Source organism: Sinohyriopsis cumingii, chromosome 16 (assembly GCF_028554795.1).
Source record: "Sinohyriopsis cumingii isolate HCF-2022 chromosome 16, ASM2855479v2, whole genome shotgun sequence".
Classification (NCBI taxonomy): domain Eukaryota; kingdom Metazoa; phylum Mollusca; class Bivalvia; order Unionida; family Unionidae; genus Sinohyriopsis; species Sinohyriopsis cumingii.
In genome coordinates this window covers 20,291,206-20,579,563 of record NC_142976.1, presented here as the reverse complement: position 1 = coordinate 20,579,563, position 288,358 = coordinate 20,291,206, and the positions used below count along the sequence as shown (strand labels likewise).

The 288,358-nt window shown below is 35.7% G+C and overlaps 1 protein-coding gene and 1 long non-coding RNA gene across 5 annotated transcripts; one reads left to right on the top strand and one right to left on the bottom strand.

Moving 5' to 3' along the window:
• Window positions 1–48,629: 48,629 nt before the first annotated feature.
• On the bottom strand, window positions 48,630–286,282 carry LOC149780039 (protein crumbs-like). 4 transcript variants are annotated; one of them, XR_016414989.1, is made up of 32 exons: window positions 285,998–286,282; window positions 271,366–271,941; window positions 243,131–243,259; window positions 239,412–239,507; window positions 237,772–237,888; window positions 233,887–234,026; window positions 228,281–228,494; window positions 224,908–225,085; window positions 219,223–219,349; window positions 213,090–213,243; window positions 210,591–210,935; window positions 205,991–206,296; window positions 204,406–204,543; window positions 196,992–197,187; window positions 193,849–193,963; window positions 191,629–191,836; window positions 180,399–181,478; window positions 160,039–160,732; window positions 155,103–155,215; window positions 148,593–149,394; window positions 134,546–134,672; window positions 116,454–116,528; window positions 111,494–111,650; window positions 106,032–106,145; window positions 102,501–102,626; window positions 98,651–98,875; window positions 70,225–70,338; window positions 63,849–64,079; window positions 58,739–58,890; window positions 56,910–56,991; window positions 50,754–54,808; window positions 48,630–50,674 (listed from the first exon to the last, which is right to left on the bottom strand). XR_016414989.1 is itself a non-coding variant. In XM_089936792.1 (31 exons), the coding sequence occupies exons 1-31, from the start codon at window positions 286,062–286,064 to the stop codon at window positions 54,669–54,671; spliced, it is 7,338 nt and encodes a 2,445-aa protein (XP_089792918.1). In that variant the 5' UTR covers window positions 286,065–286,282; the 3' UTR covers window positions 48,630–54,668. The 4 variants fall into 4 exon arrangements, 3 of the variants coding, with proteins under 3 accessions (XP_089792918.1, XP_089792919.1, XP_089792920.1); XM_089936792.1 differs by having other exon boundaries at window positions 48,630–54,808; XM_089936793.1 differs by lacking the exon at window positions 63,849–64,079 and having other exon boundaries at window positions 48,630–54,808.
• LOC149780040 (uncharacterized) lies at window positions 259,831–263,025 on the top strand. Its single transcript, XR_016414991.1, has 2 exons — window positions 259,831–260,149; window positions 261,979–263,025. It is a non-coding gene; the product is annotated as an uncharacterized LOC149780040 (long non-coding RNA).
• Window positions 286,283–288,358: the final 2,076 nt, after the last annotated feature.

Here is a 288,358-nt window from a genome sequence, read left to right as displayed (position 1 = left end):
AGCATTCTCGAACGCAGAACCCGTAAAGTGGGCAAACGACGTGTCAAAGAAGTCAAAGTACGTTGGAAAGGATATCCACCCAGTTTCGATTCTTGGATCGACGCTTCGCAAGTCATCGACTATAAAAAGAAGAAGTGACCATCATGCCCTTTCACACATCAGACGCAGCTACGTCGACCAGTCCTTCTTCCCCTAGTTCTTCTGTGCAAGATTTACAAAAACAACCCTTGTGGGTGTGGTGTGGAGAACGTGTGCCTAAAACGCAAATCGTCTTTTTCTGCCAAATCTTCGTGGTGTATTGTGTCATCGGGGCAGCCATCGCCAATTTGAGTTTGCAACAAGGAGACAAACAATTGTGGACCATTTTATTGAGCAGTTGCATCGGTTACCTGCTTCCCAATCCCTCCCTGAAATTCTCCTCGAACGGGAACGTTGTGTCCAGTGCCAGTGTCAGTGCCAGTCACCACTCCAACCACAACCAGAACCCCATTTTGGGCGGAGACACACCTCTGACATCCAGTAATATCCCCTCGGACAGCCACAGAACTCTGGAATTATGAGTCACCAAAACCAATTTTACTTAACCTTACCCAGTGACAGTTCCATGGAGGTGTTTCCCCACAACACGTTGTGCTGTTACACGGCCAAATTACCTCAAGCCATCCCCTTAGATCACGAAGCCCATTGGGAAGTGGCTTTAGTAGAAATGATTCACCCGACCCAAGTCCTCAATGTCGTTGCCAATCAAAATAAATTTGATGTGGAAGTTTATGACGAGTCATTGCAACAGTGGATGGATATCCATAGCAGATATAGGCATAAAACCCCTGGCACAAAAAATCGACATTACGCCACCTATCACTTGTTCATTCCCCCAGGTTATTATTTTAGTGGTCAACATTTGGTCAACACCATAGCCACCAGGTTTAATGGCGTGTTCGGGGAAGCTTTTAAGAATGTCAAGAACAAAACTGTCACCCTGGAATACCACAAAACAGCTCGTCGCTTCCTGATAAAATTTCCTGAGGATAAAATCATAGGTTTCTATTTTTGCGATGAATTGTTTGACATGTTGGGCGGTAACATGGAGCTGAGGAAGAGAGCAGAACAACAAAAAAAACCCCCCGAATTATCCATCATTTACGACAACGAGTCTTTTGGCCAGTATTTTCATACCCCGGTAGAACTGAACCAAGGACTGAATTTGATGTTCGTGTATTCCGATGTGGTGGAATATAACGTGGTGGGACACACCTCCGTGCCGTTACTGCGTGTCATTCCTTTCAAAGTGGATTCTGCCGCAAACGCTGACGAGGAAGGTGGAAACACTTACCACGTCCACCGCGAATTTGTCCATCCTCACTATTTGCCGGTCAGCAAGTCGTATTTGGACACGGTCAACATTACTATAAAAGGAGATTTGGGACAAGATATTCCATTCACCAAAGGAAAAGTCACGGTGAAACTCCATTTTCGAAAACGGTTCTCTCACGACTCGTAAGTAAGTCATGTATCCAGTGTACCGAGGGGTGGCTCGACAGCGAGGACACGGTTTAGGAGACATGTTAAAATCGGCCTTTCGTTCGGTGGCTCCGGTGTTGAAACCGATGGTGACACGCGGATTGCACGCCTTGAAAGATGCGGCACTGACACAAGGCAAAGAATTTCTCCAAAATGTCATCATCGACAAACAAAACCCTAAAGAAGCCTTCATGAGGGCAGGCAAAAATGTCTTGCTGCAAACGGGCAAAGACATTTTAGGCCGACGAGACACACCTATAAATGCCCTGCAGGCTACCGAGTCAGGCATTCAGCAAGGACAAGGCAGAAAGAAACGACGAAGAAAACACCCTTTCACCAGACTTCAAGCGAGAAAGGCCAAGAAAAGAAGAACCGTTCGAGACTTAGACGTTTTCGATTATTGAGAAAAGAGACAAAAAAATGATGCACCGAGAGTCTTGCGCTTGTTCCAAGACGGAACTGGATCTGTTTGCCATGCCCCCCACCATGATGACCATGCAAGAATCTCAGTGGGTGGAATTTCACCCCGTCTCCTCATTGACCGATTCCGCTCCCATCGAGTTTGAAATCAAAGGACAGCCCGAAGATTACATCGATCTGAATAGCAGTTACTTGTACCTGAAAGTCAAAATTCTAGATAAGACTGGAGGTCCTATAGACACTGAAGCAGTAGCTCCCGTCAACAATTTCATGCATTCCTTGTTCAGTGGAGTGGACTTGTACTTGAATAACAAACTGGTCAGTAGCAGCATGGATACTTACCCTTATCGTGCCTACCTGGAAAATCTCTTGACGTACGGAATAGATGCCAAGAACACTCATCTCAATTCCTGTGTAGTATGGGAAGCTGACGAAGCAGACCAGTTTGAAACATTCGATACTGATCCAGCAGCCAAAACAAACAATGCGGGATTTATAGAACGAAGAGACAGAATCAAAGATGGACAGAGTTTAGAACTGATGGACCGTTTGCATTTGGACATGTGGTTGCAAGAAAAATATTTGCTAAACGGAGTGAATGTTCGCCTGAGACTGAATCGGAGCAGTGCCGCTTTCCATTTATTGGGTAATGCTGACGAGTACAAAACCAAAATCCTAGAAGCCAGACTCTACGTACGCCGTGTGGAAGTGTTACCCAAAGTGGGAAACGACATCAGTCAAACGTTGAGCAGAACGACCGCCAAGTATCCCATCCGACGCGTGGAAGTGAAAACCTTCACCATTCCCGTTGGACATGCTTCTATGACCGAAGATCATCTGTTTCAAGGACAGTTACCGAAACGTTTGATCCTTGGTATGGTCGAGAATAGAGCCTTCAACGGAGCCTTCGATCAAAATCCTTTCAACTTTAAACACTTCAAGGTGAAGAAAGTCGAAGTCAGTCGCGATGGCAAAACCTTGTGTACCCGACCTTTCGAACCTGACTTTGCCAGCAAAAATTACTTGAGATCGTACTTGTCCCTGTACGAAGCCACCGGTCAGTTAGGAACCAACACCAGTCACGGCATTACGTACGAAGATTATGCAGGAGGCTACGCTTTGTGGGCTTTCGATTTCACTCCAGACCAAGGCAGCGACGAGGGACATTTCCACCCTATAAAATCCGGCCAGATGCGTGTGGAACTTCAGTTTGCAGATAAACTGACAGAGACAGTGAACGTCATCCTGTATGCAGAATTCGATAATACCATAGAAATCAACAGTTTGAGAGAAGTCATTCTAGATTACTAGAAGTCATGGAAGATTGTTATCCCTCTTTACCTAGTGGAGAAACTTTGGAGATGAAATGTGAGGAGACCGTGGAAGGAGAAGAATCTCAAGACAAAGACGAAGAAGTTTTGATGAAGTCGAGATGGCCAGAACAAGAAGCCCATTTAGTCTGCTGTTTTGCCAAACACTTGGTGGACAAAATGACGGAATTGATCAAGAAAAATTGCTATGGATGTCAAAACGATCATCCCAGTCAAATTCAACACGATAAATGCCTGATGTTAAGTCAAGAAGAAAAATTGGACGAGTATCTGGACGAAGCTTGGAGTCTCATCTCGAACGAAGACGTGTTGCACCAGTGGTATAAAGACTTGCGTGAACATTCTTGTCCACCATTAACCACTCAAGAGATCCATCGTATCGAAGCTCTCCTGAATCAGAGTGAGGAAACAGAACGAATAACCGTTTATTCGTCAGACATTTTCAAGCAAAAAGTCAGGATCGAATTGACGACGTATTATTACCTGTGAAGAAAAAACACAAAACAATGGATACCTGGGAACTTTATTACCTTTTGAACCACAGTTCGTACACTGCTTCTTGGAATCCCGTCGTCTGTGCTAAAGATGAACTCCCTCATCGCAAACCTAAAGACCATCAAGCTTACGTGATCAACACGGACGAGAGTCATCTCCCAGGAACCCACTGGGTAGCCGTTTACTTTCCTCAAGAAGGATGTGTGGAATATTTCGATTCGTACGGATTGCCCCCTTTGGAAGACGATATCATCGACTTTATGAGAAGAAATGCTCAGACCACCCGATTCAATAACGTGAAATTACAAGGCACAGATTCCTTGGTGTGCGGACAATATTGTGTGTATTTTCTGCATCATCGCAGCCTGGGCTATTCCTTAGAACATTTAGTGACTCATTTCGATCCTCGTTCTTCTGCTAGAAACGATGTGAAAGTAGATCGATGGTTCTGTGACCATTATGCTTATCTTTTGTCTCAAGCTAGGAAACGTAGTGTCCATCAATGGCCTAATGATTTCCAACAGTGGAAATCACAATTTCATTCACAACGTTGTCAGCCTTGTTTAAAATAGATTGTATTTGAAGAAAAAAATGTTTGTTATTTGAAAAAAATTGTTTGATGTTATAGTGTTGGAATATTGTTAAAAATGTTGTTGCTTAGTGTTAAGTGATTTTTGAATAAAAAATGTTGTGTTTAGAAAAATGCCTTTGTCTTTTGTTTAGCTAGAAGAATGTTGGATTGATGCTCCTTCATTTCTTACTATCCCTCTCATGAACGTTGCGGCTCGAAAAACCGTGTGGGGATGTTTTCCTTCACGTCCGCGCTTTAACTTTAAGAACCGGGTTGTTCCCAGTCTAACCATCCATTGTCGACTCATCCTCCTAAGAAGATGTGCTCCAAACTAGCTAAGCTCAACGAAGCCTACGTGAATTTGCATAGGGTCAGACACAGTCTGATACCGAAGCCAGAAGAAATAGAGAATGTGAGAATGTTAAAAATCACTGAAGACCTGATAGAAGAGCTCTTCAGAGAAGAAATGAACAGGGAGAAAGAAGAATGGACAGAGAAGTACAGACTTCAAAAACAGCAGCAACAGCAGCAACAACAACAGCAACAACAACAGCAACAGCAGCAACCTGAAGCTGACAGAGGCTTTGTCGATTGTCGTATCGACACCAAAGAATTCTTCTTCTCTTTCCGAAGAAGCAGACCTATCGCCAGAAAGTCTATCCTCAGAGGACATCGCATTCTTAGAAACTAAAAAGAATGCCATAACAAAACAAAAAACAGCCCTTTTCAGGGCTACCCAATACTCTAGAAAAGAAATAACGATCGATTTGCCAATGTGTGAAGGTAGAGTAGTGTGAAAATAAACACTAACTCTTTCTAAACATTTTGAGGGTATGTGTTAGTGTGATTGTGTTTATAAGTGATAAAGTAGGTTGGTGTGGATAGTAGATTAAAATGATGTTTGTTTTTTGGGCTGTTTGAGGTGTATATTTGGGGTTAGATTGGATTGTTTTGTGTATGTGGATAGTCTATTGAAGTGATTTATAAAAAAATTTATAATAGTGATGGGTAGCATAAAAAGTGAGCGAGTGTTTCTTTTAGGTCCGCGCGTTGTTGTTTTTTAGGTCATGATCTAGGTAAGATAAATTTTATGTTTTTAGGGGGATGTTTTCCTTCACGTCCGCGCTTTCAGTATAAATTGAAACTCGTTGGGCAGTCCAGCTACCCTTGTTGATTGATCAACACAGCCAGAAGAATGACTAGCAGAATAGTGAAACTGTTAGAACTCCAGATGCACCTGGAATATGCCAGGCGGATAGTAAACGAACTATCAGCGGAGGCTATAGTAGAAGAAGCAAGAATAAAGAAGGAAGAAGAGGAGAGAAGACAGAGGGAAGAAGAGGAAAAGAAAAGAGAAGAGAGGATGTCATTTAATATTCCTGAAACAGAGGATTGGGGTGCTGAAGCGAACCATCCTCCCTCTGCGCTCCCCAGAAGAAAGGTGAAAGAAGACTGGGGAAGAAGATGCGTGTGCGGCGCAAGGCCAGGAAGGTGCAACCATTAGATAGGTGCATCTGGAGTTTAAAAAAAACAGCCCTTTTCAGGGCTACCCAATACTCTAGAAAAGAAATAACTATTAATTTGCCAATGTGAGTAGGTAGAGTAGTGTGAAAATAAACACTAACTCTTTATTAATAGTAGAAGTGTATGTGTTTGTGTGTTAGTAAGAGCTCAGGTAAGTTTGTGTGAATAGTAGATTATGGGTTTCTTAGCAAATGTGGAGAGTATAGTTAGGGTTATATTATATGAAATGAGAAAGTAGGGGGATGTTTTCCTTCACGTCCGCGCGTTGTTGGGTCATGATCTAGGTAAGATCCATTTTATGTTTTTAGGGGATGTTTTCCTTCACGTTCGCGCTTTTCGTATAAGAACCCACAGTATTAGTTGTTCAAACCATTCTGCAAAGAATAAAAAGAAGATGGCATCAAACCACCTTAACAAAATGGAAAAATTGCAAAACGTGATGGACAATTTAGGAATGTTTGAGCAAATGTTGGTTAACCTAAACGAGGATCACTACTCATATAGTCCCCATAGAGTGAAGATGGAGATAAACAATTTACGAAAAATGAAGGTAATCATTAGTGATCTGTTGAAAGAAATAAAGGAGGAAAAGGAGGATGAAGAGGAAAGGATAAGGATGAGAGAATGGAATGAAAAAATTGAAAAAGAAGAGGAAAATGAGAAGAGGAAGAAAGAAGAGGAGGAAGAGAAGAAAGAAGAGAAGGAGAAAAAAAAGAAGAGAAAGAGTGTTGGAGATAAAATAAGAAGTTGGTGGAGGAAAAGGAGAAATTAGAAGAAGAAGAAGAAGAAGAAGAAAACCCAAAGGCCCTTTTCAGGGCCAGCCATATTTCTCGAAAAGAGATAGTCTTTGAATTGCCTACCCCTTTTTTAAAAAAATTTTTAAAAAAAAAAAATCCCATGTTAAATTCCCCTTGTCCGTAGAGTGACCCACGATTTATTGCCATGTTAAATTCCCCTTGTCCGTAGAGTGACCCACGATTTTCTCCATGTTAATTCCCCTTGTCCGTAGAGTGACCCACGATTTTTCGCCATGTTAAATTTCCCTTGTCCGTAGAGTGACCCAGGGGTCCCTGTAATGCTAATTCCCATTGTCCGTAGGGTGACCCCTTTCACTACTAACCTACTTAACCATAATTGAAAGGAATATGCACGGTTACATAGTGTGGTGGTCTAATTAAATTCATAAAGGACGTGAAGTTTGAATCTGGTTGCATTAATATTACCGACTTTACACTCTGTCAAGCGCTGCGACAGTTAACTTAATTTAAATTTTGTGCAATTTTAATTTTCAAAGACACGTGGTTTCCCGTGGGGATGCGTATCACACCTAATGCAGGTAGTTTGATCTTTTACAATGTTAACCCGTATCCGACTTCACGATGCGCTACACCTTCATCCAAGGGTCTGTCAGATTAGGGAGCTATATTTCATAACATCGCGAAACCTGGCACTCCATTTTCCCGCCATTATTTTTAACCCATGCCATTGCCGTCATCAAGTCTATCATTTTCGCTAACCTTGGGAGGGAATAGACAGAACTTAACAAAGCAAGCAGCAGATCTAGTGCAATATGTCATGACAGACGGCAGGAGAGCTTTATCTCTACAAGGATGATGGGGCAGCTCACTTTGCGTAAATGTGACATCCGTTATAATGAATTATTTCCATGCGTATGAGAGTTAAAACGCCGCTTTTTTTAAAGGTTTCATTTTTTTTTTGTTCTTAAGAGAGCGGCTTTAATGTTTTCTTTTGATGAAAATATTTGAGGAAAAATAATACATCGTTGTCTTGAAACAGTCTAAAAATAGAAACAGGAGGACATTATCCTAACATTAGGGAAAAGGTTTCTGTTAACGAGTCTCCTCTTTCCCTCTGCAAGCGATCTTAAATCTACTTTGCATCAATGATGTCAGGTTTATATATTTGTTCCAAATATATTTCAATATTCAAACATATGTTTATAACACGTGCTTATATTGATTTTAAGCACTATTTGAGATGAGGACTTCGAACGTGGAAAATGCTGCAAATCGTGGCATGAAGGTACAAAGGAACTCAGATAAAGTCCATAATTAAGTGCATTTATTTTGTGAAATATAGTATTTTCAGTTGTGCAACCCAGGATACTATATGAAAAATGTTTGTTTGGTCACGAGCAACCCTGGTTAATATGTAAACAATTTATTGTTTTATCATTAGCAACCCTGGTTAATATGTAAACAATTTATTGTTTTATCATTAGCAACCCTGGTTAATATGTAAACAATTTATTGTTTTATCACTAGCAACCCTGGTTAATATGTAAACAATTTATTGTTTTATCATTAGCAACCCTGGTTAATATGTAAACAATTTATTGTTTTATCATTAGCAACCCTGGTTAATATGTAAACAATTTATTGTTTTATCATTAGCAACCCTGGTTAATATGTAAACAATTTATTGTTTTATCATTAGCAACCCTGGTTAATATGTAAACAATTTATTGTTTTATCATTAGCAACCCTGGTTAATATATAAACAATTTATTGTTTCATCATTAGCAACCCTGGTTAATATGTAAACAATTAATGGTCTCATCATTAGCAGCCCTATATAAACAAGCGATTGTTTTATTATTAACAACCATAGCTAATATATAAATAAATATGTCATCTTTATATCAGTTATGAAACCAAAGGATACATGGATATTTTGACATTCATTTATTTTAGCAAATAAACTGCTGCGTGTAAGCAATATAAAATCTTTAAACACACACATAGAAAAAGTTACCCAAATAACTAAAGAAAGAGGAAATATTATGTTTAATGTGTTTTACATTACTCTTATCTAGACTCGAAAAAAATGAAAACCACTACATGAATGGTCAAAATATATGCTGTCAGTAAGAATTACCGATATCTTTTAAATAACATGATGACGTTTTGTTTATCTTTCACATGCAGCCCCCCCCCCAACATTTTTTAAAATATATAATATGGTGATATATGTGGTAAGAATATATCCTTTCCAACATTTTCCGATTTTAATATCGTACGATACATCGATTCATTGTGTTTATCTACAGAAGTTAAAAATTAGCAAGAAAAACATAAACGTGTAGCATCACGCACTGAATTTGTGCTTCAAGAAGTTCATGTAAAGTTTATAACAACATATGGTGGAGCGATGTCAGTCCTCGAATTACAAGAAGCATGATAAGCATTGTATCCTATATGACAAGTGGAGCGTTTAGCAGACCCGACGCACTTGGGAAAGTATAATTTTAATAATGTAGACCAGCCATATTCAGTGATGCGATGTTTTCTTGTGCTTTAACACAATACGCAAGAACAGGCATAATAAGTCCTTAATCACGACATGAAGACCCGACACAGCTTAGTTTTGAAAACAATGGAAGGAAATTGACGTAATTTACAGAAGTAAAGCTGATGCTAACCAAAGTTCAAACTGCGACAGTGCCTTGCTATAACGCGACTTTTACCGATTCGAGTGACACACTTTGGTCTGCGGTGGCGGGCACAGACATAAATGCTTGTTCGATTCCAAATTTCTCAGTTCAGACAAAATCACCAATTTGCTAATGGATGAGAATATCAGGCAAATGCCACAAGAAATCCTGAAAATGCAGTTAAGTGAAAGCGCTTTAAAGACAATGAGACATTACAAAATCAAACAAATTCAGGCCGTGATCAGATCACTAGGTGTTTCCCTACATCAAAATGTCAGCTGCTCAAGCAACATATAAGGAAGATATGCAAACACTATAAACAGAATTAACAGCAAACTGAGCAAGTCTATGATAATAAAAGACTCTCTAACACACAAAATCTATTTGCTCCCTTTATCAAATTAAAAACATATCTTAATATCACAAACAATACCGTGCAATACGTCAAGTCAACCACCACAATCTCAAAAGACAGGGCAACCTAATATATTCTCATATCAAGTACAGAATATTAGACAAGGCAAGGAAATGAGACTTTAGGAAAGTTGAAAGATAATATGCCAAATTAAACAAGGGACACCAATATGACTAAAACTTATTGAAATACTTGGTTGTGAAAAAGAAATAACAACAACGACAACCCGAGTAGAACTGCGAAATCAGTAGCATTTGTCATGTACTGTGACATTTGCTTATCGCTGCCTGACAAAATCCATGAAGAAGGTCAACATACTTAAATATAAAAAGCTCACGAAATAAATAAAATGAATATATACATAAAATAAATATGGATTCTTCATCCATGGTACATTCTAAATTAGGCAGGCATTATGGATTTAAACCAAAGTTAGATCTTTTCACTATGACAAATACTTACTAGGGTAAGAGTGCCATTTCTGGTTCTGTCAAAACAATAGTTTCTGACTACTGATATAAAGTGTGCACTTCCACCACACTACTTTCACAGCTACAGTAAATGCATCTAAGAAGATAACTGTTCTCTCCCAATTATTCCATGGCAAAAAAATGATGTTCCGGTCATGAATATTTCACAATTAAAGGCACAGCCAAACAAAACCTAAACATGTATATACGACCTAATTAGATAGGTACTGACACACAAGCCTTTAATCATGGTTTGGCCCGTCTTAATCAACAGTGAAAGAGTGTGCTACTTGCTCAGTCGGACCATTTTGTGGTCGGAGAGGGTAACATTTCTGCAGATTTGACGCAACTAAATTCCACGATGACAATGGTGACACTGATGTGTGAAGACTTTGTGTGAAGACGCTAAAGGTTTTACCTCCGAATAAATTGAATATCTGGGAGATTCAAGTGTCAATCTACTGTTTCCTATGTTGCATAGCGTTACATTTTTAAAGCAAAATAATTTTCCATGTTTTCTTCCTTGCTTTACTGGGTATTTAAAAAAAAGAACATATCTAAGCTATTGTCAAAAGAACTTTTAATTCTCTTGGTTTATTATTGATGCGTGCAATTTGGGTTATAGAGTTTACAGAACGGCCATAGTTTTCAATTCAATGACATCAGTGGTAAATTGTTAAAAAGAGCTTCCTCCGCTTCTATATATTTGATAATTATTTTATTGTACTTTCAGCAGCTGGTATTGTCGTGTTTGACAAAGTTCTTTTTCCCTTTTTTAATAACTGCTCACGACAGTGTCCTTTAGACTAATTCGGGCTCATTTTTCGAACACATGGGATAGTCAGTTTGGTTAGCTATGTGCTGAGATCTGCAATTTCCACAGATACAATACCCAAAGAAATTCCAGCCATATTACATGAAAGTAATATATAGAGATATGCCAACATTCTCTCCAGTGTGAATGCTGCAAATGCAGGCATCTTCGTCTTACACAGGCTATTCTCTCAGAAATTCATAAGATCTGTAGAGCCCCCCTCAGCGCTCATCCGCAAGACTTTGCCACTGTTACAATGCGAAATCTTTAATTAGTTGCACCGCATTCTCTACCTTAAATGTGTACCTTATCGATGAAAGAAATATTAAACATTTAACAGCACTAACCTGTATAGTTAGAATTTGTCACTTTGAATTCACAACCTGAAATTCCCCACAATATTTGGTCTATATTACCAACTGGCATGATTTTGGACAATCCCTGAAGTAATAAGATATTCGTAGCTTCTGCTATAATTTAACGAAGACAGGTGAAATTGTTCATTACAATTATTATTAATAATGCAAGAACCATTTAATGTCCATATGAAAAAGAAAGTATGACAGCATCGTTTAAAACGATCTTTACATTTTATATTCTACAAGTCAGATGTGTTTTTGTTTTGATGTAGTTGCCTTGCTTTAAATTTCTTACAAGAATCTTACGTTTTCTGATTCCAAATATTCTCTATCCGATAATGAATCTCAAACCGAGATTAACGTGCAGAATTGGGACAGAGTGATTGGCAGGAAATCCAAGAATAATCTGATATAATGCCAGAAGCGAAAAACATATTGAAAGAGTATATGCGTCTAAAAGAATGAAAAATGATATGTAAACGTTTGGCACAGTGGTCCCTTCAGACAACCAGAATGGAATCAAATATAACATAACCGAATCTTAATTATATATGGGTTACAAACAAACATCAGAGATACGTAACAATTAGTAAAGACTAATTAGAAAACTAATTGAGAAACAAACGTTCATACTTAAAGCCTGCTTGTTGCTGTTAGGAGTTCGTTTTGTACATATTTTGATGTACCTCAATGACTGCATACATGTACACAAGAGGGTCTGGATGACACATTTTAACAGCTGTACATCTTGATGTTGAGGAAAGAAGGGAGGGAGAAAGAAGGAGCAAAGAAAGAATAAAAAATAAAATATATGGAATACACATTTGAATAATATATGTAACATATATAAGAGCAGGTATATCTCCGAAACTGTGAAAAAGTAGTTCCAAAAGCGATATCATTTTTCTCCCAACGAAATATTTCGGTATACGACCATGTCACAAACACACACAGGCAAGCACGCACACACACACTCAAACATAATGTAAATAATTTTCATTTTTATTAATTTAATCAATATAAACATCACTAGAAACTTCGACAAAATGCATAACTCTTTTCTTTTTTTCTCTGTTACTATGTATTTATTGATTGCACACACGACTGCATATAGATGTTTCGAAATCATACTACTTGTTCTGTAGTTTTCAAATGAACATCTGTGGGATAAAGTGTGGTAGCATCATCAAATGCATTCACCTGTGGGATAAGATGTGATAGCACCATCAAATGCATTCACCTGTGGGATAAGATGTGATAGCACCATCAAATGCATTCACCTGTGGGATAAGATGTGATAACACCATCAAATGCATTCACCTGTGGGATAAGATGGGATAGCACCATTAAATGCATTCACCTGTGGGATAAGATGTGATAGCACCATCAAATGATGTTGGAGATATGGAAAAAGTCTGTTCACCAAAAGTTGTTAATTCTGGTTCAACGTTCATTGAAACCTTCGATATTCGGACATACATGAATTACACCAAGCAATGATGTTCTTCGCAACGACAGCGAATGTGTGCTAAAACAAAAACCATAGCAAGCCAGGTACGATGACCCCTCTTGGTCGAGAACACTTTTAACAACAATGCGAAAAGCGCGTGTTCATGCATTTTTTATTTTTACTGATCTGAAAATTGTATGACGTTTGTTGTAACCAACAACGTAATTAGACTTGATAGTATATTATTATTTCCTAATGTAATAACATTTGAACATATATAATAATACCAACCCATCATACAATTACATTTAACCAATAATGTAATACGTTTTAAGCCAATTATGCAATATTTTGATTCCTGAATAATATAATTCGTGTGTAACCGTTCAACGCTTAAATTCAGACTCTATATAACGAAACTGGATAAGAAATTTGTTGGTTAGAGCAACATAATGAATATGATTCTAAGACAAAGTGTTATTCCAAATCTGTATTAATGATTTCGTTGTTTGATATAAGCAGAGTGATTATGAAACCTATTGCGGGCATATATATATATATATATATATATATATATATATATATATATATATATATATATATATATATATATATATATATATATATAATCATTTTCCAGTAACTAAGATATTTAGCATGTAAATATGTTTCTTAGACAAATATTATGTAAAACTAGTTTAGTTAACAAAGGCATATATGGTATGATTATGTAAAATCTTTTATATATACTCTTGTTCAATTTCACTAACAACTTTTGAACACCCCATAGTGGCGGCATAAGTGTTCTAGGCTCCCGGAGGCAATGTTCTATAGTGGCCCGCCTAGTTTTATATCAGTTGCCAGTCTTTATTTCCCAATATAAATCTAAGTTTTGGGAAGACATTTTCGCGTTACACAAAGACGATATCAAACATGTTGAAAATTTCTGCTGCAAAGAAAGTTCCATACGGCGCACCCACCCACCCATTTCACTTGGCAATCCCCACCCCTCCTCCAGCACTGAACACACAATGATATTGTTTTAGGGATTATTTTAGTCTTTATCTCCATCTCCCTCGAGTGTTGGGCTAAATAACATGTACTGGGCCCCTGTCATTTACTTTAACGTATACAATAGATACAGACATCTTAAAAAATACATTAATACACGACCTTTTCTGCAACATTATAAACATTTGCTACATAAACTAAGTCACACAATTTACTTTTCCCACATTACAAACTCACAACATCCAATGCTTATTCAAACACACTTGCATGGACACATGTATACAAAGCCCAGAGGCAATAATTTCATAAATGTGTGTGGCTTCGATTAGTAACATTCACGTGTTAGATTCTTGATTAAACAGACCATGTCTCTGAACAATCAAATAAACACAATCAAAATTTAATGACATTTTTAATGATAATATCTTAAGGTCGTAGTCTGCACTTTGAAGGTTAGTCATGTATCAAATGCGTAGATCCATTAATAAGTATGAAGGCTGAACCTCACGGTAGTTCAAATAAACATCACGTGATAAGAATTGAGGTCATGGGGTTCTTAAAAGGTATAGAATGACCCTAATTACTGATTAGCTACTGTAACCAACGTACAATGAAAATGAGTCATTGAACTTTCTTTATGTTTTAGTAATTATGATTTAACATTCTATGTACCTGAATTAATTCTTAGAATTCGAATTCCTTTTAGTAAACAACAGTCTTGCAAGTTATTCATGAAGAGGAGTTTATTTATGTAATATGATCATTCGTTTGAATTATAACACACGAAATATTTAAAGACAATTTTGACTTACATCTGTATTGTATTTACTGTGAATTCATTTAACGATATTTTGGGATTATAACATAGTAATTCTTCTGCAGTGTTCATTACAACACAGATCATCATTCAGATAACCTTCAGAACTCACTCGTATTACTCGTTACTTTCGGAATTGATAGAACACGTAGGACTTTAGGATTTCGATCACTTTACGTTATTTTAAATTAGTTCAATTAAATATTGCAGGGAAATAAATTCTATTTTTAATTTTGCAACACTTGTTGCTTATCGCTCTTTCTCGTTACCAGTAGCGTACTAACGGGGTGGTGGACGGGGCGACTGCCTCGGGTGCCAGAGGTCTTGGGGCGCCAAAATAGCTGTTAAAAAATAAATTACAAGAAAATCTTTGGCGTATATATTCCGGTCTGGGAATGCGGCCTGGTTCCATTCTCCTGACGTCGCTGAGTCAGCGAAGGCGCCTCTCACTTAGAATGGAGAACATTCTGTTCATGCTGGCGCGCTCCGTAACCTCTGTGTTGGGTACTTTATCTTGCCAATGGATGCGCAGAATGCGTCGCAGGCATCTTGGGTGGAAGCTGTTGGGTTTCCTCTCGTGCATTGTGTAGGTGGTTCATGCCTCGCTGCTGGAGAGTAGTATGCTGTGCCTGGTAGACGCTCAGTTTGGTATTCTCAGTGAGGCTGGGGTTGTTCCAGACCCTCAGGTTCAGTCTGGCCATAACTGCTTCTACCTTGGCAATCCTGCAGTTCCCCTCAGCATCAATGGAGAACGAGATGGAGATAGTGGACCCAAGGTATGTGAAGCTCCCAGCAACTTCCAGGTTCTACCCATCGATGGCGATGGTTTGAGGGTAGTCTGCGTCCTGTGCCATGACTTTCGTCTTCGTCATACTGATGGTCATGTCCAAACTCCTTGCAGGCGTGGAAGAAGCGACATGCTAGATGCTGAAGTCCATCTTCCGTGTGTGATGACAAGGATGCATCGTCGGCGACGAGAAATTCACGGATGAGAACCTCTATAAAATGAGAACTATATATAAAATCAGAAAAGAGTTTGTGAACAGCCAGTTTAAGTTTAATTCACAACGCTAAGAATAGAAAAAGAATTTATAAGATGAAAAAAAAGCATTTGTTCAGTACGTATAAAAGGGAACTGGAAATGGACTTGATCAAGACTGGGATTTCCGTTATTTATCATTGCAAACATTTTGAACCAATCTCTCTCTCTCTCTCTCTCTCTCTCTCTCTCTCTCTCTCTCTCTCTCTCTCTCTCTTAAAGGCAATTTAATGTAGTAGATTTATAAACGAGTGTGTCATCTGGAATAGTTTGAAGTTTATATCTAATGATGTCAGTCAGTGCCAGATTACGGCCTTACAGGTCCCTGAATGCTGAAAATAGTATGGTGATCCTCCCAATACAACATGTGAAACTAAAACAAAAACAATATTAAAAATTAAAAAGGTGGGGAAAATACCAGTGTTTCCGTCATTCCAACATAAAGATCGGAATAGTGATATATAATTCATTGGTTTTTTTTTTTATTTCCAACAATTAGTTTGAGTTTGTTCGGGTGCCCCTGATGGGTTGGATCACCAGGCGCGTACATAGTTCCTTGTTCATGAGATCCAGCATGCTTAAGCCGGCGAGGTTCTACTGTAAAACAATTTAGAGAGCAATTGTTTTTGCAATTCATTAATTGGTTTTGCAACTAATTAACAATACCAGGTCATTCACGTTTTACACAAAACCATTGAATAAAATTCTATCCTGTCTTAATGGACGCATGGTTATATAGACAACGTTTGATTCTCTGCTCGGAAATGACTGTGCTCTTTCATTACATCGAATGGACGTTATCGAGTTATAATACTGATGCAAAATGAACAACCATTTGTTTATCCCCAACCATTTGGTCGATATAAGGGAACAAACTCCAACATGCAATATAGCCGTATCTCGTGAGTTACGCTCTCTCTCTCTCTCTCTCTCTCTCTCTCTCACACACACACTAACAAACATTGAACAATACATTTTATCCAGTAAGCATTACAAATTTACGTCAAAGAGACAGACATTGCAATAAAATTAATAAGTGAGAATGTGTACATGTACCATTGAAACGCTGATTAGAACTGCACTAATTATCGACACAACTGGTAATCTGTCTACACATAATTTTGATAATGACCATACTACTTACCAACTGTCGCATGTGTTTGTTCACATACATACATACATACATACATACATACATACATACGATCAGAGGCGTAGCTATGATATTTTGCGCCCGGGGACGAACTATAAAATTGGCGCCCCAGCCCCCTTCCCGTTTAATCACATTTTTGAATATTACCCTTGTTTACTTATTATAATGTAACGTTGTAAGCCTCATTTTGGCGCCCCTGTACCTTGGCGCCCGGGGACATATGTACCCCCTGCCCCCCACCCCCCTAGCTACGCCTCTGCATACGATCGATCGAAATATTAGATATAATGGTGCCATTAAAGAGTATTAAGAATGTCTGTGCGTGTGATTTGTTGATGTGTTGTTGTTATGTTGTTATTAAAGCTGTTTTACAAGAATGTATTTAATAAGTAAATACACTGAGTAATTATTGCCAAGAAACGATATATGGTGAATTGCAATTTTGAATAATTTGATATTTAGAAATAATAATCATTATTTTATGAGGATACATTTAAAACAACATTTCTCCATCTTTGTTTGTCATCAGTGACAAACATATGTTATATTTGTGTTATTTGAACATCTGAGTGTCAATTCAAATTTAATATCTATATTGTTCTCCTGGTCCTAAAGGAACATAATAATCTTAGCGCTCTAAGCAACTAAAATCGAATTTAAACTAAAACTTTTAAGAGATTATATAAACTTTAAAACAAAGTGCAGATAATCAAGAGTAAATACATATCATTTTATTTCGTGCAAATAGCCTTATGGTGAATTTTTTCAATTCAATATTTCGACAAAAACTGTAAATAATAAACTGAATAGAACCGTTGGTCAGGGTGGAAACATTGTACAGGTGACTCTCCAATGTCATGAGAACACAGTTATGATCAGTGAACTATCTCATCTGAATAATTTCATTTTTTTTTACAATACCAGGTCATTCACATTCTCACTTTCCTCGACACCATCGAATCAAAACCTACATTGTCTTGATGGGCGCAAGGTAACGTTTGATTCTCTGCTCTGATGTGACAGTGCTCTTTCATCATATCGAATTGCTGAAATTCTGAATAATAAAGAATCGAAAGTCGGTCCACACTGTCATTAATAATGTTCTAAGCGGAGCTGAACACCATATAAGCTTGATCAAAGATTACATTCTATTTAAGAAAATGTCAAAGTTGAAACTGAAATAAATATCTAAATGTTACCCATTTTATTGTGAAAACACAAACGGAGATCTCAAAATATGATGATCTAAATGTGCGCTGGATGTCAAAAGGCCCCTGTAAAGTGTCCCATAATTTAGTCTATTTGCCCTCAGGGTTATACTTGACAGGTAACCAACAATCCACGAGCAGTTGTGCTTTGATCAGACTGTAGTAATGAACATAATTGCTATCCCGTTGCCGCATCAGCGAGTGCATCTTGCTATCGGGTCACGTGCAGGGCATATAAAATAACAGTTGTAAAAATTTACCATAAAAATGAGACAATTTCAGTTTCCGTAGACGCATTGTGTGAGCAGCATGCAAAATTGAAAGTGTATACGTCACATCTTCACGGTCGTTATCAAGTCCTGTGCTTCGGTTTATTCCACAGAGCAGGAAATAAATTTTTAAAAAAACAACTACATTTAACCTATAACAAGATTTCATCTGTTTTATCTATGATAAGATCTAAGAAACTTGTCATCAAACTTTAAGAAAAAGAAACAAAAATAAACAAATGCATCCAGTATATCTTTCTGTGATAAATGTATCTGCATTTACTTTATTACATCAAATTTTCTTCACATATTACAGGAAAAGGTGCAGTTGTTTATTCTTCTTTGTTTCTAATTTTCATCATAACATGTGCAGAGAAGGATATACAGTTGGTATTGGTTTCATTGATTTATTTTAAATTCTAAATACATGTACGTTGAATTACATTCAAACTAAGATAATTTGTGGAAAAGTAGGGAATACTATTATTTTCGTGATTGTGATTGTGATTTTTTGTATGTTGAAAAGAACTCGTAATTGACAATAAAAAAACGAAATTTCTGTAAAATATGGAACTCATCCTAGAGATGTTTGTTAAGTTTATTCTGTAGTTACATTATATTCATTTTTCTTTGTCATGTAAACTGGGGTTCTTTGTGGAATTTTTCCCCGCTCATACTTTGAAACTTTCTTTTTACAAAGGTTGCAGTATTTTCAAAACGGTATATAAGGCATTCCAAAGTCCAGTTTTTCATCAGCAATTTACGACTATCCTAATTGTTTCCATAACCTTCATAATTCTTCTTAAGTTTATTAAAAATGGGGAACACTGAACATTTCTATCAGATGTTTGACTTCTTACAGAAAATGTATTAGAATTACGTAGCAAACGCAGTGGTCTATGATATGATTATTTATTTCTCCGCTTATAGCTTCTTAGATTTTGCTCGTTTGCGGACGAATATTTTTTAAAACAGGGTAATTAAATACTTTTAGGTACAGGCGTCGCGCATGCAGAACGGTATTTATGAAGCTTAATAGAAAAATTAGCAACAAAGGAAGTGTGAGTTTACTAAGGTGTAATCTGAACTTATCTGATATAGAGGGAAGTTGCTTCTTCTCGTGATCAGAATGGATGTTTGGCTTGGTAATTACTTGTCACAGAAAAAAAGGCCTTTGAAGCCTGACATCTAATTTATCTCATACGAATGTTATCTTGATAAGGAAAGAACACTATGAGAGCAAATAACAGGTGTTGGCTTTTCCACCGTTTAGTGCTAGTAGATAGCATCACGGCAGGCAAAGGGAAAAGAGGACACAACAGGCAAAGGGAAAAGAGGACACATCAGGCAAAGGGAAAAGAGGACAAGTGACAGAAATAAAGACGAAAGAAGACCAGGAACAGACGTAGCAATAATAAAGAATAACAGGAAAAGAAACACAACAGTAGGACAAAGAAACAAAGCGAACGTAGCATATATAAAGACGATCAGGAGAAACAATGGAAATGCAGTACTAAAGAAATTAAAGAAGAGAAAGAAAATAACAATGAAGTAAGACAGAGCAGGGGAACACAAAAATCTTATAGCACACTGCCAGTATAGAACACGCAGCACATATACATCTATAAATGACATACACCAAAGTACCCACACACCTACCCTCCACCCCACCCACCCCAAAATAAACCAAGGAAACCCAAAACATCATTATCATATAGGGCTTTCATTCTGATCCTAAAATGCCCTCTTTAGAAAACATTTTGTGTCGCCCTGAAAACACATCGATCGGTTTGGTTTACAAACTGACGGTGTTGAAACACCCGAATTGAGATCGCAAAAGATAACGGCTGCTGGCAAATCTCTCGGATATCACAAGTACGCATAGTATATGAAAAATAATAACTATCAAAAGGTAGGAAAATTCACAACTCAGCAAAATAGCACACAAAATAAACTAACGAGTCGAGCATGCCAACAGGCGATATACGAATATAATCCAAGGAAAGAAAATTACTGATCATTAGTTAAATTATACAGTAACAAGAACATCGACAACAATTAAGAATAAAGATTGGAATTTTATGAAATGTATTGGTTAAATTTAATGGCATCAGCACTATCATACTTCAAAATTTCATTCACAAATTTTATCAAATATAAAACTTAAAATGCTAATGAAATGGGGTCATCTGAGTTAGGGTTAATTAGAAATGACTGTCAACTACGTGGGTGATTAAATTGGGAAGCATCACGGCAGGCAAAGGGAAAAGAGGACACAACAGGCAAAGGGAAAAGAGGACACATCAGGCAAAGGGAAAAGAGGACAAGTGACAGAAATAAAGACGAAAGAAGACCAGGAACAGACGTAGCAATAATAAAGAATAACAGGAAAAGAAACACAACAGTAGGACAAAGAAACAAAGCGAACGTAGCATATATAAAGACGATCAGGAGAAACAATGGAAATGCAGTACTAAAGAAATTAAAGAAGAGAAAGAAAATAACAATGAAGTAAGACAGAGCAGGGGAACACAAAAATCTTATAGCACACTGCCAGTATAGAACACGCAGCACATATACATCTATAAATGACATACACCACAGTACCCACACACCTACCCTCCACCCCACCCACCCCAAAATAAACCAAGGAAACCCAAAACATCATTATCATATAGGGCTTTCATTCTGATCCTAAAATGCCCTCTTTAGAAAACATTTTGTGTCGCCCTGAAAACACATCGATCGGTTTGGTTTACAAACTGACGGTGTTGAAACACCCGAATTGAGATCGCAAAAGATAACGGCTGCTGGCAAATCTCTCGGATATCACAAGTACGCATAGTATATGAAAAATAATAACTATCAAAAGGTAGGAAAATTCACAACTCAGCAAAATAGCACACAAAATAAACTAACGAGTCGAGCATGCCAACAGGCGATATACGAATATAATCCAAGGAAAGAAAATTACTGATCATTAGTTAAATTATACAGTAACAAGAACATCGACAACAATTAAGAATAAAGATTGGAATTTTATGAAATGTATTGGTTAAATTTAATGGCATCAGCACTATCATACTTCAAAATTTCATTCACAAATTTTATCAAATATAAAACTTAAAATGCTAATGAAATGGGGTCATCTGAGTTAGGGTTAATTAGAAATGACTGTCAACTACGTGGGTGATTAAATTGGGAAGCAGTTTATTGAAATATGTGTTATATATTGTGCCCACCGAGAAGTCAACTTTCGCATTAAGCAGTTTCGCCTGTGCATTGAAGCCTCAGTGACGCCGTCACGTGCAAAACGTCGTATATGTCAGATCATCATAATAACACTGAATATTGACCCTAAACATCGTTGGATTCCATTACAATCAGATAATATCGACGTTTTTCATTACATCATGAGCCGTGTAATTTCTCACTTGAATTGAGAAACGCTACCATTTTCTTTTCACGTGTGCACGAATTAATCCGGCGAGTTGCGTGAGTCAGCCGATTTCATTCCGAAGCTGGAACACAAGATTTGATGACGTCACTGTTGTAAACATAAGAAGACACCACCACGCTATGTTGGACACGCGCGAATGTTGCTGTTATTAGAATATCCACTAGCGAATTTGTTGAATGTATCACATCACTACTTTTGAAGAACGCAATGACGAGCGACTTCGGTTGCTGAAAGGAGACGTATCTCTTAATTCTAAACTGAATTTGTCGTTTAAACCTAGCATTTTGATTATTTCAAAGAACGGTTATTAATTATGAAAATACTCTGACGTGTACCGTTATTTTTAACTGTACGTGTTTTCATTCTGCCTAGAACGCCTTCCACTAATGCCAATCCTAACACAATAAGAACTATTTTAACTATGATAATGTGAAATACTTCATTGGAAAAAAAGGAAAACGAGAACTATATTGAAACTGGATCGAGACTTGTGTAATTTAATGCATTTCGTATCATTATGAGAATTGTTTCCTTTTGATGTTAATTCATTTCATATGTATTTGTTTTATTCTAGTTATAGTAACAGTAAGGTCCCTTGTAACTGTCTACAATAATAATTCCTGTATGATATATCAATCTGAGGCCCAGTTTGTGTACTTTTGTTCAGACTTGATAGAGACCACCATAAGATACATACAGTGGAGTATCGCGCTGAATTTTAATACCAATTAGCATTTCATTCTGCTATATTTATTCACCCTTTATTTGACCAGCAAAGTTTTCTGTTAGGACCAACTGCTAGTCTCTGATGTGTTTAAAATGTTTCGAAATCACTTTTCTATTTGTCTTGTATATTTCGCAAATATAGCTAAAACCAATAAATCCGAGTTTACCAAACGTGACCATGCAGCTATTTACCTCAACCGCAATACTTAATTTGCACAGTTGGAATACTTCGTTTACATAGTTGGAATACTTCGTTTACATAGTTGGAATACTTCGTTTACGTAGCATAATGAATATTTACATGCTAGTCAGATGTGAACAATGTATAATATCGGAAACTCTATGGGTGCTAATACATAATGCTTACACTCAAGAATGTGGAGAACTTTCTTTATACTATATTAGGTCACGATGATGGGAATTAGCCAATCCCTGACAAGCATATAAATTCTGCTTGTTTATCAAGACACATTCATTCGATCTTTCGACAAAAGAAAATGAAACTTAATAAATACCGTTGACTTTGAAATGCTTCAAAACGAACTTCTCTTAAAATTGAATTATATCGTCAAATTAAAAATGTCACAAGTTTTCAAATAATCACTGCAATATTTAATTTATTATAGTTATTAGGATCAGACAGACATACTTATAGATAGACAGATAGACAGACAGACAGACAGACAGACAGATAGACAGACAGACAGACAGATAGATAGATAGATAGATAGATAGATAGATAGGTAGAGAGATAGTTTGTATATGACGACACTACGATAAGCATAGCGTTAGATACTACTTTTCAGAGCATACCAAGAATATTTTGCAAACGCAAACACTGCATACAAGCATTGGTCACACATTGCAAAACGGGGAACAGTCGCGTTAAATCTTGCCAAACCCAGCCTTGTAGACAGCCTTTTAGGCAGCCAATACTATAGGCGGCCTCTTTTTGGAAGCATAGCTGCATCTAGGTATAGCTACTGCCTCTGATTGCAACAGGAGAGCAAACAATATGCACAAAGCAGCCTCGCTTTCTGCAAACCTAATTCAGGAAATTCTTGCAGCCAGAGGCAAAATCAGGTACAAGCGGTGGCTAGGCAATTAAAAATTGGGCTCCCAAGACGGACAACGAAGATTGATTAGCATATGCGGAAGTATCCACGAAGAATTGCAGGTGGAAATAGAAGGGACTCAGCGGGTTGGTCAGGAGTTGGCAGAGCAAACAAGCAACTCAAGTCCCTCTGTTTATGTAGCTCTAGTATAGGATGTGGTCAGGAGTTCCGCCATAAAATAGAATACATACAGAAAATGCTCGAGCGATCACCACCCCCGTCATACGCCCCGCAAACCATCGCTAGAACAGGCGAGATGTAGGATACTTGAAAAATGCTAGAAAAGCTGGAATAGATGATACAGATCCGTCTAGATGGAAACTGCCTTCATGCCATGGCGGGCAAAAACAGGTAGGAAGACCTAGAACCCGTTTTGGCGCAATATCCATAAATATAGCTCGACTTGCAAAAGCCGGCCAGTTGTAACTTATAGCCGCCGGAACGGCCACTACCAGGATACACAGAGTGCGAAGAAAGAAAGAAAAAACGTATTGACTACGAAACCAACACAGTACTGTTGCAAGTACTGCTCTGATACCGTTGAAATACCACTTCGATCAAACGAACCACGCTAGGTTTTCCGATGCAGAATGAGGTATATTAGTACTCTCAGCAAACGCAAGCTGCTAATAAAATGAGTTATACGAAATACAGAGTCTCCGCGGAAAAAATCTGCAGAGGATGCAATAATGAAATGTGTCAGTGGAACGACATGCCACTACAAAATATGGCCTCGTTATCACAGCCTGCAGGCGATTTAAAGAACGACAAAACAGTGTCTAGGCCTCACACGTCTCTTTTGTGACTGCACCTATGGGTCTTCACTCATGCCCCAGCGTTCTTTAGGAGTCCTTCACTCCAAATCCGGCCTTGGTAGTAGTCGTATTAGTAAAAAATGTAGTAGTAGTAGTAGTAGTAACAAGAGAGTTGTGCCTTTGTTGCTGCTAAGTTTGTTGTTGTTGATAATGCTGATGTTGTTATTCTAAATACAGTAAACAAGGTTATTAATATCTTCATACAGCATTATGTTGTAGTGAAATAAATGGCTTATATGATGCAGGATGCAGAGTGATCGCCAGGCCTTGAATCCAAAATAATTTCGAGTATGAGACTTAGAACTGACGTAAATTTAGAATCCCTACGGCAAATGTTCGAACGTATCAAGCCATATATATCCCCGTTCAAAGTGGCAATATCAGGCCATGCATATCCCCATTCAAAGTGGCAATATCAGGCCATGCATATCCCCATTCCAAGTGGCAGTATCAAGCCATGCATATCCCCATTCAAAGTGGCAATATCAGGCCATGCATATCCCCATTAAAAGTGGCAATATCAGATCATGCATATCCCCGTTCAAAGTGGCAATATCAAGCCATGCATATCCCCTTTCAAAGTGGCAATATCAAGCCATGCATATCCCCATTCAAAGTGGCAATATCTAGTTCAATGAAAAAGTATAAAGTAACGCACTTCTTCCTCACCATTTTTACCAGCAACTTCTTTTTGACCCCATAATTTCTCATTTTCAGGGAGCGAAGATTTTATTTGATTAGACGAGGCTCCTTCTGATAAAATGAAAATGTAACGCTGACTTTATCAATATGCGGCCGTAGAACAATCAAGTAAACTCTGAGTTGAAAGATGAAAGGAAACGAAAAACAGAATTATGTTAAATCTATATTGAACACATTTTTTACTCCTCAAAGTCAAAGCTCCTTAAATTTCCTGCCTCATAATAAGATCTGCCGATGTTACTACTACTATTACTACTACTGCTACTACTACTACTAGCAATAGGTACGATAGAGACAGCAATATCAAAGTTATCAAGAACATCAGCCTCATTAGCAGTGTAAATAGCACCTATCTTAATAGGACGGATAACACTTTTTGACTGATGGATCAGAGATTCCTATCGTCGTGGCATGATCTTTTTGTCAATATTACCACAGTAATCTGTGTTTATAGAGTTTTATCGTCCCGTACAAATTTCACGACCAAATTAGGATCGCATTGATGAGAATAGATTTATGGCAGTTAATTATCCGACAGCTGCATAGATGTAATCATTTCCCTTTTCGTACATTGTACTAATAAATATCGCAGAAAGCTTCGGGTTAAATTGCGAAATTACGTACAATTAATGGAAACTTTTTTGTACTGTAAGGTTGATATTTATGATGATCAAGCTGAATGTATACCTCGGAAATGTGCATTGAGATTCCTGATCTAAATATTTACATAAATTACTGTATAATTTAGCAGCTTAAAAGTCGGAAAATGGAGCACTTACTTATGCCTAATTTACTCACTTAAAGTCAGATCAATATTTGGTTATTGTTTTGTTCGGTTGGTTTTGTTCTTGGAAAAACTTTGAGGTCTTTCTTATTTATTGAAGAACCTAAAAAGACAAAACCACTCATAAAATTTGAAGACTGACAAGCTAGTCATGATATTTACACGTAGAAAACAAGACTTTTTTGGACGCAATGGTTCTTTATTTAAAACATATATAATAGATGCGTTTGATATTTAATATGAATCACTTTATTGGGAATTTCGATCAGTTCCTAAAGCTTTACATGAACATACAACGTGATTTTAATTTCTATATTTCTTAATAAATGCATTTTGAACTTTTATGCTAAATTTGAGTGCTATTGAATAGAATAATATAACGCTAATATGTAATGTAAATCCTGTCACCAAGTTGCTTGGCAAGCTACTGCATGTTTTGTTACAGGTGACTGTGAGTCTGTATTAATGATAATGAACTACCCAGTCCACTGCCTCAACCATCCACCTCTCTCTGTCTCTCTCTCTCTCTCTCTCTCTCTCTCTCTCTCTCTCTCTCTCTCGTAGCTAAACCCAATTCCCTGAGACTTTCATTACATCACTTTTTGTCCCTTTGCTTCGAATGTAGCTCACGATAATTGAATTGTTATGATTCCGATGTGTGAATACTTGTCATATGTCCGAAGTTTGAATCCTGGTCATATGTCCGAAATGAAAATCATTGTCATATGTCCGAAGAGTGAATCCTGGTCCTCTGATAGTAGTGTAAATCCTTGTAAAATGTTAGAAGTGTGAATCCTTGTCATACGAAATAAGTGTGAATCATAGGCTAGTTCCAAAAGAGTTACTTTCTAACGAAATGACTTTTTAGAAGAAAAAAAAGATCTTGGTTTTAATTTCTGATTTTTTTAGTAGAGTTCCTTCCTGAATAAAAAGACCATTATTATGCAACAAATAATGCACATTAGAGGGGTATTTGAAAAGTCCTGAATGTTTTTTTTAGAAACTTTTTTGTTTATTTGAATTTGTCAATAAATGTAATGGCGGTCGATAGCCAAAGTAACGTTTCAAAAATGATCTGCCCTATGCACAGCGGAAGATTTGTATATTATCGTAAGCATTAATTCGTCAGCTCCTTCTAATATATTGCAGACCCCGTTGAAGATCAAAAGCTTTGTACACGATGGGTCACGTATTTCTTGACGGTTGATCAAAAATAGACTCTAACTTCATGTTTACTAGAGACAAGAAAACACAAATATTTTATCTGTGTAATATTATATAAGGATGATTAAGAGATGTACTTAATTGATTGAACTCACAACCATTTGAATCGCTATTATTTAGTTCTGATTTATTGTTATGCTTTGTTTGTAATTGTATGCATAATTTCTGTAAAACATTTGGTACCGGCATCGAGATCCTTAATGTTATATTTTCTTTCCTGTTACCGTTGGGGAGACATTGCTACGAAGCTTATGCTTTCTACTGAATCCCCCAAATCATATGTTTTAACTGTATTTTACAAAGTTTCTCAAATAAATATGGTTCAAAATATATATAAAAAATAGACTCGGATTGAAATTGCCAAAAGCTGCTCGCCGAATAAGAAAAGAGTGACCAGAGATGTAAGACGTGATGAAACATAGATTTGCTTTCTTTAACCCGACACAGTAGAAAATAATAAAGTCTGGATTGGAGAAAAGGAACATAATCCATGAATCAATCGACGTAATGGGACTGTCAAGAGAATTTTATAAGCATTATTTTTAAATATAAATGGCCTTGTCGCCCTCGTACTTCTGCCTGACTCAGTATGCCTCCAAATAATAATACCTGTGAGAAAGTGTGCAAAGGTGCATTGGGGGTGGGGTACTTTGAGAAGATGCATTGATGTAATGTTTATTAATAACAAACTTTGTTTTACAGCGCACTAATATTCCGAATTTGTTTTAACAGATCATTGCATATTCTCACTATCTTGTAAACTGAAATGAACTATACGATTACGCTCATAAATACAGCATGGGTTTTGTGATGCTTTCGACTATTTTAATTGTCAATCGATGTTGTTGTTGTTGTTGTAGGGTTTAACGCCATTTTTCAGCACAAGATAGGCTATACATGGCGGCCAGTATTAATGGTGGAGGAAGAACCCAGAAAAAGCCCGGAAAGAACCACCGACCCACGAGAAGCTACTGGCAAGCTTTCTCACATAACCACATTAGCCGAATCCGAGACTCGAACCGACGCAGACAGAGGTGAGATGGCAGTAATCCGTAACGGTGAGCGCTTTAGACCACTCGGCCACTCGGGGCCCCGTCAATCGATATAACACTTACTGAGGGCGCTAATTTTATTTTCTGTGGTAATATATTTATGTAGAAAAAGCATGACGATTAAGACCCTTTTGAAAAACTTTTAAAGAAACAAAACAACTGCCAAGATTCCAAATTTAGTGCTTACAGGATTTCATGAAGGCGCACTTTATTGTGTGACTATTTTCGTGAGTACATTGTTTGATTATGCACAAGTTTTAAATTGCTTTGTTCTGTGGGCGTTTCATCATGCATGAGCACCATTCATCGATAACTATGGAGACCAAATTAGAAGCGAACTTGAAGTATTACCCAACACTGATCCAAAACTACATTTTAATTAAGAAATAGTCACAGATCTGATCATATTTAGCACTTCAGAGCTGCATTACATTTGATGTGTTGTGGCACCTAATAGAATGCAACCCAAACTCTACCTGTCTGTCTGTCTATCTATCTATCTATCTATCTAACTATCTATGATTTATACATAATTATTCCCTCGTTTCCTTACCGAAACGCTCATCACACTATCGTGGCACGTGCGAAGATATATATATATCTATATAGAGCAATAAAGCACTCATAAAAATGAAACTTTCACCTTCCATAGATCTATGAAGTGAGCAGCAGGCAAACTGAGAATGCAAACGTTTCATTTAAATGCCCATACTAGATCTTCAGTGCTTTGATGACGGCAACAAAAACACTGGAATCCTTTCCTTGTTCTGAATATCGTTTATGCCCAGTAGCCAGTGTGATAAAATAATATGTGATATAGAATCCACGTAAACAGTAGCATTTCGATTGATAAATTACACTGTAATGGCTTATTTGATTAAATTATTTATCAGAAATGATCTCTTCTAAAATAACATTTATTTTTCCAATCGACAAGATTAGCAGTCACGGGCAATTGAAGGTAATGCGTGTTTCGCATGATATGTATCTCGAAGATGGAAAGAGAATATTAGGGTGTATTCCTTGCATAATGTATTAAAGACAATGGTAGACTAAGGTGTATTCCTTGCATAATGTATTCAAGACAATGGTAGGCTAGGGTGTATTCCTTGCATAATGTATTCAAGACAATGGTAGGCTAGGGTGTATTCCTTGCATAATGTATTCAAGACAATGGTAGGCTAGGGTTTATTCCTTGCATAATGTATTCAAGACAATGGTAGACTAGGGTGTATTCCTTGCATAATGTATTCAAGACAATGGTAGACTAGGGTGTATTCCTTGCATAATGTATTCAAGACAATGGTAGACTAGGGTGTATTCCTTGCATAATGTATTCAAGACAATGGTAGACTAGGGTGTATTCCTTGCATAATGTATTCAAGACAATGGTAGACTAGGGTGTATTCCTTGCACAATGTATTCAAGACAATGGTAGACTAGGGTGTATTCCTTGCACAATGTATTCAAGACAATGGTAGACTACAACTGGCATAACTACCTACGTTTCTTTTTTATGGGGCACAAATGGTCCAAGTTTGACAGAAAGACATTTTAGACATTTGTTGTGCATTCTCCCGAGAGAACATCATCAACTATGTATATCAACGTTTAGGTTTGTTGCAGAAATTGATTCTGACACATTTGGTACATACAATAAGCTGGAATCTATTGCTAATACAAGATTATAATTAATACAAGCGACAAATGCTAAAAATATGCATACATACATCCCACATACTTATCCGTGAATGCATATATACATAAATACAATCATCTACTTAATAATAATAATAATAATAATAGTGTTTATTTGTAATGCAACCACTGGCCCATGATACATATCCATACATAATGCGGTACAAAAATGTGCTTTAGTATATAACAGAAAAAACTTCGTATGCGTTGGAAAAATTATATACTCAAGCAATCAGTCATTATATAGCGTTGCTATATGGTTGAAATATAAATGTATATTACATACTATAGTTAAAAGATAACCCTAATGCCTGCATGGAGCAAACAGACGTTTTCTGGTTTTGATCTCGTGTCTATGTTGCAGGATTTAATTGTAAAACGGATTATCTAACCTTTAAGGTTTTTAAAGTAAACATTACTAAATTAGTCATCAGAATTTTTCTTGTATCATTTTGAATATTTTCTTCGTAATTCTCCATATAGCGGGCAAACAGTAATAAAATGGGATTCATTTCAATATTAACATCATAATTTGGATACAATCTTTCTTCGTAACAAAAATGTTCATATCTTCCTGTGTTAATTTTGATTGGCTAGATCAGCACTAGGCAAAGTGATTATTTTACAAAAATCACTATATCCGAACAATTCTATATATCTTTGATAAGTGAATTATATCCTCAATGACCTACAGAAATACAGTCTTTCCATTGACATACTCTCATCCTGCAGCTTTTGCCTACAAATATTTTCCTATCTCTGACTACTCTAAGAAATGTGTTTTCATCGTTTATGCCAAGTCCATACGAAAATAGAAGCTTCTGACATTGTTAGTCAAGCAATCTATTATCACCTCACCACAATCCTCCAACTGTTGCTGTAAATGTTAACGTTGTTCAGAATATCCGTCTTCTGGCATTTTTATAATTCTATGCAAACACATCAACATACGATTATATCTTATACTCTGCATATTAATTCTTCCGAATTCATTATATACGAATGCATTTGGAGTAGACATTTTGGACGTATCAAGAATATATTTACAAAATGACATGAAATTGTTCAATATCATTGGATTCATAAAAGCCCAAACCTTAGCACCATATTCAAACAGACGAAGCGATCCAGTTACGGGTAACTTGTCAATTTGAAAGACTTTGTTTCAATATATGCATAGCCTTCAGCGACTGCAACTAAAGAGTTTTCTGGCACATACGCAAAGTTCTTTTAAAGAAAATATGCATCCAAGTCTTACGTGTTCAGGCTCGAATAAGCAGTAACACAAGAAAGAGTGAAAACAACAAGCTTTAAAAAATATAATAATTCATTTTCCTGGAAACAAATCTGTAAAAATGAAAAAAATATGAACTTACGGTTTTTACGAATCAAATCAAAAAATAAACCAAGAATAATCCACGAATAAAATTGTATAAGTCCTAATAATAAAATGTTCTAATGATTTCAAGTCCCGACATACATACATGCATACATACATACATACATACATACATACATACATACATACATACTTTGTAGATAATTTCTCAGTACATTTTGTCGTATTCAGCGTGACACGTAATCATTAAAACTGACGTATGAGCTAGGCTCGCAATAACATTGAAATTTAAAAATGTGATTGCTTTAAGAAGCAACGATGAATACAGAGCTCTCATCGTCTTTGCAACAGGCAATTATTTGGTACGGATCCGGTTGGAATTCACCTGTCTCTTGAATGAGTGACTGATGTACAAATGTAATTAATCGTGCATATTAATATACGCTCTAAATACGACGTATACACTAAGTATATGCCATTTTAAATGAAATCTCACTCGAAAAATGCAACAACAACAACAAAAACCATATATCCTACAACGACTGAAGGGGGTGAGGGCGCTGATTGGGAAAATATTGATCTAGTGATCATTTCAAGTTTACTAGACTTAAACAAACATATGGGTTAAGCGTGTAATGGTTTCGCCGTGTTATCTGCGTCGCATTATCGGGTAGTGGATTTTACGTAGTTAGCCTCGTTCTCGATACTTATTTTTACTTTTTATTTCTAAAGGTAGGAATAGCTTAGTGTTAGTTTAAAAATCTAAATGTGTCCTATTTACAGATTTGTTGTACAATTTCTTATAAAACAATTTATTATTTTCTGGACAATAAAGTAAATGTCTCAATATATGTATAGGAACACGAACGACGTCTTAATGTCTGAATTGTGCATTCTGATGAAATAAAAAACGATCATGTGTTAAAAGTTAAAATAGTTTAGATAATATTAAACTGCAGCGTCCATACCAGATGAAAACGTTACGATACACTTTTTTCCCAAGCAATGGAACCAATAAATTTTCCAGTTATTTCATCGTGTCCGTCGATGCGATTACCTGTAAATAAATAAATAAATATTTCATGTCACGGTCCTGGCTGGATATTTTATCTCGTAAAATATGGTGGAAGAACTCCACAATCTCAATTTCTTCCCAGAAGTAAATTTATATATACTAGAAATGATAATTCCTCTTCCTGTTGATTGCAAATACAATTCCATGATAATATAAATTGATATTGTTCCTTGAATACTGTGTATGGGGTTACATTAAACATGCAGTTACATGTTTTATAGTATAGCTAGCTATCCAGTCCTCTTTTCAGTTTCATATTCGTTCATAATCTTGCTAACAAATATGCTTAAAATTTTCGCTAAAACTTAATTCTTATTTGTCATTGAATGTTGATATTTCAAACTATTAGTTCGCATGTAATAATATTACTCAATCAGATTCAGTCTATCCTCCCTGAAGAATTCACACTCAAAGAGCTAACAGAATTCATCACCCAAAATATTATTTTGATATTTTGTACATTGTTTTCATATAGAATTTTAGTACTTTGAAAAGTTTAGAAAGTAATTTATGGTTTGTCATCCTAAATTTCATGATTGGTAAATACTCTTTTTAGAGAATTTCAAAAAATGTTCGTCCAATTGGATATTAGCTTTATGAAGTATATTTTTTATTTGGACGGTTTTTCTAGAAACAGATAACAAATGGTGTTTGAATTAACCACAATGCACGGTTTTAATACAATACCTCATAATATTATCGTTATCATTTGTATTATTTAACCATACATCATTCATGACCGCTCCAGTGGCCCAGTGGTTAGAGCGTTAGTCTCGAAAGCGGGAGGTCGTGGGTTTGATCCTCGGCCGAGTCATAGCAAAGACTTATAAACAGTGGTACTAACAGCGTACTCGCTTGACACTCATCACCAAGAGCTTACTATTAGGACTGGTCGGCCTGCTGTCATGATAATGTGACTGGATGGGACATCATGCTACATGTCTGAGGCATGATGCCCCAGTGCTAAACATCACTATAAACTGCCACTCTGCAGACATCGTAGCGATATGACTGAAAAACTGTTACATCTACGTTTAAAATCCAAATCACACACACACACACACACACACACACACACACACACTTACATCATTCATCCTACCTTTTGAAGAACTATTGTTATATGTGTTGTCAATTTGTGCTCAAAATGTCACACGCTTCAAAAGATTCCTTTATCCACGAACGTTATTGTTGATTGCATAGTCCCTGGAAGTGAGAGCCGGCGCAGTGTCCCATTCAAGGACGATAAATCAGTTTCATAACTCGTACACGCGCAAAGCGAGAAACCGCGGTCACCTGATTCTGACTCGGTGAATTTATTTCTGTCGGGTATACTAATACCTTTATGCATGCGTACAGTTTTAGTCAGCAGAAATTTAATTCGGGCTCTCGATCAAATTAGAAGCAAAATGACTATAATTGTCTTAAGTACTTGATAGCCTGAAAACGATGCATACTAATTTGGGGATTTTGTGTGGCTGATGCAAAAACGAAGTTGAACATATTAGTCAGTTTTCACGGGTCCACTTCGTTATCAAAAGTTTTAGTATTTATCTGTAATTTTCAAACTACTTTATTACTTTCAAAACCAATTAAATTAACACGGGATTAGCATCATAAGTCATAATAAGCATTATACAATACTGTTCAAACATTACGTTTTAATTCTGTATCTGCCTTGTTTAAAAGAAATTAAATAACTTAGATCTTCCCATTTGAAGTAAACTAAACGGTGCCAACCGATGAATGAGCTAAACATATGTACCTCATGGATATTACACGCGTCTGTGAAGTAATAGATAATGTACTCTTCCTGCCTTAGGTCTGTGAGATTCAAGAATTATCCGATAACTCATGTACACGTGTGTCTTGATCAGACTCTGAATTTAATCTAATTGATATCTGGTTGCCACGTGAACACGTGCGTATCATTATTGGAAAACGTGCAGGATACATCAAGCAATAGTTGTAAAACCAACCTTGGAAACTAAACAATTTGACGTTCGTTAATGAATCGAATCAACAGCACGTAAATTGATTGTTTAAACGTTAGCATACACTGTTCTTTGCGCAATAGTAGATTTGGTTCACTGGACAAGGCAGGAAAAACTAAGCACGTAATAAGTCTTCATTGCACAATCGGTGTGATCAACAACTGAACTATATTTCTTCATCGTTTCCAAAATTTGTTCACACAATGGAAATATAAAATACCATATCTTCAATACATAAATCCATTCCAGAACTGTAAAAACTGTTAACATAGAGAGCTACACCTATGTTTTTTTTTACATACATAGTTTAGTATCTACCTACAATTATTCTCTGAAAAAGAAGGGGAAAAAAAATGGGGAAAATAAATAGAAATCAAATTAGAAACAACATTGATCTAGAAAGGTGTCCATTGGACACAGATGCCCCTCTTATTGAATGATTGGCGCAAGTAAAGAAATAACTGCAATAACTGTGGCCGACTATATACGTAGGCCTATACAGTATCGACATGTAGATGAGTTTGTAAAATGAATTTTTTTTTTACATAAAAATTCAGCAAAACTGTACGAAAATAATTGGCGCCTGACAACAGAACTTGTTGTTTCGACGTCATTGACCTCTACCATGTTTTAAGGCAGTTCAGCAGAAGTTGTTGCATTCGTTACCCGCACCAAAATTTCCATATCGTGTTATACATATATATATATATATATATATATATATATATATATATATATATATATATATATATATATATATATAACCCTTAAAAGGGATATAACTCTAGAAAGAAAGAAAGAGAAAAATAAAAACCGCATACGAGCATGACAACATAAGCATATGCCTTATGTCAATAATGTTTGCTAAATTTCTGGACAGTGTATCAAAATATGTGGGACGCACTCGTTCATACTGAAATGATCATATGTAGTATTTATAGCCAACACAGAAAGGGGCATAACTCTGGAGTAACGTACCAAAGTGTGCACACACAAAGATATGGGCTTCTTGGTGCTATTTCAATAATGTCTGTCAAGTTTCAAGGTAATTGATCATACGCTCTGCAGTTTGTTGCACACGCGCAGGATTTATCATGTGTTTTATTTGTGTTTTAAAACTACTGGAATATCAACGTTTGACATGACCTTTCAAACAGATTGTTATTAAATTTAGAGAAATAAATATGCCTGTTGTCGGGCAAACGTTGTTACAAGTACAGTTCTGTGTAAATGTTAAACTATAAAAGGGCAAACTACTTGCAAAATTTTATACACGTCTATTATTACAAAGATCAAGCAATATAGCACTGAACAACATAACAGTCATTTGATAAATACTGTTATATTTAATTTTTGTGGTTTGTTTAAGAAAAATAAACAACTAAACAAATATAGATTTTGTGAAACAATTACATAAAGTGTTGTCCATATAATTGTATTTGAACTTCATTCAGTGAACCTTTATAAAGGATCGGTAACTTCAAACCAAAACTGCTAATATTTTCCGGGTAATTAAATAAGTCTTTTGTAGTTTTGTGTCGTGACATTAGCTTCTCCGTGTCCAGTGCATTTGATCGTGACTGACACCAACATTGTTGGTTACTTTCAATGCAATGGATCGTATTATGTATTCTACACATACATTTCCAGTCCTGGATCATTATTAGGGGACTACATATAAATGGAACGCAATTAATGTATTTCACCTGAGTAATCACTCCTGATGTGTTTGTACATGTTAAGATCATTAAATAACTATCAGTTTCTCTTAACATTAAAAAGGTTACAGTTTTGGAACAATGCACCAGAGAATAACAACAGGACGATATGAACATTATAATTTCATGTCAATAATACCAGACAAGTTTCAGCAAAGCCCATGGAGAGATGCGGGAGTAGTTGCTATCACTCAATACGTACATATGGACAAGGCTAACCGTATATGCAGTGTTGATATTCATCGAGGGGAGGGTTATATATTTTTTTTTAAAAACGCATGGAAAGATTTACTTAAACATAACGTTTTTGATACACTCATTTCTTCTGAAATAAAAAATATTTAATTTTCCACTTAAAATTGTTTACGTATCCTTCTTACTTTTTTCCTCCCCCCTTTCTCCATTGTAGCCATTGTTTGACGGGTGTTTACGAATGTCGTATTTACTATGTTGTGTCCTAGACGTGATTTGCCCATAACGACTTCTTTCGTACGCTGCCGATATAATTTGTCAAACTCTAGGGATTACATTTTCTTAGGTTAGTTTCGCATAACTAATCGTCATTTTAAGATTAAACAAATCTCATTCACTATATTTTTAAAACAAATTAGACTGGTTAACCGTATAGCAAGACAGGTTGTTTGGTAGTTGCGAGGAGCAGGTGAAGTTGGTACCTATGCTTTTTTTACACAGTATTTAAGGTGAAAACGTATGGATGTGTTGATTTCTTGGCAAGTTATTCCTGTATAACGACGGTGCTCAAGTTGATGTGAAAACGTAATGCTACAGCATGGTCTTTTTCATGATTGAATTAGCGGGGTCTATTAAAATGATGTGGATTTTAAAATATCGTGTTGGCTTGTTAGTCATTTTGACATTCACTTTAATTTTTCTGTCTGTCTTTCATGATTTTAAAAGGGAATGTTTTCTTTAATGTCGGTATGCTGAATCAGAGGGGTGTTCTCTTTCAGGTCGGTATGCTGAATCAGAGGGGTGTTTTCTTTAATGTCGGTATGCTGAATCAGAGGGGTGTTTTCTTTCAGGTCGGTATGCTGAGTTAGAGGGGTGTTTTCTTTAATGTCGGTATGCTGAATCAGAGGGATATTTCTTTCAGGTCGGTATGCTGAATCAGAGGGGTATTTTCTTTAATGTCGGTATGCTGAATCAAAGGTGTGTTTTCTTTAATGTCGGTATGCTGAATCAGAGGGATGTTTTCTTTAATGTCGGTATGCTGAATCAGAGGGGTGTTTTCTTTAATGTCGGTATGCTGAATCAGAGGGGTGTTTTCTTTCAGGTCGGTACGCTGAATCAGAGAGGTATTTTCTTTAATGTCGGTATGCTGAATCAGAGGGATGTTTTCTTTAATGTCGGTATGCTGAATCAGAGGGGTGTTTTCTTTCAGGTCGGTATGCTGAGTTAGAGGGGTGTTTTCTTTAATGTCGGTATGCTGAATCAGAGGGATATTTCTTTCAGGTCGGTATGCTGAATCAGAGGGGTATTTTCTTTAATGTCGGTATGCTGAATCAGAGGGGTGTTTTCTTTAATGTCGGTATGCTGAATCAGAGGGATGTTTTCTTTAATGTCGGTATGCTGAATCAGAGGGGTGTTTTCTTTAATGTCGGTATGCTGAATCAGAGGGGTGTTTTCTTTCAGGTCGGTATGCTGAATCAGAGGGGTATTTTCTTTAATGTTGGTATGCTGAATCAGAGGGGTGTTTTCTTTAATGTCGGTATGCTGAATCAGAGGGATGCTTTCTTTAATGTCGGTATGCTGAATCAGAGGGGTGTTTTCTTTAATGTCGGTATGCTGAATCAGAGGGGTGTTTTCTTTCAGGTCGGTATGCTGAGTTAGAGGGGTATTTTCTTTAAAGTCGGTATGCTGAATCAGAGAGGTATTTTCTTTAATGTCGGTATGCTGAATCAGAGGGGTGTTTTCTTTCAGGTCGGTATGCTGAGTTAGAGGGATGCTTTCTTTAATGTCGGTATGCTGAATCAGAGGGGTGTTTTCTTTCAGGTCGGTAATCTGAGTTAGAGGGGTGTTTTCTTTAATGTCGGTATGCTGAATCAGAGGGGTGTTTTCTTTAATGTCGGTATGCTGAATCAGAGAGGTGTTTTCTTTCAGGTCGGTATGCTGAATCAGAGGGGTGTTTTCTTTAATATCGGTATGCTGAATCAGAGGGGTGTTTTCTTTCAGGTCGGTATGCTGAATCAGAGGGGTGTTTTCTTTCAGGTCTGTATGCTGAATCAGAGAGATGCTTTCTTTAATGTCGGTATGCTGAATCAGAGGGATGTTTTCTTTCAGGTCGGTATGCTGAATCAGAGAGGTATTTTCTTTAATGTCGGTATGCTGAATCAGAGGGATGCTTTCTTTAATGTGGGTATGCTAAATCAGAGAGATTTTCTCCTTCATGTCCATGCTTTAACATAAACGGTGTGTTCCCAAGTATTGCCATCCATTGTTGACATGTCAAGAAGGAAATATGCTCCATTATCAACCGAAGACTCCTAGAAGCCGCCATCTACGTAGTCAGGATAGATCACTTTCTGACCTATGCTCGAGAAATGGAGGTTTTTTTCCCAAATAGAAAACTGGTAAAAAGAAGATGAAGAAAGAGAAAACACAGAAGGACTCGCGGTACTAATTCAGTTTGCATAGTAAACCCATACAAACAATAGCTTTACATTTCTGTGTGCTCTTCATCAAACCTATAGATGCATCCTGGATGACATTTTTTGTGTACAGAAAACCATATGAACTAAGGCATTATCTGGATCTATGTGTGTTTGAAACACTTGTTTTCAATTCCGCTCCAAAGAGTCAGTGCTAATTTCAGTTATGAGTATTCCAAACTCAAGTCTGTTAAAGGACTGAAATTTCACCAACAAAACAACGCCTGATTATTTTTTCAATTACAGCTAAGATAAGCTCTCAAAAGATTTTTTTAAACTAAAACCCAACTTTCATTATTGACCAATCCTGGCCAACCAAACCCATATACACTCTAATTTTGTATACTCATTTTCAGAGTGGTTCCCATTTCGCAATATCATCAGTACCACGAACCCAGAAGGACGAAATACAGCAGCAGGGTCGACCTAATAGTGGGAGCGGGTCAAACAAGAGGACTGGGATGACATGGGACTGCATTTTCAGCAACAACATGATCATCAGCTGGAACAACTCCAAGTCTTTCAAGTGACGAAGTGGTAGCTGGATCCATATTGGTCACTTTTGGTTTTGTTGTCCCACCTAATTAGTATTGTGGAGATGGATGGAGACGTAGATAAGCTGCCTGCGCATCCATGCCCGTGAGGTGTAGCCAGTAATTGAAAGAATGCAAAAAGCGAAAACTACCATCTGGGGCCAATAAGAGCTCTCAGAAACAGATGCTACTCAGTCACTGCCTTAATATGTGTATATATATGTGTGTGTTTAGTTTGTATGATATACCTACATGAAATCGATAGAGAGAAGATTTATATTCTCAGAATTTCGAGTATAATATTCGTTATTCTTACAACTACTGACAGTCGAGACGAAACTATAGCGTTGATAAAATTTGACTCGGAACTCCTCATTTGTATTGCTAGTCACATGACTACACAAATCTCGCAACTTGCATGCAAATCAGACGTCAAATAGTCACATGATATCAACAATAAACCATTTACAATGTTGCCATATGCAAACAAATCGAAAATATAAATGAATGTCAAGTAATCTTGATAGTAAAATGAAAGAACACAAACTTCTCAAATATTTATTCTAAAACAAACGACTAGAAATTTGTCACGGTCGCAGCGACATGGACAAACCAGATTCACCAAGCAGAAAACACATGTCAGTGCTGTAGTCACGTGTTGGGAAAAGGCACATCGTTGGCACGTGCTCAATACTTTACGAATCTGGTTTCCTCCATCTTGCTGTGATACAGACAGGTTTCCGGTCGTTGTTCTCAGAATAAATATGTTGAAAATTATACTATGTATATTTGATTTAATTACATCTGATTTAATATATATTTAGTTCAATTTAATTGTTTGTAAGTTTTAATTTTTATTTTATTTTTCATTACATGATGTTGTAATGTAAATTTATTCACTAAAGATGATACTTTTTTCAGAAAATATTTTGACCGTGACTATTAGTTTATAAACACCATGTGTTGATCCAAATCCTAACCTTGTTTCAAAATGTGTAGCAGCCACGTAAACAAGTTCTATTTTATTTTAAAATGATTGGTTGTAGTCTAGGTCATGATGGGACTTCGGGTTTAAAATTTAAAAAAATTAAATTTTTATTTCTCAGAGTAAAATGATTGGTTTTCGTTAGGGTCACATTGGGTAGACGTGATCTTTAACAAGTACTTAGCTTCTATAAACTTCCAGAAGATGATCGCGTGACCCCTTGTTTACGTTTTAGGATACGATATAAGCTCTGTTTTGGAGAGTTATACTCAAGTTGCAGCTGGGCTTTTAATTGCACTAAAAGTTGTATGTTGTGATGTTTGGAGTTATTTAAAATTACTTGGATTCAAAAGGATTAATTCTATTATATTTTTAGAAAATGCATGTGCTCATGTAAGATTCTTAATCAAAGACAGTTCTTATAAGAAATTTATTCAGCTATCAGAGACCGGAGTGATAATTCTTGTTTCTACAAGGAACTGTAGAATTCAACACTACAGATTCCACCATACGTCATCGCCTTCCATCTGGATTCTTCGTCGGGATTGACTTAAATCTATATCACACCAATTTTAAATGAAGAATATGTCAAATTCATTTTGTTTTCTTCAAAATTACACAAGAATCTACTCATTAAAACAAAATGGTTCAAATACGGAACCTCTCAAGAACACTAATCCTTTCCTATCCATTTATATTGAAATCTTAGGCCTTTCACATTTTTTTGATAACTTTAAATTTATATCTGAGAATAGCAAATAATGTTAATTGGTGTTAAAAATGAAGCAAATCCTCTTGTATTATGTCTAATTATATCGGTATTTGTAAGTGGCAAATAATCCTCTTGTATTATGTCAAAGTATGTCGGTGGTTTTAAGTTGCAAAGAACTTCTTGTATTATGTCTAAGTATGTCGGTGGTTGTAAGTTGCAAAGAATTCTCTTGTATTATGTATAATTTCATCGGTGGTTGTAAGTTGTAAATAATCATCTTGCATTATGTCTAAGCATATCGGTGGTTGTAAGTTGCAAATAATGCTCTTGTATTATGTCTAATTATATCGGTTGTCGTCAGTTGCAAATAATGCTCTTGTATTGTGTCTAACTATATCGGGGGTTGTAATTTCGACACAGTTTAATACCTATATGCATTACAAGCCCAAACCTCTACAGCATGCACCAATTCCGACAGATCTAATCTGGCTTGAAGAGTTGTTGTTGGTTTGGTTTTAAAGCCATTTTTCAGCACACAATAGGCTGGCTATATATGGTGGCCAGTATAGCTGGTGGAGGAAAAAACCAGTCCAAACCCTGGTAAGAACCACCGACACACAGGGACTTATTGGAAGCTATCCCACTTATCCACATTGGCCGAGCCCGAGATGGCAGTGATCAGTAAAGGCGAACGCTTTAGACCACTCGGCCATCTAAGCCCCTGGCTTGAAGAGGACAGTTGCGACCTGCTGGGCAGACTTTGATGGGGTCATTCACCAGGAAATTAAAAAAAAAGAAAACATTTGGGGAAAGCTAACTTTGCAATTGTTCTCGAATCCTAAAACACAGGATTGATCTCCTCCATCATGGTTGCAACGTTTTAAACGTCGAACGCTTCATCACAATTTAGACTGAGAATACAATTAGAATTGATGACCAACATCACAAAAGGTTTCATCATCAAAGATCGTTGCCCAATTATGATATTGCCCAAGTCCCACTTCATTTGCTGTCTTGGGAATATTCCTATGATGTGAAGTAAAACGGTGGAATCTGATAAAAAGTGATTAAACAAATATATCCTAGATATTACAGGCACCGGTTTAATGGATGCTAATTTACTCTTCCTGTCAAGTGGACGTGATACTTGACAAGCAACGAAATCGGTTTGGCTTTGATTAGATCTTTTGATATAGAATTAATTGCTTCCCCGTTTTCATGTCACCACGTGCGTTTCACGGTCGGAGCATGGTTCAAAGGATCGAAAATAACAGTTGCAAAATCAACGATAACACTAAACACGTTCGCGTTTCGTGCATGCATTGAAGAAGAACGATGAGAATGCAGCTATTACCCATAAATTGTTCATTTTATGAATTAGTAGTCAGAACAGAACATAACCTGGATCGATTATATGTATCTTTAGTCCTCGTTTGAGGCATAGGAAGATTATGGTCTGTACAAGTACATAGTCCAGTGCAGGATCAGATCAAGTTGTTGTTTGTTGTTTTTTGTTGGGGTTTTTTTCGGGGGGGGGGGGGGGGCAAATTCCAAAATGGCCCTAACCTTCCTCGAAAGGGTATCAGAGGAAAAGTCGTGTGCGTCTGTTTACTAAAAGTGTGCACATATTAGCGCACTAACTGTAGAGGATGGGTGTTGCAGACGGGGCTCAAAAGAGCTTCTACTTTGTTTTTCGAAAATGGCCAAAATTGTGTGATTATAAAAGTGTTACTATGAATCCTGGCCTTTCACAAATTACATTACGCACCAGTATAGCAAGAAATTTGCAAACTCATTTCTGCTGCCAGCGTGTGCTTCATTAACAAACTACTGATCTATCCATCGGCGTACCACCACCCCGCTCGCTAAACCTCTATCGTATCACAGCGAGTGACATGGATCCAAACATTGATAATTACTGTAGCCTGGGTACAAATCAGTTTAAATAGACGTTTGAATCCGTCAGACAAATCTAGTAGTTAGATTTATGGGACGAGGTATGGGGGTGGATTATATTTTGCAAACACCTGCAGATATCGATAATTTCAAACAATGTCGATTTCTTTGATATTTACATTTGAATTTTTTTCAGTTGTGGTTTGGTTTGAATGGTGTGTGTATTGCCATCTGTGTACTGCGTTCAGTAGTGAAACACGACTTCAAACTTTAAAACGTTAAAGTTATTGTTGCTGAAGGATTGTGTTTCTCCAGTTAAATGTATTTGCGTGGTGTTTTATTTAAGATGTTCTGTGAAAAGTTACTTGGATTCCACGAAAATTCTTCATATCTTCGTACTGTTATTATGTAGAACAATATGCGTTTTTTATTTTGGTTTTAAACCAGCGAAATTCGGTCGCAACTGTTTTGATGCAAAAGAAGGTTTTAGTTTTTATATTTAACATGTTAATTAAATGCCTTTCTTCTAAGGTGGAATTAGTAATACGAGTCTTCATTTTGATTGTTTCTATTTCTTTGTTTTCCCATCTCTAGCACAACACGCAGCTGTGTGTATACAACTCAGAATTGTAACTGCCAATGGTCGGAAGTGACAGACATGCATACAATGGTGCCTGATCGAGTTGTGAAAATGAGAGAATTTAGATGCCTTGTAAAGCTACTAAATGGCATCAAATTGCAGGAAAATCGTTGACGGTCGGGGCTTCAGCTAGTGCCCCGCTAGTGTAGCTCGGCCCTCTCCCAAGAAACCTTCCACAGCTTTGCACCTTCGTGTCTCGCATACTGGCTCTTTGGGCCATCCATCATCGTCTCCCTGCACCATTTACGCCACTAGCGCTGGGCGACATTTACCCATAGTACGCCACTATGTGCATAATACCCACTAAACGTGCGCAAGAATAAAACGATGGTCAAATTTCAAGTGCCAAGTGACTACAATTGCGTCTGTGTACGTTTTATCCATAACGGGTGGGGTGGGTGCTGCCGAAAATCCCAGGAACTCCTATGATCCTAATTTATTCTCTCTCTCTCTCTCTCTGTCTCTCTCGTCCTTTTTCTTTAACCTTGTATATTTAAATGATTCACCTACTACTTCTGGAACCAGAAATATATTGGGTACCTGTTATATGTGAATAACGCCTATTACTTCCATGCAAACATATTGAAAGAGAGAGAGAGAGATAGTTATCCTAGCTGGTTATTATATAAAACTATATGGAGATATTTTTAGTAATAAAATGGCAATTCGAGGCAACCTAACAAATTTTGAAAAACATAAGCACCCTCTCCACGTTCCATTCCGATGAATCAATTATAACCAAAACAGCCCGATTTATTCTCCAATGTAATTTTTAATTTTATCTCGCGAAATAAGAGTCTACGGGAAATAACTTATTTTGAAAACCAGTAACAAGTCAAAGAGTTATCGATTTATTTTTCTTTTGGACAGAGATATAAAGTAATTATAAATGTGTGATAGACCATCCGTCACCTTTCTGCAACATGGAGATTTGATAAATATGCCACACAAAAAATACTCCCTCCCAAAAACAGTGCAATTTAAACTTAAAAATTACGTCAACGTTTCGAATTAAATAACTACGATCATTTATAAATGATAAAATTGATTTACCTCGTATTTAAAAAGAAACCGAAAAGACACATTGGTAATCATTAATTTTCATATTATTCTTTTCGATTATAAGTGCAAATGGTCATACGACTTGATCAGCTTTTGCTGTATTCGATTCCCATCAATATAATAGCTTTCAACGTTTTCATACCTGCTACAAAAATACCGAGTCTTCATAACATTTGAACGAGTTTCATACTGTCTTGATTGACAATTTGCATACCCAAACAGTGTCCAATTTGTCCTGAAATCAACTCTTTGGTTAAACATAAACTAAATAGTATGGTTATTTATGCAGACTTTATGTCGTTATAGAAACAAATTTATATAATTTTTCCCGGCCTTGATTTTTGTCTTGATTTTAGTGGGTTTTATGCAAGATGCAATACTTCGTCCGACTTGAGCATGAAATTTCAACTAGGATTTAGTAAACTCTCACATCTTTACCTGATCAAACCAGGTGTTGTGAGGGCGTTGTGATACAATCCACGATAATTATATAATTTTGAAATTATAATTAAATCATTTCTTCTTAACCAGTGTACGTTTGAAAACCGTAGACATTCTATATAAACATGTTATGAGTTGTTCTATCCTGCTTAAACAATGTCTTGACATACATTGACTTTTGTATTGTTTCCTAAGTCTGTTCTCCACTGTTGCTCGCATGTCGAAGCTACATAATGGTCTCAACTTACCGGTAATTTTTTTCAGCTCTTCTTGTTTCTTCTATGAACAAAATGTCTAATGTCTTCTTTACGGCATTCTAAATAAGACATTATGTCTAATTATATCTAGTCTAAACACAAAAATAAACTTGAGATTCGATAGTTATTTATCAGTTTTTAAGGTGCACAACAAAAGTCACCATTTCATGTCTTAAGATGAGATCATGTAAACAGAAAATGGAACCAGTCCTAAAGGATTAACACCTTTGATATGGCTTGTACTGAATGGTAACATTTATTTGGAATGGTTTAGCTTTCTAACCTACTGTGCCATTCATTTTTTTTTAAAATTTGTCAAATTTGTCCTTTTTGTTGCAATATAAAGTCACATTTATTCTACGATTTAATAAAATATTATAATATACATACATCTATTTAACAGAAATATTTTAAAATTACAGCCCCCCCCCCCCCGGAACAAGACTCTTCCTTTATAACACAATTTCTTCAATAGGGGCGGTATAGTCATGGGCTCCATTCTATTCTGTTGCAGACATATAACATGTATAATGTACTTAATTATAAGGTGGTCTCACTGTAAGGGTTTTTACTGTCATCGACAATTTTATCACGAGGGAGTGCTGTATCTATCTTTCCGTCGGTCTGTTTGTGTATTTTTGCTTGAATTTTCCCAAATTCTATTATTTTTTTTTAAATTCATGCAATAGTTATGTGAAACTGTAAAAGTCTCAGATAATTAGGAAGATGAACGGAATACAAAGTTTTTTCAACCTTCCGTTACAACGTTAAGCTCCACTTCATAAACAGTTCCATTTAAGTAAGAACAAAGTGTAAATTTCATACTAGGCAAATACAATGCACAAGACAATATTTCTTTTATGTTCAGCTTAAAATACAAGTATAATAAAAATATGTCTATTTTATTTGAATGATTTTGAGATTAAATATCTTGAAATATACATGTACTCAAATTTTCTCAAATTTGAATCTCGTCTTAAATTGAACAAAAATATGATTTTTTTTTGTGAAAGGCACAGCGACACAATACAATTATTTGGTACAGAGGCAATCAGAGTAATGTGCCTTGCCCAGTGATGCCTCCGGGTAGCTTTCCCAGAGCGATCTAATGGTAGGATTCGAACCCGCACCCTTTCAATCTTGAGCTTGGCAATCTAGCCACTGAGCCACGGTGCCTCCTAAATTGAAAAAGCAAATTAGTTACAAGTTTGGTTATCTAGAAAAATAATTTTATATTAAATTATTCTGGGGCAAGTTAGGATAAAATAGATACAATGGAACTAACAGTTACATTATGAAAGTATTTGATTATGGGTATCCCGTTAGATCACAGTAAATCATCAAATTTTATAAAAGCTGTGATGTGAAGTGAATCGCCCAACACAATGCTGTGCAGTAGTCGCCTATCCAACTACTATGTAGAAGCCAAGTTATGTGAATCATCCAACCAAATAGTACGCGTTGATAAGAAAGTTGTGTACCACCCATCCAAACGCTATGCAGTTGGTAAGAAAGTTGTGCATCACCCATCCAATCCCTATGCAGTGGATAAGAAAGTTGTGCATCACCCATCCAACCAAATAGTACGCGTTGATAAGAAAGTTGTGTACCACCCATCCAAACGCTATACAGTGGATAAGAAAGTTGTGCATCACCCGTCCAATCCCTATGCAGTGGATAAGAAAGTTGTGCATCACCCATCCAAACGGTATGCAGTGGATACAAAAGTTTTGCATCACCCATCCAAACGCTATGCAGTTGATAAGAAAGTTGTACATCACCATTCCAAACGGTATGCAGTGGATACAAGTTTCGCATCACCCATCCAAACGCTCTGCAGTGGATAAAAAGGATGTGCATCACCCATCCAAACGCTATGCAGTAGATAAGAAAGTTCTGCACCACCCATCCAAACGCTATGCAGTGGATAAAAAAGTTGTACAGCACCCATCCAAACGCTATGCAGTAGATACCAAAGTTGTGTATCACCCATCCAAACGCTATGCAGTGGATAAGAAAGTTGTGCATCACCCATCCAAATGGTATGTAGTGGATACAAAAGTTTTGCATCACTCATCCAAACGCTATGCAGTAGATAAGAAAGTTGTGCACCACCCATCCAAACGCTATGCAGTAGATAAGAAAGTTGTGCATCACCCATCCAAACGCTATGCAGTGGATATGAAAGTTGTGTATCACCCATCCAAACGCTATGCAGTGGATAAGAAAGTTGTGCATCACCCATCCAAACGGTATGCAATGGTTACAAAAGCTGTGCACCACCCATCCAAACGCTATGCAGTGGATAAGAAAGTTGTGCATCACCCATCCAAACGGTATGCAATGGTTACAGAAGCTGTGCACCACCCATCCAAACGCTATGCAGTGGATAAGAAAGTTGTGCATCACCCATCCAAACGCTATGCAGTGGTGCATCACCCATCCAATCGCTATGCAGTGGATAAGAAAGTTGTGCATCACCAATCCAAACGCTATGCAGTGGTGCATCACCCATCCAATCGCTATGCAGTGGATAAGAAAGTTGTGCATCACCCATCCAAACGCTAAGCAGTGGTGCATCACCATTCCAATCGCTATGCAGTGGATAAGAAAGTTGTGTATCATCCATCCAAATGCTATGCAGTAGATAAGAAAGTTGTGCATCACCCATCCAAACGCTATGCTGGTTATTGTTGTGGTGGGTTTTTTTGCTATGTATCAGTACATGATAGGCTATACATTGCTGCCAGTATAATTGATGGAGGAAAAACCCTGGAAAACTCTAGTAAGAACCACCGACCCAAAGGAAAATGCTTTATAACACTTGGCCACACGGAGTCTCCAAATGCTATGCAGTAGTTAATAAAGTTATGTGACTCACCCATCTAAATGCTGTGTGGTAAATAAGAAAATAATGTGGCAAAGAAATAGGTGTGGTTTCCATTAAATGGTTTGGAAATGGTGGAACAAATCAGTGTTTAGTATGCTAGTCATGGTCCTTTTAACAAAACATTGTTCTAGATAATCTTTACCTTTTCAAAATTTTATTTTCTTCATGTCGCAAAGGAGCATTTTTAATATTCATTACATTATCTGAGGCAGTGTCATTATATCTTTTTTAAAGTATTCTCTACTATTGTTTTAATTAACTCAGCTTAATATTTAAGGGAAATAACTAATATCTGGTTTAATCATTACTCTAAACATTTTAGTTGCCTCCCTTGATTAAAAACCCTGTCTTTACAGACCCCATGGATCTTGACTTAGCTACCAATTTTAGGAAGGGCATCAAATTTTCATTACCAGTATTAGTTATATAAATTATATTCCATAAACAAGAATGAACACTATGCCATAAGCATGCAGGGAATGAAATCCCCCAAAAGTAAAATAAAAACAATGAAACTGATGTATATTCATAGATTTTATTTATTTTTCTCAATTGATGAAGCAAATGACTTCACCCGTGTATATTACAATATGTATGAACCAGACAAAAATAAAAATATAACAAATAATTTTCTACATGTCATATGATATACAGTACATCAAAATATTTACAAACCATTTCATAAGTATAGGATCTGTCAAGCAACTTTTAAAATTACACTGTCACCTACAATGGATACCAATTAGACACTATGTCACCTACAACGGATACCAATTAGACAGTTTATTTTGTCATATAAAAATAGATGAAAAAATAAACGGACTATATAAAATTTCAGAAAGTTATATTTTTCTCAGAAAAGTTTGGGATAAAGTTGACATTTTCACAAAAAAATATTCAAATTGTAAATTCCCAATAAAAAATACCACTTTTGAAAAAAAGCAGGCAAATGTTGAAGATTCTCATTTTTACATTTTACATATTAATTCAGACACTATTATTTGAAGCATTTAATGTTAATATTTCTATTAAAGAGTAGATAAAAGAAATCAATAATGCAAAATATGAATAATTCATTTTTAATGACTGCTTTGAAACTGTCTTGTAATCTCTTGGACAACATCTGATTGAGAAACGTTTTGAAGATGGAGTAAGGTTTACTACTTTGTTCTTCTTCAACAATTAAGAGTTGAGTAATCTAAGTTCCCAAACTCTGGATATCATAGTACTCTTGATACTGAGATTTTGCTTCCACCAATCAAAAATGATGTTACTTTTGAAAGCAAATGTCTGATTGTCTGATAATGTCAAACTTATTTTTTAAGCTGTATTAACCTCCAGGCCCGAACATGAAAATTCTATGAAACTGATATGACATGTATGTTGTATTAACCTCCAGGCCAGGACACGAAATTTCTATGAAACTGATATGACATGTATGTAAAAATGCATGACATGTATGTTGTATTAAACTCCAGGCTAAGACATGAAAATTCTATGAAACTGATATGACATGTATGTAAAAATGCATGACATGTATGTTGTATTAAACTCCAGGCTAAGACACGAAATTTCTATGAAACTGATATGACATGTATGTAAAAATGCATGACATGTATGTTGTATTAAACTCCAGGCTAAGACATGAAAATTCTATGAAACTGATATGACATGTATGTAAAAATGCATTTGAAAATGTCTAAAATGTGTTAATTTTTATTTATTTACAACACTTATTCAGACACTAACAGTATTCTGATGTGTATTTCTGTACAATATGTAAATCATTCTATACAAAATAATACTAATACAAAACATAGCCATCTATCCATATACAAGTGACACCTTGGTAAACACCTCAACAAAAACTATCAAATGTAATATAAAGGTATGAAAATTATTAGATGACTTCAGCAATGCATAGGCCATTAGATTTTTTATGTAAACATATTACTTAATATTTCTAACTTTATTAAAATACAAGAATCATTATCAATATTTAATTTCGTAAAATTAGTATAAATGATTGACTGTGAAACAGGTTATGCTGAAGAATGATTCTGATAACACTGCTTTCTGTGCACAATTATTATCCCATAGATAAATCACACGTTTTCAATCAAACAAAAGTAATATAAGCATGAATTACTTCTGAAAAATTGTTTAATTTCCAAAATGTATCTTTGCAATAATTGATCTGTACTGTTCCAACTTGTAATTAAAATTAGCTTTTAGTTTTTACACCACATTTAAAATAAAATGAAAATGAAAGCATCCATGATTAGTATGGGGCCAAAATTAATAAAATGTCGGACAATAAAACTAGACTTAAACGTATCGCATTTTATTTGATTATCCGATACATCTCTAAAGAATCAAATCAGAATTATGAGTTGTGACAAGCTGGATAATTTCTGGTCAGTATGATCCTGGTGCTTATGAAACTCTACCTGCAGATGATGCATTTCCTGAAGGGGTAAACAAACTGATGGGGTAAATACCAGCTGATGATTTGTGCATTTCATTTATACAGCCGAACCTACTTTTGCCTGCTTTAAAAGACCACCTGGTCAGGAAAACCACTTTTAAGATTCAAACATCTCATTACACATAAATGACTGCAGTTACCTGCTTTAAAAGACCACCTGGTCAGGAAAACCACTTTTAAGATTCAAACATCTCATTACACATAAATGACAGCAGAGTTGCCTGCATTTAAAGACCACTTTCTCATATTAACTTCAGATGGTTCTATATATGCATGTGTCAATGCAGTATTACTTGGCAATAACAATATTTGCTCATAAAGACCACTTTCAGATGGTCCATCAGTGGTCTTTTGACACAGATTTGATTAGACACATGAAAGTTAATGGTTACACTGAAACAGTACACACTACATTGCATTCAACTGACAGACAGTACAAGTTAAGCTAAAGTGATGTGTGGTATTCATTCAAATGTGATACAAATCAGTAAAATGCTTCTTTGTGCTTACTGTAGATTATCTGAATGTGACAATGTGTGTCCAGTCCTTGCAAAGTAAACTATGGCTGTTTGCATTTTGTCTGAATGCAAAAATCAAAGTGATATTTCTCCTATCAACCTATAACTATTTGTTGATTCTAATCTAATGGAAAAATGAAATGACTTATCAACATCTGAAACAAAATTCTTTACAAAAGAAACTATTAGATCTTGAGAAAGAAAGAACTCTTAATTCCTCTTAAAATAAATAAATGATGTGTATTATAATATGAGGGTACGATATACTGAATCAATTCTATGTACAAACTTATCTTAGGATTCAAATTCATTCAAACATACACATTATCTCTCCTACCATACAGTTATTACACAAATACCATCCCTCTTAACAATCTTACAATCAATTACACACATTTTCTCTTTCCTACCATGCGATCAATTACACACACATTATCTCTCTCTTACCATACAATCAATTATACACATCCTGTCTGCCTCTCCTTCCATACAATCAATTACACACCAATTACACACATACTGTCCCTCTCTCCTGTACAATCAAATGGATCCCATTTTGCAATAATCAAAATCAACATATATACAGTGGAACCTGTCTTGAAAGACCACCCCTTCTGCCAAAACATAATGGTCTCTCATGACAGGTGGTCTCTCATAACAGGTTATAACACTATATAATCTCTAAATCTGTACATGGAGAACCTGGTCTCTCAAGACAGGCGGTCTCTCATAGCAGTGGTCTCTCAAGACAGGTTTTACAGTATATGTCTGATGACAAACATGCATAAAACTTGTAACCATATACACCAATGAATATTATGAATACATTTAGATTTGTTCTGTGCCATCATTTTAACTGAATGTGTTTTTGTCTTATGTCACCTGCGCCTTTAATTTAATGTTTTGTCTTATGTAACTTGTGACCTAATTTAATGTTTTATTTTATGTAACTTGTGACCTAATTTAATGTTTTATTTTATGTAACTTGTGACCTAATTTAATGTGCTGTTTTATGTCAACTATGACCCTATTTAATGTATTTTATCTCATGTAACCACTTACCTAATTATCATTGTCCTTATAATGTACATGTGGATATTTTTTGGGAAGATTTTTAAAATGGCAATCTAAATGGGGGTGAAATTCAATTTATGTTTGTTATTCTTGCAGCTTTAGGAACTGGTCAGCTTTTATTTTCATTGCTTCGTTTTTGCATAACTTTTAACTTCTCAGAAGCTGCCATGTTCCCATCACTAATCAGAAGTACTGACAACTAATGACATAGTTAAGTAGCTCATTAGTAAAGAATCCTAGTATGCAGTTAATTCTAAACGTCAAACATTCAACAGAAACTTGCCATCTGGTATGCTACCAAAATATATATTTGTTTTTAACTTCTGTATTTCCGAGTGCTCTAAAAATGGCAAAAAATTTGACTACAGTAATAATTTAAAGAGTCACAGAACAAACAACCTTCTGTTCAATAAGATTTTACTGATGCAAAATTACACAATGTGCAGAATGACAGCAAAGAAAATGCAGGGACATGATCAATCAATCTCATTCAAAGGACTATTAATAATATTTTGTATTACTAATATTGTTATTATTATTAATATTATTTTTATTCTTCTTATTATTATTATTGATTTATTGCTCTTTTTAAGCAGAGTTTTGCATATATTATAAACAAAGAAATAAAAATGATAAAATTCTAGATAGAAATGGTAATGACTGAAAGTACACTGACAACATAAGCTTTCAATATTTCCTTCATGAACAATATTATTGGGATTCTTCACTACTTTTATTTACACTTTACTGAGTTGATGTGCGTCTACTAAAAATAATTTGTTGGGCAAATATCTCTTTAATCGAATTCCCATATGTGATGTGAAAGAAAATTGTTACAGATGAAATTCAGAAAATTCGGGATGTGACATGTGGAGATTAAATATAAATTTTGCTATTTAAATTGCTCCTAGTGTGCTCTAGTAGGACACAAGTTACAATGTAACACTCTTGGTGTGGTCTAGTAGGACATAAGTTACAATGTAACACTCCTGGTGTGCTCTGTGGGACACAAGTTACAATATAATATTCCTATTATGATTTTACAGGACACAAGTTACAATGTAACACTCCTGGTGTGCTCTAGTAGGACACAAGTTACAATGTAATGCTCCTAGTGTGATCTAGCAGGACACAAGTTACAATGTAACACTCCTGGTGTGATCTAGCAGGACAGAAGTTACAATGTAACACTCCTGGTGTGATCTAGCATGACACAAGTTACAATGTAACACTCTTGGTGTGATCTAGCAGGACAGAAGTTACAATGTAATGCTCCTAGTGTGCTGTAACATAACAAGTTGCAATAAAACAAAAATTTCTGCAACATTATAAATTACCTCTGACCCTCCCCAAATTCAATTCAGCAATGAGAGATGTTTCCCTAGGTTAGCTTGTGAGAAAAACTTATCTTTGAGGTCAATTCTAGAACTGAAAATTTAGTGTGGAAATTCTCCCAATATTTGACAAAACGCCTCACCCCTCAGAGCAATTAAAAACAAGAAATATATTGTGATTGTCATGCATTTGGTTATTTGGTTGACTTTTACAGTAGGGGTATTTTGGAGAAATGAGCATGAATTATCCATTCTAGAAATTACCAAGTCCATGAAAGTATAGGATGGGATTGCACTTCAGTGATATTTTAACTAAACAAGGTAATAGTACAAAGCAAACAACGGCAAGTATGTAGTTCTATCCATGGTACAGATATGTAGAGTTTGATCCTTGATGATGATGACATGTACTCCAGTGCATTCAATGCGGAAAACGACTGTATGGCTATATATCTGCCGACTGTCTTGTTCCTCCAAAAGAATATTAAAGCCACAGTCATCCATGGCATCTTACTGTAACATTGCCACAGTCATCCATGGCATCTTATCTTGTCTCACAATGAATGGCAAAATGAACTCCAAACTTCAATGGAATGTTTATACAATAATTGGAAATGTGGAATCAAATAGAAATGAAAATATGTGTTATTAAGTGTATGAGAATCAGATCAACTGCTAATAAGGTTTATGTATTTTGGTATAAACTCAGATTTCCAAAAATCAGGATTTCACACACTGTGCACCATGACTACCTAGACTGGGACACAGATTTATCATCAGAATATCTGTACATGTCTAAAAATCTGCTTCCAGTATGTCATTACAAAAGATCTGGATTGCATGCTTAGAGTATGTGAAAACTTCTCAACATTTTGTGACCATTGTTTCCCTGAATAGGTCTCATTTGTTACAAATGCATTGGCAAATATATGACTGGATATGAAGATGAAATATGACATCCATATGAACAATACAGAATTGATATGAAATTGAAATCAATGTTGCTATATCACAAGAGCCAAGTTGTCTGGAAGCCCTGCTTTCATATGCCACATGTTAATACTATGTCATACTTTATTTAAAGTACTGCCCTGGATTGATATGCCACAGGTTAATACTATGTCCTGCTTTATTTAAAGCACTGGTCTAAATTAGGCGCTCCTCAGGTGGCCTCTTAAGCACATGTCCAAGTTCAACACGTGACCCAGATAATTCCTGTCGACTAGGGCTATAAGCCCCTCTTGTGGCTCTTTTATTCCTTGCTGATATCAGGAACAACACAACACCTGCAAAAGTTAGGCACAAGTCATACATTTATACAAAATAAACTGGGCAATAAAATATTATACATAAATATTGTTTATCCAATTTTATAAAATTTTCTAAACCGAACTTAACTAATTATGTTTTTATTTAAATAATGCATTTAATATACTTGACAGTTCTGAGATTTCTGTATAAATATCACATTCAGTATTTTCTACATACAGGCAAGTCAAACTCTCAACAGAAGCTCAAAATGAAGGTCACTGTGACCTGTCCCTACATTCACAAAACACTTCAGGCAATACCAACAAAAAAAACCCCAACTCATTTACATTCAGAAATTTTAATAGCTTTAATTTATTTATTTAAATAATGTTTCTACATGAAAAATAATTATTTTATGCAATATTTAATAAGTACAATATAACTGCAAGGAACATAGAACAGAGTCAGTTTTTGGTAGTGTATTTGAACAGAGCATAATGTTATGTAATGTATTAGGCTTTAGGTAATTATTAAAAATGGACAATGCTTTAGGTAGTATTTTAGAATAGATCAACTTTAGGTAGTGCATTAGAATAGACTAAACTTTAGGTAGTGTATTAGAACAAACCAAGCCTTAGGTATTGTATTAAAATAGATCAAGCTTTATGAAGAGTATTAGAACAGACTAAGCTTTAGGTAGTGTATTAGAACATACCAAGCTCTAGGTAGTGTATTATAAATGACCATGCATTAGATAGTGTATTAGAGCAGACCAAGCTCTAGGTAGTGTATCAGAAATGACCATGGATTTGGTAGTGTACTAGAACAAACCTATTTCTATAGGTAGTGTATTAGAAATGACCATGCTCAAGGTAGTGTATTTGAAAAGATCATCTATTATGTAGTGCATTAGAATACTACATGTCTTATTGTACATAAGTATATATGATTTCCTGTTGAATGATCTATATATGTTGTATATACTCATTTAAAGGTCAAGTTAAAATGCACCAGCAGATCTGGGTCTATGCTGCTTGTTAGGTTAATAAGTAATACAAACAACACAGGCCATGATCTGTCAAAACAGTATGCTGGCTCTTCCAATACACATTCTCCTGCTAGCTATTCAGATGCAGTCTGTTCCAAATTTTTGGTGAAAGTCATTGCATCAAATTTATTATAACTAAAGCTCTTTTTATGTCTGAAAATTTATAACAAAAGCAAAATATGCCATATGGAATATGGAATAAAAAAAGGCTTTAAACATCACAAACACAGAAAATGTAATAAGAATTGTTTCTATAAAACATGTATACCCCAATGCAGACCAAACAGTCTAACAAGAACACCATGAATGGTAAATTACAAAGCTTCATAATGCTTAATAGTCTTCCATGTAGCCACTAGTACAGTGGTTCCCAAACCATTATTGCCACAACCTACTAAATAGTTAATGAAGCTTATGACTACATTTCCACATTTTAGTGTTTTGCTTCCCTCCCAAAAAATCATGTCACTCTCCAGAACGTCACTGTGACCCTAGATTTGGGAAACACTGCATCTGTGGGACATGGTTGACATTACAGATTATTAATGATGGGAGTCAATGCAGGTAGTCCTGAACTAAACTTGCTGTGCCAAAACCAATTAGATTTACCCTGAAGATGACATTTAACCTTAGATGTATAGGCATGTATATCAACAGTGTACAGACAGACAGACATAGCATTGTATGCTCAAGCTTTTGGCAAGTATACAAGAAAATTAAAAATGTAGAAAAAATTTGAAATAATTGCTGTAGCAGCAAGAAATCTAGTAAAGTCATCAATACATATATTAATAAATATTTACAAACTTGCCAACCAAATTTCACTAATTGATGGTTTTCAAGTTATCTACAATACATACAAACAAGCATGCCAGATTTAATTTCTTTAGCACAAGTGTTTTGTTTTCTTAATCATATAAACACAGTTTTATGTCAAGAAGTCCATGTTCAAAACTTTCTAATAAACATGTCAAATATTCAAAAATGTTGAAATGGCTTGAACATTTAATCCTATACATTACAATAATGCAGAGCATTCCAGTTAGACTGTTTACTCTGCCATGTCAACTTGATGTCATATATCTTACCTATGATTATGAGAATCAGAACACCAGCCACCACTGGACCTATGATTACCCAATTATTTAGCTCAGCATCTGCCACCTGAGCCTGAAATTGGAGACAAGATAGGTCAAAATACATATGGTAAAAATCTGGACACTTTTAATTCTATATTACTACACAATTAAACCCCATTTAACTAAACCTGTAAACTCATTAACATATGGAGGTTTTTGTTGTTTTCGCCTGAAATGCGAGTAGGAAATACATTTTGGAGCTATTTCTCAATACATCCTAATACATTGACTTCCAAGAGATTTCTGGTTAACCTAATGCCTAGTTGTGTTAGAAATATCATTTCTATTGGCTATCTCACTTGCACATGAGCTGAAGGGTAATAGTTGGAGTTCTTTTTTTTTTGCTTAACAGACCCATCATTTTTGTATCCAGACCGCTCTTTATTCCAAATACCCATCTTATCCTACTTTTTGCAAAGGTTCGCTTGTCTGTGTGCAGTTCAGACCAGCCAGCCTTAGACCTGAGACCAAAATGTAAAAAATCTTGACACAAAATAGGTTTCTGAGCACAGGGAAATTTCTGGTGAAAAAAATGTAGTCCAATTACGTTTTTCCCTCTGTAATTTGTAGTGCAACTTGAATGTCCAGATTATCTGGTATCACTGTAGAGTTACATCTGTCTACCTTTCTATAATACCACTTAATGCTTAGGAGAGCTCAGAAGTTAAGGCTACTACCTCCTGACTTGTAAACAAGGTGTCGGGGTTAATGAGTTAAATAGAATTACACTAGAATGTAATGTATCTGGTTGGGTGCTTTACAGTACAGCAATACAACCATGTCTACCAAACAGCATAAAATTCCCAAACCAAATAAGGAATTATTTTTAAGAAAAGGTTTCCAATACTCTGGGACTTTGCTCTGGAAAAATATGAGATTAGAAATGCCCACTATTTCCTTCTTCCAAACACAATATATCCAGTGGCTTCAGAGCTACAGCTAAATGAATAAATTCCTTTGTATGAGGGCCTCAAGGTAGATTAGTTCTTAGCTGAATGTGTTACCCTCTGTAGTTTGCACCTGAGATGCAAGTAGGAAACACATTTTGGGGGCTATTTCTGAATACATCCTAATACATCGACTTCCAAGAGATTTTCTATTAAACTAATGCCTAGTTGTTAGAAACATTGTTTTCCATTGCTTAATTTCCTCGCGCATGAGCAGAAGGGTAAAAGTTGGTTTTTTTGAGGGGGGGAGGGTTGTGCTTAACGGCCAATCATTATCGTATCGAGACACTCTTTATTCCAAATGCTCACCTTATCCTACTTTCTGCAAAGGTTCACCTGTCTGTGTGCAGCTCAGACCAGTCTGCCTTAAATCTGAGGCCAAAAAGAGTAAAATCCTGATAGACAATCGGGATTCCAACCACGTCAAATTTTGGTTGAAAAAACAATGAGTCCAGAAAATGAGGTTTTTCCCTCTGTATTTTGCAGTGCACCTAAAACATCCTGATTATTTGGTATCATTGTAGAGCTACATCTGTCTACCTTTCTATAATACCACTCACTTTAATGTATCATACATAACCTTGACGTTACAGAGCTCAGCAGTAGGCTACTACCTCCTGCCACATAAATGTGGCGCCTGGGGTTAATGAGTTAATATATTCCTTGCATTTGGGCAACTTTAAATTAGAACATACTCTTCATGGTTGAGCAAAAATCTGAAAATATGCTGTGAAAAATGACCCAGGAAACATCCACCCAGACTGTCCCATTAATGTTAATGCACTCTATGAAATCATTATTATTATTATGCGCTAAGACACTAATACTTACTATGGCTGTCTCACAGTTCGGCCCGTAATATTCCCGTGGACATTTACAATTGTAGCTCCCAACAGTGTTGATGCAGGAACCTTCATGTTGACATGGACCTGTTCCCACCAAACACTCATCGATGTCCTCCATGCATGTTATGTTGGTGTAACCTACAGACAGACAGATGGAAAAATGATATCCTGATGATAGGACTCCAGATGTCATGTACATAACAAACAAGATGGTGTCTATAGGACGGGTAACTGTTATTTCTAACTTAATGTATCTATCACCTTTACATATGTGATAATATAAAAGGAACCAAAAAATAACTGTTCTACTCTGCACCATGGGATGGGAGAAAAATGTATTGTCAGTATTAGTGCCAAATGTGATGCAAAAATCTGTCTGAGCTAAACTGGCAAGATCTAAATTAAACTTATTCTATATAACTTAATTTTTTTACACTGCTCATGGTGTAAGATTTCATATTTAACCCTATTTCGAATGATGGTCCTGAATTTTAACAAAAATTCAAACTCAAGATAAAGTGCTTTACAATAGTTATCTTAGTCATATTAGCCATGTAAGGGTCATCCTGAATTCAAACTAAATCATATGTGAAAATAATAGATATGTAATGTTTTGAATCAAAGTAAATAAGTACACATATATATAACTGATTAAACTATACATGTAATACAATTAATTACTTTTTTTCATGGTACACAAATTTTTGTGATTTTGTGGTTGGCAGAAACCATAAATTAAAAGACCCAGCAAACAATTAGTGTCCATGGAAACACGAATACCATTTAACAAATCCACAAATCTATAGAGGTTCTTTTTCATGAAATCACAAAAATATATCCCCACAAAAATAAATAAATCACATAATGTATTAGAATCATGAATCCATATACAAAGGTAAAAAAGAACATGCAGACCAAGGTAAAATATGAAAATACAAATAAGACCAACTATTGGAAGTTCTCCAATGCTAAGTCTTTCTCCATTGCATATAATTCCTTCTATTCTGCCTAAATTATGATTTTCTGTGAAAACTCAACAAATATTATATTCTTTTCTGCTAATACCTTTATTAGTTCTTAATTCATGTTTGTTCAAAAAAGAATTTTATTATTTAAAATGTCAAAAGCAGAAAATGTGTTGTCTTCATAGAAATGTCTTCTTTATCTTTGCCAAAAACCCTATGTGGAAAAATACTCCTTTTCTCCCTAAGAAAAGTCAAGCTAGAACACTACACAAACAACACCGTCTGAACAGCAAAATTAGAAAAAGCGACAGAAAACATATGCATAAAGCAAAAAAATAAAACTGTACCAGTACACATTACATGTATTTAATATATTGCTATATTTTCTTTTTTTTGTATGAATTCATCATTGACTAGGTTTATCTGTTTGTATGTTTGTCAACTAATTGTTTATTAACACCATTATCATTACTTCACCTTTATAATTTTTCTGTTGGAAATAGTTTTTGTCATGTGGCTCTTTGTCATCAACACGCACACAGTGAATGCATACACAGTGGAATTTTTTTCTTCGGATTAAGTTTTTACAGTACCAGTATCTTTTAATTTGCCCAGCATGCAACAGTGAATTTTTAACAAAGTATTCAACAGGAAGTATGAAGGAGATTTTTCTCAGGTGACTGGAATTAAGGACATGGACCAATGATGACAGGTTAAAAGATATAGTAGTCACTGGAGAATGGAGAATATAAGTTTCACAGATATATTGTTGGGAATATGGCATGATTCTGATGTAGTTTCTTTTGGATCTCATTCATATTAATATAGAGGCCAAGTTTTGACTCCAAAGGAGCACTAAGTCTAGAAACATTGAGTTCATTGCATTGGACACTAACTTTCTCAAAATAACAGTAGACCTTAAACAAAACTTTTGTTGAAAAACCAAAGTTTGGAAAAGAGGCCATAACTCCTCTAAGCAGTGACATGGAATGCCAAAAATTCAACTCATTTAATGCATCACTGATACAAAACTGCATACAAAATTTGGTTGAAATCCATCAAAGTGTAGTAACGATATTCTGCAAAATCTGGATGATGGCAATCAGGGGTCATAAATAATCTAAATGATGATGTGGAACACTTAATAAGGGGCCATACATGATCTAAATGACGATGTGGAACACTTAATCAGGGGCCATACATGATCTAATTGACAATGTGGAACACTTAATCAGGGGCCATACATGATCTAAATGACAATGTGGAACACTTAATCAGGGGCCATAAATGATCTAAATGACGATGTGGAACACTTAATCAGGGGCCATACATGATCTAAATGACGATGTGGAACACTTAATCAGGGGCCATAAATGATCTAAATGACGATGTGGAACACTTAATCAGGGGCCATGAATAATCTAAATGACGATGTGGAACACTTAATCAGGGGCCATACATGATCTAAATGACGATGTGGAACACTTAATCAGGGGCCATAAATGATCTAAATGACTATGTGGAACACTTAATCAGGGGCCATACATGATCTAAATGACAATGTGGAACACTTAATCAGGGGCCATAAATGATCTAAATGACGATGTGGAACACTTAATCAGGGGCCATGAATAATCTAAATGACGATGTGGAACACTTAATCAGGGGCCATGAATAATCTAAATGACGATGTGGAACACTTAATCAGGGGCCATACATGATCTAAATGATGATGTGGAACACTTAATCAGGGGCCAAGAATAATCTAAATGATGATGTGGAACACTTAATCAGGGGCCATACATGATCTAAATGACGATGTGGAACACTTAATCAGGGGCCATACATGATTTAAATGACGATGTGGAACACTTAATCAGGGGCCATACATGATCTAAATGACAATGTGAAACACTTAATCAGGGGCCATCTATGATCTAAATGACGATGTGGAACACTTAATCAGGGGCCATGGATAATCTAAATGATGATGTGGAACACTTAATCAGGGGTATGGTCTAAATGACAATGTGGAACACTTAATCAGGGGCCATGAATACTCTAAAAGATGATGTGGAACACTTAATCAGGGGCCATGAATAATCTAAATGATGATGTGGAACACTTAATCAGGGGCCATGAATAATCTAAATGATGATGTGGAACACTTAATCAGGGGCCATGAATAATCTAAATGACAATGTGGAACACTTAATCAGGGGCCATGAATAATCTAAATGATGATGTGGAACACTTAATCAGGGGCCATGAATACTCTAAAAGATGATGTGGAACACTTAATCAGGGGCCATGAATAATCTAAATGACAATGTGGAACACTTAATCAGGGGCCATGAATAATTTAAATGATGATGTGGAACACTTAATCAGGGGCCATGAATAATCTAAATGACAATGTGGAACACTTAATCAGGGGCCATGAATAATCTAAATGATGATGTGGAACACTTAATCAGGGGCCATACATGATCTAAATGACGATGTGGAACACTTAATCAGGGGCCATACATGATCTAAATGACAATGTGGAACACTTAATCAGGGGCGATAAATAATCTAAATGACGATGTGGAACTCTTAATCGGGGCCATAAATAATCTAAATGACAATGTGGAACTCTTAATCAGGGGCCATACATGATCTAAATGACGGTATGGAACACTTAATCAGGGGCCATAAATGATCTAAATGACAATGTGGAACACTTAATCAGGGGCCATAAATAATCTAAATGATGATGTGGAACACTTAATCAGGGGCCATAAATGATCTAAATGATGATGTGGAACACTTAATTAGGGGCCATAAATGATCTAAATGACAGTGGAACACTTAATCAGGGGCCATAAATAATCTAAATGACGATGTGGAACACTTAATTAGGGGCCATAAATGATCTAAATGATGATGTGGAACACTTGATCAGGGGCCATAATTATCTAAATGACGACGTGGAACACGTAATCTAATCAAAGGTTTCATAAGCTTATGCTGTATGCCAAATCCAACAAAATTCCAGTGTAGTTATTTGGAGAAAAAAACAATAAGGGGGGCATAACTTTTCTAAATGAGACCACATTATAAATGTCATATGCAAATCTCTGTTACAATACTTCATTAGAATACATGTATGTTGAACATTTCTTGAGCTATGCCAGTCAAAAGCAAAATCCCATGGGAAGATGAAGTTAATTTTCAAGGGCCATAGCTCTATATAAAATGGAGTTCATTAGATATAACACCTAAAAGGAACACGTAGGTCCAAGACAATATGTACATCAAATTACATTTAATTTGCATTTGGCCATATCTAAAAATTTATTTTAAAAAACAGCATCTTAAATTAATCTCGCACTTTATTGCTGTATAACAGATTAAAGTACCCAGCATATTAAAGTACTCTCTTACTATGATTTACTACAATACTATCACAGTTGTCAGCATATTACAGTACTCCCTCACTATAATGCTACATTACAGTATGATTACACTATTCATCATAGTACACCAGAGTACCATACTCAGTATATTACAGCAATCCTTCATTATAATTCTGTATTACAGAACTATTGCAGTACTCAGCATATTACAGTAATCCCCACTATAATATACTACAGTAATTTTCAGTGCTGAGCATATCACAGTAATCCCTGACTATAATACTGTACTATACACACTCAGCATATTTTAGTAATCCCTTGCTATATTACTGTACTAAAGTAATGTTATAGTACTCAGCATATTACAGTAATCCCCACTATAATATACTACAGTAATTTTCAGTGCTGAGCATATCACAGTAATCCCTGACTATAATACTGTACTATACAAACTCAGCATATTTTAGTAATCCCTTGCTATATTACTGCACTAAAGTAATGTTACAGTACTCAGCATATTACTGGTAATCCTTCCTCATAATGCTGTTGATGGAAGCCATGAGGTCAAATGATACTCAAGTACTATAAAATACTATTAAATAATGAAATGAGGCCTATGGCACACTCACTTGATATAAGGGACTGACCAGCACTAAGGTACCTCAAGGCAACGGAGTACTGTTTTTTTTTTGCCATATCAGTTTTTTGTGTTAAGGATAAACTCTCTTACCTGTGCCAGAACAATTGCAGAAAAATGATCCATTACTATTTATGCAATATCCTCCATTTTTACATGGAGACTGAAGGCATTCATTCACATCCGTGCTACATAATTCCCCCTCATAGCCAACGGAACAATTACAACGATATTTCCCGGGAAGATTCACACAATTTCCATTCAGGCATGGGCTTGGGGTGTGAGCGCACTCATCAAAATCCTCACTGCAATTGTTGATCCAACCTAAACAGGGAATCAATCCAAGGGGGATTATTAAATATGGTAATAAAGAGAACAAAATAACACGGAATGTAAATGGTGACCGACATCAATGAAATTATATGGCCAGTTCCGAGCTTTCCACCAATCCCACAATGATCAAGACTTTACAGGATGCATCTGTTGATGAATGGCCAAAAAATATTTGAGACCTGTAGAATTATGTCAGATGTAAAGGTTTTAAAGAATAAAACACAAACCAGTTTTAAAAGCTAGATTTTGAAAGGAAAGATGTTGATCTATGGCTTGTACAACTTTGGCAATTTCTTTTTTACAAATAATTAAATTTTACTTTCTTTAAAGTGATTTTTAACAAGAATTTATCAATTTTTTTATTTAAAATGTTTACAAGATAGTTTAAAACCCAATCACAGAAAATGACACAACAAAGTTTTGGAAAAGGTTTCTCCATGGGTGTTACTGATAAATTTATGAAATGATTTAGAAAGCAGATCAACGTTTATGTGGCATGTGTTATTCCTTGGGGACATTTCTTTCATAAATATTTATTTAAAATACATTTAAATTGTTAAGAAATAAGTAATATTTATTATTGAAAGTTTCATTATATCTGGAAATATTCTCCAACTTTTTTGAACCTTTATTGACGTTTTAACTTAAATCTTTATTACATGTGGAAGTTTCCCCTCATCTGCTCCTTATTTGTTGCCAGTACTCTGAATTAAACATTTTTAAAAATTATTTTTAAATATATTCATTTCAAACTAGTGTAAGTGATAGACAGCCCATAGACTTTTGAAAAATGATTTAGCATGCTTGATCAACAAGAGTCCCATGAAAGAACTTTCACTCTAATGCTTAGTGGTAAAATCACCTTTGATATTCTTCAGCGATATGAGGATTTTCAAATCAGTCTCCATGCTGGATACAGTGGATGTCCGATTAAGACCATTTTCATTTAGGTCAAAGTATTTGTCATTAGAAGTCTTTTGGTGACAACCCTATGTCAAAATGACAACCCCTTGTCAAAATGACAACCCCATGTCAAAATGATCATCCAGCTGTACCCTGGGATGAATGTTTCATGCATATATCTAGTTAAAGAGTGGCAATAACTTGCATTCATAAATGTGCAGATGACAGATGAGGACAGACAATGGATGAAAGACAACTTCCTGTGTAATATTGGAGCCAAGTACATGTACATGCAACATGAGTAACTTTTTAAGAAGGTTTCTAAAAACTTGTAGTCCATGTCTAAAACATTCACATTTCAAGTTGAGTTGTGCCTGCTTTACAGATACATGTATCAGTATAAAATATGTATGCACGATCCATAATTTTATGCCAAATATTTTGTGTAGCAATGCCAAGTTATACCCGCTTATCAACCTCATCTATGTGAGTAAAATATTTGTATGCACCCCAGCGAAACATTTATGTAGAATATTTTGTGTAGCAATGCCAAGTTATGCCTCCTTATCAGCCTCATCTACGTGTTTAAGAGTGAAATATTTGTATGCACTCAAGTCAAATATTTATGCAGAATATTTTGTGTACCAATGCCAAGTTATGACCCCTTATCAGCCTCATCTATGTGTTTAAGAGTGAAATATTTGTATGCACTCAAGTCAAATATTTATGCAGAATATTTTGTGTACCAATGCCAAGTTATGCCCCCTTATCAGCCTCATCTATGTGTTTAAGAGTGAAATATTTGTATGCACTCCAGTCAAATATTTATGCAGAATATTTTGTGTACCAATGCCAAGTTATGCCCCCTTACCAGCCTCATCTATGTGTTTAAGAGTGAAATATTTGTATGCACTCCAGTCAAATATTTATGCAGAATATTTTGTGTACCAATGCCAAGTTATGCCCCCTTATCAGCCTCATCTATGTGTTTAAGAGTGAAATATTTGTATGCACTCCAGTCAAATATTTATGCAGAATATTTTGTGTACCAATGCCAAGTTATGCCCCCTTACCAGCCTCATCTGTGTGTTTAAGAGTGAAATATTTGTATGCACTCCAGTCAAATATTTATGCAGAATATTTGTGTAGCATTCATGCCAGCCTGAACTGTGTATAAATGTAAGATATTTATGTGCATTCCAGCTCATCATTTTAACGCAAGGTTTTACTTATTACAAATTAGTTTTCATAATCTACAGTAGATTTGTGTAATAACTGATAATTTACCCAAAATAATAGACAACACATTCAACTATAAGTTCATAATACCCAGAAGGACAGTTCTTTTGTTTATCAAAGTCTTGAAAATTTGTGGGGGTTTTTTTTATAGCAAAACTGTCATGTATTGCTGGACTGATTGACTATATGCCATAAGTTCTGGAAAATTATGATTTAAATCATGGACAAAAAAAATTCATAAATATTTCAAAGTTATCACCCAACCCCACCCCTTATGATCATTGTGAATCAGAGGTTTATACATTGGATATGTATTGATTTTGGAGAAAAGAAATTAAATTATCTCTGTAGACCAATGCTTTTTTTGTATGAATGTATTGGGTACAGTGAAGATTCATTACTCTGAAAGTTAGCAATGTTATTTCCTAACTACTTTTGTCAAAATTCTCCCCACACCTAACAATTTAGTTGTTAAATTATTCACCTACACAACATAATTTTAACATGAGTCCCTTGAAGAGACTGGATATCTACACACACCCCATTATAATATAAGAGTACTGACAATAAGATTTTTAAGACAGTCATCAGGGCAGCCATGTTGGATATATGACTGGCACCATTTTCAGTTAGGACTTGGTAAAAACTCCTGTCATAATTATCATTCATTCAAAGTGGGAGTAGTGACAACAGTTTTATGACAGCTACCATGGCAGCCATGTTGGATATATGACTGGCACCATTTTCATTGAGACTTGGTAAAACATCCTGTCATAATAATCATCCATTCCAAATGGGAATAGTGATAACATTTTTGACAGTTGCCTTGGCAACCATATTGGATATATGACTGGCACCATTTTCATTTAGGACCAACTAAATATCACAAGAAGTCTAAACTTATATTGATATACCCATCCATCTGGAGAGGAGATAACATTTTTTCAAGATACGACTTTCAATTCTAGATGGTAATGGCAGCCAATGTATTACAGATCAGCATCATTATCATTTATGCTCAACTTGACATAATAAGAAGTATTTTATTAAAATCCATTCTGAGGAAGCAGCAATACCAAAAAGGTTCAAGACAGATGCCATTGCAGTCATAATGGATATCTGAACACCACCAATTCTGTTTACGGCCAACTAAATATCATAAGAAATCTTTAAGCAAAAAACCCATCCTGATTTGACCAATCATTCAATATAAAAGACGATCAAGATTTTCATGATGGAAACTTCTGGGTCATTATTATTTAGGACTAACTAGACATCATAAGAAATTTTTAGCGAAAACCCCATACTGATATAACCATCCATTCAGGAGGAGTAACAATAACAAGATTTTTTCAAGATGGCTACTGTGGTGGCCATATTGAATCTTGAGTAGCACCATTTTCATTTATCACCAATGGTCTACATATGGGATGAATGTATTTCTAAACTTTCAAGGCAATTTTCCTACACATAGTTTAAGAGAAGCAGCGATAGCATACTTGTGAAAGGATGGATGGATGATGGATAATACACAAATTCAGAGTTAAAGTCATTTAATGGTTTTTATCTATTTTTTGTAAAGTTACAATATTTGATGGAAATTCAGAATCACCATATTCGGTCTATTCAGTGTTTTTCTTACAAAAGGATGTCGTTTCATGGTTTCTATTTTTAGTAAAGGCAGCAACATTTATATAAATCTTAAATGGCTTCATACAGTCAAATTCTAATGAGCAAGTTTTTTGTTACAAATAATTTAAAAGGTTTTCTTAATTTCTTCATAACATTTAGTAGCAAGACTGGATGATGAAGCGGCATCAATAAAACAAATTTCAAATTTTTGATGCCAAAATGCCAAAATGCCTTTTTTATCAATATTTTTTTTAACACGTTGTTAATAATAGTTAATTAATCAGACAAATGAAGGATGAAAGTTTACTCCAACACATGGCCAAATGCAAAGAAAAAAAATAAGCAGTTAGAATAAGCAACACATAAGTGGCATATATGGAATATTAAAGGTATGTATAGAAAGTTATATATATATATATATATATATATATATATATATATATATATATATATATATATAAGAAGCAGAATGCAAAGCCACTATGTAAAATTGTTTATTTTAAAAAAATGAAAACAACAGACAATGAATAAATAAAATATACCAAAAGCCATGTACAGAGAGCATGTCATGCCAGCAGAAAAATAGCTATATATATTTTGTTGATACTGCCAACAAAGCAAGCTCATATGACAATGTGTCAATATCAAAATTTTCCAGTGGAAACAGTGTCACATTTTCTGTCAGTATGACAGTAAATCCTGAAACAGAGCTGAAATGAGTCTTCTCCAACTATTCAACAGTGCACCAGTCAAAAAGTTCCGAATATACAAACAATTATTATAAATACAAAATGGACTAACATTTAACTTTTTAAAAAATCAGCAGATATTCCATGCAATGTATTATTGTTTCTTCTGCAAAAGAACTGAATGTGCTGCATTACATAAAATCTCACTGTGTCATATGGTATTATTTGGAATATGCATGATGTCACAAGAAGTTAGTGGCACTTGTTACTTTAGATTCTACACATTTCATATTCGATTTCAATTTAACCATTAATAAAACATTAGTAAGAAATTTTGAATTCCATTGTATAAAATAATGATTGAGTGAACATGAAAAAGCAAAATAAACAGTAATAATTGGAATTTTAATCTAATTAGTCTGATTTAAAAAATCTAAGTCAAACTGCAAATTGGAAGCATATTACTGATCAAATGTTCAAATTATTTAATTTGGTAAAATTTTTATTTTTAAACAGCTATGGGTCCAAACAATCCAAAACACTTAGAAATATAGTGAACTTTTGGCACTATCTTTGTTTAATATCTGTATACAAGTGAGGGTCAATGCATGGAAAGTATTGGAAAAGTACTATCTCCATAACTGTCAAAAAGATAATAGCTGACAGAGCGTTTAAAAATTCATTAATAGGCAATATTTATGTTCATAGGTTCTTCTTGTCAAATAAACAAAGGGTATTGCAGGTGCTTGATTTCTTTTTTCAGTATGACGGTTCTTGACATCACTCTGACTCCGACAACAGGAATCCTGCACTGCCAATTGATGGCAGGCATTAACTGTTTCCAAGGATACTGTATACTTTTGTTGACCTTACAATTTATAAAGATTTCCAAGGATACTGTATACTTTTGTTGACCTTACAATTGCTACAGTTTTCCAAGGATACTGTATCCTTTTGTTGACCTTACAATTTCTAAAGATTTCCAAAGATATTGAATACTTTCATTGACTTTACAATTGTTTTTCAGAATTCACAGCAATTATTAAAATTATTAGAATTTTAGTTTTTTATAATTTAATAACAGACATAAATTGCGACCATGACTATTCCAATCCAGTATCTCCCCAGGATCAAAGCTTTAAAAAGTAACATCATGTCAATCACATTATTTCAAAAGTGTTTATTTTACAAAATGTGATTGAGATAATTATGTGTGACAGAATGTAAATCCAATTATCCAAATTTTAGCAACTAATTATGGGTCAAGACTAGTTACTTTTAAAATGTTGATTTCAGTGGTCCCTCAGTGTAAAGCACCTCTATATATAGTGCAGTCCCAGCTCGTATAACGGGTATTTTTAGGGATCTCATTTGTGAGATAAATTTAGTTTATTAAATGTATATCAAACTTAAATCAGTTCAGATAATACAAAGATGTCAGCCCAATATATTGGTCAAAAAATAAGGGCTTGGCAGTCTATTAAAATCTGTTGCCTCATAAATTTATCACAAAGTAGGGGGTCTGGCCCTTTTACATATAAATATAATTCTGACAGATGTTCAGTAATTTGCTTCATGCATGGCATCATTTTAACACCTTGTCTGGAAATATACTCTCTACTTGATTCTCGTGAAATATAAAAGAATTTTTTAAAAGACATTTGTGCACCTACCTGGTTTGCAATTGCAGAAATATGTATTGTTGGTTGTATTTTGAATACACTTGTTCGTATTTGGCTCATAACAGGGTTTGTTTACGCATGGCCCTTTTATATCACACTGGTTACCTACAAGAAGAAAAAAATTCTGAAGATATAATTTTGAAAAGAAAATTTTCCAATTATGTAATCTGAAATAAAGGCTAAACTTGCATGCTGGTCCTACCGTCAAGGCAATGCTGTATACCCAGTGATCTTGGCCACAAGGTTAAATGAGTGAGTAAGTGTATTGGAAAAACTTCACTTCATATTGTGAACAACCAGGTATAATGAAGGAATACAAAAAGCAGTTTAGGAAATAGGTGCAGATTAAAATCCTTATTAAAGCCTAAACTGAATCCATTAACACAAATCATTTATGGTGATTGAGTAAGGTCAAGGAGATTATTGATTACGTCACATAAGATAATTGCACTCGCTACATAATACAAGATTTCAAGTCAAAACAAACCCCATCAATGAAAAAATTATCCAAAACCTGAACAGATATCTTCTATGAGCTCACCTTTTATAAGCCAAAGGTCAAATAGGTCATAAATGTTTCATAAAACAAATATGAAGAGAATTTTATAAGAGGTTTATGAAATAAAAGCAAATATATAACTTTAACCAAGACTTTTAATGACTGTCACATTGAGCCCTAGGTCAATGAAGCAACTAATTCAGTTTATAATACAGAACGGTCTTTGCTTCATGATCAATCATGCTAATTATGAATAGAATTCATGGACGGAGCTTAGGACATACAAGCAAACAAAACTAGCGAAAACTAAAAATATGAAATAACAAAGACCTAAGGCAAGTCTTCCAACATTTAACTCTAACCAAGATCAATGGGGTTTGTGCAAATGAGTGAGTCCATTGTTAAATGAATTTCTTTGCTTTAAAGGTGATTGATATCTGGAATGAACTGGATCTATAAATGTCTAAAAGAAAAAAATAAAAGAACAAGAATCCCATGAAAGATCTGACATTCTACTGACTGAAAAGAACTTCAGGAACAAAAGATAATACCATTTTTTCCTATTTATAGCTGTGTTGAATCCATCTCTGATATTCTTCAGTGATAACAAAATTTTCAAATTAGCTGCTGTGGTAAACATAGTGTTAACTTTACAATTTTTTTTTATTTTGGTGGAAAACCAATACAGATATATTTTTCCATTTCAAATGAACACCGAAAACAAAGTTTTCAAGATGGATGACATGATTGCCATATTCGATATCAGACTGGCGTTATTTCTATTTAAAACTAAATAAACACGTCTTTTGGTGAAAGCACGATGTTGATATGAACAACCATATAGAAGATGTAGTGATAAAAAGATTTTAAAGATGGTCACTGTTGTAGCGATATTGGACGTCAGATCAGCATCATTTATGTTTGTGACCAACTAGACATCAGAAAACTCTTTTATAGAAAATACATTGATGATATTAAATGGTTGATAATCAACCATTCAGGAAGAACTCTTTTATATAAAATACAATGATGATATTACCAACAATTCAGGAGCAACTCTTTTATAGAAAATACAATGATGACATTAAATGGCTGATAATCAACCATTCAGGAGGAAAATAGATAATACAATGATATTACCAACCATTCAGGAGGAACTCTTTTAAAGAAAATACAATGATGATATTACCAATCTGATTCAGGAGGAATTCTTTTAGAGAAAACACAATGATGATATTACCAACCATTCAGGAGGAACTCTTTTATAGAAAACACAATGATGATATTACCAACCATTCAGGAGAAACTCTTTTATAGAAAACACAATGATGATATTACCAACCATTCAGGAGGAACTCTTTTATAGAAAACACAATGATGATATTACCAACCATTCAGGAGGAACTCTTTTATAGAAATACAATGATGATATTACCAACCATTCAGGAGAAACTCTTTTATAGAAAATACAATGATGATATTACCAACCATTCAGGAGAAACTCTTTTATAGAAAATACAATGATGATATTACCAACCATTCAGGAGGAACTCTTTTATAGAAAACACAATGATGATATTACCAATATACCATTCAGGAGGAACTCTTTTACAGAAAATACAATGATGATATTACCAACCATTCAGGAAGAACTCTTTTATAGAAAATACAATGATGATATTACCAACCATTCAGGAGGAACTCTTTTATACAAAATACAATGAGATATTACCAACCATTCAGGAGGAACACTTGTATGGAAAATACAATGATATTACCAACCATTCAAGAGTAACTCTTTTATAGAAAACACAATGATGATATTACCAACCAGATTCAGGAGAAATTCTCTTTTAAAAAACACAATGATATTACCAACCATTCAGGATAACTCTTTTATAGAAAATACAATGATGATATTAGCAACCATTCAGGAGCAACTCTTTTATAGAAAACACAATGATGATATTACCAACCTGATTCAGGAGAAATTCTCTTTTAAAAAATACAATGATATTACCAACCATTCAGGAGGAACTCTTTTATAGAAAATACAATGATGATATTACCAACCATTCAGGAGGAACTCTTTTATAGAAAATACAATGATGATATTACCAACCGTTCAGGAGCAACTCTTACAGAGAATACAATGACGATATTACCAACCATTCAGGAGCAACTTTTATAGAAATACAATGATGATATTACCAACCATTCAGGAGGAACTCTTTTATAGAAAATACAATGATGATACTACCAACCATTCAGAAAGAACTCTTTTATACAAAATACAATGAGATATTACCAACCATTCAGGAGGAACACTTGTATGGAAAATACAATCATATTACCAACCATTCAGGAGTAACTCTTTTATAGAAAACACAATGATGATATTACCAACCTGATTCAGGAGAAATTCTCTTTTAAAAAATACAATATTACCAACCATTAAAGAAGAACTCTTTTATAGAAAATACAATGAGATATTACCAACCATTCAGGAGGAACTCTTTTATAGAAAATACAATGATATTACCAACCATTCAGGAGTAACTCTTTTATAGAAAACACAATGATGATATTACCAACCTGATTCAGGAGAAATTCTCTTTTAAAAAATACAATGATATTACCAACCATTCAGGATGAACTATTTTATAGAAAATACAATGATGATATTACCAACCATTCAGGAGGAACTCTTTTATACAAAATACAATGATGATATTACCAACCATTCAGGAGAAACTCTTTTATAGAAAATACAATGATGATATTACCAACCATTCAGGAGGAACTCTTTTATAGAAAATACAATGACTATATTACCAACCATTCAGGAGGAACTTTTATAGAAAATACAATGACGATATTACCAACCATTCAGAAGGAACTCTTTTATAGAAAATACAATGAGATATTACCAACCATTCAGGAGGAACTCTTTTATAGAAAATACAATGATGATATTACCAACCATTCAGGAGGAACTCTTTTATAGAAAACACAATGATGATATTACCAACCTGATTCAGGAGAAATTCTCTTTTAGAAAATACAATGATATTACCAACCATTCAGGAGGAACTCTTTAATACAAAATACAGTGATGATATTACCAACCATTCAGGAGGAACTCTTTTATAGAAAATACAATGATGATATTACCAACCATTCAGGAGGAACTTTTATAGAAAATACAATGATGATATTACCAACCATTCAGGAGGAACTCTTTTATAGAAAATACAATGAGATATTAACAACCATTCAGGAGGAACTCTTTTATAGAAAATACAATGATGATATTGCCAACCATTCAGGAGGAACTCTTTTATAGAAAATACAATGAGATATTACCAACCATTCAGGAGGAACTCTTTTATACAAAATACAATGAGATATTAACAACCATTCAGGAGGAACTCTTGTATGGAAAATACAATGATGATATTACCAACCATTCAGGAGGAACTCTTTTATAGAAAATACAATGAGATATTACCAACCATTCAGGAGGAACTCTTTTATACAAAATACAATGAGATATTAACAACCATTCAGGAGGAACTCTTGTATGGAAAATACAATGATGATATTACCAACCAATCAGGAGGAACTCTTACAGAAAACACAATGATGATATTACCAACCTGATTCAGGAGAAACCTTCTTTTAAAAAATACAATGATGACATTACCAACCATTCAGGAGGAACTCTTTTATAGAAAATACAATGATGACATTACCAACCATTCAGGAGGAACTCTTTTATAGAAAATACAATGATGATATTACCAACCATTCAGGAGGAACTCTTTTATAGAAAATACAATGATGATATTACCAACCATTCAGGAGGAACTCTTTTATACAAAATACAATGACTATATTACCAACCATTCAGGAGGAACTCTTTTATACAAAATACAATGACTATATTACCAACCATTCAGAAGGAACTCTTTTATAGAAAATACAATGAGATATTACCAACCATTCAGGAGGAACTCTTTTATAGAAAATACAATGATGATATTACCAACCATTCAGGAGGAACTCTTTTATAGAAAACACAATGATGATATTACCAACCTGATTCAGGAGAAATTCTCTTTTAAAAAATACAATGATATTACCAACCATTCAGGAGGAACTCTTTAATACAAAATACAGTGATGATATTACCAACCATTCAGGAGGAACTTTTATAGAAAATACAATGATGATATTACCAACCATTCAGGAGGAACTCTTTTATAGAAAATACAATGAGATATTAACAACCATTCAGGAGGAACTCTTTTATAGAAAATACAATGATGATATTGCCAACCATTCAGGAGGAACTCTTTTATAGAAAATACAATGAGATATTACCAACCATTCAGGAGGAACTCTTTTATAGAAAATACAATGAGATATTAACAACCATTCAGGAGGAACTCTTGTATGGAAAATACAATGATGATATTACCAACCAATCAGGAGGAACTCTTACAGAAAACACAATGATGATATTACCAACCTGATTCAGAAGAAACCTTCTTTTAAAAAATACAATGATGACATTACCAACCATTCAGGAGGAACTCTTTTATAGAAAATACAATGATGACATTACCAACCATTCAGGAGGAACTCTTTTATAGAAAATACAATGATGATATTACCAACCATTCAGGAGGAACTCTTTTATACAAAATACAATGATGATATTACCAACCATTCAGGAGGAACTCTTTTATACAAAATACAATGACTATATTACCAACCATTCAGGAGGAACTCTTTTATACAAAATACAATGACTATATTACCAACCATTCAGGAGGAACCCTTTTATAGAAAATGCAATGATGATATTACCAACCATTCAGGAGGATAAACAATAACATCTTCCCTACGGTCATTGTGGTGTCCAAGTGGCACCATTTATATATATTTGTGTGTGTGTGTGTGTGTGTATTGTTTCATGGCAATCCTCCATGTAGTTTAGGAGAAGTAACGATAACAAACATGTGCTATTATGGATAGATGGAGTGTATGTGTGTGATTTGGACTTTTAATGTAGCTTTAACAATTTTCAGGCTGATGCTCTAACCACTAGAACCACTAGGCCACAGGAGCAGTCGTCAGACAGATGGACAATGAACAACAGACCATAGTTCAAGATCTTCTGATCTAAGCTCCTTATTCAAAATCTTTATACTCAAAACTGTTGAGGTCACCAACATTACTGCCACACTGCTATGTCCTGCGGTCCAACCAAAATAAAATAATTAACCTGTAAAATGGACGATTTTCAGCTAGCATCTTTACTGGACCCATCTTTTTTATTTTGTGTGTGTGTGAGTGATTTGGATTTTTAATGTAGCTTTAAAAAAATTCCAGTCATATCGCTAAGATGTCTGCAGTGTGACAGTTTACAGTGATGGCTAGTACTTGGGCATCATGCTACAGACATGTAGCATGATGTCCCACCCGGTCACATTATCCTGCAGACACCAGGCCGACCAGTCCTAACACAAACTCTTAATGCTGACACCAAGCAAGGCAGCTGTTAGTACTATTTTTATAGTCTTTGGCATCACTCAGCTGGGGTTTGAACCCACGACCTCCTGCATCTGAGGCATACGCTCTAGCCACTAATCCAAAAGGGCAGTTATTTTTATTTTGTGTGTGCTCCAGTACAAACTCAGGTTCTATAAATCACAAAATCTAAACTGCGAACAACATTATGACTTTCAAATAAACCTGAATATAAAATTTTCAAATGTTTTATCCTGGTGTAAAAGTAATGCCTATATAATAGTCTCCGTCACTTAAGCCACAACACAACCGTACCATGCAGATGCAAGTAAATATGATGACCAACATCCTTTTGGGAACAAATATAAGACAGTTTTCTATCTATTTCTGTGATAGGAAACTTTCATACAATTTAAATACATTACTCGGATGATTTACTGAGAGAGAAGATGATGTTCCTTGATTCAATACTTACATGTACATTTGTCATAAGTAGCATTTTCTTCACATGTCTTCCTGAGTCATAAAGAGATTACAAACGACCTCTAACCCCTTATAGCTCATTAGTAAATTCATTTAATTATTTGTTATGACATTGCTGGTGAGGTGGATTTCAATCAATAAATGTATACAATTTGGCCCTTGGTTTCTCTGTATATATCACTCAACTGAAGCTTGGTCAGTTGCCTATGTGTCCAAGGTGTGGACATACAATTGGGCTTATTATTATCAATTGCAAGCATTGCTGACATATGATTGGCCAGTATTGAGTTGTTTTGACACTGGGGTGGAGTGGTGGAAGGGTCAATTGGAGTTTATGTTGTAACTAAGAGGATTAACAGCAAGGTATGGCTATTATCTTCATATTCACTGGGGAATATGGTTTTTGAAAGTTGTGTAGATGGAGTGTTTGTTAGACCCAACTATATCACAATACAAAAAGTGGGGCTCCATATGGGGTTCAAAATGAAAGTTTACAATCCTAAAAGAAGAAACATTATTTATTGAAGACTTATGGGATGTTAATGTAGTATACATGCTGAAAACTTTCTTAATGTCCACTTGATGTGTTCTGTCAGTAAAAAAAATAAACAAACACAAACAAATCCCATCAATAGCTATATATTTATCCCCACTTTTTCAATTATAAACATATAAATATTGTGATGCAGCATTAGACTGTCATAAATTTATCCCCACTCTTTCAATGGAGAACAAGGAGTCTAAAATATAGACTGTCATATATGTATCCCCACTCTTTCGATGGAGAACAAGGAGTCTAAAATATAGACTGTCATATATGTATCCCCACTCTTTCAATGGAGAACAAAGAGTCTAAAATATAGGCTGTCATATATGTATCCCCACTCTTTCAATGGAGAACAAAGAGTCTAAAATATAGGCTGTCATATATGTATCCCCACTCTTTCAATGGAGAACAAGGAGTCTAAAATATAGACTGTCATAAATGTATCCCCACTCTTTCAATGGAGAACAAGGAGTCTAAAATATAGGCTGTCATATATGTATCCCAACTCTTTCAATGGAGAACAAGGAGTCTAAAATATAGACTGTCATATATGTATCCACACTCTTTCAGTGGAGAACAAGGAGTCTAAAATATAGACTGTCATATATGTATTCCCACTCTTTCAATGGAGAACAAGGAGTCTAAAATATACACTGTCATAATTGTATCCACACTCTTTCAATGGAGAACAAGGAGTCTAAAATATAGACTGTCATAAATTTATCCAAAGTCTTTCAATGACGCACAAGGATGTTATGATACAGTCTGTCACATTTATCCAAACTCATTCAATGAAGCACAAGGATGTTGTGATACAGCCTGTCACATTTATCCAAACTCTTTCAATAAAGCACAAGGATGTTGTGATACAGTCTGTCACATTTATCCAAACTCTTTCAATGAAGCACATGGATGTTGTGATACAGTCTGTCACATTTATTCAAAGTCTTTCAATAAAGCACAAGGATGTTGTGATACAATCTGTCACATTTATCCAAAGTCTTTCAATGAAGCACAAGGATGTTGTGATACAGTCTGTCACATTTATCCAAACTCTTTCAATAAAGCACAAGGATGTTGTGATACAGTCTGTCACATTTATCCAAACTCTTTCAATGAAGCACAAGGATGTTGTGATACAGTCTGTCACATTTATCCAAAGTCTTTCAATGAAGCACAAGGATGTTGTGATACAGTCTGTCACATTTATCTAAAGTCTTTCAATAAAGCACAAGGATGTTGTGATACAGTCTGTCACATTTATCCAAAGTCTTTCAATAAAGCAGAAGGATGTTGTGATACAGTCTATCACATTTATCCAAAGTCTTTCAATGAAGCACAAGGATCTTGTGATACAGTTTGTCACATTTATCCAAAGTCTTTCAATAAAGCACAAGGATGTTGTGATACAGTCTATCACATTTATCCAAAGTCTTTCAATGAAGCACAAGGATGTTGTGATACAGTCTGTCACATTTATCCAAAGTCTTTCAGTGAAGCAATGGGACAGCACAAGGTGTCTGTGGTTACTGTCTGTCATATTTATTCCCAAGCTTTCAATGAATGTAAGGGTTGCTGTGATACAGTCTGTTCATCCATATTGTTACGGATAACTATAATCAAATATTAATTTATAATGTAGTTGTTTTATTCTGAAACTCATTTTTGAATGGGACAGTTGTATATTTAGCAAAAGCAACCACTGATTTTAGCAATAAAAAAATATGGCACAAAAGCAAACTGCTCACAAGTCTACAAGAGGAAAGGCTCAGAGGAAGAAGCTAGCTACCAACTTTTTACTTAAATATAGCTAGCATAAGAGGAGTACCTTAGGACACGTTAGCAGAAATAAGTAGAGCTGAAATGGGAGCTTTTATCATGCACCCAAAAGGATCAGCAACATCTCTGTTTAAGAAAGACTGTTTAACTTCTAGGAGAAGATGAAATTATCAAATGAACTGCCACTTTTTAGACATGAAATTATACTAAAAACCGTTGTAGTCCATATAAGAAGAATATATACCTCCTTGAAGCAACATCAGAAAGATTCAAAGCAAAATTAAAATTTAAATAAGGAATATCCAAAGACTGCAGTGTTTAGACTAGACTATCAGATTACAAAATAAAGAGACAGAAATTTTTAGACAGAAGGCTGAGCTTAGGCACTGAAAACAGTTCTCTACTTGCATAGCTTTTTTTAAGTAAGATGATGGAATAAAGGCTGCAAAAATGATTGGAAATGCATGAATTGTAGATTCAAAGGGCATAACAGAAGACACCACAAGACCAAAGAAAGTGTGTTTGTGTACTGCTGAGTGCCAAGTGAGGCAGCTGTTAGTAACATTTTTATAAGTCTTTGGTATCATTCAGTTGAGGTTTGAACCCATGACCTCCTGCATCCAAGGCAGATTCTCCAACCACTAGGTCACCAGAGCAGTCACCAAGGAAGGAGTAAATGAAGAAATGATGAAAGACTTAAACGGAGGTACACAGCATATTCAGTCCATGCAGTCTGGTCAAACTCAGGAAACACACAAAGCTACTCTGACAATATTCCCAGTAGCAGTAAACAGAAATACACCATCACAGATAACACTAAAGAACCAGGTCAACATAGGAACAGAGATAGAAATAGTAACAAATCTTAGTGAGAAGACAACTAGTGTGACATGTGAGATGCCACTGCAATGAAACAGAAAAGAAATGCTACTCAATGGCTCAGCAGATAAAAAGAAGCGATAAACAGGAAATGTGCAATGGTATACATGTACTTTGATGCCATTGGCAATAGAGTCCACCAATTACAGGTATCAGAAGAAATAGGAGCACAAATATAAATTAGCCTCAAACAGAAAAGAGAAAATAACCAGTGAGATGTGACAAACACCACAGCCCCTAAAAAGAAAAGAATTGCTATCTAAAGGTACGGGGGAAAGAAAATCAAGCAAGGAAAGTGGAACAGTATATAATGATGCTAGAGACACAAATGAAGAACTAAGTAATAGTACAAGGGCATAAGCTAGAGGAAAGTAGCAACTCCAGGAAATACAACAGGAAGCACTAGTAAAGTGACACCTGTGCTATTAGGCATAAGAAAATAGGTCTTTAAAATGTGAGATAGGAAAATAAATGGAACACTACAAGATCACTATTACGAGCCTGGAAACAGAAATGGAGTGAGGAAACATATATGCACATGTAAATCATGAAGTCACAAAATAAAGATTACCCCTCCCCCCCATATATCTTGAGGAAGGCCCCTTTAGGTTGATGATAGTCATAGTGGTATCAACTCTGCCAACACCATTCAAACCAGACACATACAACTTAGGTTGATGATAGTCTTAGTAGTGTCAACTGTGCCAACACTATTAAAACCAGACACATACAACTTAGGTTGATGATAGTCATAGTGGTGTCAACTGTGCCAACACCATTAAAACCAGACACATACAACTTAGGTTGATGATAATCTTAGTGGTGTCAACTGTGCCAACACTATTAAAACCAGACACATACAACTTGGGTTGATGATAGTCATAGTGGTGTCAACTCTGCTAACACTATTAAAACCAGACACATACAACTTGGGTTGATGATAGTCTTAGTGGTGTCAACTGTGCCAACACCATTAAAACCATACACATACAACTTGGGTTGATGATAGTCATAGTGGTGTCAACTCTGCCAACACTATTAAAACCAGACACATACAACTTAGGTTGATGATAGTCATAGTGGTGTCAACTCTGCCAACACTATTAAAACCATACACATACAACTTGGGTTGATGATAGTCTTAGTGGTGTCATTTCTGCCAACACTATTAAAAACAAACACAAACAACTTAGGTTGATGATAATCTTAGTGGTGTCAACTGTGCCAACACCATTAAAACCAGACACACACAACTTAGGTTGATGATAGTCTTAGAGGTGTCAACTCTGCCAACACTATTAAAACCAGACATATACAACTTGGGTTGATGATAGTCTTAGTGGTGTCAACTCTGCTAACACCATTAAAACCAGACATATACAACTTGGGTTGATGATAGTCTTAGTGGTGTCAACTGTGCCAACACTATTAAAACCAGACACATACAACTTGGGTTGATGATAGTCTTAGTGGTGTCAACTCTGCCAACACTATTAAAACCAGACACATACAACTTGGGTTGATGATAGTCTTAGTGGTGTCATTTCTGCCAACACTATTAAAAACAAACACAAACAACTTAGGTTGATGATAATCTTAGTGGTGTCAACTGTGCCAACACTATTAAAACCAGACACATACAACTTGGGTTGATGATAGTCTTAGTGGTGTCAACTCTGCCAACACTAATAAAACCAGACATATACAACTTGGGTTGTTGATAGTCTTAGTGGTGTCAACTCTGCCAACACTATTAAAACCAGACATATACAACTTGGGTTGATGATAGTCTTAGTGGTGTCAACTCTGCTAACACTATTAAAAACAAACACAAACAACTTAGGTTGATGATAATCTTAGTGGTGTCAACTGTGCCAACACTATTAAAACCAGACACATACAACTTGGGTTGATGATAGTCTTAGTGGTGTCAACTCTGCCAACACTATTAAAACCAGACACATACAACTTAGGTTGATGATAGTCATAGTGGTGTCAACTCTGCCAACACTATTAAAACCAGACACAAACAACTTGGGTTGATGATAGTCTTAGTGGTGTCAACTCTGCCAACACTATTAAAACCAGACACATACAACTTAGGTTGATGATAGTCATAGTGGTGTCAACTCTGCCAACACTATTAAAACCAGACATATACAACTTGGGTTGATGATAGTCTTAGTGGTGTCAACTCTGCCAACACTATTAAAACCAGACACATACAACTTAGGTTGATGATAGTCTTAGTGGTGTAGTTTCTGCTAATACCATTAAACCCAGACATATACAATTTGGGGTTTTAAGCCATGTGTGATTACCTCGAGATTTCTATGACAAATCAGGCATTGTTATTGTGACACTAGTCCTAGTGGTATAAACTGTACCAACACTTCTGGAAATTTGATTTCTTGTTTGGGGATTATATAGGGTAGGGTTGTGTCAACTGATATTATACAAGTTTTATACAAAAACTCTAGACATTTTGTCTCTTATGTCTGTAAAATGGCAGTGAACTTTGAATGAAAGTTTATCTCCATTAAACAAGTCTGATAATTATAAATCTGATTGTATCAATAATTAAGTTTATACTAAAGTTGTGTAGACCTCTCACAGACACACTACCTTTTACCATTACCAAGTCTTTTGACAAAATTGTACTTTTCACTAAAACATAACATGTTTTGCTTATGCTTCACGTTTGTTGGAGATCTTTTCAAACAATTTCCATCATGGAATGTTGTTGTTGTTGTTGGGTTTAATGCCATTTTTCAGCACATGATAGGCTATACATGGCAGCCAGTATTAATGCAAAAGGAAGAACCCAGGAAAACCCCTGAAAGAACCATGCACCACCCCACGAGATCCATCATGGAATGATAACACACATATGATGAACTCTCATTTTATGTATGGTCCTGTGAACACAAATTGTAGATAGGTGATTCAATTTATCACATGTCATCATTAATTGATGACTGACAATTAATTATGTAGGTTTATACTACATAATGACTTTGGACTATATTTAGTCTTTAGTCATGCTTGATTATCTTGGAAAATTAGGCAGTGTTTTTGTGACACTCACATAGCAACAACAGGGTGGAAGATAAAGTTTTCTTTTGGTATTTCATTCTCACCCTCCCCTCTCTCCTAATTACATTTTTTGATACTTTTAAAATAGGCAATTTTATTTTATTTATAACATCACTGTAATTGTTGTTGATTCTCTGGTTACCTTTCATTGTGTTTCTGATTTCCATTAATAATAACTGATTCAGATTACATTTCATTGTGATCTGTTTTGATCTCCATTAATTATAGTTGATTCAGATTACATTTTGTGTTTGGTTTTGATTTCCATTAATTATAGTTGCTTCTGATAACATTTCATTGTTTTGTTCTGATTTCCATTGATTATTGTTGATTCAGATTACATTTCTTTGTGTTTGGTTTTGATTTCCATTAATTATTGTTGATTCAGATTACATTTAATTGTGTTTGGTTTTGATTTCCATTAACTATAGTTGATTCAGATTACATTTTGTGTCTTTGGTTTTGATTTTCATTAATTACTGTTGATTCAGATTACATTTCTTTATGTTTGGTTTTGATTTCCATTAATTATTGTTGATTCAGATTACATTTAATTGTGTTTGGTTTTGATTTCCATTAATTATTGTTGATTCAGATTACATTTTGTGTGTTTGGTTTTGATTTCCATTAATTATTGTTGATTCAGATTACATTTTTTGTGTTTGGTTTTGATTTCCATTAATTATTGTTGATTCAGATTACATTTAATTGTGTTTGGTTTTGATTTCCATTAATTATTGTTGATTCAGATTACATTTCTTTGTGTTTGGTTTTGATTTCCATTAATTATAGTTGATTCAGATTACATTTCTTTGTGTTTGGTTTTGATTTCCATTAATTATTGTTGATTCAGATTACATTTTGTGTGTTTGGTTTTGATTTCCATTAATTATTGTTGATTCAGATTACATTTTGTGTGTTTGGTTTTGATTTCTATTAATTATTGTTGATTCAGATTACATTTAATTGTGTTTAGTTTTGATTTCCATTGATTATTGTTGATTCAGATTACATTTCTTTGTGTTTGGTTTTGATTTCCATTAAATATTGTTGATTCAGATTACATTTAATTGTGTTTGGTTTTGATTTCCATTAATTATTGTTGATTCAGATTACATTTTGTGTGTTTGGTTTTGATTTCCATTAAATATTGTTGATTCAGATTACATTTTGTGTGTTTGGTTTTCATTTCCATTAAATATTGTTGATTCAGATTACATTTAATTGTGTTTGGTTTTGATTTCCATTAATTATTGTTGATTCAGATTACATTTTGTGTGTTTGGTTTTGATTTCCATTAATTATTGTTGATTCAGATTACATTTAATTGTGTTTAGTTTTGATTTCCATTGATTATTGTTGATTCAGATTACATTTCTTTGTGTTTGGTTTTGATTTCCATTAATTATTGTTGATTCAGATTACATTTTGTGCGTTTGGTTTTGATTTCTATTAACTATAGCTGATTCAGATTACATTTTGTGTGTTTGGTTTTGATTTCCAATTACTCCATTCTATGTCAACATCATCAGCAATTTACTTTAACTTCATTTATAGTTACATGTACATTAGAAGAAGTAAGATTTCATATGGCAATGTAATAGTTTGTATGGGCAGTATATATGTATATTCAAGTACCTGCAGGATATAATAAGTACAAATGCTTATGTGTCATTAAAATCTATCGAATCTCACTCATTCCCTAATACAGTGCAAATGAAGTTTCCAACAATATCTCAGCCATTATGGATCCTAAAATTACAATATATCTGAATGAATGTGAAATGATATTTGCTTTGATACCATTATTAGTAAAATATTACATTGTATAACAGACAATGTAAAAAATATAAATTGCTTTCCAACAGACTGTCACCCTTAAAGCTACTTCATTCTCCTCACTTAAGATAAGCACGATTTCTAAGCCTACGGGCAAATTCACTAAACTGTGCCTCTGGTCTTACTGTTCAACCAGCCAATTTCCAATCCCATTGTTATAAACCATCCCTGATGATAGTAAAGATACAAGGTACTGTTGTTTCAAAATAGCAAACACTATGGCTGTAAACTTGCTAAGTGTCTCCACTCCTCTATCCAACAGCCATTCATCTATCATGTATGTCACACTTGAATGATCATGGCCCATAAGATTGATTGATTGATAATCAATTTATCATTTATAGAGTACACCAAAGGGAAATGATTTACCCTGTGAAAAAAGGTGGCAGAAACCTTATCTCTGTACCTGAAATTTAAATTTTAAATAATGGTATTGAATAATACAACAATGAAAACATTGTGATGTTGATTTAGTTTATTCATTATGCCTGAGGCTGCTGCTCATAATGATGTTGATATCTCCATATATTCTTTCAAGACTTGGTCAAGTTTTCTTCAGTGATCAGTATTACGTCTTGCCTGGTTTGATAGTTGCATGATACATAAAAAGTATAATCAGTACTGCATGCATCGCATGATGATTTTGTAAGTAAAAAAATCTCTGCTCCTTTTATGAAATTTTTTTGCACATAGACAGTTAGTGACAATAATACTACATGCAAATTTTTCCAGATCAATCAGGGAACACTCATACTGACTGTGTCAAACTGTTTGCTAGATTAACCAGTAAAGACTTTCAACCACTGAGTGAAAATGTTTGCTAGTTTACTCTGTAAAGTAGTGGCCCTGAGTGACTGAGTGGTCTAAAGCACTCTCCATTATCACTGCCAAATTACCTCTGTCTGCGTGGGTCTGAGTCTAGGATTTGGCTAATGAGTGGTCTAAAGCACTCTCCATTATCACTGCCAAATTACCTCTGTCTGCGTGGGTCTGAGTCTAGGATTTGGCTAATGTGGGTATGTCAGAAAGCTTGCCAGTAGCTTCTCATGGGTCGGTGGTTCTTCCCAGGGTTTTCCCGGGTTCTTCCTCCACCATTAATACTGACTGTCATACACAGCCTATTGTGTGTTGAAAAATGGTGTTAAACCCAACAACAAGAACTCTGTAAAGACTTTCAGAGACTGGGAGAAAAGCATGTTACTCTGTAAAGACTTTCAGTCATTGGGTGAAAATGTTTGCCAGATTACACCGTAAAGACACGGCCACTGGGTGAAAATGTTTGCCAGATTACACTGTAAAGACTCAGCCAATGAGTGAAAATATTTGCCAGATTAAACTGTAAAGACTCAGCCACTGGGTGAAAATGTTTGCCAGATTACACTGTAAAGACTCAGCCAGTGGGTGAAAATGTTTGCCAGATTACACTGTAAAGACTCAGCCAATGGGTGAAGATTTTTGCCAGATTACACTGTAAAGACTCAGCCACTGGGTGAAAATGTTTGCCAGATTACACTGTAAAGACTCAGCCAATGGGTGAAAATGTTTGCCAAATTACACTGAAAAGACTCAGCCACTGGGTGAAAATGTTCACCAGAGTATTCATGAGAGGATGTATTTCCTGCTTGACAATGGAATGCCATACCTGACAACAAGATGCCATACTTGACCAAGGAATACCATACCTGACAATGGAATACCATACATGACAATGGGATGCCATACGTGACAATGTGATGCCAATATTACTTGACCATGGAATGCCATACTTGACAATGGAATGCCATACATGACAATGGAATGCTGTAATTGAAAACTGAATGCCATGCTTGACTATGGTATTTGCACCTGTTAGAGCAGGCACTATTGCCATGTGCTGAGGTCATTTAATACCCCATAATGCATTGTTTGAAATACTAATTACTGTCTTCACCTGATGGCGATGAGATTATCGGGCCATATACAAAATGACGATATTGTATTTTCAGGTTTGGTGATAAAAGTTTATGGAAAATAAAGTGTATAAAAATTTTGTACTTATATTGTTTACAATTATTAAGAAAAGCATTATTTGATAGAATTATGGACAATGCTTTAACTGATGATATTGTTCCCTCTATTTTTGTCCCTACATACATTTAAAGCCATTTTCTGTGAGTCTAATTAACAGGTTACTTTTTTATTTGTATATATAGTTATATTTAATAACTGGTTTAATTCACATTTTAAGCCATTTTCTGTAACAGTCTGATACACAATCTGATTTATGGAATTTTTATGGTTTAATGCACTTTTTTTTTTTATAAACGTTTCAATTTGAAAATATGATATTGCCATTTTGTCCTATGGCTGTATGATCTCATTGCCATTTCTGTCGAGGATATGAAGACTATTGTCATTTGGTCCAGTGCCATGCTGTCTGAATACCCTGTGAGACAAAAACCCAGAAAATGTTCCATGGGCATGCGAGGTAGAAACAATACTTGACACCCACACCAACACAGATTATGGATGTCAATAGGCTAATCTGAAGTCCTTGCACCATACAAAAGAACCATCTTTGAAGGTAAATTATTAATAACTAAATGTTTGCAGTTGAGAGAGAGAGAAAGAGAGAAAGAGAGAGAAAATGAATTCTAACTATGGCCATGTGGTCAGATCATTTTGCAACTGATTGATATAGATATTCTATGTGATACTTTAGGTTAATCAATATTGAAAAACTTGGTGACCTGCGAATAATGATAAAAAAAGGCAAGTTTATTGAATTTCAGAACTTTTAAATTTCTTAGTTTTCTCCTCACTATCTCTTAAAAATAGTTTGCAAAATATGATCTTGGTGCAAAAGTTGCAAAATGAAATCAAAAGAACATTATCCTGCATGTGATAATGGTTATTTACACTCAGCACATTTACCTGTAAATTAATGTAAAATATAAACCAAAAATGATGGAAAAAAAACAGCAGTGAGCAATAAAAGATATGCATGTCTACTTACATGAACTTATTTCAATTAAGGCTCAGTCTTACAGCCATATATAAATACACTCATATATTGTCAAGTCAATACTACATTATTTCACTTTTTTCTTTTGTCCTCTTCAAAAGCTTCACAAAAAGTAACACTGTCCACTCAAATATACCAGTAACCTGCACAATGTTTGATGTAGACTTACATATATATGAGGCTTATCTGTATAACACCTTTCATTACCTGAGGCTCAAGTATACTAGTAGATAATTACAGGTAGGCACTCTCAGGTACTAGACAGCTTATCATTAAAGGCAAGTCACTGTTTTGCCCACAGGCTTCTATATATATGAAGCTCTGGAATCTTTTTTCTTGGATTTTTTTGAAGACTGTCTAGGTAACTATATATATGTTGCAGTAATGGAATAACAAAAACAATGAAACCAATATTAAACCAATGGGAGGTTTCTTTTCTCTACCTGTCTATAATGAGTACATGTGCCATTTTGCATGTTGGCTCCATTTTAATTGTTTATATTAATTATGTATAAATAGCAATCAATGAGCAGCCATTATAATTGCTTCTCTCTATATCAGTGGCACAGGACCTGGTCATGTGGTCTACAGCGATCATTGTCTTTTCTGATCACAGCCATCTTAACTCTATCCATGTGGGTTTCAGTCTTGTGTTTTATTAAATTGGGTATGTGAGAAAGCTAATGCCAGTAGCTTACTGTGGGTCAACAACAACCTCTTTTATGATTTGTCAATAAACGCTGGTCGTGTTAAGATGGCATTTGTCTCTTATGCTGCTTGTATGAAAGATTACCTTGTGGGTATATATCAAGCTGGATTCATATACCGATAAACAGTATATCAATATCACATATTAATACAGTCATTTACAATCATTGTTAAATGAATCAGTTTAATAATAATGAGCTAATTAATATCAAACCAATTAAGCTCAATAAATGAAATCAACAAAATACATATATGTTTTCCATAACAATCATTATATCTTTTGACATAAGTATCTGTGTCTGCAGTGTGGCAGTTTGTAGTGATGTCTAGCACTTGGGCATCATGCCACATACATTTAGCATCATGCCCCACCCAGTCCTATCATTAACCACTTACTGCTGAGCATCAAGCAAAGCAACTGCTAGTACCATTTTTAGAAGTCTTTGATATGACTAGGCCGGGGTTCAAACCCACAGCCTTCCACATCTGAGGCAGACACTCAAACCACTTAGGCCAGGGGAGCAGTCCAGAGGAAATGTTTGTGTGTGTGTGTGTGTTATTTGGAATTTTAACGTAGCTTTAAAAAAAATCAGTTATATTGCTATGATGTCTGCAGTGTGGCAGTTTTTTGTGATGTCTAGCACTGGGGCATCATGCTGCAGACATGTAGCATGATGTCCCACCCGGTCACATTATCCTGACACCAGGCCAACCTGTCCTAACACTAACCTCTTAATGCTGAGCGCCAAGTGAGGCAACTGTTAGTACCATTTTTGTAAGTCTTTGGTATGACTCAGCCAGGGATTGAACCCACGACCTCCTGCATCCGAGGCAGATGCTCTAACCATGAGGCCACCAGAGCGGTCCCGGAGAAAATGGAAGTAAAGAGTCTTTCCTACTGAGGCAGCTGAGCAGGGCTGGTCTCAATGGGTAACCAAATGGCAAACCTTCGATTATGATCAGTCAGATGCTCTCCTGATTCACCACAACCCCTTGACAGCAGTAAACAAAATCAACTATGTAATCTTACATGTCCTAGTTTTTTAACATTAAAATTTTCAAGCCATACTTTGCTGGTTTTGACCAAAAGAAAAAGGCTTCCACAGTACTTTAAATCCTATCTTTCAGATGGAAAACAGATTTCAGTGCAGTATGACTTTAGCTTAACCAACACACACTTTACTGAAAATAACATCAAATTGTTAACATCCAAGTCTGTCTGTTTGTCTATCTGTCTGTATGTATGTACATTTAACAGCACATTAGTACAATCCTGGCTTTACAGCATCAAAACCATGGGTCAAAATTTGGTGTAATCTAGCTATCAATACATGTGTATCAATCTTTATCTATCCTTCATTCCTTCCTTCAATCTATCTCAGACTATCTCCCTTTATGGAACCCAGGATGGATGAGTGTCTTGCCTTTACACATCACTTACATCTCACCCAGGTTCAAGTCTCGGCTTGGCCAGTGTATGTTGGCAAGTATACCAGCAGCTTCCAGTGGGTTTGATGTCCTTTTCATGTTCTTCTTCCATCATATATACTGGCTGCCATGTATAACCTATCAGGTGCTGAAAAATGGCATTAAACCCACAAAACTACAACCACTATCTTCCTTTATTCTTTCAATCTACCCAAAGAAAATTTGTCTCTATAAAAAACAAGTCTATATGGATCACTCCAGTGTGGGACCCATGGTTACAGCTAAGTTGGTAGAGAAACTGATTTGTAATTCAAGGGTTGTGGATTTAATACTTACCGTGACCAGCCTGGACTGGCTACCTAAGTGTGCCCATTGTAAAAGCACTTATGTTCCATTTCCTTGGCACCGTCTAGCCAATAATTTAATTAAGAGTGCCATTAAAACCAGCAAAAAATATGAAGGTTTGTTGTCCAAAGTAGCATATAGAAGGATTGTTTAATTGCTTGAAAAGAAAACAAACAAGGATGATTATCTCACACCTGTAATGTTGGACTTATTCTTTTGTTAATTCCTTGTTTACATGCACCAGTTGAGCCATGTCTGATGAGTTTACATTACCTGATAATAACAACTAAATCTTCATTTATACAACCAATATTGCAATGAGAATCAAATCTTTTATATCCACCATAGCTATGGAAGGTACATGTGGCAATTATTTCTACAGTGCATCTGTAGGGCTTCACCAGTTATCCTTGTGTGTGTGTATAGGGTTTAATGTGTTATCCTTGTGTGTGAGTTAGGATTTATCTGTTATACATGTGTGAGGATATAGGATTTAACATGTTATCCTTGTGTGAAGGTATGAGTAAAAAGTAACTGAAACCCCCTACATACTACAAGATTTACAGGTTGGTCATATTACCCATTATATGGTCAAGGGGAAATAAGTCTTAGTCAGATAAACATGACTAGCCCCAATGGAAAGATTCAGAAATACTCAAAACTATACGTTTACATATCAACTTTTAATAATTATTTTAGAACCATATAACGACTTTTTGTGTGGTCCACTTAAATGTCTATGACATGATAGCTAAGTAACATAAATATAAAAAATGGAAACAAATATGAATTTGCAGATTGCCAACATTATCAGTACTAGTTGTTAATTCTTGTTTATTTGGGTGACATGTTTGATGCAAAAATCAACTGTGGCAGTTTGGGTTTTCTTGTTTTCCTTTTCTAAATGCATAATATAGAAATATTTCATACTAATGGGAATAATTCTGTCTACCTTCATATTGTTATTTTTCACTGATTACAAAATAGCTAGATGTGGCCCACAAATGGACTTTTAACATGTACCATCAATATAAGGGGAATAACTCTGCTTTTCTTCATACTACTGCTGACATTTCAACTAGTGATTGTTATGTGATGTTATTAGTACCTCTCTATTATCTGGGGAATTCCCATCATTTTTAAAAACTGCCATTGTAAAGCCTCTGCTGAAGAAACCAACACTAGACCATAATGATTTAAAGAACTACTGCCCAGTTTCTAATCTCCCATTCATATAAAAAATCTTAGAAAAGGTTGTTCTTACCCAGCTTTTATCTCATCTCAATTCAAACGGTCTCTTTAGCAATGTACAATCTGCATATCGCCCTTGCCAATGTACTGAAACTACTCTTAAGTAGTTAATGACATTCTCTCTGCTTTGGATAGCAGAAAGATTACAGTCCTCACCTTCCTTGATTTGTCTGCTGCTTATGACACAACTGACCATGATATATTACTTCAGGATCTCCAGCATGTATTTGGCATTCATGATACAGCCTTAATGTGGTTGAAGTCCTACTTGGTCAACAGGACACAAATTGTGGCTGCCAATGGAATACACTCCAGCCCAGTTAATCTATGTTGTGGTGTTCCACAGGGGTCTGTTCTTGGATCTGTTCTCTTCATTCTATACACTCAGTCACTCTCAAGCATCATAGATCATCATCCAGTTTCTCACCAATTGCAAGCTGACACCCAAATATACAAATCTAGGCACCCAACTGAAGTTGATGCTACCATCCAAGGTGTAGAGAGGTGCATTTCTGATGTGAAATCATGGATGATATGTAACAAGCTGCAGATGAATGATGATAAAACAGGCCATTCTGATCACAACACAAAGACTTTCTCATTCACATCCTTTACCTCAAACAATAAATATCAGCAACAACAATATTAATTTCACACAGTCATTATGAAACCTATGTGTTACTCTGAACAGTACACTCACACTGTACCAACATGTCATGAACATATGCAAGGCTGCATATCTTGAGCTGAGACACATCAGCTCCATTCACAAATATCTTTCATTTGATGCCACTAAAACACTTGTGTGTTCATTAGTACTTTCAAGACTGGACTACTGTAACTCAATTCTTTCTGGTTCATCTCACTATCTACTCCACAAACTTCAAAAAGTTCAAAACACAGCTGCTTGGGTCATATTTAGAGTACCACGATTAGAGCACACCTCCCTCTACTCTGTATTCTAAAATGGCTATCCATTTGATCCAGAATCAAAAACAAAATTTGTTCTCTGTGCTACGTTTTACTGACTGACTCCAGTCCAACATACCTATCCGACCTCACCCATGTGTACACACCAGCAAGATACTTATGCTCCTCTTCTGACAATCGTATACTCATTATTCCCATTATGAAAACAAAAAGTCATAGCAGGTCCCAGCAACGTGGAATGAATTGCCCACTGAACTTAGACACAAAGACGCAGTTATCAAATTCAAAGTGCTCTTAAAACTCACTTATTCTGACTGCAAGAACAAACTTAAAGACCTAATAATGTTTCCTACCTTAAATATTTTCAGCATGCTTTTTATGTTTTCTAATTTCATGGTGTTTTTTTTCTGTAATATCATTACATATGTTTTTTTTAAAAATGTTATAGGTGTTGTCTAATGTTGTAAAGCACTTAGAGCTTCTAAAGATTAGGCATTGTACAAAGTCCTCATTATTATTATTATTATTATGTGCACTTCACAAGTATCTGTGTAATAAATACCGATTTAGTCCGTTCCAAAGATTTAGATGTTTAACACATACCACAAGAGAGATTCTCCAAGAATTTTATAAGGAGGGATTCCTTCTACGCTGTCACAAAAATAAGGGGTGTAGAACAACAATGAGGGAGAGGAGGAAACGCAAGTTCTTATGCTTTACCGCTTGCCAAGTACACAAATTCATACAAATTTTGTAAAAATCATGTGACCATGCCCTAGAAGCATCACTGCCGAAAGGTCAAAATTGTATTTATTATTAAGTTTTTAAGGTCTGATCACACGATTAACCATTTCCTGTCATATCATATCCATCAGATGAGACTTGTTCTGACAAAACTTTATACTGCATCGCTGAAAGACATTTATTTTCCAGTGAAATAAACATTTACATAGTTCACCTCTAATTTCACTGGTCTCCACTAGACACTGTAAGCATTATCCACTAGACACTGTAAGCATTATCCACTAGACACTGTAAGCATTATTCTGCAGAAAATAGACTTAGACAAAAGAAATCTTGACCCTTTCTTTTAAACTACTGACTGTTTTGCAATCTGTTATATCCACAATATAAATCTGAGCTTTTATTTGGCACTGTATGACTAGTAGTGTGCTGATGTATTGTGAAACCACCTACCTACAAGTGTAAGCACCCACCCACCTGCTGTGACATAGCATTAAAGGACTGTTCATTTCGATATTAAAGTAGACATACTAAGCTGTGGCAAACAGATTAGTGTTATTTTTGTATTTATTTTGTAAAATCATTTTCTTATAAATTTGTGTGAAAATCTGTTATCACAAACAATCCAGATTTTACTGCATGAAAGTGACCGCTTTTGAGTAACTTTGGAGTGACATCCTGCGTTGCATAGTTCATGCATCAGTAATTATCTTGATTAACCACAAAGCACTACTCAGGAAAAGGGAGGTAACTCTTTCTCTACCAATGATTTGTATATCTGCTGTATAAATGTGCATTACCTCTGCAGTCACTGATAAATCTGCTTGTAAATAAGTACTGCTATCCACCACAGCAGATATATCTGTGTGTCATTTATGTGTTAGACCTCGGTGACAGATAGATCTGATTCATATGTTCATGTTTCAAATGATCCAATTCATCAATAATAGCCAGAAAAAGGACAATGACATGTAGCCAATCAAAATAAAGTTTACAAATGATGGTTCTTGCTGTGGAAGATGCCATATAATAAATATGCCTACTAGATGTGTAGATTTTCTGGAATTCTGTAATGTGATAGTTAATGCATGCAGTTGTTGACAGTAAAAACAACGGTATTTGCCAGTGATTCAGGATTGTAGTTTTCAGGCTTTCTAGAGAATGATATTGATGATATTGATTTAGAAAGTGTTGGCAATGACAATGAATTATCATCTTTGTCCAGTCTTCCAGAAATTGAGATGCAATCAGATTATGAAGACTGCACAGTGTGGATATGACAGCCATATTCTCTATGGAGCAAAATGTATAAAAGAGAAGACTAACAATGTTTAAAAGAAAAGAGGCAGAAAGAGCAGGCAGTGTGCATGAGGTGTCCATAATGTGCCAGGCAGTGTGCATGAGGTGTCCATAATGTGCAGGTAGTGTGCATGAGGTGTCCATAATGTGCCAGGCAGTGTGCATGAGGTGTCTATAATGTGCCAGGCAGTGTACATGAGGTGTCCGCAATGTGCAGGCAGTGTGCATGAGGTATCCATAATGTGCAGGCAGTGTGCATGAGGTGTCCATAATGTGCAGGCAGTGCACATGAGATGTCCATAATGTGCAGTGAGATGTTTTGTCTTTGTATAAAATAAATAAATGCTTTGAAAATATCACCAACAGTAACTTAAGAACTAGTAGAACATAATGACCAATTAAACACTTGTAAATAATTATGTGTGCAAATCTTTGTATAAAATAATGACAGACAAATTACAGTTAGCTATAGTGTGTTATGTGTTCAGTTCATGGACTTTATCAATCTTGTGAAAAGTCAGTGGGATAAAGAATCACATAGTCAAAAGTAGCTATATCTGTCATATATGTATGCAATTGGTCCATAATCCCCAAGTCATCAACAACTGGCCCATATCTCTATATCATCAACAACTGGCCCACATCTCTATATCATCAAGAATTGGCCCATATCTCTATATCATCAACAACTGGCCCATATCTCTATATCAACAAAAAACTGGCCCATATATCTATATCACCAAACACTGGCACATTTCTCTATATCATCAACAACTGCCCCATATCTCTATATCATCAATAATTGGCCCATATCTCTATATCATCAATAATTGGCCCATATCTCTATATCATCAACAACTGGCCCATATCTCTATATCATCAACAACTGACCCATTTCTTTTTATCAACAACTGGCCTATATCTCTACATCATCAACAACTGGCCCATATCTCTATATCATCAACAACTGGCCCATATCTCTATATCATAAACAACTGGCCTATATCTCTACATCATCAACAACTGGCCCATATCTCTATATCATCAACAACTGGCCTATATCTTTACATCATCAACAACTGGCCCATATCTCTATATCATCAACAACTGGCCCATATCTCTATATCATCAACAACTGGCTCATATCTCTATATCATCAATAAATGACCTATATCCCCAAATCATCAACTGGCCCATATCTCTATATCATCAATAAGTGGCCTATATCACCAAATCATCAGCTAAAATTTTATCATTTGGTTACAGCAGCATCAGGCTTTTACAGTCATCTGACAAATCAGCTGCAGCAGTGACCCCAGCATCAGGCAGAACAATGAAACACTACAGCAGCTGTAGTTGAAGAGTTAAATCTTGTGTTATTTTTTTCTTAATGGAAAGTCACATCTTGAAATATTATCTCTATTCAACAGCTCAGCAGGGGAAATCTGTCATACAATAACTATATTTTTTATACCAAAGAAATATGTTTGGTTCATATGCAAACTTAAACAGAAAACAAATACTGGTAACACAAAATCTGTCAAATCAGTGTTCTGCTGGTACTTCCAATTAACTGGAGACACTAAGATAATGTATGAATATGCTCATTACATAATAGATTGTCATGTTCGTCAAGAAACGTTTGGGAAAGAAAATCAAACTTTCATACAAGAGTCAAATGAAGGGATTGCTACTCTATTGGCAAGGGGATTTTCCAGGAATTCAAGAAAAAAACCATATCTTCCTTTTAACTTGAAACTGGCACCATTTTAATTTAGGACCAACTAGGTATTATAAGAAGTCTCCTGGTGAAATCCCCATGTTGATATAGCCAACCAATTGGAGTTCAGTAGAGATAATATCTCAGGATGTAACTTCCCATTCAGGAAATGAAATAACAAAATTTTCAAGATTGCTGCTGTGGTGACTACAGTTTGTATCAGATCAGCACCATTATTATTTAGAATCAGATACAAATTGAAAATAAGTCTTTTAATGAAAACACCATACTGATATAAGCATTCATTTAGGAGGAGTAGCTATATCTAGGTTTTAGGGATGGCTGCCCGATTGGCTGTCAGGTCAACATCATTTTCAATTTAGGTCAAAGCAGACATCATAACAAGTCTTTAGTGAAAATGCCATGCTGATAATCACTTGGGTGAAGTAGTGAAAACAAACAATTCAAGATGGCAGCTTTGGTAGCCATACTGCATGACAGATCAACACAAAATTCATTTATGACCAACTAGACATCATATGAAGTCCTTTATTGCAAACCCCATACTGACGTGACCATCCATTCAGCAGTAGTAGCAATAAAAAGATTCTCAAGATGGCCACTGTGGCACTCGTATTCGATGTCCAAGCAGCATACATTTCAATTAGGACCAACCAGATATAACAAGAAGTCTTTTAGTGAAATAATGACCATCCAATCAGCAGCAGTAGCAGTAAAAAGATTTTCAAGATGGCCACTGTGGCAATCATATTGGATATCCAAGAAACTCAGATTTCAATTAGGATCAACCAGATATAATAAGTCTTTTAGTGAAATGATGACCATCCATTCAGGAGTAGCAATAACAAGATTTTCAAGATGGCCACTGTGGCAATCATATTGGATATCCAAGCAGCACAAATTTCAATTAGAATCAACCAGATATAATAAGAAGTCTTTTAGTGAAATGATGACCATCCATTCAGGAGAAGCAATAACAAGATTTTCAAGATGGCTGCCATAGTGGCCATACTGGACATTAGATCAAAACTATCTTCATTTAGGACAAAATAAATATCATAAGAAGGTTTTGAGTGAAATCTCTTGGGGATATCACCATCCATTCATCAGAAGTAGCAATAACAAGATCTGGCAGCCATACTGCATGTTAGATCAGTTCATCTTCATTTAGGACCAACTAGATATCATAAAAAGTATTTTAATGAAAGCCTCATGCTTATATAACTATCCATTCAGGAGTGGTAGCAAAATTTTCAACAAGACAACTGTGTCAGTTATATTGGATGTCTGAGCAGCACCATTTTTATTTAGGACCATCTAGACCAGGCATGTTTGAAGTGTGTCCCACAGGCTGGATCTGCCTGTGACATCAACTGATCCATCTATTTACATCATAAGGTGTGGCTTTAAAAATTCCTTATCTGGCCTGCAACTGGAGGAAGCTCAGAATGCCTGAACTAGACCATAGGCTGAAATGTGTGGAAGCTCAGCATGCTTGAACTAGACAATAGGCTGAAATGTGTGGAAGCTCTACATGACTGAACTAAACAATAGGCTGAAATGTGTGGAAGCTCTACATGCCTGAAATAGACAATAGGCTGAAATGTGTGGAAGCTCTACATGCCTGAAATAGACAATAGGCTGAAATGTGTGTGGAAAGTTTCAAGGCAATTTTCCAAGATTCTTTGGAGGAGTTAAATTAAGTAACATGTAACAGATGGATGAATGATATTCGATAGACAAGAGACCATCACATCAACTCTTTTGGTTGATAACCAGTAGAGCTAAAAATATCAAGTCATAAAACATGACTTACAGTACAAAATATTTTTTACAGGCAGATGCAGACACTCAAACTGAATCACAAATTACATTTTACATTATGTCAACTATTCACAACTACAGACATAATACAATACAATAAAACATAAATGCAAAAAAACCATTAACTTCCATTTAATTTTTTTCTACCAAATTAGCTTTTGTTAAAACTTCACAATTTACTTTTACATTAACATGTTAAAAATATGCTCAAACAATTATGGCATTTTGATGTGTGTAATAATTCTGGCTTTCAGCCTTATGGATTGTCTATGCTCCATTTCATCTAATACTGCACTCACATAAGTGTCAGAACTGTACAATATATATATATATATATATATATATATATATATATATATATATATATATATATATATATATATATATATATATATATATATATATACACATACACACATACATACATACACATCAACCAACAAGCATTTCCACAGCCAACTAAAGGGAAAGAACTCTGCTTACCTTCATAGTATTCCTGACATACACAGGCCCATTTGTTACTCGTTACTTTGCAAGTGCCATTGTTACAGTTCACAGCAGTACAATTAGGTTGATCACAGTTTTTGCCTGTGTATCCATAAGTACATGAGCAATTATAATCTCCAATAGAATTTGTACAATATCCTCCATTCTGACAAGGGTTAGGATTTTGCAAACATTCATTGACATCATCTGCACAGTCTGATCCTGTAATCAAAACACATTAGTGATATTAACAAAAGAATCAGTTCACTATAAAACAAGTAAATATATTCTGTTATTTTCATTTACACCACTAGGTGGTTTTCATCTATAGTACAATCTTTAACTTTGGATTTTTACCTATACCTGTCAGTTCTCCTTAAGAAAACTTAATTTTGTCTTTACTATACGACAGATATAACTGAAGAGGATGTACAAAGCATGTGTGTGAGTGTGTGCGATTTGGATTTTTAACGTAGCTTTAACAATTTTTCAGTCATATCACTACAATGTCTGCTGCGTGACAGTTTACAGTGGTGTCTTCCTTAGGGGCATCATGCCGCAGACATGTAGCATGATGTCCCACCCAGTCACATTATCTTGACACCAGGCCGACCAGTTCCAACACTAACCTCTTAATGCTGAGTGCCAAGCAAGGCAGCTGTTAGTACCATTTTTGTAAGTCTTTGGGATGACTTGGCCGGGGATCTTTAACCTTGGATTTTTACCCATACCTGTCAGTTCTCCTTAAGGAAACTTAATTTTGTCTTTACTATATGACAGATATGACTGAAGGGGATGTATGAAGCATGACGTTTCAAATGCCCTGACCATGTGTTGTGCATTGATCCGATTTTTAGTTTGCTGCATATTTTCAGGACTTTGCTTTTCCATTAACTTTCCATTTGACTTAATATTTATCCACTGACTTTCCATCAGAGTCAAAATATCTTGATGGCATGTACACTGTTTAAGTTTTACATACATCATGCAGTTTGTAAAGCCCTGGTAGGTCTTTTTGTAAAGGAGATTTCAGAGAGTTTTCAAGGACTATTTCAAGTTTATATATAAGCAGTATTATTTCATACAGAAAGTGACTTTCTCTATTGTTACTTTGTCACTGTATAAATCCTTAGATAAGTAGAATAACAAGAGTCCCTCGACGAGGAGGATACTCTACTAGACATAAAAGAATTTCCAGGCACTGAAGATAAGATTGTTTCTTCCTTTTAACTGTTGAGTGTTGAAACCATCTCTGATATTCTTCAGCAGTGAAATAATTTTCAAATTAGCTGCTGTGGTACATATACTCAGTATCAACTTGATGCTGTTTTCATCTAGGACAAAGTAGACATCATAAGAAGTCTTTTGGTAAAAATCCCATGTCATAATAATCACGCATTCATTTAGGACCAACAAAGTATCACAAGTAGTCTACTGCTGAAAACTCCATGTTGACATAGCCAAACATTTTGAGAAGAGTAGAGATAACAATAATTTCAAGCTATGATCTTCCCTTAAGGGGGTGCTCACCAGTTATGTACTTTTGAAAGAGTGATGTATGTAAGGTGAAGTTGTTTGCATTTGAAGCACGCATAGTGGAGAGAATGATGGCATACCTCACTGCTACTTTGATGTAATGTGGCTGACATTTCTTTGGATTTTGTTCTTATGGAAATTGTACATGATCTAAGCACACTTGTAACTAAAATGGATCTTCCCTTATGCTAAAAAAATAAGACTGAATTAGTCTAAAGTACACTATCATTAGCACCTATTAAAATAGGAAAAATTAATATTGCCAAACTAGACAATACCAGCTTCTGAAAGTGCAATGGATGAATTACTACATACATATATAAAATGTAAAAAAGTGTTATTGGCTCTTTTTTTAACAATTTACCCCTGAAGTCAAGAAAGTGAAAATGACCAAGAAGAGCTAGCAGTTTTTGAAAGATGCACATCTGGAGTAAGGCCAAGGTGTATACTCTATAACCCATATTACATCAATCATACACCAAAATAAAGAGAATTAAAGGTTCTTTGAACAACAACTAAGATATACAAGGTCTTTTTTAAGTAGCCAGTATAACCAGTGAGTAAACCTGGGGAAATTCTTTCTCTCTAAAATTCTAACCTATGCAAAATGCGAAACTAGAGTGCCACCTAATGAGAGACAATAACAAATAACAAGATTTTAAAGATGTCTGCTGTGGTGACCATATTGGATGTCTCATCAGCTCCATTTTCATTTAAGAACAACAGGACATCATCAGATATCTTCTGGTGAATACCCCATGTGTTTTGTTCAAGTAGAGTTGTGATATCAAGAATTTTATGTTGGTTGCCATTGTGGCCATATTGAATGTCAGACTTCAATCATTTTTATTTAGCACCAACTAGACAGCAAACATTTTTTTTTCATGAAAACTTAATGCTGATAGGACCATCCATTCAGGAGGAGTAGTGATAAGATTTCCTAGATGGTCATTGTGGTGTCCATACGGGATGTCAGATCAACACCATTTTCATTCAGAACCAACTAGATATCATAAGAACTCTCATATTTACCTATGTGTAGTGATAGCAAAATCTTTAAGATAGCTGCCATGGCAGCCACACCAGACACTTGGTAACAAGCAGACATCACAGTAAGTATTTTAGTTAAAAAACCCAAGCTGATAAGACCATCCATTCAGGTTTAGCGAAAACAAGATTTTCAAGATGGCTGTCACACTGGATGTCAAAGTGGCATCATTTTCATTTAGGAACAACTAGACATGATGATTAAATAAAAATGATTAACTAAGTGGGATAGTTTGGGGCCCATGTTGGATGTCTGAGCACTACCATTTCAATTAGGACCAACCAGACCTTGGAATGAATGTATGTGTAAAATTTCAAATCCTCCAAGTAGTTTTGGAGGAGCATAAAAGTTGTGATAACTTGTGCTAATGGACAGTTGTTGTTGTTGTTGTTGTTGTTGTAGGGTTTAACGCCATTTTTCAGCACACGATAGGCTATACGTGGTGGTCAGTTTTAATGGTGGAGGAAGAACCGGGAAAACCCCCGGAAAGAACCATCGACCCATGAGAAGCTACTGGCAAGCTTTCTCACATACCCACATTGGCTGAATCTGAGACTCAAACCCACTCAGACAGAGGTGAGATGGCAGTGATCCATAATGGAGAGCGCTTTAGACGACTCGGCTACTCCGGGCCCCCTGCTAATGGACAGAAGGACAACAGAAAACCAACCATCCCATAAGGGACAACAGAAAACCAACCATCCCATGAAGGACAACAGAAACCAACCATCCCATGGGGGACAACAGAAAACCAACCATCCCATGAAGAACAACAGAAAATCAACCATCCCATGAAAGACAACAGAAAACCAACCATCCCATGAGGGACAACAGAAAACCAACCATCCCATGAAGAACAACAGAAAACCAACCATCCCATGAAGAACAACAGAAAACCAACCATCCCATGAAAGACAACAGAATACCAACCATCCCATGACCTCTTCTGGTCAATGACCAGTAGAGCTAAACAAAGTGAAAGTTTACAATTTCTGAGCCAGGGTAGATACAATAAAACCTGCCTTGAGAGACCACTGCTATAACAGACCACAATTTTTGAGAGACTAGGTTCTCATTGCACTGATTTATTAATTATGAAGTGTTATGATCTGTCATGCAAGACCACCTGTTTTGAGAGACCATTAGTTTTTGGCAGATGGGGTATTCCTTCAAGACAGATTCTACTGTATTTCCTGCTCAAGGTTTTGCATTGGAACTGGATCTCTTGTGATTAATTTGTAAACAAGTAAAGAGTAAACTTACCTTGGTATCCTGTGTTTGCGCAATCACAAGAGAATGAACCAATACTGTTAACACAGCGGGCTCTATTTTGACATGGGTTTGTGTCGCATTCATTAGTGTCCACATTGCAGGTCATTCCAGTCCAACCTGCATTATATAACAACAATGTATGTAGAGGCCAACTAAGAATAATGAAGCCTAACTGCAAGGCTAAAATATGGTCAAATACTACCACAGGTATGATATTAGGCTTTCCCTTGCGCATACAGTAAAGAATCAAATACTACCACAGGTTTGATATTAGGCTTTCCCTTGCGTTATACAGTAAAGAATCAAATACTACCACAGGTATGATATTAGGCTTTCCCTTGTGTTATACAGTAAAGAATCAAATACTACCACAGGTATGATATTAGGCTTTCCCTTGTGTTACACAGTAAAGAATCAAATACTACTACAGGTATGATATTAGGCTTTCCCTTGTGTTATACAGTAAAGAATCAAATACTACCACAGGTATGATATTAGGCTTTCCCTTGTGTTATACAGTAAAGAATCAAATACTACCACAGGTATGATATTAGGCTTTCCCTTGTGTTACACAGTAAAGAATCAAATACTACCACAGGTATGATATTAGGCTTTCCCTTGTGTTATACAGTAAAGAATCAAATACTACCACAGGTATGATATTAGGCTTTCCCTTGTGTTACACAGTAAAGAATCAAATACTACCACAGGTATGATATTAGGCTTTCCCTTGTGTTATACAATAAAGAATCAAATACTACCACAGGTATGATATTAGGCTTTCCCTTGTGTTACACAGTAAAGAATCAAATACTACCACAGGTATGATATTAGGCTTTCCCTTGTGTTACACAGTAAAGAATCAAATACTACCACAGGTATGATATTAGGCTTTCCCTTGTGTTACACAGTAAAGAATCAAATACTACCACAGGTATGATATTAGGCTTTCCCTTGTGTTACACAGTAAAGAATCAAATACTACCACAGGTATGATATTAGGCTTTTCCATGTGTTACACAGTAAAGAATCAAATACTACCACAGGTATGATATTAGGCTTTCCCTTGTGTTACACAGTAAAGAATCAAATACTACCACAGGTATGATATTAGGCTTTCCCTTGTGTTACACAGTAAAGAATCAAATACTACCACAGGTATGATATTAGGCTTTTCCATGTGTTACACAGTAAAGAATCAAATACTACCACAGGTATGATATTAGGCTTTCCCTTGTGTTATACAGTAAAGAATCAAATACTACCACAGGTATGATATTAGGCTTTCCCTTGTGTTATACAGTAAAGAATCAAATACTACCACAGGTATGATATTAGGCTTTCCCTTGTGTTACACAGTAAAGAATCAAATACTACCACAGGTATGATATTAGGCTTTCCCTTGTGTTACACAGTAAAGAATCAAATACTACCACAGGTATGATACTAGGCTTTCCCTTGTGTTATACAGTAAAGAAATCCCATTTTATGTGTACATTACAAACTGACATCATCTGCATTATTTAGTTTATTTCATTCCAAAAATACTGAAAACCAAAATTACTTCAGAGGTGAAACAAAAGAACCTGTCATGTTTTATTCTCTTAGCATCTTCTGCTGCACAAATACAACTCCTATTGTAAGGAAGATCTGTCATTAAGTAAAAACCAAATGAAAACCCATAATAGGATGTCTTTATTTCTTCCTAAAATTAATCATGATTTTTAATTTTCAAAACATTCAATGCAATTTTGGAACACCTTTAATCTTGGATAACTAATTCAATTAAAACATGAATATCAACAGAATTTTCTTCCATCAATGTATGCATAGTTTTTCCCCCAGATAGTTAGTTAAAAGTGCAGTATATTTTTTGGGCAGGTAGGTAATTTTTATCCTAGAGGAGGACGCATCATTTGACTTTCTATAATTAATCTGTTTCCAGAATCCATGTTGGTCCATTTCACATAAACTATCAAAGTAATCTAACTACTAAGTTCATCTTCAAATTTTTTAATGCAATTTTGCATTTTCATAAATTTTTAATAGGACAAATATACATGGCCTAATCCACTGGAGATCCAAAAAGAGAGTGTTGTTTTCTTTAGAGCAAACAAATTTATGTTATTTTATTAAAATTAAATATAGAGTCTAAGTTCTTATTTTGATCTACTTAAATCAGATGCTTCAAAGATATGCTGTACCAAAGTGCTGTATGCATTCAGTCTATTATAAAAAAAACATCTATTATAATGTACAAAGCACTGTATCAGATACACTGTACCAAAATGCTGTATTAATTCAGTCTGTTATAAACATCTATTATAATGTACAAAGCACAGCATCAGATACGCTGTACAAAAATGCTGTATGCATTCAGTCTATTATAATGTACAAAGCACTGCATCAGATACACTGTACCAAAATGCTGTATGCATTCAGTCTCTTATAATGTACAAAGCACTGCATCAGAAATTGTTCCAAGATGGATGAATAAGATCCTTGGGAATATTTCCAATGGAAATAAGGCATTTCTAGATTTAATACAAATACCAAACTAAACATTATTAAAAATCTGCATTTTCAAGTCAGAAATGACTCGTTTGTGCCTTAATGGATTATGATGGAATGTGATCAAGAACAATGCAATTCTCAATATTGTTCATAATCACATTAAGAATAAACAAATTGTCAATTAAGTTTGGAACTCTAACATATAAGTTTAAACAAATCGTCACTTAAGTTTGGAATTCTAACACTTATGAATAAACAAACTGTCAATTAAGTTTGGAATTCTAACGCATACAAATAAACAAATTGTCAATTAAATTTTGAACTCTTAACAATATACAAATTAACAAACTGCCACATGTGAGAATAAACAAACTGTCAATTAAGTTTGGAATTCTAACACATACAAATTGTCAATTAAATCTGGAATCTAACACATACAAATTGTCAATTAAATTTGGAACTCTAACACCAAAATGTTTGAAGAAGGAGACAAAACCAGTGCAAGACCTGAATAAGCACTTATCAATGTGGGAAGATATGGTCTTAAGATGTTAAATAAATATCTCTGTCTCTAAGATGAAAATCTGACAGATATTTTATTTGTGGTGAAGTCATCCATTACATGACTTTGACAGTGACAGGTGATATACATATATCATGGAGTTTATTGACAAATTACTTAAAGAAGTCTAAGCTATGATTCTGCAGTTGTGAAATAAGTTTGAATTATGTAAAAAGGGTCCAAAATTTCATCCAAGTTCGATTTGATTTTGATAATTCTGTCATCTGCTATAATGTCAAGATCATCCTTGCATCTAGTTCGAGCTGGTCACTAAAACAGTTCTACTCCTACTTTCCTCAATTTTCCTGCCTTTGGACCATATAAATATATTCACCAATAATAATAATAATACTAATAATAATAATCTGAGAATTGTTGTTTTCTTCAAAACGATGTAAAAACATACAAGAATCCACTGATGATGAAGCAATGTAATTTATAATTACCCGCTGGACAGACACAGATGAAGCCATTGACAATGTCTGTGCAGTTTCCACCATTGAAGCATGGGGTAGAATTACACTCATCTATATCCACCTCACAGTATCTACCACTATAACCTGTAATTACAATACAATGTTCCATCGAATATGTAAATATTGCATCTAATCGAAAACCTGTATCAAATTTAGAAACACTTTCTGATAGAAAAACAAAATTTCTTCCTAAAATGAACCATGATTTTTAATTATTGATACATTCAATGCAACTTTGGGACACATTTAATCTTGGATTGCTAATTCAATAAACCAGGAACATCAGTTATTGCATGCATTGTTTTCAAGCAATGTAAAACTCATACTTATAATTGATGTAGATGTAGTGATGTTTGTCTTCTTTGCTCCTAAAGGGTTATTGGAAACTATCTGAGAAAAACCCAAATGTAATTTCAAAAAGTTTCCCGTTTTAATACCTGCAATGCATCATTTCTCTTCATACATATGCATATAAATGAAGGCATGAATTACGTTCCTTGATTGCAAGCAACTTTTAATCACTCCTTTCATATAAGTTTAGAACTATGTGTTGCTATCAAATGAACAAACTCATTCTGGTGTAAGCAATCCTTGTAGTTTTCACATAAAACTGAATTTTGTGTTCGCATGACAGCCATATTTCAAGTCCCAATTTCAATCCATCCTCAATAATCTATATTTTCCAAGATTTAATGATCAATGTAGTGTATTGTATTTTCAGTTTAAAAGTTTTAAGCCTGATTCTTTTCTTATAAATACTGCAATGTGACTTTAATAGGTTTGGGTTCATAATTGGTTATTCTCAGTGGTCTCATTGGCTGAAGGTAAGCATTAATCAAATAACTTTTAGATATGTGACAGCACAGCCATTCAAACTCTAAAGTAAAGACACCCCAAAGTTAAAATTGTTAAACAGAATATTTCTGTTGTTGTTATAGGGTTCAATGCCATTTTTCAGCACAAGATAGGCTATACATGGCAGCCAGTATAACTGGTGGAGGAAGAACCCTGGAAAACTCTGGGAAGAACCACCAATCCATGAGAAGCTACTGGCAAGCTTTCTCACATGCCCACATGAGCCGAGCCTGAGACCTGAACACACACAGACAGAGGTGAGATGGCAGTGATCTGGAACAGTGAGCGCATTAGACCACTCGGCCACTCGGGGCCCCAAACAGAATATTGTTATACCTTAATAGTCAAATGCAAGAACAGTTGGCCAAGAAATCCGTGCCAGTAGGATGATTTCTGCATAAGTTTCTTCAAACACTGCTGACTCCATGTTATGAGAGAAACTTTTGCAAGGTTACTTAATTTTAGTACCTCCATCTATATCTGAAATCATTCCAACAACATTTGTTCAATATTGAAAGATCTACATAAAACGGTGATTTTTTGTCAAATCAGATAAACATTATTTCAAGCTGAGTTTGAAAAATCATCATCTAACAGTTTTTCTATTTTGTTTAGTAACAGTCATTTATGATGACAACTTGGCATGTTTTTTGTATAAATCTGAAAGGATTTATGCCAAGATGTTTTTTTTCAAATCAGTGGTTACTGAGAAGAAATGACTTCAAGATTTTTCTAGTTTTAGTAACTGTCGCCATATTTGATGACCAACCAATATTTTATGTAGGAAGCTAAGCATGTTAAGTCAGGTTGTGTTCTGCCAACTTTGGTTAATTTCTGCTGAGAAGTTTTTGAGAAGCAGTTTCTGCAAAGGTGATTATATATGATAGTGGATTGGAATTTATGTAAACTTAAAGCCCTTCGTGTCTAAATGTTTTCTGATGATTCTATTAAGTAGCTTTTGAGATTTTTTTAAAAGTTTTTTTTAGTAATGGTGGTTGTATCATATCAAATACTTTTTATGTGTATGTGTTTTGGATTTTTACACATTAACCCCTGGAGGTTTTTGTTTGTTTTTGCCTGAAATTCAAGTAAGAAACACATTTTGAAAGCTATTTCTGAATACATCCTAATAAATCAACTTCCATGTAATCTTCCAAAAACATAATGCCTAGTTGTGTTAGAAACATCATTTTTCATTGGCTATTTGGCTCGCGCATGAGCATAAGGGTAAAAGTTGGAGTTCTTTTTTTTAAATTTTCTTTTTTGCTTAACAGACCCATTATTTTAGTATCAAGACCACTCTTTATTCCAAATGCCCATCTTAGTCTTCTTATTGCAAAGGTTCATCTGTCTGTTTGCAGTTCATACTGGTCTGCCTTACATCTGAGATCAAAAAGTCTAAAATCCAGACACAAAATCGTATTCCGACCAGGGGCGAATTTTGGGTGGAAAAAAATTGGGTAAAAAAAATGACGTTTTTCCCTCGGCATTTTGTAGTGCAACTAGGAATTCCAGATTATTTGGTATCACTGTAGAGTTACATCTGTCTTCCTTTCTATAATACCACCCAATTTAGTGTATCATACATGACCTTGACGTTACAGAGCTCTGCACTAGGATACTACCTCCTGCCATGTAAACTTGTCACCAGGGGTTAATGTGTTAACGTAGCTTTAGCTTTTTTTCAGTTATATCGCTACAATGTTTGCAGTATAGCAGCTTATAGTGATGTTTAGCACTGGGGCATCATGCCACAGACATGTAGCATGATGTCCAACCCAATCACATTATCCTGACACCAGGCTGACTAGTCCTAATACCTACCTCTTAATGCTGAGTGCCCAGCGAGGAAGGTGTTAGTACCATTTTTATAAGTCTTTTGTATGACTTGGACAGGGTTCAAAACTGTGACCTCCTCCATCCTGTGCAGTTGCTCTAACCACTAAGCCACCAGAGTGGTACTGTGAGGGTGCAAATTTCTGGCGATCTGTGAAGAACACATTAGTTTGAGACCAGAGAATAATTAATTAGATTTATGGGGACAGGTGCGTATCAAATCACCATACTGCCATGATCAGTAATGTCTTTTCGAGGGGAGAATTTCAATCTTAATTAAGCATTTGTTTATTTAGCCAACAGAAGACTGGTGGAAACAAAAGCTAACTTCGATTCCATAGTGTAAATGTCAGGATAGAAAGATTGCATAAGTCTGTTACTCAAACTATAAGGTCAAGTTGACCATGACTTTGGTGCCTCTAGAAAAAGGTGGCAAATATATTTAATCCTGATTGGTTACGCTACATAAGGGGTGTGTTTCCTACACTAAATTTCCTAGTTTTAATATCGCCACATTGAAAATTTTAATCAGTCTAAGCTCTTCTGCAAGAGAAAACAAGTGTAAGAAGACGCCAAGAGTAAATTTGGGAGAAATTCTCTCGTAAAACTGTTGTCCAAGAGGACTGTTGTCGAGGGAAACCGACGAACAAATTTGGTGGTAGAAGTGAGGAACGCTGAAAACTCAAAGGTATTTGTGACAATTCCATATAGTATGTTGATGCCCATATATACAGCTTTGCTGAATTTATTTACTTATATTTGCATGAATCTATTTGCTACATTCATATATCAATTTGCTTTATGAAGTATAACTGTATTGAGTTTATGCATAGGAAGTTGTACATTAATCTTTAGTTAAGTTTGATGAATTGTTTGAATTTGTCATCTTGTTTGCGTAAGAATTAGGTTCTAAGAATTTCATGCATTACATTAGTTAATATGAGTTACGAGAATCCGTGTGAATTCACTGGATTTAGAAGATTTCATGTATGATTAAGGTTGAGTGTGTATTGACTGAAATGATGTAGTAACCTAAGTAATGTGTAAATTGAGGCTGGCTCGGAACCATTATGCCTTGTGTGGTGTTAATGTGTGGTGTTGATGCGTGATGAATTAACCATTAAACTAACTAGGGTCATTATAGAACATGTGGAGCCAACTGATAACGTTAGCATGTTTAGCACTGATAGTAAGATCTGATAACGAGAGGGGGATAATGCAAGCCCATGTTATCATAAACAACAGAGAATTTAGGTTGTCTCTATTTATCTATTTATTTACTTATTTTTTAAAAGGTAGAAAATAGCTCCTGTGATGTATTATCTCTGAGACCTATCCTGCAACGTATTAACTCAAAAACGTATTCTGAGACGTATCATGAGATGTATTAAGCCCCTGTTATCGTACAGAAAATTTAGGTCATCTCTATTTATATTTTTTTTAAAGGGAGAAAATGGCTCCTGCGACGTATTATCTCTGATATGTATCCTGCAATGTATTATCTCTGAGACATATCCTGCGATGTATTAGCTCTGAGACATATTCTGTGACGTATTAATTCTGAGACATATCCTGTGAATCTATGTGCTACGCATAGAGTTGAGGACCGAAAGATGCAAAACAGAGGGAGGTCGAAGGAACAGCTACAGTGGAAGTGGAGTGAACGGAGAAGCAGGTTATGCAACTGTACAAGGCATTGACTTTGATTGTTCACATGATCATATGATGAACTAATTCTATAAGTAAAACAGATCGGTTACTTTATTTAAATATATTTGTGTTTGGTAATTCGGTGAAATTTTTATTTCTAGAAGCAGAGTATATTCCTGATGTAAGGAATTCTCACAGTTGTTTTATGTAATTGATTAAATTGTTCTTTACATGTATGTGGGCTTGTGTTGGTCTGTTCTATATATCTGCTCAGATCTCTATCTATTCCACCTATAACTTTCACCACTTATATTTGTATCTACTTGAACCGGGCAATAACATCAAGGGTGGTCAAGCTCTAGATAGCGAGAACGAAGTTAAGCGGGTACCTTAAAAGAAGGTACAATCTGCCAACCCACAAACCTCTTGCAAGAAAAGGGGACTTTGTGTAAGGATTCTACAAAGTGGACCGTGAGTCGCTTTTAGGTACATACATTGTCAAATCAGGTTAAATTCTATTAAGCACTTTTTGAGAACAAGTTTGGATTTTTCTGTTTTTAGGAAAAGATACTTTATTTGATGGTAGAATAGCTTCAGATGTAAAAGGCTGCAAGCTCTTGATGCCAGGATGCTCTATGTCCATTTTTAGAAAACATTATAAACAGTTTTTCATTACAAGTCATTTACAAGTTTTTCTATTTAGAACAAAGGTGACTGTATTTGATGGATTAGCATCATTAGGTACATACCTGAAAGGCTATCATGTCAAGATGCTGTCTGCCAAGTTTTGCTGAAATTGGTTTAGTGGTTTTTCAACAAGATGAAAACATCATTTGTTTATGGATGGACATTGGATAGTGGCTGAAATTGGTTTATTGGTTTTTAACAAGATGAAAATATCATTTGTTTATGGATGGACATTGGATAGTGGCTGAAACTGGTTTAGTGGTTTTTAACAAGTTGAAAACATCATTTGTTTATGGATGGACATTGGATAGTGCACAGCAGATGCAGGACTATATCCAGGACTCACCTGGTCTTATGGTCAGTCAAGGTAAACTTAAAATTGTTTAATATTTATTTTATGTTACCTGTGGCACATTGGCAGGTAAAGTTGTGGGTGACAGGACTAGTGGTACAGTTGCCACCATTCTTACATGGGAAACTCTGGCAATAGTCTGTAACTTCACTACATGTATCTCCCTTGTACCCTGCTGGACAGATGCAACTGAACGTTGAATAATTGGTCTGCAAATAAAGTTAAAACCCGTAAATAATGTATCTATTATTTGTTTAAGTCAGTTTATTCAACAAAATAGAACATAAGAAAAAAGTAAGCAACAATTGTTCCTCTTTTCCTGTAGTTAATAGTTTAACAAATTAGGGTTGCATACTTTTTGAAACAAATATTACCATGTCATTTCCTGTTTTTTTTTGTTCCTGGAGATAAATGAGGTTTAGTCATAACCATTACCAAATAGACTTAAAAACATGCATTTTTTAAATAAAAAACTTTAATTTTGAGACTGTCCCATAAAATCTAAGTAGAAAATATGGCTAAGTACCACACCATAGGATATATCACTAGAAACAAGAATAACTACACCACTCCCTCAATAACTCAAGCCCTGATAACTCACAAACCCACTTATAACATGGGGTCAGGTGTGGCACCCACTTTTTAAACCAGAAAATACCCTAAAAATTGATCCCTATTTGTTGAACTTGAAGAAAATCGTGATCAAAATTGGTAATGGAAATTTGCTGTATCGCTTGTTTTATCATCAAAAATGGTAAAAATGACCTGGAAATTTTAATAACACTTCGAAATATCAAATTTTAAAATAGGTCATATAATTGTTTACATTTTCTTTCCAAATGACATTCCTAGTACACTGCAAATAACGAAATGTAAGGAAATTTCGATCAATGAAAATTTCACTTATGCCGAGTGGTGGCATTACTTTAATAAATAAATACAAATTAAATAATTTTTTTATCAATTGAAATTTGTGTTCTAGTTATATCTTTTAGTTCCTTTTAAGTGTAATCATCATAAATGCAATGTGTTCTCTTGTAATTAAACATAAAATGCATCAATCTACCATAACCGCTATGTCTGTGAGCATTTCTCCGAGAACCTAGTTAAGTGCCAACCAGTGTTTTGATAACTGACTTCCAGAAGTATTTGTTATATTGTTGCACTGAATTAAAAGCTGGCCTCCTTTGTATTACCATGTTAATTATGTATTTTGAATCAAATAAAGGAGGTGGAATAAAAGAAAGGTTAAAAGGCACGAAAATCCTACAAACTTAAAATCTAGCGGCACTGGTCACATGTCGGGTGAACTCAGTTCATTTGATCAATCGAACACATAAATGTTATTGTGTATGTAACATAAACTACCTTAAATGAACTGACTCTTTCATAACTGTGATCAAGGATAACAAGGCAGCCAAGCGAAATGAATACTTTGTAAAACAAATAGCTTGATTTCACTGATATGGATCATTGTGGGCAAGCAAGTTGCCAAGAATTCTTGAAATGGTACTAAGAGATATCCTCAAGGATGATAAGAAGTTTCATCATTACTTCCAATCAAATCATGACATCAATATTGTACCAATTGAACAATACAAAAATTGAGTTTCGACGTAGATGATTGTCTCAAAAGAAAATGTTGCGTGTTTATGGAAAAAAGGAATCTTGTTTGGCGTTAAACTTTTCATTTGTTCACATTTTCATATCCCTATGAATAGCCTCATCCCCCTGGTAGCCTCAGCATCATGGTAGCTGTCTCTGGCTGACCAACATATAGGCCAATTTAAGTACACATAAATGTAGAATATAAAAAACTATACAGCCACATGCTACTAGGATAATAAATATCAGAGTGAATTTTTTCATGAAACGTGTTTGTTGACAATGGTATATAGATCAAAAGTGGAATACCATTTTTTTATATCTATGTTACTTGTGTTTTCTAATGGGATTTGACTGAACTGTGAATTTTCTAACATATCATCATCTTATACTTCAATTCATGGATTTTTCATATACATGTACGTTATATAGTGCATTGTGGAGTGTACTACACAGATGTAAGTTGTCAATATACAGTGTGACATTGCTACAGCACAATTATAACACAAATTCGGATATGACACTGTCATGGTTGGCTCCAAAAATTTCATATGCCAAGCAAGGCAACTGTTAGTACCATTTTTGTAAGTCTTAGGTATGATTCAGCCAGGGATTGAACCCACGACCTCCCGCATCCAAGGTGGAGGCTCTAACCACTAGGCCACTGAAGTGGCCATAAATGGCCAGCCAGTTTCATAGTCACCAAGATGACTGTTATCAAAAGAACTGCAGGTACAAGTTGTTCTGATTGAATTTAAAATACCACACAATCCTGTGTATAAGCAAGTTTGATCCACTTATAACACCTAGAAAACTGCCTAGACACTACTTTATTAATGCATTATTGATGGAAGATAATGGCCTGATGTTGTTGTTGTTGTTGTAGGGTTTAACACCATTTTTCAGCACATGATAGGCTATACATGGTGGCCAGTATTAATGGTGGAGGAAGAAGCCGGGAAATCCCTGGAAAGAACCACTTACCCTCGAGAAGCTACTGGCAAGGTTTCTCACATATCCACATTGGCCGAATCTAAGACTCGATCCCACACAGACAGAGGTGAGAATGCAGTGATCCGTAACGGAAAGCGCTTTAAGCGACTTGGCCACTTGGGGCCCCAAGAAATTGGCCTGAAATCATACTCTTGAGTTTGTTTTTGAGTTTCCAATTTGTTCCAATTAATCATCATGTTCCATCTGAAAGGTTGTTTCTGATTGGCTCATACTTATGATCCCCAGATCAGGATACCATAAAAGTCTTGAGTTTTGGAACTAAATCACAAACAGTGTTACTTTTGAAGGGCAGTTTCTGTATGGCTTATATTAGAAGCTCAATCTCAAACTCAACCAGTCTTCAGAGCTTTAGCCTAGAGCTTAAATATGAGTGCAAAATTCTGTTTCAACCAATCATAACAGACATTACTTTTGAAAGGTTGTTTCTGATTGGCTGATAGTGGAAACAGGCATGTATTATATAACTGTAAATATTACTGTTGGGAATCAGTTGAAATTTACAAATCAATGATTTGTTCATCGTAACTAATCAACAATTGATATTATTCAGCTGGAGATATTTTCAATATATTTTCATAAAAAAATTTCATTTTCATATACTTGGCAAGGATTAATTGTATTCCTTAAAATCAAATGGTTTACCAACTCATTTGTGATTTGCCACATTGCTTGCACCTGGGTTGTTCTCAACAATGATTGGCTAAGTTAAATGCAAGCTGTTATTGACATGTTTGAATTATCTTGGAAGACTTCTTTTGAAAATCCTAACAGTTGGACAATAAATGATGCAATTAAAGGGCAAAGATCTATGACAAGCAGAGACCATAACTTCATGAATGTCTGCCATAAAATACTGACCATCAACTGACTACTGTTTTTCATTTTCTGTTTTTGGTTTTCTTAATGTAAAGCCTCATATTTAATTTAGTTTCAATCCATGAAATCCTTCAAAGGTTACTGAGTGGAAATTAAAAGATAAAGTTCCAAGTCAAATTAAGAGGCCATAACTTTGAACAATTTTGCCCAAAAAAAGTGAAAGCTGAACCTGTTATAGGACTTCTTTATATAAATCTATTACTAAATTTTAAATTTTAATACTCAAGTCCTTCGAATGGTTACATAATTTATTGGCCAAGTTCAAAGCTAAAATTTATCGGTCAAGTAGAAAGACAAATAGGGATCATAACTCTTACAGTTTTTACATAAAATTGTGAAAATAGAACTTAGGCCTGCCTCATGTCAAAGTCTCAACAAAGTTTACTTCAATCCTAGAAGTTCTTCAGAAACAAACTATAAAGCAATGTTCTAATTCAAATAGTGTCCACATCTCTTACACTCTGCCAGAAAGCGGTAAAAATCAAAACTGTACACAGGTCTTGTCAATGTAAAGTGTCAAAGTGAATGTCACTTTGGTTCAAGTAACTGATCTGTACAAATCTGAAAGCCCTTCATGTCATGTTTGGTTTTGAGAGATAAAAAAAGTAGCAAATGTTGATGAATGCATAACGGACATGACCGCTACATGACTATTCCACAGCAGCTATCTAGATAAGGAGTCAAATTTACACAGACAAATAAGCCAATGAGTAAAAGGTTCTCAGTGTATTACTCCAGCCATAAGCACAGCCCAATGTCCAATGATGGAACACATGACAAACTAACAGTTTATATTCCACATGTTCTGTGCATATTTCAATAAATATTTGATCACTATGAAAGCATTCAAATAGCCGAATATGATCCAATCATCCTGAATGACTAAGCTATTTTGATCCATTTATGAATGCATGACAGCATTATGGCTGACATGGTTATGTGAAAGAGGTTGCCAGTTGCTTCCTATGAGTTGGTGGTTCTTACCAGCTTTCTCGGATTCATCCTCTACCTGTTATGTATTGCCCTCCTCCACCTGTTATACTCAATGCCATGTATTGCCCTCCTCCACCTGTTATACTCACTGCCATGTACTGTCTTCCTCCACCTGTTATACTCACTGCCATGTATTGCCCTCCTCCACTTATTATACTCACTGCCATGTATTGCCCTCCTTCACCTGTTATACTCACTGCCATGTATTGCCCTCCTTCACCTGTTATACTCACTGCCATGTATTGCCCTCCTCCACCTGTTATACTCACTGCCATGTATTGACCATCGTATGCTTTAAGAAATGGCTTTAAATCCATAACAACAACAAAGCCACATTCTTGTAATATACGTTGATTTCTGTTTTGATGAGTTTGCAAAATACACCAATGAATTTATTTTAAAAAATAATGTATTTCCAAATTAGGCAATATAATTTTCCCAATTTGATAAAACTTTTTCATAAAGCTATGGTATAAGTATGTTAACAAATCCCAAGACTGGTTCCTTAGCTTTTCATCACTTACCCCATTTATAGTGATGTTGTCTGGCCTGCATGTTGCACCATTCTGACAAGGAAACTCACTGCAGCTGCCATTTAGCTATAGAAAATATAAAAAATAAAACTTATATAAAGTTGTATAATTTTGAACATGTATTTAACTAGTATCCACACATATTAATAAGCACACGCCCATCTTCTGTTAAAACTTGTATAAAAACACCCTAATCTAAATGTATTGATACTCAATGCTTTATTGGGGGGGGGGGGGGGGGGCTGCATAAAACTGCACAGAACAGCTGTATCATTTTCTTGGAGTTTACCAATACTCGTGTTGGTGTTTCATTACCACTTTATTGAATTTATTCAGTGTAACCATATTTTGAGAGAAACTGCATCCCTAAAGTGGAAATCTCCCAACATGATCAAAGGGAGCTACCTCTTTTAGAATGTTTTGCAAGTTGAAGGTTTCATGTCACAGCATAATCCTGGCTAAAAGTTATGTAATAAATACAGATATGCAAACTTGTATGCCAATGAAAGTAGGACTGTTGGTCATTTAAAAGGGAAAATGGCTCATTTTATTACATGTACCTAGTGTATTATCAACAGGCAAGTACCTGAGTTTGTAACCTGGATAGATGTTTGCATCTTTAATACCAAGTTTGTTCTGTTATTTTCTATTGACTCTGAAATATGAAGAACAAAACCCCAGAGATATTTCATTTGGTCTCTCTGACAATTGCTGTTATTGCCTGTTGAATTTGAATGTTGTTTTTAATTGTGAGATTTTTGGTCCTGCTCAGGATTGTCAGATTTTTGCATACAATTGAGAGACTCCAAACTATATTGGGAGAATTCGCATGTTTGAAAATATGTAATGGTAAAGAAAATTGAAAACAAAAATTCAGATAAATCCTTCAAATAAACCAAAATATGCAGACCTTCAGGATAAATGACAAATGGCAAAGATGTACAAAATAAAGAATTATCCAAATTTAGCAAATTACCCTAGTCATACTATTATAAGGCCACCCTTTCTGCACTGTCCTACTGAAAGGCTTTATCTCTCTTATTAGCACATTATTACATGTGATGGGGACGTTATTTATGACACTGTCAGTGTATACTTATTAGCACATTATTACATGTGATGGGGACATTATTTATGACACTGTCAGTGTATCCTTATTAGTACATCATTACATGTGATGGGAACATTATGACACAGTCACTGTATACTTATTAGTACATTATTACATTTGATGGGGACATTATTTATGAGTCAGTGTATACTTATCAGCACATTATTACATGTGATGGGGATATTATTCATAACAGTGTATACTAATTAGTACATCATCACATGTGATAGGGACATTATATATGACACTGTCAGTGTATACTTATTAGTACATCATACAGGTGATGGGGACATTATTTATGATAGTGTATACTTATTAGTACATTATTACATGTGATGGGAACATTATTTATGACAGTGTATACTTATTACTTATTAGCACAATATTACATGTGATGGGGACATTATTTATGACAGCCAGTGTATACTTATTACTTATTAGCACATTATTACATGTGATGGGAACATTATTTATGACAGTGTATACTTATTACTTATTAGCACATTATTACATGTGATGGGGACATTATTTATGACAGCCAGTGTATACTTATTACTTATTAGCACAATATTACATGTGATGGGGACATTATTTATGACAGCCAGTGTATACTTATTACTTATTAGAACATTATTACATGTGATGTGGACATTATTGACACTCATTGTATACTTATTAGTACATCATTACATGTGATGGGACATTATTTATGACACTGTCACTTTATACTTATTAGCACAATATTATATATAGATATATTTATGAAACAAAAAGACAATTACTTCATCTGACACAAAATAAATTTATTTAGAGACAAGTCTGGTTTAATTCACCAATGACATAAAGGGATTAACTCTAAAAGCAAAGTGTGTAACCAGCTGTACTGAGGTGAACAGACGATGGCTTGGTGTGTTGGCTGTAATTATGATAAATCAAAAAAAAAACAAAAGGAAAAAAAATCCCCACACGCCTTTAATGAAGACAATCAAAGGTAAGAAAAGGTCTTTCCTGTTCGTGATAATAGCAGTGTTGAAATGGTCTTTACCAGCATTAAAGAAAAAGACTACATTTGCCCCTGGCATTGTGGATTAACTCCTCAGACAAATGATGTACATGACCACTACATTTGGTAACCATGGCAGTAAGTGACAAGTACTTTCATCTGGCTTATAGTTAATAACAATGGCTGATAAATTTACCAAACTGGTAGCCCACTTCATCGTTTTGTTTATTCTTACTAAACTTAAAATAACATTGACCTTTGACCTTTAGCTCTAAAATCTAGATGGTTTCTTTGTTAATGTAAATAAGTGCAAACAGAGATATCATTAAACTTATCAAACTTCCATCCAACCATACTTCATCTTGATGTGAATAGATATATAATCTATAGTCCAGTGCAAATAAATGGTGTATCCATTCCTCTAATTCAATTACCTTGAACTCCTGCTTCAACATTTAAACCATAAACTATTTCCATTTTCTTGCTCACTTCATTTAAATTACTCGTTTTCACCTCTTTACAGTCTAATTGACAGGTTGATTGTTATATATTTTTTGACATTAAGAAATCATAATTTATGTGCCAGTCTATCATACCAGTATCTATTAAGAAAACTCATAATTAAATTTTATTCCAAAAATTGTTGATTTCCAAAATTTGGTAAATATAATTTAGAATACGAAATTTCACTAACAATTCCACAAAAGCTGGAATCTCTGGTGGAAAATCCATCCATAGTTTGAACATACTCTAGAACAAATGTTGCAACTCATTGCCTATTTTTCTCATGATAAATTCTACCTCTAAACCTAACCCCAAAATCAATAGGCCTATTTATTTAAAGTACTCCACAAACATTGTTCATGGTATTTAGCCTAAGATTAAAGGCATTATGCAACCCCCAACCCCAACCTTTTTCAGTGAGTGATCCTGACATTAATGAAAATCTCATGTTGATGTGTCAATCCATTCAGAAGCTGTGATAAGACAATTTTTAAGATGGATGCTGTGGCTGCCATATTCGATGTCGGAACAGTACCATTTTTGCCCACCATTTCTGGAAAATGACATGCCCAGATTAATCTTACCCACCATTTCTGAATTACAGAGAAACAAATAGAAAACAAAAATATTACTACTTCCTTACAAACAAAAGCAAACCTCCTATGTCAACGCCAATTAGGATTTTGCTAGAACTATTCATGTCATACTGCACTGATACAGGGAACTGATAAATGGCTTGAAGCTGTAGATGACAGCAGCATAATGGGATTAATCTCTTAGATCTAAAGAAATCATTCAACTTAGTAGATGATAACATACTTGTTGAAAAGCTCTTTATTATAATTTCAGTGAAATAGCTATTTCCTAGATACAATCTTATCTTAATGACAGAACTGAACAGATGGAAATGAAATGGTATGCCTCAGGGGTCAATTCTAGGACCTATCTTATTTATCTTGTACCTTAAGGATCTGTTACTGTATACAAAGAACACTGAAGCTGATGTCTATATGTAGATGATGTACCAAGGACAAGACAGCAACACAATCCAAGAGCAACAACAGCATGATTCTAACTAATCAGATCAGTAAATTGCGTCAAGACAATGGAATATTTTTTTTAAAAATGTCCAGATGAACACTGAAATGTCATCAGGAACATCAAGCAGGAGATAATTTTACAAATAATGAATATGTATCTTATGTATATTATCATAACCTATTATAACCTTATAATTAAAAATAAAATAAAAAATGCAACAACCTCAAACATAATAATGATGCTACCACAGATATACGTAATTCTTTCCCTGACTGCTCAAGCAATGAAACACGGACCTATATGAATTTTTCCAGTCAAAGCTTGCAAGTTGCCTAACACAAAACTGTGCTGCATGTGTGTGTGTTTTTTTTATTTTTAACTTAGCTTTAACTATTATGCAGTGAAATATCGCGATGATGTCTACAGTGTGGCAGCTTACATTGATGTCTAGCACTGGGGCATCATGCTGCAGACATGTAGCATCATGTCTCACCCAGTCATATTATCCTGACACCAGGCCGACCAGACCTAACACTAACCTCTTGATGCTGAGCAGCTAGTGAGGAAACTTCTAGTACCGATTTTATAAGTCTTTGGTAGGACATGGTCATGGTTCGAACCTGTGACCTCTTGCATCTGAGGCAGATGCTCTAACCACTAGACCACTGAAGCAGTCCAAAACTGTTCTGCCAACTGCAACAATATCAAAGCCAGTGAAAGATAATGTGCAGAATCTTGACTGACCTCATGTATTGTCTCTTAATCTGTGTGGTGGAGTGATGGGAGTGTATTTATTCTTTTTCAGCCATTTAAAAATCACAAAGGACAGACCTTGCTCTGTTTTGCTCTTAATAATAAATAATGCACTGTATGACTACCATGCAAAGTAGCATAAATTGACAAAACTTATAGTTTTGAAAAGAGTCAAGCTAGCATTACCTCAAATAACTGCATAAACTTAAATATTGTGTGTGTGAGAGAGAGAGCAATGGTAATTTTTTTCTTCAGGTTCCCACATAAGTGTTAGCTGTTGTTATCATTCTATCATAAACATAGGCTTCATATATTTTATTCTAACAGTATCATGTACTGGTACACCACCACAAAAACCACTGGGTGTCAAGGACAGATTGAACATCCATAGTACAGAACCTGGGGCAGTTGTTCAATTAGATCTTTTTTATAAAATACAAGTCAAGGAGAGAAACTTTTACGCTTCTTCCGTCTTGCATTTGGTAGCTATAAAGTCTTTAAACAACTGAGAAAACAAAGGTTTGACGACTATATCGAATGTCCAACAGAAAAACAGTGTAAATGAGACCTACTGCCCTCTCAACTGAACTTTAATAGTTGGCAATATTTTTGACTGTTCAACAATGAAACAAGCTGTAAAGAGAACTATTAGTCATCTTACTTTGAAATGATTGGATATTTATTTCACATTTTAATGGGAAAACAATCTAAAGATACGCTGAGATAAAGGTACTGTATATGGAAACTAAAATGACCCAAGCGAAGCTGCTCAGAGGACATCATGCTAGTCAAAACACTTGATCCAGCAGATAAGTCTGGCAAATCCAGTGGACCCTGGATGGCTGAGTGGTCTAAAGCACTCACCTTGAATGATCACTGCCATCTCACCTCTTTCTATGTGGATTCAAATCTTGGGTTCAGCCAGTGTGGGTATGTGAGAAAGCTGCCTGTAGCTTTCCATGGGTCATTGGTTCTTAGCAGGGTTTTCTTGGGTTATTGCTCCACCACTTATACTGGCTGCCATGTATAGTCTATCTTAAGTAAGACATGACATTAAACCCCCAAGCAACTACAAAACAACTGGCAAATACTGGGGAATCTATGTATTACAAATTTTCCTGCTGTTTAATTATGCATGCTGAATAAAGCACTTTTTGTCTGTAAATCACACAGGATGATGGGTAGTATCTAGCAATTTCAAAAATGAAAAATCCAATGAAAGCAATGAAAAATAAGAATCTTAAGAATGAATTAATAATAATAATAATAATAATAATAATAATAATAATAATAATAATAATGTCACCATTACAGTAAAACGTTTTCTGTTCTAATGTATTTACTGATCTAAACAATATGGTAGTATCTCTTTAAAATTAGGCTTTAAATTCACTTAAATATAGTTATTGTATTTCCACTCTGCCGCTATTGAATGTTACAGCTGAAAGTCAGCTCAGAATAGTATAGCTATTATCCACCCCCTACCCCACCCAATTCTGATGCAATATGTGTTCCTACTAAAGTCTAACCATTTAATGCAAACTTGCTGCATAACACATTCCAGTCTGAAGCTTGATACTATGTATGAACCAACAGTCTATGCTGTATATCAATGGGATCTAGAATGAAATATTTGAGCCTGTGCTATATATCAATGGGATCTTCGTTGAAATATTTGAGTCTATGCTATATATCAATGGGATCTTCATTGAAATATTTGAGCCTATGCTGTATATCAATGGGATCTTCACTGAATGTCTGAGCCTATGCTGTATATCAATGGAATCTTCATTGAAATGTTTGATCCTATGCTGTATAACAATGGGATCTTCATTGAATGTTTGATCCTATCAATGGGATATTCACTGAAATATTTGAGTCTATGCTGTATATTAATGGGATCTAGAACAAAATATTTGAGTCTATGCTGTATATCAATGGGATCTTCATTGAATGTCTGCGCCTATGGTGTATCTCAATGGGATCTTCATTGAATGTCTGAGCCTATGGTATATATCAATGGGATCTTCATTGAATGTTTGAGCCTATGGTGTATATCAATGGGATCTTCATTGAATGTCTGCGCCTATGCTGTATATCAATGGGATCTTCATTGAATGTCTGAGCCTATGGTGTATATCAATGGGATCTTCATTGAATGTCTGAGCCTATGCTGTATATCAATGGAATCTTTGTTGAAATGTTTGATCCTATGTTGTATAACAATGGGATCTTCATTGAATGTCTGAGCCTATGCTGTATATCAATGGGATCTTCATTGAATGTCTGAGCCTATGCTGTATATCAATGGAATCTTTGTTGAAATGTTTGATCCTATGCTGTATATCAATGGGATCTTCATTGAATGTTTGAGCCTATGCTGTATATCAATGGGATCTTCATTGAATGTTTGAGCCTATGCTGTATATCAATGGGATCTTCACTGAATGTCTGCGCCTATGCTGTATATCAATGGGATCTTCATTGAATGTCTGTGCCTATGCTGTATATCAATAGGATCTTCATTGAATGTCTGAGCCTATGCTGTATATCAATGGAATCTTCGTTGAAATGTCTGATCCTATGGTGTATATCAATGGGATCTTCATTGAATGTCTGCGTCTATGCTGTATACCAATGGGATCTTCACTGAATGTCTGAGCCTATGCTGTATATCAATGGAATCTTCATTGAAATGTTTGATCCTATGCTGTATATCAATGGGATCTTCATTGAATGTCTAAGCTTATGCTGTATATCAATGGGATCTTCATTGAATGTCTGAGCCTATGCTGTATATCAATGGAATCTTCGTTGAAATGTTTGATCCTATGCTGTATAACAATGAGATCTTCATTGAATGTTTGATCCTATCAATGGGATCTTCATTGAAATATTTGAGTCTATGCTGTATATTAATGGGATCTAGAACAAAATATTTGAGTCTATGCTGTATATCAATGGGATCTTCATTGAAATATTTGAGCCTATGCTGTATATTAATGGGACCTTCATTGAATGTCTGCGCCTATGCTGTATTATCAATGGGATCTTCATTGAACGTCTGAGCCTATGGTGTATATCAATGGGATCTTCATTGAATGTCTGAGCCTATGCTTTATATCAATGGAATCTTCATTGAAATGTTTGATCCTATGGTGTATATCAATGGGATCTTCATTGAATGTCTGCGCCTATGCTGTATACCAATGGGATCTTCACTGAATGTCTGAGCCTATGCTGTATATCAATGGAATCTTCATTGAAATGTTTGATCCTATGCTGTATAACAATGGGATCTTCATTGAATGTTTGATCCTATCAATGGGATATTCATTGAAATATTTGAGTCTATGCTGTATATTAATGGGATCTAGAACAAAATATTTGAGTCTATGCTGTATATCAATGGGATCTTCATTGAATGTCTGCGCCTATGGTGTATCTCAATGGGATCTTCATTGAATGTCTGAGCCTATGGTGTATATCAATGGGATCTTCATTGAATGTTTGAGCCTATGGTGTATATCAATGGGATCTTCATTGAATGTCTGCGCCTATGCTGTATATCAATGGGATCTTCATTGAATGTCTGAGCCTATGGTGTATATCAATGGGATCTTCATTGAATGTCTGAGCCTATGCTGTATATCAATGGAATCTTTGTTGAAATGTTTGATCCTATGTTGTATAACAATGGGATCTTCATTGAATGTCTGAGCCTATGGTGTATATCAATGGGATCTTCATTGAATGTCTGAGCCTATGCTGTATATCAATGGAATCTTTGTTGAAATGTTTGATCCTATGCTGTATATCAATGGGATCTTCATTGAATGTCTGAGCCTATGGTGTATATCAATGGGATCTTCATTGAATGTCTGAGCCTATGCTGTATATCAATGGGATCTTCATTGAATGTCTGCGCCTATGCTGTATATCAATGGGATCTTCACTGAATGTCTGAGCCTATGGTGTATATCAATGGGATCTTCATTGAATGTCTGAGCCTATGCTGTATATCAATGGAATCTTTGTTGAAATGTTTGATCCTATGTTGTATAACAATGGGATCTTCATTGAATGTTTGATCCTATCAATGGGATCTTCATTGAAATGTTTACAAAGCTCATGCTGTATAATGCATCAATGGGATCTTCAATGGAATATTTAAGGTATAATGCTACAGACTCTGACAGTTACTGGGTTTCATTTTAAGACCAGAGTCTGCTCCTTTATTGGATCCCATAACAAGAAGACACTTTACTCTCTTTGTCCACAAAAGCTATGACAAGCCACTAGCCAAAGCAACTAAGATCAACTAAAACACTGAGATGCACACCAATCACAAGGTTTACACAAGGAAACCACAATTTATGTACTGGTACACAGCATATCACATCCATGTTAGGTCAGCCAAGAAAATCAGACCGTGATGGAATTTGAAAAAAATAGTGTAAATCCTTTGTGTTTGGTACTAAAAGCAATTAGCAAAGAAATGATCACCAGCAGACAAATGACACAAATGATCACCAGCACACAAATGATCACCAGCATACAAATGATCAACAGCATACAAATGATCACCAGCACACAAATGATCACCAGCACACAAATGATCACCTGCACACAAATGATCACCAGCATACAAATGATCACCAGCACACAAATGATCACCAGCACACAAATGATCACCAGCATACAAATGATCACCAGCACACAAATGATCACCAGCATACAAATGATCACCAGCATACAAATGTCATTCAGCTCAAACATTTCAGTTTAATTCTTAGAGTTCTACATAAATTGGAGGAGGGGGAGGGAAGGTGGTGATGATAGCAACAATCTTTAGTACTCAGCCATGGTTCCCCAAACTGTTTTTTGTTGTTGTTTGTTTTGAATCAAGTTGTACATACTGCCCAGAACATCCAAAAGTCTGCATGTTCCATGGAATGTTTCCATTATCAGGCAGGCTATTGAAAACAAACTTACAACAATCATTTCTGATATATTATGCTGCACTTGAAGACAGTCAACAATCACTATATTGGACATATCTCCAGTGATTGATTGGCTTTTATGACCAAGACCTGATCTATCCATTTTGCTCATTAATACATCTTCTTTTGGCATGATTACCTTTGCTCATTGATACATTTTCTTTTGGCGTGATTACCATTCCTCATTGATACATTTTCTTTTGGCATGATTACCTTTGCTCACTGATACATTTTCTTTTGGCATGATTACCTTTGCTCATTGATATATTTTCTTTTGGCATGATTACCTTTGCTCATTCATAATGAATATGGATACAGTGCAATCACTACCTACATATTAGCACATTTCTAATTTTGTCAGATGGTTTGAATTATTCACAACACCCATGCCTGTATGTTTAAAGAGATGAGTATTTAACCAGAATCTAATTTACTCAATAATGTAGTCACATGATAGGATAATAACGTGCCAAGATACTTAAAGTGCTTTGACTGGTTTCTAAACTTCCTCTGAATTTTTCCTCATACACATTGGTTCTGCATCTAGCATTGCTTCCAGCAAAAAGTGAGCAATCCTTCAAGTTTTGCATCGTAGAAATTTACATGTAAATAGGAAAAGAGTTATCTTTACAATAGTTGATCTTAAGCAATTGGGTGCAGATAATCATAAGGGCAAAAGACACCAGACACATTTTTGTAGTCACTCTGACCTGTAGATATTACAATAGGACAAACAGTATCAAGAATAATTGAACCAAACTGTTTGTTAGATTCCATCCTCATTTGCATGCAGTGAACAGGGAGACAATTTTGAGATGACTAAATTCCACCATGCAAGCTGCTGTCATCATCACTGATATCTTGCACAACATAGTACATGAATGGTATTCAATTAAGTGCTATGATTTTTGAGAAAAAGTACCTCTGGCTACAACATTCTAAGCAGCTTGCTGAAGCTAGGACTTACACTGTCCTGAAATATGATCAAAAACTAGACTCTAACCAGAAGTGTCATTCATTGTAAACTCATTTGGATCAGCTCTAACCTGTTGTTATTATGTTTAGTAAGATGCATTCATCATGTTCAGTTGCATTCACAAAATAATTCTCAGGATTTATAATGCATGATGATTTGCATATTTTTTTTACTCTACTATACTTTTGTCACAGGATACACTCCAAATATCTTGTAGGGTCCCTTAGGGTACAATGGATTCAATGGAATTAGAAAATTAAGCAATACTGTACCTACCAAATTGAGTGTGTGTATTGATCTGGATTTTTAATGACTAGCTTTAACAATTTTTCAGTCATATTGCTATGATGTCCGCAGTGTTGCTGTTTAATATGGTGTGTAGCACCGGGACATTAATCATGCGGCAGACATGTAGCATGATGTCCACCGAGTCACATTATTCTGACACTAGGCCGACCAGTCCTAACACTAACCTCTTAATGCTGAGTGCCAAGTGAGGCAGCTGTTAGTATCATTTTTGTAAGTTTTTGGTATGACTCAGCCGGGGTTCAAACCCAGGACGTCCCGCATCCTAGGTGGATGCTCTAACCACTAGGCCACCACAGTGGTTACTTAGCATGATCCCTTGAGGATCAAATAACCACCTACCAGTACACTCCCTTAGTCTCATTTTGTATCCTGTGACCTCCCTAAAGACTAACCAGTCACATGAGTAATGTGTCATTTTGTGTTGATCCCTAAGGTACTACAGAGTGGATAAAAAAAATATCAAACTTCAACTTGATAAGTATTGTTTAATTTTCTAATTTTGTCCAAAAATAGCAAACAGCACTTTGTAACTCCAATAAACAATTCAAATAAATGAATCCTCTCAAATTATACCTGAACACAACTGAAAATGATCCCACAGACTGAACTTAAAATAGTAATGAATAATTTTGTTTACCAATATCAGCTAATATATAAAAATCTATAACATAATAAAATGACCTGGATGTGGGTCAAAAGTTGATTTCCAAAATATTCAAAGTTTGTAAACAAGGCTTGATACTGAATGCGAACATCAGTAAACAATTTATTTATAACTTATGAACATGACAAAATGCAGGTACGCACCAAAACTCTATCCTCCATCATGGAAAAAGATCAAGCACAAAATACAAATTAAACATGAATAACAATAATAGATAATCCAAACAGGCTGTTCCTGACATTTGCCCAAAACTGTTTGGATAAATGTAAGCCTACTGTTATTCAAGCAACAAGCATGATTAGGTTATCTGCTTAATTTTCCTTTTGTGTGGAGTAACATAGCAGCCACAAATCTTAAGTATTTATGAAAACAACAGGTGGGGAAAAAGAAACAATGATACTGTACTAGTTACCCTAATAAACATGCATGTATGTATGTATGTACAAAGTTTAGTTACAATGTACAAACAAGTTTACACTATAGGTTGGTATAAGTCTTGTCATTATAGGGATTATCCAGGAAACAGCAGGAACAAGATTCGGGCTGAAACAATGTACAGGCACTCCATTATAAATAAATAAATAAATAAATAAATATATATATATATATATATATATATATATATATATATATATATAGAGAGAGAGAGAGAGAGAGAGAGAGAGAGAGAGGGAGAGAAAGAGAGAAGATGGGGCTGGCAGTTGGGTGAGATGTTGGGTGGGATGCAGGTACATAATGGGGTGGCTCTTTTATTGACCAAAAGACAACGCAAAGACTAAATATTACATATAGAGGTGTCTGTTTTATAGATTCAGGTTCTATGAATTCATAGTGATTACTCACTATGAAGCTTCTTATTATATTGTGAGTGTGTGTGTGTGATGTGTGCGTGTGTGTGATGTGTATGATTTGGACTTTTAATGTAGCTTTAACAATTTTCAGTTATATCACTGTGTGGCAGTTTTATAATACAGGTAGTGATGTCTAGCACTGGGGCAGACATGTAACATGATGTCCCACCCACTCGTATTATTCTGATACCAGGCCAACCAGTCGTGACACTAACCTCATAATGCTGATTGCCTAGCTCAGTGCTGTCCAACCCGTCTCCCACGTGCTGATTTTAAATCGCTCCCCAGAGCTCAAGCAGCTATATAGTTATTGCTTTTCAGTTTTCTGCTGAGGCCCTCAGCTTCAAGAAATACATTTTTCAGTGGCCCATGGTGTCAAAAAGGTTGGACAGACCTGGCCTAGCTGTTAGTACCATTTTAATAAGTTTTTGGTATGACTTGGCCCAAGTTCAAACCTGTGACCTCCCACATCTGTGGTAGACACCATAACCACTAGGACACCAGAGTGGCCTCTCATTATAATGCCGTCCCTCTTATAATGTGGGTATGGTCATGGATTCCATTAAATTAGTTCATTTTATTTTATCCTTACTAAAGAACTTATTTCACAACATTTTAGTTTTTGTTTCATGATATCAATTTTGATGAGATGTTATCTTATTCCTTTTATGCATTTTAATACACCTTGCTGCTACTTTCCTTTATAAAAATAGCCCTCCCTTACAACTGGGGTCATTGTTATGATTCCCATAAATGGACATAATAAAGAGGGTTACTGTACTATTAGTCATGGTATACCAATTTGTATGGATCTTTAAACTGTTAATAAACAATTATCCATCCTTGAAGATAACATGACCACTTTCTGCACAGTGAAACAGCCACAAATTTATGTAATGACAAGGGGCCCTGAGTGGCCGAGTGGTCTAAAGCGCTCTCCATCATGGATCACTGCCATCTCACCTGTCTGCATGGGTTTGAGTCTCAGGCTCGGCCAATGTGGATATGTGAGAAAGCTTGCCGGTAGCTTCTCGTGTGTCAGTGGTTCCTTCCGGGGTTTTCCCCGAGTTCTTCTTCCACTATTAATACTGGCCGCCATGTATAGCATATCTTGTGCTGAAAAATGGCATTAAACCCTTATAATAACAACAACAACAAAAACAATGTAATGACAAAAATGGAATCAAATGCAATGGATCTGATAATCAATCATTTTCAGGATGCTGGTAAATTTCCATGGTCAAATGTCCTTTCACATAATAATCTGAAATCTGATTCTTTACTCCTTACAAGCTCTGACCATGTTCTTGTCGAGGCAGTTATAACAACTGCCACTCATATGATGACATCATCATTAATGGTTATGTCTGTACAACTGTATGTTAACAAAATTAAATAAGAGATACAAATACCCTACGACTATATATTTACATTTACTGCAGCTGCAGTTGCATTTTATCAAAAATTCAATGATGTCTTTGAATTGAATGCATTTGCTATAATTTCAATAACGTAATAATTTTAACAAAACAAAAAGTAAAAACAAGTTTTTCGCTTCAATACTTCATTCAGTATATTTCCATTTTGATTCATACATATTGATTCATAGGTATTAATGCCAATTTGAGCACATTATTTTCCATATCATGCTAAGGATATGTGAGCTAAGTGCCTTTCTCAAGGACACTTTGAGGCAGCTAAGTGCCTTTCTCAAAGACACTTTGAGGCAGCTACCGTAAGTGCCTTTCTCAAGGACACTTTGAGGCAGCTAGGTGCCTTTCTCAAGGACACTCTGAGGCAGCTAAGTGCCTTTCTCAAGGGCACTGAGGCAGCTAAGTGACTTTCTCAAGGACACTTTGAGGCAGCTAAATGCCTTTCTCAAGGACACTGAGGCAGCTAAGTGACTTTCTCGATGACACATTGAGGCAGCTAGGTGCCTTTCTCAAGGACACTTGAGGCAGCTAAGTGCCTTTCTTGAGGAGACTGAGACAGCTATAGTGACATTTTCAAGGACACTTTGAGGCAGCTAGGTGCCTTTCTCAAGGACACTTTGAAGCAGCTAGGTGCCTTTCTCAAGGACACTGAGGCAGCTAAGTGCCTTTCTCAAGGACACTTTGAGGCAGCTAGGTGCCTTTCTCAAGGACACTTTGAGGCAGCTAAGTGCCTTTCTCAAGGACACTGAGGCAGCTAAGTGACTTTCTCGATGACACTTTGAGGCAGCTAGGTGCCTTTCTCAAGGACACATTGAGGCAGCTAAGTGCCTTTCTTGAGGAGACTGAGACAGCTATAGTGACATTTTCAAGGACACTTAGAGGCAACTAGTGACTTTCTCAAGGACGTTTGTCACGGAAATGTGAGATATGCACCTTTTTATAAGAACACACCGAGACAGCCAAATTGGGTGGGCTAGGATAGCTATCAACACAAAACTCTTGGTTTACAACTCCAACATTTTACCAGCTGAACAACTGTAGCTCCCAGAAATGAAAGCAATGGATGGATGGAAGAAACAAATAAATCTAAAACTCAAAATGGATTGCTAGCACCATAAATAAAATACAACATGATAAGTGAAATACAGACTTGAATGGAATGCAAATGAATTTTAATTCATTTCAAATGCAAATGAAGTGACAATGAAATGTAGCCAAATGTAAATGAAGTGCAAATTTGGTAAATCAGCCTTTCAGGGTCAGTGTACCAGAACTAAGAATAAATTAATCATCACATATTTTTGTGTGTAATCATGCCTTTTACATGTCAACTCAAGGATGAGAAAACTAAACACTATCAAAACACCCTGCCCAGCAATTAATCCATTAAATATACCAGGATGAAGGGTGAAACCACAATAACCAATATAAAATGTTCACTGGACTGCCACATTGAGTCATTAGTTATGATATTGGACTAATGTTAACCAGATGGGTGCAGGAACTAATCCAATCATCTGATTAGCTTTGACCATTGACTGAGGTGTGTCTATGGACAAGGTACCTTAGTCACATTGCCTCAGCACAACATTACCTTCAAGGTGTTGATGTGCTGTAAAAATGATCACACATCAGACCTGCAAGTATGCACTGGCAGATCTGGGCATACATCATTTCCATCACAAATTCAATTAAAAGAAATGATGTTGACCTTGATCTGTCATTGAAAAACGGGAGAGCATATAATGGTCCATAGTGTTTGCAGGGAGTTCAAACATGTTATCAAACATATTAATACGGTGGTACTGTAACCAGTAATGGGAATTCTTAAAGACTTAAGATTGGTTCCCTATAACCAACCTACAACGATTTTACATCTAAAAAATATTGAACTGCGATATTCCTGTATTTTTTCATGAACAAGGTCATTTTCAATGTCCTGATCAAGGTCATTTTCACATATTCAGTACCATTTGTTTATATTCACATTAGTCATTGTACTTTTGACTGTGTGTATTGACCTAATCCATCAAAGGCGTTATTATCATCTTCTAGCGGTTTCTCACAATATTTAACTTTTCCTGAAATATTTCATGTCAAAATGTTAACAAGTTTAAAAGTTAAACTATATGCAGTATTATCATTTATACACAATAATGGAAAGTCATAACAAAAGGCATGTTTATCAAACATTTTCAAACAATCTTCTATTATTTTGATTAAACATCACACTGCTTTAGTACCCAATACCCCCAGGCTTGATTTATTGCATGTGTATTATGTAATTAATGGTAAACTTTTTGGACCAGAATAAATGCTGTACCAGTCTTTTCTTGGCTTCACTAAGGATACTGTATGTACCTGTGTATAAGTCATACCCAAATGTGCATTGAATATTGTAGATCCTGCTACCCCCACCCCTTTCTGACACTGCAAATTGTGCCAGCATATCAGAGTCCATGCAATTTATTTTACGATTTTAAATGAACAGATCGGGCCCTGATCTACCAGCAAATCATGCCATATGCACTGGTAGGTCTGAGTGTAATGTTTACGTTTTAGTTTAACAGTACACACGTGTGGATATGGTAAGCACTTAAGCTCCAAAAGACACAAGTACTTCCTTGATGTCAATCACTGACATATATAAAGGCAATTCCTAGGAAATATAGACCTACTATGAGATCAAAGATAACCATAGCTACTAATTAAAGGATCAATTTAGCTGCTTGCCCCAGGACTGGGGGGTTGGGGGTTGAAGAGGGCCAGTTAATACTGACAGCCACAGGCCTGTAGGGCCAGTTACAATTTCTAAAGTTGCTATTTTATTTTCATTAAGAGGGCATGTAGACTTTCAGCAGGACAAGTCAATTTCCATGTTAGCTGGCCCTGCTGACCAATGGAAAAATCTGTGTTAAGTCGATCCACCTATTCAGTGTTAAAGTTTTTAATGATAATTGAGTACAGAAACTTTCACCAAAAATGGATGGAAATTTTTGAAGTTGTTATAGTTTGAATTTTGCATATACAGTAATGTCCCACTCAGTTTGGAAATGGACATTTAGCTTGAATGTCTGATAATTACTAACAGTACACTTGTAAATCTTATGATGCATCACACGTTTGCCTCCGATACTTTGGTATGGTTTAGTTTTGTGCTTTACAACACCGCCACACATATAGGCCATTTAGTGCTGAGGAAATAGGAATAAAGTGCTTTGCCCAAGGTCATACCATGATAGCTGACCCAGGCTTTTCCAGCAGTAGGATTCGAACCTGCATCCTTTTGGTCATAAGTCCACAAATGCTAATCACTGAACCAAAGTTATCAGCAAGTATTAGGCTTAGAATAACATGTGACAATGTTAATTATTGATATACATGTACTTATAAAATGGCAAAACATAAAAATGGATATAATATGAATATAATTAGGACAGTCATTTTGGTGTGTTTAACGTTCATGTAAATGAAGTTAATTGTTTTCATTAAAATATTGAACAAATTTGTTAGACAAACTTGTTTACATTAATGTAAACAAGATTCATTTGGAGCTGACACATCAACCCAGTCCTCGCTTATGCATGAGACACACATCCACCCAGTCCCCACTTATGCATGAGACACACATCCACCCAGTCCCCACTTACGCATGAGACACACATCCACTCAGTCCCCACTTATGCATGAAACACACATCCACCCAGTCCACATTTATGTACGAGACACACAAGCACCCAGTCACTGCTTATGTATGCTACACACATCCACCCAGTTACTGCTCATGTATGCTACACACATCCCATCCCTGCTTATGTAGAGACATACATCCACCCAGTCCCCACTTATGAATCAGACACATGTCCACCCAGTCCCTGTTTATATGAGACACATCCACATAGTCCCCACTAATGTATGATACACACACTCATCCAGTCCCCACTCATGTACACGACATACATCCAACCTATCCCCACTCATGTATGACATACATCCACCCAATCACTACTTATGTATCAAACTCGTACTTTAAGAACCCCATGGTCCAGTCATCTAAATATTTGTACTACTTATGATTGTATCCCTATGGTGCAGGGGTGTCAATTTATATACTTTTGTATGATAAATTTGTTTCCATGGTAACCAAAACAATACTGAATACAAACAATTCTAAGTATAAAAATGCACCTCTAAGCAACTGTTTAATATTGACTGTGTACCACGTACAGCTGAGAGATCTTTAAAAATACGAGAATCATACTCACAAAGTTAAAATGTTTCTGGACAGAGAGACATATTTATATCCACCCCAATTTACTGTACATAGCAGAAGGATAATGAAAAAAATTATACACAAACTTTAAGTGAAGTGCTGCTGAAAGAAAGAGATCCCTTCAACATCACACATAAATGAAACAAAATCTGTACTACTTACTGAAATGCTACAGGTTTGACCAGTAAATCCATGTGAACAGTTGCACTCATAGCTGCCATTCAGGTTTCCACAGGTGCCATTATTTAGGCATGAAATGTTCATACATTCGTTGATGTCTGTTTCACACCTGAGAGGAACAAATACACATGAAAGAATTATCCAAGAGGAAAATGTAAATATGAGAAACGGCAATATCTGGTCCTTCATGGCCTTCTTTAATTTCTAGTTCAAGTTTAGAAAGGAGTATGTCTTTGCTTCGAGTGTCCTTCCATTTAACAAGCATGTCTGTGTAGCTGTTATGTACATTTAATAAATGAATCTCCTGCGTAGATGTAAAAATTCCAAACTGATCAAAGTTGACTCAATTTACACACTGCATATATATACAAATATATCACACTACTCCCCTTTAGCATAGCATTTCACAGGCAAATGCCACTAGATAAGCACTCAATGGATGCACTTATGTTGTATTCAAAGCTGATCCCTGCGTAGGTGTAAGTCAATCAATCACAGGTAAATTTTAAAATAAAAATCACACAAAAAATCAGCTCATCTGAAATCATGCACCTGAATTAAATTCCAAGAAAATTTAAATATATACTCCATTCAAGACTTAAAATAACTGTTGAAAATATCCCACTTCTGACACCAGCATTATTACTTAATGTAATATCTGGACTCCTTGTGCAGTGAATACAAGTGGTGTTGATTCACCTTGAACTTTCAGATGATGAATCAATTAAATACTTGACAGTGTCTCCTATAGATTCAAAGTCATGCAGGTAAATAAAGCTCATGTACAGATATGGTTTTCTTTTTCTCCAGTTTGCAACAACCAGTATTAAAATTCTGTGTTCACATGACCATGTCACCTACTGATGATACAACCTGGAGTGACATGACATGCCTAAAGTAAATACTTCATAAATTATATGTACTCTTGTTGATTGACAGAACACAGATAGGTAAGCCCCAGCTTAATCATCACAAGTATGCATTTCAAGCAGTCAGACACTGGCCTTTTATTGTAACATGGGTCCCAGGCATCAATTTCCAAATTGACAGTTATGAATTATGAGTTACTAGGAACCACCAGTATCAGCTGTGCAACACCTGAATATTTTCACCTAGGTCAAGCAGCTAATAATAGGTGGGGTCAACTTAGGTGTGATCTCAAGTACAACTGTTTAAATTCCTTAAGAAGAAAGTTTGTTAGAAATGATTAAAACTGCTCAGTCATCTGTCAAAGCTTTGCATGGTGCCAGCATTCTCATTAAATTAAGTAAGCTCAGCAGGTTCATTTAGACTAATCATGCCAACTAACACTGCACATGTCACACATATGCTGATTCAGACAGTACAGTGACTAATGATAGGTGTAAGTACTAAGAGCATGTATATATAGCTATGTATATTACAACATGGAGAACTTAGTTTTCTATCTCCACCTTTCAACACTTCAAGGTGTCCACTGATCTGAAACTTCTACTTTAATCTACCTGTTAATCATTCACCTAGAATTTAGGAACTGAACATTTCATTGGAGGGGGTAAGATTTATAAAAAATATTTTAAGCTGCTTGAATAGTATAAAAAAAGTTTCTTGCTCTGATTTGCAAAATAACCCAAACTAATTATGTCCATAATTTTTGTTAAAAATGAATTGCATTGAGATAAAAAGAAAAATGTTTTGAAAGACCCCCTGACCCACATCCAAAATATGGTTGGTCCCTTACCTGCCCAAGGTACATATTTATATAGCTAGAAGACAGTAACACAAACATGAGGCCCTTCTGGGTATGAGATAACTCAACTGACCAACATCTACCAAAATAGCTTTGAGCTGAAACAAATAACTTAATATTCAAATCTGAATACATTTTGTTAACCAATAGTATTCATGTAATAGAAAATTGGTATTCAAAGAGTCATTTGTTTACCTAGTGAATAACAATGCCTAAAACCAGGCTTAGCAGTTGACTATGCTTAACAAAGGCACTCCTTCTGTTATTGTTGTGGATTTAATGCTATTTTTCAGCTCATGAGAGGTTATACATGGTGGCAAGTATATGTGGTGCACGAACAACATGGAAGAATCCTGGGAAAGAACCACTAAGCCACAGGAACATATTGGCAAGCTTTTTCAAATACCCATGCTGGCTGAGCCTGAAACTCAAACTTACATGGACATAGCTGAGATATAAATGGTCTGATGTTGATGTTGTTGTTGTTGTTATGGGATATAATGCAATTTTTCAGCACACAATAGGCTATACATGGCGGCCAGTATTAATGCTGGAGGAAGAACTCTGGAAAACCCCAGGAAGAACCACCATCCCACGAGAAGCTACTGGCAAGCTTTCTCACATACCTACATTGGCCAAATCCGAGACTCAAACCCACACAGACAGAGGTGAGAAGGCAGTGATCCATAATGGAACACTTTAGACCACTTGGGGGCCCCTTATAAATTGTCTGAAAAGACAAACACCTTAAACCACTCTGCCACCCAAGGTACCCACTCCTTCTGTTAGTAAAACAAGTGAAAACTATCGATAACATACACTCCACTTTGCCCAATTAACATACAAGGCTCAAAATATTGTATCTAACTCGCCAGTTATGTTTTAATTTCATAAGCTTCTAGTATGCCATGCACTTTTACTTGGATCCAGTTTTTAGGGCATATTAAGCTTTCAGTAGGACATGTTGTGCTGTTGTTTTGGTAGGGTTTAATGTCATTTATCAGCACACGATAGGCTATACATGGCGGCCAGTATTAATGGTGGAGGAAGAACCTGGGAAAACCCAGAAAGAACCACCAATCCATGAGAAGCTACTGGCAAGCTTTCTCACATACCCACATTGGCCGAGACTCAAACCCACGCAGAAAAACGTGAGATGGCAGTGGTCCATAACAGAGAGCACTTTAGACCACTCAACCACTTGGGGCCCCGGCCATGTTGTGAACAGACTACTTTTAATTCTGACTGCCAGTTATTAAGTGCCACACGTTTTCATCCAGCAAATGAGGAAAGGTAATAGGTACAATAGAAAACTGTCATTATGTATCCATCAGGTGTCTAAGATTCATGTTATGCTGTTAATACTGGACACTAATTTCATGGTCACCAGGGTCAAAGGTCATAAAGTGTAAAAGCATGATATTTTACTATTTTGGATAAAAACGTGAAGTTCACCTATTTAGGAAACACTTATTCAGATATCCTTTATATTTAGATTTTTATGCTGAAACATAAGCTATATCCACTGATCTTATCTGTATGTTGTTATTGTTGTTTCTTGGTATTTTTACACAGATGTTTGTGGTAATAGGGAGCATACATAGATTATATACAGTAATAAGGTAGCTTATATTTGTGTGCAGCATGGAAAAAGAGCAACGATATTTGTTTATACTCAATCATATTATCATGTAATAGCGAGAGAAAATACTTAACTGATTTCAGATTTTCCTTAAGGTGGCACTAAATAGTTTCATATTTATAACCATGTGATAAACTTTTATTTGAAGCAAGATCCATAATTTATTTACATGTTAGTCCCTAATTATTTACAGTGGTGCCAAGGAAGCATGACTTCTTCTTGTATATACAAAGGGATCATTCTAATGCAGAAGTTTTAAAGATATTCTTGTGTTTTGGGGAAGGGGTAAAGGTAATAAAAACAAGGGGGTTATCGAAGAAGGGTGAGCTTTGTTGTTCCAATCATTCTCTGATGAGATTAAACATAGTACATGTTAAAAGTAATAGAGCTTTATTTTGAAGGCTGTCTGGCTTCAAGGTGAGGTGAAAATCCTTGGTTGCGGCCATAGCTGAAAACTGTTTAGTGCTACCTTAATTACCCTGGACTCAAATAGATTTGTATCACCATTTGCAACCAATCAGAACTGAATGTGGTCTATTAACTGTATCACTAAAAATCATGGTATAGTGTGTAGATAATATCCAAGTCAGCAATCCCTTTCAGGAAAGTAACATAATTGGAAATTTGAGCACTATGATTAAATACTGTTATGTGTTTAGGCTCTCATAAACAGAAACTAGGAAAAAAGCAAAGACAAGAAGCTTTTGTAAAATTTAACCAATAATTTGTTTCCCTAGAAAAATGAAAGAAAAAAACGTTACTGTTTTAAGAATCAAATCCAAAAATAATCCAAGAATAATCTTAAAAAGAATTAAAAATTAGAAGTCCAAGTAATAAAGTGTTCTAATGAATCTGAGTTCTAGTCCTGATGAGAATCCAAAATGGAAGGTGATGACGTATATACTGTAGCCAGTCTAAGTGACCTTTCAACATTTCTTTGTTGCACCACAGAAAATAATTATTTAATTGTGGATTGGCATCACTTTAACAAATTCAAAAGCTCTTTATATGAGGATACTGTATGTCAAACTGGGACAAATTCTGTTGAGTGGTCTTTCAGAAAACATTGTTTACATCTTTGGAGTTTTCAGTAATGTTGGCCATATTTGTGGCTAAAGCCTATCAAATTTGAAAGGCCTTGACTTGTGGCAAAAGCCTATCAAATTTGAAAGGCCTTGACTTGTGGCAAAAGCCTATCAAATTTGAAAGGCCTTGACTTGTGACTAAAGCTTATCAATTTCGAAAGGCCTTGACTTGTGACAAAAGCCTATCAAATTTGAAAGGCCTTGACTTGTGGCAAAAGCCTATCAAATTTGAAAGGCCTTGACTTGTGGCAAAAGCCTATCAAATTTGAAAGGCCTTGACTTGGGGCTAAAGCTTATCAAATTTGAAAGGCCTTGACTTGTGACAAAAGCCTATCAAATTTGAAAGGCCTTGACTTGTGGCAAAAGCCTATCAAATTTGAAAGGCCTTGACTTGTGACTAAAGCCTATCAAATTTGAAAGGCCTTGACTTGTGACTAAAGCTTATCAATTTTGAAAGGCCTTGACTTGTGACAAAAGCCTATCAAATTTGAAAGGCCTTGACTTGGGGCTAAAGCTTATCAAATTTGAAAGGCCTTGACTTGTGACAAAAGCCTATCAAATTTGAAAGGCCTTGACTTGTGGCAAAAGCTTATCAAATTTGAAAGGCCTTGACTTGTGGCAAAAGCTTATCAAATTTGAAAGGCCTTGACTTGTGGCAAAAGCCTAACAAATTTGAAAGGCCTTGACTTGCGGCAAAAGCTTATCAAATTTGAAAGGCCTTGATGTCTCTTGACAGATGATGCATATCAGAGTAGGACCATATCATCACTTGGCCTTAATGGATGTCAAGCAAGCTCAAAACACCAGTTCAACTTGGTCCACCTGAGTTATAAACCAGCTTGAAACTTCAAACAGCTTCAACCCCACTCCATACCACAATGGTAAAACTGGCAGATTAAAAGTCAAAGCTCCACTGATGTTGATAAATCATGTCTCCAACACATCTGGCTCATACTTCCATAAATTTATTAATGGGGACATGTTATGAATATGTAGTCAAATAGAGGTTAGCCTCTGAGTACAGAGGGAAACACACACACACACACACATTATATATATATATATATATATATATATATATATATATATATAAAATGAAACAGCTCATTTTCTACATTATGGCTGCTTTAACAGATGCATCACTAATGGTCTCTAATGCTATTAATGACCGACCTTTGTACTATCATTACAAATTCTCAGGTATTGAAAACAATCTTGTTTCTAATGCCAGGCTGTAGTTAACATAGTTTCCAGGGACCCTGAATTGACAGAAACACAAAATAGTGTTGAAATACTATATTTTATCAGATTAAGTTCAGGAAAATATTGGTACCAAGAACACTTCTTAGATTGCTAAGTGCAGATATTCCAATAATCTTTTGAAAATATGCTAAGTTTACTGTTGCAAATTCGTACCTGTAACATGCACACAGTATTCAATACCAATCACATAATAAGGGAGTGACCATTTAATTTTTAGTGGGTCCGGGGGATCCTCCAGGGATTTTGTTTACGAAAACTTCTGATCACAAATAGCTTTAAAATTATATTCTTGCTCTGACATTTAGAGAGAAAAAAACTAATTGTAACTATTATATCAGCTGAAAAGAAAACTGAATTGAGTAAACAAAAATTTCCAGCTTAAACGAAAATCTAAGCCCTCTCTCCCCACTCATATGGCCAATCTTTAAGATAAAACATATTTCCTGTGCAGTGCAAGTCTCTATGCCCTAGTGGTCTAGAAATCTCTAGGACTTAGTAGTCTAGAAATTTAAATGGCCTATTGATCCAGAAATTTCTATGGCCTAGTGGTCTAGAAATCTCTGGCCTAGTGGTCTAAAAATCTCCCTGGCCTTGTGGTCTATAAAGCTTTATGGCCTAGTGGTCTAGAAATCTCCATGGCCTAGTGGTCTTGAAATGTTCCTGGCCTTGTGGTCTAGAAAGCTCTATGGCCAAGTGGTCCAGAAATCTCTATGGCCTAGTGGTCAAGAAATTTATATGGCCTAGTGGTCCTGAAATATCTGTGGACTAGTGGTCTAGAAATCACTATGGCTTATTGGTCCAGAAATCTATATGGCCTAGTGGTCAAGAAATTTATATGGCCTAGTGGTCCAGAAATCTCTATGGACTAGTGGTCTAGAAATTTATATGGCCTAGTGGTCCAGAAATCTCTATGAACTAGTGGTCTAGAAATTTCTATGGCCTAGTGGTCCAGAAATCTCTATGGACTAGTGGTCTAGAACTACAGCTCTTATAAAAAGATTTAATAAATTGGAGATCTTTTTTTATCTGGATTGGAATTTATTAATTAATCAAATTTTAAAAAAATCAGATTGGTTATTTTGTGAACAATGCAAATTTAATGAAGTTACTATTCCTAGCCGAGTTTTAATCACCAAGACGTTAATTAGGCCTTTCTGAATGTCTGAATGGCTTTGTGATCAAAACTTGTGAAGGTATATTCAATGTCACGTGTGCTTCTATTCAAATGTATATTCTCAAGAGTTGTTAAGAACAATTGTTTTAAATATCTGGAACTTATACAGATATCATAGTTAATGTTGATCGAACAGGCCATAAAAACATGGACTATATTTATGTCAGGAGCAATATACATTAAAATATACACTAGACCCTTAAAGTTAAATTGCTTAGTTTTAAAAGATTTTAAAACTATTTATGTGCTTCTTGTCAATTTCACTGTGTACATTATCCAGGAATTCACAGAATATCTTATTAATAAAGATAGCTCTGAATCAGGTAGTTCTGGCTTTTTAGCCAAGAGTTGAAATTTTTATTAGAGATGCATAACAGAAAAGTAGTTAGAACTCAAGACACTAAAATGTGCCAGCATGTTGATATTTGTCTTTGGCTGTGTACATCTGCCTAAAACAGAGTAATTTGTTTATTTAAGTCACTGAGAAACATCTGAAATCATAATTCATGTAAATTTTAGCACAGTTTAATTTTCTGTACTGAGCTGATCCATTACAAATTAGATTTGTACTAATATTTCTGGATATAGAACTTTGTTTTATTATTGAAAAAACTAATTTCTTGTACAAATAAGACTAAAATCTGAAGAAAATGTTTTAGAATTCAAGTATATAAATGCAGATATGTACAAAAATGTGTTCCACTGTCAGTGGACAATGGCAAAGTACCAGTAATGCACCTGAATTGAGTTTATTTGAGTCAGGTATACATGTCCTACATGTGGCACAATGTATATCAGGAAACATGATGTTACCAGTACTATGATAGAGACAGACACAATGTGTGTCAGGAACCAAACTGTTACCAGTGCTAAGATAGACACAACGTGTGTCAGGAACCAAACTGTTACCAGTGTTGAGATAGACACAATGTGTGTTAGGAACCAAACTGTTACCAGTGCTAAGATAGACACAATGTGTGTCAGGAAACCTACTGTTACCAGTGCTAAGATAGACACAATGTGTGTCAGGAACCAAACTGTTACCAGTGCTAAGATAGACACAATGTGTGTCAGGAAACGTACTGTTACCAGTGATAAGGTAGAAACACTCTTGGAAAACATCCATATGAATGACACAGTTCATAAAATTAGTGATCTTTGTTGGAAAAAGAATGTCATTGACCTTTTCTGAAACCCTTGAAGAATTATACAATCAGGTTTTTGAGACATTGATACCCTGAGAACATGGACTGTCATGTGGCACCGTTTGAGATAGACCCTCCCCCCAGGCAACTCATGTGTGAGACACCAATGAATTCATACGCAGACTTGCAGGTGACTGGAATTTCATGTAGTGTATAAATATGAAAGATTTTGTGCTATGGTGGTCAAGTGACACCATATTTGTATTGAAAGACGGACCCTGTATAAAATGAGGGATCCTTTCCATCTGACCCTCCACATGAAGTAGGAAAATTAATGAAGAACATAATGCTGTCATAATTAACACAGACTGGTCCCCTATTGCAATATTTTACAAACTCAATCACAATCTAAACCCAATGCATTAAGTCACAATGGTCATGTCCATAAAAACTACCAGTCTATACACAAGGATGGGACTTGGATGCAGAATCAAGATACACATAAAAACAGTGTCATAGAAGAAGAATTCAGTGTTATAAACTCAAAGCTGATGAAGAGTTCAGAAGATACAATGATGCCAATATGGTCATCAAAATGATGACCACAAGATAACTATCTACCAGGTTGATGTGATCCATCAAGGACTCTCATACGTATGACAGGTTTAGATTTGCTTTGTTCCCCTAGGTGATAATTCCTCTGAATGTAACAATGACTGCTTGACAATGTTCAATTAATACTTGTTTATCAATGCCAGAAAACTTCTAAATGAGAGACTACAATTATACTCGAATCATCTATATACAAACATCATGTGACTGCTTGATCAACATGCCACAACTACTGCACATACTCACTTATAAGACCAATCCAACTGGAAACTGCCACAGACCCAGATCTACTGTTATACATTATGCTACAGTGCTGCAGATCAGGATCTTTGCTATTTGCAGTTTGACCCAACTTATAAGTGATTAAATGTCGTATACAAATGTATCAGACAAACTGATCTCTTTGTTTGCCCAACTTTATCCGTTATATGCCAATAGCATATCTGATGAAGACAGAGAGGGTAAAGGTCTTCATATTAGACATGGACATCCAAGTTAGCAGACCACCTGAAATGTAAACACTGTATTCAAATGATAACAATGTATGTGTTCCTGCCTTAACAAGAGCAAAGCTGATGACTGTCCTAACAATGATCTACTGATTACTGATGGTTACATGACCTATATTTGCAAAAGATAAAGGTTTGGGGTGGGTGGGGTGGGGAAGATTGTGTCCTGATGGTGAGGGGTGGGGGTGAATGTGTCCTGATGTATGTTAGAGTATATCAGTTCAAATGATAACACAGGACATCCACACTGACTGGATAATGGGGATATGTGGATGGAGTAGTGGTGGTATGAAGGTGTCCTTATTTATGTTGAAATGGTATATCAGTGAAAAGGATTAAAAATTAAAAATAGGACACCCACTCTGACTGGATAATGGGGATATGTGGATGGAGTGGTGGTGGTATGAAGGTGTCCTTATTTATGTTGAAATGGTATATCAGTGAAAAGGATTAAAAATTAAAAATAGGACACCCACTCTGACTGGATAATGGGGGTACAAAATAAGTGGCAGATCTGGACAATGCTGCTACAACTGATAGTACAAGTTACAGTCAGGGAAATCACTCATATAACACAGCCTAGTTACACAGTCAGGGAAATCACTCATATAACACAGCCTAGTTACACAGTCAGGGAAATCACTCATATAACACAGCCTAATTAGTCTCCCTCATAGACAAATAGTGCAAGAAAATTGGCAAGGTTCCACTGATTACAAGTTTTAAACTCAGTTCTATATATCCACAAATTTTAGAACAAAACAAAATTCTGGGAGAAACAGATGATAACAAAACTGCTTTGGAATGAACATATCCAGACTTTGAAAATAAAATTCTATGTTGAGGTTATCATAGAGAGTAAAATCATATTTATCAATGAAACATATCATTATGTACTATAAAATATACATTCAACCTGATCTAGAATACTGTGATGTTGTTTGGGGAAATATATATCTGACATACAATAATCATTCCATTTTTTTATTGCATGTAATCAAGAATAGTAACAACATTTAGTATCCAGTGAATTCTTACAGTTATATAATTAATCTACCCGAAAAGGGACAAACTTAAATAAGACAGCTCCAATGTATATGCTGAAATTCAAGTGAGACGACAAGGTAACACCAAAATCAAGTGAGATGCACACAAAGCAGCAACTAAACATTTGGAAGTGTAATTGTTAAAGAGGCACAGTTATTCCAATACACAGAGATGTAATAAGGGAAAGAACGGAAGTATCTCTCATTAATACGACAATAAGAAGATAATATAAAGAAGAGGAGCTGAAGAAATTGAAATCTGGGAATCTGATTTGATTTTGTCAGGAGTGCGATGAACATTGGGCTGTTTATGATGGGGAAGACAAGAAGCACTATTAAGCAAAGCAACTGAATTATTGGCCAATCAAAACACTTCAAAATGAAATAAAGCTGGTAAAATCGGCAGTGGTTTAAACAGCCTTCCTTTACTGCATTTACTGAATGATGCCAGACATGTGAGTCTGTGCAGTGTAATTAAAATAATAACATGCATTTTGCAAGATGGCAACTGGGTGCTATTTGTCATATTTTTGTTTTTTTTCTGTGACGATTCAGGATTTTTTTAATGTTCTGATTTTATCTTTTAAAGTATTCCGTGGGGGCGAAAGTTTGTCAAGGTGACATGTTTTTATGTGCTAAATGTAACAAAAGTGATTCCAACATTCCCGTACTTGGAGTTGTATTGGTGTCAATGCTACCCCCTGACAATGTCATAGCAGTGTCAGTGGGAGTGTAAACCAAGCATGGACACATCTAGTAACAACGGGAGACTTGATGAGGTACTGTACTTTGTTCTGAAGAGACTCAATGTATTAATGTATGATATTATCATTCTGTGGACACATTAGTTAATCATGATATTGAAGCCACAAAGGATGGAGCTGTTCGCTGAAGTAGGAACTGATGAGAGGTGATTAAAGGGAATCAGAAGTATTTCAAAATGTGAGTCATAATGAATTTAAATATTATGTAGATTGTTACAGTGAACCATGCTTTGCAGTTCTTCATTGCTGAAATGGTTATGTGAACATCACCACGATCTTGAAAGATATGGAGGGGTTTAAGTCTCCAATAGAAATTATGAAGATGACAATCTGACATACTGAATGGCAACTAGCAACATTTATGCAGAGGCTGTATGTTCGGTCATGACCCAAGCTGTGCCCACATTACGGTCATCATCAAGAAAAGTCTGTAGTGACATGGAGGCTGAAGATGAACTAACTAGTCGTGAGATACACCTAGCAGAGACACTGTATTCAATAAATTCCATTTTGTCAATTCCAGATGCTGATGAATTTGAAGGAACCAATGGAAGAACTCTTTTAAGATAATGAACAAAGAAGCAGTCTGTATTTATGTTTATATGACAAAATAGATATCCAACAATCACTTTTTAAACATGGCAAGTGAGGATGTGGATACAAGGAGTTTACAACATTATGTTTATTATGAAGGTAACAAACAAGATTCAGACAAAAAAAATTGATATGAATGTTGAGGGATAAAATATAAAACTGCCACAGTGTCTGAGGCAACATCTTTAGCAAACAGGCATAAGAGAGACTTTGAGGCAGCAAAAAAAAAAGTAAAATAGGACACAACTAAGGGAACAATATCAACTAATTAGGTTGCCATCTACCCATGGCGTGAATCTGGCAACTTTTGATATCAAGATTTTTTGCAGTTTGTTCAAACAATATTGCAGTTTTGGACATCACAAAGCCTATTTGATTTGCTGATATCCTACAAGGGACAGCCATTTTAAAACTAAATGAGAATGAAATAGAAAAAAAGAAAACTCTCTTTAACAAACCTACTGACTAGCCAGTTATTATGGAAAATCTTTCAAGAAATAAATATATTGTACATGTATTCATTCTGTTGTTCCTATTGACAAAGTACATTCTTCTCATCGAGTCTAGACATGAGAGTGACATTTTGGGACAAGTGAAAAGGCATGCAGAAGCAGAGATTACATGATACATGGCAATATCAGTCAAATATCACATGATATGTGATGATATCATAGTCAAACATCACATGACATGTGGCAATATTAGAGTTAAATATAACAATATTTGGCAATATCAGAGACAACTATCATGATATGTGGCAATATCAGAGTCAAATATTACATGATATGTGGCAATATCAGAGACAAATATTACATGATATGTGGCAATATCAGGGACAAATGTTGCATAATAACATGATATGTGACTATATTTAAACCATGCTTCACATGACATGTCTATATCAGAACCAAATATATGTATTACATGACATGTGGCTATATTAGAAACAAATACCACTGGTATGTGGCTATATAAAAGCCAAAGATCACAAAATATGTGGCTATATCAGAGTCAAAGATCACAAAATATGTGGCTATATCAGAGTCAAAGATCACAAAATATGTGGCTATGTCAGAGTCAAATACCAATCAAGCAACAAAACACCATTATGATTATAGATTAGCAATGTAGGACAATATTTAATACAGTATAAATTGTATCCTTTCTCATCATACAAAAATAATTTCTTCACCTGTAGTGTCAAACAGACTGAACTCTGCAATTTCGGTACTTCTACAATTTTGTATGGCCATCAGTATAACTTTATTTAAAGAAAACAAAAATATCACAGTGCCTTAGAACATTATGGGGTTTATCTTGTTCAATGCAAAAAGTAAGATAATATTTTATCTGTGAAAAATACAAAGAAGAGAATTATATATATACACAGAGAGGTCTCAGAAGCTTAATCACATGTATTTGAATGAATTTTTTTTACTAAAAATCATATACTCCATATGCATGCTGGGTGGATAATTCGGTGGCTTGCCAGTCCTGCTTCAACCACCTGTGGAGTGGGAAAATGTGTTGATCAACTGATAATTTTAGCAGTGCTGATATTTACAATGATAGAATTAGTGGCTGAAAAGCCCCCAGATTTACATGATGTCAACTATAAGAGTACATCAAAAGAATATGATGCAATAGCTGGGCCACATGTTGAAAGACTTAGACTAGCTGATGAGTGGTGGGAAAATGTGTTGATATTTAAAATGACTGAATTCAGAGGCAAAAAGAAGCTACTGCATGGCAGGTCTGCCAGTAGCTTCTCATGGGTCGGTGGTTCTTTCCTGGGTTTTCCGCCATGTATAGCCTATCTTTTGTGCTGAAAAATGGCGTTAAACCCTAGAACAACAACAAAAAGACCCAGAAATATACATGTGGTCATTATAAAATTTTGAGCAGATCAAGTGAACAACTTTAGCTTTCATTATCTTCTTCATTTCATAGCATATCCAAATAAGTAGTGCATGTGACCTTAAAATCAAGGAATGTCAAGACTTAGACAAAATGGCATTTGCAAATTTGGATAAGTATTTTGGGGTTAAAGGGCAAATTGACAAAGACTGTTAGGAGATTCAGAAGAGTGCTAAAGTTGCTAGAACTGATATGGTAGTTAAGATGGAACAGTAGACAAGTGTAATATCTGTGATGCCTGGCTTAGTGTTTAGAATAAGACCTTTCCTTGAACTGACGAAATTCAGCCTGATTCTAATGGACAAACAAGAGTTATATGTCAGTGGTGTAAAACATTTGGAAAATTAAACTCAGTGACAACCACTGGTTCTTCTCATATTTTAGCCACTTCAGGTATATATGCCCCAGGATACGTTTATGGGAGGGAACTGCAACTTTTGCTCCTGGGTCTCCTAGGTTTGCCAAAATAAGAGTCCTGGACTCCTAATTGTAAAATCCTAGCGAGTCCTCTGATATATAATCACTTATTTCCTCTCTGATTGTCCTTACCTGATTCCTGTATACGTCTTTGGACACCTGCAGTAGAACTGATTTACTCCATCCACACATTGGCCACTGTTACATGGATTAGGATGACCACAATCATTGACATTTACCTCACACCATCGTCCACTGTACCCTTTCTGACAGCTGCAAGTATAGTCGACAAAATCCTCTCCACATGTTGCTCCATTCTTACACTGACTGTATTGACATGGATTGTTATTACCATGGCAACCAATTTGTAAATCTTTGCTACTATCGAGCATAAATCTTTCTACACTAGTATTGTTCACGATTTCATTATCATTAAAAAATGGAAGAAGAATGTTATCTATCCGAACTTCCGACAAGCATCCTTTGAACAAATTAGATCCATCCCAGTTGCTTCCCGGTGATCCAATTCTTATTACGTTCTGTGAACTGTGAACAATTCCTGACAAATTGTAAAGTCTGAAAATGACAGGCTCTGTTCTGGTGCTTATTATATCTGTATTATCTGTTCTTGACACTTCTAAGCGTATATCATTCACTGTCTCTGTAACCTTGACCACGTATTCCTTTCCATCTTGAATGGCAAGGTCAGATTGGATCTGCTTTGTAGTGCCATTTACATTGTAATCTAAATAGATTTTTGATCTATAGATTCCAGCTCTATAAAAATATGGCAATTTCTCAATGGCCAGTATAAATCCATTTCTGACAATTGTTCTAAAATGGAACGAGAAGTCCTCAATTTGGCGAGTGGTCAAAAGATTGTTCCTGTACGAGGCATACGAGGATTGTCCATTGAATGTTGCATTACTGGCACCTGAAGAAAAGAAAATGCATGTATGTGTAGAGTTTAAAAGCACATCAACACAATTCTGGCTATATACTACTGAGTCAGAGTAAGAATGTCATGGCAAAAGAGTAAAGGTAAGAACTGACCCTCATTTTGTCCAGCCTGTCTTTTATTTTAGTGGAAAAAGGCATACATAAAAATCTTTAAAATTGATGCTAATCTTGTGACTACACAGACATATATACTGACAGGCATATGGACACAAATGTAATTGCTGTATCAATAATATTTACCCATTAATGGTAATCCATCAACAAGACTCCCATGAAGGGACTGATGTTCTACTTGAGAAATAAGATTTTCAAAGTGGATGTAAAATTCAGGACCAAATAAAAAATGAAGTCTTTTGGTGAAAACCCCCGTATCAAAATGACTTCTCATTTTGGAGGAGTAATGACAAGATTTTCAAAATGGCTATCAGGGTGACCATATTGCATGGGGCATATAGGACCAACTAGAAACCATAAGAAGTCTTTTGGTGAAAGCCCTATGCCAATATGAACTTCCAATGAGGAGGAGTAGCAACAAAACTTTCAAGACGGCCACTGTGATGGCCATACCATATCTTAAACTCATCTGATCACTGATGAACAATACTAACTTTATTAATGGGACTGTGTCGTACATTACATAAAGCTACAAGATGAAAACAGCAATAAATGCTAACACCTATCCTGGCACTCTAATGGCGAACAGAATGTAAGAATTTACAGGAATTCAAGATAAGATACCTTCTTTACCTGTTGAGTGCTGAAACCAGCTTTAATATACAGTGTGACCCCACTACAACATAGTAGTTGGGACCATAGAAACATACCCTGCTATAGACCAAACCATGTTATAAGCAACCAGGTCAGTTAGCTGAAGAAAATGATGCATGTAAACCAAAAAAAATTGCAGGCAGGGGGGTAGGTAATGAATGCGAGCACAGAATATGTGTTTAATTGGCACAGTTATCATCTTAAATTGATGCATATTGAATGAGAAATACACATGAAGTGAAAACAGAGAAGGCATGTCTAATGTTTTACTTTATTTAGAGAACCATGCATTGGTACATATACCTGTATACTATTTGTATATACATGTCTAATGTATAGTATGAATAAAGTATCTACACCGTGTACTCACCTGCGAATCTCGTCACAAACATTGAATCCACAATAGAAGTAATGCCATTAAAAATATGAACACACAAATTTAAAATATTCAATAATTTTCTCACAGGTCAAATAGGTCTGAATTCAGTGGGAAAAAATAGCACAATCACATAATGAAAGATGAAGCACATTTACTTTCAGTATATTGCAAGTCGGTAAAAGTTTGCGTTTTAAGCCGCTTCCTGTAAAAAGGAAACTTTCATGTCACAGTAAAAGTGTTCCAGTCATGTTGAAAAATGAAACAATCCATCAGATTCCATTGCTTTTATTTAAGTTTGGAACTGACTTCCTTTAAAGAAGGTTCTTTGTTTTTATTGAAGATTGTAGTCGGCTTTCTTTGACGAAAGGTGCATGCGTTATTAAAGTCACCGCTAAAGGACAGCTTTGGAGAACCAAACAAATGCCCTTTCTTACTGTGGCATCAACATCAAATAGCTGTACTGTATGACTGAGACTGACTTTTTTCCATCTGCTTAGTACATTTTCATAACAAATGGTGCTTCAAAGGTAATGTTTTCTTCTAAATTTCAGCAAACTATTTTATCTGGGTACATTTTAAAAAAAAGGAATTGGCCATCGTATGGTCAATTTCAGTTACTGTTCTTCCCTGTCTATTGAACAGACAAGTAAGATCTTGTTGGGTTTTCTTGTTTGTTTTTACATTAGTGGCTCAATCAACAATAGAGATTCAGGTGTTCTGGTCTGATGACAGGGATTACTAAAAAAAATGTGAATGTTCTGAAGGATTTAATTCTGAGTGAAAAGAAGAGGAATTTTACTTACAATCCACGTACAAATGTCAGTCTTTGTAAATATATTAATTACTAGCAAGCGGCTACTAAAGGTAGATTAGTAAAATAATGCCTCATCCGGTTGATCTCCGCTACCAGAAATGTAAATTTAAAGAAAGGCTGACATCTCAGAACATAAAGTACATGTCAATATAAGTGCATTATGATATAACAATGCACTTTTAAGATGGTTTGTCAATATGGACAAAGAATTTGTTTACATAATAATAGATAAATTGCAGTGCATTTTATATCCACTTTGTGGCTTCCTTTCATGGGGCTTCTGAATGTTTCCACTCCAAACCAATGGTTGTATATACAAATTTAAACAGCCAACAATGTCACCGATAAATAAAATCAACAGATGGTATATTTTGCTGCAAATAAGGGAGAAAAAAATCGCAATTTGTGACATTGGCGAAGTCCTGCACAATCCCTTAATAAACTGTGTACATGTTATTTTTCTTACTTTCAAGAAGAAAACACTTTGTTCGTGTACAAGAAAAATACATATAAAATTTAAGAAGCCATGCAACAATTGTATTATTCAAGTGCGATCTCTTCCCCCAAATGATAATAAACTTTTTTTCTTTTTTCTTCTTTGTACTTTTAAGAAAGAATATTTTTGTGTGTTTGAGAAAATACATGTACAGCTGTATCTGAAATTTTGGGAGCCACACCATGATCATGTTATATCCGAATTTGTGATATAATGGAGTGTGCTATAGTGGGGTCACACTGTACATGGATTACCTATTTCAATATAACCATCTATTCATGAGGACAAGCAACAAAATTTTCAGGATAGCCACCAAAGTAGCCATATTGGTTTAATATAAGTACTAGTTCCACATGCTGGAAATATAACAATTTATCAGGGGGGGAGGCTGAAGCCTTATACTGATGTAGCTCAAAAAGATGTAGGTACAATACGAGTTTCAATATGGCTGCCATAGTGGCCATACTTATTCATCAGACTGGAACCATTTTCATCAGGGATCAACTAGGAATCATAATGAGAAAGAAGAAATAATGCTAACAAGATTTTCAAGATATCCACCATCATAGTCATATTGGAGGTCAGATCAGCACCATTTCAGGCCTGCCTAAACCTAGCAAGACCTTGGCAGTAAGATAATTTATATTTTTTCCATAAGTTAGACCAATTTTCAGTAAGTTGTAATGATACATCCCATTGTTGACTTGCAATACATGCATTTAATAATTTTAGAAGTGGGGTATGAGACTTCTGCAGCAAAAGGAAACATTATGTTTAACCAAAATATCTTTTGAGTCACTCTTGGATCGTTATTACTCACAGTACAGTTTCAAGAACTGTGGTTCCAAACAAAAAAAATGTGTGTGTGTGTGCGTGCGTGATTTGGATTTTTGAGGTATTTTAGACATTTTTCAGTCATATCGCTATGATGTCTGCAGTGTGGCAGTTTATAGTGATGTCTAGCACTGGGGCATCATGCCACAGACATGTAGCATGAAATTCCACCCAGTCACAGTATCCTGACACCATACCCACCAGTCCTAACACTAACCTCTTAATGCTGAGTGCCTACTGAGACAGCTGTTAGTACCATTTTTGTAAGTCTTTGGTATGACTCGGCTAGGGTTCAAACCTGCGACCTCCTGCATCCAAAGCGGATGCTGCAAAAGCAGATGATGGACAAATTGAGCTATTGTGTGAAAAACAAACTGTTAAAAGCTGGACAGTTGGTCTATGGTATTTGCAAACCCCCTTTTTTGTACCTCCTACAGACTTTAAATGTGAAACACTATCAACTTTTTGGCACTTTTCAAACTAATGGAACCTCTCAATGTAAACAAGCAGATGAATCACTCTTTTCCAGAACAGTTCTCTTCAGCTAATCTAGACCTAAAGCTAATCTACATGATCCCATTTCACTTCAAGCTAATCTACATAATACCATTACACTTCAAGCTAATCTACATAGTCCCATTATACTTCAAGCTAATCTACATAATCCCATTATACTTCAAGCTAATCTACATAATCCCATTACACTTCAAGCTAATCTATATAATCCCATTACACTTCAAGCTAATCAACGTAATCCCATTACATTTCAAGCTAATCTACATAATCCCATTACACTTCAAGCTAATCTACATAATCCCATTACACTTCAAGCTAATCTATATAATCCCATTACACTTCAAGCTAATCTATATAATCCCATTACACTTCAAGCTAATCAACATAATCCCATTACACTTCAAGCTAATCTACATAATCCCATTACACTTCAAGCTAATCTATATAATCCCATTACACTTCAAGCTAATCTACATAATCCCATTACACTTCAAGCTAATCTATATAATCCCATTACACTTCAAGCTAATCAACGTAATCCCATTACATTTCAAGCTAATCTACATAATCCCATTACACTTCAAGCTAATCTACATAATCCCATTACACTTCAAGCTAATCTATATAATCCCATTACACTTCAAGCTAATCTATATAATCCCATTACACTTCAAGCTAATCAACATAATCCCATTACACTTCAAGCTAATCTACATAATCCCATTACACTTCAAGCTAATCTATATAATCCCATTACACTTCAAGCTAATCTACATAATCCCATTACACTTCAAGCTAATCTACATAATCCCATTAAACTTCAAGCTAATCTATATAATCCCATTACACTTCAAGCTAATCAACATAATCCCATTACACTTCAAGCTAATCTACATAATCCCATTACACTTCAAGCTAATCTACATAATCCCATTACACTTCAAGCTAATCTACATAGTCCCATTATACTTCAAGCTAATCTACATAATCCCATCACACTTCGAGCTAATCTACATAATCCCATTACACTTCAATCTAATCTACATAATCCCATCACACTTCAAGCTAATCTACATAATCCCATTACACTTCAATCTAATCTACATAATCCCATTATACTTCAAGTTAATCTACATAATCCCATTCACTTCAAGTTAATCTACATAATCCGATTCACTTCAAGTTAATCTACATAATCCCATTACACTTCAAGCTGTTTGCATATCACATAAAGTGTAAACAATATTTTGACTAAAGTAACTACAATGACTTGCCTCTGTAAACCCCTATGCATTTTACTATATATTCCAATCCACTGTGTCTTCCATACCCCTTCTATCCCAGCCACCAGTCCCCTACACTGAATGTGACCGAGACTGATAATGTAAAATCCATGACACAGGGGTCTCAATGCATTGTTGTTGTTGTAGGGTTTAACGCCATTTTTCAGCACAAGATAGGCTATACATGGCGGTCAGTATAATTGGTGGAGGAAGAACCCTGAAAAACCCTGGAAAGAACCACCGATCCACGAGAAGCTATCAGCAGGCTTTCTCATGTACCAACCTTAGCCAAGCCTGTGACTCAAACTCATGCAGACAGAGGTGTCTCAATGCATAATGTATCTTCTGGCTTCAGACGTCTTTACTTCTGAATCCCCACCTGAGAAGCTGAAGTGTCGAAGCCAGGATGTCCCCCAACCTCTTCTTGAAGATGGTTATCACCATGGGCAACAAAACTACAGTGTTTCATGAATTTCCACCATGTAACTTTTAGAAAGAAATGTATTAACATATAGACCGATGGATAGACAGATGAAAGGTGTTACCATATCTATCACTATGTCCTTGGGATAATAAACTGTAACATAATTACATTCAAATCCATCATCCAGACTTCGGCAAGTAGCACCATCTGGGCAGGTCCCCAACCAACAGTAGTTGAGTTCACTACAGTTCTTTCCTCGATAGGCTGGCAAGCAGTCACATCTGAAGGAAACAAAAATTAGCTCAATGCACAAATTTATGGTGAAGATAAACTTGTACTACCTTTCCTATTACATCTACTGAGACAAATCGGGAATGTATTGATGTACAAGCATGCAAACCTAATAAAGTATGATCTGATTTAAAGAAAACATGGTTGTATGTTTTATCCCATCTGATGCAATAAAGAACTGAGAAATTGTTAATTACTACAGAGGAAAGACTTGAAACATATGACCTATTTCTTTCAGTTGCCACTCCAGAGTTTTGATTAATTTCCCCATAATTTTCTTAACTTCATTGTACTGGATTGTTCAAAATCAACAGCAGAGGTATAACAAATTGAAAACCTGGTTGCCCAGTCAATGCCATGTATGTATGTATATATATATATATATATATATATATATATATATATATATATATATATATATATATATATATATATATATATATTTATATATATATCAGGCCTCCAGAAAAACTTGTATATGCTGAACATATCCGATGGCAAAATATTTTGACCAAGTGCAAAATATCCATTTTGGGCATTTGCAGTTATGCATGTCAATTGTACTTTTGTTGCTGTATTTATCATAACAGTATTGTAAAATCAAATCATTTCAAACTCCTCATCTGACAAAACAAACAGGGCCAACCAGACATCGTAAGAAGTTTTTTAGTGAAAAAAGATTGGCACAATTTTCATTTAGAACTAACTAAACATCATAGGAAATCCTTTACTGAAAACCCCATTCATTTGGGACAAAAATAGTGATAACACTATTTTCAAGATGGCCACTGTGAAGGAGATACTGAGGGATGAATGTTTGAGTAAAATTTCAAGATGATCCTCCAAATAGTTTAGGGAGAGCAGTGATAACAAACTTATACTGATGGACAGAAGCTCTTCTGGTCTATGACCAGTAAACCTAAAACAAAGACCAACTCTGCAAAATGGTGCCAACCACCCAGCATATTTGGTGATTACCTGTATCAGATGCCCCTTATGATGGATCCAGTTACGGCTTTTCATAAGACAAACGTCTTGGTTCAACATAATGGACTCTATGCAATAAGCATAGTCAGACTGAAAGTTCTATTGCCAAGAGCATGGTCAGACTAATAGTTCTATGCCATAAGCATCGTCAGACTTAAAGTTCTACTGCCATAATCATGGTCAGACTGAAAGTTATATTGCCAAGAGCATGGTCAGACCAAATGTTCTATGCCATAAGCATGGTCAGACTGAAAGTTCTACTGCCATAATCATGGTCAGATTGAAAGTTCTATTGCGATAAGCATGGTCAGACTGAAAGTTCTATTGCCATAAGCATGGTTAGACTGAAAGTTCTATTGCCATAAGCATGGTCAGACTGCATTAAGTTTTGCATCAAAAACGGTAATAAAAAACTGTCAATATGTGCATGATGACGATAATATGTACCAAGTTTCAGTGAAATACGAAAAAGTGCACAACAAGTTACATTACACAAAATTCTGTTTTACACTGCATCAGATGCAGGACAGGCTCAGAAATAACTTAAAATTATGAGAGCAAAGTGATTTGTCAACATGAACATTTTCAAATGACGGCCATAATATGTAAACAAGTTTCCTGATGAGACTATTATTATTCAAAAGACTCTATCAAACATCAAATCCAGCTGCAAGTCAAAAGGAGCAACTATCATAGCTACATCCAGGTTTAAGTCAGAAAGAGCAATAACTCTGCTATACACACCACCCACCAGCTCCAAGTCAAAAGGAGCAATAACTCTATCATAACTACATCCAGTTCCAAGTCAAAAAGGGCAATAACTCTGACAAAACTAACTGTAGCAGTTTGATTTGTCAATATGTTCCAAGTTTTACAATGATCACCAAAAAAATGCAGTTAAAAGGGCAATAACTCAAACATCATGGAAAGGTGATTGTTGTTGTTGTCGGTGTTATATAGTTTAACGCCATTTTTTAGCACAAGATAGGCTATACGATGTACATGGCGGCCACTATTAATAGTGGAGAAAGAACCCGGGAAAACCCCAGAAAGAACCACCTACCCACGAGAAGCTACCGGCAAGCATTCTCACATATCCATATTGGCCGAGCCCAAGACTCGAACCCATGCAGACAGAGGTGAGATGGCAGTGATCCGTAATGGTGAGCGCTTTAGACCACTCAGCCACTTGGGGCCCCAGAAAGGTGATAATCTGTCATTACACATCTTCAGGTGATGACCACAATATGCACATGGTTTTAGTGGTGATGTACAAAATTTGTGGTCCTAGTTGTGTTCATAAGATTCTAATATACACAATATCCATCTCCACTTCAAAAACAAAATATGTAGCACAAATTACAGAGGTAAAGGGCTTGGTCTAAATACACATCTTAAAGTAATCAGAGATAAATAAAAATACATGCAAAAACAAATTCTTTGTGTTTAATTTAATAAGAGATTATGATCATCCACCTGTACAAATCAGATGAAGTTTTAAATACTCACACTGCTATTAAATTTACAAAAGGTGACAATTTACTTTTTTCTATAATTGTTTAAGTAAAGACACTTGGGAATGGATATTCAACTAAGCATATTGCCGTAAAATCCTCAGTAATCTATGCTGTTTTCAGTGATATTAGAGGACATGGACCCTCTAAGAACAAAACTTTATTTTTTTTCATTTTTAGTTAAATACCCAAACATTTCACATTTGATTATCTTTGTTGTGTACAATTTGTAACTGATCTCAGGATTGCCACAGGGAGCCCCGATTGGCCGAGTGGTCTAAAGCGCTCTCCGTTACGGATCACTGCCATCTCACCTCTGTCTGCACAGGTTCGAGTCTCTGATTCAGCCAATGTGGGTATGTGAGAAAGCTTGCCAGTAGCTTCTCGTGGGTCGGTGGTTCTTTCCGAGGTTTTCCTGGGTTCTTCCTCCACTATTAATACTGGCCACCATGTATAGCCTATTGTGTGCTGAAAAATGGCGTTAAACCCCACAACAACAACAAGAATAATTGCCACAAACATTAATCAAGTGAAACTAGAGAAACTGTGGTGACTTGTCATTAGAAATTTCTATGCTTTTAATAGCTTTTTACAGCAAATTTCAACACCATTTTGCCAGGTTCTTCCTCTTTTTCTGACTGTCATATTGTCTATTTGCAGTGAGAACAACCCATTAAAACAACAAAACAGCATCAGAAAAATTCATGACAGCATATGTCTGCACCACTTTAACATGCCATTCCATTCTCACTTCCACCCAAAGACTGACCCAAAGGTCATGATAGCATATTCAACACCACTTTAATACACCATTCCATTCTATTTCCCGACTAAATGACTGACCCAAAGGTCATGATAGCATATTCAACACCACTTTAATACATCATTCCATTCTCTTTCCCGACTAAATGAGTTAGCCAAAGGTCATGATAGCATATTTCAACACCACTTTAATACACCATTCCATTCTATTTCCCGACTAAATGACTGACCCAAAGGTCATGATAGCATATTTCAACACCACTTTAATACACCATTCCATTCTATTTCCCGACCAAATGACTGACCCAAAGAGCATGATAGCATATTTCAACACCACTTTAATACACCATTCCATTCTATTTCCCGACCAAATGACTGACCCAAAGGGCATGATAGCATATTTCAACACCACTTTAATACACCATTCCATTCTATTTCCCAACCAAATGATTGACCCAAATAACATGATAGCATATTTCAACACCACTTTAATACACCATTCCATTCTCTTTCCGACCAAATGACTGACCCAAAGGGCATGATAGCATATTTCAACACCACTTTAATACACCATTCCATTCTATTTCCCAACCAAATGATTGACCCAAATAACATGATAGCATATTTCAACACCACTTTAATACACCATTCCATTCTATTTCCCAACCAAATGATTGACCCAAATAACATGACAGCATATTTCAACACCACTTTAATACACCATTCCATTCTCTTTCCGACCAAATGACTGACCCAAAGGGCATGATAGCATATTTCAACACCACTTTAATACACCATTCCATTCTATTTCCCAACCAAATGATTGACCCAAATAACAAGATAACATATTTCAACACCACTTTAATACACCATTCCATTCTATTTCCCAAACAAATGATTGACCCAAATAACATGATAGCATATTTCAACACCACTTTAATACACCATTCCATTCTCTTTCCGACCAAATGACTGACCCAAAGGGCATGATAGCATATTTCAACACCACTTTAATACACCATTCCATTCTATTTTCCCACCAAATGACTGACCCAAAGGTCATGATAGCATATTTCAACACCACTTTAATACACCATTCCATTCTTTTTACCAACCAAATCACTGACCCAAAGGTTATAATGTAAAATCCGTCACTTGTCTGATACATCTCCCCGTTATCAAGACACTAAAAAATGTTTGTCAGAAAATATCTTAAACTGTCATTTGTGATCAACATTTTGTCAGATTTAACATTTGATCCCCTCATTGGAACCTCTTAACATCCTTGATACAAATAGTCACCCCAAGGGCAACATAAGAACACCATTTCACAAATTTGAATCAGTTTAAATAATAAACAGAAAAATCAAAGCATGGTGAGATTTAATCAAGTACCAATAACACAATTAAGCCTTACAAGAGACTCCATAACTTTGCAAATGTGATAAAAGCAGTGGCAATACACTGAGTAGTTTTATACTGAGGGATGACTATTATAACATGAGTAATAATCTCACTTAGAACTGACAGTTTAAAGAAAAGAAACTCACCTGAAGTCTTCATAGAAAATACTGTGACACGTGGCATTGTTTTCACAAGGATGATCACGAATGCAGACATCATCATAAAGTTCTCCTGCCATGACATCTGTTTGCGTTGTAACATTAATAATTGGCAGCGGTGTAAGTGTTGAATCATTTTGTGGGAAAAACAGCAATGAGTAACCATTTAACTGGACATCTTGAATTGTTCCCTTGTACTTAGGTACTCCTGTAAAGTTAACAATGGATATGGGATCCATTGCAACTGTTTCCCTTTTCTTACGACTACTTCTAACATTTCCACCAAAGTACACATTTTCACCAGAAAAGTTACAATTCAGTGGAAGACTGGTGTCTGTAATTGGTACATTATCAACTGTATAATTAAATACACCTGGTCGCAGATCAAAATGAACTATATGCTGTAGTCCATCAGAATATACTATATTATCACTGGCATCATAAGAATGGGAATAGTTGCAGTAAGAAAGTCGGCTTCGCAGGTGTCCATTAAGCAGCTCTAAAGATATGAATGTAGACTTGCCAAAACTGCCAATGATCACAATCAAACCATTTCTTGTTCTGCTACGAAGGAAGAATGACAAATCAACTCTAGTAAGGAGTCCTTGTTTCTGAGTCTCTGGCAGAGTAAATGTAGCATAGCTGGTCATATTCCCCAGAGCAAATGTAGCAGCCGTGTATTCTGGAAATAAAAAGAAAAGTTTGCTGTAACATAGGAAGAGCAACCAACATGACCCCATACATTTATTTTATAAATATATTGTAGGTGAGATATGACTCCTGGATCTGAAATTATTATAATGTTATATTAAAAAATATTGATAATTTTATAGTAATAAAATAACACTAATTGCCCCCCCCCCCCATTCCACTCACAGATTACAAAGAATTATAATTGTTTGATTTTGTAAAATTATTTAAGATGATACAGAGATGAAATTGCTGAACTACAGGCTAGCTCAGTTTCAAAGGAAAATGTTGTACACTAAGGAATAAATGATATAAGATGTTGTACACTAAAGAATAAATCATTAAGTACAATGTTGTAAATGCTGTACACTAAGGAATAAATCACTATGTAAAATGTTGTACACTGAGAGCAAGTGATATGATAGTAATCAATTACAATGATCAATTTAGGTTTATAATTAACAGCTCACATAGAATTAATGCAGGATAATTATCTAGTGCCCAGATGGGCATACACAGGTGGCAATGGCAATATATTAAATTACTACTGGTACATTTAAAGAGGTAAACAATACTGATGATGTAGACCACTGACAGTGGAACCCAGATGAGGTCTAATCAACAAAAATCAGGGGCCACAACTCTGCAAAATGAGGTAGTCACCCTTGTGCAGAAATGAAAGTGGTTGGGTCTAACATTCAGGAACATCACATTCAATTAAATGATGCAGAATGCTGATAATTTAACACAGGTGAGAGCTCATCTATGTAAAGCTGCAATATAAATTTGTTGAAGTCCACTTAAAATTGTGTTATGCAGTGGAAATGAATAGGTCAATTAACGACACAATGCTGATACTCAACCTCAACCCAAGTTCTATCAGTATAAATCAAAACTGAAATTGGGTGGTTCTTTTAGTCAGGGCTGAAAACAGCTCTAACAGAGCCATGCTAGGTCAGCTGATAGAGTACCCGACTCTTAATCCGATGTTGCCTAGGTTGGCTGTTTCAGTGTATCCTTGGGAAAGAAACAAGTACCTCCCATTTCCATGATAATTAAATGAGTTATTGTATGCAAAAAAAAGCAGGTGGATCAAGCTAACATGGGCTGCAACTCCATAGAATGATGAGGAATAATAATAGCTGAACTAAGCCAAGGGCTCATCAAGCCCCATAGGGAGCTTTAAGTCCAGTAATAATTAAGGGAGCTACAGTGCAGAAATAAAATTGGGTGGGTTTGACAATAAGGGGCTATAACTCCAGTAAATAATGACATCGATTGCTGAAAACTGAACTGAACCAAGGTCTTAATAACATCTAACTGCATACTAAATTGAGATGAAATCCCATAATAGCTAGAACTATCTGTAAAGTGGTACACAAGAAAGGCCCAGTTCACTTCAATATCCTCTACAAAGCCTGTGACAAAGGAACTAGTACAGTAAACCAAATTAGGAAAAGATGGTCATTCTGAGATTATGACGGCTCTAAATGATCACATGGATTGCTTGAAATTCAATTGCTTCAAGGACTTGTCAATGCAAACAACACCACTTGTAAAGATATTAAGTTGATTTGGCATCATGGGCCATAAAATGGAGTGGACAAGACAAACCCCATAAAAGACCGTTTCTTCATTGAAGCAATGCATATATCAGTTTGTATCAGAATACCTGGAATGGCCCTTCAGTATGATGATTACAAGCATCATCCCATGTAAAAGATCTTAACTTGATGGACAAGGGCAATAACTCTGTCCATAATAGTACTGACAAAACAAACCCCATAAAAGGCACATCTAGGGATAAAAGACTATGGTCTTAATGAACTCCATCACTTGGGAGAAGCAATGAATAGACGAAATGAGAGACAAACAGAAGGATGGAAGGAATGGTGATATTACAAAGTACCGTTAAGCTGATGTGGGACCATAATTAAGGATCTATTGTGTGGAATTATGAAGGCGGTGATAATTTGGGGCTACAACTCAACTAAAAATATTGGCAATTGACGTCATCCAAGGACTCAAAAAGAACATGCTGCATACCTTATTTTGTCAAAATCTAACAATAATTAGGGAAGTTATTGTACAAAAACAAAAGTTGGCGTGTACGAAAAATCAGAGACTGCACTTAATGATAATAAAGAATGTTGGCAACTGATCTTACCAAATGTCTCATTAAAATAAGCCATAATACATAATTTTTTGAAACCTAACAATAATTACAAGATCTATGGTGCAGAAACAAAATGTTGAAGGGTGTGAAAATTTGGAGACTGTAGTTCTACTTATAACAAGGCAGAAAGTCAACAATTGAACTCAGCCAAGGTCCAGTCAATATCAAGCAGCATAAAAAATTTGGTTAAAATCGAACAACAAACTAGGGATTTATGTCTTTGGGTGTGTCTGAAAAGTGAAAGGTTATAACTGTGCTAAATGATGATGATGATAAGGTTAGCAAATGAACTCACACAAGGTTTCATAAATGTCAGTAGGCAGACCTAATTTACTTGATATCCAGTACAATTTACTGCGTGGAAAGGAAAGTGTAATAAACAGTTACAGATGTCTCTATGTAATTTTTAATTTTTTTTATGAAAAGTGGGAAACAGCATATTTCTTCAGTAATATTTTCGCAATCATAATATCAGCAGAACATGCATAATCATGCAAATCCAGCCCTATCTAGCTAATAAGAGATATCAGCCATGTCTTTGGCTTGATTTAACATTAGAAGAGCTAACAGTGAAATCAAACAAAATTGGTCCTATCTCAAATAGACAAACTTCCTAATCTCATTAAGCATCAGTTTTAGTGCATTCTTCGGTGATGTAGCAGTAGAGAAAGCTTGGGAAGATGTTTCCATGTTTTGAATGGTCATGTATTACTGAAAACAATGTGTTTGACTCACACAATTGTTTTTTTTTTAATAACTTAAATACATTACATGACTTTAACACAATATAAGAACAGTCAATAGGAGGAGAGAGATTCTTCCTCTAACTTTCAAGTTAACCTTAGTTCCAGCCTCCTAATGTATCAAAGCAACTTTGAATGTCATGTCATATATAGGCTAGGGTTAGCACATGTCAATGAATGGATGTGACGTTAAGGAACATTTTCACTACCAAACATTCAGCAGAAGTAGGATGGGCTGTGTCATTGCAAAGCTGCTGAGTGATCCAGAAAGGCAGAATGTTGTGCTGCTGGTGTATGCCCCAAATGATCAAATAAATTCACATCTTTGAGATGAAAGGCCTCTCTTTCACCGAGATAATTTCAGTTCAGACCTCAAGTCATGTACTACTGAAAAAGAATGGATGACTCCCAAAATTGTTTTCTTACTTAAATACATTACGTGATTTTAATACAAGAGAAGAACAGTCAATAGGAGGAGAGATTCTTCCCCTATCTTTCGAGTTAACCTTAGCTACAGCCTCCTAATGTATCAAAGCAACTTTGAATGTCATGTCATATATAGGCTAGGGTTAGCACATGTCAATGAATGGATGTGACATGAAGGAAAGTTTTCACTACTGAACATTCAGCAGAAGTAGGGTGCGCTGTGTCATTACAAAACTGCAGAGTGATCCAGAAAGGTAGAATGTTGTGCTTCTGATGTATAGTGGCAGGGTACAGTTTCGTAAAATGGCCCCTGGCAAATTTCTTAACTTAAGGCTATGGTGTTACTTTTTCAGCTATTATTGTTTACTATTTATAGATATGGATATATTTGTAAACTAGGTGTTTCGGGCTTGTGTTGATCTTGAAATTGATGTCAGGCATGTATACCTTCCATAGCTGCTCTGCCGTATGTTGATAGTGAAATACCAATAGTCAGCTAGGAAGAAGAGCTATCCTCCCATATCAGTAGACTCATGGATTCAAGGCAAGTAGAATATCTCAAAACAATTCTGAATTGCATCAAGCTATTTAGTAGACAATGTTTTTCAAAATTTTCATCCAGGGAAAGGGTTTCAATTTGTGCTGTGAGCACCACATGCTGTCAAAAATGGCCTTTGGATGTGAAAAATGCATGTATAAAAAAGGGGTTGGAGTGCATAAACCTCTTCTGCTCTGAACTACCATTAAATTCTCTGGTCAAGTGAATACTATTCTTATGCTTTGTTTTAATATAGGTATCTAAAAATATGGACCTTTTTGACCTCACTTGTGCATTTGATTTTTTATGATTTTTTTATACAAGGTCGCTGTCTGCATCATTAAATTTGTACATAAAAACTGGCCCCTGCCCCCCCTTAAGGAAAATTGATAATTTTTGTATGGTGCAGTCAGCCACATCTATTATACTTTTCTGTTTCTTTGTGCATATTTAAATAATTTTTATACATTAACTTCATTATATTTCCTTCCTTTCTCCATATATCACTTAGTGTTGTATGCAATGTTCTTTGGAGAGGGAGATAACTGTGTTTTGTACCTCAATGTGAGAACTGTTTACATCATGACAAAGTAGCATATTTTGGACTTAACTTACTAAATATGGGAACAAAATGGTAACCATAATGTATTGTCTTGCTCTTTCTGTAGCTATCAAGGTTTGCACCCCTATTTTTATGAATATTATTTACATTTCAATAAAGACACACACAAACAATTGCAATTTTACCATGTCAACATGCATTCTTAAAAGTAATTTAACTCCACAGGAGCAGATAGAATTCAGAGGAATCATACATAAACACACTGTTGTGAATGTTGAATGTCACCAGTGGAACGCTCTTAGAAATAATGATGCATATGGCATATCGCTTGCTATATTTTGGTGAGAAGAATGAAAGTTTTAGCACACCAACATAGTTTCTACCTTCATGACCCCACCGTGAAGTTGACATAAGAGATTCATATCTCACACTTGGGTGATAATAGGAAATGTTTCAGTGTTATGTGTATAAGTTCAAATTTCTAGATTCAGTTAACAAAGGGAGAAAAGCTTAAAATTAAGTGGCAGTTTCATAATACATTTAACAATACACATACACTTTCTCCTCTGAAATTCTTATGTTTTCACTGAATGTTAAAAGAACATCAATATCACTTGTTTCTTTTGTTTTTGCAGGTCTCGGATTGAATGGTAAAAGATTAGGATTAATCGGTTAGTCATGCTGAAAGAAACAATAGCTTCAATCTCATCCAGATACTCATTCTGCTCTATGTGCACAAGAGAGTGACTTTGACAGACAGATTTAGCTTCTGCAGGAGTTGTTTTATGGTACATGCTTATTAAAAGCCAAGCCAGTGAAATGCTTTTTACCTTGAAATGAATTTTCCACTGTAAATATCTGTTCTATGCCAAATCTTATTATTTACTATGATTTTGTAAACTTCAGAAAGCATTAAAGTCAGCTGTAAGTAAATTGGTGTCTGTGAAGAAATTTCTCTGTTAAATTGTATTGAGTAATTGTATATGTATGGTCAATTTCATTGGCTATGTATCAATGTATTTATTTGATTTGTCGCTTTGTAAGTTTATCAGGGTCCCACACATCAGTATATCAATATTCCAGCATTGTCTAATGTTAATTCATTAAAATTTGACTACTCCAGACTAGCTAGTCTTGTATTGCGATTACCCCCCCGCCCCCAACACACACACACATTTTACACTGATGCTACTATTAGCATCTCCAGAATGATAATGAAAGGATAGGAACTGCTTCTTTTATATCAGTCTAAAAGTACTTCTAAAGCACATGATTTACTTAAATGTGTGATTTCTTTAAATTTGCTAGAAAGAGTTAATAGAAACTTTTCACTTCTGTCACTGGCAACTAACAAAGCATTTCTGTCATTCCATCCTAAAATTTATAACTTCCAGATCTCATTTTGACATTCATGAAACACTGTAAAGGAATTTTGATTCTGTACTGATGCAATGGTGGTAAACAAAGACGAAAAGCATTATAGGTTGCAAACAATTTGAAATCTTTCAAGAAATGCAGTCAGTCATAACCACAATGTAAATAATGCAGTGATTAGAATTTGCCGCAAAGTAGTCATGTTTCTAAAATCGTAATACCTTTATGACATTGTGATATGTACACAACTTTTGACATAAACCATTTTCAGCAAATTCTTAAGGTGGCAGGGTACAGTTTCGTAAATTGGCCCCTGGCAAATTTCTTAAGGCTGTGGTGTGACTTTTTCAGCTATTATTGTTTACTATTTATAGATATGGATATATTTGTGAACTAGGTGTTTCGGGCTTGTGTTGTTCTTGAAACTGATGTCAGGCATGTACAACTTCCATAGTTGTTCTGCAGTATGTTGATAGTGAAATACCAATAGTCAGCTAGGTAGAAGAGCTAGCATCCCATAGCAGTAGACACGTGGGTTCAAGGCAAGTAGAATATCTCAAAAACGGCTTGGATGACAACTATTCTGAACTGCATAGCTATTTAGTAAACATTGTTTTTTAAATATTTCATCCAGGGAAAGGGCTTGCATTTGCACAGTGAGCACCACATGCTGCCATAAATGGTCTTTGGATGTGAAAAGTGCATGTATAAAATAGGGGTTGGGGTGCATAAACTTCTGCTCTGAACTGCCACTGGTCAAGTGGATAACATTGTTATGCTTTGTTTTAACATGGGTATCTAAAAATATGGACCTTTTCCACCTCATTTGTGTATTTGATTTTTTATGAGTTTTTTTATACTAGGCTGATGACTGCGACATTAAATTTGTACATAAAAACTAGCCGCTGCCCTCTATGCCCTATGTGATCAAATTCAGTTTGTTGAGATGAAAGGCCTCTCTTTCACTGGAGATAATTTCATTTCAGACCTCAAGCCCATGGCTTGAAGGATAGTAGCAGTAGGGGGAGATATATGCTCATATGAGTTATACGAAGAACAAAAGTGGCCCAGCACTTTGGGGTCAAAATCTATGGGGTCACATATACTGGTATGTTAAAAAAGAGGCATAGAACTATATGTATTGGGACTGTATAGGGTCAAATGAAAATGTATTGGGACTGTATAGGGTCAAATGAAAATGTATTGAGACTGTATAGGGTCAAATATGCATGCAACAAGACTGGTGAAAAAGAAATTCGTCTCAGGTGCCTCATGAAGATTGTCTTTTACAATCTAGTAGCCCTAAAGTGACTTGTTTTACAATCTAGTAGCCCTAAAGTGAACGATGACATAAACCTACATGGATAAATTAAATGGTTCAAGTCAAGGGTTTATATGTCTGTATGTAATGTTCATATTAAATTTTGGTACAAACGAAAGCTAACACACAATACACATACACACATGTACACAGGCATATATATACACGTGTTACTGCACTGGGTGACAGTAGAACTGGGACTAGTGGTTTGAAAAATGGACAGACATACTTATCATTAACTCACAGAGAGAAAGAAAGAATGAATAAAGACAGAAAGGTTAGACACCATTTTCTGGTTTTGTTATTTTTAAAGGTATTATAGAACAAAGATAATTAAGACAAAAATATATTATATGTAAGAAATATTCATGGACAATCGTTTTCATTCTACCATAACATGTTGGATATCCCAATTTACGAGATCTCATATTTGGAGGAAACGCTACAATAATAATAATAATAATAATAATGAGGACTTTGTATAGCGCCTAATCTTTAGAAGCTCTAAGCGCTTTACAACATTAGACAACACCTGTAAGATAAAAAACATATAATAATAATATTACAAAAACAAACACCATGAAATCAGAAAACATAAAAGACATGCTGAGAATATTTAATGTAGCAAACATTATTAGGTCTTTAAGTTTGTTCTTGCAGTCGAAATAAGTGAGTTTTGAGAGCACTCTTGAATGGGATCACTGTGTCTTTGTGTCTAAGTTCAGTTGGCAATTCATTCCACATTGCTGGGCCCTGGTATGCAAAAGAATGTTGTCCACATGACTTTGTTTTCATAGTGGGAATAGAGAGTATATGATTGTCAGAAGAGTGTAAGTATCTTGCTGGTGTGTACACATGGGTGAGATCGGATAGGTATGTTGGACTAGAGTCAGTCAGTGAAATAGCACAGAGAACAAATTTTGTCTTTGATTCTGGATTGAATGGATAGTCAGTGTAGGGTACAGAGCAGTGGGGAGGTGTGCTCTGATCGTGGTACTCTAAGTATGATCTGAGCAGCTGTGTTTTGAACTTTTTGAAGTTTCTGGAGCAGATACTGAGATGAACCAGACAGAATTGAGTTACAATAGTCCAGTCTTGAAAGTACTAATGAACACACAAGTGTTTTAGTGGTATCAACTGAAAGATATTTGCGAATGGAGCTGATGAGTCTTAGCTCAAGATATGCAGCCTTGCATATGTTCATGACATGTTGGTGCAATGTGAGAGTACTGTCCAGTGTAACACTTAGGTTTCATACTGATTGTGTGAATTTAATGTTGGTGCTGCAGATATTTATTGTTTGAGGTAAAGGATGTGAATGAGAAAGTCTTTGTATTGTGATCAGAATGGCCTCAGTTTTATTATCATTCATCTGCAGCTTGTTAAATGTCATCCATGATTTCACATCAGAAATGCACCTCTCTACACCTTGGATGGTAGCATCAACTTCAGTTGGGTGGCTATATTTGTATATTTGGATGTCGTCAGCGTACAATTGGTGTGACACTGGATGATGATCTATGACACTTGAGAGCAGCTGAGTGTATAGAATGAAGAGAACGGGTCCAAGAACAGACCCCTGTGGAACACCACAACATAGATCAACTGGGCTGGAGTGTATTCCATTTGCAGCCACAATTTGTGTCCTGTTGACCAAGTAGGACTTGAACCACAGTAAGGCTGTATCATGAATGCCAAATACATGCAGGACACAGTGAAAATTCTTTACAGAATGCCCTAAACAAACTGGAAAACCGGTGCTCATGCAATGGCATGGTGGTAAACACTGGTAAAACTAAAATATTAATTATCTCAACACGGCAAAGAAGGACAAATCTTGATAGTGATGAACTATGACATGGAAGGATAAAAATTTGCAAAAGGTCTGTCATGATAGACTATGTGGTGTTCTGGTAGATCATGGACTGAACGTATCAAACATATCAGTAAAAAAGTCAATTCAAGTTTATGGCTTCTCAGTAGGATAAGACATTTTCTCCCTGAAAGGCACAGAAATCTATTTTATAACAGTTACATACAACCCTATTTAGACTACTGTAATACAGTATGGGGTAATTCAAATGATAGAAACATAGCAAAGCTGGCACATCTTCAAAAAAGAGCATTTGGGCTAATATCAATCCAAAAAGAAAGCAAGGAAACTTTAGCTGGTAGGTTAAAAATATTACCTATTAAAGATCGAATCTGTTTGAGAAAAGCCAAAGTAATGTACAGCATATCTCATAATAGTGCTCTTGAATATTTACAATCACTATTCCAGTATAGGTTACCTGGTAATACTCCCCACCTGCGATCCATAACTACCAAAGAGTATAAAATTCCCAAACCAAATAAGGAGTTATTTAAAAAAGTTTCCAACACTCTGGAACTCTGCTCTGGAATAGTGTTAGAAATGCCCACTCTATTTCCTTCTTCCAAACCCAATATATCCAGTGGCTTCAGAGATGCAGCTAAAATAAATAAATTCCTTTGTACAAGGGCCTCAAGGTAGATTAGTTCTTAGCTAACTGTGTTACCCTCTTTAAATAAGGTCATTATTATTATTATCATTATTATTATTATAATATATCATGGTCTACTGTGTCAAATGCTGCAAACAAGTCAAGGTGGGTGAAGACTGTAATCTTTCCGCTATCCAAAGTAGAGAGAATGTCATTAACTACTTTTAGAAGAGTAATTTCAGTACTGTGGCAAGGGTGCTATCAGATTCTACATTGCTAAAAAGACTTTGAATTCAGATAAGATACAAGCTGGGATAGAACAACCTTTTCTAAGATTTTTTATATGAATGGTAGATTAGAAACTGGGTGGTAGTTCTTTAAATCTTATGGTCTAGTGTTGGTTTCTTCAGCAGAGGCTTTACAATGGCAGTTTTGAAAATGATGGGAATTCCCCTGATGAGAGAGAGGTATTAATAACATCAGTCAGTGAAGGCAATACAGGATCTAAGCAGGCCAAAGAGTGGCCGAGTGGTCTAAAGCGCTCTCCATTATGGATCACTGCCATTTCACCTCTGTCTGCGTGGGTTCGAGTCAAGGATTCGGCCAGTGTGGGTATGTGAGAAAGCTTGTCAGTAGCTTCTCATGGGTCGGTGGTTCTTCCCGGGGTTTTCCCAGGTTCTTCCTCCACCATTAATACTGGCTGCCATGCATAGCCTATCGTGTGCTCAAAAATGGCATTAAACTCCACAACAACAACAACAACAGGATCTAAGCACTCAAGCAGCAGTGATGTTGGAATTGAATCAAGTTCACATGACTTTGGTGCACTCTTCATCAGAATTGTAAGTACGATATCCATAGAGACAGGTTCAAATGCTGCTAATGGTTGCCGCTCAAAATCTGTATCCCAACTGTATGGTGACGATGAGTCAATTAAAACTCTGGTGTCAAGCTTATCTCTAATGGTGTGTAATTTGTCATGGAAGAAATCTGCAAACATATCTGGAAGTTTGACTGGAGAGAAGGTAGTTGGAAGTGGTGTTGATTTGTTCCTTGACATTAGCTTGTTAGTAATCTCGAAGAGCTCTTTGCAGCTGGAACTTTCCATGATGTTAGTAGTATAGTGGGCTGATTTCACTGCATGGATTATATTTGTGACATTCTTCCTAGTGACTTTATAGATTTGCTCATGAATAGTGAGTCTGGTGGAAAGCCAAAACCTCTCAGCTTTACGGCGGTCTCTTTTAGCAGTGCAAAGATGGTCACTAACACTGCTATACCACGGAGAACACTTTTGAATTGATACTCTGCACTTGGTAGCTGGGGCATGCTTGTCGAGCAATGAACACAGGCAGTTATCGAGTTGTTCTGCTGTAGGAGGTAATCAAGTTGTTAGGTTTGCTTGGATGTCATGCATTAGTTTGGTTCTATTTATGATACGGAGGTTTCTCTTAGTAGTAGCTAAAGGTGGAGGGTTAGGGACTGATAACGTCAAGATGGCATATAATGCAGAGGTGATCTGATGCAAGCTCATGGGATACCAGGGAGGACTGTAGAATGTTATCATCAGGTCTATGAAGAATCCAGTCTAAAATGTGACCATGTTTATGGGTGGATTGGTTAACTGACTGTTGGAGGTTGAAAACATTAATGGAATCTAGGAGTTTAAATATGTTTGGGTTTCCGGAACAGTCAAAGTGAAATTTGAAATCTCCAAGAATAATCAGGTTGCCACCTATTGAATTTCCATACTCCAGGAGATCTGGAAACTGCTCCAAAAAGAGAGAGAGAAAGTCAGCTTATTTTTTCTACTAGGAGGAGGGCAGTATAGGCAGTGTGGTTTTGACTAGTTCAAATGATGTGTGGTCGAAACTGAATGTTGTGGTGTGGTTAAGACATTGGATAAAGGAGTTCTTTGTGATGACATCAATTCCACCTCTGTGATAGTTATGGTTGAATGACTTGATGGAGTAACCAGTGGGTGTTAGATCCGGGCACTTGGCAAAGTTTCCTACAAAACTACGGAGATCACCAAAACAAAGTCTGGTTCTACTGCACTCTTAACAGAGAGAAAACAAAACTGGACAAATACTGTTCAATTTTTCTGAACGCATGTTTTAGTTTTAGAATGAGAGTTTACCACAAGCAGGGTCGTAAAGTGCAGTGAAACTCACATTATTGTTGAAAAGCAGAGTATTTGCTTCCCTTCTGAAAAATGGTAGATCAAATGTTACACATTTTTCTCCTGTGACATATGGCAATGGCAAATAGGATCTCTGATGTACACAAGTTCAAGTCAATTTCAAGATTTTATAACATTCAATGATAGACTTCTGTAAAGTAATCACTCTACAATTTTTCAATGTGTATGCTTTTGAAACAAATTACAAGAGAAACAGAACATTTAGCATAATTATTGTGAGTACTGATCACATTTGTGGAGAGGTATCTTAAAACGGGACAGATTCAATTAGGATTTAAAACAAAATTAGTATGAGAGAGAGAGTCAGTCAGACAGACGGAGTATATTATTCCTATTTTTAACAAAAATCACACGTTTGTTTTTATGGTATATTTTCCCTATGAAAGTTTCAACGAAACACACATTCCACTTAGAAAATCACATTCAAAAGAAAAATGCACCATTCTAAAATATTACAAGACTGAACGAAAGATGTAGATGACTAAAAAGTTTCCAGAGAACAGTTCATCCAAACAAACCGAGATGTATTTTGGAATAAGACTGACACAATTTCCATGAGACCACTCATGGTACAACTGTTCATGTGTTGGCTTTATTTTTTATTTATTTTTGTTTGTAAATCATCTAGCGATGAGGCACAGGAAAACACGGTAAATCTCGTCACTGTGTGAAGAGCTACTGAATTCGAAGCAAATGCGGTAAAAATAAAATATAGCCAATGAAATCGCTTATGATGAGTGACGCAATTTTGCCAAGGTGCTAGCATTGCAGGGCAGACAGACTATCTAGTGTGTCAACTGGCAATCCTTCTGTTGTGTATAAATCCTTTTTTCTTACCACACTATATACTGAATGGTGACATGTATTTTGGTTCAAGTTTTAAAATGGACATTCTTTTTATCTCACTTAGACATTCTGACACTCACACCAACACCAATAAAGATAGAAGGATTACAGCATTTAGTAGATGTTTTATTTTATTATTTCAAACTAATGAATTTGGGGTTTTTATTAAAGTAAAGAAGCAGTTGTCATTTTTTCTTGCGACTTCCTTCATTTGTGGTAGGTTTCAGAAGTATAATGGTTCCTTCAATTCTTCTGGCTAGAATTCTAAACCTATTACAAAAAAAAAAGTTGCAACAAAAAGTAGCTGCTGTCATCAAGAAAGAAGGTACTGTGCCTTTCGGGTGCATACGGACTCCAGAAAATCCGCACTGCTCGTTAATGATGTCTCCTTTTCTCTGGCACTTCCACTTTGCTGTGAACCAGGTGGTCAACCAAAACCTGATTTAACACCATTGTTTCCAGATTTGATATTTTAAAAACTTTGTAAATCCATTTGTAAAAGAACTACCCTTTCTTGACAGCAGTGGCGACGTCACCTACTGCTCTTGCCACTGTTGCTGCAGCTACAAATGTGATCTCTCTCCCAAGATCAAAGTACAAAATAGAACAGTGTGTTGGGAAGTTTAGTGGATTTTATCTAAACACCTGTCACGTCCCTATATTCCACTTCTGTTTGTGATAATGACTTGCGATACTTCACATTTTATAATGTGGAAAAGTCAACAAGCCAAAGAGCGTTATGTGACTTTAGTCTCTGACACTATATAAATGTCACGAAAAAAGAAGACTTTCCAATTTTTGTATAAAAATCCAAAACAGGAACACTTGCAACTTGACCAAAAATCTGTACCTCTATTTGTGGATATCCAACAGACATGTCAAAGCTGAATAAAATCTTTAACAATATCCCTTCATCCATTCATAAATATCAAGCTTGTATGTTTATTTTCCTTATTCCGCCCTTTACTGGTCATTAGGTGTGTTCCCTAGAAACAGAAACAATTCTGGAGAACTGTTTGAATTGAGGTTTCTCTCTGTTTATTATTGTTTCAATTTGTTGGCACATGGCAGATTACATCCACATACCTTCTCAAAGGGAGAGGAATTTCTACATACATGTATGTCATTACCTTTATTAATTTGCTTTTGTTGGTTAGCCATTGTTAATCTTTGATTCTATCATGCGATGTATTTCTTTTGATAGATGATGTAAGATAGTTTATTGTTGTAACGATATTTATGCTGTTCAGTCTTTTTCTTTCAAAGTAAATATTTATAGCAAGTTATGGTTAATTTCCTTATTTCAAGCTCTACAAAAAGATGCCTAGTTTGTCTTGAAAGGGGATTGAAACTCCAAGTTATGCGGACGTGAAGGAAAACATTCCCTTTCTAAGTACAGTTTTCTGTCCTTGTGCTCATTCTAATTATGCTTGACCGTATCTTTGTGTTTTAGAGGTCGTATTTTTTCTTATGTAAATAAATGTATCAATGGACGGACAGCCTGGCTTATCATCCATGAACTATTTTTAGCTACTTTATTTCATCCAAACTCCAAATTGTCTGGTTTGAAAAAAAAAAAAAAAAACAGCTACTCAATACTGTAACCATTCTCTCTCTACCCATGTGGGTGTGGGCGTGATTGTCAGAATGTCTAAGTGGGATGAAAAAAGGGTGCCCATTTCAAAACTCGAACCAGTACTTGTCACCGTTCAGTATAAAGTATGGTAAGAAAAATGGTACAATACACAACAGCAGGATTGCCAACTGACATTCTAGATAGTCTCTCTGCCCTGCAAACGCTATCACCTAGGTAATATTTTGCTCACACAAACTAAGAATAAAACAATGTGTCACTAGTCATAAGCTATTTCATTGGCTAGGTTTAATTTCTAGCCACGTTCGCTTCGAATAGACTTCAGTAGCTACTCACACAGTGATGATATAGACCGTGTTTTTCTGTGCCTCACCTCTAGATGGTTTACCCAAAAAAAATATTTTAAAAAATAAAGCTAACGCACGAACAATTGTACCATGAGCGGTCCCATGGAAATTGTGTCAGTCGTATTCTAAAATACATCTTGGTTTGCTTGAATGAACTATTTTGTGGAAACTTTTTAGTCATCAACATTTTTAGTTCACTCTTGTAATATTTAAGAATGGTGGATTTTTCTTTTGGATGTGACTTTCTAAGTGGAATGTGTGTCTCATTGAAACTTTCTTAAGGAAATTATACTATAAAAGCAAACGTAAGGGTCATGATGTTTTTCAAAAGTAGGAATAATATATTCTCTTTCTCATCATAATTTTGTATTAAATCCTAATGGTCTCTGTCCCCGTTTTACGATACCTCTCTGCAATGTAATGTCAAGTCTGCCTGTCCATCTCTCAAACCACTAGTCCCCGTTCTGCTATCACCCAATGCAGTAACACGTGTATGCATGCACGTGTGTCAGATTTTGTCCGCATCAAAATTTAATATGAACATTACATACAAATACATAATAACCATTAAACTATTTAATTTCTCCATATACGTTTATGTCATCGTTCTCAAAAAAAATTCTGGAAGTTACTTTTGGGTACTAGATCGTAAATCATCTTCATGAGGCACCAGACAAATTTCTTTCTTCACTGGTCTTGTTGGTTCTGTCATCCTATCAGATTTACCACCATTTTTTTCCCTTTCTCCCAACCTGTCAGTCTATCTCCCTCTGTAGTGGATACAGATGGTCTTGATTATGAGATAATCATATCATCTTCAAGATCGCTAGCACAAACTAACACATCTGAAAAGTATTGTGTGACACAGACACTGTTGTTGCTAGGTGTGTGTTTTCTCCTCGAAAAGGTTGTCATCATTTCATCTGGATTACAAACTTCAGTTTGACAAAGTTTTACACACTACTTGAACTCTTTAAATTTCACAGTGTAGGTGTAAAATTCTTTATAAATTTTCTAGAAGTGCCTTTTTTGCGTCTCTCAAATGAGACAAAAAATTTATGGGGACAAATGAATTTCTTTGGGGTTGAATCAGAACTCTTGGTTTTATGACAGAAGTGGAGAACAGTGATGCAGGCTCACTCATGTCGTCTTCAGAATAACTGGCATGGATTTAAGCTAACAGTTCAGCTTGTGTGGGATGATGAATCATATAGATAGTGTGATGAATATCATTTTTTGTAATGTAAATGATAGTATATTTTGTGAGATTTTATCTCCTCTAATATTTTAAGTTACACAGGATGCTTGCGAAAGTGTGTATATGCGGTGTTGATGGTAATGTAATATTTTATCATATAGGTGGTGTGATGAATAATATTTTTTAGGTTTAAGGGATAGTACATTGTTTTTTTTCCAGCTCCTTCTCTTGAACTATAAGCTAACAGTGGGCTTTTGTTTAGGATAGTATGTGAGGAACAGGAAGGTATATAAGATATGTGAGAGTATGTTTGTGGGATTTCATCTCCTTCTCTTACATTCTAAGGGAACACAGGACGTTTTTGGATAGTAAGTATGATACTGTAGGATAGTATATTGGGTGTGATGTAATGTAAGGGATAGTATTATTTTATGAGACTTTATCTCCTTCTCTTATATTCTAAGCTAACACAGGATGCTTGTGATTGTGTGTATATGTGGTGTTGGATGGTATGAGATGTTTTATGGTATAGGTGGTGTGATGAATAAGATTTCTGAGGTTTAAGGGATATAGTATATCTTTGGTTTTCTTTCAGCTCCTCTAACATTCTAAGCTAACACAGGACGTTTTTTGGGATAGTAGTGTGGGGAAAGGGATGGTATATAAGGTATGTGAGAGTATGTTTTATAGGATTTTATCTCTTATATTCTAAGCGAACGTATGACGTTTTTGCCTGGATAGTGAGTGTGATATAAAAGGATGGTATAGTGGGTGTGATAGATAGTATTTTGGGTAATGTAAGGGATAGTATACTATGCAAGATGTTATCTTTTCTCATACATTTTAAGCTAAAAGAGAGCATTTGGATATAATATACTGGATGGAATAGCTGGTGTAATGGAAACTATTTTTGTGGTTTAAAGGATAGTATATTTTGTAAGATTTCATCACCTTCTCTGACACTCTAAGCTAACACAAGACTTTTAATGATGTGTTAGGTGATAGATGGTGTAGATGGTGTAATGGATAGTATTTTATGTGATGTCTTTTAGTCTATGCTAACACAAGGTGCTGTGTATGCATAAGGGGTGAGGGATGGTATAGGTGATATTCTGAATACTATATTTGTGAGATTTCTTCTTCTTTTCATACATTCTGAGCTAAGATATGATGTTTCTGATAGACTGAATAATGGGATGTTGGATGGTTAATAAGGTATTTGAGTATTTTTGTGGGATTTCATCTTCTTCTCTTAAACTCTCAGCTAAAAATGGGAGCTTGTGATAGTGTGTTTATGGGGTGCTGAATAGAATAGGGATGTTGGATGACATAGAGGTGTGATGGATAATGTTTTATGGTGTAAGTGATAATATATTTTGTGAGATTTCATCCCTTTCTCTTACATTCTGAGCAAAGACATGGCATTTTGGATAGTATGATATTCTGGATAGCATAGTTGTGGGATGGATAGTATTTCTCTGTGGTGTAAGGGATAGTCTATTTTGTGAAATTTCATCTTCATTTACATTTTAAGCTAACACATGCCATTTGGAGTGTGTGTATTGTGTATGTCTTTGCTTGTTCCTATCAAACTCCCTTTCTCCCGATACAATTAATTTCACCTACCTACCTGCAGTAGCACATATTGAGGACAGCCACATACAACACTGTTACTCAGCAGCCACCTGATTGAGGTCAGCCACTTGCAACAGTGTTACTAAGTGCATGCCCAATTGAAGTCAGCCACTTGTAACTCTGGTTGGTTTTGAGGCTATAAATATATACTTTGAATTTTTCCATAGGAATTAATACAAGTAGTAATCATAAATAGATACTAGATTTTCCCATAGGATTTTACCACAAATTATGGCTAAAAATAAATACAAGGTTTTTCCAGAGGAATTTCCTGCATGTTGTGACTCTAAATATATACTAGTTTTTTTTTTTTAAATGGATATTCCTACAAGTTGTGCTTATAAACAGTTACTAACATTTTTCAATTTCTGATTTGCACTGTGTGAGATTTAAATTCTATACTAACACTAAAGCACTTTTGATAGTGTGTTTAAAGGGTGTTGAATGGAATAGTTGGTTTGATGGATAGTATATTTTTTCGCTGTGAGGGATAGTAGCTTTGTGAGATTTCATCCTCTTCTCTTGCACTCTTACTTAGGCTCTAAACTAACAAAGGGTATTTTGGGCAACTACCACTGAAGTCAGTATAACTATAGGTTTAGTAACTAACGTATTGCTTTAAATCTTAGGAATTTTTCCAAATTTATTGCCTGACTATTATCAGTGTCCGCTAATGTTTGGTGCAATTTCAGAAATAAGTGCCACTCTTTGTCTTTGCCATTTCTGACAACAAGAAAAGAAAAGATCTGGCTAGTAATCAGTTTCCATTCAAGTCAGCTAAATTTTCGTAATTTTAGTGCAAATTTTTAAGTCAAGGCAATCTGAATAACATCTTCCAGAGCTTGTCCCACTTAATTATGAGACATTATGGTAGTTTTAGTACTTTTTTTTAGACTAAACCAATGTAATATAATGTTCCAGGATATGTTTAGTCTCTGTTAAATTCTGGGACAATTTCATATTTGTAGCCTTAGTTTTTGTCTCAACTATTTGAATGTCAATGTTCCAGAGTCTCTCAGTCTTTGCTATAGTATGAGACAATGTTGTAATTTTGGTAACTGTAGTAGCGTTACTTTTAGTCTGAAACTATGTAATCTAATGTTCAGGGACATGTTTATTCTCAGTTAAATTCTGTGACAATTTCGCAATTTAGCACTACTTTTAGACATCCATTCTGGCATTGGTCTTTTCCTTGCTTATAGCTGTTTATAGCATCATTACAATAATGCAAATTTTAGAACATTGACAACATAGTTTTAGGTCTAGGTAATGCTTTATATAAAAATCTCAGATACAAGAATATAGTTATTATGCATCATATACCGAGTACACATTTGCAATCTGAGATCTGCCACTTCTAACAATGTTACTATGTAGCCCAAAATTAGATCAGTCACATGTAACACTGTTTCCATTCAATCACAGATAGTTTGTGTCCCAACAATGCAAGAATTTTCAGATTCTGGCAGCTGAAGCCTGGGAGAATATAAAATTAGTATTCTAGAAAATATGAGTCAGGAAGGATCTAGACTGGTTTTATGGGTGTGTATTTAAAGATGTCAGAACAGTAGAAGATTCCATTTCAGACAAAGGGCCATGTCATTTGACTAAGACCACATGAAATTCTCTGCAAGGTCAGAGATCTAACCTTCAATCCCTCTTCAGTGGAGGCAAAACATGTCTAAAGCATGTTTATATGGAACAGCCCTAAGATACAAAGAAACCTATAAATTGTGCAATCTGGAGGGGAAAAAATGGTAGATATATTAAAGACCTCCTATGACAAAATGACCATATATTGGTGGAAGTAGTAATCGATGACTGAGGGGAAATGGCACAAGGTCCATAATCCAAGGGGAGATAATTGTTGTTTGACAGCTGCATAGTAAGCTGTTGATCCTTAAAATATATTATTGCCAAAACAAGCCAGAAAATGTGGTTCACTGGATCTGCAAAGTAGTGGATGCATTCCAAACAGAATATCACTGTGTAATATATTTCATAAATCATCAGGTTTAAAATTTATATCTTCTGCAAACCTTGGTGAGGAAACTCGAAAACTGTATATCGAGATTCCTATATAAAAACAAAACAAAACACAAATGAAGTGAAATAATTCCTTTGGCATGGTTGATATTAAACACATGTATCAGAAATAAAGCATAAAATGGCTCTATTAAATATATGAAAGACTCCTGCAATTAACGATTTAGTGATTATTACTTTTACATACCATTATTACACGTAGATCCTAGAAATGGTCTCCTGCAGTTACACCTGAATGAATTCCACAGGTCAGTGCACACACCTTGCCCATGGCATGGATCTGGAATACATTGCTCCTGACGTGGACAATTCAAGGTAAGATTTATAAAACTTGTCTGTAATCGTATCATGGGCGTATTGGTTTGGATTTCAAGCAATGTGTCTCCAATCGAAATATCTTGCATACATCCAATAAACTGGGCTTTTGATAATGTATTCTTCAGAATCTTTGAATCACTACCCATACTGCCAAAATAAAAATGTTGCAAAGAATCTGTGGAGTAGCTAGTGTTCAGAGTACATTGATTTTGTGATACACACAAAATACTTATAATTTTCACTGATATAATCTTCTTCGTGACGTCTTCAATGACATGGACTGTGTGCCAATTAGCATCATTAAAAGAAAGAGGTATTGACACACTTTTCAAATCAATACTGCTATTAATGGTATATCCAACAAATAAATTCGAGTTTTTCAACTCAATGGTCAAAAACAATCCACTGGAGTGAAGTCCAAGCCAGGCAATCAATAAAGAATCTGCCAAAGTTGTTCTGAATCTAAACGAAAACTTACTGACATCTTGTGGATCTTGGACCTCTTTCTTTATATAGATGTGTGAGCCATTATTAAAGGACATTGTTGTCGAGATGTTACAAAAACGTCCTGTAAATCCATTTGTGCAGGCGCATGTGTAATTCTGCTGGCCACTAGCTTCATCCACTAACAATGGTCTACATGTGGAACCACTTTTGCATTCATTTACAGCACAAATGGTAAATTCAAATGTACAGTTTTTCCCACCATATGGTTTTCCTTGATACAGAAGTGGACAAGTACACCTGTAGTCATTCACGAGGTCAGTACAATTTGATCCAAACTTACAAGCTTGATACTCTATACACTCGTTAATTTCTACTTCACAAAACTGACCCCTATAACCAGGGACACATCTGCATTCATATCTGTTGATGTAATCTACACAGGTGGCACCATTGCTACAGCTACTGTTTTGGCAGTCATCAATGTTAATTTCACAGTTCGCACCTGCAATGTAGAAGAGGGGAAGAAAACTCGTTAGCAGATAGTTATGAAGGTTATAGCTACATTACATTTGCAATCTATTTGCCAAAAATTAATTTTAATGCATGAAAATCAGACAGTCTCTAAAAATTTTATGAATATATTTACTGATTTTTCAATGTTCAGTCTTAACGACAAGACTCCTTTTTTGGATTTAATTTGTTACATATAAAATGAAGGAGAGAGTTTTAAATAATCCACATACAAGAACAGAAAATATTTTGTATTTCTGGGCGATAATTCAATATCAAGTACTGTACTATCATTTTCTGTCATCATTAAAGACTGCTCATGACACCCCAAAGTCTGTGTTTACAATGGCTATATGTATTTCACATCTGATTCCAGTATTTTCATGCTAAACAAAGCAAGCTATTTACCTGCTAGTCAAACTAAACTTACACTTTTGAGCATGCAATGTGGTATATACCTGTTAACCATTTTCACTCATAAATTCTGAAAACTTTGATTGAAAATGTGAACATTTTATTCACAACTTGAATCAATGCATTTACATTTTCTATACTTCTTAAGCTTGTTATGTATATCCATGTGTGCTTAATTTATGTCTGTGATTGTAGATTGTAATGATCATGTGTAAATAACATATTACACAGCTCATTTTTGTCCATGATTGTACTCACAACTTGAATCAATGCATTTACATTTTCTATACTTCTTAAGCTAGTATCTTTGAAATAACTGAGTGAACATTTTCATGAATTTTAACTTTTAATATAGAACGCAAAATCTAATGGTGTAAAGGCAATGCATTGGTTAAAAAGGCTGAATCTAGTAATAAACCAGAGCTATTTGAAATGGGTGCTTTGACAGTGGAACCTGCTCACTACAATGCACTTGGCAATGTCTTGAAGAAAAGACCATCGGTTCTGGAAAACAAAAGTTTGGAGAAGACAGTCATTGAAGGTTTTTGATCTTTGACCTTTTGACAGGCATTGAAGGGTTTTGATCTTTGACCTTTGACTTCAAACTCAATATTGTTCTTCACTGCCTAAGTGAAAGCAAGTCACAAAGTTTGTTAACTGTAGGTTATTATATATATCTATGTGTGCTTAATTTATGTCTGTGATTGTAGAATGTAATAATCATGTGTGAACAATATATAACATGGCTCATTTTTGTCCATGATAGTAGGTAATATTTTAAGATCATGTTATAGATAGATTCTTTGCTTGGATTTTAGTTCTAAGCCCTACCCTGAAAATGAACATGTTTACAGTTTGGGGTAATTTTCCATTAGTGTCACTGAGTATTACAACATAGGTCAGGTGCTGATGTATTGTGACATGGATCAAGCAGTAATGTATTGTAACAGAGTTGTACTACATATATGGATTTATATAAGGAGGAAGAAGTGAACAATTATTCATTCCTATTTCTATTACAGTTCTTATTTTATTTTCAGTCTGCAAAAGTATTTAATGTTGTTTTTAGATTTAATTTGAGAGGAATCATTTCTTTAAATTATTCACTGGCAATACAAAGAGCTCATATGACAGAATGGACTGAACACTATTTTTGGATATTTGTGAATTCATTCAAAGATATTTGGACATTGTCATTGTGATATATATGACTTCTGGCACTTCAGCACATGCAAAGCTAATGGTACATCAGCACCAGCAAAACCTTGGATTCATTTGGAACACTATTCTTATGGACTTGTGATGTAACTTCTAGAGTTAGTTTGGATTTAGTTCTCAATACTATATGTTCTCTTAAATTGCTGTGCAGAATATTTTCAATTTTTTAGTCAGGGACCTCAACCTTTCTGCTACTGAGCTCAAAATTAATAGAATAATTTCTTCCTTACCCCAAGTACAAGCCATCCACAAAGTTTAATAACTGTCAGTGATGGACAACAAAGTTATTGAGTGGAAACCAGCTTAGCAACATACTGATGGATAGATGGATCAATGGACTGACAAATTATCATAAGAAAATAATCTCCACCTTATGGTGGGTGTATACATATGCCAGCAGTGACCTTTGACTTGACCCCAAGGCCAATTAGGTCTTGTTTTCACAAAAGTGCAGATAGATTGGTTGTCAGATCTGCACCATTCTCAATCAGGACCAAGTAATTATTATAACAGGTGTTTTAGTGAGAACCCAATGCCAATGCCACATTTAATGCAAGAGCCACAGTGACAAGATGACTGAGATGATCACTATGGAACATGCTGGAGGTAAGATAAGCAGGATGTCAATATCCAAATAAAATATTTTCAAGATGGTCATAAAGGCCGCCATTTATAAGACTGGATCAGCATCATTTAAATAGAGAAACTATTATATTTTGCAAGAGAGTTGCAGTTGGGGGTGTTTTCTAAACATGCTGGTATGACCATTATTTAGGACAGAAAATATTTTGTATTTCTAGGCGATAGAATCTAATAAGCAATTTGGCAATGTTTGGCAGGTGATATAAGCATCATTCATTTAGGACCAACTACATACAGTGAGAAGTGTTTGGCTGAGAACCCCACGTCAACATAAAAATCAATTTGAAGATGAGTAGTGATAACATGATTTTCAAGATGGTCACCATGTTTAAAGTCTTTTAAGTGCCATTTTATTGGCCAGACTGACCAGACATCCTAAGTTTTCTAGTAACAGGAGTTCCTTCAAGAGACTGATGCTCTGCTGTCTGAAATGAATTTAAAGGAATTCAAGATAACACCTTTTTTCCCTTTTAATTACAGAGTACTGAAACCATCTCTGATATTCTTCAGCAATAACAAGATTTTCAAACTAGTTTGCTGTGGTTAACAGACTGGTTTTGAGATTCTTCAGTGATAACAAGATTTTCAAACAGACTGGTTTTCAGACTGCCACTAGTTTCATATAGGATCAAGTAGACATCATTAGATGTCTTTTGGTCAAAACTCATGTCATAATGATTATCCATTCAAGTGACAGTAAGGTTTTTACAACAGCCATACTGGATGTATGACTGGCATCATTTTCTTTTAGGACCAACTAGGTTTTACAAAATGTCTATTAATGAAAAACCCAACTTGATATAGCCATCCATATGGGAGTAGTGATAACAGTATTTTCAAGACAGCCACCATGGTGACCATATTGAGGATTAGTCATTTTCAAATAAGACCAAGTAGACATCATAAGAAATCTTCTGACAAGATACCCATGTCAAAATGACTTTTTCCTTGAAGAGAAGTAGATAAAACAAGATTTTCAAGATAGCCACATATTGGATATCAGATCAACATCATTTTAATTCCAGATCCACAAAATTTTACAAGATATCTTTAGTGAAAACCCCATGATGATATGACCATTCATTCCAGAAAAGAACTGAAAACAAGATTTAAAGGTACCCACTGGGATAGCCTTACTATGCCTCCATAACAAGATTTAAATGTACCCACTGTGGCAGGCTTACTATGTCTGCATAAAAAGATTTAAAGGTGCCCACTGTGGTAGCCTTACTATGCCTCCATAACAAGATTTAAAGATGCCCACTGTGGTAGCCTTACAATGCCTCCATAACACAATTTAAAGATGCCCACTGTGACAGCCTTACTATACCTCCATAACAGGATTTAATGATGCCCACTGTGGTAGCCTTACTATGCCTCCATAACAAGATTTAAAGATGCCCACTGTGGCAACCTTACTATGCCTACATAACAAGATTTAAAGGTGCCCACTGTGGCAGCCTTACTATGCCTCCATTACAAGATTTAAAGATGCCCACTGTGGTAGCCTTACAATGCCTCCATAACACAATTTAAAGATGCCCACTGTGACAGCCTTACTATACCTCCATAACAGGATTTAATGATGCCCACTGTGGTAGCCTTACTATGCCTCCATAACAAGATTTAAAGATGCCCACTGTGGCAACCTTACTATGCCTACATAACAAGATTTAAAGGTGCCCACTGTGGCAGCCTTACTATGCCTCCATTACAAGATTTAAAGATGCCCACTGTGGTAGCCTTACAATGCCTCCATAACACAATTTAAAGATGCCCACTGTGACAGCCTTACTATACCTCCATAACAGGATTTAATGATGCCCACTGTGGTAGCCTTACTATGCCTCCATAACAAGATTTAAAGATGCCTACTGTGGCAACCTTACTATGCCTACATAACAAGATTTAAAGGTGCCCACTGTGGCAGCCTTACTATGCCTCCATTACAAGATTTAAAGATGCCCACTGTGGTAGCCTTACAATGCCTCCATAACACAATTTAAAGATGCCCACTGTGACAGCCTTACTATACCTCCATAACAAGATTTAAAGGTGCCCACTGTGGTAGCCTTACTATGCCTCCATAACAAGATTTAAAGATGCCCACTGTGGCAACCTTACTATGCCTACATAACAAGATTTAAAGGTGCCCACTGTGGCAACCTTACTATGCCTCCATAACAAGATTTAAAGATGCCCACTATGGCAACGTTACTATGCCTCCATAACAAGATTTAAAGATGCCCACTGTGACAGCCTTACTATACCTCCATAACAAGATTTAAAGATGCCCACTGTGGCAACCTTACTATGCCTACATAACAAGATTTAAAGGTGCCCACTGTGGCAACCTTACTATGCCTACATAACAAGATTTAAAAATGCCCACTGTGGCAGCCTTACTATGCCTCCATTACAAGATTTAAAGATGCCCACTATGGCAACGTTACTATGCCTCCATAACAAGATTTAAAGATGCCCACTGTGACAGCCTTACTATACCTCCATAACAAGATTTAAAGATGCCCATTGTGGCAACCTTACTATGCCTACATAACCAGATTTAAAGGTGCCCACTGTGGCAACCTTACTATGCCTACATAACAAGATTTAAAGGTGCCCACTGTGGCAGCCTTACTATGCCTCCATAACAAGATTTAAAGATGCCCACTGTGGTAGCCTTACTATGCCTCCATAACACAATTTAAAGATGCCCACTGTGACAGCCTTACTATACCTCCATATCAAGATTTAAAGATGCCCACTGTGGCAACCTTACTAAGTCTCCAGATCAACATCATTTTCATTAATGACTGAGTAGCGGAATACGTCTTTGGTTGAAAACTCCCATGTCAATATGACTTTCTGTTCTGGAGGAGTAGCAGTAGAAAGATTTTCTAGATGGCTGCTGTCACAGTGGCAGCCAAATTGAATGTTAGATTGACAACATTATCATTTAGGACCAACTAGACATCATAAGAAGTCTTTCAGTGAAAACCTCCAGTTAATACAATAATCCACTCAGGAGGAGTAGTGGCGACAAAGATTTTCAAGATGGCCAGTGTGTCATTGCTGTTATGGATGTCAGACTAGCACCATGTACACTTAAGACCAACCAGATATCATAAAAAGTCTTTTTAGTGAAAACACAACATCAATGTAACATTCTGTTCAAGAGGAGTTGCAATAAAAGGATTTTCAAGATGGCTGCCATTGTGGCATATTTTGATTTCAGATAAGCACCATTTTTATATATGACCAACTAGACATCATAAGAAGTCTTCAGATGAATGTGAAATGTCGATACAACCATTCATGCAAGAATAGAGATTATTTTAAAAAGTCAAGATGGCTGATGTTATGGTCATATTGGTCATTAAGTTGACACCATTTCTTTTTGCACCAACTAGACATCACAAAAGTATTTTAGCATATGGTGGCCATGTTGTAGGTCAAATCAGCACCTTTCCTTTCTGCACCAACTAGACAGCATAAGAAGTCTGTTAGTGAAACCATATGTTGATATGGACATCCATTCAGGAGGAATAGTAAGAGCAAGATTTTCAAGATGGCTGCTGTGGTAGCCATATTTGATGCCTGAGGAGCACCTTTTTAATCTAGGACCAATGAAAGCATGGTATGAATATATGAGTTTCATGGCGATCCTTTAGGTATTTTCAGAGCTTAATGATAACAACCCTTTGCTAACAGATGGATGTTGGGCAACAGACAACAGAATCAGCTCATACACTATGACCAGTAGAGCTGATAACCCAGTGTCTGTACTGTAAACTCCCCATTTACACAAACTAGTATCAGCACCAATGCTGACAAACACATAATGAATGCACAACATCGTTTCCCTAGCATGCGTTCCACCATGATGAATATATGGCTCTCCACTGAAGGATGGATTTGAGTTGTCCAAATCTGACATCGATGAGATTTTGTAGGAACACAATACATGTAAATCAGGGGTTTATTGCATGACTATCTGTTTAGAGGAAGTAAATATAACAAACTTTTCAAGATGGTTACCATGGCTTCACTATTGCAGACCAGATTGGTACCATTTTCATTTAGGACCATGGAATTACACAAATTCAAGAAGTTTCAATTGGAGCAAAATGGTCTTGCCAATAACCACACCATGGTAGCCAACATGAGCTGATCCAATGGGGGCATTCTAACCCACACCATTGCAGGAGCAGGTAAAGCACACAATGGGGGCATTCTAACCCACACCATTGCAGGAGCAGGTAAAGCACATTAACCACTGGGTCACCATGGTTCCTTCCTCCATTAGGATCCTTATGCATAATGTCTCTCAGGAGAACTAACTGTTACACAAGAACCCGATGTCTAAATTATCACCCATTCAACAGAAGCATCAGTAACACAATTGGCAAAGTAGGCCACTGTGGTGGCTGTACTGGGTGCCAAAGTAGGCCAATGTGGTGCCTATACTGGATGCCAAAGTAGGGCACTGTGGTGGCTATGCTGGATGTCAGATGAATACTATTATCCTTTAAGACCAATTGGCCATTGTATGAAATCTCTTTACAGAAAACACCTTGCTGATATGACCATCTGTTCATGGGGATTAGCAGTAACAGCAGTGTCCATAGATCTGAGGGAGGCATGTGTTCGAGTCTCAGGCTCGGCTAGCATGGGTACGTGAGAAAGCCTGCCAGTAGCTTCTCATGGGTCGCTGGTTCTTCCCAGGGTTTTCCAGGGTTCTTCCTCCACCAGTTATTCTGGCCGCCATTTATAGCCTATCTTGTGCTGAAAAATAGCATTAAACCCTACAACAACAACAACAAAGATCTGAGGGACACCATCTTTATTTAGAACCAACTAAACCTATGATGTTTTTAAATGAAAACCCCATGTTGATATGATCATCCATAAAGATGTAGTAATAACGGGATTTTCAGATTGACACCAATTATGTTTAGAACCAATTAGGCATCATAAGAAGTCTTGTACTAAACACTCCATGATTTGACCATCCACTCAGGATAACAAGATTTTCAAGATGGGCAGCCATTTTCTTTGGGACTGACTATCCATGTGTGTTTTAAGTTTCATGGTAATCCTCCAAGTAATTTCTGACAAGTAGCAATAACAGATGTGCTAATGGACAGATGAACGTTATATGATGGACAACAGGTTCTGTCATAAGCACTTATGGTCGATGGTCAGTAGAGCTAAAAATAAGTGGTCTGCTCTTGAAATTTCTTTAATGTTCCATTGCAATAGTAAATGGCAGATGGCAAGAAATGTTAACTTAGCAACAACATCATGATATACAAGTTTTTAAAAAAGATGTAAGTCAGTAAAAACTTGCACAAATGTTTTATGTTCACAAGACTGCCATTTTACAACTTGTGAGCCCATTTTTACAAGGAAACGTTAAACACTGCAGCTGCCATGAAGAAAAAAAAGCTCTTTAATGTCGGGGGACTGCCAAATTTCAGAGTGGTGTAGTGAAACACATGAAAGAGTCTGCGAAAGATTGCTGATGATTGCAATCAATATACACCTGAAAATCATTCATATGAACAGTTCAGCACTGGCTGCATGTTTGTATTGTCAAGAAACCTCACGTTTCAGAAGACACTGACAACTTACAGAAAATACTATTTGAAGATATGCAAGCAAATGAGATGTCTCATGGCTGAAAGATATTGGAATAAAGTAATATCTTCACTCAAATTCAAGTTAGTATTACTTTGTATAACTGTATGAATGTTGGATGACCATCTTCGCTAGCCAAGGTTCCAATAACCCTATCTACACCTTGGCTGATCGAACAGCTATATTGGTGCTTTGTCCTAGCGATATCTAATGGATTTCATGTGTTGCCTACCTTAGCATATAATGCTAACTGACTAATAGTGTGATGCACTGTACATCCGCTGAAAACGATGCAATTGACCTAAAAAGGACACTTTGAAAGTTTAAGATCAAAAGTATGACTATGTACCAGAGGGAAGCCATTACAGGTATATTACAGGTGTATTTGACCACTCTGGTGGCCTAGTGGTTAGAGCATCCACCTCAGATGCAGGAGGTCGTGTGTTTGATCCATGTCTGAGATATATCAAAAACTTTAAAAAATGGCAATAACAGCTACCTCACTTGGCAGTCAGCATTAAGAGGTTAATGTAAGGACTGGTCGGCCTGGTGTCAGGATAATGTGACTGGGTAAGACATCATGCTACATGTCTGCAGCATGATGCCCTAGTGCTAGACATCACCATAAACTGCCACACTGCAGACATCATAGCGACATGACTGAAAAATTGTTAAAGGTACGATAAAAATCCAAATCACAAGTGTATTTGAGTGAAAGGTATAAAACATGGACCGACAATGGAAAGTTGCCTATTATCATTCCATTCAAGCTGGGTGCTCCCCTTGTCCCGATCACATAGGAACAGTGTTCAAATTTGAAAAGTTAATTTTGATTGGATGTGGTGGGTGTAGGTAGGGTTATCGAAACCTTGGCTAGCAAAGATGGTGGATGACCAGCACAAAAACAGACTGAAAATTACATGGAAATAGGTACCATGTCTTTGGTGTTGCATCTTAGTTTATTGAGTAGCAGTTCTGTTTAAAATTGATAGAAATATATTCTGCATGAAGTTGTTGTTGTTGTTGTTGTTGTTGCTGTAGGGTTTAACGCCATTTTTCAGCACAAGATAGGCTAGACATGGCGGCCAGTATTAATGGTGGAGGAAGAACCCGGAAAGAACCACCGACCCACGAGAAGCTACTGGCAAGCTTTCTCACATAACCACATTAGCCAAATCCGAGACTCGAACTCACGCGGACAGAGGTGAGATGGCAGTGATCCGTAACGGAGAGCGCTTTTGACCACTCGGCCACTCGGGGCCCCTCTGCATGAAGTACATTATATACTCATTTATAACACAAGTCCAACTGCACAGACCCAGATCTGCCACCACATAATGTGCCAGCCGATCTGGGTCTTTGCAGTTTGTTAAGAGTAATCAGCAGAACAAACACAGATGCTGCTCTGCATGCTCATTATGCTACATCAGATCAGGAACGTTGTTGTTTGCACTCAACTGATAAGATGGTACCACATATAATTCACATACCTAACAGCATCCAATGTGCATACACTTTACATACCAAACAGTATCCAATGTGCATACATTTCACATACCAAACAACATCCAATGTGCATATACTTCACACACCAAACAGCATCCAATGTGCATACACTTCACACACCAAACAGCATCCAATGTGCATACACTTCACACACCAAACAGCATCCAATGTGCATACACTTCACACACCTAACAGCATCCAATGTGCATACACTTCACACACCAAACAGCATCCAATGTGCATACACTTCACATACCAAACAGCATCCAATGTGCATACACTTCACACACCAAACAGCATCCAATGTGCATACACTTCACACACCTAACAGCATCCAATGTGCATACACTTCACATACCAAACAGCATCCAATGTGCATACACTTCACATACAAAACAGCATCCAATGTGCATACACTTCACACACCAAACAGCATCCAATGTGCATACACTTCACACAGCAAACAGCATCCAATGTGCATACACTTCACACATCAAACAGCATCCAATGTGCAAAGACTGAATATCTGTTTTGCTTGCAAATAGTGTGAATGGACAGTCAGACAGAGAGATAGAAATGGTGATTATTATAAGATGCCAGCATCTTGATGTGGGGCACTAAAGGCGAAGGATAATGAGACAAAACAAGGGAGATAAATCCTATACAGCATGACAAATACTACATAATGAGAAAGATGGACTGATAGACAAAGTACTAACCTGTAATTCCAGGGATACATTGACATATGTAGCCAAATGCATTAGCAAAGGAAAAATTCCCAAATCCTGGATGTTTGTTATCATACAGGGTGGTGTTTGACTTCTGGAGACAGGTGCCATTATATTGACAGGGATTACTTGCACATTCATCAATGTCAATGGAACAAGTCTTGCCATTATAGCCTTGGTAGCAGGAGCAATTAAAATCCTGGTGGAAATAAAACTAAGTTAGTAAACATCAAATTAAATTTTCATTCCATCTATTTTTACTATTTGGGTATCAAACTTTGTGGTCTTATGGACAATGTCTTCATCACTGTTTACATTCATTGATGTGGATTTGGATTCTATGGTTGGAATATTCTCAGCCTTTCTGTCACAAGTAAAAAATACACCTCAGATATATATAGTGACCATTTTTAATTCCCCTCAGCCCTATAATTCAAATGACCTCAGCCATTCTGTTTTGCACTATAAAAAATATCAGATGTAAATTATTTTGAACTGTCCAAGCCCTACAACAGGAGAATTCTCAGCCATTCCATCACATGCTAGTAAAAAAACAATTCAGAAGTAAATAGAGGCTATTTTTATCTCAAGACTATTTTGGCTGTAGTGGACTTGATGCTACTTTTCATCACATGATGGACCATACATGGCAGCCAGTATATCTGGTTGAGGAAGTACCTGGGAAAACCTTGGGAAGAACACCCAGCACAATGAAAGCTGCAAACAAGCTTTCTCACCTAACCAAATCAGTTGAGTAGAGGTTCAAACCCACACAGACAGATAATGAGATGTCATTCATCTGTAAAGGCAAGTGCCTTGGACAACTCAACTGTCAAGGGCCCCTGCCATCAAGACCAAGGCTACTATTACATCATAGTAGCTTCAATGATGTCATCTTGATTTGATGATGTATAATTACTAAAAACGACATAAGCAGCAATTGGAGGCTACTGAAATGGAATATTGAAAGTGCTTGTACATCATGGTCGAATGTCACTAAGTGTTATTTTCAACACCTATGTCTTTATGAGGTCCTATTCTTTGCATATTTAGCTGGATGGTCATCCACCAAAAACTTGCCAACTGGAAATGAATTGCTTGGATTACCTTGGTGTTTTTCAAATAACAACAAGAGATATGGATGTTCCTATTTTGGGATCCCACCTTGCAATGTTGAGGAAAGTAAATACTTGTGAATAAAAGAATGTTTTGCTACAACACAGATATAAGGTAAAGAAGCAACGTTTCTTAAAATGCTCCAAAATATACACTCAAAGAATATAACAAACATTGTAACAATATAAAATATCTATACAAGCCACACTATATTAGGGAGTCAAATCTTTTCTCTGGTGGCAAATCATCAAAATGTTATTACACTGAGTTCATATTCAAAGACATTTCATCAAGTTCATATAAAAAGCTATTACACTGAGTTCATATATAAACTTTTGTCTCATGTAAAGGAAGCTGAATACTGTTCACTATTATCAGTGGCACTAATAAGGTACACACTCTACTATAGGTTCTACTGTTAGTTGACAATAGTAAGATACACTACTTTCAGTGGGCACTAGTAAGGTACACACTCTACTATAGGTTCAACTGTTAGTTGACAATAGTAAGGTACACTACTTTCAGTGGGCACTAGTAAGGTACACACTCCACTTTAGGTTCTACTGTTAGTTGACAATAGTAAGATACACTACTGTCAGTGGGCACTAGTAAGGTACACACTCCACTTTAGGTTCTAATGTCAGTGGCATTAGTAAGGTACATACACTACACTAGGTTATACTGTCAGTGGCACTACTTGGGTACACACTCTACTCATGGTTCTACTCTCAGTAGTTACTAGTAGTTACTAGAGTCAATAAACTCTAGGTTCCACTTTAAGTGAGCACTATTAACATAGACACTCCACATTAGGTTCACGCTTCACATGGTAAGCACACGTCAGGTATGTGCCTTATATGCAAGTGGAACAATAACACACCCTCTGTCCTATTTGTTCTGTATGAAGGATGGTACTCCAATAATGGGTCTCATGTCACTGAGATTGTCTGCAGTTTTATTCCATGTATTTTCTAAGTAGATAAAATATGTCAATCAATGTAAGTATGCAGACCAATTTGAAATCTTCAGTTTGGAAATGGGTGATCAGAGGGCAAATCTATATAGAGAGATAGCTGTTTCAAACTGTATAATAACCTTGACACGATCTGTGCAGTTTGCTCCATTCACACATGGTTGGCTCTCACAATCATCAATGTTGATTGAACAGTTATCTCCCTTGAATCCTGTGTCAGTGCAATTGCATGTATACCTGCAGAGACAAGATATATTATCAAGCACTTTCTGTAAGTAATGACATTTTATCTAAATATACCTGTTCTAAAACAAAAACTTAGCCTACAATTTATTACCAGAACGAAAACAGCTAAACCTGGGTATACAAGTCACGCAAGAAACTGTTTCTTTTAATATAAAAAATTTGCTTCTTGTAGACTGGTCCCATTTATGTAGGGAATAAATTTGATTATGAAATTAAGAAATCAGGTCTTGTGAATATTGTTCTTTTTGAATAGGTATCATTTACATAGGGTCCACTAATGTGGATCAGAAACAGACACCTTTGATATGTACGAAAAATAGTGTCTCAAGGCAGTTGCTTCTTTAAGAAAGTTATCTAATAACAGTTTATTTATTTCTAGCTTGAAATTATGGAAAAGTGACTGCTTGATAATAGGGGTGTAATACTCACATCACATGCACCAACATGTATTACCATACACAACCTGATACATATTGATACATATAAGGAATAATGAGGCAAAGGACTAATAAAATATTAGCAACCACTGGAGATTAAAAGCAATTTATGCTGTATACATTATTTTGTATTGATTCTCCACCATTTGTAAAGTGTGCATTGGAAAAGCAAAGTCATATTTATGTGGATACATCAGTGAATCAATTTATACCTACTTAATACAGGTGACCATTATTGCTAGTCTGACTTTAATGGTAGTATTCAAATCCATCTTCAGAACTATATAATTTAAAATCTCTCTCTCTCTCTCTCTCTCCAACATTTGTAATTTGTATTCTCTTTGTATGTATCTGTCAAATAAATGAAATGTCTTAACTGTATTAAATCAAAATGTTTTAAGGGAACTTTCATGTATAACTGCATTGTTATAGAGTAAAAGCTTAAGAAGTTAACTCAATTTTCAGATATTGGATCCTGACGCCATTGTTCACAATATTGTTGTTTTGGGTTTAGTGCCATTTCGCAGCACAATATAGACTATACATGGTAACCAGTATAATTGGTGGATGAAGAACACAGGAAAACCCCAATAAGAACCACCTATCCATGGGAAGCTACTGACAGCTTTCTCACATACCCACACTGCCGAACCCGAGACTTGAACCACATGGATAGATGTGAGTTTGTTCATAATAATGTCAAATTAAATACTGAACCAACTAAAACACGGCAAACAATTTGACACCAAGTTAAAATTTTGCATTATTATTTATTAATAAAACATGACAGCATGATATTAACCCAGATATCAGTTTATGGAAAATGCATAAGTGAAAACATGCCCATCTCCAATTGTATCATTGTTAATTACAAGGATGTATATTTTAGGATAAAAACTGATGATTACATGCAACAAATGATGTAATTATGGGAAGGTCATTAAACATTCCAAGCTTTTGAAACACAAGGAAATATATATAAATTCTATCAAAAAAAGCATTCATTATGAATAAGAATACCATCCATACATTTAATATTGGTCCAATACTGAATAATAATAATGCCATCTACATATCAAATATAAAAGACTGGTCCAATATTGGCCAGTAAATGACACTATAGGCAATGTGTTGGAAGGAGGGATGAAGATCATACACTATGGAGAATGACTGCAAATGATCAAAATGTATCAAAATGCAATATAAGTCATCTTGATACTAAATCAATGGACTGATGTCTGAAAAGACATTTGTTGGTACAGAAGTGGAGCTACTGGGTCTATAGTATTTCATATCAATCAAACTCAGTGGATATTTGCATGCTTCATAGCCAAGGTCAAGGCCACATACCTTCTGAAATGTACAGGACTTGTTTCTGTGCTGTGAAACACAGAACAGTATATTAGCTTTGGATGCCATGGATCATTACTATGTGAGATTCAATCAGTTCAGATGTATACCAGAATATAAAGGAAGATTTCAAACTTAATTGGTTGATATGACTAATTAATGGCCTATCAGAACATGAATAACTATTCAGTGCCATGGCAATAGGAATTAGATGCTTTGCCCTGAAAACTGACTGGCTTTACAGTGCCATGGCAATAGGAATTAGATGCTTTGCCCTGAGAACTGACTGGCTTTATAGTGCCATGGCAATAGGAATTAAATGCTTTGCCCTGAGAACTGACTGGCTTTATAGTGCCACGGCAATAGGAATTAGATGCTTTGCCCTGATAACTGACTGGCTTTATAGTGTCATGGCAATAGGAATTAGATGCTTTGCCCTGATAACTGACTGGCTTTATAGTGTCATGGCAATAGGAATTAGATGCTTTGCCCTGAGAACTGACTGGCTTTATAGTGCTATGGTAATCTTCTAGGCAGGTTTTGCTATGGTAATTCTCTAGGCAGGCTTTGCTATGTTAATTTTCTAGGCAGGTTTTGCTATGGTAATTTTCTAGGCAGGTTTTGCTATGGTAATTTTCTAGGCAGGTTTTTCTAGGCAGGTTTTGCTATCTAGGCAGGTTTTGCTATGGTAATTTTCTAGGCAGGTTTTTCTAGGCAGGTTTTGCTATGGTAATTTTCTAGGCAGGTTTTGCTATGGTAATTTTTTAGGCAGGTTTTGCAATTGTAATTTTCTAGGCAGGTTTTGCTATGGTAATTTTCTAGGCAGGTTTTGCAATGGTAACTTTCTAGGCAGGTTTTGCTATGGTAATTTTCTAGGCAGGTTTTGCTATGCTAATTTTCTAGGCAGGTTTTACTATGTTAATTTTCTAGGCAGGTTTTAGCAGCTCATGAGACATACTAGACTTATAAACCATTAGTGAAATATGTTGTTATGCAATTGAGCAAAAGTGGTGTGTTCATGTGCGTATTACACCATATACAATTATTATGTGGAATACACTCTATGACAGATAAAATCACAGTACTCCAGAAAAACAAATATCCAAAGAAATCAAAATTTTGGTTAATTTTTGTCAACTATTGAGTGTCAAATGTACAAAGAGTGATGACAAAATCTTATTGAGATACAAGATACCAAGGTGTACACACAGTGACAGGCAATACAAACTTACCCGTTGATAAGGTCTGTACAACTTCCACCATTTTGACAGGGATTAGATGCACACTCGTTGATGTTGGTTTCACAGTTTACCCCTGTGATACCTGGGATACAGATACAGTTGTACCCGTTTACGAGATCCTTACACGTCCCATTGTACTGGCATGGATTGGAGAGGCATTCATTAATATCTGTGTTACAGCGTTTGTCTAGAAGTAAATGTAAACATTTTTATACGATTCAATGTAGAACTTGGCAGCTACAATGGAATTAATACATACATCTGATATAAAGTGCTAAGTAAAAGCAAAGTTTTAAAAAAATACAGGTTAAAAATTACTAGAATCTTCAAAAGCATAAAAACAACAATTTAAAAATAATATTTTCTGTTACATGGTATAAGACAAAAGGTAATCTTCTCTTTATTCTGTCAAAGGTACCAGTATGTAAAATAAATCATAGCATTAGGATAAGAAGTATAAAAATAAATCATACCATTAGGTTAAACAGCTAAGTTCTTCAAATCTAGGATTAAAGTTTGTTTTATAAAAGGAATTTATAATCCTCAAAAAAACTTATTCATCCAGTTAACATTAAACAAATCTGAGTCTCACAGGGTAAAAGTCAATACACTCAACTAGAATATGTCCCACTGTTAGTAGACACTAGCAAGATACACTCATTTAACTGATGCTGACCGATCATTATATCCCTTTACCTCATAGAGCATAGTGACAAAGTGCAGCACGCTATAAATAGAACACATGTTACCTAGCCGACCACATATGCATAGGCCTGTCTGTGAATTGTTAAGCAATGTAGTGGTGTTACATTTAACAGCAGTTTTAACCTTTTACGTTTTTGGTACACATCTATTATTTGAGGAAAAATTTAAGAGTAAAGTCCGATTGTTATAGCTGTGTAATTATTTTTCACGTAAGAATATTTTATGTGCTTTAAAATCGAGAGAGAACTTGTTCACCGTCATGTCAGGGAGGCTGCGTGACCAACCGTAGCTGCCATTTCACATACTCGAAATTTACATGTTTTTTGTCTGTGTCTACTTCACTAAGTCATCTGAATTTAATAATCAATAAAAACTAATTGCTGCTTACATAAATATCAGAGCCTTTACCTAAGTTATTGAATCTTTCGTGATTGTGATTCTAATCGTGAAAGCTTCGTAAGTACTGAATGAAATTCTGCCTGTGAACTGTTAAGCAATGTAGTGTATGTTACATTTAACAGCAATTTTAACCATTTTACATTTTTGGTACACATATATTTGGAAAAATTTAAGAGTAAAATCTGATTGTTATCGCTGTGTAATTATTTGTATGTGCTTCAAAATGGATAGAGAACTTGTTCACTGTCATGTCAGTGAGGCTTTATGACCAACCATAGCTGCCATTTCCAATACTCGAAATTTACAAGGTTTTCGTGTGCGTCTTCATCACTAAGTCATCTGAATCCGATAATTTATAAAAACTAATTGCTGTCTACATCAATATCTGAGACTTTACCTAATTTATTGAATCTTTTGTGGTTGCTATAATAATCATGAAAACTTTGTACGTACTGAATGCAATCAGTGGCTGCCATTTTGGAGAGTGGAGATTATGACACAGTTACTTTAAATAGCAGATATCGACCAGTGCATGAATAGCGACCATGTGATCTGACATAATTATCATTCTCAGAAATTAATGTAGTATCTAATGGGGGGGGGGTTCCCGAAGGTGGTGCTACGAAAACTAGCTCAAAATGGCTGATGTTTACTGCAGGCGTCAAAAGGCACTTCCATGCGAATCTTGTAGAGGTGTCAAAAGGCGCTTCCATACGAATGGAGTAGGGGCGTCCAAAGACGCTTGCATGAAGTAAAGGGTTAACTGCATGGATCAGGTATTTGTGTCCTACACATGACTGACACAATAATTCTGTCATCCCTAGGAATGTTTTGTTCTATAAAATATCTCTTGCTACACTGGACATTGTGTTATCAACAGAACAGCATGCCACTAGCTGATAGTATTACAATATGGCTGGCTGAAAACAACTGCCCACTAATATATGCATATTTCAAGCTTTACAATTTAATACTTAGTGCTTAATGTTTCCTACTCTATCTTTCCAACAGGGGTGCAAGATGGAGGGTAAAAAGTTCCTTTGGAGTCAGCAGGGCCTGCACAAGGCTATATGGCACAGGCATTATGGTGCCCGTCCTCAAGATCATTAAAATGTTTGCAGATAAGAAAGCTTGTAATAAATTAATGCAAGTTCTGACAAAATAAAAAGATTCTTGTATGAAGAAAATAAAAAGATTTTGTTTCATTTTAGCTTCCTTGTCTTATTTCTTATGTCTTTTCTCCAATCTGGTGATCCTTTGAAAGGGCTTTAGAACTGGGGGTCAGATTGTGTAAAAAGAAAATATTGGTGTCAGAACTGGGGGCTGAAAAGATTCACAAATAAGGGTAAAGAGAAATGCTGCCTGCTATAGTGTGATAAGCACCAACAACCTTGACTATCGGTAAACATTTAACAGCAAGTCCAAGGTCAAAAAGATTTGACTCAATACTGGGTTTCAAATTCGGCAATTGCTGTCATTGCTGTGCCAACTATTTAGGCTTGATCTGTTTCTTTCTGTTTAAAAATATTTTTCATGACGGATGACCAAATATTGTGATAAAGCTGATCTCCAATATTTGATCTGAGGGTCTGGATTTTGACATTCTACCTGAAAAGATAGCACAAGGCATTTGCATTTTTGATGGATTTTTAAATTTGTCTTTCCGTACTATCAGAGAGAATATTCCCATCAGTAGCACTATGAACTGACTGTGCAAATTACAGTTGTTTACCAGGGTAGTCAGAAGCACCTTTATGAAGATATGGCAGGGGAGCTTAAACTGAAGTGCAGCTGAGGCTTACAAACCAGCCTGAATTGAAATGTGTATTGTGTTTGGAGCAGTTTCTGAATCTCCTGGACTATGGAAATTTGATAGGTGGCAACCTGGTTATTCTTGGAGATTTCAACTTTAACTTTGATTGTCCCTGAAACCCAAATACATCAAAACTCCTAGATTCCATTAATGTTTTCAACCTCAAACAGACAGTTAACCAGCCCACCCATAAACATGGTCACATTTTAGACTGGATTCTTCAGAGACCTGATGATAACATTTTACGGTCCTCCCTGGTATCCCATGACCTTGCATCAGATCACCTCTGCATTATATTCCATCTTGACGAATCAGTACCTAACCCTCCACCTTTATCTGCTACAAAGAGAAACCTCCGTATGATAAATAGAACCAAACTAATGCATGACATCCAAGCTAACTTAACAACTTGCTTACCTCCTACCGCAGAACAACTCGATAACTGCCAGTGTTCATTGCTTGACAAACATGCACCAGCTACCAAGTACAGAGTATCATTCCATGGTATAGCAGTGTTAGTGACCAGCTTTGCACTGCTAAAAGAGGCCGCCGTAAAGCTGAGAGGTTTTGGCTTTCCACCAGACTCACTATTAATAGGCAAATCTATGAAGCCTCTAAGAAGAATGTCACAAATATAGTCCATGCAGCAAAATCAGCCCACTACACTAATAAGATCATGGAAAGTTCCAGCTGCAAAGAGCTCTTTGAGATTACTAACAAGCTAATGCCAAGGAACAAATCTAAACCACTTCCAACTACCTTCTGTCCAGTTGTCCTTCCGGACATGTTTGCAAATTTCTTCAGTGACAAAGTACAAACCATTAGAGATAAGCTTGACACCACAGTTTTAATTGACTTGTCGTCACCATACAGTTGGGATAGAGAATTTGAGAGAGAACCATTAGCAGCATTTGAACCTGTCTCTATGGATTTTGTACGTACAATCGTGATGAAGAATGCGCCAAAGTCATGTGAACTTGATCCAATTCCAACATCAGTGCTGCTTGAGTGCTTAGATCCAGTATTGCCTTCATTAAATGATGTTTTTTTTAAATTTAATACCTCTCTCTCATCCGTGGAATACCAATCATTTTTCAAAACTGCCATTGTAAAGCCTCTGCTTAAGAAACCAAAATTAGACCATAATGATTTAAAGAAGTACCACCCAGTTTCTAATCTCCCATTCGTAACAAAAATCTTAGAAAAGGTTGTTCTATCCCAGCTTGTATCTCATCTAAATTCAAACAGTCTTTTTAGCAATGTACAACCTGCATATCGCCCTTGCCACAGTAGTGAAACTACTTGTACTCTTCTAAAAGTAGTTAATGACATTCTCTCTGCATTGGATAGCGGAAAGATTACAGTCCTCACCCTCCTTGATTTGTCTGCAGCATTTGACACAACAGACCATGATAGTACCACGATCAGAGCACACCTCCCCACTGCTCTGTACCCTACATTGGCTATCCATTTGATCCAGAATCAAACACAGAATTTGTTCTCTGTGCTACATTTCTTTGTTGGACTCTAGTCCAACATACCTATCGGACTTCACCTATGTGTACACACCAGCAAGATACTTACGCTCCTCTTCTGACAATCGTATACTCATTATTCCCACTATGAAAACAAAGTCATATGGACAGCGTTCTTTTGCATACCAGGGCCCAGCAATGTGGAATGAATTGCCCACTGAACTTAGACACAAAGACACAGTGATCACAGTCAAGAGGGCTCTCAAAACTCACTTATTTCGACTGCAAGAACGAATTTAAAGACTTAATAATGTTTCCTACCTTAAATATTCTCAGCATGTTTTTTAATGTTTTCTAATTTCATGGTGTTTGTTTTGTAATCATATCATTATATGTTTTTTCATCTTATAGGTGTTGTCTAATGTTGTAAAGCGCTTAGAACTTCTAAAGATTAGGCACTATATAAAGTCCTCATTATTATTATTATTAATATTATAAAAAGGTACACAGATGTAGGTCTACAATGATACCAAATAATCTGGAATATCTAGTTGCACTACCAAATACAGATAGAAAAACCTCATTTTTTGGACCCAACTTTTTTTTAACCCAAAATTTGCCCATGGTCAGTATCAGATTTTTTGTCTGGAATTTTAGACTTTTTGGTCTCAGATCTAAGGCAAACCAGTATGAACTGCAAACAGACAGATGAGCCTTTGCAAAAGGTAGGATAAGATGGGCATTTGGAATAAAGAGTGGTCTCCAAGCAAAAAAATAATAAAATAATGGCTCCGTTTAGAAAAAAAAGAAGAAAAAAAGAAAAAAGAAGTCCAACTTTTACCCTTCCGCTCATGTGTGAGTCAAATAGCCTTAAAAAAATGATGTTTCTAACACAACTAGGCAGTATGTTATTGAAAGATGACTGGGGATTTGGTGTTTTCGAGTCTATACAGAAATAGCTTTCAAAATTTGTTTCCTACTCGATTTTCAAGTTGCTACACATAAGATTTGATATGAAAATGTGCTGTTAGATCACCAAATGACTCCCTCAACTGACAGTAACTCAAGAGTTGCCATAAACAATGCTGTGTCTAAAACTGATTGATAAGTGCTTTTATGAGCTGCAGATTCATCTGTCCATAATAATTGCAATGTTTGATCATTAATTAATATCAAACCATCAACAATTTATTGGACTACACTCACTGTACATATGGCATACTACATAACAAAACAAGGTAAATAAATATATAATACTCAGATTGGTCATGACATAACCTTACTTATCATATGCTCATTTTTTCTCTGTTAACCTGACATTGTCAGAATCATGCAATATTTTACAATGTTGAACTCACTTGCAACTTCATACTGAGCTCATATTTGCCCAATAGTGTATTAGGAACTACTTTGGAAACAAACTTTATGTTTTGGTTTATTAAATTTGTTTCTGAATGATGTTTTTGTAGGGTTTAACGCCTTTTTCAGCACAATATCTATACATGGTGGCCAGTATTGATGGTAGAGGAAGAACCCTGGAAAACCCTGGAAAGAACCACCAACCCACAAAAAGCTGATGGCAAGCTTTCTCACATACCAAAATAAGATGAACCCGTGAATCAAACCCACGCAAACAGAGGTAAGATGGCAGTGATCCATAACAGTGAGCGCTTTAGACCACTCGGCCACTCGGGGCCCCTGTTTCTGAATGAACTAAAGCAGATGTTTCATGGAATGCCACATACCAGCTGCTTTTGTACATTCTGCATCAACTCTTTTGATACAATGTTTCTGGTTTAGGCTAGTTATAAACGCCAGACAGGGTCCTTACAAAAAACATGCAAGTCACAAAGCATAAACTGTCTTCTTTAATAAGACTGGCAAAATATATACTTACAGTTTTACATCCAGAATTTCCTCAAAATGTACTTTCTTAGCTCTGCAAATCCAAATTACATGAGCCATGTCATGGGTTCTCAAGCTTGGTTACACATTTCGAAATCGTGCTGTAATTTCATCTATATTCCAAGTACAATTACATCTTCCTTACTGCACTCAAAATGAAATAAACATTATATTCCATAGCATCTTTTTGATACTTGCAATTGTAAGACTTAAAATCTTTCCCCACATTATGATTTCAAACATTCTATGACAACAGAAAAATACTTGCAGATGTCGATATGCTTCTCCCTCGCTGCTTCAGACTAATGTATTTCATGTATAACTGGCACAAATAAATCAAGTCCATAATCATGAAATTTTGTAGAATCTACAAAAATACCATAGTCTATTCATTCCAGTCAAATGGCAAAGTTGTTGCAATGCGCATTCATTCACAATGTGATTCCAAATTTCTATTTTAAGTAGACCAAAATGTCATTTTCTTTCAAAAGTTATGTCTAGCACACGGCTAAGTTCAAATTTATCTGGGTGGAGTTATGTGCACATTAATAATGTTGTTGTTGTGTAATGATGAATCCTCACTTGTGTATTTAGTTTGGAATGTGGCATATATTCAGTTGCTTTGTTTCTTGTAGTGTATTTTTTTTATACAATGAAACCTTAGGTAGAACAGGAAAATGAGCATATAATAAAAAAGTTACTGCATTTGTATTGGAAAAAATGAACTTGTTTTGTTGTACTGCACTCCTAAGGTTGTGCAGTATTTCCATTCGAAAAACTGATTCTTATTTTCCCATACAAATGCAGTAACCTATAATTCTTCTGGCCTGCAATAACCTTTAAAACAAAATTTTAACACAGGAGTCCCAGAAGGGGTAAAATGCTCTACTGCTGAAGTTTGTAACCAATGGGATGCAAACCCAAACTGGGCTGCCATGCTGTTTTCAGTGGGTAGCCAAGATCAACCTAAATAATTTGAAATTTTCTACCCAAGTGTTTTCTAGGATTTGATGGGTTGAGAGGCTAACACCACAACCTAATTTGGGTCAACACCCAAAATGGTTAAGATGAAAGTCAGAGAAATAAATTATATTTCTGATCTACCTACCTGTATAGCCTGGGGCACATGTACAACGATAACCTCTGTCTACATTGTGGCATGTTCCCCCATTCTTGCATGCTGGCAAATCATATTTCACATCATCAGCAACTAAGCAGTAGGAGGCTGTCAACTCACAATAGGCACCTTGTCACAAAAATAAAATTTAAGTTTACTAGTTGAGGTATTCTAACTTCCTATATACTTCAATATGCGTTCATATCCGAAATACATTCTAAAGAGAATGAACTTTAATGGCTTAAAACTAACATATATACTTGCCTATAAGGCAGGTCTATTGTCAAACAACACAGACCATAATCTACCATTGAATAATGCACCAACAGACCAGGGTTTATGTTGCTAGGGCAGTTCCATTTAAACATACATGGTAACCAGGGAAGGTCAGGGCCCTTTGATTGCACAGAGTTCATATGAAAATGATAAGAAAATTCTAAATTGCATCAATGGGTGATTACCCCACATTAAAAGAGCCTTTCCTGCATCCCAGGTTTTACTGGAAGAGCCCTTAGTTCTACTGCTACTTTTATGAAATTGCAACTCTGCTCATGCATTATGTGACAACAGATATGGATCTACAGTTAGACTTAACCAATATATGATAAATCGTTTATGAATCTTACGTTATCACAAGAGATTTAATTTCTTTGTTCAACTAAATATAGAACTTATATGAGTGCTCATTTTGTATGACATTTATGAAACTGGCCTTATGACCAAAATATAGAAATTATTTGAAGTTTTGTAAATTTCTGGCAAATAAAGTTTCAGATGATCCTAATTATGTTTGCTTTACAACTAATAATATACAATATGAATGTGGTTGTGCATGAAAGAATCACTGGACAAATGTAATGATGCGAATTTAGAGTAAGCTTAATTTTATGTGCCATAGGCCTATAAACTGTTGAAAAGCAAACCTAACAAAATATATACATATACAAGTTATGATGCAAGACATGGCAGGAAGGAAGGTAACACAGGTGGTGAAAGTACCTAACCATCAAGTAAACACTGAACATAAATTTATGATTTATGACTCAGAATTACATGTCAGTAATTTGGTTTACTTAAAATGCAACTTCTGCTCTAAACTGCATTGCCATAATGACCACTGGTCCAATGCTAATTTTCCAAAATGATGGGCTGGGACTGTGTCTGACTCTAGATGCCCATGTTATTCATACTGTCCAAATCAGTTTAATTTTGACAGAACACATTTTCATGGTTTTGCAAAACGTTTTCCTGGTACCTAAATTCTTCTGTATGGCTCTTCAAAATGGCACCGATGCCAGCAACATGTTTTTACTGAGTCTTACAATTTTGTTGAATATTATAATAACAGAAAAATTTTGAAAAATTAGCACACCATTAATAACAATTCATGTAAGACTTTTTCAAGTCCATTTCAGGCAAATCTTTTTTACAAATAAATGAAAATCAGTGATATCCTCAGAGACTGCAATTTCAAATCTGACATGGATTATATCATATACTACTATTTTACTACCCTCCCCATCCAGAAAATATGTAATGTGTTTTTAAAAAAATCATTAAAATGCTTCCATCTTACCTAGATAATAGTTTCCAGTTCCATCTGGTCCACAAAAACAAGAAAAAGTACCATTCATATTGCCACAACGTCCTCCGTTTTGACAAATAGCGGGTTGATACAAACATTCATCTATATCCTGCTCACAGTTATAACCTTGGAATCCCGAGATGAACGTCTTGTTGAAAGTGCCAAAATTAACAGTAAAATTACTCTGCTGACAACTGCAATTATAGTATCCTCTCTTATCCAGGCATGTTCCATTGTTCTGACAGGGGTTACTCTCACATTCATCAATTTCCTCTGTACAGTTATTGCCAGTGAGACCTGTGAACAATGTAATAAATAATTAAATATCCACTTTTGAGGCATTAAAGGAAAGAAAGTCTTTTATAGGCAATTGTTGTTGTTGTCGTTGTTGTGGGGTTTAACGCCATTTTGCAGCACATGATAGGCTATACATGGCGGCCAGTATTAATGGTGGAGGAAGAACCAGAGAAAACCCCGGAAAGAACCACCGACCCACGAGAAGCTACTGGCAAGCTTTCTCACATACCCACATTGGCTGAATCTTAGACTCGAACCGCCGCAGACAGAGGTGAGATGGCAGTGATCCGTAATGGAGAGCGCTTTAGACCACTCGGCCACTCGGGACCCCCTTTTATAGGCAATCAAGGGGCAAGAAATTTTGTCAACTACAGACAGGTGTCTTTTATATGGTGTGAGTGGAATTAAGATAACTCAATTGGTAGAGCAATGGATTAGTAGTCCAAAGGTTGCAGATTCAATACCCACCCAGGACAGCATGGATCAGCCTCCTCAGTGTGTCCTTGGGAATGTTACTTAGTTCCTATCTACTCTAGATGATATAGACCGAAATGTGTTAAAAGTGCTATTAAATCAATAATAATAAACATTATTATGGTGTGGCATCCAATAATTGCTTTGTATTTCTATATGAAGATGGGCATTTAGGATGCTTTCCCTTAAATCGGACTCAGACATCAAGAGATTCTGATATAAGGACATCTTTAGTTGTTGCTGTTGTAGGGTTTAATGCCATTTTTCAGCACATGATAGGCTATACATGGCGGCCAATATTAATGGTGGAAGAAGAACCCAGGAAAACCCCGGAAAGAACCACCGACCCATGAGAAGCTACTGGCAAGCTTTCTCACATGCCCACATTAGCTGAATCTGAGACTAGAACCCATGCAGACAGAGGTGAGATGGCAGTGATCCATAATGGAGAGCGCTTTACACCACTTGGCCACTCGGGGCCCCCGACATCTTTAGTAAATTCATTTATTTAAAATCACAAACCATAAAGTGTCACTTATATAGAGTACGAAATGAATTAAAGTATCCACTGTCCACATTACACAGGCATCTGTTATATGAAGGATGATCATGCAGGCATTTATATTTAGGATTCCTAAAGTGTCATTTAAGCTCCACAATTGTTTTTATTTACAGGATGCATCTATTAAGGAAGTCCACATGTGTAAAATCAATGCTTACCACCCAGCTTGAAATCACTGTTTTATTACATTATACACTTTTTACCCAAGAATATCATAACACTATGAGCTCTGAGAGAAACTGGGATATAAAATGGTATGGCTGCAACTTCTGTACAATTTATGTGCAAAAAAGATGACAGAATTCTGACAATCAGGTTCATAGAAGGTCTCATTCATTTCCAGCAAATTTCGTTAATATAAGAATATTTAAGAGCTACTGACTGGAAATAAATGTGGATGGGTCAGCTATTCAGGGACATAACTAAATGATGACACAGAATGCTATCAAAATCATCAATGGTTTGATTAGTATCTAGCTGCATACAAAATTTGTTTTGAAATAGAAACATAATTAAGGAGTTGTTTTGCAAAACAAAATATGAATGTGTGGTACAGGAGGAGGGACATAAAGACAGAAAATCAGACATACATGGGCCATAATTAGCCAAAAGCATTAAGAGTACAGTCTAACTTGTATTATAGGTCTGACCTTTACTCAATGGTCACCTGTTCATAACAGCTATTCTAATTTTCCCTCAAGTCAAGTTCTAATTTAAATCTGTATGTAATGGTCACCTGCCTACAGTGCACAGCAGACAGGTATTTCTTAACCCCAAACAATGATTTATTTCTGCCTTAAGTGGTCCCTGTTATCTACAGTAACCAATCAGCAGATGCAATCTCAGTTTTTGCTTTATGTGGAAGTTGTTGTCTAAATAAGGGAATATCATGTGAATCAAAGTGCAAACATTTCGTATCTCGCTTGAACTCGTAGTCCAGTCATGCTGATGGTGTAAATGAAAGGTGTTAATGTATCAAATTTGCAAGTGAGACAGTTTTTAGCATTAACGTAGAGATTCAAAGCAATTCATTGGCTGGATGGTGGAAAATGTAGTTGCATTATTAGTGCAGAAATGGAAGCTGCTTTTGTGCGAGTGTGACAGGAATAATTTGATGTCCATTTGCCTGGGAATTAAAGCCATCGACTCTGAAGAAAAAGGTTTGTCTCTGAGAACAGATATTTGTTACAACCCTCAGCATCAGGACTCATTCTATATTTAAAATGTGTCTGTAAGGGCAGGTGAAATTTCTCTTTGTGGACCCCAAAGAATAGCCATAAGTGGCTTCGTTTGATTTCCTATTCATCACAGGTTTCCCACATAAGCTCACTGTCATTTGATTTTGATGAGTTGAGAAAATGGCTTATCCAGATATTATTTTTGAAAAGCATTAAACTTGTACAAGATGGCTGACTAGAGAGTAAGTCCTCTTTTTCACAGTCATATGTTAGCTGTCAATTGGTAGAGAAATTATTGTTTAGTCATGGTACACAAAAGAAACCAAGACTGGTGATTATGTCAAGTCAGTGATGATTTAATTTGTAAGATTGATTGATTAATGGGAGCAGATACAGTAATCTTGCATGGAACACAATTTTGGGGAGAACAATGTATATGTATTTCATGATTTTGTTGAATAGTGCATATAAAACAATTCTGATAAAATAATAATAATAATAATAATAAAAACAATATTCAGTGCATGTTATGTTTGTTCAAAACCCAATTTTAAAAGATGAATCTAATAACAGACGTCATCTTTTTGTAAAGTCCAGTTTTGCCTTTTCCATGGATGGCAGCCATTTACAGGTTTGACTTTAGGTGAAAAAGATTGAAGAAATCTGTTTTTGCATAAGTTCTATATTATATAGCTGTCAAGCACTCAAGCAAAGTATCTTAACATTGTTGATGATGATGAGAACTTCACTACCCATCAAAGGTGTCACAAATGTACACATAATACCTTTGTCTAATGATCTATTAAAATAGAAAAAAAGACATTGCATGTAGACGGTGCATAACCCTACTTTACTTCTTACTCTAGAAATGTATCCAGATAAATTTGGATATTAACTCAAAAATCAAAGTTTATCTGAAAACTAAATGAATTGCAATTGCAAATAGACAAACTCAAGTGCATATTGCCCTCTGTAATACCCAAGTTCACTCATACAGTGACCCATGGTCAGAATGCAAATCTAACACATGAGGCATCTCTCTGCTATCATTGCACAGTATGCAAATAGATCAATGGCTGGAAGGATGGACAAAGTTGGATGGGACAACAAGTATTGAATGCAAAGACTGTTATACATTCAGCTATGTTAGCATTGCATTATTGTGAGGTCTGAGGTGGTAGTGTTGATAACTTGGTTCAATGGTGGTAGTGCTGATAACTGGGTTCAATGGAAGCAGCATTGATAACTAGGCTAAAAAATGGTAGTGCTGATGAGTAGGTTAAACAGAAGTGATAGTAACTGGGTTATATGGTGGTAGTGCTGATAACTGGGTTATATGGTGGTAGTGCTGACAACTGAGTAGGTTAAATGGTTGCTCTAAAAGAAACGTCTCTGAATTGGGTAGATTCAGCTTTTAGCTCACTAAGCAGTCATGTGTTTTTCCTTAGGCCAGATCCAAAAGAAGAATAATAATGTTTGTAATAATGTTTGATTCTCTCAGCCCTGTGTGGCTGCAGATATAAATTAATGGCCATTATGATTCCTACAAAAAGGACATGCACAGCTGTAGGTATCCATTCAAGGTATATTAGATACCTGCCAATAGGACATGCAAAGTTGTAGGTATACAATTCAAGGTCTATTAGATACCTACCAATAAGACATGCATAACTGTAGGTATACATTCAGGGACTATTAGATACCTACCAATAAGACATACATAGCTGTAGGTATACATTCAAGATCTATTAGATACCTACCAGTAGGATTGGCACAGCTGTAAGTATACATTCAAGGTCTATTAGATACATAACAATAGGACATGAACATATGTATATGTATACATTAAAGGACTATTAGATACATAACAATAGGACATGAACATATATATGTATACATTCAAGGTCTATTAGATACCTACGAATAGGACATGAACATATATATGTATACATTCAAGGACTATTAGATACATACCAATAGGACATGCACAGATATATGTATACATTCAAGGTCTATTAGATACCTACGAATAGGACATGAACATATATATGTATACATTCAAGGACTATTAGATACATACCAATAGGACATGCACAGTTGTAGCTATTGACTTTGTCATAACACTGAAGTGGTGGAATACAAGGTGAACTAGCACATTCATTCACATCCGTTCTACAGTCATTATCTGTATATCCAGGCAAACATCTACAGCTGAAATTATGACTTGGGGGACTAGTATTGCAGGTTCCCCCATTTTTACAGTTCTGGAAACGAGGGCTGCATGCATCATACTGCTCCATACATGTTTCTCCCATCCACTGTGGCTGGCACGTGCAGTTAAATCCATTCACCCTGTCAATGCATGTTCCATTGTTGCCACATGGACTGGACAAGCATTCATTGATATCAGTTTCACAATTTGTTCCTGTCAAAGAAAACCATTTACATACAGTAGAAATAAGACAGGAGAAGCATAACTCATTTACATGTACATGATATTACTCAGAAGATTTGTAAAAGAATCAAATCACTGTGTATGTCCTCAGATTTTTCCATCCGATCTTAGAAAAAGACCTAAGAGGTAGTGGTCATTTTAAAAGGGCCCTTAAGCATGAGTGATATATCATAATGACCACACTAATGTCCCAACAGTTCAATATCACATCATTAATAGCAATGTATGCATGCAATAATTTAGGACTACTAAAGCTGAAGGAATTTTTAAAACTATTTCATTAAAAGTAGCATGGATGACATGCAAAGCTGGTATTTCATTGATTGTTGAATTGTCATTGAGTAATATTTTCAACAACTGTTATTTTCTAAGGCTTTATTCTTCATTCAAAAATTACCAGTCTGAGAAGTATCACTATGATTACCTCACTTTTAGAGAGCTGAAATTGTTTCTTAAAGATCTGAAAATGGATCTGATACAAAATGCTAGCCTACAGCATTTATAGTTTTCAAAATTCTGCTTTACCTGGCCTGGAAATAAAACAAAATCTCTTAGCCAGAGTATGAGATTGAGTTTTCACTGTCAACCAATCAAAGATGAGCTTTCAAAAGTAATGTCAACTGTGATTGGTCAAACAAAATCTCAAGCTCAGCTGACATTTCTATGGTTTACAAGCCTGGTCCCTATTCATGTACTAGGAACAGCACATTATATTAATGTCTGTCCAAGTATATTAGTGTTTGCTGTATGTACTAGCAGGGCATACTTGACTTGGGAGATTATGACCAACTGGACTCAATGACATTGACTTTTGGCCAAGGTATACAGTGTTAGACTAAACTTAATGTACAGAAAACAGTGTATCGTACATGACCTTGACAATACAGAGATAGGCAGTAGACCACTACATCCTGCCATATAAACTCATCACCAAGAGTTAATGAGTTAACAAGGATTTTTTATTTTTTTACAAATTGTCAAGGAATGGTTAATTTTGTAAGTTATGTGCAATCTTGATGCATAAGTGATCAAATATGCAAGGAATATTCAAATTTGATGATGTCATCGAAATGCACGCATTAACTCATTAACCTCTGGAGGCTTTTGTAATTTTTGCCTGCAACGCAAGTAGGAAACACATTTTGAAAGTTATTTCTGAATACATCATAATACATCAACTTCCAGGTGATTTTCCAATAACCTAACACCTAGCTGTGTTAGAAACATCATTTATCATTGGCTATTTTGCTCGCATGTGAGCATAAGGGTAAACGATTGATTTTTTTTTTCTTTTCTTGTTTTTTTTGCTTAATGGACCAATTATTTTCGCATTGAGACCACTCTTTATTCCAAATGCCCATCTTATCCTACTTTCTGCAAAGGTTCATCTGGCTGTTTGCAGTTCATACTGGTCTGCCTTTGATCTGAGACCAAACAGTCTAAAATCCGGACATAAAATTGGATTTCGACAATGGGTGAATTTTGGGTGGAACCAAATCGGGTCCAAAAAAGGAGGTTTTTCCCTCTGTATCTTGTAGGGCAACTAGAACTTCCAGATTATTTGGTATCATTATAGAGCTACATCTGTCTCCTTTTCTATAATACCACCCACTTTAGTGTATCATACATGACCTTGATGTTACAGAGCTTGGCAGTAGGCTACAACCTCCTGCCACGTAAACTCGTCACATGGGGTTACTGAGTTAAGCAACTTAAAAGTTCATTATTTTTAGTAATAGAAGTCATATCTGATTGCAGATTGGCATCATCTGTTGAAATATAAAGGCCCTGTGTAGATGCTCTTTGTCAAAATTAGTCAAATTTGACAGACATTTTGAGAAGAACTCATTTAAAGGAAATGTTCTATTTTTTAGCAATGGTGGCCATATCTCAAGGAAAACTGGCATCATTTATACAAGCCTGGGTCTGCTGAAAAGTCCTTTGGAGCTTTTCTATTTTTAGTGATGGCAGCCATATTCAATGGTGGATTAATGTCCAATGCTTCCTGTTAAATCAGATTAGGAGAAGTGGTTTTTGAGAAGTTATAAACCTAAATTGTGAATGGACAGCACAAGATGAATGACTATACCATACCATAATATACCAAAACACAAAGAGACTTACCACTGTATCCTGGAGTACAGCTACAGCTGTACATATTCTGGCCATTGAAACAGCTGGAACCATGCTGACATGGATTGGAGACACACTCGTTTATGTCAACATCACACATTTTACCTGTCCAGCCTGGTGTGCAGTTGCAGGAAAAGTCATTAACCTGCCAAAATACAGTTCTTAAAGGTAAAACTAGAAATACAGGTACAGGTAAAACAAGAAATACAGTTAAAATGCGCTATTAATTTATTGTCAATTTTGATGTAAAACGGTAAAACTCTCACATGATCTAGACCTTCTTCACCATAAGTTTCAAACAAATTTAGTTAATCCAGTGACTCCTTCTGGAGTTATTAAATGAAAATCGTGACTATGTATGGACAAACAAGAACATCAGGTAACAATGCATATATCCTCCACCGAATATCATGAGGGCACAAAAAACTTTCATGCAATCAATAGTACAAAAACTTGTATTTCTAAAGATCACAAACAATGACCAAGTTATCTGTGCCCAAGGCTACAAGTTTATGTTTTTATAAAATATATATCTTTCTCATATTCTTTTTACTTATCTTGCCAATATGATGCTTACAATCAAGTAAAACACTTAGCAACTTATCAAAATTAATCAGGAAATGTAATGTGAAGATTTCATACTGATGTTTTTGTTGTTGTTATTGTTGTAGGGTTTACTGCCATTTTCAGCACAAGATAGGCTATACATGGTGGCCAGTATAAATGGTAGTGTGTGTGTGATTTGGATTTTTAACATAGCTTTATCAATTTTTCAGTCATATCGCTCTGATGTCTGCAGTGTGGCAGTTTATAGTGATGTCGAGCAATGGGGCGTCATGCTGCAGATATGTAGCACCCAGTCACATTATCCTGACACCAGGCCAACCAGTCCTAACACTAACCTCTTAATGCTGAATGCCCAGCGAGGCAACTGTTAGTAACATTTTGGTAAACCTTTTGTATGACTCGGCCGGGGATCGACCCCACAACCTCCCACATCTGAGGCGGATGCTCTAACCGCTAGACCACCGAAGCGTTATAAATGGTAGAGGAATAACCCAAGAAAACCCTGGAAAGGACCACTGACCCATGAGAAGCTACTGGCAAGCTTTCTCACATACCCACATTGGCCAAAACTGAGACTCGAGACTGACAGAGGTAAGATTTCAATGATCCATAACAGTGAGTGCTTTAGACCATTTGGCCACTCATGGCCCCCATACTGATGTCAAGTTGTACGTTGGCATCAAAATGAAACTGCAAGATCTACAATAATTCAAAACTAGCAAATGTCTTCTCTCCACTTAATCATCATAACTTTGACATCTGACCTTCTAACAAATATGAAAAGTCACAAAACTTGACGGTTTTATTTCGATGGGCATTAGAGAAACTGTGCACACAAAAAAATTGGATTAATGTTCTTGACCTTGAAGATACAACCTTGACTGAGACGCATAAAATGCCATCAAACTTACAAACAGAAGTGAACCATGATTCATCAAAACTGATACAAGATATAAAGCAGAAAAAAGGAACCTTGATATACAGACCAGTGTCCTCAACTTTCAAGACAGGACCCTAAATGTTGAGATTCAAAACATTTGCTATTTACAGTACTTAACTGTAACTGATCACAAGTACTTGAAGCTTGTGACTCTTTGAAGCATCTGTCCACTGACCTTTATTTCTGCACTGATGCCATTGGTATACTTTGTCAACAGTTTGGTTTTTTGGCGCTAATCTCCATACCACATGTTGTGGAGGTTGTGTCAATGTGCTCAACCAAGTCAGCCAGTTCTTTTTCCACTCCTACTAAACCATCAATATCATCTGCAAAGCAAAGTTTGGTGATTGCTCTTTCTCTGATGCTCATAGTGCCCTTGTGGTCATGCAAGGCATCCTCCATCATCCTTTCCAGGAAAATGTTGAAGAGTGTAGGTGACAGTATACATCCCTACCTGACTCTGACTGATGTTCTGCTGCCATGGATGAGGACAGCACTGGTGGCTTTGTCATAGAAGTGCTCAACAAACTGCACCAGGTTTGAGCTGATGTTGTGATTCCTCATAGTTGCCCATAAGACCACATGCCATACCCTATCAATGGCATTTTTGAAATCCATAAAGACGTGGTATAGATTCTGCTGATCCTAAAGGTATTTCTCGCAAATAAGTCTGAGATTGAAGACTTGTTCTGTGGTACTCCTTTCAACTCGGAAGCCTACCTACTCTTCAACAATAATCTGCTCTGCTTGAGGCTTTAGTCTGTTGAGAATTATGTTCAGCATGACTTTGCTTGGGTGACTGATTAGACTGATGGTTTTGTACTTTTGGCATAGCTGTAGGTTTACTTTCTTGGGAAACATGATGACCAAAGACTGAGTCCATGTGGTGGCCATTCTACTGTCTGCCATATCTTGTTGCAGATTGTTGTCAGGACTGTGACTATCTCTTCTCCTCCTGCTTGAATGAGCTCTGCTGGTATGTTGTCAATGCCAGCTGACTTTCCTTTCTTTAGTGAGCTAACTGCAATTTCTAATTCTTCATGAAGAATGGGGTTATTATCAATTTCCTCTGCCTGAGGGCAATTTATTACTGCTGAATGTCCTTGGGTTTTATGATTGTACAATTCTGAGCAGTATTTTGTCCATCGCTTGAGGATCTCTTGATCTTCTGTGAGGAATTTTCCTGATTTGTCCTGGATGTTGGTCACAGTTTTCCCAGATCTTTCACCAGCTGATATGCCATTTTGCTATCATTTCTACTCAGACTGTCATCATTTTGCAGTAATGTCTTCTATCCAGGATTTCTTTGCCTTTTTTATGCTTTTTTTATCATGTTCTTTATCTCTCTGTATTTTCTAGCTCCTTCATTATCTCTTTTTCCCTTTTCCAGTTCTCTTCTTTTGTTGCATAGTTCAAGGACATCTGTTGTGACCCAAGGTTTCTTTGTTCGATGATATTTACCAATCATCTCACTAGCTCTGCTAGTCACAGCTGTGGTTGTTAAGGACTCAAGGTTGGTGTCTTGACTGTCCAGGGTTATCAAAGGTACAAATTTACCATCTATCATTGCTTGGAAGGCTTCTGCGACCTTTGCATCTTTCAGTTTTTTAAAGGTCAAATCTGATTCCTGGTTGGTTAGGCTTTTTGATCATTTTCAGGTGGAGGCAAAACATTGTCATTAATAAATCATGGTCACTTCCAAAATCTGCTCCTGGAAAACTTTTTTTCACCAAGATGTAGTCAGTCTGGTTGTGGTGTTGTCCATCTGGACTGTGCCAGTATCATATTCTAGATGCTTTGTGAGGGCCAAATGTGTTGGCTAGCACAAGATTGTTGTAGGCAGCAAACTCCAAGAGCCTTAGTCCTCTTTCAATTGTTTCTACATTGCAGAAGGGTCTACAAATGCTTTGGCACTTTGTCTGTGAATCAACTCCCAGCTTTTTCATTCCAGTCTCCTTGTACAAAGAGAATGTCCTTCTTGGGTGAGCTGTCAATGACATCTTGCAGTTGGTTGTAAAATTTCTCCATTTTGTTGTCATCATAGCTAGATGAGGGTGCATAGGCCTGTTATGATTGTAATATTGAAGGGAATCACCCTCAGGCAGATGGTAATGAACCTGCTTGAGACTGGGCAGAAACCCATAATGCTGTTTACAATGCCCTTGTGGACAAGAAATCCAATGCCATGATTTTGTTTGTCCCCTCTTATGCTAATGTAGAGAGTATGCCCTTCATCTGTTGTTATTTTGCCAAAGTTTTTCCAGCACACTTTACAGAGACCAATAATGTTCCAGTTGTACCTCTCCAACTCATATGTAAGTTCTTCCAACTTTCCCACTGCCCCCAGTGTTCTAAAACTCCATGTACCATTGACAATGTTGTCTCTCCTTGCAATCTTGGTAGTGGGGGCAATAGTGACAACATAGTGCCAACTAAAGATAGAGTTCAAAAATGCATTCAAGGTCATTATTTTGGAACACAGAATTCTGCCTTAATTAAAATGTTTATTCATGCTGTTTTTATGCCAGTGGAATGATCTGTCAACACAACAGGAATAAGACATCTGTTAACAAAAACAAGAACAAGAAATCTGTCAGGACAAAGGGATAAGACGTCAGGACACAACATTGGATCATCATCAGTTCAGAGCATACAAAAAGTTTTAGACCTATAAAAATTATAACTTGGTTTGTACTGCCCATTTCTGAACTCTACGCATATTTCATGATTTCAGCTTATCGGTAGTTGACATGCATTAGTATGCGTATTCCTTGATTTCAGCTTATCGGTAGTTGACATGCATTAGTATGCGTATTCCTTGATTTCAGCTTATCGGTAGCTGACATGCATTAATATGCATATTCCTTGATTTCAGCTTATCGGTAGTTGACATGCATTAGTATGCGTATTCCTTGATTTCAGCTTATCGGTAGTTGACATGCATTAGTATGCATATTCCTTGATCTATAGTAGAACCAAAAGTTAACATATACAAGCATATTCACTTGCCTATGACTGCAGATTGAATGCATTCATATGTCCCATACAACATTTTAAAAAATTAAAACCTAAATACATATCTTTAATGCAGATAGACTGATGATGCAAATGCCACAGTACATATATCTTAGCCACGGCTATGTATATGTTACATCCTGAAAGCTCTAAAACCTGTTTAATAAAATGCCAAATGCCTCATTGATTTTTTTTTGTAAGTATACATTAACAACTTCTTAAAAGAATGTGTGAATAAATGGGGATATATAATACATACAAAACTACAGAAGTGTTTTTTTCCAAGTCAGTGGAAAGAACTCGTTTGATATGGCATAGGAACATAGTCTAGGCCTGATGACCTTGACATTCTTATGTGATAACAAACTTGTTATTTCTGCCTGCTAGGTTCAAAACACATATGTAGATTTGTCTATATCTAATATGATGAAAGAATATTTCAGTAAAACAATAAGCCTTATAAAAATGGTCCCCTCCACAACAGATATAAGACATCTGCGAGGACAACAGGAATAAGACATCTGTCAGGGCAACAGGAATAAGACATCTGTCAGGGCAACAGGAATAAGACATCTGTCAGGGCAACATGGATAAAACATCTGTTGGGGCAACAGGAATAAGACATGTTCTGTCAACACAACAACAATAAGACATCTGTCAGGACAGCAGGAATATGGCATTTGTCAACACAACAGGAATAAGACACCTGTCAACACAACAGGGATAAGGCATCTGTTAACACAACAAGAATAAGATATATGTCTGGACAACAGGAAAAAGACATCTTTCAGGACAACAGGAATATGGCATTTATCAACACAACAGGAATAAGACATCTGTCAGGGCAACATGAATATGGCATTTGTCAACACAACAGGAATAAGACATCTGTCAGGGCAACAGGAATAAGACATCTGTCAACACAAAAGGAATAAGACATCTGTTAACAAAACAAGAATAAGATATCTATCTGGACAACAGGAATAAGACATCTGTCAGGACAAAGCTTTAAATCCTCATCAATTCAGTGCATACAAGAAGTTTTAGATTGTGAAAATTATAATTTTTTTTTTTCTGCCCATTTCTGAACTCTATGCATATTTCATGATTTCAGCTTATCGGTAGTTGACTTTCATTAGTATTCATATTCCTTGATCTATAGCAGAACCAAAAGTTAACATACAGCAAGCAGTTAATTCCTTAAGACAGTTCACAATATCATTAACTTTTATCTTAAATAGGGTAACTGTCAGTATGCTGCCATGAAGCACACACTTCTCCAGACAAAAGCTATGTAAAAGTGTGTTGCCTCATGAATGGCTTGAAAGATAAAGCACAGAAACAAATGTTTAATGGACTGACAGATAAACAGACCAATGGATGGATGCACAAATACTATGTCCTCCACTTTTAGGACACATAAAAGGATATGTACAATTTTAGGACACATAAAAGGATAAGTACAATTTTAGGACACATAAAAGGATATGTACAATGTTCCAGTTGCTCAGAATAAGAGACAGAAATAGACCATCATTAACAGCTATGATATGCATTTTGTAATATGTACTGCACCCAAAACCATAATGTCAAGAGACCCACCAGATCCCTACAGACTCCACCATTTTTACATGGACGACTGATGCAATCATCTATATCAACTGAGCAATTCTTTCCTTTGTAGCCTGGTTGGCAGGTACATGTGTAGTTATTGACACCATCCTGACACCTGAAATGAAAAGATTTTGATACCATTCTAACATTTGAAATAATAAATCACAATGACTAATGAGTCACACACACTTTTCCCAGGTGTGGACTTGCACTGACAACACTATTCCCATATGTGAACTTGCACTGCCAACACTATTCCCACTTGCACTGTATTAAGCTACTTATATAGTACTAACACTCAATGTGGAAACATTATTGGTGCATTTGCATCATCCCAATACATAGACATTAGTACAATGATCAGCATATTATATTTCTTCTATGTATTTAATAGTCCTCTATGTTGGCACAAGTAGGGGATGGTTAACTTTGTATGCAACAGACCAATGGATTTCATTAACTTTTACCTTTGGTCATGGTATAAGGTTTTAAATTAACCTACGTACAGAAACCATTATCCACAATGTTTGGTCATGGTATAAGGTTTTTAATTAACCTATGTACAGAAACCATTATCCACAATGTTTGGTCATGGTATAAGGTTTTAAATTAACCTACGTACAGAAACCATTATCCACAATGTTTGGTCATGGTATAAGGTTTCAAATTAACCAATGTACAGAAACCATTATCCACACTGTTTGGTCAACAAAGTTACTCATAAAAAGATTTATTCAGCAAAACTCATATTTCTTTCAGCCAAGGTGACCTTGACTTTTGACAGCTGGTCCCCGAAATCAATATGCCTCTTCCATCCATACCTTGCCTTAAGTTAAAGTCCTTCATAAACTTTGGTCAAGAAAAGCGATCCAAAAATAAAGTTATTATCCAAAAAATATTTTTCTTCTTTGCATCAGAGTGATCATGATCTTTGACCCCAAGATTTATAGGCTTGTTTCTCAACCCAAGTGCAAGCCATCCACAAAGATTGGTAAGTGCAGATGGTAGACGACTCTAGTTACTGAACTGAAATGATGTCGGTAACAGATGGATGGATGGAAAGACATCATAAATTTTCCTTATGAAATGATGTTGGTTACAGATGGATGGAAGGAAAGACATCATAAATAATATAATTTTCCTTATGAAATGATGTTGGTTACAGATGGATGGATGGAAAGATATCATAAATAATATAATTCTCCTTATGAAATGATGTCGGTAACAGACGGATGGATGGAGAGACATCATAAATAATATAATTCTCCTTATGAAATGATGTTGGTAACGGATGGATGGAAAGACATCATAAATAATATAATTCTCCTTATGAAATGATGTTGGTAACAGATGGATGGATGGAAAGACATCATAAATAATATAATTCTCCTAATGAAATGATGTCGGTAACAGATGGATGGGTGGAAAGACATCATAAATAATATAATTCTCCTTATGAAATGATGTTGGTAACAGATGGATGGATGGAAAGACATCATAAATAATATAATTCTCCTTATGAAATGATGTTGGTAACGGATGGATGGATGGAAAGACATCATAAATAGTATAATTCTCCTTATGAAACGATGTCAGTAACAGATGGATGGATGGAAAGACATCATAAATAATATAATTCTCCTTATGAAATGATGTTGGTAACAGATGGATGGATGGACAGACATCATAAATAATATAATTCTCCTTATGAAATGATGTTGGTAACGGATGGATGGATGGAAAGACATCATAAATAATATAATTCTCCTTATGAAATGATGTCGGTAACAGATGGATGGATGGAAAGACATCATAAATAATATATTCTCCTTATGAAATGATGTTGGTAACGGATGGATGGATGGAAAGACATCATAAATAATATAATTCTCCTTATGAAATGATGTTGGTAACGGATGGATGGATGGAAAGACATCATAAATAATATAATTCTCCTTATGAAATGATGTTGGTAACGGATGGATGGAAAGACATCATAAATAATATAATTCTCCTTATGAAATGATGTCGGTAACAGATGGATGGATGGAAAGACATCATAAATAATATAATTCTCCTTATGAAATGATGTTGGTAACGGATGGATGGAAAGACATCATAAATAATATAATTCTCCTTATGAAATGATGTTGGTAACAGATGGATGGATGGAAAGACATCATAAATAATATAATTCTCCTTATGAAATGATGTTGGTTACAGATGGATGGATGGAAAGACATCATAAATAATATAATTCTCCTTATGAAATGATGTTGGTTACAGATGGATGGATGGAAAGACATCATAAATAGTATAATTCTCCTTATGAAATGATGTTGGTAACGGATGGATGGAAAGACATCATAAATAATATAATTCTCCTTATGAAATGATGTTGGTAACAGATGGATGGACGGAAAGACATCATAAATAATATAATTCTCCTTATGAAATGATGTTGGTAACAGATGGATGGATGGAAAGACATCATAAATAATATAATTCTCCTTATGAAATGATGTTGGTTACAGATGGATGGAAAGACATCATAAATAATATAATTCTCCTTATGAAATGATGTTGGTAACAGATGGATGGATGGAAAGACATCATAAATAATATAATTCTCCCTATGAAATGATGTTGGTAACGGATGGATGGAAAGACATCATAAATAATATAATTCTCCTGATGAAATGATGTTGGTAACAGATGGATGGATGGAAAGACATCATAAATAATATAATTCTCCCTATGAAATGATGTTGGTAACAGATGGATGGATGGAAAGACATCATAAATAATATAATTCTCCTTATGAAATGATGTTGGTAACGGATGGATGGAAAGACATCATAAATAATATAATTCTCCTTATGAAATGATGTTGGTAACAGATGGATGGATGGAAAGACATCATAAATAATATAATTCTCCTTATGAAATGATGTTGGTAACAGATGGATGGATGGATGGAAAGACATCATAAATAATATAATTCTCCCTATGAAATGATGTTGGTAACGGATGGATGGATGGAAAGACATCATAAATAATATAATTCTCCTTATGAAATGATGTTGGTAACAGATGGATGGATGGATGGAAAGACATCATAAATAATATAATTCTCCTTATGAAATGATGTTGGTAACGGATGGATGGAAAGACATCATAAATAATATAATTCTCCTTATGAAATGATGTTGGTAACAGATGGATGGATGGAGAGACATCATAAATAATATAATTCTTTATAGGATTGTTTCTCAACCCAATTGTAAGCCATCCACAACAATTGGTAACGGCAGATGGTGGACAACTCTAGTTACTGACCTGAAATGATGTCAGTAACAGATGGATGGATGGAAAGACATCATAAATAATATAATTCTCCTTATGAAATGATGTTGGTAACAGATGCATGGATGGAAAGACATCATAAATAATATAATTCTCCTTATGAAATGATGTTGGTAACAGATGGATGGATGGAGAGACATCATAAATAATATAATTCTTTATAGGATTGTTTCTCAACCCAACTGTAAGCCATCCACAACAATTGGTAACGGCAGATGGTGGACAACTCTAGTTACTGACCTGAAATGATGTCAGTAACAGATGGATGGATGGAAAGACATCATAAATAATATAATTCTCCTTATGAAATGATGTTGGTAACAGATGCATGGATGGAAAGACATCATAAATAATATAATTCTCCTTATGAAATGATGTTGGTAACAGATGGATGGATGGAGAGACATCATAAATAATATAATTCTTTATAGGATTGTTTCTCAACCCAACTGTAAGCCATCCACAACAATTGGTAACGGCAGATGGTGGACAACTCTAGTTACTGACCTGAAATGATGTCAGTAACAGATGGATGGATGGAAAGACATCATAAATAATATAATTCTCCTTATGAAAGGCATTTATAGATAATGATCACTGGCATCCTTGCCACATGAAACCATGACAATATCCACCGTTTCTCAGCTGAAATTTGCAACGGGTTAAAGCTTTTAGGAAGGGGACCTGATTTCCAGATGAGGTGACCTTTTCTGTGACCAAAGAATATGATAAAACAAAGATTATTTTTGTAGTAAATACAAAAAGTGTATTTATCTTCAATATAGTATTATGCAAATTGGACAGGTAAATATATTTAAAAAAGACTGATGAAAAAATATTTTATTAAAGGGCTTTAGTAACTGGAGAGTCAGACAGACAAACATTAAGGTTGGGAGCAATCTTGGAATTGTCAGTAGAAGAAACTACCTCATTTAAATGAATAATGTGAATGATTAAAAATGAATCATAGTCTCACTATTCTAAGTCACTGGTACTCTGGATCAGTTTAAACATTTCTACATTAGCTATAGCCAGGTGAAATAATTAGTATTTTTGATTTAGCTTCTAATCGGATGTATTTTGCAAGATGGCATTATTAGGCTTATTGCAAGCAAGTTTCTGAAAATGTCTAATCAGATGTGTTGTTTTGAAAAATCCAACTGGATGCATTTTGCAAGATGGCATTGTTTGACTGCAAGAAAGTTTCTGAAAACCTCCAATCAGATGTGATTTTCAAGATGACAGTATTAGACTGATTGCAAGCAAGTTTCTGAAAATGTCCAATCAGATGTGTTTGTTTAAGATGGCAGTATTTGATTGCAAGCAAGGTTTTGACCATAATTTTACTGCAAGTAATGTTGCTAGAAAACTATGCAGTAAATTAATTACTCGTAACAGTCAATATTTACCTCACAAATAGCTTTCTTGCCTGAATGGCATTAGATATTTACCTCAGCTGACGTTCTTATCTGAGTGGCAATAGATAGTTTACCTCAGCTATCTTCTTTGTTTGAATGTTAGTAGATATCTGCCTCAGCTGGCTTTCTTGTCAGAGAGGCAATATGTACATACATCAGCTGGCTTTCTTGTCAGAGAGGCAATATGTACATACATCAGCTGCCTGTCTTGTCAGAGAGGCAATATGTATGTAAATATGTATGTACATCAGCTGGCGTTCTTGTCTAAGTTGTAGTAATTCGCCTCATCTGGCTGTCTTGTCTGAGTGGAAGTAGACATCTACTGCAGCTGGCTGTCTTGTCAGAGTGATAGTAGACATTTCCTTCAACTGGCTGGATTGTCTGAGTGGAAGTAGACATTTATATCAGTTGGCTGTCTTGTATGAGTGGTAGTAGACACTTACCTCAGCTGGCTGTCCTGTCTGAGTGGTAGTAGACATTTACATCAGTTGACTGTCTTGTCTGAATGGTAGTAGACACTTATCTCAGCTGACTGTCTTGTCTGAGTGGTAGCAGACACTTATCTCAGCTGACTGTCTTGTCTGAGTGGTAGCAGACACTTATCTCAGCTGACTGTCTTGTCTGAGTGGTAGTAGACACTTATCTCAGCTGACTGTCTTGTATGAGTGGTATTAGACCTTGACCTGAGATGGCTGCATTGTATTAGTGGCTTTGATTTATACATACACTTTGACCAATTGTTATAAAAAGGTAACACATAACACCATTGCTAAAATGGCAATATTATTCTAAATACTTGTGATGCAGGATGGTGAGATTGCCATGAGAAACACCACTTACTACAGGTATAGTATGCTTACATATTACATGTCTGAATGGCTGTACTTACGTGGCATTGTTCATACAAGGATTTGGTAAACAGTCATTAATATTTGTGGAACAATTTGGATCAGTAAATCCTGCTTGGCACATACATCCAAAGGCATTTTCCAAATTCTGACAAGTGGCATTGTTTCTACATGGTGAGCTGGCACATTCATTGATATCTGTACAGTTGGCTGGAAGACCTAAAATAAAATGTTTACAAAATAAATATTATTATTACTTGATTCCCATGAAAAATACATTTATTTGGTCGACAACTTCATGTGATCTGCAATAAATCAGGACATGACATGGTCATGTTGTTAAAAAATACTTTATACAGTGTGATGCAATTGAGATAGCATTTGTGCCTTATTTAGGAAAGTTGAATTTCAAAATGTCTGCATTAAATTATGTAACATGAAGCTCAAGACCTGCAAATTGAACCCACAATCAAGCATTGGTGTGCAACATGTGACCTTGACCCAAAGATCAAACAGTTAAGGAATTTAGGATTCACCCAATGAATGAAGAAATTCCATCATTGGGATTAGTAACTGTAAGAAATCTAAACAAGAGCCCCATAAAGAGACTGACACTCAGCTGGGTGAATATAATTTCCAGGAATTCATGATAGGCATTTCTTCCCTTTAACAGTCACTTGCTGAAACCATGTCTGATATTCATCAGCAACAAAAATATTTAAATTAGCTGCTGCGGTGCACATACTGGATATCAGCTTGACACTATTTTCTTTTTGGACAAGGAAGAATCATAAGAGATCTTTTGGAGAAAACCCCACATCATATTGTTCATTAGTAATACTGGATGTATGACTGGAGCCATTTTCATTTAGAACAAACTAGGTATCATAAGTCTACTGGTGCAAAATCCCATGCTGATAATCAGAGGATTAAAGATATTTCATCATTTTCAATTCAGGAAGAGCAATAACAAAATTTTCAAGCTGGCTGCCATGGTGGACATATTGCACATGAGACTGGCATCATTTTAATTTAACACCAACTAGACATGCAAAATACAACCATCCATCCTGGGGCAGTCGCAATAACAAGATTTTCAAGATAGCCACTGTGTTGTGGCCATATTGGGTGCCAGATCAGCACCATTTTTATTTAGGACCAGCTCAACAGCATAAGAAGTCTTTTAGTGAAAGCCTTTTGACCATCCATGTAGAAGGAGAAGGCATAAAATGATTTTTATGATGAATGCCATGGTGGTCATATTAGATGTCAAATCGCCATAATGTTTCTAAGGCCAATTAGACATTATAAGAAGTCTTTTAGTGAAAACCCCAATGTTTATATACCTATCCATTCTGAAGAAGAAGTGATAACAAAATTTCAAGATGGCAGAACAGTACCATCTTGATTTAGAATCAAAAGAAGTTTTAAGTAAGAACTTCATGTTCATATGACCATCCATCTACAAATAGTTGCAATAGAATCATTTTCAAGATGGATACAAAGATTTTCAAAATGGCTGTGATGGCAGCCATAAATGACTTCAGATTGTCATCATTTATATTCATGACCAACTAGACATTATAAGATGTCTTTCAGTGAAAACTTGGTATTGACAAACTTGTCCATTTAGAATAAGTAGTGATAGCAAGATGTCAAGTTGGCTGCCATGGTGACCACATTGGGCATCAGAATTTGACAAAAACCTCCTTGTAGCCAGAAGGACCAGCAGGTTGATAATTGACTAGTCCTGTTGAGTCTTCACTAGTCCTTCCTAATAATTAATAAGCACAAATCTTGCTTTAGAAAACCACCATATTACTTGAAAATATTTACTCCAAGAAAATCGATGGCTGATGCTCCAGTAATTAAATGTAAAAGAAGATGAGTCAGCAAAACATTTCATACAGCCTTGTCCTTTGTAAAAAACAAATGGTATGTATTTGCTGAAACAGCAAGATGTTGGTATAGGATAGTCATTTATTACCATGTCATGGATACTTAAGCAACCTTATATCAAGCCCAACTGAATGAAATCAAAAGAAAGGCACTTTATCTTCTCAGAAATTATATGTACAACTTTCATTGTCTTTAATTCACTGACAGACTCATCAGGAAGACAGCAAATATCAATGTGGTTTCTGTTAGATACACCTGAGTACCACACTGACAATGTGATGATTCTGGTTTGTCCACGTTGCTGCAATAGTGACAGACTCATCATGACAGCAGCAAATATCAATGTGGTTTGTGTTAGTATCACCTCACTACCACACTGACAATGTGATGAATCTGGTTTGTCCACGTTGCTATAATAGTGACGGACTTATGGTGGTTATTATCTGAATAAATATAGTGAATTTTCAGTGTCTTTTCTTTAAGTAGAAAATATTGCATGACTTTCATTTAATATTTTCAAACTTCTTAGTACAACAACATTTGAAGTAGCAGTTGTTGATATCAGGTGACTATTGGACCTTTGATGTCATGGATATTAAGGATGCATGGTTTGGGTATGTGATTAGCAATGCAAACTGAGTGAACCTAGTCAGATTTTGTCCAAACACTAGTTTCATCTCATTTATCAATGAATTAAGGGCATAACGAATGTTATAATTTGCAAGATATAACAAATGTCATAATACTGGCAATTTCTCAGAAAAATGATCATCCTTTAACACAATAGTACCCTATAAATATAACAAAATTGTTAAAGTTTTGTACAGCCTCATTTTGAAATAAAAATTGTAAAATCATAATTTGTTCAAACTCTCTAGTGGTGTAAATGAATCTTGGGGATTTACATTGCAATCTTCGAGAGAACTTGAACATTATTTAATCATTTTGAATTTTCAAACAATTCTGTGTGATAGCATAAATGAATTCTAACGGGTGACAACTTAAACTTCATAATAAGTGGGCTATTTCTAGTCTTGTTCCGGCCAACTAGCAATCATATAAGGTCTTTAGTGACAACCCCATGTTGATATGACAATTGTGATAACAAGATTTTCAAGATGGCTGCAATGGTGGTCATACTGGATGTCAGAGCAGCACGATTTTCATTAAGAAAATCAGAAAATGTTTGTATTATCTTTTTGTTTTATCTTTTTGTTTTACTTATAACTGTAAGTGGACAGCACTGTCTTGTGCATTATGGGAAAATTGTTTGCAAGTGTATCATGGTTTGCACTCAAAGACATAAGCATTATATGCATTGGTTAAGTTTGAATGGCTGTAAATAATGGCTGGCACTCACAGGGATATTAAATACAACAGTACAGCTGGATTACCTACAAATCCTGGCTTACACTCACAGATGTATGAATCACATACACCAGTGAGCATCAATTCCTGTAAATCCTTGTTTGCATTCAGAGAAATGTATTATATACAATAGTAAAGAAGGAATACCTGTAAATCCTGGCTTGCATTCACAGACATGTGAATTCACTAGATCTCGACACCTTGTGTTGGAGTACGGACATGTCACATTGATGCAGTCATTAATATCAATGTCACATCTATGGCCTGTATAACCAGCCACACAGCTACACGTAAAGTTATTGACCTGGTCAATGCATGTGGCACCGTTCAGACAAGGATTCGACTGGCATTCATTTATATCCTGGAAATGATGAAAAAGATTACGATTAAGACTTATCCAATATCTGGGTAAGACATAGGCCAAATCTGTCCTCTATGGAAATATTCCCCGTTTTGGGCAAATCATACAAAATGCTGAAAAGCTGTCATACACTATAATTAATTCAATCACTGTTGATGCAATATCATATGTAATAATGAAAGCATTCCTACACTAATATTACTTTACAGAAAACTCATGATTTCATTTAAATGCTGTGAATTCATTGCTATCTAAGCAGAAGTAATTTTGGTGTATTTCACGAGTGCTACAAACCATGAATTTAAAGACCTAATGAACAATGATCCATCTATGGAGAGAACAGGACCACTTTTCCAATCCATAAATTTAAAGAGAGTGTGTGTGTGTGTGTGTGTGTGTATCTGTGATGTGGATTTTTAAGCTAGCTTTTAAAAATTTTCAGTCATATCGCTAGAGTGATGTCTAGCACTGGGATATCATGCCACAGACATGAAGCATCATGTCCCACCCAGTCACATTATCTTGACACCAGGCCAACCAGTCCTAACACTAACCTCTTGCTGCTAAGCACCTAGCAAGTCAGCTATTAGTACCATTTTTATAAGTCTTTGGTATGAATCGGGCAGGGAACGATCACACGACCACCCACATCCGAGGTGGATGCTTTAACCACTAGGCCAAAGGAGAGATAACAGAACCTCCTTTCCATCCATGAATCCAGAAACATAATGTACAATGACCTCTATCGTCATGACAGGACACCTTTTCCAATCAATGAATTAGAGCCAATGACACATCAATGGGGATAACGAGACCCTTTTCCCAATCCATACAATTGAATATTACAACAAAAAATAAATACAAATGCAAAAATGTTCCTTGGATTCTGCTAGAATGAACACTATCTGTATGTATGTCAGTATGACCCCTGTATCTGTATATATGTCAGTATGACCCCTGTATCTGTATATATGTATGCCAGTATGACCCCTGTATCTGTATGTATGCCAGTATGACCCCTGTAACTGTATATATGTATGCCAGTATGACCCCTATATCTGTATGTATGTCAGTATGACCCCTGTAACTGTATATATGTATGCCAGTATGACCCTTATATCTGTATATATGTATGCCAGTATGACCCCTATATCTGTATGCATGCCAGTATGACCCGTTACGTATGCCAGTATGATATAGGATCCATATGTATGCCAGTATCACACCTGTATACCACTGAATATGCAATGTATGCCAGTATGACGACCGTAACAGTTACTGTATGTATGCCAGTATGACCCCTGTATGTCAGTTTGACTCCTCTATCTGTATATCAGTATGACACCTGTATTTACATGTATAACAGTATTACCCATGTATCTGTATGTACAGTGTGACCCCGATATAACAAGGTCATTGGGAGCCATAGAACATGATCAGTTAGCTGAAGAAAATGATGCATGTACCCCAAAAGTCTGCGTGAGGGGAGAGGTAATAAATGTGGGTGCAAATATATGTTTCAATGGTACAGCTACCATCTTAAATCAATGCATATTAAATGAGAAATACACCTGTAGTGGAAACTGAGAAGGCATATTTTACTCTTCAGAGACTCATGCATTGGTACATGTACGTGTATACTATTTATATGTACATAAATCAAATGTATAGCATGAACAGAGTATCATCACCATGTACTCCCCATGAATCTCATCACATACACTGAATCTACAAGTATTTCTATCAAAAATAAGCAGACACACAGATTTAAAATATTCAATAATTTTGTCATAGGTCATAAAGGTCTGAATTCAGTGGGGAAAAAAATGGCACAAATACATAACAAATGATGAAGCACATTTACTTTTCAGTACTTCCCAAGTCAGTAAAAGTTAGTTTGCATTTTTAGCCATTGTTGGTAGCATTCATAAGCATAAACTTTCATAGTACAGAAAAATGTGTTCCTGTCACGTTGGAAAATGAAACAATCCATCAGATTCCATTGCTTTTATTTAAGTTTGGTAATGACTTCCTTTGAAGAAAGGTTCAATGTTTTTACTGAAGATTTTAGTCAGCTTTCTCTGATGAAGGATGCATGCGTTATTGAAGTAACCGCTCAAGGACAGCTTTGGAGAACCAAACAAACGCCCATTTCTTATTGTGGCAGCAACATCAAATAATTGTACTGAATGACGAGACAAATTTTTTTCCCCTTTGCTTAGAAAGTTTTCAAAACAATCAGTGCTTCAAAGGTAATCTGTTTTCTTTGCAATTTCAGCAAACTATTTAGCTTGGTACATTTTTAAAAAAGAAATTGGCCGCTGTTTGATCAATTGTAGATTCTGTACCTCCCTTTTTGTTTCTTTTTTTATTTACATTTCTGGTAGCAGAGTGGTGCTGCCTTCCACGCATGAGTCAGAAATTTAAAATAAGGTCAATGGTCGATAGAGATGCAGGTGTTCTGATCTGATGATAGAGATTAAAACAGAAAAAGTGAGTGTTCTGAAGGATTAATTAATTCTAAGTGAAAAGAAGAGGAATTTTACTTACCACCCAAATACAAATGTAAGTCTAAGTAAATACATTACATTTTTAATTACTAGTGAGCGGCCAAAAATTCAACGAAATATAGATTATGAGAAATCCTTGTACAGTTGATCTCTGCTACCAGAAATGTCAACCAAAAAAGCGGATATCTCACAAAATACAGTACTTATGCTAGATGTCAACATAAGCAAATTATGATATAACAATGCACTGTTATGATGGTTTGTCAATATGGACAAAGAATTTGTTTACGTAACAATAGATACATTTCAGTGCATTTTGTATCAAGTTTGCAGCTTCCTTTCACAGGACCTCTGAATATCTCCAGTCCAAACCAATTGTTTTATATACAAGTTTAAACAGCCAACAATGCTGCCAATAAAAGAAAACAATCACCAGATGGTATATTTTGCTGCCAGTAAGGAAAATAAAATGCAATCTGAGACATTGGTGAAGCCCTGCGTGATCGCTGAATAAACCTTTTACACATTATTTTTTGTACTTTTAAGAAGAAAAAACTTTTTCATGTACGAGAAAATTACATATAAAATTTCAGAAGCCACACAACAATCATCTTGTATTATTCACATGCAATCTCTTCCCCACATGAAGCATCTTCAAAATTGTTTGACTTAATTTGATTTGAATACCTGCACAGGTGGCTGACACATTATTGGCATTTTACTGTCAATTAGTATAACAGGACTAGATTTGAATTAAGTATGAGCTGTCTTTTTGGGGGGTATACACGACATCCATGGCCTGCTTGCAGAGTGCCTTGCCTCCTGCTTCTCTTGAACATTTGTACATGGATGGAGATGTGGAACAATTTCCACCCATCTAAAGCAAGGTGTCCCGATGTCATGTCATAGTAGTGACCAGTAGCTACTGGCATCACACACTGCCTTGGTTGACACCCCTGCTCAGTTGATGGCAGCCTGAAATAATCATTTTTATGTGTGTGTTGGGTTTATTCCCACTCGTGTACTGCCTTACATTCAGGTCGTTAGGGACTTAGTAGTCCTACGACCTGATGGCCTAATTAAACAGTGTTCTTTAAACACATAAATGCATGGGGGATGAGGCACTTATTCCTTCCCCCAGGAGTAATTAAATAGCCAGCTGTGCAGGCATAAAACTGTCATACATGCCCTTGCTGTGCGAAAACGACGTTAATTTAATTAGTCAGTCTTCCCCACAGTGATAAATTTTGGGAGCCACACCATGACCATGTTATATCTGAATTTGTGTTATAACAGAGCGTGCTATAGCAGGGTCACACTGTATATCAGTAACACCCTTGTATCTGTAAGCATGTACCACCTTTGTATCTGAGTTTCATACTTTCACACTGGGCTTTCAGGCTTACATTGTTGACCATGAGGCTTCAGTTGACAAAAATGGCAAGACGGGAACTCCTCACATACCAGTAACGTTAAAAGTACAGTAATATTAAAGTTTTGATGAATACAACAAATGATACAGATGATCAATGAATTTCCAGACATGTACTATAAAGCTTGATAACACATGCCTTTGGCTTAAGCAGGTGAAGCAGAAAATCCTAGCATACCTGCATATGAAGGTTAGAACTATGGAAATATTATATGAAAGTGTCAGTTTAATGGAGCCAAAGATGTCGTTAAATTGTAACATTAAAATCTTCAATGAGAAACTTCAACTTCATTTACTACAATGCTGATGCAAGTGTGACAGGCAAGACAGGTGTGACAGCAAGACGGGTATGACAGGCAAAACAAGTGTGACAACAAGACAGGTGTGACAGCAAGACTGCTACTTATAGCAATATCATGGCATAAACTTCAGATTGCTATGACATTATCAAAGCGTTTCACTTGAATGCAGCAGATATGTAAAAGCAATGGGACTTTCAAAACGTTCAATACAAAACTTAAGCACTGTTGATTATAATGCCATTACTGGAAATGCTATCGGACATTCAAAAAGTTCAATACAAAACTTAAACACTGTTGATTATAGTGCCATTACTGGAAAAACTATGGGACATTCAAAAAGTTCAACACAAAACTTAAGCACTGTTGATTATAATGCCATTACTGGAAATGCTATGGGACATTCAAAAAGTTCAATACAAAACTTAAACACTGTTGATTATAGTGCCATTACTGGAAAAACTATGGGACATTCAAAAAGTTCAATACAAAACTTAAACACTGTTGATTATAGTGCCATTACTGGAAAAACTATGGGACATTCAAAAAGTTCAATAAAAAACTTAAACACTGTTGATTATAGTGCCATTAATGGAAATGCTATGGGACATTCAAAAAGTTCAACACAAAACTTAAACACTGTTGATTATAATGCCATTACTGGAAATGCTATGGGACATTCAAAAAGTTCAATAAAAAACTTAAACACTGTTGATTATAATGCCATTACTGGAAAAGTTACAGCTACATCTCACCATGATTCAACAAAAGAGATAGTACACAGTACACCAAAAACATTTTTTATATAAATATTTACCATAGCTTATTCAAATATAACAATGTTATTTGTGTTGTATATCTAAAGTTTCCTAAATTTTAAGTGTCAGATGGACAAGTCACTCCTTGGATTTATGTGGTATCAGACAGAAACTTAATCTGGGATGGAGTCATTAAGTTAAAGAGGAAACAATTCAAGTTAAATTTACATTTTTGTCCTGGAGATCAATGACTTGCAATTCTATGCATCTGTATTACTACAACAGTAAACAAGGATGGGAAGTAACTGAAACACATTTTCCTTGGAACACTGAATGCACACAACTGAAGTAGGAATCTGCACTCATCCAATAAATTCTTAAACACTAGTGTACCTGACATAGCTCCCCATAAAATCCATCTGGGCAATTACAGATAGCCGACCCAGGTGTGTTGAAGCAAGTGCCACGTCCGCAAGGTTTCAATCCAACAGCGCACTCATCAATATCCTGATCACATCTACTACCATTGTATCCTATGTGAAAACAAATCAAATATACATCGATAAATAAAATATTACTACTGGCAGTTAGAAAATTCATTCATTCCACATGTGTATTCATATTCAGTTCACCTATGTGAAACAAACATGTGCAGTAAGTTAATCCCACATGAAAGAGAGAGAAAGAAGGAGTGAGTAATGTTATTTTGTACACAACACAAAACTTAGTTATGGTATTTTTAAACCCCTCTCACTTTCCTTGCAAGCGTAGATTTCCATCTTTAATGTTCTTTCTTTGCCATTGCATTAATCCAGTGACTTGATAATGTAAGCATATATTCCAAGTTTGATCAAAATCAGATCAGAATACAGCCTCCATTGTGGTAACAAGCTTAGCCAATCAGATGCAAAGATCACCCAGTTAAAATGCGTGGATTTTACTCATCATCAACCTCATCCAAGATCTTAATTGGTTCAAGTACACACTCCAAGTTTGATCAAATTCTGATCTGAAATGCAGCCTACAGAGTTGTAATAATGTTAGTGAATCAGTTGCAAGATCATCTCATTAACATGCATGGATCTTGCTAATTATTGATTTTGTCTGTGATTTTGATGAAACAAGTCCATATGGATTCCAGAGTGTTTTGTCTGTGATTTTGATGAAACAAGTCCATATGGATTCCAGAGTGTTTTGTCTGTGATTTTGATGATACAAGACCATATGGATTCCAGAGTGCTTTGTCTGTGATTTTGATGAAACAAGTCCATATGGATTCCAGAGTGTTTTGTCTGTGATTTTGATGATACGAGTCCATATGGATTCCAGAGTGTTTTGTCTGTGATTTTGATGAAACAAGACCATATGGATTCCAGAGTGTTTTGTCTGTGATTTTGATGATACAAGACCATATGGATTCCAGAGTGCTTTGTCTGTGATTTTGATGAAACAAGTCCATATGGATTCCAGAGTGTTTTGTCTGTGATTTTGATGAAAAAAGTCCATATGGATTCCAGAGTGTTTTGTCTGTGATTTTGATGATACAAGACCATATGGATTCCAGAGTGCTTTGTCTGTGATTTTGATGAAACAAGTCCATATGGATTCCAGAGTGTTTTGTCTGTGATTTTGATGAAACAAGACCATATGGATTCCAGAGTGTTTTGTCTGTGATTTTGATGAAACAAGTCCATATGGATTCCAGAGTGTTTTGTCTGTGATTTTGATGATACAAGACCATATGGATTCCAGAGTGCTTTGTCTGTGATTTTGATGAAACAAGTCCATATGGATTCCAGAGTGTTTTGTCTGTGATTTTGATGAAACAAGACCATATGGATTCCAGAGTGTTTTGTCTGTGATTTTGATGAAACAAGTCCATATGGATTCCAGAGTGTTTTGTCTGTGATTTTGATGATACAAGACCATATGGATTCCAGAGTGCTTTGTCTGTGATTTTGATGAAACAAGTCCATATGGATTCCAGAGTGTTTTGTCTGTGATTTTGATGAAACAAGACCATATGGATTCCAGAGTGTTTTGTCTGTGATTTTGATGAAACAAGTCCATATGGATTCCAGAGTGTTTTGTCTGTGATTTTGATGATACAAGACCATATGGATTCCAGAGTGCTTTGTCTGTGATTTTGATGAAACAAGTCCATATGGATTCCAGAGTGTTTTGTCTGTGATTTTGATGAAACAAGACCATATGGATTCCAGAGTGTTTTGTCTGTGATTTTGATGAAACAAGTCCATATGGATTCCAGAGTGTTTTGTCTGTGATTTTGATGATCCAAGACCATATGGATTCCAGAGTGCTTTGTCTGTGATTTTGATGAAACAAGTCCATATGGATTCCAGAGTGTTTTGTCTGTGATTTTGATGAAACAAGACCATATGGATTCCAGAGTGTTTTGTCTGTGATTTTGATGATACAAGACCATATGGATTCCAGCGTGCTTACAATTAAGGAACTGCTGATGGATAGACATGTGACACAAGAAAGATGCACAATGGATTCAGGGCAATTCCCTAAGTTTCCATTGCCTTATGGTCAGCTCAGTTAATAGTAATAATAATAAGAATAGTCCTTGTGCTATCACACTAAAATGGTTCTGTAATGGATGAATGGATCTACAGATGTACAGACTTTTGGACATAAAGCAGAAAAGCAATATCTCCCACTTCTGCTGTAGAAATGGTAACATACAAAATTTAATAGGATGAAAATTATGATCATATTTACAGATTATTTTACAAGGAAAAAGAATCTTTCCAACAGAATATTATTATGTAAATGCAATACAAAACAAAAAGAAATAGAGTGATATCTGCGAAATAGAAATGAAAATAAAAAATGTTTGTTCATTTTATTTGTGAGCATTATTTTACCAAAATATAGCTAAAATTTGCTACATAAATCCAGCAACACAGGGTAAAATTAATAAAACAAAACTTATAGGTAGTGGTTATGGATTTAAATGCTGCCAGTGATATTAGGATAATATGATTTATTGCTACAAACAGCCATTGATTATCTACTCATGAAAAATAAAACAACAATAATCTTAAAACAAAACAATCTCATGTACGAAATGTAGCAAATCAGAGATGCATGCCATTTGCCAAATTATGATCAAGGCAGGAGTAATGTAAATTAGCAATAAAAGATTTACTATGTTTCAAAATAAGTATTAAATTCTCATACTGTCTGCATGGAGTCTGAGGTTTTTTAAAACTGTACACTTTAGTCTATTTGGACATCAAGGTGAGTATCAACTATATTTTTGTTTTGAAATGAGATAAAGGACAAAAGGACACAACACTCTTTACACATTTCTGCATGATCCTGCATCACAGAGTAAGACACAAATGACATTACTGGTATATCTATATGCAAGAAGAAATAACTCCACACTGCACAAATGACAGGCAATTACAATATTTCACTCTGGCATTCTGTTAAGACAATGGTGACATAATAAATTTATCAAAAAATATAATAAACTAATATTTATCTGAAATAGAGCCTCCAAAGTGTAAAAATTAAAGTTCACAGTGGTTGTCTTGCATGATGGGTTGAGATGCTAACACTGCTGGAAGTGACTGACAAGAAGGCAGATCAAACTAATCGATCATTATCCAATCAATATTTACTGACAAAAGTTCTTCAGTAAAAGAATAAAACTGAAAATTCTCTCCAGTGAATTATCTAATTATTTCATGTGAAAAATGCAACAATGTATGAACTAGCATAAACTAAATTGCTACAATTTGTCATCTATAATACTTCTTAACATTTTAAAACTGAAAATACAGATTTGTTTTGTAACCTAGAATTAACATATCTCAAAAAATCCTCAACACTGTCTGGGAAGATGGTAGATATCTCTGCTTAGAATATGGAAAGATCTTTCTACATTCTCCTGAAGGAATAGAATCAGTATGTCTATGTCTGCTCACAATATGAAAAAACTGTCCACATTTTTCTAAAGGAATGGAATCAGTATGTCTGCTCACAATATGAAAAAACTGTCTACATTCTCCTGAAGGAATGGAATCAGTATGTCTGCTCACAATATGAAAAAACTGTCTACATTCTCCTGAATGAATAAAATCAGTATGTCTGCTCACAATATGAAAAATCTGGCTGCATTCTCCTAAAGGAATATACCTACTTTCACTATAGCAAGCAACATGTTTGTATTTTAAAAATATGACCTGTGCTTTTTTAAACTTGAATTACCTGTCAAAGAAAGTATCGGCGATGTCTTACCTGTGCCAGTACAATTACATGTATAACTGTTGATTCCATCAATACATTGGCCTTTGTTCTGGCAAGGATTTGAGCCACATTCATTTATGACGGTTTCACAATTTGTACCTGTAAACCCTGAAATAATAACAAATATTTGGCTAAGAAGGCTGGTCGTATTGAAGTTAGAAGCATATCTGTCCTGTTAAAATATTAAAGAAGTTTCTCTTTCAACTAATATGTACATAAATGTATATTTTTTGGAAATGTCATACAACAGCAAAAATTAATTAATCATACAACAACAAATTTTTCTGAAAGGGAAAGAAGATACATGAAATCTGGATCAACATTATTAACTTTTTTCATAATTTCAATTTTTTAATGTCATCCTACACCAACTGGACTTTTTAAAGTTTTGGGATTTTCAAATGGAATTAATTGCTATAAAAAATACTAAATTTGACATCATTGTAAATGTTTGTCTAAACTGATATTGAGAGACAAGAAAGCTGCTCTTCTCAACAAATTTCCTTCTATGTGAGGAAATATTAGCAAATATGAAAAGAAACAAATCCAAATATTAAAAGAATACAAACATTAATATAAAATATCTCATCACACTCTACTGGCACATGACACTGAAGATAGCTCTAGGGCTCTAAGAGATCCCTAAGTCAGGACTGAATCTCATTTATCTGTACTCTAAATTTTCAGGCCTTAGCGTAAATACTTTTAAAAAGAGCTAATTTTAAAAAAAGTCTGGATTCAAGCAGAACATATCAGAAAACAATTTTAGACTGGAATTCACCTGAATTTATTTACTTTGGCATACAATTTCCACAAAGCAATAAACTATGTTTAAATATTAAATTGTTTTCTCAAAGAAACGCTTATGCATGCTTTCTCAAAGGAACTAAAATTGGACATTGCATGCATTTCTGTGATCTAAATACCTTGATCAGTGATCAAGTTGTGGTTTTTCTACATACAAGTTATATCCCACTTGAAAATCACATTCTGAGAAATGTGATCATAATAGCATCAGTCTATATTTTAATTTGAAGTTTAACTGCACAGCCACACAAGTTGCTTATTTAGTGTAATTTTTGTAATACGGACAGACTTCTGTAGCCAACTCAGGCTGATTAGATGTTAGGATTCGAACCTGCGCCTTTTCATTTGTGAGCTAAGCATGCTATCCTCTCAGTCCCCATGGCTCTTGTAATTTGAGCTCAAATAAGTATTGTATGTACTGTTTTTAACAGCACATCAGCACAATCCTGGCCATGTAGTGTTAAGTAAGTTAATGTGTCCCCAAAAATGTATTCAACACAAAGATAAAGTAAAAAAAATATCAAAATCCTTAAAGTACTAGGTCAATATTATTTGTTTATAAATTTCTCTATTTTAAAAACCCAAACCTTCTCACTTAGGACACCATTATGGGAGTTATTCCAGGCAAAAAGGATGCCTCAATTAGAAACCTCTTATGACATGCAGAAAGGCACATCAAGCTTATTCTAATTAACTAGGCCTGCAGTGAGGAATTTGAGGTTAAAAATGGGAATGATTTTGCCCCAATCAAGTACAGGCTTATAATGGGAGAAATCAAATAACTGTTCATACCAAATGAACAAACATACAACTGGATGGTTTACCTGGCTGACAATTACACTGGTACTTCTTGGTGCCTGAAGTGATATTAACACAACTTCCATTATTCAGACAGGGTCTCACAGCACATCCATACACACCTGTATGAAGTAAAAACAAGGATTTTCAATTTATTAGTAATCTAGATATTATACAAAAACTTAATGACCAGTGTTTTTAAATTTGTGGTGATGCAACTAAAGATATTTCCATGTACTGTCATGGTAAATCCTCAACCTTTCTTTACATATTCTGACAAGAAAGGAACTGGCCTCTATCACCTGACCTTGACCAATGGGTAGTAACTCTAAAACTGCTACATATATGTGCCATCATACTATGATGGCATATTTGTTACTGTTGTTGGGTTTAACACCATTTTTCAGCACACGATAGGCTATACATGGCAGCCAGTATTAATGGTGGAGGAAGAACCTGAGAAAACCCTGGAAAGAACCACCAACCCACGAGAATCTACTGGCAAGCTTTCTCACATACCCACATTGGCTGAATCTGAGACTCAAACCGGCGCAGACAGAGGTGGATGGCATACTTAAAGTCTGGACAAAAAAGCATTACAAAATGTCAATATTCCTGCAATATGATTAAAATCAAGATTCCTGACTCATGCATGGTCCCTAATGACAGGTCATGTTCTGTTGACATTCTGATTCACCAAATTAATTACAACTTTCACGTTTATGATAGAAATACAAAAAGGTCACAAGAAAATGACCTTTTATGAAACCCTTACCTTAAGCAGATCTTGATTTTATTTAGACTGACTGAGACTGCAATTTGACCTCTGACCTCTCAGTGACCCCAGTGGAAAGACTAAAACAACCATACCACTCTTAAAATGGCTGTCACATCGAAACCTATGTACCAAATTGGGTGAATTCAAACTGCACTTTTGGAAATATGGCTGTTGACAGATGGACTGGAAGACAGACAGAGAGTTATCAAAATATTCCTTGCCAAAGCATGAGGTTAACCAGGGACTGTTTTAACACGAGGGTAAAAAAATCTACTTTCCCGCTTGTCCCAATAAGTGGAGGTGACTATCATTACAAGTGTGGATGGGTTTCAAGACAAGTATGAATGGATTTTAAGACGATTGTGGTTGGGTTTTAAGACAAGTGTGAATGGGTTTTAAGACAACTGTGGATGGATATTAAGAAAAGTGTGGATGGGTTTTATAACAAGTGTGGACAGGTATTAAGACAAAGGTGGCTCGGTATTAAGACAAGTGTGAATTATACTAAGACAAGTATGGATGGGTTTTAAGACAACTGCAGACAGGTATTATGACAATTGCAGACAGGTATTAAGACAAGTTTGGATGGGTACTAAGATTAGTGTGGATGGGCTTTAAGATAATTGTTGATGGATATTAAGCCAATTGTGGATGGATATTAAGATAAGTGTGGATGGGTTTTAAGACCACTGTGGACAGGTATTAAGACAAGTGTGGATCGGTATTAAGACAACTGTGGATGGATATTAGGACAAGTGTGCATGGGTCTGAAGACAAGTGTTGACAGGTATTAAGACAAATGTGGATGGGTATTAAGACAATTGTGGATGGCTTTTAAGACAAGTGTGGATGGGTATTAAGACAAGTGTGGATGGGTATTAAGACAAGTGTGGATGGTTTTTAAGACAAGTGTTGACAGGTATTAAGACAAATGTGGATGGGTATTAAGACAATTGTGGATGGCTTTTAAGACAAGTGTGGATGGGTATTAAGACAACTGTGGATGGATATTAGGACAAGTGTGCATGGGTCTGAAGACAAGTGTTGACAGGTATTAAGACAAATGTGGATGGGTATTAAGACAATTGTGGATGGCTTTTAAGACAAGTGTGGATGGGTATTAAGACAAGTGTGGATGGTTTTTAAGACAAGTGTGGATGGATTTTATGACAACTGTGGATGGATATTAAGATGGATAATAAGATAAGTGTAGGTTGGTTTTAAGACAAGTGTGGACAATTGTAGATGTATACTGAGACAAGTGTGGATGGTTTATAAGAGAAAGGTGGACAGGTATTATGACAAGTGTGGATGGGTATTAAGACAATTGTTAATGGATATTGAGACAAGTGTGGATAGATATTAAGATAATTGTAGATGTATATTGAGACAAGTGTGGATGGGTTATAAGACAAAAGTGGACAGGTGTTATGACAAGTGTGGATGGGACCGTATTAAGACAACTGTGGATGGATATTAAGACAAGTGTGGATGGATATTAAGACAAGTGTGGATGGGTTTTAAGACAAGTGTGGGTGGATATTAAGACAAGTGTGGATGGGTTTTAAGGCAAAAGTGGACAGGTGTTATGACAAGTGTGGATGGGACCGTATTAAGACAATTGTGGATGGATATTAAGACAGTTGTGGATGGATATTAAGACAAGTGTGGATGGATATTAAGACAAGTGTGGATGGGTTTTAAGGCAAAAGTGGACAGGTGTTATGACAAGTGTGGATGGGACCGTATTAAGACAACTGTGGATGGATATTAAGACAAGTGTGGATGGATATTAAGACAAGTGTGGGTGGTTATTAAGATAAGTGTGGATGGGTTTTAAGGCAAAAGTGGACAGGTGTTATGACAAGTGTGGATGGGACCATATTAAGATAATTGTGGATGGATATTAAGACAAGTGTGGGTGGATATTAAGACAAGTGTGGATGGATATTAAGACAAGTGTGGGTGGATATTAAGACAAGTGTGGATGGATATTAAGACAAGTGTGGATGGATATTAAGACAAGTGTGGGTGGATATTAAGACAAGTGTGGATGGATATTAAGACAAGTGTGGATGGATATTAAGACAAGTGTGGATGGATATTAAGACAAGTGTGGGTGGGTTTTAAGGCAAAGGTGGACAGGTATTATGACAAGTGTGTATGGGTTTTAAGCCAACTGTGGATGGATATTAAGACAAGTGTGGATGGGTTTAAAGACAATTGTGTTCTTGTAGTCGAAATAGATGATATCTCATTCTAATGAAAATGAGTTAGTTACCTACAGCTAATTAGGTCCTAATGTCAAACAAACCAGTCAAACTAACAGTCTGATTAATTATACTCACTGAGCAATACTGACGTCGTTGTTTTTTCGTAGTGCTACAACATTCAATGTGAAAATCATCCATGCCTCAAGAAAAGATTTAACACAATTATCCTTCTAAGCAGTATTCTTAATAAGAGGTGTAACAACACATCACCTAATGGCAGGTACTTCCTGCATCACCAAATATCATGTGCATTATATATATTATTTACTAGTTTTGTAAATGTTGACGGGCAGTAAAGTAAATGAAGTCATTCACACCTGTAAACACTGCAGCCTTACAAACATTTGTAAGAGCCATATCAGAGCTAGTTTATAAGAATTTAAAGACCATTTGTCCATAGAACAGGAACACTGAAAAATTGATTTGCCCCTTTATAAATTCATATTCCAGTGAATACGACATATTTTTTAGTTTCAAGCTAAGTTTTTTGTTCAAAAAGTCATGACAGGGCTAGATTGCCAATTTCAAAGACCTCTCCTCTATGGGATAGGAACAGTGAAAAACTTATTTAACTCTCAACAGCACTAATTGAGATGGTCCAGTGAACAAGCTTAAGAGTAACTGAACCCTGTTAATTTGTAAATTAATTTATGTATCGCATAAAACAAGGTATAAAAGAATCTATACATCTTACTTAGATCGTTTTCACAATTGGTTCCATTGAAAAGATGTGGACATTGACATGTGTAGCTTCCGTTGTGATCAAGACATGTCCCTCCGTTATGGCATGGTTGGCTGTAACACACATTTGTGTTGACAGTATCTGAAAAGATAGTAAATGGTGTCAAAATTATAATATAAATTGTTGCTGTGTCTTGATACAGTACAAACCATATAATAATAAATTTATGTTTATTAATTGAGTGGCCGAGTGGTCTAAAGCGCTGTCCGTTATGGATCACTGCCATCTCACCTCTGTCTGCGTGAGTTCGAGTCTCAGATTCGGCCAATGTGGGTATTTGAGAAAGCCTGCCAGTAGCTTCTTGTGGGTCGGTGGTTCTTTCCGGGGTTTTCCCGGGTTCTTCCTCCACCATTAATACTGGCCGCCATTTATTGCCTATCGTGTGCTGAAAAATGGCATTAAACCCAACAACAACAACAACATGTTTATCAACTAACATTATAATCTGCAACCAGCAATAAAGCAAAGAACTCTGGTCAACTATAAACAGCATACACCCAGATATCCCATAAAAAACAGACCTAGATATTCCAGTAAGAGCATAAGTTCGATACCCCATAACAACATAGATCCACATATTCCATTAACAGTGCAGACTATGATATCCCATAAACAGTGACACTAGACTAATATAATTCCATGAACAGTGTCAACTAAGATAACACAAACCCAGATATCCCATAAATAAAATAGACCCAGATGTTCCATGAACAGAACAGACCCAGATGTTCCATAAACAGAATAGACCAAGATATCCAATAAACAACACAAAGCCAGACAGAAATTAAACAAATTAGACCTTCACGTTTTTACTGTATATTCCATTACATACTGAGACAGCCCTTCCCAGTGTTTACTCCCACCCGCAGATAGTGAACCCTGAATAACAATACAAGAAACATCACATAAATTAAGCTTTCCTGCTATGACTACATGCTGATCCGAAAATATATGTAAATGTCCTCTTGACAAACAAACTTGTGTGTAAATCTAACCTTTGATCCCTTCCAGGGATTCCAGAAGAGGCAACCTATGGATCACGTCCATCTTGAAGATGATCAACTCAAGAGCAACTCATCCACAAATGATGATTAACAGATTCCACACAATGGTGTAGGACATGTGGTGACAAACCTTGTATCCACCGAGTGTTGTAACCATCTCTGAAAGTCTCTAGTGTTCAAGAAGATTTTCAAATTAACCCCTGTGGTGGTGGACATCCTGGATGTCAGCTTATAGCACCATTCTAATTGTGGACTTCTGGTGAAAACCTGAATTGTTGCTAAACATGTGCATCTTTCGAAAACATTTCATCACTGTTCCAACATTTAACCAATTCTTTAACCTTCCCTTTATTTGGAATACCTCATATTCAGCCCTAACATTGATTCTTCCATAGTTACTGCTAAAAGTATCAATACAGTCCTTTGCAAACTACCATATATACATGCATAAAAGTATAGTCAAACTGCAACATCCATGCAGTTTGTTCTAATGATTAATCCTAAAAAACAGCTGACCCAGATATGTGTGCGCAGTATGCAGTTGGACTTGTCGTATATGTGAGTATATACGGCACTGTCCCAACTTCCAGTCTTAGACTGAAACCAGTCTTATAGGCATTAAAGCTGGCTGACCAGCTAATTCAATAGATACATATTTCGTTATATAATCAGCCAACGCTGGTCTCTGTTATTGGGACTGTCATATTTGACACAGTTAATGACTCAGTTTTTCGCCCAGTTGCAACACAATTTTGAAACTTAATTCATGTCTGTGTTTAATTAGGCAGTTAAAGCATTAACTATTTAAAAAGAAACCTCAATATTTAAAAAGAAGTTAAACACATAATACAGACTGTACTTGAAAATAAAGTCCTAAACTTAATTATTTGATCAAGGATAAAGACAGCTGAATGCCAGACCACTTCGAAATACCCAGATGATCAGACTGTGATAATATAGCAGATTGACTCACAAAAATGCAAAAATTTAAATAACAGACAATACAGTTTATCTTGTGAGTTTTATTTTAGAAGCTAATGTATTCAAGGAATCATTGAAAAATACACAAAACTATATTTATTGGAAAAACAAGATTTTAAAAATTGTGCAAAAAATGTCCTTTAATATGTATTGAGGTTAAAAAAATATTGATTGTTCCAACAATTTTTTCTTTGAAAATATACTTAAAGCTCTTAAACAAAATAATTTTTCTATGACAATGATCATGATGAAGGATTTGTAATTATAAAATTAAATCAGGTAAAGACAGAAAAAATTAACTGATTTGTTCTCATGAGTTGAATAACACTGATGATTTTTAAATAAATATTACCTTTCTATATACCTGAAAAATGTAAAATTTATCTTTTAGAACAACTTTACTAATGCATGGATGTGATTACTACAGGGCTCTAAAAACATCACTCTCATTACTACAGGGTTCTGAAGACTTTATTCTGATTGCTACCTAGTTCTGAAGACTTCCGTCTGATTACTACATGCTCTGGAGGTTCATTCTGATTACTAAATACACTGATGACTTTTCTGATTACTACATGCTTTGAAAACCATTCTGATACTACATGCTTTGAAGACCATTCTGATTACTACATGCTTTGATGACTTCATTATGATTACTACATGCTGAGGACCATTCTGATTACTACATGCTTTGATGACTTATGATTAATGCATGCTCTGATAACTTCATTATGATTACTACATGCTTTGAAGACTTCATTATGATTAATGCATGCTCTGATGACTTCATTCTGATTACTACATGCTCTGATGACTTCATTATGATTACTACATGCTTTGAAGACTTCATTCTGATTAATGCATGCTCTAAAGGCTTCATTCTGATTACTATATGCCCTGATGACTTCATCCCAATAGAAAATGAGATAATATCCACCTGTCTACCACAGGGGTGGAAAAGCTGGCAAAAAATATAAATGCAGTCATTTGTGTATTCTGGTCTTACAGCCATATTACAAACTTCACCCGTCCCTATAACCCCAACATGGGTCAAAACATCATCAGACAATATTGTCAGCCGTATCAATATAGTCAGTACACTTTGGGATGTGATTACTGTGGTGAGATCAAACATTCAGCACAGGAATGCAGGCACAGACAGCCATTACAATGCCATCAATGTGGTAGCTTTGCTGAAGACACAAAGCCAAAACTCTCAATAGATTTATGGAATAGGAATAGGGCAATGAGGCCATCTCAACTCCACAGGAAGACTCTATTCAGCGGGAGGACCAATCTATCTATCAAGGACGGTCATATACATCATGCATCGCTTGTCAAAACAGATTTGATCCCCTTGTTGATGGATGTTCTGAATGTGGAAACTTACCAGCTACTTGTACATTTTCAAATATGACTGATAGTTCAGATTTATACAATGATTATAAAAGTAGAAAATGCAGTTGTAGAAAAACAAATTTTTCATACAGTACCGGTAATGATAGTTGTAATGATGATCACTGTGAACATAGTTTTAATACTTTTATTGTCTCCTTGAGTGCCTCTAATAGCATTGATATTAATCTAATGAATTTAGGAATTTCTAGCAAAGGTTTACACATAGGTCATTTAAATATTCAGGGTTTTCGTGGAAAGATCGATCAAGTGAAGCTGCTAACATCTCCAAATAATAAATATTCATTTATTTGGACTCTCGGAAACAATGTTAACAGAAAATCAGGGTGAAAATTTCTTGTATATCAATGCTACGACAAACCTTATCGAAAGGATATGAAAGCAGGCAGTGGTGGGCCCCTTGTGCATGTTAGAACTGGTATTATTTGTAAAAGACGTGAAGACCTTGAAATACAGGAAATAGAATCCATTTGGCTACAGATCACTCCAGAAAAAGCTAAGCCCTATTTAATAAGTTTTGTGTACAAACCCCCATCATCACATACTGATTGGTGTGAATTTTTTTAACTTTAAGTAGATAGAATTTCAAATGAAGAGAAAGAATTCTACATTCTAGGCAATATAAATAGAGACCTTCTCAATGATCAAATAAAAGTGAATTGGATGAATTCTATTGCTTCATTAGGTATGGAGCAACTAGTAAATAAACCCACCAGAGTAACATCTACCTGTAAAACACTTAAAGATCATATTTATACTAATACAAAAGTAATGGTTCCAAAGATTGGTATAAGTGACCACTTTACAATTTTTCTAACATGTAAAGTCAATGGCAAATCAACAAAAAATAATATCCATAAATCCATTACTTATAGATCCTTTCAAAACTTTGATACTGTTAAATTTCTGGAAGATCTGAAACAGATTCCATGGAATACAATCCAAATCTTTGAACATATTGATGATGTTTTAGATACTTGGGCAGGTCTGTTCATCAGTATAGTGAACAAACATGCCCCTTTAAAAACGCACAGGATAAAGAAAGACCACCAGCCAGGACGGATCTCCCCAGAAATTTTAGAAGCAATAAAGCAAAGAGACCAACTAAAATCAGCAAAAAATCAAGCTGAATATAGAGTTTGGAGGAATAAAGTTAATAAAATGATGTCAAGCCGAATAAACACACTACAAAATAGTGCTGGATGAAAACCAAAATAACCCAAAAGCTATCTGAAAAGTGTTTACAGGGTTTGGTGCAGGCAAATGTAAGAGTAAAACTGAAATTGTATCCCTCAATCATGAGGGCATTTACACTGATAATCCAACTGACATCTCAAATATTTTTAACAACTTTTTAGTTCAAACTGCTGAAAAACTTAAAAGAACCCAGAACTTCATCTGATTACCTGGAACTCAAAACATTTTTGTGCTAAAAAATCTACCAAAACAATATAAAGTTTGAAATTCCTGAAATGAGTCCAGAAATGTGTTGAAATATATTTTTAAAAAATGGATGATTATAATGCTACAGGACTTGATATGATTGGACCAAGGCTACTAAAGGTAGCTGCACCTGCAATTGTAGAGAGTATAGCTTTCAGATGCAATGAAAGTATAAGGTCTAATAAATATCCACAAACATGGAAAACTGCAAAAATTATACCACTGCATAATGCAGGAAAAAAAGATGATGTAAATAACTACAGACCCATCTCTATCCTTCCTTGTCTCTCCAAATTACTACAAAAACATGTAAATGATTCTTTTCTCAACTGTTTGAACATTTACAATCTTATTCATGATAATCAGTCTGGCATTCACCACAATCACTTCTGTTAAACTGCACTTGTATCTTTGATTGATAAATGGCTGAAAACATTAGATCAAGGAGAAATGGAGGGCACTATTATGGTTGATTTTCATAAAACTTTTGATTTTGTACACCATGAAATTTTTATTGAAAAACTAAAAATCTATCAATGCAGTGAAAACTCCCTAAACTGGTTTACTTCTCACTTAACCAACAGAGTGCAAAAAGTATCTTTAAATGGTCAACTTTCTGAAAGTAAAAATATTAATTGTAGGGTACCACAGGGCTCTATCCTTGGACCGCTGTTATTCATTCTATTTATGCCAAGTGGTTTAAAGCACTCTCCATTACGGATCACTGCCATCTCACCTCTATCTGCGTAGGTTCGAGTCTCGGATTCGGCCAATGTGGGTATGTGAGAAAGCTTGCCAGTAGCTTCTCGTGGGTCGGTGGTTCTTTCTGGGGTTTTCCCAGGTTCTTCCTCCACCATTAATACTACCCGCCATGTATAGCCTATCGTGTGCTGAAAAATGGCGTTAAACCCTACAACAACAACAACATTCTATTTATCAACGATTTACCTCTTAAGATTGGAACTTCAATTTCTTCCACTGACCTCTATGCAGATGATACTAGATTACTACACTCTCTGAGGTGGATAAAACCAAAATGGTACTTGAAAATGACTTATAAGATGCTCTCAACAGACTTCAAGTATGGTACAAGGAAAACAGTATGATCATAAATACAAAATAAACGAAAGCCCTACTAGTTACAACACAACAAAAAGGAGCAAGGATAGATAGCAACAAACTCCAGGTTATATTTGACAAGATGAGTCTTAATATGCCCTCTCATGATATAATTCTTGGTGTATTCGTAGATAACAATCTTACTTGGCTTATTCTCATTAGACATGTTTCAAAAAAGATTCATCTCATCTTTGGCTACTGAGGAAAATCAAAACATACATTCCCCTTCAGTATAAAGTCATCTTTTATAAAAGTTATATTCAGTCATAACAGGCAGTGGCGTCACTAGGGGGGTGCGGACCGCACCGGGTGACACCATCTCAGAGGGGTGACACCAAAATGAAAAATTGCAAATTTTACAGAGCACACACTGCTCGGTCTAGTCGGATTTCATAAGCGGATAACCGATCATAGTTAAATACATGACTAGCAGGCACAGCAGTGGCGTCGCTAAGGGGATGCGGGGGGTGCGGACTGCACTGGGTGACACCATCAGAGGGGGTGACACCAAAATGACATTACTAAGGATTCTGTATGGTCTGTTACGGAAGGAAGACCATGGGGGTGACACCATGAGCTACCGCACTGGGTGACACCAACCCAAGTGACGCCACTGATAACAGGATTACTCCAATGTAATTGGGGGTAATACCTCTTAATTCAAATGTAACAACACTTTTAAGACTCAAAAAGAGGGCTTGCTATTTAATTCTAGATCAATGTATAGACAATTTTCAGGATGCAATGAATAGTATAAAGGTTTTAACAATACATGAAAGAATATGTCTTTGAAAGGCCAAATTGATGTATAAAGTATTCAGAAAAGACATTCCTGTCTATCTAAGCAGTATCTTTCACCAAAGAGATACTGATGGCACTCCAAATTTAAGGTCCATAAGAAGAAAAAATTACATTATACCAAGGCCAAAGAAGGAATTGTTTTTAAAAAAAGTTTTCAATATAATGGTCCACTGGTATGGAACAACATTCCCAGTGACATAAGGCAGGCTCCTAGCATTTCTTCTTTTCATAATCAATGTCTTAAATGGATGAAATCTTTAGAAAATTGAACAGTTCTAATAAAAAAAATACTGCCTGCTTTTCTGTAATTTTGCATCATTTTCAAAGTTGATTACTCCATAATAATAATAATAATAATGAGGACTTTGTATAGCACCTAATCTTTAGAAGCTCTAAGCGCTTTACAACAATAGACAACACCTATGAAATAAAAAACATATAATGCTATGACTACAAAAACAAACACCATGAAATTAGAAAACATTAAAAAACATGATGAGAATATTAAAGGTAGGAAACATCATTAGGTCTTTAAGTTTGTTCTTGCAATCGAAATAAGTGAGTTTTGAGAGCCCTCTTGAATGTGATCACTATGTCTTTGTGCCTAAGTTCAGTGGGCAATTCATTCCATGTTGCTGGTATGCAAAAGAACGCTGTCCATATGTCTTTGTTTTCATACTTGGAAGAATGAGTATACAATTGTCAGAAGAGGAGCGTAAGCATCTTGCTGGTGTGTACACATGGGTGAGGTCGGATAGGTATGTTGGACTAGAGTCCGACAGTGAAACGTAGCAGAGAGAATAAATTTTGTGCTTGATTCTAGATCAAATGGATAGCCAGTGTAGGGTACAGAGCAGCAGGAAGGTGTGCTCTGATCGTGGTACTCTAAGTATGATCCGAGCAGCTGTATTTTGAACGTTTTGAAGTTTCTGGAGTAGATATTGAGATGAACCAGACATAATTGAGTTACAATAGTCCAGTCTTGAAAGTACTAATGAACACACAAGTGTTTTAGTGGCATCAACTGAAAAATATTTGCGAATTGAGCTGATGCGTATCAGCTCAAGATATGCAGCTTTGCATATGTTCATGACATGTTGGTGTAATGTGAGAGTACTGTCCAGAGTACTACATGCTCTCATGATTTTATTCTAATCTTTACATGCTTTGATAACTTCATTCTGATTACTACATGGTCTGATGACTTCATTCTGATTACTACATGCTTTGATGACTTCATTCTGATTACTACATGCTTTGATAACTTTATTCTGATTACTACATGGTCTGATGACTTCATTCTTATTACTACATGGTCTGATGACTTCATTCTGATTACTACAGGGCTCTGATGAATTCATTCTTATTACTACAGGACTCAGAAGATTTCATTCCGCAAGGTTCTATTAACAAAACTACAGCAAACTTGTACTCTCTGTACACGTGTCATTTTACCAAAAAAGTAAACTCTGTACAAGTGTCGAATGTAACCAAAACAAGTAAAGTCTGTACAAGTGTCATATGTTACCAAATAAGTCAAACCACTAAATATTTAACAGTGAGTTAATTTGTAACCTATCTATTCTTATCAAAAAGTTCAAAGTCATTGCACCTCACTCTGAATATTTACCTAAAGACAAGACTATTTTAATACACATTACTTAGAATAAACGCATTACCACAAGCTGTTTTCAAATACACAAGGCAAACATGAGTCATACAAATTGTGACAACTCCTGTTTAGCTATAATTTATATGCACAATGTAACCTGGCAGTTTACATTGTAATGAAATGTTCCATTCAGACAATATGTTAGTTATAATAATATGGCAAGCTGTGTTCTGTATCCAGTTTTAAATTTTTAGCTCCATTATTGTCTAGTATGTCATCGACATAATATCCACTAATATATTTTAAAAAGAAATCTTGACTGTATAATCTGCACTAAATATCCATAAAACTGGCTGGGATTAAATACAGAATGATACAATTCTGACAAGTACTGGGTGCTCTGGTTGTTCAACTTCATAAACTGGCATTATGAAAATAAACCTATTCCCAAGAAATCTCTCAACTACAATGCAAGAGACATTTTTTAAATATGATACACCAACAGTAGCTTAGTGGTTACCATACCAGACATTTTTAAAAATGGGTACACCCAAAGTACCTTAGTGGTTTCCATACCAGACATTTTTAAAATATTGTACATCCACAGTAGCTCAGTGGTTTCCATACCAGACATTTTTAAAACAGGGTACACCCACAGCAGCTCAGTGGTTTCCATAACAGACATTTTAAAATAGGGTAAACCAACAGCAGCTCAGTGGTTACCATTCATACATGCAAACTAAAGTATTCATGGTCAAATGCCGCCCAAACCCAGATGTGGTTGACTAACATGCATCACTGGACAAGGTATATGCATGTGACTCTGTCAACTGCAACATGATAGAACCTTTGATGTGTTTATGTGCCATTAACAACCAATCAATAACTCCAGAGAAGGGTGGAGGAGAATTACTGAAATATTTGAATCAACAGAAGCAAACTATCTCAACAGGGAATTGCTTCCATGAACTTATGTTCAGTCACCCAAACCCAGATGTGGTTGACTAACATGCATCACTGGACAAGGTATATGCATGTGACTCTGTCAACTGCAACACGATAGAACCTTTGATGTGTTTATGTGCCATTAACAACCAATCAATAACTCCAGAGAAGGGTGGAGGAGAATTACTGAAATATTTGAATCAACAGAAGCAAACTATCTCAACGGGGAATTGCTTCCATGAACTTATGTTCAGTCATATTTAGGAATTTAAAGACCTATTAACTTCACACACAGTAAGCTGGATAGCCGCCAGATATTTTATATGCATTGATTTCTTGATGTTCATACAAAGGGATGGTTCTAATGCAGAAATGCATTTGTGCAGGATGGGTTTGAGATCAAATTTTGGCCTATGATGTGAATGAGTGGCTGCCTATCTCCTTATAGCTTTGTTATATGTGTTTAATTACATCTTATAATTAGTGATTTTATGGGAAAAACTGTCTATTGACAGTCCACTCCTATCATCATTAGCTTCAGATATGCAGTCATGAAGCCTGATTATTTATATATATATATATATATATATATATATATATATATATATATATATATATATATATATATATATGGGGTTGAAAATCTTGAGTTTTAAGATATTCATGTGCCATGGGGAGGGTGAAGGTAATAGATGCTTCCCAATAAGGTCATTAGCAGACAATATTCTGCCCATTGTATCTACATGATGGGCAACCTGGCAGTTTCTCCTATATACAACCATCAAAACTGACCATTTAGAACATGGCACACTAAAGCAAAATCAACTTATAAATTAAAAATAGATGTACAAAGAGAAAGACTGATTTGCGTTATGTTTATGTATGCACATTTTGTAACAGGATCTTGAGATTCATGAATTTATTGCAACTTTAAACACCATATCAACTCAATATATGGTAAATCTGCCAGCATACCACAAATATGGCTGCTGATGATGTCATTCAGGATCTAGCTATAAAACAAGTGGGTGAGGGGGTAAATGTAGAAGAGTCAACTTTTGTTGTGCCAATCATTTTCTGTATTGTCTGATGAGATTAAACATTATACATGTTAAAAGTAATGGAGCTTTATTATGACGGCTGATGGATTCAAGGTAGGGGGAAATTCCTCAGCTGTGGCCATAGCTAAAAACTGTTTAGTGCTTTGTAACCTTAATTACCCTGGACTGGCATAGATTTGTACATGTATCAGCATTTACAACCAAGCAGAATTAAATGTTGCTTATTTAACTGCTGTTATATTAAGAAGTCTCATATAATGTCTTGTTTCGCCTTTCCCACTAAAACTGAAACTTTATATTACAAAGCTAATACTTGTGTTATCTCAATTTCGTTATTAATAAGAAGTTTACTGCATACAAGTTTTGTTTTATCCTTGGAGCCCATGATTTACATGAGGAAATTAATCAAGAAATTAAAAATCATGATTGAAGCAATCAGCTCCTTCATGAAAACTGTTTTGCATGTACAATTAATGATTGTGTGGCGTGACTCATTGTGCACTCAGTTTAACTATCATTTAGAAATTGGTTGACTGATAAGACTGTTTACCAATGACGGATATCATATTTTAAAACCTGCTGTGCTAAAACATGATCTATAAATACATGCTTGTTTGTTTATTCAAACAACGTTAAAGTATATAATGATTACTTTCATTGTAATCCAGTTCAAATATTAACTATACTGTCTGTAATTCTTGTACACTGTAAGAATAATTATATAATGATAACATTCACTGTAATTCTTGTACACAATAAGAATAAGTATATAATGATAACTTTATTGTAATTCTGTCACAAATACTTCTAAATACTTTACTGTCTGTAATTATGGCACACTTTTTATTTATCATTTTTCTTCAGGTGTGATAATAATTATTTTAAAAAATATTTTTTGAGTTACCTAAATTATTGTTTTCAAGAGATAATTTCTGTGTACCACAATAGTAGAATACCTGCATAACAAATTATGACTTAGCTGATTTCTGGAACAGAGTCTTCATGTACAAATCTACCATTAATGTGCAAGGAAGAGAGCTGCTTTGCATCTTGTGAAAGTTAAGTCTTTTGTCCTTACAGAATTAGTGTCTTGTATTTCATGCATGAATAATAATTCTGAATTGAGAAACATTGGTTTGAATGCATTTATCCTGACAATACTGATGTTACGCATTCTCATGACATCAGATTTCTACAATGACATATTATAGAAAAGTACTGCTTGACTAAAGCATAAGTTATGAAAATGTAAAATGAAAGAATTGCATTATATAAAAAACATGTTAGTAAGTTAAACTTTCCAAAATATTCACATGACATGTAAATTACCAATAAGAGGATAAAATGCAAAGATGTGAAAACTTAAAAGCTTTATAAAACAAAAAATAATATATTCTTAAAATAAAGGGTCAATTTTATGCAAATAAACCATAGATTCCCTTGAAAAATTTCTCTAGTAGATTCATAAATCATTTCAAAGTTTCCACTTAGTTAACATTATTTAAAAAAATTGAGCTCATGGGTTCAAGTCTTTCCTGGGTTTGTCTGGCAAGTACATGCACACAGAAGAAACTTACTGAATTAAATGTACATTATCAATTAATTAGTACATACATTACATACCATATTCCTAAATTGTTTGAATATGACATCAAAACAGTATTACTCTACTAATCACTAAGGCTGATAGACAGTTTCCTTTGTAAAATATTTTACCAGCAAATCTGTTTTTAAGAGATATTAAATAGCAGAACAAGTCATGATATGCAAGCAACCCAAAAGAACTGTTGAATCCAATTCAACATTGTATGCATCATAGCGAAAACAAGTTTTGAAAAATGCACATGGTACACAATAAGTGAAACGATTCCATTTGCAACAATTCAAAACTCAACTTTTCAGTCCATCTGCTCATCTGGCCAATAGCAAACAGGTATTTAAATGCATCCCATCTGCATATTAGGCCAACAGCTAACAGCTATTTAAATGTATCCCATCTGCACATTAGGCCAACAGCTAACAGCTATTTAAATGTATCCCATCTGCACATCAGGCCAATAGCTAACGGCTATTTAAATGTATCCCATCTGCACATTAGACCAACAGCTAACAGCTATTTAAATGTATCCCATCTGCACATCAGGCCAATAGCTAACAGCTATTTAAATGTATCCCACCTGCACATTAGACCAACAGCTAACAGCTATTTAAATGTTTCCCATCTGCTCATCAGGCCAACAGCTATTTAAATGTATCCCATCTGCACATCAGGCCAATAGCTAACAACTATTTAAATGTATCCCATCTGCACATTAGGCCAACAGCTAACAGCTATTTAAATGTATCCCATCTGCACATTAGACCAACAGCTAACAGCTATTTAAATGTATCCCATCTGCACATCAGGCCAACAGCTAACAGCTATTTAAATGTATCCCATCTGCACATCAGGTCAACAGCTAACAGCTATTTAAATGTATCCCATCTGCACATCAGGCTTATTAACAACTGATGGTTATTTAGCCAAAAATATGCATATTTCATGTCGGCTAACCATTCCTATTTGTAGCCAACCTTGCACTTATTTCCCCCCAGGGTAAAAAAACAAAACGCATTACCCAAAATGCATTTGTGCATCTAATTGAGCAGGTTTAGCCCAGTACTTGCAGCACTGAGTACTTTGTATATACTAATCACTATAATATACATAACGCACAGGAAACCAAAAAACAACCCTACCTAGCTACCCTAATTTTAAAACCAGTACAATAGGAAACACATTTTTAGGGGCATTAAATGTAAACTCTTGTCAATGTTCAGGCTGTACCTAGCTAAATTTGCGATTGTTTTATTTTCTGTGCATCTTTTCCACCTCTTGTCATAAAAGGATTCAGTTTTTAGATACATGATTGTTGAAAATGTGTGATAATTAAGGTAACACATCTTAAGGATAATCCAATATTGTTTGGGGTTTTTGTATTGCTATATATACACTACGTACACGATGAAATAATTTATAATGCAATCAACATATTGTGCAGATGTACATATATACTTTGTATGCTCTTGTAGGATCTACAATGATCAACAAACTGCAGTGGCTTACAAACTTGTATAGCATTTCTTCAAATGTACTGTTATGTAACATTTTTCAAAGGTAAATAAAGTAGCATAAAGAATTATTTTGGTCAACAAGGTCAGTTAATCAACTTGATGTGTCATACAACTAATTATCAACAAATTCCACCTTTTTGGTCAGCAAAGTAAGTAGATCTACCTCAGGCATCTATCAACTGATTCCATTTTTTGTGTCAACAAGGTAAGGTAGATCAACCAGACGTGTCATGCACCATACAACTAATTATCAACAAATTCTACTTTTTTTCATCAACAAGGTACGTAGATAAACCTCAGGTGTCATATGTGGTACAACCAATTCCCAAAAATTTCAGCTAACGATGCCACATTGGATGTGGAAATAATTTATAATTTGAAAGAATTAGCAAACAAAAATCATACTAAATGATCTTCTTAAGCCAAGACGTGGAAATATATTACTTAATTGGAATAAGTTGTTCCTGTGTCAGTGACATCCACATTATATTCATCAACATCATTACCCATTTCGTAAACATTTACAGGCACTAATTAAGCCATTGTAAACATTGCAGCCATATCGGTCATTTAACTTACGGTGAACAATGATCAAACAAAATCAGTTAATTGGAATATACATGTAACTTGTTGATGCATACCGATCAAACAAATCAATTAAATGGACTATACATGTTAACTTGTTGATGCATACTGGTCAAACAAATCAACTGGCATATACATGTGACTAGTTGATATATAATGATCAAACAAATCAATTAACTGGAACACACATGTAACTCATTGATACATATGACCACTGTTTATAAATCCCCATTCTGGACCCATCTAGAAGACTAGAGTTGACATCTATGTGCCACGAAGTCCGAAATATAAAAGAAATTATTATGTCCATCACAAAATCTAAATAAAATATTCAAATAACCAAAATATGTAAAATGGCCACAGAATATCTAAAAAAATATTGAATTCCATGTTTTTAAAACCCCATTCTGACCTGTAGCCACAAGTTATCAGACTCTTTGTTGAAAGGTACCTGAGTGTAAGAACTGATCCAAAGGCAAATGCCAGAAGGGTATTTCATGTCCAGTATATATATATATATATATATATATATATATATATATATATATATATATATATATATATATATATATATTTTAGGTATGGGGATCTCAACAGTTTTCAAGCTATCACTTAGTAGGGGCTATCATGCCAGGAGGATAAGAATGAGACCCTGAGTTTGTCAGCTAAATATATCAATTAGTTTCATGTCCATTGTATGCATGGTTACTAGGTGAGAATCTGAATAGTTCTAGAGTGATGAACACGGGACCAATTCTGGGAGGGTTGAGGTAGGGATGGACAAAGTTCAGTGTCTGTTGCATATCTTAAAGTGTTGTGATAAATATTCTAATGGGGAAACAATGTATAATGTCTACAGCTTTAGAAATCTTGTATGACAGAGAGGAGGTGGCATATAAGAGTCTTTCTGTGCAAAAGTTTACTTGGTGTGTGTGTGTGTGTGTGTGTGTGTAGTATATCATATACTTGTATGATGACGCCAATAGCTATATACATGAAGATATTGGAATACATGCCACTTCAATCCAACCCCCACCCACGCCAACAGTCTTTTAAATCTGGCGGGTTTTACAGGTTTGGCCATACCTTTTTGTTGCAGTAGTGGTCAACGTAATTGTTTTAATTAACTCGCAGATTTAACTTACCACTAGCAGATATAATTCCCATAAATCCATAACTCAGAACGATGGCAATGAAGAGGTATAGTGTCGAGACTTTCCACATTGATATTCCACGGCTTGTACCACTACAGCGATCCCCAAGACAGTCCTCCGTTATGTTGTAAAAGGTGAACATTCCATAGTCATTCAGGTCAGTCGACTGCGGCTGGTATACCATTGACATGGGACGGCTACTTGTGCCCTGAGGCAATGCTATTTTTTAACATATACGTACTAGGGGTGGGCCCTCATACAATGGTCTGTTGGGTGTAGAGAAAACTTTAAATCGGCTATAGACAAATTAAACTGATAATTTTCAAAACACAAAATATTCAGGTTAGTATAAATAGTTGATTGAGTGGCACCGTGTTTTTAAATAAGCACTGTACGAGTCACGTGAAAATAGCTGTAACAGAAACTTACGTGACCCTTATCTAACTAGAGAAATGTCATTAACGTGTAATAAATAAAATTTAGACGGTTAAATAAAAACTGACATTGAGCCAATATTGTCTTTTTGTTATAACAACAGATTTTAACTGAATCATTAATTATGTGAGTTTTTTATAATCCTAAGTTCTACATGTCACAATTTGCAGCTGTAGGCTATCCAGGTAAAATGTATATATACACGTGTCTGGCTTTCGTTTTGATTCACACCTGAGAATTCAGGTGATAATTAAATTTGTGTACTTAAAACCGATCATTAGCTGTGAATACGTTTTTTCTAATAGGTTCGATTACACGATGGCTCCAAAACTCAATCCAATTAAGGAAATAAAACGTACTTCCAAATGAAACACAGGTGAGGCCAATGTACACATCGATACTGAACAAACAAATAATCACTGGTCACAATCATCACCGAAAATATCCCCAGTAATTCGTCCTACAAAGCACTTCCTGAATGGGTCTAATCGCAGCTTTCCTTGGCCGAGACAACCATTTGTGTTCCATCCATGTACATTAGTAAGTGCGAGCACCTTTGTTACTTGAAAGGTCTAATGAATTTGAATAAAGGTATTCCAGATGTGCTCTTTAAAGTTAACGAATCATACTATTTCTCTTTTGCAGTTACACTGATATTTGCACATGGTGTTTCTTAAACAACTTCCATCGATACTATGCCATACCAGAGAGGTCCATACCTAACTGATATGCTGCGTAAATGAGTGTCAAAGTTTGTCAACAGAGACAAAAATCATTCTGGGCAACCCATGTGCCTGCCTAAAATTTGAACAGTCAAATATATTGAAAAGGTGCTCCTCCCACAAAAGCAACAGCGTGATCTGTAAAATTCAGTTAATATGCCGTGTTCGAGTCATGTAATCGGACATGAATATACAAAGCACTTAATAAGTTACGGCCCAGTGCTTTGTAAACTCGCTGTCTGGCTGTCACACCTTGACTAAACTACATGGCACATGCATGATGGCATCACGGAGAGTGTATCGGTAATTTATTACACCCATACGGTTGTCAATGCAGTGGGGGAAACAAACGCAAGGAATGGGTGAACTGCCAATGGGTCTGAAACTGAAGGCGGCATGGTCTCAGATTTCGTAAAAGCCATTGTAAATTGTGTCGAGTACATGCAGTATACATCCCTATGGAGGGAAATAATACGTGCATGTGTATCATCAGGTGATGGGTCAGGACAATGTGATAGGAGAATTCAGATCATGTACACGAGATGACGGCTATTCTGGGAATTCATATAATTACAAGGGGTAAGTTTAAGGATACATAAAAAGAGTGATGAAATGTGTATCACGAAGTTACATTACATATATCTGCATTTTATTGTTCTACCCTTGGCCCCACATAACCCTCTTGTCAGCTTTCAATAACAGAATCCTTATTGCCCTCTGCTTACTCATCCTCCTCATATATTTTAGGATGTGCACTTTTCAGGGATTTATGCTGGTTTGTAAAACAATTACACCCCAAAAATCAGTCCAGTGTATGAAAATCATGCTTATTTCCAAACCCTGATTTTACATTTTTAAAAATTAAATTCCTCCCATATACTCCCTCACAATTCTGTATATTTCCAAGCTCTAACTTTTTTTTTAATGAAATCCCTCTTACATTCGGAAAATAATCACCTTTTTTCTAATGGGGGTGGGCATCTAAGATGGCCCTGCATCCCCATAAATTGTTCACCGAACATGACCACCCTCTCTCAATCTGTGTACAGGAGTTCAGGTTACAAAGAATAATCCATATTACCTATGACCCTGTGACCTTTCACCCTCTGACCCTCCTATCATGGAGGGATGTATTTCAACCCATATACCTTTGCTTTCATCCACTCATTTATTTATTAAAAAAAATATCATATTATGCCAAGTAACCAGTGATATGACAGCACTCCATCAGTCAGAGTTGATGGAGTTCTGGTTATAAAAATAATAGATATGGACAGATGGATGGACAGACATACTGATGGATGGACTGCCACACTGACGGATGGGCAGCTGGACAGGCATGAGTTTATCACACACATCTGTATAGGTGTAGATAAATGTGTTTTATTGGAAGCATTAATGGAAATGAACACCAACTAGTGAGATGCATTTTTGCAAGTAGTTCATGTACAGTATTCACCATAAAATATCTGCCCATGGAAATGTTAATGGAAAATGAATTATTTTGATACATAATTCATGTACAGTATTCACCTTTAAAATGGCATGCAAAATAAGATTGGATACTGTAATATCCTTAAATAAGTATGGATATTTTGACTTATCCTTAAATAAGAACAGATATTTTGTTACATCCTTAAATAATTATGGAAAATGTGATGTAAGTAGGGATATTGTGTTATACCCTTTAAATGAGAGCATACCTCATTTCTATAATACAAGTCAAGGTCACAAATGTCTTACACAAACAGTTTTATAAAAAGCCCTCATTTCTATAATACAAGTCAATAGTCAAGGTCACAAATGACTTACACAGTTGTATAAAGAGCCCTCATTTTTATAATACAAGTCAGGAGTAAGGGTCACAAATCACTTACACAGTTTTATAAAGAGCCCTGATTTCTATAATACAAGTCAAGAGTCAAGGTCACAAATGACTTGCAGTTTTATAAAGAGCCCTCATTTCTATAATACAAGTCAAGGGTAAAGGTCACAAATGACTTACACAGTTTTATAAAGAGCCCTCATTTCTACAATACAAGTCAAGAGTCAAGGTCACAAATGACTTGCACAGTTTTATAAAGAGCCCTCATTTCTATAATACAAGTCAAGAGTCAAGGTCACATATGTCTTACACAAACCGTTTTATAAAGAGCCCTCATTTCTGAAATACAAGTCAAGAGTCAAGGTCACAAATGTCTTACACAAACAGTTTTATAAAGAGGGAGCACTAGCATTCAGTTTGGTAAGAAAATATTCTAGAATGTTAATGCAATTGAAATTCTTGTGTATTTAAACAATGACCTCATATAATGCCTTTGTATGAAGAAGCCAAGGGCATTCCCATGCCCTCTTTGCAGATGGTTACTACTTGGGCAACAGAACTCTAAAGTTTCATATCTTTGCAGATTAAGAGTTGTGATAACAGAAAGATGGAAGGACAAGGAGTATCTTAAAATTCCACCACCGAGGCATTGGGGATTAAAGAAAAGAGGTTGACTGACCCTGCTCCCAAAATGTTGCCCCTAAGAGGGATCATAACCTCATGAAACTGTCTAGAGAACAATCTGTCCCCTAAATTTTTACAACTTTTAAACATTTATAACTTTACATTTAAGAGACAAATATATCTGTCTACCTTTGGTTTGGTTTGTGGGGTTGTACACCATTTTTCAGCATATGATAGGTTATTCATGGCAGCCAGTATCTTTGGTAGAGGAGGAACCCACAGAAAACCCTTTTAAGAACCACTGACCCACATGAGGCTAATGTCAATCATTTTTACATACCAGCATGTGGTTGACCCAAGACTTGAACTTGCGTGTAGAGAGGTGAGATGCGAGGTCGATTTGTATGGCCAGTCTGGGGCCGCCATCACCACATGGATGCCATGCAGCCTAGCTTCCTATAACAATAACTTCTCTTTTATCAGCCTCTCATACATAACGGTAAGTTTTGAATTTTCCCAACCGATGTTCCCAAACAATAATTATCTCCCTTAATGAGTCACCCTGATCAGCTAGAATTGTCATTACTTATTTAGGTCTGTTAGAACATTTGAAATGACCCACATAATAAGCATTCTGCTGTGTCTTAAGTCAAGTAAAATTGGTATATATACACACACGCATACAAAGTCTTCATTCCTGTTTCATATCTGTCTTTGGAAATCTATGATCAGTGTTTTTAGTTGTGTTCAGATATAAGTTCAAAGGAATCATTTATTTAAATTGTTCACTGGTATTACAAAGTGCTCATTAACTTTATGGACAAAAACTTTGTGATTACTGAGGACTCATTTAAGTAAACTCTGGATAATATCTTTGTGGTATATCTGGACATTCAAGACTATTGGAATTCATTCAGAAAATTCTATACTTTTAGGATTATTTGGGATTTATTTCACAATACTCTAAGTGTCTTTAAACTTTTCACTTTGTATTCAGGGAAATAAATTGTTTGTTGAATTTAATGAAACTTGCTGGCTTTGCTTCTTTCTGTTACTTAGATTAATACAATTGAATTGAAACAGGCCAATGAGCTTGTAAGTAAATTGTTAGCATTTATGCATTTCATCAATTTACCAATATGAGTCCACCTGGGATATCAGGCAGTACATGTGCATTAATTCCAATAAATATACTTTTTATCCTTTATCTAACAATAATTTCATTCATGATACGAGTGATTATATCAAGCAAGCTGGAATTTAGATATAATGTTAAAAGTCACATGTTGTCATAATTCTGCTTGAGAAAAATATATATGAAAAAATATTGTTTAATTATACCCATGTTAAACCTATGGGACAAAATCAGAGCATATAATAATTTGTAATATTATACAGCATTTAATATTCATTATTAGAAATATTCATTATTCAATCAGTTCTTTCCCAGTCTAGTCAGTAGAAAAATGAAAAAGATTCTTCTTCCAATATGATCCTATTAAGGTAAACTATTCACATGTATAACATGGTTCCCTGAAGAAGTTACCTGTATGTTCAGATTAAATTGTGGTATGTGCCTGGTGCCTGCTGTCAATAAATCAATATTCCTTGTTAAGAGACAATGTTTTCCTCTTGCCAGTATCAGAGTATTAATTAGTGTGTTATCTCCCAGTCTGATTGCATACTTACCTGAAGCAGTCACCTGTATATGCATATTAAATTGTGGCACAAGCCTGATGCATGCAGTCAGTAAATTAATAATCTTCTTAAAGAGAATGTCTCCCACTTACCAATATGAAGTTATTAATTAGTTTGTATATAAACATACTGCACCTGGCAGGTAAAATTCCATAACCCAGTTCTAATCTAGACAAGTCCTACAAGTAAGATATAGCACATGTTGATTTTTGACGCCCACAAAATAAATATCAGCATCAGGTCTTACATGTAGGACTATTATCTAGACATGTTAAAATGGCCATTCTTAATGAAATGAATGAAGAATTATTGACTTTAATTAGTGCATATGGTATCAGCGGCTTACTTGAGTTTGAATTTTTAAAGGCATCAATAATTATAATCAATGTTTCTAAATGTTTCTTTTTTCATCTTATCAATGAAGATATTGGCATCAATGCAATAAAATATGGGATATGTAAAACAGAGGTAGAAACACAGGAAGTATTCAGTCTACTATAATTTGAAATTAATGTGAATGTCTCATTCTATCTATTGGCTTATCAACAGCTGTTTGTGTCTGCATTTCTCTTTCTTTCCCACAACCAATTTGCGCATCAATAATGTACATGTAAGTTGATCTAACTGAACAAATATTACTCATGAAAACAGATAATTCATCACTGTCATTATTGTGCTTGTTGTTGAGTGCAGTTCATTTGTTTTGTCTTTCACTTAAGTAGAGACAATATTTCACTAATATGTCACAGCTTTGGTCTTGAGTGATATATACCACTTTCTTCATCCCTTGTTATCAGAAAGCCTTGTCAATGATAGTCTAACAGCATGTTCAGTCCTAGTTACCGTATATACTCACTTATAAGCAAAACAGCATAGACTCTTATCTGCCACGCCATAATTTGCAGGCAGGTTAGGGCCTATGTTATTTTTACTGACGAGTCCTAGGAAACTACATTATAAAACCAATATGACCTGTCAGTGCATTATGCAACAGAAGATCTGGGTCTATGCAGTATGCAGTTGGAACTGACATAATGGTGTACATTTAGTATATAATGCTCTCCAACCATGATGTCTTGTTGATAATATTCTAACTTCAGTCATTTTTACAACTTTTATGATGGGACTGTGGATTTTAATTCATAATCCAGAATATATTTGTCTCCTGCTTGTTGAAGAAAACATGTGGATTTTAAATTTTGGCTCATCCCTTTTATTTTTCTTCTATTACTTTCGAAGCACCACAATACATATGGTGTCAAGATGTCTATACAGTACCAGATCTTTGAGAAACTTGTCTGCATTCTGTGTACATCTTCATTCTGTGAATTAATTTCTAGTTTCTGATGATGAAACAAACTCACCTTCATTTCTGACTTCAAACTTTGTTTATTATTTATACCTGAATTCAACCAATTTCTCAAGCATTGTCAATTACCATACTTACTAACCCAGACAACTATGTTAAAAATTACTGACGAATGTGTACAATAATTTCAAATCAAATGCCCAAAAATAGAAGAAAAGAAAACAATAATTGGAATTTCAAGGTCATATCCCACAGATTCTAAATTGCATTTCAAGAGATTATTTCAGCATACTTACTTCTTTTGTTCTGCTGGATTCCTAAAAGTGTATACAGGTTTGCATTGACAGAATCTCAGATCACCTAGTTTACAAGCATTCTTTACCCGTATTTCTTAAGTTACAATATAAATACCCCCCAAAGTTCTTTCCTCTTAAAAGCTCCTATTGTTCTTATTGGATTTCAACCAAATTGGGTTAAGCAGCATAACTTAATAACACCCACAAGAGTTTAACTGTTATAAGTCTAAGTCACTGACTAAGTTATGGTCTCTGTTTGATTTAACATCCCTCATTATTGGTTTCACCTAATTTTTTGGTCAAAAACTCATTTCATCCAGGCTGATATACAACTTTATGTGATATAAGCTGTCAACCCATTTAACATTTATTTTTTAATTAACTCCAGGTCAATATAAAAAACTTCTCTCACTGTAAGGCCATTCGGTATAAAATGGTTCCAATTATATGGCATGTATGGTAATGGATCCCATCTTATAGAACTGTAGTAAAATTATGTGTCATGTACCTAATTAGAAGGTGAACAAGGCAGTATACTCTATGGCTTACACTGACAGTGTTATAATGAGGGAATACTGTATAATGCATTTCATTATTAGGTGGTCTCACTATTAAGTGGTACACTAGCTCATATTGACAGCCTAATAATGAGGGGATATTGAACTATGTACAGTACTTGATCACATGGTGGTCCCACTATAAAGGCAATATAATCTATGGCTTACACTGACAGTGTTATAATGAGGGAATATTGTATAATGCATTTCATTATTAGGTGGTCTCACTATTAGGTGACACTCTAGCTCATATTGACAGCCTTATAATGAGGTGACACTGAACTATGTACAGTATGTGATCAGATGGTGGTCCCACTATAAAGGCAGTATAATCTATGGCTTACACTGACAGTATTATAATGAGGGATACTGAACTATGTACAGTACTTGATCATATGATGGTCCCACTATAAAGGCAGTATAAGCTGTAGCTTACAATGACAGTGTTATAATGAGGGGATACTGAACTATATACAGTACTTGATCATATGGTGGTCCCACTATACAGGCAGTATAATCTATGGCTTACACTGACAGTGTTATAATGAGGGGATACTGAACTACGTACAGTACTTGATCATATGGTGGTCCCACTATAAAGGCAGTATAATCTATGGCTTACACTGACAGTGTTATAATGAGGGAATACTGAACTATGTACAGTACTTGATCATATGGTGGTCCCACTATAAAGGCAGTATAATCTATGGCTTACACTTACAGTGTTATAATGAGGGGATACTGAATTATGTACAGTACTTGATCATACGGTGGTCCCACTATAAAGGCAGTATAATCTATGGCTAAAGAGAGAATGAATCATGACAGGATACTACATCATTATATCATAAGATGATTTCACAATAAGGTAGCATACTCTGATTGAAATGTACAGCAACATAATGAGGGAGTACTGTTTAATGTATGTCATTATAAGGTGGTCTCACGAAAAGCTGGTCTATTACATGACTGCCCTGGAGAGTGTTATACTGAGGGAATACTGTACCATGAGATTCCTATGCAATATTTCTGTATGTCTTGCATCTGTATATGATACACAGTCATAAACCAATTAATATTGCTGTTCAAGGACTTTAATAATTTACATATTCTGTGTTCCTGTGCTTTTATAGAAGCATGGGGATATAGATATACATAACATATATGCGTATAATGTGCCTAAATTTCAAAACAACTTAGTTGTTTGCCATGCATAGCTAAGAAATGCCTTGTATGATCAATGTGTTAAGTTCCAACATATATTACATACACTGTAATCTCTAGGTCATATTCTTGTGCCATTTCATCCCCCTCCCTCCAGTAGCCTATGGTTCAAAACCTGGAAACTATTGAGATCCACACCCTAAAACCATGTATACACAATACCATAACTAGGCATGAAAAGTCAACATTATACAAGCAAATGATACTGGCTACAGGGTCCCTCCCAACAGCCTTTTCCAAAATGTGAGATAATGCCAAAGGCTGCACCAAAATATTAACAAAAAGCATGACCATGCATCACATTTCCTTGTCTACATTTATTTTTTCAATAAATCCTGCAATGTTTAGAAAATTCTTTTTGCTACATGGGGGGGGGGGATTTCTACCTTTAATTTATGGTACTAGAATATATTTGCCATATCTCTATCACACTGACTAAGGCTCTGTGTTATAACTTTCAAACTATTGAAAACTCCACCCTAGCTATGACAGACTTACACAGACAATTGACTATGACCCTTCCTTGCACAGATGCATAATTGAACAAAAGCCTTAACCAAACAAGAGGATACCAGCCAGCAGACTGGTATTTCTTTCTCAAAATAATTAGCCATGAAACACTATCTCTGCTCCACTTAGTTTAATCTTGACCAAGTGACACAGTCAGATAATGGCCAAGACCTGTAAAACAATGGCTGCATCTTTGCAGACAAAGTGCAGGCCCTCATATCCTGAATTTACCATACAAACCCAATTCTGAGTGACTAATTTATTTCATTGCCAATGTACATGTTAGAATTTAAGTGTAACTTAACTGTCATTAACTGTAACTTAATTGTCAATTAAGTATAATTAGTCATTTTTAAATTTTGAAAAGACGGAAAGGATTTTCTGTTGGTCAACAAATTTTTGGCAAAAGTATCGTTTTGGTGTGTAGTTAGGTGTTTTACAGCAGAGCAACACAAGTAGGTTATTTAGTGCCGAGGCAATTGGAGAAAAGGGCCAAGCCCAAGGACATGCCATGGTAACTGACTGTGTTGATCCAATGGTAGGGAAAACAAAGTCGGCCCTTCAGTAAACCCTGCTAACCACTCAGTTGTTGTAACTTCTCGTTAAAGTATGGACTGCAAAGGTTACTATGCAGATATGAATATGTGCCTATCCAATGCATAGTCTTTTTCTTTTAACATACCATTGCATGTATCTTTGCCTTTGAGTATACAATTTTCGTACAAATATGAATGGACAATGACCAAAGGGCTGTAACCCAAAGCGTGTGTGTGATTTGGATTCTTAACGTAGCTTGAACAATTTTTCAGTCATATCATTACGATGTCTGCATTGTGCAGTTTATAGCAATGTCTAGCACAGGGGCATCATGCTGCACATATGTAGCATGATATCCCACCCAGTCACATTATCCTGACACTAACCACTTAATGCCGATTGCCAAGTGAGGCAGCTGATAGTACCATTTTTAGAAATCATTGGTATGACACGGCCGGGGTCTGTTACTGTAATCCAAAGTATGTTAACCGTACAGTGTTTCTTCTGACTATGTACAGGATTGCTGAACAAGACAAATCCATGATTTTTTCTTTTCTTAAACAGCAACATAATTGAAATTTCGATACATGTAGCTCTAACAGACTCTATGAGAGGGATCTGATAAATATTATCCATCTAGCACATGACCACCATAAATTAAAGTATGAACTGACCAATGGTCTAACAAACAGTAGATGTCACATATCTACACCACATAGACAAGTATGAACAGGTCAAAGGTCAGTCAAATAGAAGATGTCATGATATCTACACCACAAAGAAAAGTATGAATGACCAATGGTCTAGCAAACAGTAAAATTGTCACATATCTACAGCACATAGAAAAGTATAAACTGACCAATGGTCAGACAAATCAAATAGAAGATGTTGCAATATCTACACCACATAGTAAAGTATGAACTGACCAATGATCACAATATCTGCAGTACATTACAAAAAGGCGATCATATGAACCTGTGAACATTCTGGATGTTGCCCCTGTAACAATGACATTTTATCCTCTAGCTATGGAATTTTCATCTCTTTTGTCATCTTTCAGTATATGAGAGCAGTCAAAAGATACATTTTTTGAGAAAGGATTGAAACAACATTGGGCTGGAAAATACTTGTCAGGCAGGGAGGCAAAAGATATTTAAAAAATCTGGATTAATCTGGATTGAACTTCACTCTGTTTGTCAAAAATTTCATACTTGAAGTTTGTGCTTGTAGAAAATTTGGATGTTCAATAGAGTGAATGAGATTATCTTGCCATGAGGTATGCCCATCTCCTGAAGAGAGGTTTTCACTCTTTCAAAAAACTGGTGATAAATCAGAGAAGCGACCCCTTAGATAAATTTAATGAGTAGGACATTTATTATAACATATTTTCATGTGATGTCACGAGTTTTCTCCAAGCGGGAAGAAAATGGCAACTATTTGTTCCTTCTCTGTGGAAGCTTCTTTTATAAATGCTTCTGACAAGATGGTCTATTGTGCTAACATCCGAATCCACATTGGAACGACTGAGAAGTAAATGTAAGGTAATTAGTTTGGTCCTGGTTGTGTGGTGCCACTGCTGCTCATCAAGAATGCATTAAGTCACCAGTTTTCCAAATTCTATTGAAAATGTTAAGAATAGAGCGGCATCAGGTAAATGTTTTGAAAGAGGAGGTCATGGATATTATTTGGTCCTGCTGACATGTCATGGATATCATTTGGTCCTGCTGACATGTCATGGATATCATTGGGTCCTGCTGATGTGTCATGGATATCATTTGGTCCTGCTGACATGTCATGGATATCATTTGGTCCTGCTGACATGTCATGGATATCATTAGGCCCTGCTGACGTGTCACTGATATCATTTGGTCCTGCTGACATGTCATGGGCTTGATCAAGAGAACGGTATAATTCTCTGAGAATGAAAGGTTTATTGTAATGATCTGACATTTAAATGAGTCTAAATTAGACTTCTCTTTCAAGTTTTCGACTGCAGTTTCAGAGTAATTTTCATGTAAGGAGTTTCAAGAATGTTTCAGTCGATGTATTTGTACAGTTGGGTCCATTCCATTTCTTTAACTACAGCACTGCTGCTTTTAATGTTGCCAATGTCACTATTCGTACAATATTCCATACTGATTTAAGAAAAGAATATGGGTTCAACCTAGAGACAAAGGATTTCCATGTTAATATCTAGCTCTCTTTAATTGTACAAAGAGGTTTAGCCTGGCATACTTGGTATTTATTCCAACTTCTGGCTCTTGAATTAACTGGCACCGAAATGCGCAAGGACCTTTTTCTGTTCATTGATGCCATCTTTGCATGCATTGCCAAACAATAGTTTGTTCACATGTTTAGGAGTCACCACTGTTTTTGACATGGTATCCCTAGCAATATCTTGGATTATCTTTGCTAATTTGGATACTGGATCTACTGTGTTTTGACATGGTCATATTCAATAAAAGGTCCCCTGTAGGCACAAGGTTTCCCTGGTGCAATATCTGGGAGCTGGGATACCTAGAAGGTTTCCCTGTGCAATATTTTGGGGGCTGAGACATCTGGAAGGGCTTCCTTGTGCAATATCTGGGGGCTGAGACATCTGGAAGGTTTCCTTTGTGTGATATCTTGGTGATGGGACATCTGACAGGTATTTTTGGTGTCTTTGGTATGACTCGGCAGGGGTTTGAACCCATGACCTCCCGCTTCCGAGGTGGACGCTCTAACTACTAGGCGACTGGAGCGGTCCAGTTATGAATTGTAAAATAGGCAAATATTCAAGCATTCCACAAGTTATCATCCATAAATCATTATTTCTTGGAATGGTAATATAATAAATTCAAATTAAAATAAATGCACTGTACAACTGGGAATGTATCGGAAATTAATGCAAGTTTAAAACTTCCTTAACAAAGAGACATGGCTTCTGTCGATCACCATGTCTTGCATGTGATAACAGAGCCATAAGTTTTTGGAAAACGCTTTAACATTCTTGACAAGGAAATTAAGATTGCTAGACAAATATACCTACCATATCCCTCCCTATATTTGAACCTGTCCATATCGGGGCTGCTCTAGGTACGACATGGTATCTAGAATCACCACACAACTATAATTTAATAACTGGACCGATCATATTTATCCCATCAGTGTTCATCACATGCCAGTACTTTTTACCTTTTTCATTTGCTCTGATTAATTTTTGATTAATATCTTACCTGTTGGGCAGTTGTTTTCATTCTTTTGGCAGGGTGTATTACTCCAAGACACATTGTTTATAATTAATGCATTATTTACAAATATCATGTTAGGTCCCTCCAGAATGCATCCAGTGTATCCTTGTCCAACACTGAGCCCCAAACTGTTTGATAAATTTACATTAAATAAGTATGTCCTGTAGGTAGAATTAGCAATAATCTCACTTTTTATTTGTGTATTTCCCTGAGAAATATTTAGAAACAAATTTCCAAGGTAATACTGTAAATTCACTGTATACCATGCATTATTATTTAAATTTTGACCAACGGGAACTGTCAAACTTGTATTTTGAACAAGACACTGGAATTTCAATGTTCCATTTGTTATTTCTAATTGCAGAAAGTCTCCACTTGTTCCATTTTGGTGGAGTATTTCACCACCAGAACAAGTTCGAAACGAAAATCCAGTCAACTTTTGAAGGTTCCATGATGTATTTACTAGGCGTACATAGGAATTTTCTGACCTGTTAAAAAATCCATACTTCTGACCTGTGTCACCTGTCACTAAACCAGCCAGCAGAAACAGCAAAACTATTTCTGAAAAAAGAGAAGAAAATATATTAATCTAAATGGATCAAATGCCAACAAATTAAAAATAAGTTTCTATGAACTCCTTCACTCTGACCAGTTATTATATCACCCACCCACCCACACCTTTCTGCATTGGATCACACATTTATAAATGCACATTCATAGTTTGATGTGTATGTAGGTGTTCACTGGTGCACAAGGAAGATTTTCATACAAAAGGTCACAGCACAAGCATTTCATTTTTTTCTTAAATGCTCCGTTATCATGGGTCATCTAAATTGTTTTAAGTATGAGGCATTAAAGAAAACAGAATAACACTGACTATAAAATGTTCATATTTTTACAGTAAAACTGCATTTTATCCTTAGGATCTCTAAATAACGTACCAATATCTTACATAAAAGGAGAGGTAGCTGTAAAAATTGAATCCTTCCATGGGTTTTTAAATATACATTATTCCACCTCAAAACTCAAAAGTAAATGATTCTGACAGAATGGGTTAGAAATGAAAGACATCAAAGTGCACATTAGAGGCAAGAATTAAAGCAAGAAGAGTTATGTCCCTTCCTACTGAGTATCCATCATAGGTTAACAGTGGAAAAAAAATGTGAAAATACTTTCACCTTATTTTTAAAAACTTTGATTACAATGGTAAATGGGATGAAACTGAAGTTACATTTAAATACATTTTTAAAAGCCACCATTTTTATTGGAAAAATCAAAATATACCAGAAAACACAACAAATTTTGCAATGTGTAACCCACTGAATAATCTAGGATTTGTTTTAAAATAGCTAGACATTTGTATAATGTAAAAGATTTACACTGTCAGGTAAGATATATGTTTTTTTTAAAGCATTTTTTAAATTTACCCACTGCCAAATGCTGAAGTCAAATTAGATTATGAAGCTGGGAAGCACCTGCATTTTGATATGTGTAATATCAACAAACATATGAGTAGGTTTTCATGTTTGCTGGTGATTATGGAAATATTCTGATTATTTAGGGAAATAAAATCATTTTGAATTAGCATCTGTGGTGTCTTATTGGAAATCACCATTTTATTTAGGACCAACTAGACATTATTAGATGTATTTTGATGCAAACCCAATGTTAATATAACCATCCATACAAGGAGTAAGCCATAAAATAACTTAACCAGTCGAGAATAAAATTGGCTGTGAAAACAATACAATGCAACCTCCCTTAATGGTGAATATTTATTGAAGCATTTAATAAATCCATGATATGAGTGTCTGTGATTACTATCAGATTTCACAGATGTGAGCCTTTTATACTGATATGTAATTTTCTAATGCTCAAATATGGTCCCCCTCTAAAAAAAACATACTTGACATTTAATCTACATTTTGTTCTCCCTTTATTCTGTTTTGAAATAAAATGCAGCACCCTTTTGCATTGATGATTTCATCTCTTTTTTGTATTTTAGCAAATACATCCATCATCAATGGTGATCAACTGTGCACTCTTTATTGGTTCCCAAGCTAAGTAAAATTAGAAAGACATTTCTGTCAGCCAGTGAAAGTGACTGTCATTTGCCTCTTCAGCATTGAGCATGCTCCATTCAGGAAATTTCAGATGTGCTTGATTCAGTTTAAAATCTGCACTAATGATCAGCTTCAATCATTATGTACAGGTGTTTTTATTACAGGTGCAAGTGAGGAATTTTCTTGCACCAAAGATGAAAACTAAGGGTCAGCTTAAAATTAACCCTGCATTATATTAGTGGTGGAGCAATTTGTTTTGAGATAAAATGAGATGAAGTATAATACCCACCCTAGACAAATAAATGGTTGGACCCTAAATAGAATCTGCCCACAAAAACAGGTGTGCTACATTCTTAACAATAAGGAGGTATAGCATATTGATGAGCTAAGCCATTAATAATGACATTAATTATTTTGAGAGATCAAATAGTATCAAGTACATAGGACATAAAAGACAACAATAAAGATGTCATACGTGTTTGTCTTTTCAGATAAGTGCAGCACTTGACCTCTACGAAAAGAAAAGTTAACACACATAAACCACCTGGAATAGACACTGTACCACACCCTACAATTGCCAAATCGCTCAAAGAGTCAACATTAAATTCTGGTAAACCAATGTCAGACTCTAGTCGGTCAACCGATGGCAGATGGAGCCCACTGTATCATGGCAACAAAAGAGCTCACCATACAACATAGCCAGATAATTAAACATTACTGTGCTAGTGATGCATTTTTGATCCTCCATCTTTGTCATTTCTATATAACATTATACTATTGCTTTCATCAAGTGTTGGTTTACCTTCCGATGTCGATGATTTTAGCAATTTTATATGCAGGGTTAATTGGTACATGATTTTGCTGACACTGCCTCTGTGATATTCCTTGACAAGATGAAGCCATATGTAAGTCATTTCTTCTAGAGGCCATTTGCTGTTGGTTTAAATACTGTAGAATGAGCGAAAATGCTTAAGCAATTTCTGGAAGCAAATATGAAAAATGTCTCCAATAATAATCTGTCTATTTATTCAAATACAATGACAGAATGTCTGCAGTGGCAAGCCCAAGTTAATTAGGGTTGAACAAATTTTGTATCCAGAGCAAAGGTGCTACCAGAATGTTACAACTGGGCTACCATATTATGTTGAATTCTGGGTGCCCAGTGGTGGTCTACCATATGTTGAATTCTGGGTGCCCAGTGGTGGGCTACCATATGTTGAATTCTGGGTGCCCAGTGGTGGGCTACCATATTATGTTGAATTTTGGGTGCCCAGTGGTGGGCTACCATATGTTGAATTCTAGGTGCCCAGTGGTGGGCTACCATATTATGTTGAATTCTGGGTGCCCAGTGGTGGGCTACCATGTGTTGAATTCTAGGTGCCCAGTGGTGGGCTACCATATGTTGAATAATAGGTGCCCAGTGGTTGGCTACCATATTATTTTGAATTCTGGGTGCCCAGTGGTGGGCTACCATATGTTGAATTCTAGGTGCCCAGTGGTGGGCTACCATATTATGCTGAATTCTTTTGCCCAGCAGAAGGACTTCATGATCTAAATCCTGCTGAAGATGTTTTAAAACCCCATTAAAATATGAAATAAAAAAGAAGAATCATTAATGACTCATACAAAAATGAGGTAAGTCTTCATCCTAACAGTTCTGTATGAAAGTGGCTTCTCAGGATTAAATATTTACCTGGGATACCAAGTTATCTTCCTGGAAGCCTGATGTATAGCAATGCATAAATGCTGAGTTTAAGGCCACAATGCTTAGCACTAAGCACACTACCTGTATATTTAGAAAATGAACCAACCAATTTTTTTTACTGCAGTCAGAAAAACTTCATAAACAAAAATAAAATCTAGTTTTAAAAAATAATCTCTAATAAACCAATGACTAAATACAATGTTGAGCTCTCTGAATGCAGTGGTCAGCCAGGAGACTGGAATACTGAAGGCTGTATGAGCTACTGGATAAGTATAATTACCGTGTACCAGTATGGAATTAGTAAGTACCCTATATTATCAAGTCTTTTTGGACACAACTGGGTGGAAGACAAAGTTTGTCTGTTGTGTGCCAATCTTTCTATCTCTTTGACTCAACATATATAAGAAACATTTTTAGTCACCAGTGCAAAGTTGTATATATACACCATCAGTCAGTCATAAAAAGGCATAGAAAAGCAGGATGACAAATTTCATTTTCAAAGGAAATTATTGGGAACATTATTTTTCAAAATTCAATAAAAGTAATTAAGATTTTGATTCATGGCAATAACATAAAAGCATTGAAAGTAATCAGTTTTTAAAAAGAAAACTGCTTTCCTGTTCACATTAAGATTTTTTCATGGGAGGTAAATCTTGAACAGAAGGAATTCCTTATAAATGAGAATATGGATTGGTTATATAAACAGCATAGAACCAGATGTACCATTACATTATGCGCTGGCAGATCAGGGTCTACAATGTTCACAGTTAAATATTTTTTACAATGCTTTAACTAGATACTTTGCTAAGTGCTCCCCCCTCTGAAATGAACAAGATCTTTTTAAACACTGGTTTAAAACTTGTTTTCTATTTATTCATGTACACTAATTACCCACTAAACAATCGGCCATGAGAGTCATCGAGGATACTGACTTATAGTGAGACCACTCAAAATGAATTACATCAGACATATAATTTCACAACTGAAAGTGGATCCATTGCCTTACCAACCTTACAAAAGAAACAATGTCATAATGAATAGACAACATGATACATTTCAATAGAAACAGTCATAATGAATAGACAACATGATACATTTCAATAGAAACAATGTCATAATGAATAGACAACATGATACATTTCAACAGTGAGCTCCATTATGACAAATGTTTTATTCCAACAATGCCCCTTTTTTCAAAAAACATTCCACCCAACCCATTGTAAAAAGTGTCAAGACCTCTGTAAGAAATTCCCCAATTAAGAAGTCACCCTATTGCTTTAAGTAGACATTTTGTAATTTACCCGTTACACATTGTGTGCACTGTCATACTGTATACAGACACATGAGGTAAATAAAAAATGCAAACAGTTGTGAGGCCTCTGCTGAATGGTTTAATATTTTTTGTTATTCCACCATCTTTTATATTACTGAAAATGCTCATTTTGCATTGTGTTATTGGGATGATAAAAAAATATCACTCCCTTGATATGAAAACAAAGTTTTTAACTTTGTCTCAAAATAGCAAAAGAGTTACAAGTATATGGATACATCAATCTATTTATCCATATATTGTTCTCTCTCTTATTAATGTTGTTTTGTAACAATCCAACACTTTTTTGGTAGGTTTTGTATTTGGGCCATACTTTCCATACACCAATAAATTGCAGCTTAAATCAAAGTAACTTCTCTATCATAGAGATTTATCTTAAAGTTTAACTGTAACAAGTTTTGATACTTAATATTTAAGGAATGTAAATTTTATACAGATTTGGTATATGTTGTGTAATGATAAATACTAGTATGTGTTGCATGAAAACTCAGTTCAACAACAACAACATCAGAATAACACAATATCAGATAAATTGTAATGTCAACTCTGAAATAATCAGATAATGAAAAAATAAATGAAATCATTCTCTTATAATAATTTTACATAACAGTTATATTATTTCACATAATTTTTTCCACTTTTCTGAAAAAGAATGAAACCTAAGTCAAACAAATTATATTTTTACATTTAGAAAACAATAATTTCACATCTGTGAAAAATAATTTTACATATGTAGAAAAGATTTTCACGTATGAAAAATTTTATACCTTTTCTTTCACACACAAAAATAAATTCATATAATGAAACAATAGGTACTGGGTATTTATTTAGCTCCCAGAAAATTGTTTAGACTAATAAAAAATTGCATCACATCCTTTTAAATTATACCTGCAATTAAAGTCCAAGTGGAAACACTGCTTAAAATCACCACAGCCAAATGTTTTGATAGAAATTTTCTCCTGGTTTACAGATTGAATATGAAACTTTTTCCACTACCATTAATTTTAGTTTCATTGATATCACACTTTATCTGAAGGTAAATTTCTTTCCATTCCTATGTTAATAGTATAGCACCCTCTAGGCATGTGATTTCAGACTTGTTCTGTCAATGAAAGGGCAATTACACAACTGACAATGTTACAGACTGAACTCTGAAACAAATATCCTTTGCATTCATGATGTGTCAACAGTATTTTTCATATAATATTTATTTAAGATTTTATAGCATCAGTGACAATAGCTGCATGAAAGAAATAACTGACATGCAAGTTTCTAAGCTAATTTGCTAAATTTCTATACTAAATTAAGTAAAAAAAAAATCCCCACCCCCATCCATCAATCGCCATCATGTGCATTATATTCAGCTGATGTATAAAATCAACGGTCTTACTGCATAAAAGTATGATGGGCCCATATGTAATTGTTTATATCCTGATTCCAACTGCATGCATACACCCAGAATTGCTATCGAATAACGTGTCTTCAGAGCTGAGTATAGTATATGCAGTTTCTTAGCTAAACAACACAGGGTTTGATCTGCTGGCTGGTTACATGATGGCAGGGCAGTGTTGTGGGCAGCTTGACTCAGTTTAATAGTGAGTATACTGGTAATAAATTTGGCAGCCAGTATATTTGGAGGAGTCTGTAGGAAGCACCTGGGAAGACCCATGCAAGAGCTACCAACCCAATGGAAACTACTGGAAAACTTTATCACGTACCCATATTAACCAATCCATGATTGTAACTATTATGGTCAGATAAGTGAGTGATAAGTGATTGTAACTATTATGGTCAGATAAGTGAGTGATAAGTGAGTGATAAGCAATGTCAAGCGAATTAAGTGTATGTTTTATTTACAGTATTACTTTCAGATCACTGCAAAATAATAATATTTTGAAGAATTTCATATAGAGTAAATAGAATGCCACTAGATAAGTGTTGAAGGCAAAGATTTTGGGGGACAAATTCAGCCTCTGAACATTTTTTTATAACTTACATTCACAACTTGTAAGTTTATAGAAAATGAGTCCCTCAAAGGAATTACGCTATACTTGGCAAAACGCCAGAATTTCCAAAAATTCAAAATAAGACCATTTCTTTCTTAGTTTTTGGGGTGAAAACCACATGACAAAATGATCATCCATTCAGAGGGAGTAGTGACAACAAAATTGATAAGACCATCATTTTGACATCCATATTGGATGTAAGACTGGCATAACATTCATGTAGGACTACAAACAGCTATCATAAAAAGCAAAATGGTGACAGCCCATGCTGATATAGCCATCCATTTTGGAGAGGAGTAGAGACAGAAACATTTTTAAGATATTACCTTGCATTCAGGAATAGCATTGACAAGATTTACAAGATGGCAGCTAACAGGATTTTTTTAAGATGGCTGTCACAATTGCCATATTGGCAGCCAGAACAATTAGATATCATATGATGTCTTACAGTAAAAAAAAACAAAACAACATGCTGATGTGACAATTCATACAGGAGTAGCAATAATAATTTTTTAAAGTCGGCTGTCTTGGCATCCATATGCGACATAAGATCAGCACCATATTTTCAGCTAAGACCAACTAAACATTATTAGAAGTTCTACTGAAAACCCCAGGTGGACATGACCGTACATTCTGGAGGAGTAGCTGTAGCAACAGTATCAAGATGGCTGTCATGGTGGCCATATTAAGTGTCAGCTTGGCACAAGTTTCATTTGATACCAACTAGATTATCCTTTGAAGTCTTTTAATGACAACTCCATTTTGATATGACAAGTCATTCAGAAGGAGGAGTGACAACATGATTTTCAAGATAACCACTTTGTCGGCTATATTGGGCCCAAAAATGTGTATTCCCATTGCACTGGTTTTAAAATTAGGGTAGGTAGGTAGGTATTGTTTTCATTTAGGACCAACTAAACCATGGGCTGAATACATGTGTAAAGTTTTATAGGCATTATTCCAAATAGTTCAGGTGTAGTGGTGTCATGTTTACCCCGACTCAGAGTAGCCCAGTTTGAAACATGTATAATCAAGGTAATTCTGACGGGTCATTGTTTGATGTTGAACATTGCCGAAGGCTAGCACTAATCCATCACGTAAGATTGTTGTGGCTAGAATCGAAGGACCGGACATCGGAGTTGCGAAGTCACAGACAGCCAATTATCACCTAGGTGTCGAAATGTTTCCAAGATCAAAAGAAATTGCCTGAAGAAGTGGGAGTGTCCTAACTTCTTTCCCCTGCAAACAGACAGACAGGTTGAACTGGCCGCTAAGACGATTGGACAGGGGCACAGCACCACCCAATCAGAATCGAGATGGGGGAGACCCTGATTTGGGTAGAATGATATCCCTGCGTTTTCCGGCAAAAGTTAGTTCGCTGAGAGAAATTACCCAGAGAAGAGGTTAGCGTAACTCCGAATAGCCATTCGTTATTGGCGGGAAAATCTTAGAGCGGGAAATTCTAAGTACAGAAAGCTTCAAAAGGTCAGTAGATATTTGTTCGGTCTTTGTGGAATGCGACTGCATTTTAATTGTAGGTTGTATGTATACTTTATTAGTACTAGAATCATAGTACGAAGAATTACTTTGTTTTGTTAATATGTTTGCATATTTTGAAGAAATGAGTTGATATTTGTAAAGAATTATATAGCTTGCCAGCCGTCGTAAGAGTTAATATTGTAATTTACTATGTGGGTATTTTATAGTAGACTAACACATATGTTCATATGATTATAGATTTTGCTATTGTTGAATATTTGTAATGTACAGACATGCGTCTGATTTTGTCAGATTGTAGTACGATGAGATTAAATATATATGTGTATATACTGACGTGACACAATGTATTGATGTCTGTATAACAATTCGTTGATACTGTGTTATTACGCCATTGTTTACCCTGCAAGAAGTGTGTGGGAATTTCGATGTGTATGCATGCGTGGCCGAAACAGTGACAGCTATCTGATGGTTAATTGTCGTTATAGTGTGAGGTGAGGATCGATAAAACATTTGTTAACGCCTTGTGGTTTTTCACAGGAAGCTTTGAGGGACAGACCAGTTTCAGTTTGGTCCCGTAGTCTCGGATAGAGAGACGGAGGAAAGGAGGGAAGGAGAAGAAGGTGGAGTGAAGTCTAGGAGCGAATTGGAGGAGGAGATAATAGAGAGGGAAAGGAGAAGTTGAAGTCTGGAGCGAAGCTGGAGGAGACAGTAGAGAGGAAACAGAGACAAAGAAGGAGTTAGAGGAACGGAAAGAAGGAAGAATCAGCGGGAAGAAATAGATGAGTAGATGCAAGGACGGGGGAAAATCGAACTCACACTGTAAATCACGGGATGAATTAGGCTGTCACTTGGTCGAGGGAAAGACGAGTGATTGGAAGTTATCGTTTTTAAATTATCACATTTATTAAATTGTTATTGATTGAATTTCATCTTCGTGTTCTCTATAATTTAACCATCGGCATTGCTGACTGGGGGCTCAGAGCTGTAAACCTACATCGTCACTAATTTAACTTTCTAACCTAACGATACAGGATGGAACTTTCATCATAATTTAATTAAATTATATTGGAAGTACCCCACCCCAATACGACAGAACGTCACAAGTAACAATAACAATCTTGTGCTAACAGACAGATAAGAAATGGACCATGGATGACCAAACAATCTTGTGCTAACAGGCAGATGAAGAATGGACCAGGGATGACTAGTAATCTAGTACTGACAGATGAAGAATGGACCATGGATGACTAGTACTCTTGTACTGACAGATGAGGAATGGACCATGGATGACTAACAATCTTGTTCTGACCAACAGATAAAGACTGGACCATGGATAACTGACAATTCTGTGCCAACAGACACATGAGGATTATGGACTATGGATGACTAACAATCTTGTGCTAACAGATACGTGAGGAATGGACTATGCAAGACTAAACATTTTGTTCTGACTGAGGAATGAACCATGGATGACTAGTAACCTTATACTGACAGATGATTTGGACCATGGATGACTAGTAATCTTGTACTGACAGATTAGGAATGGACAATGGATGACTAACAATCTTGTTCTGACCAACAGATGAAGACTGGACCATGGATGAATGACAATCCTGTGCCAACAGACACATGACGATTATGGACCATGGATGACAAACAATCTTGTGCTAACAGACACGTGAGGAATGGACTATGCAAGACTAAACATCTTGTTCTGACAGATGAGGAATAAGCCATGGATCATGGATGACTAGTAATCTTATGCTAACAGACAGATGAAGAATGGACCAAGGATGACTAAAAATCTTGTACTGACAGATGAATAAGGGAATGTGGATGATTAATAATCTTGTGCCAACAGATAGCTGAAGAATGGACCTTGGATGACAAGCAATCTTGTACTAATAGACAGATGAAGAATGGACTATGGATGACTTACAATCTTGTCCTGACAGATGAGGAATGGACCACAGATGACAATTTTGTTCTATCAAACAGATAAGGAATGGACTATGGATGCTAAAATTATAACTTCTCTGCCCGATGACCAGCAGAGATAAAGAGAAATGTGTTAATGTCATCAATATTTAAGGTTTATTGATTTGATTAGGTTCAGCATTTTAATAAATTTGTCAGGTATTTCATATATTTCTATAGAATGGCAACACATTGCGGTTCAATGAAAACATTTGTTCTTTCCTTATTTCTCTGCATTCATATAAAAATTTGAATAGAAGTACACATGCTTTTGGGATAGATATTACAGAACAGATCAATTCTAATTAAGAGGACATTATTAAAATGTGTGTGTGTGTGAGTTTGTGTGTGTGTGTGTGTTTCTTTCTAAAATCAATATGATGAATATAATTGGTTCTCTTTTCTACAACCCAAGGAAAAGTAGTTTCTTTCAAGTTATCTGGGGTTGAAATTTATTTCAATAAATTTTCAGCCCCCTATTCTATTACATGATCAGTTCCTAAAAATAATGTTACACTATTTCAAACATTCCATGTAAAGTTTACATGGGAAATAATGCTACATGTTTTTCCAGCAATCTCTAGGATGCCTCATTGTGGTCTGTGTTGTCTCTGGTAGTAATGGGTCAATGCTGGTGAAAAGTACAGTGAAGGCAATATCAACTCTTAGCTGCCCTAACACCTGCACCCCTGATAGCCTTTGATTACATTTCTGGTATGTAAAGAATGCCCTAATCCCAGCCCATGACAATGATACAAGATGTACATGCCATTGAAAAATAAACCAATTACTCCATTATCCTAATTCAAATTACTTCTACAGTGATTAGTTTGGTATTATCCATGCACTTGGCATGTAAAAGCTAGGTAAAACATGATATTTGAAGATCCGGTGAGAAGTACCATATATGCTCCCTTATTTATCCAGTCAGACTGCATAATGTGCCAGCACATCTGGGTCTATGCTCTATGTTCCAATGATTACTCATAAAAAATTGCACTGATTCACAGCCAATCTAGGTGTGTGTTTGATTTGGATTTTTAACATAGCTTCAACAAATATCTAGTCAAACTGCTATGACTCTGCAGTGTGGCAGTTTATAGTGATGCCTTAAGCACTGAGATATCATGCTGCAGACATGTAGCATCATGTCCCATCAAGTCACATTATCCTGACACCAGGCCAACCAGCCTAAAACTAACTTCTTAATGCTGAGCGCCATGCGAGGCAGCTGCTGGTACCATTTTTATAAGTCTTTGGTATCTGCATATGATGTGTGTGTGTGATTAGGATTTTTAACATAGGTTTAACAGTTTTACAGTCATATCGCTATGATGTCTGCAGTGTGACAGTTTATAGTGATGTCTAACAATGGGGCATCATGCTGCAGACATGTAGCATGATGTCCCACCCAGTCACATTATCCTGACACCAGGACAACCAGTCCTAACACTTAAACCACTTAATGCTGAGTGCCTAACGAGGCAGCTGTTAGTACCATTTATGTAAGTCTTTGGTATGACTCGGTCAGGGTTCAAACCCATGACTTCCCGCTTCTGAGATGGACGCTCTATCCACTAGGCCACCGGAGCAGTCTGCATCTGATGTCGACACTATAACCACTTAGGCCACTGGTCAGCACATCCATATATATGTTGTCTGTTCTTATTGTTGCTCACACAAACTGCACTGACTCACATCACACCTGGGTCTATATTGTTTATTCTAATGGCTATTCCTAACAAACTGCCCCAACTCAGATTTGACGCTGAATTATTCCAAAGCAGATCTAGGTCTATGAAGTGTGCATTTGGATCTGACAAACAGGCAAATATATATGGTATCTCACTGTATATATATAAGCCATTCCAAGCTTAAAATTCTTACTGATAATAATATCAAGATTTTAATTTTCCAGTCTCTTTAAGGAACCTGTCATAATATCTTTTAATGATTTTAAAAGTCCTTTTCTTCTTATATTCTTTGTTTTCGTTACCTTTCATCTGTCAAAACATTTATTTTACATTCAAACCACATTTTATCTTTTAACTATTATACGACTTTTCCTCTGCACTATATAACAAGGATTGTGCTGATGAACTGTTAACCATATCCTTCCATACATAGCACAGTCTTACTTGTGCTAACACAAACAAGCTTCAGCTAAACATAGGGGGTGACTATAGTGTGGGTTAAGTATTACCTCATTATCTAGTGCTTATTACACATTGCTCAAGTGCCATTCCTGTTTGCAAAGATCTTACGATGTTCAATAAACATCTTCTAATCTAATGCATTGAAAAGAAAGAAAAAACACTTAAACTTTTGACTTTCATGCATAGACTCATTCTATCTTTTTCATTTAATAGTTACAAGGGTGTCAAACATTTCTGAATTAACGGAGACATTAGGAAACCATGTGTAGGCTGGATGAATATCACCTCATCAAAATATGTTTTTTTTATAATGCATTTATATGATAGAATCATCCTGTCTTGAAATATCAATAACACAAACAAACAAACCAATTAAACTTACTGCCTAAAGTACCTACTGCTAACCACCCATCCTCGAAGCTGACCCATTTCTCCTACCCACCCACCCACCCCGGTATTTGCTAAGACTGAAGATTTAATCCAATGTGCTATCCAGGTCAAAGTTCAAGCACTCCCTGATCTAGGTCTTTGCTGTTTGTTAAGAATAATCAGTAGAATAAACAACATAGACTTTGATTTGCCAGTCCATTGTGGCAGATCAGGGTCTGTGTTGTTTTCGAGTGGACTTGACTTGTACTCGAGTATATATGGCATTTAAGACAAATTTTTATACAAGAATATAGTTTCCTCCAGTGTATGCAAATTCAGCACCATATAGACTAGCATAGAAGTGGGATCAAACTGCAAACAGCATAGACCCAGATATGCCATAGCATAATGTGCAGCCTGCAGTTGATCCCATTTATAGGCAATTATACTAAAAGCTCTGAATTTTGGGGATTAAACTTGTTGGATTTTGTTTACATTTAGAATCTAGTATAGCAAGTTATGTAGAGAATGTTTCCATACAAAACCCTAACATGCAGAAAGTATTGACTTGCATGAGGAATAATAAGATAATGGTGACTGATCAATCCAAACTGTCATTATCACGTGCAAAAGCAGATACATTTTTATTGTGGCTGAAAGAGAAAATATGTCATAAAACTTTAAAAATAAATGTTTTCTATCCTCAAAATTTCTACGGTTAAACTGAAAACCACATAATTAGTATTTGTAAGTTCAAAAAGGTTATCACATCAACTCACTGTCTACTTAAATTTGTATGGTTAAAATGAAAATCACTTTAACCCACCATGTCTACTTTCAAACAAAATTTCAGTTTAAAACTTTATTTAAAAATTCTTTTACCCGTTTATAGTGTTACTATAAACCAAAATAACCAAAAATTGGTTTCTCCATAACTTAATATAAATGACAAGTTGTTTTTGTTTATTGGCCATTTGATATTTGGGATGAAATCTCTCAAGAATGGTAAAATATGTAATAACCTATCCGGTGACCTGAGATGGCGAAGTGAGGAAAAATATTAACAACCTTAAGCTAACCACGTTGTTCTGAATGCAAGGTAAGTATGAAAGTTAAAACAATACTGAATTATGAAACCTATAACAAAATTTAACTTAAATCAACCTATTCAATATTTTCCGGTAATATCTTTGTGCTCAACACACCTTGGAGTGGAAGAGGTAAGGGAAGGGGGGGGGGTATGCCTAAGGAGAACTTCAGTCTCTGCTTAACCAATTTTTCAGCAATTTAATTGTGACTGTCTAAGCTGTTAATATAAACGTTCACAAGTAAATTATATAAAGTCTGGAATCTATCAGATCTTCCATATATAGACTGGAATTGGCACTAATCCGGTCAAAGTGAAACATATATGAACTGGTCAACACAAAACAACAACTGTATGACAAGCACCTTGGGTCATACTTTTACAATCGGACGTTACAAATCTACCTGTCTCTCCGTCAGCTTACCTACTGGGTGTACCGGCGCCCATACTCGGGGCCTGGGATTCCCAACAGAATCGAAAAATATGGCCATTTGTAAAACTCATCCCTGTCCCATACAAAATCCCAAGGATGTCGATTTGTCGCACATAACACACATGTACGTAGTACAGTACTCGTTCTCAAACAATCAGAGTCACGTGACAAATTCCACACGCTATCGTTGATGATTCTAATCTGGGTGTGTACATTCCCCTGTGTTCGACTGCTGGGATAGTCGTAGGCGAATGACGATAATCATTTCTCCGCATTTAACCCAGTTAAACGGCTTTAAATAGCTCCCTGTCAAATCAGAACTGTCATACGTAATGTGACCTCATACGTAAATAATTTGTCAGCTATTGATTGTTTTGGGTCAAGTTCAAAAGCTAGTAATTTCAGGTGAATCACAGGTGTGTTAGATCAAGGGAGATAAATCATTTGACTCGAACTAAACAAGACAGTTCCCGCAGTCACACGTAATACAAAGTGGTGATATATTATAATCCCACCTCTCTCTCTCTCTCTCTCTCTCTCTCGCTCTCTCTCCAGAAACATGCATTCGGGTGAACGGTTTTCCGTCTTCTTTTGTGTGCTTCTTAGAGAGCATTAAGTTCCGTATGGGGATATTCCTGCCCCAAAGCGTACCGTAAGTGCAATGTTGGTGTTTCGGACCCATAGTGCTATGGGAACATTGTCTAATTATATTGAATGAATTAATTTATGGATATTACAAATGCATGAAGATATTGAATGTTACGGAGATCTCGCGTATGATTCTAGTCGATTGTTTCAAGTTAATTACTATTTTATTGGGTATGGTCAGCACAATAGCTAATTATTTGTTTAAAAAAATATTTTTCTTTCTTTTACGTAAATGCAAATACGACTCAAAGTCACAACGTGTAACATGTCTAGGTCTACGTTTGCTGTGTGATTTTGTTATTATCGTCCGTGTAATTATGAATGAAAAAGTATATAAAGTGTTTCTAATTTTGTGTTCATTCGAAAGACGTATGTCTTCAGAGATAAACACGGTGGAAGTCGACTATAACGTCAGAGAAGAATAAAAATGCATAAAAGCAACAAAGAAGGCGGTGTACATGCATGGTTATTATATTTAAAAAATCTGATATTTAACTCGGTTCCAATAAATAACTGGAGTTTGCTTGATTTTGATTATTTATTTTTTTTACTGTTTGAAAAGGTCAAACTGAGGACAGATACATTGTCACAAACTGACTTAAAATTACTCCTTTATTTTATCTATGCATGAAATAAGTTTAGATTCTCAGTGTAATAAAGACCTGAAAATATATTATCTGAAGTCGACTGTGCTAAACGCATTACCGAAGTTCACTGTAGAACACAAACTCATGTAAGTAATATGACCGTGACAGTGGCGTAATAGTTCTCACCAGGCGAGAAGTTTGTGCATTTCGTGAAACTTGCAATGGGTCTGTATAAAGCGACCATAGACAATATTTAACAACGGTTTGACTTCGCTTGTTTTTATTACTATTGTGCAATATATTTATTTTTATTCATAATAATCATATTATCAAACCATCTTATTTTTTGTACGTGTTGTCTCTATATTCTCCACAAGTAACATTCCAATCATCCATTCATTAGTTCTATGACATACATATCAAAGTTAGTCCTATACACACGTGGGCTGTGATGTATAGAAGAGGTGTTATATTGCACGGAATGAAACATGTATTAGTTGTGGAAATGGTTTTGAAGAAGCACTTCGTTTTGGGAAAGTTGTTGCAAAAATTAATAAATAAATTAGGATTATGGTATCTTAAGATGTCGAAAACAGACCAATGGGAAATAATAAAAAAAACAAAGAGCTGTAGTCTGTGCGACGTCCATCATTGCAAGTGTCTGCTTCCTGGATGATTTTCTCGAATAGTCTCCGGACGCTCCTGTGTTTTAGCGTTTCCAGGGTATAAATTCAAACAACCAAGTGTAAAAGAAAATTTACTCTGTGAAATGTTCCGACTGCAACGAGCTGCTTGTGTGTGTGTGGAGCACATTCATAAAGAGACATGCGTTATTAAGAGCGCAATGAAACAAGCTCTTACGTATCGATTAAGTGATTGTTGTTGTTGTTGTTGTATGGTTTTAGCGCCATTTTTTAGCACACGATAGGCTATACATGGCGGCCAGTATTAACGGTGGATGAAGAACCCTGGAAAACCCCGGAAAGAACCACCGAACCAGGAGAATATACTGGCAAGCTTTCTCATATATCCACGTTGGTTGAATCCGAGAGTCGGACCCACGCAGAAAGAGGTGTGATGTCAGTGATCCGTAACGGAGAGCGCTTTAGACACTCAG

What these genes read in the sequence shown, in the direction of transcription:
- LOC149780039 (XM_089936792.1), bottom strand. Translation starts at nt 286,064, where the DNA reads ATGGCCATATTTTTCGATTCTGTTGGGAATCCCAGGCCCCGAGTATGG. An exon ending in CTGCAATTGTTCTGGCACAG is followed by an intron (nt 58,891 to 63,848) that starts GTAAGAGAGTTT and finishes GTCTGTCTGTAG; the next exon opens with GTTACACCAACATAACATGC. An exon ending in TCTGATTCTCATAATCATAG is followed by an intron (nt 54,809 to 56,909) that starts GTAAGATATATG and finishes TAACTTTTGCAG; the next exon opens with GTGTTGTGTTGTTCCTGATA.